The 265430-nt window shown below is 44.7% G+C and overlaps 4 protein-coding genes and 1 pseudogene across 8 annotated transcripts; 4 read left to right on the top strand and 1 right to left on the bottom strand.

The window, feature by feature from the left end:
• The first annotated feature begins 1963 nt into the window (after positions 1 to 1963).
• Positions 1964 to 35421, top strand: thsd4 (thrombospondin type 1 domain containing 4). 2 transcript variants are annotated; one of them, XM_076047010.1, is made up of 18 exons: positions 1964 to 2245; positions 2707 to 2837; positions 3567 to 3636; positions 5607 to 5929; positions 7430 to 7859; positions 8390 to 8492; positions 10278 to 10414; positions 28331 to 28535; positions 30575 to 30750; positions 31050 to 31131; positions 31202 to 31399; positions 31840 to 31969; positions 32530 to 32734; positions 32809 to 32982; positions 33309 to 33482; positions 33642 to 33821; positions 34459 to 34603; positions 34777 to 35421. In XM_076047010.1, the coding sequence occupies exons 2-18, from the start codon at positions 2809 to 2811 to the stop codon at positions 34917 to 34919; spliced, it is 2904 nt and encodes a 967-aa protein (XP_075903125.1). In that variant the 5' UTR covers positions 1964 to 2245; positions 2707 to 2808; the 3' UTR covers positions 34920 to 35421. The 2 variants fall into 2 exon arrangements, with proteins under 2 accessions (XP_075903125.1, XP_075903117.1); XM_076047002.1 differs by having other exon boundaries at positions 1964 to 2249.
• Positions 35422 to 36228: 807 nt separating this feature from the next.
• On the top strand, positions 36229 to 43293 carry pepd (peptidase D). Its single transcript, XM_076047021.1, has 15 exons — positions 36229 to 36357; positions 37508 to 37691; positions 37893 to 38020; positions 38479 to 38542; positions 38717 to 38764; positions 38860 to 38921; positions 39160 to 39204; positions 39362 to 39437; positions 40296 to 40342; positions 40482 to 40550; positions 40883 to 40960; positions 41052 to 41200; positions 41299 to 41483; positions 42262 to 42453; positions 42883 to 43293. The coding sequence occupies exons 1-15, from the start codon at positions 36341 to 36343 to the stop codon at positions 43021 to 43023; spliced, it is 1485 nt and encodes a 494-aa protein (XP_075903136.1). The 5' UTR covers positions 36229 to 36340; the 3' UTR covers positions 43024 to 43293.
• Positions 43294 to 43940: 647 nt separating this feature from the next.
• LOC142902118 (xaa-Pro dipeptidase-like) lies at positions 43941 to 53411 on the bottom strand (annotated as a pseudogene).
• Positions 53412 to 93580: 40169 nt separating this feature from the next.
• Positions 93581 to 239896, top strand: LOC142902283 (carbohydrate sulfotransferase 8-like). Of its 3 annotated transcripts, XM_076047216.1 has the most exons (5): positions 93581 to 94636; positions 124925 to 125121; positions 233916 to 233953; positions 236054 to 237100; positions 239737 to 239896. In XM_076047216.1, exons 2-5 carry the CDS (start codon positions 124968 to 124970, stop codon positions 239761 to 239763), a joined length of 1266 nt encoding a protein of 421 aa, XP_075903331.1. In that variant the 5' UTR covers positions 93581 to 94636; positions 124925 to 124967; the 3' UTR covers positions 239764 to 239896. The 3 variants fall into 3 exon arrangements, with proteins under 3 accessions (XP_075903331.1, XP_075903323.1, XP_075903338.1); XM_076047208.1 differs by lacking the exon at positions 239737 to 239896 and having other exon boundaries at positions 236054 to 237455; XM_076047223.1 differs by lacking the exons at positions 93581 to 94636; positions 124925 to 125121; positions 239737 to 239896 and adding an exon at positions 166655 to 166761 and having other exon boundaries at positions 236054 to 237455.
• Positions 239897 to 253655: 13759 nt separating this feature from the next.
• Positions 253656 to 263556, top strand: LOC142901948 (BTB/POZ domain-containing protein KCTD15-like). Of its 2 annotated transcripts, none has more exons than XM_076046705.1 (3): positions 253656 to 254236; positions 257050 to 257225; positions 263247 to 263556. In XM_076046705.1, exons 1-3 carry the CDS (start codon positions 254228 to 254230, stop codon positions 263539 to 263541), a joined length of 480 nt encoding a protein of 159 aa, XP_075902820.1. In that variant the 5' UTR covers positions 253656 to 254227; the 3' UTR covers positions 263542 to 263556. The 2 variants fall into 2 exon arrangements, with proteins under 2 accessions (XP_075902820.1, XP_075902812.1); XM_076046697.1 differs by lacking the exon at positions 253656 to 254236 and adding an exon at positions 254462 to 254684.
• The last annotated feature ends 1874 nt before the right edge of the window (positions 263557 to 265430 follow it).

Genomic DNA, 265430 nt, shown 5'->3' with positions numbered 1-265430 from the left:
TCTCATCTAGCTGACAAGGTTGCCAATTTGTTCCGCTTCACTGGACCAAACATTAGATTCTCCTGGAATGAACCGAGTGCATTGTTCATTGTTAGCCGTGCACGGCAATGACAACAGCAAAAAACGTAAACCAAAAAAATCCTAACAGTTCAGACGTTACCCTTAATACGTCTCAGCTCAGTCCGAGCTCAGTCCTATTAATATGATATTGCTCCTTTGATGTGCTTTTACAGGGCAAACCTTTTGTTCAGTGTCAAACAACAGCGACTCGCCTCTTCACAGCTCTTTCAACGGGTCATCCGGAACACAAGCTCACTAATGATGCTCTAATTGGAGGCTCGTTTGCCTGCTGAGGGTTTGAAAACCATTGGAGTTAAAGGCAAATTCCTGGCTGACATTAAGGGCTGTGCAGGAGCAGCGAGCGCCGTCGCGGGCCAAGGTGGAAACACGGCGACTCAACGTGCCCCCCCCCCAAAATGCAACGCAATGCACCAAGACCAGGGTCTGTGTGAAAGATCTCATTTGCGAACGACATGCAATTTATTTGCATTTGAACACTCCATATTAGCCCTCTGTTTACAGCCTCCTGCAAAAGACACTTGGTTTTAGCTCCCTGCTTGAACTGAAGCTTGCACATGCTTGCCAGGGGGATGAAAAACGAGACCGTGACGTGCAAGACAGAGGGTAGAACAAACACCTGGCTGGATGAAGCCAGGAGAGGTGAAATTGCCCTTTGTGACATCACACAGGGCTGACCTCCGTGAGCGTGTGGAGCAATCAAAAGAGTGCGCACATATTTCTAAATGTCGATACCCACACGGAAAGCGTCACCGTATTTAAATTTTCCATAGGTTTCTTTGCTGCGGCGCCTTTGTCGAGCCAGCGTGTCAGCAGACAAAGGCTGCAACGAGCTGCATACATTATGTCACGTAGTGTGGTGTGAGAAACTCAGCCATGCATCGCTGGGTTTTGTCCTCAACTTCATGTCTAATTAAAACAACTGTGGCTCCCCTCACTCCTCAGTCAGGAAGGTCCACCGTCATTTTCAAACTCTCGCCTGAAAACTAATAAGCAAGAAAAACCCTTGAAAACAAACCCAGGGGAGCGATTACGGCCGCAGCGTCATCTTTGATTTGCTGTCACTGTCAGCTGCTGCCTTATTACACCGTGTAGCTCAACTAGATTTGGATATGGATGCGTGAAGGGCTTTAATCACAATATTTGCCGGTCCCTGGACTGTTTTGTGGCGGCTTGTGGCACTGGTTTGGAGAGCGTTTGGGTTGGTTTGCGTGGTGATCAGTGTGTCTGCCAGCTGACTCTGGCTGACACACTGTTGCCTTGCTGAATACAACATGTTATTTCTTCGTAGTCTAGTCAGGTTGATTTATACGCAACAGGATGCTCCTGGGAAAGACTCCCTGTATTCTGCTGAAGGTTGACTTTCATTAAGTCCTTTATAACTTATCCTCAAAGTCATTGTGATTAGGACCAAAACAACCCCCCTCCCTTGAACTAAAACTTTCTGAATTCTAAATTCTGAGAATTCATCTTTGCATCGCACCACTGACTGGCTGATTAACCCTTTTCCTTCCTCAAACTACACAAAGGCAAATAATGTCACTTAGCAATGTTGGTGCGGTTGTTGTTTCTTTGTGTGAAAGTTGTTACCCAAGGTGGCTCCTTCCTTCATTGTGAGAAACAAACTCAGGGTCTGTGTGTCTCACCCTCAAGGAGCCAATCAGAGCGAAGCACTCAGTAACGTGAGTAAAGCTGAACACACACACACACACACACACACACACACACACACACACACACACACACACACACACACACACACACACACACTTACGAGAGCGTTTAGTTGCAGCAGCAGCAGCAGCAGCAGCAGGGGGCGCAGCAGCAGAGTTTGTCCCTCTTGTCTGAGCGGGGTTTCAGGATCACTGTCACTCTTTTTTTGGTGCCTCGGCGCGTAAAAGCAGAAATCTACCGGCGGAGGAGCATGAAGAGCAGCGCGCCTTTCTCTGTCTGACTCTGGCGGTTTGATCACCTTGTCATGGCTCAGCGGGAGTTCTGCCACCGAGGCTAAAACACGGCGCGTCCACCTGGTTGAACGCGCCTCCACCATGCGGATACCTGCGAGCGCGAGCGGAGTGCGCGCCCAGCAGCTGTAGGAGGACACGGCGTGTGGAAAGTTGACTGGACTCGGACAAACTTCTCCTGACGCGCGGCAGCCCAGCCGCAGGTGCGTGTTTTGCTCTCCCAACTTTTATCTTATTTATTTAATTAGAAATAAATCGTGTTTTTTTTTTCTTTCTTTCTTTTCTTTCTTTTCATCGCGTCCGCGTGTTCTCGCCCTGGCTGGCAGATTGTCTGGTGCGGGACTTCCCTCCTGGATATCCTGTCTGCTTTAATGAACTTAATGCCACGACGCGCGTTTCTGAGCCATCCGGTTGTAGGGGGTGAAGGTCCCTCCTCCCTGAGCGGACCCCCAGACCTGCTGTCTAATGAGGTTGCAGTTTGCCAGCAGGTGGGCTCCCTCATTAGGAGCCACAGGTCGCAGAGGTCAACTCACACGGTCAAGTGGGCAGAAGTGGTTTATTTTTTTCTCCCTCTGAGTCGATGTCTTCAGGGAGGCCGGATGCTGACACTGACACTGTTACTGTGCGGCCTTGTGTTTTATGTCGAACTTTGTCCCTTTGACAGCTGAAAACATCCACACTGACTGCTGCCACTTAGCCATGCTGACGTGAGCCTCCATATTTTCTCCCGTCCAAGTGCCCAAAGGCAAAACCCCCACTGACAGCTATGCGGCAACCCTGTGTCTGGATTTGCAGGTATGGTTCAAGTGGCTGTTTTCACCATGGTCCCGTATCACTCATGTTTTCCAACAATTAGAAAAAAAAAAAAGAAAAGAAAAAAGTCTGTCATTCTTCTTTTGCTTGCTGCGTTTTTCAGAGAGAACTTGCTGTAATTCAGGCATAGTCTGAGAATTAGTGACAGTGCAGTCTGGCGTTTGTTCCGCCGCCGTGTTTTGTGTTCTTGCAGTCTCTCACTAGTGAGAGGTCGGACAAAACAGCAGTTCTAGCAGGACGTGTAAAGAAAAACAGGGCTTAATTTTCCGTTTTCTAGAGATCTACAGAATTTTTGCATGATGATACGACATCGTGAGGCCGCTTGGACATCAACAATCTAATAATTTCACCAAAAACTGCATCATTCTTGATTCATTCCTTAACCAACACTTGACCTTGATGCCATTTGATCCAAATTCATACAGTAGATATATATCTAAAAATGTCCTCTGAAGTAATAGTTTAACTTCCTGCTCAGTCCACCATGGTTTTAAATTTGCATTTGTCAAATATTACAGGAAAGAAACTGCAAACTTTGCACCTCCAACACAAGTTTAATCCTGGAGGCTTTTGCAGCTTTGTTTTGATGTGAAGCTCTGACATTTCAGTTGAAGTCAGCCAATTAAACACCATGCAAAAAAACTGAATACTAACATTTGAAACTACTGTGTGAACCCTAAATGCCTGCCTGTCAATGCCTGTGTCTCATAGAGTTTCTGTCTTCTTGCTGCTCTCTGTCTGGGACCCTCTGGAGTGCCAACACGCCACTGACAACCGCAAGGTGAGCGACGGTTCTGTCATTGCAGAATGAGGTTGTTGCATCTCTCGGTGTTCTCTTAACGCGTATTCTAAACCTGAGAAAACACTGTGAACTGGCTCGCAGGCTGCTCGTGTATTGCTGGGATTGATTTAATCCATTGGTGTCAAACTCTGGCCCGCGGCTCAAACTTGGCCCGCAGCGTCATTACATTTGGCACTATATACAAAGTCCCTACTGGAGCTGCTGGCCCGCTGCTATGATACAGCACATGTGCCGCTAATACTACACATCCCAGAATGCACTGCTGGTGTTTTGGCAGACTAGTTACTTTGACAGACTATAATGAAGCTTTTCTTTATGCACTTTTTCTTGCTGCTCCAAGGCCTGGGCTCGAATGCTTGCACGTTCATTGAAGGATTTTTGCAAATAAAAAAAGAGGCGTCTGATTTTTTACATTTTAAACTCAATTTTGCATGTGTGCAATATGAAGGTTTTTTTTTTTTTTAATTGTATAGTATTCAGCATTGTTTTGATCAATATTCAGGTTTAATCTGAATCTGTTCTATTTGGAGGGATCATTTTATTCAGTAAATATTAATGTTGACTCCACGATGGAGTTTGACACCCCTGACTTAATCCCACTGGAAGTGGTTCCTGTTGTCCTCCCGGCTCTCATCTCTACCCCCAGCGCATCTAAACACCGACTCTTACCCGACGGCTCCTCCTCTAACTCTTCCCTGACTGGGTGGACTTTCAAGCAGGCAGCTGTCAACAGACTGCGTCTTGACCACGAGCAGATCACCCACCTCGGGGGCGGCTGTGTCGGGGGGGGGGAGGGGTCGGGGAGGGGTCGGAGTGCTTCTGCCGGGGCTGTCGGGGCCGTGTGACCCGCGGCTGACCCGTGGCTGACCCCCGGAGAAGGCAGTGGCATTGAGTTGCAAAGGCTGGAAGGTTTTTTTGTGAGAGTCTGTGGTCTCCCTGAATAGCCGCAGAGGCTGACTGGCAGCAGGATCGCTTCCTGCCAACTCCTCCCGCTGCTCCTGTAAGTCGCTCTGCTTTCACCAAACGCCAAGCACCGCCGCCGTGTGTGTGTGTGTGTGTGTGTGTGTGTGTGTGTGTGTGTGTGTGTGTGTGTGTGTGTGTGTGTGTGTGTGTGTGTGTGTGCCCTCGAGGGGTTTGCCCTAAAATGGAGACAAAGTGGTCCTTGAAGGGCAGTTTTTTTCCCTTTTTCTCAATGCGACTGGGTGGATAAAGCCCGCCTGGCACGGCGCTCCTCCTGGCAGGTTCCTCAAATGCGAAAGAACGCAGCGATTACCGCTAATGCGTCCCTGGCAGACCTGCACCGAGGGGAAATGGTCAAAGGAGAGAAAGGCAGGTAGCCAATAGGGGATTGTTTGCTGACAGGCCCCCAATAATCGCCCGCATCAGGGTCTTTTAGCCACCAACACAGGTTTTTTTCATGGTCAGGCCAGGTCTTATGGAGGAGACGATCCTTTATTGAGGAGATCTGCAGAGATTAAAGTCTCACTGATTGGTTGGAGCTTTCTGTCGGCTCTTGGTACAAACCTTCCCTGCCACGCTGGCTGTGTGGTGTCCTGTAATCTGGCCTTTCTCAACCTGTGGGTCATGGAGATGTTTTGATTGGGTCACGGCTCCATGGGCAGTTTTTTTTTTTTTTTTTTTTTTTTTTAAGGAATTTTAATATATACACTACCAGTCAAAGGTTTGGACACATGTATGTATGAGTGTGTTTTATAGAGACAATGTTCACACACATACACACACACACATTTCAGTTCAATCATTTCTATAATGTATTTACGAGACAGAATAGAAAGGGGGCGAGCGTATTTATTTTTGTGTAATACATTCGAATGCAGTGGAAGAATTTTGGGTCGTGACTTCACGATAAGGAAAAAATGTGGTTCCTGAGACTCCATCAGTTGAGAAGCACTGCTCTAATCAGGACCCCCCCCCCCCCCTCTGCACAGGTTGCCCAGCGGCCAGAGGAGAATCAGCAGGAGTTGAGGGCAAAGTTGGCGGAGCTCCACGGCTCCTGGGGGCTGTGGGGGGCCTGGTCCACCTGCTCCCGCACCTGTGGCAGCGGGGTTCAAGAGCAGAGCAGACCCTGTCTGCCCGTTTACTCCCACTCCCAGCACTCGTCCAGGAGAGTCGGCGTCCACTCCCTCCAGCCAGGCCGCGTCATTTCGGCCCTGCGGCCTTCGGTTCCTCTGCGCAGCGACACTGGCGGCTCCTCCGACGGCAGCCGTGGAGAGCAGAGGGAGGAGACGCACATCCCACATGGTGGACGCAGGTACTGCAGCATCAAGTGCAGGCAAACTGTGGCAGTAGCTGAGTGGCTTTTCAAGGAAATTGCAAAGTACAAAGTACAAGTAAACACTGAAACATAAGGATGGGAGTTGCATCTATTTTTTCCACAGAAAGTCTCATGCCAATGCAGAATGCTGGGATATATTTCTGAGTAAACTAGAGGTGATGCTGACTCGGACCTGAATGTCCCACATTGAACCCTTCGTACTTTTCATCTTCGATTATTCGAATCCAGACACATTGCACGTTACTGAAGCAAATCTGCAGATCTGCAGACACCTGCTGAACCTCACTGATATCTATCTGTGGTGAGTGCTAGTACCTCAGCCAGGTGTTCCATCCTCTGAGACACCTCCACACCTGCCCCATTAGCTCCAAACAAGTGGACATTCAGTCCAACAAAGCATTAATACGAGCAGGTAGTTAAAACTAATGAATATGTTTTATTACTGTATGTCTTATTTTTTATAATAACCAATGGATGAACTTCTGGGTTACTGTTATAAAATATTAGTGAATGCCCCTCATAAATAAAACAACCAAACTACCATATGTTCTAGGATTTTATCCAAAGTGTGTTTTTGTTGAGGTTCTAAACTGCTAACCTGTAATTAACCTGAGAGACTTAAGGGAACATAGAATACATCCCTCATGCAAATAGTGCAAACCCTTACATTGCTGTGTATTGGAAGTCATTTGACTGTGTTAAGTAGCATGACTGCCTTTGCTTTTCGGGAGGTTGGCCAGTCCCCTGACTGAGGAGCATGTGTGGCTGCCCTGCATGCTGAGCAGCCTCTCTGAGTGACTGCTTGGAGCGTCACTGTGGGCCATCTGACTGCCCTGCAGTGAAAGGCTAATCTTTTATGGATGGAGTCAAAGGCACGGCTTGTGCTTGGCAGCTTTGCGACCTCCTTCCTGTTGTGCATGCCTTTAAACAAATAGGAGTGACAGCTGAAAAATGGGAGGTGGTGGTTTGAGGTTGGAATCCAAGCGGCCACAGTGTAACTGAAAAGCTCACAGGATTCTGCTGCTGGTGACTAAAGGTGAAGTGAAGGGTTGGGACATTTTCTTCAGAATTAGCAAAACCTCACATCAAGTGATCATTGTTATTTGATAAGCACTCTTTAAAAAAAAAAAAAAAAAAAAAAAAAGATTATCACAATGTTTTACCTTCAGGTTAGTATTTAATATTTTTATTCCATAAATGCCGCAGTAAACTGTAACCTGTTCTGTACTGTAATGAACGCAACTGACTTCTTTGGCCACTAGATGGTGCTAAGTTCTTAAAATATTGCAGTGGCTACGGAATGTTTATTAAATTATTTTAAACATGCAACGATTCAATTCATTCTTAATTTTGTAGCTTGACGGACATGATGTGTCAGGAATCAGATAGGAGGCACTGACAACTACCAACTGACGACTACTGACCAACAACATGTCCACAGATACTGACTGATGCAATGACCATTTCTGTCCACAGGGGGGAGGCTCGCATCATTCCTGGGAGGTACGGCTACGGCAAAGTTCCGCATGGGGCTTTGCTGCCGAAGGTCAAAGGTCAGGCTCCCAGGTGGGATCAGCCTCACAGACAGAGACGCTCTGCGCTGGCTCGTGCCCACCACTCTGGCTCGAGAGGCCAAGGTGTCTCCAGGTCAAACCACCTCCACCCCTCCAGCAGCCCTCACCACTACGGCCGATCCTACACGCAGATCAGGGCACAGCAGCCTAAATATAACCGGGTCTGGGCCCCCCTGTATCAGCCGGGTTCCACCAAGCAGGGCCCGGACCAGCAGGAAGAACCTTCAGGAAGCCGCACGTTAGAGGAGCAGAACCAGGAGAGACCCTACAGCCCCCTGCCGACATCCTACTGCCGAGGGGAACCTTCTCAGCACAGGATCTGCAGTAATCATGTGTGTAGCTTTTATCTTCTTCTTCTTCTGCTTCTTCTTCTTCTTCTTCTTCTTCTTAGTGAAGGGAGACTCCCACTAATAAGTATATAAACTTATGAGTGGGGGTTTTGTCTTGGCTTATCTGATCGCAGGTTATGGAATCTGTCCAGTGCATTGAAATAATTCAAACATTGGGCTCCTGCTGCATATTGTGTGTGGTGTGGCGTGTCAAAGGTATTTCAGCGAAGATAACCAGAGCAGCGACTTGTTTAGACAGAGGAGAGATGCAGAGATGTCAGTGGGGTTGACTTTGACTGCGGAGCCCCCATGAACGCTGGGATCTGGCTGCGATGAAGCGAGGAGAAGCAGACTTACAGGCTCTGCGCTGACAGCAGCTCCAGCAGACACGGCAGCAGCAGCGGCAGCAGCAGCGGCAGCTTTTAATCACCACTTTCAGAATGTGACTATGAAAAATGTGAGTTTCCTGTGTCCCTCTGGAAAAAGTTAAACATGGATGTGATGTTCTTTCCTCTTCTTCTCCTTCTTCTCAGGCCTGTCCTCCATCCAGCAGACACATCAGGGCTGTTCAGTGTTTTTCCTACAACAGCCAGCCTTTCATGGGCAGACTGTACGAGTGGGAACCTTTCAATGAGGGTAGGCTTCACCCGTCACCATACAGTGTGTCTGTCGGTCGCGCACAAGAGACCCGCCGCTCATCTGAAATATAATATTGAGACTCAACTAATTATTGGGAGAATTTAAAAGGCATTTCCTGTCAAATGTTAGCCGGGAGTTTCCTGTCACAGGAAGCCAACGTGACAGGCAGACACAAGGCAGAAATACCAACGCTAATAAACGAGAGAAGTGAAACCGCTTGAAAGTCATGAACAGAGATAATTGGGCTTGCAAGATGCTGTCGGTAAACAGTATTGAAAACCAACAGCCAGTCAGACAGCACTCTTTAAAACAAACAAACAAGAAAAACTTCAGTATTGAATTTATTGTTATTATTATTATTATTATTATTATTATTATTATTATTATTATTATTAATAATAAAACAGTGACGTTTAACTTTAGTCAGTGGTGTCACTGTCAACAAACCAACCTTCTGTCTTCTTTTCCTTCCTCTTCTGTCGGTGAACTCCCTAGAAATGAGAAAACTGCCTTTCCTTCCCGTGTGTGTGTAATTTATCCGGAGGTTTGTGCTCAAATACAGCGTCCCAGCCCTTTGTGATGCCACAAACGGCAGTGACAGCTCACCTGGGACGCTGTAAATAAAGGTGATGATGATGATGATTTTAATCAATCAACTGTCAACTATATTGGTGAAGCTTTTACCAATATAAAAATCATGAATGAAGCCACATTTTACTCACTGGACCTTTTAAGGCCGTTAAACCCCACTGAACCTTATTATACCAAAACAAGAGCACACAGCAGCAGTTTAGCAACCTGGTGCCAATACACCTGTGAGAATGTGGATTCTGGCCCGAGGTGTGAGGAAACCTCAGAGTCCTCACCCAGACACACCTCCTCTCCAGGCAGAGCCGGAGCTCCTCAGCCGGCCCGTCGTTGGCTCCTGTGAGCCGTGCTGTGTTGCAGTGCAGTGGGATCAGTCAGCTATCGGCTGATACACGCTTGTTCATGCAAACTCTGTGACCCGGCTCACCTGCGGGATCCAGGCAACGACAGAAAACAGAGCAGGAGCCTCTCATCCACCAACACTGAGCAGCTGATGGGAAAACCAGCGGCAGAATTAATATCCTGTCACTCTGATGTGTGTTTGGAGATTTTGTCTGCGAGCCCTGTGTGAAGGCTTGTGCCCTCTGAGATATTAAATGACCTCAGGTAAATATATGAGTGAGAGTCTGGATGATGTGCCGCCCACCTTGTACAGTGCTTAAACAGAGCTCTCAGACATCTGTTGAAGAAATATCCTGCGCTGGCTCGTTGTACATCAAATGGACCTGAATGAAATCTAAAGAGCAGGATTCTGTGCTGCTGCTGCTGCTGCTGCTGCTGCTGCTGCAGCTGCTGTTTTCTGTCGTCAAATAAAGCAAGAGGGTTTTTTTTTTTTCCTTTTGAATAGTGCTGTCAACTGAGTGAGACCGATGACATGTTTACAATCGTAGTCAAAGGTTCCATTTTAATTCACTGTATGCTGTCAGTGAACTGCCAGAAATGGGAAAAGTCGACCCTTGAACACGGCCCTGTGGAAACACTCCCTACTGTTGGTGACAACACCCTCAGACAGCTGCTGTTGCACTCGACACCTTCCAAAAATGTGGAAGGTCCAACTGTGCATCAGTCTTAGCAGGAGGCTGTAAACAGAGGGCTAAACGATGACAAATAAAGATCTGGAAAATGTGCACAGCAAATTAACATGACATTTGCAATCGTATCACAAACACAAACACACTTGTGTGTGTGTCTCAGTTCCAGGAGATCAGCATTGCGAACTCAACTGCCGGGCCGTTGGGTTCAGGTTCTACGTGCGGCTGTCGGACCGAGTGATCGACGGGACGCCGTGTGGGCAGAACGAGTCGTCGCTGTGCGTGGCAGGAAAGTGTACGGTAGGCCAATGGAGGAAAAATCAATAGCAGAAATGAGATGTGGCACAAGAAACTGATTCATTTCCCGAACCTTATTCACATCTCAGCCAGCCGTCAGTCTCCTGACAACAATCTCCTGGAAGCTTCATTCTGCCTTTTCCCCTCATTTTTTAATCAGATCTTTGGGGTTTCTGCCTTGATTTCAGCAGCTGCCTCCAGCGTTGTGTGTGTGTGTGTTGGGATGGTGACACACAGAGTTATGCAATTGTTCTATGCAACCTTTCCAAAGAGCACCTAAACAGTGATTAAGGTGCAGTTGACTCTGCTGTCTGCCAAGGGTTGTTTTTCAATGTAAACACAATTATTGAAATCAGTTTCCAATCAATTATTATTGTTGGACCGGAGGAAAAATGTTCTGGCGAGCGCCCGTGTTGCCAGCAGAGGGCAGCACAGCGCTAGAGTCAACCTCCTAAGATCTGAACTGGAGACAGTCGAGGAGGATCTTCCTGTCAGAGGCAGAGCCACATGTGATTTATCACTGCACTGCTGATTTGTCCCGCTGGCTCTGTGTTAATTCCCGCCATTTTAAAGGAAAAGGCCAAGAAAGAAAGGACGGTGAGAACCTGAGCTGGTTCTCAATGTCCTGGAATCACTTCAACATTCTTATGATCAGGATTTAACTCCAAGAAAGAAATGTTGGATAATTTGGATTCCACTTTGGATCCAAAGTGCCAGTTGGTGGAGCTGAGCTGGCTCACTGTGTTTTCCCATGCTCTTGAATTCACCACCAATCTGTGTGAGATGAAGATTAGAAGGGAGGGGGGGGGGCTGCCTTGATCACATTTTAACACTCGCTGCTCTGTGATCTCCCATGCGTGGCGGTGGAGGGTGAATTGTTATCAGCAATTGTGCGTGTATGACCGCACACTGATCTTTGTGTATGAAATGACATTTCTACAAATATAATAGTGTGCTTGTAGGCACTAATCAGCTCCTTCCCCGCGCTTGAGTCTTGCGGAGACGTCAAATAGTACAGTGAAGCTACACAGTGTTTGCTGGCAGCAGTGTTATTGATGATGTGCAGCTCTTAGTCAGCTGCAGCTCCAGTGTGGCACTGGACAAAACCCACTGGAAACCACGAGAAGTTTACTGCAAGAACAACTTGTTTGAAGTGCCACTCACTGCTGGTTCCTGTTTGGATCAGCTGATGGTCAGCTGGTGCCGTGCACTCTGCGTGACCCGACATGATAGCTCATAGTGTGTCAAAACACTGAATCAAGGGATCAAAGTTGAGAAAAGATTAGAGCAGAATTAACGCTGAATTAGAAGATAATTACCTGCTGGGTTTCACTGCAGTTTGCTACTTTTGTTAAAGGAACAGTTCGCCAAAAAGTTACAGTGTCGATTCGTCACTCACTACTCCTGTGGATGGAGTGTCAGGGGATGGTTTCAAATCCAGTTCATTGACAGCCAGATAGATGGATGCATGGATGGATGGATGGATGGATGGAACGATAGATAGATAGATAGATAGATGGATAGATAGGTGGATGGACGATGGATGGATGGATGGATGGATGGATGGATGGATGGATGGAACGATAGATAGATAGATGGATGGATGGATGGGTGGATGGATGGATGGATAGATGGATGGATAGATGGGTGGATGGATGGATGGATGGATGGATGGATAGATGGGTGGATGGATGGATGGATGGATGGAACGATAGATAGATAGATGGATGGATGGGTGGATGGATGGATGGATAGATAGGTGGATGGATGGATGTATAGATGGATGGATAGATGGGTGGATGGATGGATGGATGGATGGATGGAACGATGGATGGATGGATGGATAGATGGATGGATAGATAGGTGGATGGATGATGGATGGATAGATGGGTGGATGGATGGATGGAACGATAGATAGATGGGTGGATGGGTGGATGGATGGATGGATAGATGGATGGATAGATAGGTGGATGGATGATGGATGGATAGATGGGTGGATGGATGGATGGATGGATGGATGGATGGAAAGAGATAGATGGATGGATAGATGGATGGATGGATGGAACGATAGATAGATAGATGGATAGATAGGTGGATGGATGGATGGATGGATGATGGATGGATAGATGGGTGGATGGATGGATAGACAGACAGACAGACAGACAGACAGACTCCAAAGTTCTTGCCTGCCGAATGAAACAGCACGAAACTCAAACAGCACGTTGGTGCAGCAAGGCAGCCAGTGCTCCTGCTTTGAACTGACTTCTCATTTTCTGGAGTGTAAAGTACAAAAGCAGCTCTTTGTGTCTCCCACTCAGCCAGCCAGTCTGCAGCTACTCTCTGGTGCCATGTAAACACAGGCCACTGTGTCGCAGTGCTCACATGACTGCGCTCCTGACTGGAGGCTGCACTTGGAAGCATGCAGCTCGTGCTGTCGTTGTTTCACGACTGCAGAGTCGTCCAGCCGTGTGTTCCTGTTTTTGCTTCTTTTCTTTGATCTGGCTGCCGTCCCCAGGGTGGAACTCAAGGGTGCAGAATACGCATGTAGACTGCAAAGTCTAACAAGAGCCGGCAGTGACGGCGTGGTTTTAGAGTTTAAAATGGGGAACATTTTAATTTCAACCAAACCTACACTGAGGCAAAGCTACATTTTAAATAAAACCCACGGGTTTTGAGCCCGGATGAAACTATTACTGCCTGATAGTAAACAGGCAATATTATTACATTAGATTAGATTACATTAGATGTACTTTATTAATCCTTTACAGGAAATGTTATTAAATTCATCCTTTGGTCACTCTATTTAAAATGAAAGTGTGGATGGCCACTGAAGAACATCCGTCTCTGAGGCTGTGAAACCCCCTCACTTGTTTTCAGAAGACCACGGGAAGAAAGATCCCTTTATAGGGCGCCGAGCTGCGACCTCTCTCACTTTATTCCAAGGGAGGGTATTTGAGAAGGGTGTGTGTGTATTTTTAATGGGCGATCACTGACCACACACTTTTCGGTGGGCCCAGCTGAGGGTACAGACCCACCATTCTGCACACACACTGGCTTTGCACCACTTCCTGGGGCTCCGCGCAGAAAGTGGGGAAAGAGGGATGAAATGTCAGGGAAGTCCATCTTCAAAGCTGAAATTCAGACGAGTTGGAGAGGATAAATATGGCAAAGATGTAAATGTGTTGTTTCCAAGAGGCAGTGCAACAGCGATGTGGACAGATGCTGGTGTATGGGCTTTGTCATTTTCGCTCCCAGTTAATAAAGATGGCAGATCGAAGGAGGCTTCTTCAGCGCCGCTGCACTTTGGAGGTCTTGGCCGCGGCCTTCCTGTCTGGCTGTGATGTTCCCCAGCAGCCCGAGCACGGATCATGTCCACATTTATCAAGCCACATCTGAGGCCACCTTTACCTTCCCTGTATGGCCAGCAGCATATGTTTGGAAATCCAGGCAGACTGGTTGAATTGGGCTCAGTCTTCTAAAGCAGGCCATCAGACGGACTGACGTCATTTCCCTTTATCTTTACCTCACGCAGACGCTGAAATATTAGTATAATATATATTATATATCATAAATTATTATTTAGATTAACTGTAAGCAGTGGCACCCTGCCACCCACCCAAAGGAGGAGGCCTGGGAGTTTCAGTTTCCATTTTCCGTTTTTCAAACAATCTGTTTATGTCCAAACCAAGCAAATAAGCAATCACAGTAGAAAACATACAATAATATACATAATATTTGGTTAATGCAATAACAACAACGTAGAAGTTTATTGTTGATGTATGTGTCATAACACAAAAACTATGAGACAAGCTTGAAAAAAAAAAAGAAGATTCAGTGAAATCAAAGAAATGAAATGAATGCAATTCAAAGTACAGATAGAATTTTGGCTTTTTGGGACATTCTTCACATTCTTCATGTTGTTTGATCCTCAAAACTGCAGGCAGCTACAGAGAGAAATACCAACGCTTCAAGTAAACCTCGTGTTGCTGTAAATCATTTATGCTGAGGTGTGTATTTCATTTGAGTCTGAACATGGAGCTGAATATTATTCAAACATACTTCAACATTTATATTAAATATGCGTTCGCCTTGATAGATAGAGCGTGTGGATGAGTTGAGCTGAGGCACTGCCACAGTTTTGCTAACTCTGGTTCCAAGAAGGTCCTCAGGTCCAGAATAGACCCACAAGACTGGTGGAGGAGGCCTATTAATTCATCGGTGTTTACATGAGCAGAGCAGAACAGCAGCAGCGGGAACAGGGCGGGTGTAGAATCGATTTCATGGGACTGAGCTGACTCAGGAATCTTTTGAAAATCCACTCAAATAAAATAACCTTGTGGTCAGACACACGCACCGCATAGCATAAAATTGCTGCGACGCGGCCAAAGGAAAACTCTTGGTCCAGAGGATTTTATTGGTGTTATTTTTGTGTTTAGCAAATCACAGATTAAACTCAGTTGTAAGAGTCACTGGGACGTAAAACGCAAGATTGACCCCAATCTTGGACGGTCAGAGCAGAAAAGCTAATAAAGGAAGTCATACTACTGCCATTGATGTCTTGTGGCGAGCTCACAATTGAATTGAAATGTAAAAGCTTCCATGACATGCTTGTCAGAAATTCTGTTAAACATAATTGTCCGATTAGTTATGGGACAGACGCTAAGTCAGTCCACGGCGGTTGATGGAACAAGTTGTAGACGAGCCACAGCTGCACTTTTATTCATCAAACAGTCGCTGCCTCAGCACAGTTTGTTGTAAACTGAAATCTCTCATACTTTTTTTTAGGAGAGTTTTGCTGTGTTAGCTGCATCGCATGTGAGGCTTGAGATGAGAGCAGCGCGAGTGTGACGCCTCTGTTTCAGTTTACATACTGTCCTTAGATTTTAATAGATACTTTATTGATGTCCAGGATAATCTTAATTTCAGTTTTTATACATATATAAAAAAACCCAACTAAAACCTTCAAAAATTTGCACGTTAACGTTAAGCTCACTTAACTTTGGAATAGTGACAAAGTTTGTCCCGCTGCCCTCAGGAGGGAGCCGCAGGTCGGGTTGGGCTGTAGCGCAGCGGCCGTATCCCACTGACTGACACTTGTTGCTGCCAAGAGGGGCTCAAATATGAGAATTCCAGTCGGCGGACAGTCAAGACAAATGGTCAGTGAGAAGTGAAAATGTGAAGGAGATGACAGATTGATGTCATCGTTGAGGCTGAACTTCCTGATCTTGATGGGCCCTGTGCTCTTCCCTGCTGGCTGCCACTGACGCATGACAGGCCTGGCTGGCTGGCTGGCTGGCTGGCTGGCTGGCTGGCTGGCTGGCTGGCTGTCCACACTTCTGGCAGGAGACACTTGTTCTGCTCTGTTCTGCCACAGCAGTGCCGGAGCTTCTTGTTCCCTTTAATTTGACGGCGTCGTCATGAAATGATGTTTCCTCAGCAGTTTGTTTAAGCTGCTTTTGTCTCTATGTAATGATCTGTCCTCCTGTTCTTGTAATAACTAAAAAAAAAAGTGCCATGGAAATGGCAGTTTTTGTATGTGAACAGGTTTTTCGACGCTGATATCGTGATTTTTTTTTCTTAATCCAGTTTTTAGTGTTGACCTTCTTCTTCCTCTTGGCCACACTTTGCCATTCAGCAATCCAACCGCTGGGCTTGGAGCAGAAATCCAAATGTTTGTCGTTTGCCGTTTTTTTGAAGCCGTTCTTTGCAGGGAACCAACAGCGACAGCTGGAGGAGGTTATCGGAAGCTCAGACGAGCTCCTTCCTTAACGTGATCATTACGCATCCTGTCAAATGGTGCTGACTGTGTGCCATTTGACTGAAATGACAAGCTTGATGGAGAGTCGATTGAAGTCTGATAACAGAGGGATGTGATGGATGTGGGTGGGTTGAAGGCAGAGGCTGAGCGTTGAGCTCGGCAGCAGAGCGGCGGGTCAGAGGCAGATTTATGGCGGCGGCCCTATAGAGACCAAGGGTTGTTTTATTTTTAACCTTCAGCAGTCGCCCCCGGCTCTCCGCCGGACAGACGGCTGTTGACAGTGATTGGCTGCTGTCTGGGTGGCTGTCAATTGTAGAGACAGTTGGGCGCACTTTACGCCTCATCGGTGCGTCTGGAATGTCAGAGGTGTCGGGGCTCTCAATGTGTGGCCGGCGCGCTGGGAAGACGAGCTGGAATTCATCATTTTCAAATCAAGATGAGGAAGATTAGTGAGGATGTGCGCGCGTGGTCGATGCAGTGGTGTTTAAAGTGACGCCTGTTTGGCGGCAAGCAGTTAGTCTGTGCTACTACTTTACACACGCTGCTGCTTTCTGTCACTGGTGTGCACTTGGAACAGTGTAAATGTCTCATTTGTAGCTTGTGTGTGTGTGTGTACGTGTGTGTATATGTGTGTTTGTACGTGTGTGTGTATGTGTGTGTGCAAATGCGGGGCAGTATGTACAGGTACTACCCGAAAAATCAGAATATCAAGTAAAAGTTGTGGTAACTTTGCTGATTTAGATTTTCAGCTTTTTAAAACCCACAAACTCACAATTTTTTTTTTTTTGAATTTGAGTTTTCTTTTTAAGCTGCAAGACCTGATCAGCAAAATCCAAAGAAATAAAAACTTGAAATGTATTGATTTGCATATTATTCCTTTACATAATATGTCACATTCACTTTTTTTTAAGTTGAATTGCAGAAATATCTATATAAAATCTATCACGTGGCATTAACAAAGACACTTTAGCAGGTACAACAACATAAACCCCCAATTTTTCTCTCAGAGCTGCTTTAATTCTTCGTGCTTCTAGAAGGTGCTGGAAACATTCCTCCAGGTCCTTTCATCCACGTCGGTGACTGGTCAGAGGCCCAGGGGACAATCGAGTCATTGTCATGTTCAAGAAAGCAGTTCCAGACGGTGTGCCTCTGGAAATAGCCCTCGGTAGATCCACTGTGGTCATACAGGAAAGGGATGGTCAGCAGCAACACTCAGACAGGCAGTGGTGTTTGAACGATGCACAACTGGGACGAAGGAGCCAAAGGTCTGCCAAGAAAATCCCCCCAGCAGTCATTGTTCTGCTGGCTGCTGCTGCTGCTGCTGGGAATAAATCCCCTTTAACGGAGTGATGGGCTGCCGTCAGGTGGTCCGACATCCCCACAGGTGGTCGTTTGTTTCAGACATTTGTGAATTAATACACATTTCGTTCGGACATATTTCGCAAAACTGTTTCCGCTCTCTGTTGTTGTTTTGTGACAGCGGGTTTTCCAGCTGTTTCACTCACATTCTCACATCGTTCACATTTCTTGTCCCACTGTGTGCCTTCCCAACCCAAAGACCGCTTTGAGAGTGAATAAATGCGACAGTAACAGATGGAAAGGGCAATTTCTCAGTGTGCACAGTGTGCTCAGTGAGAGACCATTCAGAGGCAACTTGCAGCTGGGCTCAATTGCAGAAAAGCTGGAGGGAAAATGTAATACTCCCATTTTTACCCTGGAGTCAGCGTTTCCATCAGCACTGAGGAAGAGGAGGTAATAGAGAGGAGATGAAGCTGCGATGCCTGTTTGACATTAAAAGCAACATGCAGCACCTGTGCACTTGGCTGAGGATGGCACCCGTGGAGGGGCCTCTGATGTGCACTAACCTGCTGCTCATTGCTTCTGCAGACGCACAACCTTTACAGTCGGCTGTTTTTCAATCAAGGCCGAGGGCGCAGATGGAAAGAGCAGCTCTGCTCAGCCACACCTCGCCGCTCCCACCGCTCATCACCCCCCCCCCTCCCCGCTCCTGTTTATGTGTGTTTTCTCCTCCTGATTTTTTGCCGGTTATTTCCCAAATGTGCAATTCATCCAAAATTGAAATTCAGGCTTTTTTCTATCCACGCGGCTGTGGCTGGAGGCGCTTGTGAGAATTCATACTCATTGTGTCCTTTTGAGCAAGAATTCCACCCATTGCCAAACCAGTGGAGGATGATTGTGCTCCTTGACTCAAATTAAAAAAGTGAAGGTAATAGAAGACAAACTTGGTGGTTTCGTCCCAGTAACTGGAGGAGCCGTTTGCCTCAGCTTGACCACCAAACACGATGGGCCAGATCCACCAAGAATGGAGCGCAGTGCTAAATGACTTTTGCCTTTTTTGCACTTCCAGCTCGGAGGATACGCTCAATATTTTATGGTCAGCGTCAACATTTGGAGACAAATTGGAGTGCAGAGTCTTCCAGACACTTGGATGACACCGCGCAAGCAGTAGAGACACATTACATAATTATAAGGCTAATGAAAATACGCTTCCACTTTACGATGCTTTCCTTTCAGGAATCTCTACAATAAGAAATATCCCCAAACAGAGCAATACTTAAAGGGCAATTCCGCCCCAAAATTCCAACTTGCGCTGTGCTGCTGGTAACATAAATCAAGACGCCTACTTTTTTTTTCCTTCCTGATTCCACATCATGGGGCTGCTGTATATGGACTATGATGTAAGGCAGAGTAATGATGGAGCTGGCGGCCGAGGCTCTTTTCCACTCCGGCGCCACCTGCTAAAAACGTTAGCACCATTCTGAGAGAAACATCTCTCAGAATGGGAAAAGACAAAGTGGACGCTGCTGACCCGACTGCGCGCGGTCGTGTTGAAGCCCACCTGCTGTAGAGCACGACTCCGACGTGTGTGGGTGGAGGAGAGAATCAGGCGTCTGGAGCCAGCGCTGACTCGAAGCGGCGCTGAGCCAGTTGTTGTTGTTGAAGGTAGCAGGAGCTCTGCAGCTCCGGGGTCAGCGCAGGGCCATTCTGCCCTGATCTGACCTCTGGGTGCTGAAGGCCTCCGTAATCCCCCAAACCAGGGGAGCAGAAGACGGAGCCTGTAGTGAAAGTGATGGTCCTCATGTCTTCCACATCCCCATGTTGTTGCCGCTGTTCCCTCTACAGCAGTGCTTCTCGACTGGTGGAGTCTCAGCCACACCTAATTTCCTTCCAAATGATTGTTCCGTCAAATTGCTTGGCCAGAAATGACTGTTTAAAACTTTAGTATTAATAGACAGGCAAACAAAAAAAGGCAAGAAAAAAATATTCCCTTCTATTCTCGTCAATCCGAAGTTGCAATGCTAAGTTGACTCGGCTCAAATGCCCTTCCACTGAAAACAAAATACCAGAACCTTATTGAATAAAGGAAACTCAGCAGGATGTTGCCAAAACGCAGCTGTGTGCTGCACAGTTCCTTTCACATTACGGCAAAGATCTTTTCATGTTTAGTGCAACATTCGTCTCAAACTTTACAGCGAGCAGACATTTGCGGAAATATATTTTGTAGATGACAATAAATCAGTCGTTCTTTCAGTCCGTCTTTATGTCTCCCTTCCTCCCATCTGCTCGTCTTCTTGTGATGTCCTCCGTGGTGTTCCGTCAATCCACCCGCAGCCTCGCAGCGCAGGCAGCAGCAGCAGCAGCAGCAGCAGCAGCATGATGTGAGATTGGGTTTGAAGTTTTCAACTATCTCATTACGTAGAAGCAACAGGGCACGTTCAGAAAATCAATTTGCTTTTATTTTTGGAGAAATGTCAGAGCAGAGGAAGAGGAGTGCGCTGCTTGCTCAGTGTGTCCAGCTGGACTGGATCTCAGCGATGTTGGTCGGGGTGCAGCAGCAAAACCACACCATGATTTGGCTCTTTTTGACTGCAGGGTTTAGGATTCCTGTGTTGCTGTCTAGTTTGCAGTGGAATGCTTTGTGGCACTTGTTTGGGGCGGGGGTGGGGTTGTTTGTTTGTTGGAAAAAAACATATGTTTTAAAGTCTCGACACAAGCCTGCTTAAATACTGGATTGAAGGAGCTCAGACTTGATAACTTTTAACATCAATCTCTTATGAAAATCACCACAGACAACATGGAAGCCGTGATTTGGCTCATTTTGCTGCTTTACATTGTTTGCAAAAGTTTCACTTCTTTATTTCGATGATTTCCTCATATGTTCATATGCATATATTCTGTTTAATCAAGTTTAGTCATAGGTGTTTAGCTTGTTATTTCGGGCCCCGCGAGAAGTTTCTCCTCCCTATTTTTTTCCTTTCGCACTGAAAATATTTCCCCTCAAATTCCTCACTGTATTCCAGTTCGCCGTCAGCAGCAGCAGCAGCAGCAGCAGCAGCAGCAGCAGCAGCAGCAGCAGTCTTTGCTTCCTTTCCCTCCACATCTCTGTCCCTCCTATTCATTTTTTCTACCTCTCCCTCCTCTAAAAAAGATCCAGTCTCCCAGCGTGCCCGAGCTGCACCTCCCCCAGCTCAGTTTACAAGCGGCACTCACAGAAATCAGCTTGGCGGTGGTGGTGAGAGGGTGGGTGTTTTTTTTTTTCTTGTGGCATTCTCAGAGCTGCAGAGGGAAGGAGAGAGGCTGACAACACGCTTCTCGCTGGACTCGCGTGTGTGTGTGTGTGTGTGTGTGTGTGTGTGTGTGTGTGTGTGTGTGTGTGTGTATGTGGACGTCTGGGTGACTGCTTGGACGTGTCCTGTGGCCAGATGACAGAATGCTGTCAGGACTGGCTCTTCTGCTGCTCGTCTGCCTCAACATGCGCGTTCAGGGGAAGCCACGGTCACAGGTAGGAGCAGCTTCACCTCCACTGGGTCCTGCAGGGACCAGGTTTCCCCCCCGACCCCCACCCCACCCCACCACTACCACCACTACCACCACAGCAGCTCTTGGTCACCAAGACCAAGAGCTGCCGTGGCAGAAATTGTCGTTTGAAATTGTGAATTCGGACGGGTGCGGGTCGATTTGTGTGAGTCGCGTTTGGTTGATTCCAATCAGCACCAGGCACTCGGGCCGTCAGTGCAACTTGTTGATCTTGTGGTCCTGCCTGCGAGTGGAAATATTTACAGTGTGGCTGTTTCTGCCGCGCTCGCCGAGTGCGTTTATTTTTCTCCAACACGTTGACGGGCTGCTGGTGAGATTAGATCCCCTCCCAGTGAAAGACTCACTGACTCAGGCCCGTCCTGGGGCCGTAGGGATGTGTTCAGATCTCCACTGCCAGGCTGAATTTGCTCCTGACGGCGCTCGTGTCTGGGCCCCAGACATTTTAAGCTCATCTGTTTTTGCTGGTAATTGATGAGGCAGCGTGAAAGTTGTGAAGGCGATGAGATCTCAATGAGGTTGTCTGTAGTTTTGTACAACTGCACAGCTATTGAAGAAACAGACGGACCAAGCGTCCCCTCTGATGGGGGTGATTAGCGCTGGCAACATTTCCTTTGGGACGACGCCCCAATAGACAGTCAGTGTTATTGATATCTGCCTGCTATTCTCACGGATTGTTTCCCCTCTAACAATATTCAATCAAGACACCACCTATACCCAGCTCGTTGCAAAGACTTCCACATCTGACGAAGCTATAGCAGCCGTGAGGGTTGCACATGCGCCATCTCAGTCTGCTTGGCCCAAAACTAAAAACTCTTTGATTGCATTTGAAAAACAAACTGTGGTGAAACTCCAGTAACAGATGTGCCTCTGCGGTCTCCGATCTGTCTCTGCGTTCCCAAAATGGTGCATCCCAAGCAGAGCGGTGACATCAGGAGAAGCCCAAAGCATCTTTATGGCTACGTGCACCACAGCCTCATGGCTATTTCTGAGTGTTTAACAAGTGGCCCTTGGTGCCCTTTGGTGGCAGATGGTTGACTGTGTGGAGTGAAACCTTTCTTTACTGTTGGGATCAAAGGTCCCGTCCCTCTCTACCTACATCTCTGTTCACACTTGCATGCATTTTGTAGCCACCTTGTGGACACAACAGATAGCTTTATGCAATGATAATGATGATGACAATTGATGTGCCTTTTTCAAATTAATAGCGCTATTGTTTTTTTTGTTTTGTAAAAGCACATATACCTCATAGTGATGCAGTTGGAGCATGTTTCATGACAAAATCTGGAAATGGATGAGATGGGTTGGCACCAGCTCTACCAGTACTGCAGGGAAGCCTTGTGTTAAGTTAATGGAAGCTAGTAGTTGTCAATGTCTAAAGAGGCAAAAAATAAACATGTAATCTCATCAATGTGATTCTGAATGAAAGGGATCTTCTGACAAGAAAGAATCACTTAAGATGAAAAAAAAAAAAAAAACACATGTGAGCCTTAACATAAAATTTGAGAGAGTCGCTTGTTGGGTTTTTTGTTGGCAGTAAATAGTGAAGCCAGAACAGTTAGATCGATAGTTAGAGAAGCAGTCGTATTTCTTGCACTTCAGCTGTTAGATTTCTTTGTTCTTGAAGGAATACAGCCGGGACACACAACAACACAATAAGACATTTTCACCATTATTTACGTTTATGATTTGGGGAATCAATTCCAGTAATAGATGTGCTATTAATTACAACCATCGCTATCCCCAAAAGAAAAAAAAAAATGTTTTGTTTCATACAATAATGGTTTGTATTTCACACACGATGCAAATCAGGACCAGTCAGCATTTCAGTCCGTTTGGTGTGGTGGTGGGTTGCCGCATGTGAGCTCGTTGGCAGTGTGGCTTGCACAGATACAGATGTGTTTGAAGTGCTGACTGAAGTAAAAGCAATATTGCCTTCCTCGGCTTGTTAAAACCAGTTAAGATCCTCAGCATCCCAACATGTGGGAGGCAGATGCTGGTACCTTTGGCAGCCCCAGCGGGCCCTCTCTGCGAAGGTATAGCTCATTTATTCCCCCCGAGATTTAAAAAAAAAAAAAACGGAAAAAAAAAAACCTCCACATGATAATATCTTTTAATTTCAATTTTATTTTTTTTCCATAAGACATTTGAAATATCTCAGTAATATCATATCCAGACACACCCTGTGTTTTGAGTTGACCCAAATGAATTCCTCTGTCACTGGGCTGGTGTTGGTGTTCTCAACCCATAAGCCCAGTTTTGTAGTCTATATTGCATTTCCAGATGAAGCAATGTGTCACTGTTAACCAGGTCCTGAACACTTTACTGGTAAGAATAAAAAAAAAAAAACAAAAAGTAAAATATTTGTAGTTATTTATGTTTGTTTCATTATTAAGTGATTACTAAAAGTAGCAAGGCGCAGATAGAACTTCCTGTCAGCAACCAAAACTGTCATTCTTCACATATTATACCAACCGTTTCCAAATTGTATTAGCAATCCATTTGGAAGTTTGATACACCCAGCCACTTGAGGAATATTACACTGACAGTTGGCTTGAGGTCAAAAGAGATGACGGACGTTTCCGGCTCTGTGTGAGCAAACCGTTTGTCCGTAGCTTCTGTTTAAGTGACCATAGTTTGTGTACATTGGCTGAAACGTGAGCAGTGCAGGTTGGCCTGCTGTGAAGTGCAGTGGAGCTCTGTGGTCGCGGCCATAAACATCTGCCAATGTCGCTCTGTCAGCGGTTTGATGTCTCCCAGCTCCAAATCGTCCTGTCCGAGCAGCCCGTGCACGTTTCCATCCTGTGAAGCTTAGAAAATATTTGATTTGCGGCAAAATCAGCACGGTTACGTTGCACAAACACTCTGACGCCCTGCAACCCCCACCAGGCGTCGGAGAAGCCAGGTTGTTGTTTGTTTTATCCACCACATTTCAAACTTCATCCTCTCCAGCAGAGTGGAGTCAAACCTCCGCTTGCCGCTAACGTTCCTTCAGCTCATATGTCCCAAAGCAGCTTTCACACACGTTTGCATTCCTGCCATTAAACCATAAACTTGGTGTTAATATTGACAAACTGTAATTCTTTGCAGGGGATTATTCAGTGTCTGCACTCAAAGTCTGTCATGTGATATCTGACATTCTGCTTTTTTCCTCAACTCTCAGACGCTGATTTCTTTGCTGACTGCATCTTTTTTTTTTTGAAAAAAAAAAAAAAATGTGCACCATCTTCCAAAGTCAACCACACTATTGCAGTATTTTTGTTATCATTAAATTGCCATTTATTCCGCTGACTTTTTTTTTTTTCTGCGGGAAGCAAACAGCGACCGCTCGTCAGTGCGGCTGCTTCATCGTATCGTCCACAGCCGTTTATACCAGCAGTGTTGTTTGTCCTGCTGCACACTTTCATATGTAAACAGGCCAGTATCGTTGTTATATGTTGTATGTGACACCCACAGAGAGAAGGAAGCCTCCTCTGCATCCTCTTGCATTCTGAAGCAAATTGCAAGCCTGGGCCACACAAATAAAATGTGATTTAATTTTGCTGTGAGTTGCTTTGCAAAACCTCCGCTCACGCTCTACGCATCTCAAAGAAGAAAAACAGCACCTGCGTCTATTGTGCGGGGCTATATGTAGTTACTGTGTGGAACACATCCACACAGACGTCTTCGGAGACAAAAACAACATCAACAGCCATCTCGCCAGCTCCTACAGCTTCAGCAATTACTGCGTGACATTGCTGCTTGTTGGAGCCCAGTAGATTCTCCACCTTCAGTCTGAACGCATATGAACCAGGCTTGAGACAGCCTTCGGCCTAAGACAGCTGGGATAGGCTCCAGCAGACCCCCCCCCTCTCCCCCCCGACCCTGAATAGGAATAAGCGGGTATAGAAGATGAATGATGATGAATGAATGAGATACAGCCACAGTGATGGTGTACAGTGTAATATTAGAAGAAGGTTCAGTGACCATGCAGAGGATGTCTGCACTTCATTCTAAAAGTTCTGTTGTATTTTCGGGTAATGAAAGAAATCCCCGGTGACAACTAAGCGCCTTTGACACCATGTGGGTTCACTTTGCTCCAAAAAGTGCAATACTATGAGTTTGACCCAGTTGCAATCTTCTTGGGACAATATCGTGGAGATTTACCTTGAGATTATGTTGTTTTCAAGGCTTGCCAGTTGACTGCCAGTTGACTCCGCCGTCCTAACACGTGTAACCGATTCCAGATGAAGGTGAGCCTTTGTGACATTTTTTAGAAATCCTGTTCTAGTTCCACTGAAAACAGGGCGATTTCCTCTCCCCATATGGTGAAAACCCACCCATGGAGGCAAAGTGCCGAGGGTGAGAGAAACAAAATAAAACAAAACAAACAAGAGTCAAAATTTCTCTTTGACTTCGGCTGTGAAGAGTCAATGAGGCAGTTGCCAAGCCTGAGCTGCGTTGAGGCGTCCTGGCAGGGTTCAGGCTTCTCCAGCCATGGGAGTGGAGTGAGCCACAAGCACAGATGTGACAATTTGTTTGGCCTTTTATGGGAGAATCAACAATATTTCACCAATTCTGATGGTGTATCCTTAAAAATCACTTCATTTTAAATCATTATTCATAGAATAACTGAATAGCTGAACTGAACCAATAACTGTCCGTGCACAACTGAAACCTCTTGACTGCTATCTGACCCGAGTCCACAGTCATGTGAGACTCTGTTTTACCGTTCAAGTTTTGGGACGAAAAATTCCAGTGCGTCTTCTCCACTACCAAGATGTTTTGATCCAGGAGTTTTCTCAACTCGACGGCCTCGGATAATCTTTCACCATGTCTGCGTCTGTTTTATGGAAGGAATATTTTCCCTTTTTCAGGCAAAGACGGCACGAGCTGCGGCAACAATGCTGTTTTTCTCCACAGGATTTATAGAGAGAATGGAGACACGTAGGAGATATCTGTTAATAGCCACGTCCTCCTGTCTGCAACTTTATTTGTTTTCCACTATAAACTTACTGCGGCTTTGTAAAAATTGAAGAAATCCTGGAATTCCTCATCATTCTTCTTTAGATCCCTGACCCTTTGCATAACTTTTGTCATTTCTGATCTCTAAACTGTGGCCGACTGATGTCTCATTTTGCTCTCACTGTTGATGCATCACTTGGTGATCATTATCCGGGATTTATCCTGTCGCAGCGCAGAATAAATCCACCACGACCACAAGAGTTTTTGGCAGTTTTCAGCTCTCTTAGTTTGCTGATATTTTCTCTCATCGCTTATTTCCTGTGGTGAAGGAGCCATTCCATGTTTGTTTTGGCCTGGAAGTGTAGAGAGCTACTGCAGATGCGCCAGAGCCAGACGCTTTCCTGGCTTTTCACCCCAGCGTCTATGCTGCTGCTTCGGACATCATTTTCCTGCTGTACGCTTCGCATATGTTTGATTCTTTACCGTTCCTCACGTGTTTTTCATCTCCTTGCTCTGAAATCCATCCATCTCCTGTTCACTGTTCCAAAAAAAGACAGATATTCTGCCCTGTAGATCTGACAAATCGTCATATTTTTTATTTTCGTGCGACACAAGTTGCACCATTGCAGTAGAAGTGAACTTTCCCAGAATGCAATTCTAAACAAATCAGAAAATAAGAGGCAGAGAGAGAGAGAGAGAGAGACTATCTTTTTTTTGTGTCTTTGAATTTTTTTTTTTTTTTATTGAAAAAAAGAATACTGAAAACAGAACAAAAAACAAATGGACTAATGATACTTCATTTCAATTCTTTGCCCATCCATCTTTCTGCCAACCCTCAACTGTGCTCCAGCAACGAGAGCCAACTCGCTCACCACATTCACAAAATGTTCCATAACTTTGTTGGATGGATGACATATAGCTCAGGTCACTGATATGACTGATAGCTCTGGTCACTGATATGACTGATAGCTCAGGTCAGTCAGGCAGTAGTTCTGAAGGACGTGTAATAAGCAGCAGGAAAGAAAACGCCGCCCTCAATCACGGAGCCACATGGAAGCAGAATACAAAAAGGTCTGGAAATTGGCTGCTGTCCAGGCCAAGAGACCCCCCCCCCACCCCCCCTCCACACACACACACACACACACACACACACACACTATGTTGGCTCCTGTATAGCTCACCGTGACCTGCTTGGCAGTGCATTGTGATGAGTGTGTCCCAGTGTGTTCCAGTGTACAGTAGCTCAGTGGGAGCACTCCTGGCTGCTGCGCCACCTGTTTGCAAAGCGAGCTGCTCTAACTGCCGCTTTTATGGACTGCTGATGTGAAGTGTTCTATTTTTACTGTGCCCAGGTTTGCCAGTAAATCATTCACAGGCGTGTGGCACGGAAATGTCACACTTTCTGAACATTTTGACGTTAAATCCCCAGAGCAGGTATTTCAAAATGAATAGATAAATAACTGAAAGAATTAATGAATGAATGAGTGAATAAGTAAGTAAATAAATAAATAACAGCTGGGATAGGCTCCAGCAGACCCCCGTGACCCTGAGCTCGGGACTAAGCGGGTATGGAAAATGAATGAATGAATAAATAAATAAATAAATAAGGGAAGAGAAGATAAAATAAAAAGAAGTAGTCCCATCTATGAAGCGACTACAGTATCACTGTTCTCTTGTAAATAGATGGAGGCTGACAGTCTCGGTTGTGGCCACACTTTGTGGTTTCTCTTTGCCTGGTTTGTCTGTTTTCGCTGACGAGGTGCTGCTGCTATCCCTGTGTGTTGTTGTCCGAACCGTCTAAGCATTTCACCACGCAGTGGATAATGGAGCTATCCTTTTGGATCATCACCATCATTTCCTACGCCACATCATCCGTCCATCTCTAACTCTGGACCCTGTGAGTCGTTTCTGGCTCGTCTCTGTGGTGCTCTGTCTGGTGATGCCTCATGACGTGCCAAAAGACCCAGCGGATCTAGATAACATCAGTGGGTCCAGACATCTTCTGGATCTGCCTCCCTGTACTGCAGATAAAGAAATTACACATCAGCAACAGTTCCCAGTTTTGAATCAGGACCTCTCATCCATCCGTCTTATTGCAGGACCACATAGAAAGAAAACTAATATTCACACTCACTCCTGCAGCCAGTTTAGAGTTTCCTATTGACCATTAGCAATGTGGGAGGAAGCTGGAGAACCCAGAGAGAACCCAGGCAGACACTGGGAGAACATGTAAAGTCCACACAGGACACGTGCGCACGTGGATGTAACTGTACATTAAAATAAAGCTCCCTGCACTTTCTTTTTAGGGCTGATGTGTGAACTTCATCCATCATACCTCTGCGCCTCTTCATCGGCACTTCCTTCTCTCCTCTGCCTCACAGAGCCTCGGCTGTGACGACTATCTTGGATCGGAAAAGGTGGTGGACAAGTGCGGCGTGTGCGGCGGCGACAACACGACCTGCAGGCTCGTCTCTGGCGTCTTCAGTCACAGTTTATCCAAAATCGGCTATCATAAGATAGTGGAGATCCCCGAGGGGGCCACCAACATCAACGTCACGGAGATGCTGAAGAGCAGAAACTATCTCGGTAGGACCAGAAACAGTCATCACAAAGACACACAAATAGTGATAATTGTCTGTCTGTCTGTATCTAAAATGTCAGCAGGTGAATTGTTTCAAAATGTCAACAATAACCCACACACTTGCAAGAAGCCAATCAAGTTCTTTTTCCAATTTGATCAAGTTGATCAATTGAAACCTACTGTTTGGATCCCATCTCAAGTGGATTCCAGCTTAAAATCCAAGATCCCGTTGTTGCCTTGGCTTTCCTGGTGGGTTGACCTCTTAGCAGTGATTTGCTCTTCCCAGCTTGCTCGGCTCTGTTTTGCTGTGAGCTCCAAAAAGGGCATTAGAACCTTCAACTAAACCACTCTTCTTCCTCACAGGGATCAGTGGCACTGAGCTCTGTTGCCCTTTGAATAGGCTTTGAGAGCGCCGTCATTTTCTTTATGCTCCTGACAAACTTGCCAACCACTCCATTTACATCAGTGAGGAAATCCATCCAATATTAGCAGCATATTAAAGTCACTCTTTGCTAATATTCTCTCTGCGTTGTTTACACTTCCTCACAACATGGTGATTGTGTATAAACATGTCAAGCATGTAGTCCAAGTCCAAGTCTCTTGAGCTAAGAGACATCCATCCATCCATCCATCCATCCATCCATCCATCCATCCATCCGCTTTCATCAGCACCCATGGGTTTCTCTGCTCCTTCCTCTCCATGTTATCTAGTTCCTCTGGGATTGGATCCTGAGGTGTCCTGGCTCACCTTTTGTTTTTTAGCTTCATAATAAGCGTCTTAAAGTCCTTGCAGGATTTCCTGGAGCCCTTGTTTCCTTTTGCAGCTCGTCTGGCTGCCTCTGAATGTTTCCACTCAGGACCACAGTTCCAGCTGGAGGCGGCTGTCTTCACCCGAGCCTGAACGCATTTAGAAGAAATAAAAATCCACGTATATATCGATAATGAGATGAGCTGAAGAAAAGTTTGTCACTCCACGGTATAAGTTCCAGTTGTGTGGGCAGAAAACATTAATGGGATTGGATTGATTCATAGGTGGGTGTCACTTTTTGAGACCTTTGCCAGCGTGAGGCCAGCGTGACCACCCACCACTGCGGTGCAGACTTCCATTTAATTGGCAGCAGTGAGCGAAACGCACGACACAGATAATTGGCGTCTTAGCAAAGGAGCCCGGGACACGGCAGCGGTGGGTTATTTTCAGAAGTGAGTGATGGCGGAATGTTAGACATTGTTTAATGAGAGCCATGCAGTGGCTCGACAGCAGAAGAACTATGTATGGACCACCACCGCCACCACCAGCAGCAGCAGCAGCAGCAGCGCTCCGTGGGGAAGGCACATAAGCAGGCTTTCATTAGAGGATTTTACCCCTAAAGTCTCAGCGTCCTTTTTAATTAAGGTGAGCTGCAGTATTGGTGAGAACAGGAGCAAGAGAAACACGCCGAGCGTTTACCCCCAGAGCTGAAGCACAAAGATGCTGAGTCATTCTCCTTATTTCCTGCACCTCAACAAACAGTGCACTCTTAAACGCATTCTTCGTCATCATTTTGGCAGTGTGCGCTTTTGCATATAAAGCATATCGGCCAATAAAATGAACCATCGGTCATTTTTAAAAAGATTCACAGTCCAGGTTTTGTGATTGAAACGTTGAGTACTGACCATGTTCGGAGCTGCCACATGCCCAGTTTCTCCCTCAGAAGGCCTCCGCCTGCTCTCGTGTGCATCCCTAATGGGCTTTCAGTTTTCCAAACACTCTTTTACAAGGCTGTCTTAAGTTACACTTTTAATGCTTTTCTAATGGACTCTTGTACTTTGTCCATGGGATGAGTGGAAACCTTCTCGGGAGATTTTGGGACTTGCGAGAACGATTTTGCCAGCGCTGAGAGATTTTCAAACGCATGAGGACAAAGCCTCTGTTTGGATGACCTATTTTGTTGGAAATGTCGCTGTTTTCACATTTTCACACTGTCTTATGGGTTTTATTGTTTGTTTGTTTTTTTTGTTTGAATGAGCTGGAACAATGCATAATTCTGCTGTGGTTCCCTCCAAGCTCTCCAAAGCCGCTCAGGACGATCCATCATCAATGGAAACTGGGCCATTGACCGACCAGGGAAGTATGAGGGAGTGGGCACCCTGTTCACCTACCGCCGGCCCAATGAAATCAGCAGCACAGCTGGGGAGTCTTTTCTCGCCGATGGACCCACTAATGAAATTTTGGAAGTTTACGTAAGTAAGAATTCAACTTAGAAATTCATCAAAGTTGTCTCTCATTCTGAGAAACTAAGCAGTGATTTCTCATGTCTGACAGTGTGTCAGTCATACATTAGAGCAGGCCTGTCAAACTCAAATACACAGTGGGCCAAGATATCAAACTTGGACATTGTAGCGGGCCCAACATTGATATTTATTGGAAAAAATCTTCCTTAAGAAGAGCCAAATTACTCTTTGAGACAAATTCTGACACCTATGCCTTCGAGGAATTACAGTATTTGAAAACAATTTGATTTTTTTTCTCTCTTCATTAGATGATCTTCCAGCAGCCAAATCCTGGTGTTCACTATCAATACCTTCTCCCATCAGAGGAACCAGTCAGCACTCCGCAGCAAGGTAAACACACAATTGAGTCGCTGAGTGCAGTATTTCTCATTGAGTCAGTACTTCTGTGTCTGTGTTTCAGGAAACAACTTGAATGGACCTAATGGATCTGAGCTCCTGGGCAACACTGAAGAAAATAACAACGCAGCAGGTGGCGAGAGGGAGCCCTCCGCCTCGCTCCCCAACAACAAGGTTTCCGTCAGTCAGCCGCCGAGACGCAGCAGAGACTACAGTTGGAGACTGGCTGGTGCAACAGAGTGCAGCGCCACCTGTGGGAAAGGTAAGTCACCTCAGTCATCTGATGTCTTTAGTTTTCAGAACGACTGAAACCCAACGAATATAGGCTCAAATTCAACAATAGTCAATTGTAAAATTGACTCAGTGTATGTTAAGTAAAATCAAATACTTTTCCGGTTTTAGGTTTTTTTTCAATCACAAGTTTTGAATCATCATATAGATGCTGAGTGCAAACTGAAAAATTTCAGTCCAGCAGGAATTAAAGAAATCTATTGCAAAAACAGTTTTTTCTTTATTATACATTATTGAAAAGTGGTTTGTGTTCTTCATCTTTTCAGTTATAGTATATAGTATGAAATAGTTCACAGTATCAAAAGATATAACCTGTTTTTTTTTTTTTAAAACATTTCAAAGTAATTATTTGAAAGGTATTTTTGATTAAAGTTCTGGATCCAACGGTTCATCTTTGTGTTCTTCCTGCAGGCTCTAGACACTCCATCTTCCACTGTGTGTCACGGCTGAATGATGTCCAGGTGTCAGAAGCGTTCTGTGACAGCAGCAGCCGACCGACTCCGCAGGGAGAGCCGTGCAACCTGCAGCCCTGCCCAGCCTTGTGAGATATGACACTGCACTCACTCACCGTCATTTCAGGATTGAAGAAAACATCCTTAGATAATAATCTACTCAAGCAACCTGGGGTCAAACCCATACAACGCAGGTGCAGGGAAGTTGCCCTTATTCTGTGGTCCACTCATATCATCAAATACTGTTTTATGCTACAAAAAAGTGACTTTTTTCTTTTTAATAATAAATTAAGCATGAACCAGAGCACTTGTACGCAAAAGAAATGTGCCACAGTTACTACTTGTAACAGAATTATAATTTTTTGCTGCAGTTTTTTGCTAAATTTGCATTTATTATTATTATTATTATTATTATAATAATAATAATAATAATAATAATAATAATAATAATAATAATAATAATAATAATAATAATAATAATAATATTATTGTTGTTATTATTAACAGTAAAGAAACATTTATACTTAACACTTTAAATAGTACCTTTTTAAATTTTATAACCAAGAAAGTCTGAACATAATTCATAAATCCCATTGGTTTAGATGCTTATTGAACATGCAGCTGTAATTTCAATGTCTTCTCTGAGCAGCTGGGACATTGGAGAGTGGTCAGAATGCAGCAAAACCTGCGGGCTGGGCATGCAGCATCGCCAGGTCCTGTGTCGTCAGATTTACGCCAACCGCACACTCAACGTCCACACAAGCCACTGCCAGAACCTGGAGCGCCCAGAGACCGCCAGCACCTGCCAGCTGAAGATCTGCAGCGAGTGGCAGATTCGCTCCGAGTGGACTGCAGTAAGTGACAATGCAACGTCCAGTTTTCTGCCTTCACCCCGTCACTATGAATCATGTGTCGTGTGCCTCCACAGTGCTCAGTTCCATGTGGCCATGGCCAGAGGACGCGAGAGGTGCGCTGCGTCAGCAACCTGGGAGACTTTGTTCCAGACCAAGAGTGCAACATGAACCTGCGGCCCTTCGATGTGGAGAACTGTGACATGGGGGCGTGTGCCAAGAGCTGGTTCTACACCGACTGGGGCAACACAGTGGGTCCTAGAGACATTGTCATGTTCACTTATTTGTCAATAGAGGGAGAGTCTTTCCTCTAGAAGCATCCAGAAGCCAAATACCAGCCCACACGTTCAAGTTTACACCTAGATATGAGGATGACTCTGGAGAGAGCTGTCAGTCCAACAGATGAATGATTTATTTTCAAACAAGTATTCAAACAAAAATACATCTGTTCATTTTACATACATAGGTACAAATATGAAAAAAAAACACTAAATGAGCAAAAGATAAAGCAAACTGTGGAAAGGAAAGGGAGCATTTGTTCACAGTAGGATTAAAGACAATCTGGTTTCATTTGCAGTGCTCAGCAGAGTGTGGGATGGGTGTGCGAACCCGGGGAGTGGTCTGCCTGACCAACCAGGTCAGCAGCCTCCCCCTGGAGGGCTGCGGCAGCGAGCGACCCGCCACCTCGCAGGTCTGCAACAACGGCCACTGTGAGCAGCGCATTGAGTGGTTCACTGGCCCATGGAGTCAGGTAGGAGGCTCACGGTCGGCTCTAGAGGATCCAGTCTGGATCAGCCAGCCATGTGAAACATGTACAGTCAATTTACATGGACTTATGAGGATTTGTTTTACTTTTTATTTTGATTTTTTTGCATTGAATAATCAAATCAATGCGGCCCCTTGGACCCAGTGCTCTGCAGAGTGTGGCCCAGGCAGCCAGCAGAGGTCAGTGGTGTGCCTGATGAGGTCGGACGAGGGCTTCACTGTCATGCAGCCTTATGAGTGCTCGTCCCTGGAGCGGCCGCTCAGCCAGCAGAGCTGCAACCTGAAGGCCTGCGGAGCAAAGTGGTATCACACCGAGTGGAGTGGGGTAAGACTGGCAACAACAGGAGCGTCCTCCTCTGTTTTTTTTTGTGTTTCCTGTTTTATTTTGACAGTCTCGTCCCCTTGGGTTTTTTTTTTGCCACCAGTGTCTCATCATCAGTCCTGCCCTTGATTGTTTTCACCTGTGAGCCCTTCTGCCTTCTTCTCTAAATAATCCTCGTCTCCCTTTGTCCTTGTCACATTGTCTGTTTATGGCGGGGGGGGTTTGTCAGGTCGGTTATTACATGTTTTTTTTTTTTTTATAAATAAATAAGTTGAAATGAAACACGTCCCCTGGTCTCCCAAACAAAACGCAGGAATAATGATAAGATGAGTTGTATCGAGAAGCCATCAGGAGCCTTCACCTCTGCAGGACGCTGTTAACAGAGGAACAAATGTGCTTTATTGGAGCTGTGTAGACTTTGTTGGGTCCTCCAGCATCATTATGTGAGGCTGCCCCAGTGTAGTCTGGCATAAGAAAAAGATCTGAAAATTTGTACAATACGCGACCTTCAGATGACCTACATCCCCATTTTAAATGTTTAAATGTTTAAATGTTGAACATGCATCTTTTGACAAGTTGTTGTTATTTCAAGTGTTTGTTTCTGCAACATCTTTGTTTTGTGCCGCCGCTCTACGTCCAGTGTTCGAAAACATGCGAAGGAGGTTTCCGTGTGCGAGAAGTGCGCTGCCTGTCTGACGACATGACGTCCAGTGACGCCTGCGACGAGCAGCTGAAACCTGCAGAGAAGGAAGACTGCAACCCAGAGCCCTGCATACCACAGATAGGTCAGTGGTGTAGTACGACGAAGACACACTATTACTACCAGTGTGAAGTTGGCAATGTAAACGCTGGCATTAGCACCAGTTAGGCTGCACAATACATACTGAAGAGGCTGCAGTTGCATTAAAAGTTAGCATCTCTGGCTAACACTAATTCTAAGCATTTCCTTCTGTTTCAGATGAGAACTGTCGCGACAAATACTTCAACTGCAATGTGGTGGTCCAGGCCCGGCTCTGCGTGTACGACTACTACAGGACGACTTGCTGTGCTTCATGTTCTCGAGGGAGCCACAGACATTCAGTTCAGCGAGGCCGCAGCTAGCGTCCTTTAGCCTCACGATGGGGAAGACTCAATATTCTTCACAGGCGCTCAGCTCTCAGGCCAGGAGGAGGAGTGAACTGGATAGAACTCGGCTTATAAATATGTGCCAAGAATGGAAACTGAGAAGGAACATTTCTCTTGGCTCAGTCAGAAGCAGCTCTTGGTGGAAAGATACACAGAGGAAAAGTGGGAGTGAGGGATTCCTCTGCACCGTGTGTGTGTGACAAAGCTCCACTAAAGAGAGAGGGATCTCAAACTCAGAACCACAACACACTCTGTGTTTTGACCTTTTGCCACTGAAAGACTGAAGTGTATATGTTTTAGATGGACCATGCCAATTTTACAGAGTATACTAACTATCTGGTTTCTTTTTTTACACTACAGTGCAGTTTCATGGCAGTGTCATATGAAGGCGATGCTGCCTTGTTTCCGATTTTACACCAACTTTGTTGACCAAAGATATGTATGAGAACCTCTCCAATAAAAGGCAGTTTCAACTTTACATATTTTTGTCCCTGGTTGCGCAAACACTGGCACGCAGCAATCAGGTGTAAAGTCATTGTGTAATATGAGTGTATATACAGCATATACAAATGTAACACTGAGTTAGTGATGTCTTTTTGTTATCGGGTGTTCGGTTCTCTCTAATTATTTATGTGGCACTAAACAAGGGCCACTGGTTCCTCACTTAATCGGTCTCTGCGGCCTTGAACTGGAGGTTTTCACCTGCCTGCTTCCATCTCGGAGGCACGTGTTCAATTTCTCTTCCGCTCTTCTCTCAAAAAAAAAGAACATTTTTGGAGTTAAAACAATCCTTTAATGTTCACGATGTGACGCAGTACTGTTGAGTATTTTACAACAAGACTATGGGATACTGAAGATCTGTGTGTCACCCTTTTTTCATCCAAAACCTGCAGTTCTCACGTACTTTTGTATATTCTATTGTCAGTGCTTTACAAAACCAATAAACATATTTCTTATGCAAGGAGAATAAAAACTCTAGTAAACTCTTGTTTATCATTAGCCGGTGCACAGCTGCTGCAGAAAAGGTTTGCATGTCTTGATTGGAAATTCAATTGTCAAGTCTGTAATATTTTATCCTATCAAATGCTGTATAGGTTAGTGCATCATTTTGCCTTTTAAATGGTGTGGTTTGACAGTTATAGTTGTTCCAGAAGAGTCACACAGTGGTTTCCCAGTCATACAGGACTTTACTGGATATTCCCTGAAGTCGTGGCCGCATGAACTCGGCCTTGTACGGCGCAGTCATTGTGCGTATGTATTTTGACCCAGTAAGGATGCTGTACCGAGATGACGTCTCCGCACATGCGCAGCACGTATTGGGTAACTCATGAGCTTCGAGAGCGTCCCGCACGTTCCCCCACAGTCGAGTCTGGTCTGGTCTGGTCGGGGACGTTGACATGGCTGCAGCACCACAGTGAGTTGACTTGTTTTCCCTTCCGACGGATCTCACGATGACGACAGGTCGTGTTTATTCCGTGCAGTGGCGGTCAGTGCAGCTCTCAAACTGACTTACTGTTAGCTTAGCTCCGCCAGGTGATCTGATTACACCGACGCTTTACAGGTGTTTCTCCGCTGCTCTGTGAACTCAGGTCGCTAAAGTTTTTTTTGTTTTGTTTTGTTTTTTTAAACACTTGAGGGCCTCGTATGACAAAGTTTATTTTTAATTGCCGCCTTTCTTGGTCAAGTCTCAAGTTGAAATCTCTCGCTGTTCGTGTTCTTCAAGTTCTTGCAGCTTAATGTTTTAACACGTACTAGCTGGCCTGAACAAAACTGCATCCCAGAATCGCAACTTTGCGTGATAGTTTATAAATGTGGCTGTGTTAAAATGGTGTAACTGGGCCAAAATAAATAAATAAAAAAAATAAATAAAAATGGGTGTTGACTGAAAGCTGATGCAGCGCTTTCTCTCTCCGCTCCCTCGACATGATGAAACTTCCTTGGCATGGATTCTTCTCAGCCCTTTAATAAAAGCAACAATCTGCTGAAGTAAGCATCCGATCCTGGGCAATCTGCAGCAATAAGACAAGGACGATGCACTTTGTGACATGATGTAACACCCAGTGTACCATCTCAAAGGCCGTCCTCTGAAACAATAACACATCCTCATCTCGCCGAAGGCCCCTAAAAAGACTTCCCGTCCCGAGTTACCTGCAGAAGAGTTGAACTTTGGTGTCAGACTTTAGATGGGAGTGTTATCAGTGAAGACATCGCACAGTTCAACAAGGAGTCCAGGCAGTTAAAGGATGTTTGTGTGGTCTTATCATAGCTGCAACCCTGCAATATTTTTCTGACTGATCAGTTCAAGAACTTCAACTGCAAATTGTCTCAAAAACATGACAGCTGAGTTTGCCTTAAAATTGTGCATTGATATCAGAAATAAAAAATCCCCACCCCTTCACGAAGTCTATATGCTTTATGTAGGGCTGGACTGTAAATAAGAAAGTTGTCCAGGTGAAGAGCTGGCCATGCTTCGGCCAAATGGAGCTTTTGCCTTGAGTGTCTTGCGAGCTGCGCTGAAGTTACGCTCATGTGGAGTCCACCCTGTCTCCTTTTATTCCTTCCAGAGCCGTCTACTGGCTGGGCAATGACACCCTCAGGGTGTCCGCAGCCCTGTTTGCAGAGAACCGGCGGCGGCTCTGCGCTGGGCTGAAGGCCAACGATGGATTGGTGCCACAGTCGGTGGTGGTGCTGCAGGGAGGCGAGCAGAAGCAAAGATACTGCACGGACACAGACGTGGTCTTCAGGCAGGTGGGTTGAGTCTGGGATCAGTGCAGAACTGAGCCCACAGACCTGGCATGTATTCATCATCGCTCCAATTCTCAGTGCTGGGCTCTCTGTGGAGGCGCCTCACTATTTAATTTTTTTTGTTGCCTATAAAGAGTGTGATTTGTCGTTACATTGCCGCTCGTCTTCATATCACAACCATGGTCGTCTTTTCTTAACTGGCAGGAGTCCTTCTTCCACTGGGCCTTTGGAGTAACCGAGCCAGATTGTTATGGAGCCATCGACGTGGAATGTGGGAAATCCCTCCTGTTTGTTCCCAAACTGCCTGAAAGCTACGCTACTTGGATGGGAGAGTGAGTCACTCCGATCCTCGGAAAGCTGTTTACACACAGACTGTGGCCACTCGGGCGTCGTTGCGAGTCCTCAGACTCAGAAAGCTGAGTTTAGGGGGATTCAAGTGATGTCGATGATCACTGTGTTATCATTTACAAGCAGATGCTTGCCCTCCTCAAGTGAAGGACCCGAAACAATGTTTTGCTGTGCCTAATATTTTGTGTGTCTAGTTCAGAATTTTTGGAGGGAAATATAATTGTGTAGGTTTGTTTTGTTTTTTTTCAATTGCTTTGGATTGACCTTGAGGCCCTCAGGTCAAGCAACACCTTCGGCACGTTGATGATCAGTCATCATTGGCTATTATACTGCTGGCAATGTTGACTTCATGAGTGGATACCATGTTTGGGATGATCTGCTGATCAGAAGCGTCTCTCAACCTTTTATGTGCATCCCTTCTGTGTCTTGGTCACAATGGCAGGATCTTCCCCAGAGAGCACTTCAAGGCCAAGTATGCTGTTGACGAGGTGCACTACACCTGTGATGTAAGTCTGACAGACTGAGAAAGCCAGGTTCAGTCCGCTACTGATCATTGACAAGCCGGCGAGACGTTCATTCAAGACCTGTTTCAAAAGTGATTTCTAACCTGTGTGTGTGTGTGTGTGTGTGTGTGTGTGTGTGTGTGTGTGTGTGTGTGTGTGTGTGTGTGTGTGTTTCAGATCGCCGATGTCCTGTCACGCCAGAGTCCAGCAGTGCTCCTCACACTGGTGCGTTGTTGCCATGTCACTGTATTAAATACCGCAGCGATCCCTGAAGGTGACTTTGTAACCTGTGTCTTTTATTTACCCCCCCCCCTCTCCAGCGAGGACTGAACACTGACAGTAACAGCACCACACGTGAGGCCTCCTTCGAAGGAATTAGCAAGTATGTTGTAAATAAATGGCACTGACATCAGAACAAAGATCAGGTTCAGTCAAAGGACTTCATCACCAACTTCATGTCAGTCACGAAACGTAGTCTGAACTAAATGTGTGGGCATCCAATTGAGAATAGCGTAAAATAATTCTGGCTCAGTTATCTTGTAGAAGGTCGTCACTTCCAATGGTCCAAAAAATGTTATAAATTACCTCTTTTAAATTTTTCCCTCTTTTTTTTTTGTCAGCTTTGAAGTGAACAACGTTCTTCTCCACCCCATCATTGTGGAATGGTAAGTGGTCAGTCACTGTGTGACGGCTCTGTTGTTGCCTCTGTGAAAAAGATGAACAACCCAACAACAGTGTTTGGCTTTGAATTTCCTTGCTGTGCACCAACAAACTACGGCTGTAGCAGAATGAGAGACTCTGTCTGTTGTTTGTGTCCACCAGTCGTCTGGCCAAGACCGACATGGAGCTGGAGGTCCTGCGCTACACCAACAGGGTTTCCAGTGATGCCCACAAAATGGTACAAAATTTTTTTTCTTCCCCAGTGGCCACTCGAGGTACTGCAACAAATAAATCCCATGGGCCCAAAAAGCATTTTTTTTTCCCCCATAGACCACAATACAAAAATAAAGGCCTGTGAAACGGCTGACAGGACGACTGTGACCTGAAACGTGATTCATAGCAAATCTTTCCATTTTTCATTTTTCAGTTATGATCTTTTAGTTGTTTCAAAAATGGCCAGAAAGTCATCAGAAAAGAGTTTATTCCCAACGTGCTGCTGTGTCTGCGCTCGTTCTGATTGGCTGTGTCCTGACATGGCTTTAAGTAACTCATTCTGAAGGGCCAAATAGATCATGTGAGTTACAGAGGCACGATGGGTAGTGACACTACTGCTCATGCTCTATGGCGCCCATTCATGCGGAAGTCAAAACCTTTGTCATCGTCAACAGAAAGCAACAAAGACGCGAACGGACGGAAACCTGCAGCTCGGCATCAAATCCTCAAGCAGCGAATTACTGAGTTTTAGGAGTTACCCAAAGGATTTAAGACGTCAGGAGGCCTTAAACACCATAAACTGCCTCAGTGTTCTCCATTCAATCTTCACCCAGCTGCTTTGAAGGCGGCAGGTAACAGAGCTGTCGCTTTGAACCAGTATTTCACCACGAGCTGCACAGGTGCTCTTATCTTCCCTCTGGATGGAAATACTGACCACGAGCCTTCAGTCTGTCCACCCTCCATTGTCCACATATGGCAGCAGACCCCAATTGCATAGACAACTCACCCAAAGACACTGTATGTCTTTGGGTGGTCTAGAAAGAGAAAGTTCTGTCCTCTGTGCCAAGCTAATCACTGCTTACTCGTGTTTCATTGTCTGCAGGTCATGAAGAGTGTTAGGCCCGGACAGAAAGAGTATGAGATGGAGAGGTAAGAGGTGCAGCTGGCTGTGTTGCTTCAGTTCACTCCTGCGACCTTGAAGGCTCCACAAGCAAGAGTATTATTATTATTTTTTTTTTCCAGTTAAATTCACCATGAAGGTTTTCTTGTTGTTTGTGTCCCTGTCCAGCCTGTTCCAGCACTACTGCTACAATAAAGGAGGGATGCGCCACACCTCATACACCTGCATCTGTGGAACGTAGGAAGCTATCATTTTACTCATTTATTTTTATGTTTGTTTTTCAAGGCTATCCGTCTTTATGATTGCTTTTCATGAATTTTACATCAATGTTATATATATATATTTTTTTGCTTTTGAAAGCACATCTTCAACATTTAATGGCATTTATTAATAAATGGCACATTTCTATGTAAGAACATTGAATTTCTATCTTTTCTGTTTCTTTATTTCTCATCGATTATGTCAGCAGCGTCATGAGAAAATGTATTTGTGTCGAACCTCAGCAGTCCATTCACAGTTTAACCTTGTAAATAAATAATTTATTTTCTTTGTCCTCTGCTGAACAACAGCGGCAATAACTCGTCAGTCCTCCACTACGGCCACGCTGGAGCACCCAATGACAAGACCATCATGGACGGAGACATGTGGTTCGTATCCCTCTGTGATGCTTCAGGTTTGGCTCACAGCTCATCACTTTGGCTCTGCTCAACCTGTGTTTCATGTGTTTGTCCCCCGCAGTCTGTTTGACATGGGTGGAGAGTATTACTGCTACTCCTCAGACATCACCTGCTCCTTCCCAGCCAACGGCAAGTTCAGCCCAGACCAGAGGGCCATCTATGAGGCCGTGCTCAAGTCCTCCCGCACTGTCATGGCTGCAATCAGACCAGGTGCTTCTACTCTTAACTGCTCTCATATATGAGAACCACACTGGACCTTTTGAGGCTTGTGGCCAGTCATAACTGTGAGTGACATTTGCTGACCAAAGGTGTGAAATGGACTGACATGCACCGCCTGGCTGACCGGGTTCACCTGGAGGAGCTGGTGAAGATGGGCCTCCTGACAGGCAGCGTGGAGGACATGATGAACGTCCACCTGGGCTCCGTCTTCATGCCGCACGGCCTGGGACACCTGCTGGGCATCGACGTGCACGACGTGGGAGGATACCCTGAGGTGAGGCACAGCCAGCGGACTGGAACCATGACGCTGCACTCGCAGTCACACACTGCAGACGCTGGAGACAAACATTGACGCGTCATCAATAATGGAGGATCCCTGCATGAAGTGAGAGCGGAACAGAAAGAGGCCCTGCTGCAGGAAGAGGTTGAGAGTGAGGGCAGCAGGGAGAGGAAGCTGAGAGGTTGTTCTCATCGGTCAGCTGCTGCTGCTGCTGCTGCTGCTGCTGCTGCTGCTGCTGCTGCTGGGGTTCTTGGTCATGTGCAGTCGTAGACTTGTGGTGGCTGAATAGGGAAGAAGGTCAGCTGGGACTGCGTAGCAGCAGCAGCAGGAGGGGGAGGAGTCAGTGTTGCAAAGAGTGCAGGCAGGATTCTGATGTGAAGACATGACTGACTGACTTTGTGGTTAACTGACAGATACTGGTTGCTTGGGAGCAAAAAGGAGCAGCAAACATACTGACAGAATTCATTACTAAACACACAATGGGCCAAAAGATTTTTCTCAGCTGTCGTGTGTTTGGCAAGTATTAGTTCTGGACTTATAGACGAGGCAAAGGACTTTGATTTAAAGTTTATTTATTTATTTAACGCAAGTTTGTGAAGAACTTCTAAAGCTTTGCTCGGATCGTTGGGTGGTTTATGTTGCATAAAGGAAAACATCATCCAACACGATAAACCTCAGTCATCACAAGATGAAAAAAAAATTTAGTTCCCATCAAAAATGCACTTGAACAAAGATCCCTGATGTGGCTAAAGCAAAGTGTGCCCCTGTGCAGGGTGTGGAGCGCAGTGATGAACCTGGCCTGAAGAGCCTTCGCATGGGCCGCCTGGTGCAGGAGAGGATGGTCCTCACCGTGGAGCCGGGCATCTACTTCATCAACCACCTGCTGGACCAGGCGCTGGCCAACCCTGCACAGAGCTGCTTCATCAACAACCAAGTGCTGGCTCGCCTGCGAGGCTTCGGAGGGGTGAGTGTGACACCAAGCTGGACGTGCTTGAGGCGGTTGGATTGGATATCGGCATCAAAGGCAAAGTGAAGCCCAGAGGGAAAAAAAACGGTCTCAACTAATTTAAGGAATAATTTTTTGAGTATTAAGCCTGAAAAAGGTTGAGAATTGGTAAAGAATTGGTCGCTGTTTGTGGAGCTTTTGGGAAATAAAAGAGACTAGTGTAATTATACCTCACAGTTTTTTTTTTTCTCGTGTGCAACCTTTTCTCATAAAGATGGCATTTTGCTCTTTTTGATAAATGTTCCAGTTTTTCCCCTTATTCCATTGACATTTTTTTTTCCCCTGTACCGTTTGCTTTTGCTTTCAACTCCTCCCTTCCCGATGACGCCGTATGGATGCAACCTGTTTGTACGACCCCATTGAAACATTGTTCTTGGGGGGGCACAGGTTCGCATCGAAGACAACATCGCGGTGACTGCGGAGGGGATGGACCTGCTGACCTGCGTCCCTCGCACCGTGGAGGAGATCGAAGCCTTCATGGCCGACTCTGCCAAACCCTTCAGTCCGGCCGTCAGCGCGTCGCAGTGAAGCTGCGCCGAGTCCTTCACCTGCACCAACCGACGGATGCACCCAACGCCAAGAACAAATGCTGATCAAACAAGAGGAAATGGCAAAACCTATCACGCATCATGAAACATTAATAGTGAAAAAGTCTGGCTTCTTTTTTTTTCTTTTTTTTATAAAGTTGTAATGAAAACAAGTTCTGCTCACAATTTATATTCTCTTGCCTTCTATTCTGTATTGCTTAATTTATATCGCAAATGTGAAATCAAATAAAAATGTTGATTTGCAACAGTTTGTACTTTTCCTCTAAATTGTAATTTAGTTTTTTTTTTTTTTTTTTGGTGTTGAGTTTTTCAGTCTTCATAAATCTGTCAAGTCTGAGAACAGTCACTCTTGTGGGAGCAATTGCGTTGATTTGGGGTCATTTTTGTATGTAGTAGTTATTGAAATATTCCACTTTACATAATTGTCAATACTTTTGAAGCGAAGCCAAACCGTTTCTGCTTCACGAAAGCCAAATGATGATCTTCATTATGTTGACGCGTCAGTTTCCAACCAGCACGGCACGCTGAGTTCCCTGTTGAGATGACCCGCGCACACGGGTTCGTGCACACTTTTAAGCAGCTGACAAGTGGTTGCGCAAGAAATGATGACGCAACGTTGGGAATTAAAAGCAGAAGGGGGTTCTTAAGCCGAGGAACGCTGATTCTACGAGGCGGTTTTAACGACATATATAAAAACCAAAGCGGAACAAAAATGTTTCGTCCACGTTCCACACACGTTTAAAAGAAATACAGTGCCATCTAGTGATCAATAACTGTCAGTGCAGGTTTCGATCGTTGCCGTTCCTTCCAGCTCCTCCCGTCTCAACCTTCTGGTTTCTGTAATAATTACAGACTTTCCGGGTTGGAGACTGAGCAGTTTAAATCGCTGTTATTCCTTCACGTAATCTCCGAGGTTTTGCTGCTGATGACGGGGCTGAAGGACTCCGCTGACTCTGCCACGAGAGCTTCGATCTCCTCCACAGTGCGAGGGACGCCAATCAGAACCTCGATTCCATCAGCCGTCACTGCAACGTTGATTCTTGAAGAGCCACACGTGATGTTTAGGCGTCTGTCTGCCTTTGCTTTAGAGTCTGACGGGTTGCTGCTGCTTTCACAAATTTTCACCACTAAAGCCCCAACATGAACTTTAATAACCTTATCAATAATTAGTAAAAAAAAAATTAATTGTTTTTACACTTTTGGTGCAGTAATTTTAAATTTTACTTGTTATCTGCAAAAACCTCCCAGCGAGACTTTAAACCAATTAATTATTGCCGGTTGCATAAAAAGAAAAAACATTTCAGTATTTAATCTTTACAGTATTTTCTCTCACTTTTACGCCCTTTGATGCTGAAATCCAACCATCGCAACCACACCCAGCTTGGTGTCACACTCGCCCCTCCGAAGCCTCGCAGGCGAGCCAGCACTTGGTTGTTGGTGAAGCAGCTCTGTGCAGGGTTGGCCAGCGCCTGGTCCAGCAGGTGGTTGATGAAGTAGATGCCCGGCTCCACGGTGAGGACCATCCTCTCCTGCACCAGGCGGCCCATCAGGAGAAAGTCCAGACCGGGCTCGTTGATGCGCTCCACACCCTGCACACATACACTTTGTTGAAACGATGGCTTTGGAGAGGAAACTTACTGTAGTGTTGATGAGAATACTGAAAAAATATTTCCTCATGTTACTGAAGATGCATCCTGTGTTAAACGTATGCATTCGATGACACTTGCACAGCAGCAGTTCTGAAAAATGATACATTTCTTCCAGCAAGAAGTGAACTCGTACTTTATTTTTGTTTGAGATACATCTGAGTCATACTGTACTGTATCCTATTCAGCCACCACAAGTCTGCGACTGCACATGACCAAGAACCCCAGCAGCAGCAGCAGCAGCAGCAGCAGCAGCAGCAGCAGCAGCAGCTGACCGATGAGAACAACCTCTCAGCTTCCTCTCCCTGCTGCCCTCACTCTCAACCTCTTCCTGCAGCAGGGCCTCTTTCTGTTCCGCTCTCACTTCATGCAGGGATCCTCCATTATTGATGACGCGTCAATGTTTGTCTCCAGCGTCTGCAGCGTGTGACTGCGTGTGCAGCGTCGTGGTTCCAGTCCGCTGGCTGTGCCTCACCTCAGGGTATCCTCCCACGTCGTGCACGTCGATGCCCAGCAGGTGTCCCAGGCCGTGCGGCATGAAGACGGAGCCCAGGTGGACGTTCATCATGTCCTCCACGCTGCCTGTCAGGAGGCCCATCTTCACCAGCTCCTCCAGGTGAACCCGGTCAGCCAGGCGGTGCATGTCAGTCCATTTCACACCTTGGTCAGCACATGTCACTCACAGTTATGACTGGCCACAAGCCTCAAAAGGTCCAGTGTGGTTCTCATACATGAGAGCAGTTAAGAGTAGAAGCACCTGGTCTGATTGCAGCCATGACAGTGCGGGAGGACTTGAGCACGGCCTCATAGATGGCCCTCTGGTCTGGGCTGAACTTGCCGTTGGCTGGGAAGGAGCAGGTGATGTCTGAGGAGTAGCAGTAATACTCTCCACCCATGTCAAACAGACTGCGCAGGTTCAGCCACAGCAGATGTCAGGCAGTGTGGTTCTGATCTACTGCAGCTGCTGGAAACCACTCACCAAATGTCTCCGTCCATGATGCCCTCGTCATCGGGCGCTCCAGCGTGGCCGCAGTAGATGATAGAGGAGTTATGGCCACTGATGAGCAACAACGGATCATTTCATTCATCGGTGGGCTGATAGAGTGCAAGCAAACGGATTCAAATCTTTGCTGCGTGCCGGTAATCTGCCCATTGTGATGTCACGTAGGGCCTCTGGACAATCAAGACTGACCAGAGAGACGCCTCCTGGTCACCTATTGTCTCCCTGAATTCTTGAAGGTGCTTCTAAACAGAGTGCTAAATATGCTTTGTTCTGGCAGTGCACTTTCTTTTTGCCTAATAAGTAATCTGGGACACAGGGAACAGTATAGGTCTAAAAATAGGTATAACCTGGGAACTTTAATAAGTCATGACATTTAAAACAGAAGGCCGGGGCATGATTAAAATAATCGTCTGATTCTAATTAACGCCTCGCCAATACATCACCCAGAACAATTCTTTCAAAAGACAGCCAGTAGGAGTTTTTCCTTTGATAAAAACATTTGATGCTGCAAGGTGATCGCTGCTGCATTGCACATCCAAAAGACTTCAAATGATGCTGTGCAGCAGCTAACCAGGTGTTTTTGCTTCAGATTTACTCTTAGCATTAAAAAAAAAAAAAACATAATCTGACAGTATGTTGTAATGAGATTTATACTACAAACTCCTAACTGTGAAGCTGCCTATTATGACACTAATGGACACACTCCTGTGCACTCCTGTCTCCTCTGCAGCAAGATTGCTTTGACACACAGGTTACCGCACACATGATGATTTTGCTGTCAGTCAGAAACAGGCAACGTGGGTCAAATCCTTACATTCTGGCGCATCCCTCCTTTGGTGTAGCAGTAGTGCTGGAATAAGCAAAAAACAAACAAACCAAAAAAACATGAAGGAAAACTGCAGAACTCACTGAACAAGTCAAGGCTGCTCACTGGCCTCCACCTGATTTGGTGCTTTTTTTTTTATGATTTCTTGTTTTTTTGCACAAACTCTTTAATCATGTGGTGCAGTCGGGAACATCAAACTTGCAGGACCATTCAGCGATATCACAGCCCTGTAGGAAATGAGGAGTCTGCATTTTTCTCATCTCTTCATACGCAGCTACGGCAAAGTTGCCCAAATGAAGACCTGATGCAACCTGATGGCTTCCACTCTTCTGAGTCTGAGCGTAAAGTGTTTTTATCCCTCGAAAATACATCAGCCAAAAAAAAAAAAAAAATAGAGAAGCATATGCACTCAGGGAAGTGGGCCCAGTGTGAAGTCCTTGACATGGTAAAAACACATTTTGGTTGTCACTTAATAAATGATACGTAACAATGATAAACACATTATCATGTCGTTGCTGGCAAGATTATAGTTCTTATAGATTATAGATTATAGAAATATTAGTTCCCAAAACACAGCCGAGCAAACACAAGGTTTAGTAACAGGAAGCAGCCTCCTGCTCACCTCTCCATCTCATGTTCTTTTTGTCCCGGCTTGATGTGTTTCATTACCTGCAAGGAAAGCACAGGGTCGCTTCACACAGGAAAGGAACAAACAACAGCGCAGTGCTGAGTCTAGACTTCATTAAAACATTTAAAAAAAAAAAAAAAAAAGCACTATTGCATTTGCCATACCACACCTCTGCTTGTATGCTTTTGAGTTTGTATTCACATTTGATTATTTGGGTGAATGTATTGGACTTCATCGGCTAGAAAAAGAACTTAATGTTCATGACAATAAGTCTGAAGCGATGGCATAAATCATAGCAAACATCTGAGACGCTTGAACGTCTGAGAGGTGTGAGCCATGATCTCGGGTAGTCGTACCGTAAGGTTCGTACCATTTTGTGGCCTTCACTGGAAAACCCTGTCGGTGTAGCGCAGGACCTCCAGCTCCATGTCAGTCTTGATCAGAAAAATAGAAAAACACCATGACAAACTGTCTCTGGCCATCAGGTAAGTGGCGACAAGCGCTAATGTCAACTGTGAGATGTTTCAGAGCCAAACTGCACAGAGATGTCATATGATAACAAACCAATAGTCAGTGTGTCAGCATTTAAAGTGATCTTTTGACATGAGGTTAATGAGAACATGGGTTCTTTATTTTACACTGACGTAGTAGGTGGTATACACAGGGTGCGAGGTGAAGGAGACTCTGAGGTTTGATCAGAACAGGATTGACATCAACATCGACTTCAATATGCTTTCTATCATATCGATGTTGTCCATTAGGTCTTCAATGAGAAAAGAAATGTATAAGATACCAAAGGCCAATAATTAATAGTTCATTTGAAATCATTTTGTTGTTAAACAATTGTCTGTATAAACTCAGTGCTTTTCTTGTCGTGGCTGACACACAGGTGGGAAATCTGTGGCTGCACCGAACCGAGTCAATACTTTGAGGTTTGCTTTCAGCATTTCTATCAATGCAAAAAAAATAATAATAGAGGAACAGCAGGACGCAAACACGCAAACAAAAGCCGTATGACGTGGAAGTGCAGGAACATGAGCGACATGGATGGGGAGCCAGGGGCTTGGAAAGGAGTCTCCCCCCCAGGAGGTGAGCCTGAGAGCATTCTTCTCATTTCAGAGAAATCGATTTGTCTGGCCAGCGCAAACTCTAATGCCAAGAACAAGTGAGCGGGCACGAAGTCCATTAAATCTGCACCGACTTGTTTCAGAGTTGAAGAGGAGAGAAAACAACAGGCTGCGTGTTTCACATTACAGACAATTTCCTGCCTGGGCAACTTGTAACTGGCGATGTGCGTCAGTTCCAAGTTGCAGAACGATGGCAGAAAGTTGAGCAGCACATTTACACCCTGTATCAAAATGCCATCTGTTTGTGGATAAGACATCCACACGAAGGAGGAAGACGAACGCACGCTGAGGCAACGTGGTCCAGCGCTTTAAAGACGCCATCAGGTCAGAACGTGCACAGAGCTGATTATTTTACATGTCATATAAAATTCTTCTTCTCTCTGTTCACTCCTGAATCACGCTCCAATGGTGAAACGTTATAAACAGAGGAGTGCATATTCGAAACCCTTCCACCTGCCTGGCAGGCAGCCTCCAGCTGTGCTGCGACCATACTGCCGGCACAGTTGCCATAGTGATGCCATAGTGAGCAGTGATGGGGATTCATCTCCAACAGAACACAGCCCTGATCTCACTGAGGAAGATGAGAACATCTTAAATATTCCCTGTGCAAACACAGCCAAGATTGGACCTTTTTCCTATCTGGATCATTGATCACAATACAGACAGTGCGTGTGTGTGTGCATAATATTGTCACTACTCACTGTTCCACCATCACCGGGTGTAAAAGAGTGCTGTCAACATGGAAACTGAAAGAAACAATGACACAGTGAAAGTAAAGCGATGAGTCAGACTGTTTTTCTATTTGCTCTCCTTTTTTTTTCTGTACGTGTAAAAGGCCTTGAAGTGTTCCTATCAGTGACAAACTTTCATTGAATTCTATTTGGAAATAATGGAGAATGCCTTGTTCAAATAAAATCCAAAGACAACCGATGAAAACAAGGCAAGCTCAAATTTGATTTTGACATCGTCACAGACTTCAGACTTTGTTGTTGTGCTCGTTCAGAAAATAATAAAAAAAAAAATCCCTTTCGATCCTCGTACAAATTCGATTTGTTTTTATTTGTAATTATGTGAAAGCAATGTGACACTAACTAGACTGAACATACCAGGCGATGGCATCAAATGAGGCATCACAGTGTCTGTGTTCTGCCCACGCTGCATTGTAGAGAAGAACACCACTTTTGAGTTTTTATGTTGAAATGAGTAAAACAGACCAGACTTTCTCAGTTCACTGTAAGGCTCTTTAAAATGAGACTTTTGAATAGACAGTAGTCGTGACATAATGAAGTTTGAAATGCACAATAAAGTTCAACCAATTGCATCGTCAGAACGTGACAAAATCTCAAAACCAAGTGAAAAAAAAAAAAAAGAACAATAGTGACTCAAATGAAAGTGCACTCGAATGATCTAAGACTGTAATAAAAGCTACATGAGGACAGAACCAGTTTGCAGGGTTTTGTGGCCGAAGTTTGGGGTGCAGTCAGGGCATGGAGGTAACCAGTGTGAGGAGGGCGGCTGGTCTCAGGTGTGACAGGACATCAGCAATCTGGAACATCACACACGGGGAGTCATTAGAGGAGTGAGACGCAGCACAGCGGCTCTGTTGTCCTTCTGCTCTCAGGCTGCAGAGGAAAGGTCACTCTGCCAGATGCCTTTGTGCTTCTGCACGGCACACTGGGCTGCATGGCAAAAAGTCACATCACCTTCACACAAATGACTTCTCCACAGCCTAAATGTCAGATACAGACCTCCGATTCACACTTTTTTTTTTTTTTTTTTCTATGAACACTGCTTTAATTATCTCTGGCAAAGAAAGCCTGACCAGCAGCCCAAGATGAGCCAAGATATCTGTTGACTGGAACATCAGGATGGAAAATCTAGTTATCGAGTGTTGAAGAGCACCATCGCATGAAAATGTTCATATTTTTCTCTGCTGCCTGATACCTCACTTAAAGTCATGAAATCCAGAGCAGACCCGCATTCTCCACGTCTGCTGGTGGCACAACTGGACTGTTTTATTGAAAGTGCACCCATTAGATACACACGTTTATATAGAAATTATATCATCTCGTGGCAACGCCCATCTCCTCATGTACTGCAAAAACATCTTTAAAGCACTTTGGTTCACGCACGCAAAGAGGAATGACTGCAAACTGTTGGCAACAGGTCTGTGGTGATTTCACAATGTGTTGTGTAACGTGTTGTTTTATTGTGTAGTTTCTCTTAGTCGTTGTCGAGTCACAAACACACTCCAGCAGGAATACACAGTCTAATGCCTCTCTGACAATTATTGGAAGACGTATGTTTTTAAAAAATATATATATTTTGGGAGTGAATAACATGGAAATGTTTTGACGCGTGGTTTAGTAAAGACAGTAATTCACTGTTTCTCTCTTCCTTGGCCCACGCTGATCTTTATCCTGTCTCACAACCTCCATGCTCACCTCGTTTTTTTTTTCTTCCCTGGGCTGATTGACACACCTGCTACACACCTGTAGCTCATCCCCTGCAATCAGCTGCAGCTCTCTGAAGCTCCAACTCAGCACTCAGTCACTCTTTGCCACAAAGAGTGTTTGCACACATGCAAGCCTTTCCAGCACTGATCTCCGGACTGATTCCCTGTTGCCGACCCAGTTTGTCCCTGTGCCTGCCTGCCTGCCTGCCTGCCTGCCTGCCTGCCTGCCTGCCTGGCCCCTGGACTGATCACCTGGTTGCGACTCGTTCTGGCATTCATTCCGTCTCTGCGTCGTCTGATCCCTGGAATTCCGATCCCTCGCCTGACCCGGCCTTGGTCTCAGCCTGTTCTCCTGGTTCTGATTGTGGTGAGTAGCATCTGCAACCAAGCGTCGGCGTTGTGCTGCTGTTTCCCACCCGGGTCCTGCCCCGTCTGCAGCCGCGTGACATCCTGTTTCCATCCTGTCCTCAAGATGCATTTCATTCTATCAATTTTCTTCTGGCTCTTGCAAGAAAACACTTTTTAATGGACTTTCAAAAAATGCTTTTCTCCAGATGTTTGTTTTCGAGTGCCCACTGCCAGCTCATTTGTTTATTGTTCCATTTAATATTTCAACATTTCAGCGGCTGATTTAGAACCAATAATGTGTTGTTGCACTGTAAATTCCAAATTTCTAGGACACACTGTGTCTCTGCTGACATCATCATCATCATCATCATTAGTAAATAATGAACTGTGAATTTTGGGTCAACAACTGTACTCCTATCTGATGTGCTAAAACCCACCCTCAGAATACCTAAAATTAAAATAATGTCAGTGGGACGTCGTCCATAAATGACTCAAATATTCATCTGCAGAAACAAATAACTTGGCCAATCATTAAATTAGTAAGTGTTGGTTGATGCAAATGTTTGCCCCTTTCAATAAGCTATATAAAACAGAACATTAATGATACTTAAAGGTGGCTTCCTAAACAACCGTGTGACTGCATGTGTGGACCTGGATGGTCGAGTCTGTTTTCCCAGTAAGAGATGGACGACCTCCACCTTTGAAAACACATGCACATGCACGGATAAACTAAACTGGTCTGCTGTAAATTCACATTTCAATGATTAAATGTGGGCACACTCACACACTGGAAACCAAAAGATTCAGAACATTCTTTTTGGTGTGGGAAGAAAATGATTCGCAGATGAAGTCAAAAAGTCAAGACAAGAGATGTTCTGCAGGGAACTGAACAGAACATTCATTTCACATCAGAAAAAGATTTCTGTCTTTAGTAAAGCTCTTGTGGAATGAAATGAAAAGATCGTACGTGAATGTTTTCTACTATTTGCTGGTTTGGTGTCCTTGGTTTAACTGGGAGGTTTACCTCCGTCCTTCCTTCTAGTCCTGGTGTGGAGCTCTGACAGCAGCTGATAATGACTGCACACTGTGCACGCGGCTCTTTGAAGACTTGCTTTACTCACTTTCCCATCCCCAAGTAGTGTAGCTTTCAGCCAGTTTGGGAACAAAAAGAATGGATTTCCCAGAGTCCACATCAATGGCAGCGTAACCCTTTGGTTCAATCACTCCAAACGGCCATTGGAAGAAAGCCTCTGCAGGAGGAATGAAGGAGTTTGTGAGGATAAGTTGGCAAATTCTCCTTGAATCGTTGTCCCAGGGAACGAAGTTGTCCTGTCAGGCTGAAGTTAATATGGAACAAAAACACTTTTAAATACAGTCAGTGATTGTGTTGGTGACTTCAGTCATGCAGTGGGTGACTGGGTCAGTGCCACTTTTGCTTCAACATCTCTCCATTCTTTGTTGTATCGTCCGAACATTTCTTGAAATTTCATTCATCATTTCCGTTCATAATAACTTTGTACATTTGCTGCCGTTCCATGATTTCAATGCCCCACAGCTGTCACCGGCGGTACTGCACAATATTCTTTCAGCAACGCTCTCCCTGTATAAATGGCATTTTAACGGCGCAATGCTGCTACAAGGTGCCGAGTGTTCTCATCGAACTCGAGAAGCTAAATTGGGGTCAAAGACGCACAGCACAGTTGGCAGAGAGAAGGCAGGGGCCAGTCGCGGCAGGGTGATTGAACCCACTGCTTGGCTTGGAGACCTCGAGCTGAAGGACCTCAGTCTTCTGCACTGACACCCCCCCCTCCCCCCGAACCCACCTGCCTGAAGACCACGTCTGTGTCTGTGCAGTATCTTTGCTTCTGCTCGCCTACCCTGCAGCACCACCACCGATTGTGGCATCAATCCATCTTTGGTCTTCGGCCCAGCGCAGAGCCGCCGGCGGTTCTCTGCAAACAGGGCTGCGGACAGCCTGAGGGTGTCATTACCCAGCCGGCAGACGGCTCTGGAAGGACAAAAAGTAGACAGGGCGACTCTACTGAAAGTTCTCATGCTGGCAAGCATGTCAAGGGTCAAGGCACACAACTGTTTTTTGAAATGAAGTGACGGTTATCTTAAAGAATATTGTAGTAGCTGAACAGCAAAAATTGCGGTATTGAATTTGAGAGCTGGTCTATCGCTGCGACTCAGCCACTAGTTATGTATTTTATCATTTAAATTTTTTTTTTTTGTGCAAAATGCAATGAGCCGCTCATTCAAAACCAAATCCACCTCTTGTTTGACAGTTGTTTTTCTGGCATACGTCAAGAAAACATGGCGTGTGGCACCTCATGGTCTTGTTCCTTCTGCACTGTGGCCTACTGGCATATCTGAAATGTTTCTGCTTGGAGGACAAAGGCAGACTGATGGGCGCTGGGCGTGGAGCCACTTCCCCTCTACACCGGGTGCCAGTTCCCCTGTGTCCCCCGCTTTATCTGAAGTGCCAGCTGTGAGTTGTGCTGATACAGTTGAACTGTTCTGCTTTGAACCCACCGCTGTTCTCCTGCTGGAGGTGGGAGATGTTGCGCTGGGGGGGGGTAAACCAGAGCACTAAAGAGCAGCGGTCTGAGACGGAATAAAAAATCGTTAGCAATAAATAAAGGCGTTAATAAAATATTACGATAACGTACAACAAACACAAAGATGACTTTACTGCCACACTGCCAACAGTGAAAACTCGCACTGTTCAATGTCCCTGGTGTGACAGAGACTCATGAAGTCTGATGTATATACAGTACAGTATCACTAAGTAAGGATTGTTTGGAAAGTAAAAGCATGCTTCCATCCTCCACACCTTTGCCATGCACTTCCTCACACTACCTCCTACTGCTACTATTGCTACTACCGCTACTACTACCCTCTACTGCAACTACTACCCTCTACTGCAACTACTACCTGCTACTACTACCTGCTACCTGCTACCTCCAACTGCTATTACTACCTGCTACTGCTACCTCCTACTGCTACTACTACCTGCTACCTCCTACTGCTATTACTACCTGCTACTGCTACCTACAACTACTACCTCCTACTGCAACTACTACCTGCTACCTGCTACCTCCTACTGCTATTACTACCTGCTACTGCTACCTACAACTACTACCTCCTACTGCAACTACTACCTGCTACTACTACCTACTACCTGCTACCTGCTACCTCCTACTGCTACTACTACCTGCTATTGCTACCTACTGCTACCTACTGCTACCTACTGCAACTACTACCTGCTACCTGCTGCTACTGCTACCTGCTATTGCTACCTACTGCTACCTACAACTACTACCTCCTACTGCTAACTACTACCTACAACTACCTCCTACTGCTACCTCCTACTCCTACTCCTACCTACTACTGCTACTCCTACCTAGGACTTGACAGAACATAGAGTCCACTGACTCCTTCCAAAGGAGCTGGTGCTCTTTTGGGCTTGTGTTGCTTTTTGTGTCTTTGTTCTGTTGTGTTTAGGTGCATTGCTGTAAATCACTGTGTTACATGGATTTCAACATGTTGAGAGCGCACTCTAATACACTCTCTCACTGAAAGTTCTGGCCACTTGCACCGTGATGATGATGTAGTGCCAACAACGTCCAGTAGAGGGCGGGGTATGTGTGATTATAGCACCTTCTCCCATCTGACTCATTTTAAATAAATTGAGTTTGGGGCAAATAATTGGCTCTGCGATGGAAACTGGCTTCAGATAAGAACTTTGCCGGGAGGAGATAACTGTCTGTCTGCAAGGGAGGCTGCAGGAAAAGAATAATTAAGGCCACATCAATTTTTATTGAGAAGGTTAGAAGAGGGATATGAATTTTTACTATATTTAGATAGCATCTGAGGTTCAGAACTCAGTGCTCATATATTCACCATATACAGTAAAATACTCTGCATCTTTAAGATATTCTCTAGTCATCAGCAATCATAGCAAACCTTTATGAAAATGTGCTTCTTTTAGAGAGATGCAGCGGTGATAAGCAAACTTTTAGCATTAAGTCCTATGTGCGTTGTCTCTGACCTTGGGATGCATTCATCGGTTCCGGAAAAAACAACGCATTTATCATATTAGGCAAATCACCTATTAACTTTGACTAATGCAAAACCCTTTCCCGTGCAGTGTAATATATGAAAATGTGTTCAAAGGCTCGGCAGGCTGCGGGTCAAGGCTAATTATTTAAATTAATTATTCTGATAAGCTTACACAGTCAGCTGATTCCAGAACAAGGATCTCCTCTGCACGCGCACGAGGAACAAGCGGATTTGAAAGCAGCGCTGCACCAATTTACAGGGCTACCTGCACAAAGGCACTGATGACTATCTGCACAACAAAGGGCTGAGTTAACAGAATAATGGAAAGTGCAGCCGAGGCTCCCTCAGCGGGGAGGCTGTTTGTGGGAGAATAACACTGATCAGAGGCCTCTAAAGCAAATGAGTAATGGGCAAAGTAATGCAACACCTTTCAGCTCAGGAAGAAGCCAAAGCCGCTTCGGAAAATGTGAGAGCGGTGTGTGTGTGTGTGAAAAAAAACACACTCGTTCTCACACTGACAAGTGTGCAGATGAATGCTGGGTGTGCATGTCACGCATCATGACTGACTGACACACTGGCTGTTAACATTTCCACGCTTCTTTCTTCCTCTTGTGGACTCAGTGGCTTGTTTAAATGCCATATCTGGCACAGGATTGATTTGTCAGGTATCTTTGGATTGATTTACACTTCACGTCTGATTTGCTGCTTGCATGCATCTCGCTTGCGTATGTTACGATGTTACTCTTAACACACAAGGCTGGACAAAGGATTCATTTTATTAGTCATCTTATTTCGGGTACTTGGCTGAATCCACGTGGATGTGATTGCGGTGACACGAGGAAGACTTGGTTAGTTAGTTCCTTCCCCTCTGTACAGCGGCTCTGAAGGCTCTGAGGGACTCCCGCTGCAGTGGGGACGCCCCGCCGTTGATCACCTGGCAACTGAGTGACACAAACGTGGCTGAATGAACGAGAGAGAGGAGACCTTTGGAGCTGCGTAAATGACATTGTTTGGAGTTTGGAACAAAATATTCAGGGATATCAGAGAATTTTCTTTTTTCTTTTTTTTTTTTTTACCTCTACTAGCTCGGTGACAACGACCCTCCAACCTCTGCTTCAGTTTCCAAACATGGGAAAGATCCAGACAAGCATCAGTTTTACAGCAGGAAGATAAAAATTAACAATTTTGCGGGAGGCCGTAAACAGAGGGCTAAATGTACGGTTTCCTTGGGCTTCACTGGAGTCAGTCTAATCGATGTGGCTACACTGCCATTTCTGCCGTTTGAAAACATTTACATTGGTGTAATCAAGTCTCTATGTTTTAATTAGATTATTTTTTTTTTTTTTTAGATTTAACAATGAAACATTACTCACGTTCTTAAAAAAGACAACTGACCAGTTACTGAAAAAAAAGAAAAAAAGAAAAGTAAAACAGGCTGGCGGAGATCTGCCACACCTGAGTGCACCTGCATCTTTTATTTATGAGCGCCGTTAAAATGGCACCAGAGAGGAGACGGGAACACAAAAGATTCCTTTGGGGAAATTGCAGAGTTCCAGGGAGAAGCTTTTAGTTTAATAGCAGCACTATTTGAGCTGAGTGTTAAACAGTGCAGACTGGGAGTGGAATGAGTGATGAGGCGTCTGTTACTGCTTGAGAAGCGGCGGCAGGATAATGATGACGTTCTTTATATTTTCTGCATGCAGCGTGTTCCACCAGCGGCTCCTCCTGTTACACTCTGACTCTGACCTTCACCCATGTAAACATGGCATCAGAGCAAAGGTATTCACCTGCAGCTTCTAATTAAGGATCGGCACATGTATACATATATATAAATATAAATATATATATATATATTTTTTTTTAGGAAGGCTTTGAGTGGAGTTGCTTTTGCATTGCAGCTCCCTGATGCCAGTGGAGACGAGGGCGAATTCGGCCACGAAGAAAAAAGCTAGAAAACACTTGTGAGCTTGGTCAATGACCTAAAAGGGAGGCTTAGAAAAATCCACTGGGAACTCATAAAGCAATGGGCAACAGCATATTTTTTAGTGCAAAATGTATTTTTTCTTTATTAAAACAACAAGAGTAATAAAAGTGTGGCAGATGGCGGGGAAAGGGAATCGGGTTAGTGTGGGCAGAGCCAAATCCAGATCAGAGGCTGCATCCCTCTGCAGGTTAAGCAACAGTCACATCCCCGACCCCAGACAGCTGTTTATCATTCAGCGGGATTAGGGACAGCACACATATTTCATCAGGATTTATCATCATCAAATTTTGAAACTGGATTGCGCTAAAGCCGCTCACTTTAGCCGCTAAATAAATTCAATTATTACGTAACGTCTTGCCAGCGGAGGTCGGCCCGCGCCGCTGTCTCAGATTTGATACATCGGTCATTATTGCCCAGCCATGTCCTTCAGGTTTAGCAGAGCAGCGGCAGCAGGAAGAATGGAAAACCATCTGTTTTCATTTCAAAATGACACAAATGTTTCAGCGTGCAAGGCCGAGGCCTCGGTCTGTTGTGGACCGGAGGTAGCGTGGAGCTCACGTCAGCGTCGAAGGTCCTGGAATAGTTTGAGCGAGTGACTGACATCGTTGACCTCCCCTTCTTTCTCCCTCCTGTTTTTGCTTTACCTCACAGCCAGATGCTCGTCTCCGGTAAAAACTGATTTTCCCTCGGACCCAGCGACACCGTGCCTTTGTGCAAGATGAGACTCCAACCTCCGACGCTCCCTCGCAGCTTCACGCTTCATCAGCACCGATGCTGCTGAGCCGATAAATATTGTAAATATTGCAAGAACACCGCTAATTTGCCCGCGGTCGGACAATGAGGCCAACACACACACACACACACACACAGTTCAGTGAGTCCTTGAGCAGGCCATGAGGCGGCACCCACCGTCTCCTTCTTTTGTCTGTGTTTCTCTCCTGCAGTCCATCTTTGTGAATTTCAACATGAACAAACCGAAGGCCGCCTCCACTTTCAGCTCCTGCGTTACCTTGCCCCACATACTAGGAAAGCAAATATATAAACTGTCTCAGGGCCATTTTTCTCCTCATAGCCACAGAGAGGTGGTGAAGATGAGATGACGTTGGAGGGAACAAACACTTCCTGTTAATGTTACAGCTTGTCTTTGATCAACGGCTGTGAGGATGCATGACAGCTGGGTTTTCTTTGAATATTCTTCACTGCACGGGAAAAAAAACCCCCAAACTTTGACATATCAAGAACAGCATATAGAAGGAGGTAGGCGAGGTATAAAAAAATAAATGTGTTGGCGAGGCCGTCTCTGATTATTTGGAGAATTGATTTTTGTAGCGTGAAGAAATAAAAGGACATCAATTCCGCTTTGTTGTCTTTTTCACTTTAATTAGTGGCCTTGGGAATGAATTCTAGCAACTCTGCTGCATGTATTGCATCTGTAGCTTCTTAAATTACAACAGACGGCGCGGTGTCATAAATACTCATTAGGTGAAGATAGCGAGAACGGCAGATTAATGAGAAGAAAGGAGCCCATGTGCGTGAGCCATTGTAAGGAGTTGATAATACACCTCACCCAGCCGAGCAAGTTCAGCTGATTGAAAGCAGAGAGCGGAAATGTTATTTACGCTTTTCGGTGAGCATCGAGGGTGGAAGGGAATTGCGCATATTTTGGATTGTGTGTGCACAAGAAGCCAACATCTCATCCAAGTGACACCTACTGGTTCATTTAACTAAGAAAACCTATTGCCAGAAAATAATTACATCTTCTGCCAGAGAGGGCGCTGTGATCACAATGTGAATCTAATTTACATCGATAATGCAGAGTGAATGCATGCGGACGTGTTGAAGCAGGAGAAAAGCTCTGCCATGCACCTTGTAGTCAAACGTAGAGGTAGCTGCCTGTCTGTCTGCCTGCCTGTCTGTCTGTCTTACCAGTCAAAAAATATATATAACACAACACATTTAGGTATTTAACATTTTTTCCTTTGCCACATTAATCCACAGATCGTGGTCATATATTTGATGTCTTCAGTGTGAATCTATAGTGTGGAAAAGTAATAGTAAGGATAAAGAAGAAAGGGGTGTGTCCAAAGTTTTGACTGGTAGTGTATATATGCACACACACACACACACACACACACACACGTATACCTATGTATAAGAACAGAGGGAATTATTTAGTGCAGGATGTAACATTTCTCTCCATTAGTGAGTGAGCGTGCGACGCTCTCCTCTCCACCTTGCTGCTGGATCACGGCGCTCCTGCGGTGTGTGTTTCTCGGAGGCTGCACACTCCAGAGCGCGCGATGAGCCGGGATGATGCTATTTAGTACCGACTGGGAACCAGCAAATTGAGGAAATTCACTCTGCACCGTCTTATCGCACCTCCCACTCACATCATTAACGGGTCCCACTGCCGGTGATCCAATCGCCCGGTAGCGCAACGCGCCACTGATCAACCATTTGCATGGCCTGGCTGGCCACAAACCTATGTGCCGAGTTGCCTGCTACGCTGCAAATCAAAAGGAAGTCATGACTTGTTATCTTGTCGCTGCTTCTTCCCCCCCCCCCCCCCCCGCTTCCCCGGCTGGGGAACCATATCTTCAGCTTTGAAGTCAGAGCCACTGGCAACATCCCAAGCTCTGCTGCCATCAAGTGAGCGCCTCTTCATTAAATCCTTGAGCTGCTTCTAATTAGGGGGCATATCAGGAGGCCCTGGGAGCTGGGCACTGGGGCAAAGAACAATGTGCATGACACAAATGCCAATAATCACAGGGGAGGCTGAGGAGACAAAGCCAACAAGAGTCGTATCGCACCGTCCCTCCATTTCTGGTCTGAACTATGAAAAAGTGCAGCATCACCGTGGACATGAATGAGGATATTAGCCCGCACGATATGGAAATTCTAACCAGATATATGACTTAGTGGCGCAAAAGCAGCAGCGGGGGAGCATTTTTTTTCCCCACTCAGTCGGACTTTTGCAATTCTGACAGTGCAGATGTTTGCGTCTATGTTAGCAGATCTGCAGCAACAGATTTCATCTGCATGTTTCATCCTGAAGCTCACTATTCCCTCGTCACTGACACTCCTAGCCGCTCTATTTATAACTTGTAACCATAACAACTTGTCTTCTCTCGTCGCTGGGAAAAAAGAATTCCTGTCACACGATGCCTCGCTGCTTTAGGTTTTTTTTTTTTTTTTTTTTAAAGATGTCACGACACGGCAAAACTCCGATCAATGCTGACAAAGCTGACATTAATTCTTTTTTTTTTTTTTTTTTTTTAACATGTTGATGGCAGTAATTGTATCTCTATTAGCAGTGAAATAACTATCAGCAAAATAACTGCATCTTGAAAAACCAAGAAAAGCTGTGGAGTGCTTTGTTCCTGTGGGATGAATAAATTGCCGGGGATGAAGGGACTTTAAAGAGGAGAGGAGCAATCGGCAGTCTGCAAAGTTTCACACTTTTGCACTTGTTGTAGTCAGACAAGAGCTGTGAAAGCGCTTTGGAGATCAGATGTGAGGCAGCGTTTGATGGCACGACAAAAGGAAACAAGCCTGATGCAAGACTGAGACTGGTTGACAAAGAGGCGGCGCAGTTTGGTGCCGGAATGGAGCTCATTGAACCAGTTTAACCTGGACAGCTCAGACACACACACACACACACACACACACACACACACGGCTGAAGTCACTCCAAGTCTCGGAGCATGCAGCTGGTGAGCGTTCACGCAAATTGTTGCAATTCAGCCTCTCGGGAGCCGAGAGGCTAACGGGCGTTTAGCTGACTGGGGAGTGGGGGTGGGGCTGGGGGTGGGGGATGGGGGATGGGGGGGTGTGAGGGGGAGGAAGTCATTGTTTGACATCTCGCTGCTCCGTCACTCCAGCATCAAGAGTGAGAGCTAATTGCTCCCAGAGGGACCAATCCTGTGGTCACACCTAAATGAACCTGACCCAAGTGCATTGTGGTGCAAGAGAGGAGTTTGTTCCTGCTGCTGCTGCTGCTGCTGTGTTGCTGCTGCTGCTGCTGTGTTGCAATCTCCAGGGCAGACGGATCTATGATCAACTCTGCAGCCTCAGTCTGCAGAGAGCAGAGAGAGATGGAGGGAGGGAGGGAGGGAGGGAGTGAAGGTAGGGGTGAGGTGAAGGGTGAGGGGGGTGAAGAGAGGGTCTATGTCCACAGCAATCACCATCGTAAACAAATGAACTAAGAAAGCAGGATTGGGTTTGTGGCGGTGCAATTAGAACTGATTATTGAAATCTTGCTCTTGTTTTTTCATCACTTGCTCTGACCTTGTTTATGAAGTGATTTGGAGCATCTTAAAAAGATTAGATGAGTCACATTCTGCGTCTGCAATGAACGGAGCCGTCAGACTGCAGAGAGTCCACGCATATAAAACATGAATCACTCTGCTTCAAGGTCAAACTGCGAAGAGGCCATGTGAGATATTAAAGAGAAATATACTTTATGCCACACTGGAATGAAACTGTGTCAGTGGAAGTAGCAACTGGCAGCCAATGCTGATTTACTGCACCAGGGAGCGTAATGCTGCCACTATCCCAAGCTGACTGGAGGATAGATACCATGTGAGTCCACGCTGGAGCCTGATGGGTCGGATCGGTTGTTTTGAAATTTCAATTTGCTTCAAAGGAAGATTTGGGTCAATGTAAATGAAAATGTTGCGTTAAAGTAATTAAACCCTGTTCTCGTTCAGGTGTTATGATCCATGCAACCACGCTTAAACACACGTGACACACACACAGACGGTGACGTTGCTTTTTAAGAAAATTTTGTGGTGGATTTGCTCCTTCTGGCCATCCTCTATAGTCCACGTGACCTCCTTCATGAGAGCGGCCAGTGTAGTTGTCACGCTAGCGTGTTGCCAAGTTCCCGTTGGTTGCCTCTTTCTGGGTTTGTGCCTTGGAAAACATCATCTGGAGGTTTACACATGATATGGACTCTCTTCAGGTACCGTAGAAAGTTCTGTTTTCTGTTCTCCATTTCCGATGTGGCAAAAATTAACATTATTATTATTATCATCATTATTATTATTATTATTATTATTAAAAAGTTTTCGGTTCTTGTTTTTCTTCTGTTTTTCAGTTTACAAATTGAAAAAAGTCGGACCGCACTCCAGGGTTCATCCATTATAATTTCTTTATAAGTTTGATAGGTTTCAAATGCAAATTAGGGATTCACTAAAAGTAAGTCCAAAACGTCAGCAGCAAAAAATTAATTAGGCCTAATTTCTATTCACAAGAAACTGAGCACAGTTTGAGTGCACAGCAAGGACTCTTCTTCTCAGACAGCGTAGAAAAAAATGTAATAAAAAAATTAATCCATTTAAGATTTATTTATTTATTTACTCAGCGAGCTACGCTGCACTAACTGCACTGCAACCACACCACAACACAACACAACACTGCACTGCACCGCACCAGCCCCATGAGATCTTTCTCTTCTAATCAATTTTTGTGTTCCTCTCTGCCAGGGAGCGGTAAAATAATGTGGAGGCAGGCTGGCAAAATAACCGTTACGAAAGTCTAATGTACAAGATTTTCAAAAATATCAATACAATAGCTGCATGACAAAGTAATGGCCAGCTAACACCGGAGTACCGCAATGGTAAACAACTTCCGCGTTGAATCTGCCATGAGCGCCGTTCAGATGAGAGGCAGCGGCACTGAGCTCCAGCAGACGGCCTGCGTTGTTTCAAAGTCATCCTTCAAGCAAAGCTGCGATGAATAATTACTTTGAGAGTAATTACATTTTCCACCATTGTTGACTGTGGACGCCCTCTGAGTATGATCACTCAGCGCAACAAAGCTCATTAATAAAATCACCAAATGCTTTCTAATCTTGACGGATCGAGTCCCTGTGGAGAACAAACATCCTCTTCCTCGTCCTCTTCCTCGTCCTCTTCCTCGTCCTCCCCTCAACCGCTCAGCACCATCATGTGTTCGGCTCCAAGCTCAAGACGTGCATGGCAGCTGCAGGATCCTGCAGGCTTTAACATGCTTTTAAGCAGCAATAAAGCATTTTATTGCTGATTTTTTTTTTCTTTTTTTTCTTTTTTTTTTAAACTCTTAAAACTTTTGGTAATTTTTGATGCAGAACTACGGAAGCCTCATTGGTCGGAATCTCAATCATCTTTTGCTGATGCAAATCCCAGCCAAGGCAATTATCAATCCTAATCCCAAGTAAGCAGTGGATGGTCGACTCGAGGCTTCCTATCGGTGCCAGAGAAGGCACCAGGTATGTGTCATCTGCAAGCACAATGTGCTGCTAAACTCATCTGAAATCCAGTCAGGAGTTGAGTAAAGCCTGTCTCACCTCTCTGCTCCTCTTTCAAAACTGATATGTCACCCAGTGCTACTGTAGCTGCACTGCACACAAGTAAAACCACACACAAAAAATAATAAGGGATAAAAAAATAAAATAAAACCACTAATTTGTCTTAAAAAAAAAAAAAAAATCCATGGCACCAACAGACTGTGTGTGGGCATAAGGCACTAACCTATGGCCACCACATTTGAGTCATGCAAAATACAGCAGCAGGTCAGCCTGGATGCTTCAAATGAAAAGGTTCACCAATTGAGGACGGTGTGTCACACTGACCTACAGGTGGTGTTGGGTGACCTGCTCTGTCTCCACATCCTGGACTTCACTATTGGCAAACGGCTGCCTTGCATGACCCTCTCACAGAGCCCAGGTTGCCCTGTGTCTGGAGTGCTTCTTCATTTCCTCTTTATTCTATAGCTCAACATCCCAAGTCACAGCTCAAATGCTGCGGTTCAACTGAAGAGACCATCAGTAGTGATATTATCCTGCGTTTAGAATCACCAGGCTGCGGTTCAAAATGCAGTGCAGCCAGACAAATGGGATAAGATGAGAGCGAAAATCGCATTATTTCATGGCCCGGTGCCCAGATGGGTCAGACTGAGAACATGCATAAGCATCTGACAATGATATCAGAGAAAACCAATCTGAGATGATGAGACACAGAGCACTTTCTGTGGCCACTAGTTGCAGTTTCCATGCAGAAAATGACTGTAGATGAAACGCGGCCAAAGATTACCTCGCAATTACCCCCCGGCAACCCCATTGTATGGGAATCACCCGGCCAATAGAGACACAATTCTGCAGGAAATCTTCTCTGCGGGCTCAGTGTGAAGAGCAAAACAAACTGTGTGCAGCTGTGAAAGAAGACGGAGCGTTCTAAATAAATATATCCCCGCACCAGTGTTGACACTGTTGAGGGACATAATCTGCCCTTGACTCAAATTGCAGAGGAAAAACGGAGAGAGAGAGAGAGAAAAAAAAAATCCCACTTTTGCTTTAAAGCTGAAAAATGAGGTGCCGAAGTATAACTGAAATTTACCACAGCGGATTTTGGCATTTGTTTTTCTCTTCAGTTGCAAACACGTTCCCCCACTGAAGATGCGACTGCCCTTCTGCTTATAGTCCACTCCACCTCCAAAGAAGTGAGAGCACGTATATGAGATGATTATCCTTGATAACAAACCAGTGCCTTGCAGTTTTATATTCATGTTTACATTTTACTAACGTCAGAGGGGAAAGTAGTGCGCTGAAGACACATGAAGCTACCTCTTAGTGGCGTTGAGTGCTCTAGTTTTACTTCAATAGTGTCCACTTAGTCTACTAAGACTTTATTTTCTAGTTTTTTGTCAGTTGTTTGCTTATTTTACTCATTTTATGTTAAAAGTAGTTTTAGTTTGTTTGTTTTAGGCGTTTTATATTCAATTGTTAGCAGCAATTACCAGTTAGCGGTTCTACCACAATGGTTTCAAGAGATATTTTTTTGTTTTCACTTGATTGGAATTATTACTAAATAACAAATTCTGTGATGTGAGCCCTATAAAAATGTATCATGTTGGATACTGTTGTCTTTTTTTACACCTCAGACTGAGAACACCGTTGTCTTTTCTCTTCACCGTTTGGGAAATGGAAAGGTGAATCCCTGAAGTCCTGCTAACAACCTGCCCTGTGTATACGGGGAAAGACTCTATTTTGTTTTCTGACAGGCGTGTGTTGAAGGCGCAGTGTGACTTCCGAGGCACTATAATGAAAGGCTTGGCTGAAAATAGTTTTTAAGCAACGTGGAGTGCAAGATGATAGCATCCAAAGGGAGGAGTGTTGCAAGAGGTTAGCAATGTATTTCTAAAGAGCGTAATAGTGTATCATTAGGAAGCAGCACTTAGTGGGGTGGGGGCGAAAGAAAAATTGAGCGAAGTGAAGATTTGCCTCATTTTCTGCCTCAGAATGAGGAGAGTGGAACATCTGCTTTAAGGTGCAGCCACTGTCAGCCAAACGGTACAATTTGCTTTATTGCTACAATTTAGAAAGCATTAATCTTGACTTTCTCCATGAATACACATTTGCTGATTGGCTTCACAGCTCAGTCATTTTTCATACCCGCCAAATGCTGTGACAGTTTGAAAAGCTGCGTTCAACTGGACGTCCAGCACCACCTGTTATCCATAGATGACTGAGCAAAAGCTGACAAGCCTGAAGATGATTATATATATATATATATATATATATATATATATATATATACATATATATATATATACATTTATTTATTTTTTTTTCAACAATATTTGAGCCAGGGCATAGAAAGAGGGCAGCACATCATGGCTCAGGGAGATGGGAAGGAACGTGATCAGATACCTAAAAGATGTTCAGGTGCTGGGAACTGAAATTTAATGACGTCCCGAGAGAAGACAAAGACAAAGCAGCTTGACCCTGTCAAGATCGAGCCAAGGAAGGTAACCTTGGCATGGCATGGAAACATGTAAATGTGGCTTGTTCCTCTTTGCGCTTTGACGTTTCAATACACACATGCAATAATTATTATCTGCCTCATTAAAGCATTTCAATGCTGTCTAGTGTCAAATTTTGCAAAAGCTTGGAGGTCGAGAGAGGGGAGGGGGGGTGGGGGCAGGGTCGTGGTTGAAACAAAAGGCCACGCAAGCAGAAGCAGAAGCAGGCAGACCGGTGGCATGCAGCAGCATCTCCTGTCATTGAGCCATTCAGGCTGTTTACCTCCCTGTTGACAGATGGTGCGGTCAGCTTGGAAAACTTTGGCGAAGGACACACAGGCAGGATGTCACAGCGCGGCCCCGCCCACCTCCATCTATACTGGCTGAGTGTGAGTGCAAGTGAAATGACCTCACGCCGGGCTCCTCTCTTCACCCACTATGTCAACAGTGTGTGTGTGTGTGTGTGTGTGTGTGTGTGTGTGTGTGTGTGTGTGTTCCCAAGACCACACCCTGCACAGCACCCTGCCATCAGGAAGGTCAGCGGGTCAACGGCTGCACGAGTCAGATTTACAACATATGGGGAGGGGGGGTGGGGGTGGGAGTGGTCCTTGAGACACTGAGAATCTCAGGTGGTCTTAGCAGCCGACCTAAAGGGACGTGGCCTCTCCTGATAGGTGCAACCACTGTCATCCCGCTGGCCTTGAAGATAAGCCCAGTTTCAAATTAACTACGTTAAGTGAATATGATCGGCTGTCACCTTTAGCCGTGGCCATTTCAGGGCCACATGCCTCCCCTGGACTTGTTTCTAGTAGAATTTGTCTCAGGTTATTCCCAATTTCCCACTTGTGAAGCAGTCCTGTACTGGCCAGTTTAATGCTTGGTTAAAGGTCCAGTGTTTTTAGCTTTACGATTTTTATATTGGTAAAAGCTTAATATGCTGTACATAAACCCATCAATAAAAGTCTATAATCACAGTACAATAAATGTAATTTGGTTTTCCTACCCTTAGAACAGGTCTTCTATATACAGTATATGTACTGTATTTGAATATAAATAGAACAAGGGTCCTGCTGCCTTCCTGCACCTCCATAGTTCTAAAATGCTAAATGGTAAATGGACTGCATTTATTCAGCGCTTTCCAAGCACCTTCATGCTCCCCCAAAGCGCTTTACAAAGGCCTCTCATTCACACATACACACACACACACACACACACACACACACACACACCAATGGAATGTGTTCTAAGGAAGCCTGCTGTGGACAATCCGGCCACCTGACAGCGCTTTTCATAATTAGGGTGGAAGCTGGGGTCCACCTGATGGTTTCTCACGGTAGCCTCAGACTTCAGTGTAAAGAGGAATTAAACCGGACCTTGACTGCACTGCTTGTGCGGCGTCACCTGGGTTTTCTGAACACCAAGCTGTGGCTGCAAGCTCCAGGACCAGGGTTGGATCTGATAGCGCTCCTCTATGTGCACAGGCCCACCCAGCTTGGCAGGTGGCCGACACAGCCATTAACAGCATTCTACGTGCACTACCAGGCAAATGTAAGTAAGTGAGAACGAGATCAGTGAGAACTCGACACAGCTGGAACTCCTCCCCATGTTGAAATAATCCCACATGTTCTTGTTTCATGTGAACTCTAACTGTCACGCAAGGAGCTGTCTCCTGTCTGTCTGTCTGTCTGTCTGTCTGTCTGTGTCTCCTAGGAAGTGGGGAACCCTCAGGCTCTCCCATGCCCTCAGAGAAGGCCTAGAACTTTTCAGAACCAAACAACAGGAGTATTGGATCAAACATAATCACTATTTTTAATTTTTATTTTTTTTAATTTTATTCAGTTCCATCAGTTAGTATAACACATCAAATACATTTTCTATCATCTACATCAGCCTACGGTCAAGTTCACACCAGTATTTCAGAGCGTCACTGTGATGTATGTGATCCATTCAGAAAGGTCAGAATCAATCGAGACCCTGTCGGCCGGCTCCTTCATTGGTTTGGACTTCATCAATCCAGGAGAAGGCCAAGCTGTGTAGTTCCAGAGTGAGGAGTTAATTGACCAATCAGAGCTTGATTTTAGGTTTGCGGGACATGCAAAAAAAAACTATTTTAGAGCGTCTTGAAACCGAGAGAGGGAGAAGTTGGAGAGCAAAACGGTGGAAGACAAAAAAGGACGTGTAACTTTTGGTGCTTTCCAAATTTCCAAATTTATTTTGATGGTGCAAATAAATGATTTGACTCGGTCAGTGTGAGTGTCATTAGTTCTGCGCCGTGATTTCATAGTGCTGACAACGGTGATGAAATGAGCCTTGGTGTCCGTATCTGCAGTGTTGGTGACGTTAATGTTGAGCAGGCTGGTTGATGTGGAGAATGTTGTTGATGGCTGGGAACCTGTGGCTCTATCGCCTTTATGAGCCACGTATGGCTCTTTTGATGACCCAACCCTTGAGTGCAGAAGCAATTCATTGTTTTTTTTGAGTCCAAACTCACTCAAAATGGAAAAGAAACAGACTGGCCACAATCAGCTGCCAATCAGAGTCAGTCTTCAGTCATTGCTTGTTGAGGCTTAGTGAATTTCAACTCGTGGAGTCAGGAAGTCGGGCATCAAGCCTTTCACTGAGACAGATTACAGTTATTGGCTTCCGGCTTTGTTTTTACATGTTTATTGGAGAAAGCGTGACGTCTACAGTCACATTTAATACCCTTGAGTGCCGTCTACACAACAAAAGCAACTGTTCACTGAAGCCATGAATGTAGACTGTCTACTCTACCAGTCTGTTATAAGTCAATGTAGTCTCCACAAACCATTTCACTTTACACCTGGAAAGCTTTAAGATTTCATTTACAAGATAAAAAAAAAAAAAAAAGCCCATCTGCACACGTGAATCATGAATAAATGTTTGACAGTAATTTGCAGTAGATCTCACCTAACTGACTGCACCATGCCACAGGCATAAGCAATATGAGCTCACCTATTTCAACTTTACCTTCCATTCACAACTGAATGCAAAGAAATACTTTTATGGCAATGGTTAGTAATGCAAGCTGCTGATTCCGAACAGCGAGATGCATGAATAACCGTGTGTGAGGAAGAAAGTGATGTTGGGCCTGTGTTATTTCAATTCCTGGGCTGGAGATGAAGGCTACAGTATGAATGAAACTGAAGGGCATTGTAGACCTCACAGACACGGGTTCATGTTAACGGTTGCATGGGCTTGAGAGCGGTACTAGCAACAGTTTTCAGGTCACATGACATGTGCACCAGACCTGCAGCTGTGCACCCACATTGACTCCCGGACAACCTGAAAACACGACGGTACATTTTATTTCTGTATGAAACTGTGCAGAGTGACACTGATGCAGCGCCACCGTCGCGATGAAGAAACTGGCCCCAGCTGGTAAATGCAGTGCAAACATTACTCTTCATCAGACCACTGAGACAATGGCACTTATGAAGACCTATGTCATTTCATATAGAGCTCCCGCTATGTCGCAGAGAATGAGTGCGCCAGCCGTGCACCTCAGGCCTCCGCAGCGTCAAGGCTGGAGGAACCCCCGAAGTGAGAGCAGAAATAATCCTCGTCCTTCAAGGCCGCTGAAAAAGTGCCAGTGGATGGACTTCAGGTTTTTGTGTTCCAGTGATGGTCTGAAAAAGCCGACGGGAGACCTCACTCTTATCTTTCCCGCAATCAAACCCATAGCTGAGGAACTGTTGAAGTAATGAAGCCTCTTCATGCATCCCATCATGAGCAATCAAAGTCGTCTGCTCGTGTAGTTCAGAGAGTTCCCTTTTTTTTTTTTTTTTACATTTCTCTATCATGCTGCAAAATAACTTTGGCAGGATAAAAAAAACAAAAAAAAACAGCTGTCTGCACTCTCACATTTTTCATTAATCAATTTAAAAGCGACAAGCAATTATTACTCATAGTTAAAGGATGTGCCATCAATCTGGGCCGTCCAATTAGCCGCGGCTCGGCGAGTGGAAGAGCATCTTTGCTTGGAGTTTTTAATAAGTGGATGTTCAAAATGAGAAATTTCAAAAGTTGACCTCGTATCAAACGTGCGTTCACTGTGGTGACATTTCGTATGACGGGTCACAGCGTTGAGAGAGTGGGCAAATTGTTAACACGTCCCGTCGCCTTGGCTCATTTAACCATGAAGGAGCCTTATTTAGAGCGCACAAAACATTTAATCACACTGTCTGGCAGCAGAACCGCAAGGTGTTGTACCACCAGCCACGCGTTGTATAAATTCATTATTCCATTTTAAATGATCCCAATACTTTCTTCTTTTCCTTGTTGCTGAAGTTTCTCAACTGCGTTTAGAATCACAATGTCTTTATTGTCATTGCTCAAAGTACAGCGGAATTAATGGCATGTATTAACATAATTTGGGCAGAATTCCGAAATTTTCTCTGAAAACCTCTTCAAAAAGATGTTGAGGATGCATCTGTTTGGGCTCATTGATTCAAATCAACTTCTATCTTTTCTTTAAATGATGACACATTAATACAGTAGGCCGCTATGCATACACTGTGACGTCTGTACTCTCTGTTAAAGTTTTTTTTTTTACATTTTTTTTTTTATGTGTGTGTGTGTGTGCGTCTGGATTTTTTTTTTCTTTCTTTTCCCCGTTGGCATTATAATACCTCCTGACATTCCTCAGCCGGGTTGTCAGGGAAATCACTTGTTATCTTGTTAGCGGCTCTATCTTTAGTTGCGCTCTGAAGATTCCTGTTGGGTGATTCTTCAACAGTGGCGCCGCCTCCGATGACTCACTGAGCAACAGACACCGGAGATTATTAATGGCCTCACAAAAATAGTTACGCAGAAGTTTTCAGCCGCCGCGGTAACCCATGGTTACCGAGATGACGTCGCCCGCTGTTATTGATCTCCTCTGCGCTTTACTGGCAAACTTCAATTAATTTGCAGCGATGACCCTCTGCGACAGGTTGCGCCGTTGCCATAGTTATCTCCATTTATAAAACAACACAGCGCATAGGGATCTTTTTCTTTTTCTTTTTCTTTTTTCTTTTTCTTTTGTTTTTGCCTCCGCCCAGGCCTGGATATATCAGTCAATATTTTTCCTCCAGCTGCAGATGTGTCTGAACGCTGTCCCAGCTCATTTGAGGGACGTTACATCATCAGAATGGTGCAGCCCTTGAACTCCCCTTCGGTAATCTTTGATAATAAGCAGGCGGAGAGACGAGCGGCAAAGTTTGCAGAGGAGACGAGCGCCGCCATAATGAACCATCTTCCTGCAGGGTGATAAAGGCTTGAGCTTAATGCCGAGGGCAGCCAGGCAGGCACGGAGACCATTACAGCTGAGCAGGCACGCTGTCTGGGTGGGGGATGGGCTAAGGAAGAAAACAAACAAAACGTAAAAAAAAAAGAAAGAAAAAACAAACCCTCAGAGACGCTCCACCGCCCTTGCCCACCAACCTGAACCCTCACCTGCAGAAGCACATTGATGCCACCCTAGAAAATAAACCGGCCTCACTCAGTATCACGTTATTTTGTGATAATTGTCACGTCATTTTCGTCAAAGTTTCACGTTATAACGTGAAAACTATCATGTAAAAATGTAAAACTATCACCTTATTTCGTGGTAGTTTTTTCACGTAAACGCGTGAACTCGAGTTGATTGAAAAGGAAGCCACAATAAGACAACGATTTGAATCTAGTTGAATCTAGCTCTATGAAATCTAGTTGAATCTAGCTCTATAACCTGTGTACCAATACAATAAAGCGCTGATCCCCTGATCTGTTCTCATTACCGCGGAAGTGCATTGCTGCCACGCGAGAAAAAAACAAAAAAACAGGGCTCGGTATCACATTATAACATGAAAATGATCATGAAATAGCATGGTAATGAGCCCTGCTTTTTTTTTTTTTTTTTTCTAGGGTGGCAGCAATGCACTTCCCAACTCACCCACCTTACCCTTCTTTTACTCCAAACACAATTATCCGCTGTGGCTCGCCACCAGTATCTCCCCCTGGTGCCAAGGGTGCAAAGGCCTTTGGATTGTTTCCCTCTGAAAAGCTCAGGCAGCCGGTGTTTCCCTGCAGCGTTTCTCCAGGACAGCAGGACAAAGCAAGAGGGCAAGACGTTTGCTTTGGTTTTTTTCAAATCCAAACCACTCGTGCCTGCAATGTTAAATACCATCAGCGCCACAGCCAGCGCACCCCGCTCTAAAAAAAAAAGTGTGATTTATGCCTGGGCTTCAAACTAATGCTGTATCTACAGAGCAGGGCACGCCTTGCCCCTGACCCTGCTCTGCAGCCTGACAAACACTGTCCCAGAAGTGCAATTACTCACGGCGGTGACACAGGCCAGGCCGTGGCGGCTCTGATCCGTCCACTCCTTTGCTACACATTTCCAGCTTCTTTGAGTGGCACTGTGCAGCCGACAATGAGAGCCAAGCAGGAAGAGTGTGCAGATACGTGCGTTTGTCTCTTCCAATAAAACGTTCACTCCACCGTGTCACACACACACACACAGTGCTGCCAGTTTCAACAGCTGCGTGTGACATGTGGGAGCTAAACCATGAGCATCCATATAGACATTAAAGTCTGTATGAATGCTAACCTGCTAGATTCTGCAAAGTTCTGCCCTCTCACTCTGTCGACAGTGGAGGCCTGTCATGCAAAAGTGAACCATCCACGGGCCGAGAAGCAAACCTCCACTAATTCATGCACGTACAGTTTGCGTAATTACCACTGTATATTTTTATGCAGTTTCGTTATCAGTTGAACATTTGCACTCACAACATGTCATTTCTACCTGCCTTGTTTCTGTTGCACTTTAATGTCGGCTGGTGTGTGTTTGTGTTTTCATATGTCACTTTCAGAGCTCCTGCAGTTTTACTGTATGCCAGTCCAGAGGGCCAAATGAAGGCGTCTTGGCTCACTGAGCGTGTAACTTTTTTTTTTTTCTTCCTCCATACATAAAACACTGAATAATTTGCAGTCACGCGTGACTTCAGCTGGTGCCTCTTTGATTTAAAAAAAGAAAAAAATGAGATAAGCTGTTATGATTTGTCTACTGTGATTGCTCACAGAGGAGGCAGCGCACCTTTAATTGCCAGAACTTGTATTGTTTCAGCACCAAGCAGACCCGCGCGCAGAGAAGGCGAACGCTGAGATCTTCCGGCACGTAGAACAAAATCTTTTTCGTGGAATGACAAGGCGGAGAGACTTGAAGAGGAAGACTGCGCTGCGCTGCACTGATTTCATAAGACATTCTATTAGGCTTATCGTTCCACTTGCTTAAATGCTGACAGCACACAGTAACCTTTTTGACGCGCAGTTCTGAATGAAGCTAAAATTGGCTACATGCCATCAAAGAAATCTACGTCCCGTGTTTGGAAAAAAGCAGCTCATTTTAGTCGAAGGAGATTTTTTTGTTTTTTTTATCACTTCTATGCTTGACATGCAAACATGTGAAAACACAGGAATTCTGATTCGACAGAGAAATACTGCAGATGATGTGTCGATATTGCCCAATTCTTTCACCACTTTGAGAGTTAAAAGTGAGCTACGCTAGACGGCCAACTGTGTGTTTCTGTTTTTATGCCAACTAAAGATTGCTTTTAATGGCACATGCACCCTGCTGTGACTTCATCATTATATTTCTTGTACAATATATGATACACTTGAGGCCAAAATTATTAGCCCGCCTGTAATTATGGAAGATTCCCTCAAATTCTTCCCAATGTTTGCAGCATCGATAAAATGATGAAGGAAAATGACGGCAACTGTCGACGCACGCACATATTCATACATAGATATATTGTGTGAGTGTGTGTGTGATAAATTGTATTTACTAAAACATAGACATACTTTTGAATGTAAAATTTTACACACTTTCAGGGACAGCACATCATTCTAGAAGGCGTCACATCTGCAGGACTTATCTCTCTTCAGTCTTTTAACGTTCCTGACTGCTTTCAGTGTATTCTCCATCTTAACGAGTCAGTTTCAGTTGACGCAACATCCACAAAGTGCAGACGTACATATAAAACACACATTACCGCCACGAAGCTCTCTGTCACACAGGCCATGCAGTGTTATTTCACAGCCTTTGGCATCTTGTGACCTTCACTCTTCAAACTATTCGTTCATTCCAGTTACTTTGCGGTAAAGTGCCTCTCGGTTCGCCTGGCCAGTACAGAGTCTGCCACTCGGTGCACTGTTGGAGATGAAATGTAGCCTGTGACACATCGAGTGGCTGCAAATATCAAATTTGTGACAAACAGGAACATTTGCCGCTGCTGGTAATATGAGCCCACTCAGATTATTTATTGTTCCTTGTTGCACTTTTCAGCCTCTTTGTGTTTGTCACTACTGAGCGTGTTGCTGCAGTTGTTTGCTTGAATTTTATATATATATATATATATATACATTATATATTACATAGTTTAAAATGTAGTATAGTTTCTGCATAATATAAAGTATTTTGCGATAATGTGAATGTACTGAGTGAAAAGAAAACCAGAAGAAAAATCCCAAATTGTCACATTTCATCCAGTCACGGTTTGAGATCACTGTTCACTGGAAGTGTGGATTCCCCCCCCGGCATTATGACTGAACAGTAGCAACACGATGTATGAACTCTCCTCATAATGGAAGGCCTGCTGACTCTGGCTGCTTCCGTATTAACCAAATTATGTAAATTCAGTGCCTTGTATTTCACGCCATGTATATCTCATTAGAAGATTATTTAAATTTCCAGAGTCCACAGTTCCAGCAAAATGATTTCAATTTTTGGTTGGGGCCCTGAGGGGAAAAGGGATGCTGCTGTCAGACATCTAGTCAGACATATTTATGCTTCTGAAACATTTTCTTTTTTTTTTTCTTTTTTACATTTGAGACTTTCTTTAAACTAACGCAAATCACTGAGATCACAAGATTCCTTTCCCATTTATATGACTGCTAAATAAAGTCAGCCTGATTACAGTGTTCAATCAGATTAAAGCTTCAGATGTGCAGGCTGTTCTGTGTCAAGGTTACACTGTACACTGATACTAGTCTGCAAAGTGGCACCAAAGGAAACTCAGAGCGTGGTGGAGGGATCAGACGCAGGACGAACGTGGAGGAAACATCTCTGCAGTGCAGTGGCTGCGAGTCAGACGGCCATTAAACCGCATGCAAAGTTCCAGGGGTTTCGACTGTCCACGGCGTAGAACACACAGTTAGCACTGTTGTGACTGCAGTCTGCTGTCTGGCATGGGTCAGCATCCTCCCCTTTCAATAGGTGTGGTCAGACCCATCCTTGGCCTCTTTTAGAAAAGTCTACACCATCTGATCTGTGGCCATCGGCTGTTATTGTGTTGTTCAAAAAACCAAGAGGGTACGGATGGTCTTTGTGCCTGGCGTGATGTGTCGCTCACTATTTCTTCTCTTTAAAAGTGTGCATAGTGAGAATAGAGAAAATGTCCTGTTCAAACATGAAAATAATCTCATGTGGGAAATGAAGTATTTTACAATCACACAGTTTTTTATTTATTTATTTAAGATTTGATAAATGTTGTGCAACTATCGTGCATTGGCCTCTTCCGTGAAGGTCATTGATTGGATTGGCAGGCCTTTCAGTGTGGAGTTCAGCCTGTGTCTTTGTGGTAACTCTGGCTTCCTCTCACATTCCATAGACCTGCAGATTAGATGATACACACAGAATCACATGACAGCGAGGAATGCAAAGATGAGGGATATTGAGACGCTTTAAAATACTGAGAGATGCAAAATTATCACACCTATATTGGATTTGGTACAGCTGAGAAATGCAACTCCATATCTAGACTGAGTGGGGGGAAGGAAGGAGGGGGGCTTCTACACGTTGCAAAGTCCAGAGGCGTGAAACCCTGAAACGGAGCATCGTAATTGAGAAGAGACATCACTGATAAAGCGATGACAGTTGACAGACAAGTGCATCTTGTTCCGGTGAAAATAAACCTGCTATTTTTGTAATCTGTTATCATCCTGTTACGAGACAAAATGACACAGTTTCAACGTCTGTGAAAGGTTATTCTTCAAGGTTCAGATTTTCTAAACTATTGATGCATTTCTATTCTCGTCTCATGCCCTTATTTGTACGACACTGCTGTAGTTTTTCTTGTAAATGACCCGACCACCATGCGCTCACCTACGAGCCCCGCCCCCTGGTCTGAGCCCAGGACAATGCTGCAGTTCCCGATAATAGTCTTTTTCACGAGAGGCATTTTATTTTTTGACAGATTCTACAGGAATAGACTGTATTGCTGGGTACTTTGAAGAAAAATCAAAAACGGAAATTATAATTTCCTTTTATTATCTCAGCAAGTGCAGCACCTATAATGGTTCTACTTAAATTACAGCTTTTAAGGTTTTGATTTGATCTTGATGAAAAATTCTGATGAACCCATCCATCCATGCACCCAGACTCCAATATAACCTGCACTCGCTCAGGGACAAACCAATCTGATGGGAAGTCTGCACGGTGATTTCTGGCTCCCCGCAAGAATGTGTCTCACATGAGCAGTGATGCGGTTTTACGGCTCCCCTGGCGCACAGCGGAACATTTAAAAGGCACGGCTCAAATAAGCTTAGCACACTTTATTACCCATCTGCAAACAGCTTAAGTGTCAAGCAACACATCCTTTAGCCGGTAATGTTCACAGGCAGCCTGAAAGACGAGAGCAATTAGGCCCGGGAGCAGCTCGTCAGTGGCACATCCACAAACAATGCAAAGCTCTTAATCAAACTAAAGGCTAAAACAAAACTGTACTGCCTCGTCACCTGTACTACAGGTGTACTACAGGGCCTCTGGCAAGGGAAGGCGCCACCTGGTTTGGGATTAAAGGACGTTACATAGCACTTTTCTGTTCTTGGGGGGGGGGGGGGATCATAACGATTAAGGTGGTTTTCATCAATTACGTAGACAGTCGTCGTTTCTGTTTGCTTTTTAGCAACCATTGTTTGGCATCTTTTCCATCTTTTGAATGAGAAACAAGTGCGATGTGCAACACAAGAGATTTGAGATTTTTTTTTAATCAGTACATTAACGTGCACAGTTAATTTAAGAAAGCTCGACTCAGGCATTTCATTGGTCATTTGTTACACACTGAACAGATCTGAGACTCATGTTGAGCAACCTCACACAAACTCCCTTTAGGGCTCCTCTTATTGCACTTTGCCCAAATATCAACATGTATCTTTATTTCCACACCACTTTCAAAAGAGATTGCGAGGTAAAATGAAATGAACTACTTTAAATGAATTGCTAATTAATCACTAATTAATCCAAAGCAGTTGAATATGCTGCATGAATACAGATTGTTGTGTCTTTTTCTGAAGTTTTTAGTTATGTTTGCATGAGCTATATCATGCTGCATGACCTGATGTTTACATTTTCATTTTCACGAGGTAACCACAGTTTCAAGGATGACCAGACTGGAGCGGGTACGTCAGAGGGACGGCACCTGTTTGGATGGTTTGGACATGAACTTAGTTCATAGAGATAGAGATAGTGAAGATGAGAAGAGAATTCATAGACTGGTCTCAGATGGAGGCAGATGATTGGCCGTGGCCACCCCTGAAGAGAACAGCCCACGGGAGACAGAGGAGACAAGAACCTGTTCACTATGAGAATATTACATTTGAAACTGCAGAAATATGTGACGTTATACCAAGACTCCCAAGGAGAAATGAGGCAGAGAGGCTTTGGAAGCAGAGTTGGAGAATTTTATGCTGCACATAATGGAACATGTTCACACAAAGGGATCAATTAGAGAAAAGAAACATCTGCAAAAGCAGTGATATCTCAATGACAACGAGCATAGATGGAGAAAAAAAAGATGCAAAAATGACACATGCACAGAAAAGGTGCATGTGGAAGTCCTAATAATCCAGCAAAAAATGATATATTCTGCAGGAGCAGAAAAAAGAGGAGGCAAAACGACAAGGCAAAGGTATTTTTACTTGTCTTGGGAAACATTTGGTGTGAGGGATTTTGAAAAGTTAAGAGTCTCTTATCATATTTTTTTTATCCAACTATGTCCAACTATGTACAATTACAAATTGTCTCGCAAACACTTTTTCAAAACTAATAATAAAAAGTAACTAAACTAACTTTGAACTTGAATTATAAATCAACCCCAGGCTGTTTAATCACTGTGGATTACAATCTAACTACAACAAGCATCTAGTTTTACAAGTGTATCCATGATGACGGAATAGAACGTGAAATGCATTCATATTAGGTGTGTACATTGTTGGCAGTGACGGAGGGTCCCAAACTCCAACTTTGCTCAGCGCTCCATGGAGGCTTGTGTGGCCCTGCCATGCAGTACCCAATGAAATAGTTTCGCTGTGGTAGCCTGGGACACAGAACGTTCTTATGAACCTCTTCTCTAATGGGTCAGGACAGAGATGAATGAGTCATGACTGCAGTGGGATTGGGCTCCCTTATCCACAATATGGTGTGAAAGGATGCGCCCTTGGAAAAACTGGCAGCGTAACACGTTATAGAGCACTTCTAATAGCACAAAGAATTAGCTGACAGACAAGACAAAAAACAGCCGTTGCCCTTTTAAGTGGATATTGTTTGTAAACGGGGCAAAATGCAGGACCGTGTACCACCGTTAGCAGTGAGCACAGAACCCTCTTAGAAGACATGACATGGCAGCCGCCGTTTTGTGGACGTTGAATGATCCTACATATACAATAGTACATCATTTTACATATGAGAGGATGTACCTTTTGATTTTTATCTCATTTTATTTTTCTGTGAATTAGGCAACGACCGTTTCGTCTTATTTGGAATCATTTGAAAACCGTAGCAGCAGCATGACGGAAGTCATAAAAACCCGTGGAAGACGGAATTGTCTGAGTGAAACCTCACCTCTGTTTACAAGTAAGGGCACCAGACTCTATTTATGAAGGCACTTATAACTCAGAGGGGATTTAAGGGCAGCAGAAAATCCCCTCCATTAAGCTGATGCACAGGGGGCAGCGGCCCTCATTTAATTCTGCTCAAATCTCCCGAAAGGATCCAATCATAAACCATCATCATCATCTTATGTCCACACTCACTCTCTGCCGCAAATTTCTCTATTTTTCTCTCTTTTTTCAGAGTGGACATAGAATGATGGATCTATTCAATACTTTAATGTTTGAATAAATGACTTTTTTCCGTTATTTGATTGATTTGATATTGACCAAAATACTCGGAGGGAGGTTTTTCTGTCGTCGACTGACCTCGTTATTTTCCCTTTTGTCCCAAATGTCCACACATGCAGTTCCCCGCTGTTTACTTGCTGCAGGAGCTCTGGTGAGACCCACTTCTACTTTTTATTTTTTGGTCAATAGCAAACCACGTGAAAAGAAGATTACCATCTAAGTGGAAAATGACGATCATTATACGCAATCAGGATGAGCTTGTTTTCATATTGCCGATAAGTTAAGCAGCGGTAATTACAGCACTGGGTGCAGAGGCGTTGCAGCAAAGATTACATACAATTGAAGAGAGGTTTTTCACAAGAAGTGGTTTCATGCTTGAGCTGCCTGCAGCTCTGTTTCATTTTGGTTTTCTCATTCACATGCCAGGAAATGTATTGGTTTGTTTCAGCATCTGCCCTTCGACAGTCTTCTCATCTATTCATTTAATGCTAGAAACACCAAAAAGTCCTATGTGTTTTGCCTTTTCGGTGCTGGTATGCAAGTGCAGTGCGGGATGCTTGTTCTTGACATACATTATTAATCCTAAAGGCCTATGGTCTCCCTCACAACCTACTCCGGGCCATTGGAGCCATATATTCAGGCACCAGAGCCAGGGTTGTGACCCCAGACGGTACCAGTCAAGAGTGGGACATACTAGCGGGGGTGTCGCAATGGGACACCCCAGCACCTCTTCATAACAGTCCTGGAGTACGCACAAAGGAATGCCATCAAAGGAAGGCAGTAGAAACCTGGCTTTACTATTGCATCCAGAAAGTCTAGACCAGTACATGCTGTAGTCCTAGCGGACCTGGATTATGCAGAGGACATCGCCATGATATCTGCTCTCAGATCTTGACCGAAGTAGAAACGGAATGTGCCAAGGTTGGTCTTTGGCTAAATGCCAAGAAAACTGAGGTCATGCACAACTTCAGCTCGCCAGACCATCTGCCCCTCATGGCAAAAGTGGGTACTGCTCTGAAGGAAGTCAATGGCTTCAAATATCTGGGCTCATGGGTCAACTCATCAGAGCAGGACCTTGAAGTGAGGAAGGCGCTAGCATGACTGTGGAGACTGTGGAGTCTGTTCTCCTGCATGGCTGTAAATGCTGACCATGAAGCCTACCCTGCGGGTGGGTGCGGATAATACTGGAGAACTTGTAAGATGCATGGAAGATGGGGATGGCTGCAGACTTCGTTGGAAGGACCGTCTGAGGACGACCTCAGTAGTGTTAATATTTATTAAGTATTCAACAAAGAGGAACGCCCCTGCTTTGCAATCAATCGAAAATGTATTTTCAGTCATCGAAATTTAGCCTCTCTCTCCTGTCGGGGTGGGCGAGTCGCAGCTCTATCCTCTACTAACATGGCGAACTTGTTGAGCACGCGTGGATCAGATTGATTGTTATGGCTTCAGCGTCCGTCACAGTTGGTGGTCTGCACTCGTGAAGACATTTCATTACGATTCGCATCCTATTGGGCAGTTCTTCCTTCTCCCCTCAGCAGTGCATATACATGTAATGACTGAAAAGTCATATTGCCCACCATGACAGTGCGTTGTCTTCTGCCAAGGAATAGAAAAACAAGTCATTTTAGTGGTTGCATCGGCCAGTTAACTGCTAGAAGTACCTTTAGTAGCCTGCATTTATTTGCTCGCTACACACAAAGCAGGCCAGCAACGACAGCAAGTTAACTTATTATTAAGTTGGTGTTTGACCATCCAAGAGTGTGGTCACTAAACTATTGACGCTGTCATGTGATACCTTTCAGAAGCAGTATCTGCCAGTATTAATGTCTTTTTGCCACAGTGACTTGAGGACAATTTTCTTTCACCTGGAGTCTTTATATCTGAGCAAACAACAGATACGTAAATGTGCCGCTAACATAGTCGAGATATGCAAGTACTCAATGGTGGAAAGCATGATTGTTAAATAATCTTTGGGTAATGTCTTAAAAGTAGTTGACATTTAATAGTAGGTTCGGAGTAATACAATGGGAAATAAATAATGTACAGTGGGGAAAATGCATGATGTCCAAAATATTTTGTACTCCAATTGCTTATTAGTGCAACTAAAGGAATGTGAAAAAAATAAACTCTGAATTTTGCCATGGGAATTAGACATCAGAAAACAATCACCTTTTGTGTGCACGTCAGACTGCACTCCTCTCTAACTACGAGTGACGTGTTGCTCCACCAGAAGCACCAGAGATAAAAGTTGCAACCCCTGAGAGAAATACATTTGCAGTTGACTGCAAGCAGGGAGCACAGTGTGCATCGCTCTTGCTTGTCACAAATGATCAAATATCGAGTCTTTCCTTTTGTTGACTTGCGTCGTGGATTTTACCCATATTTTGTCTTGTGCACGACAAACATGTCGTGTTTGATTTGATTCAGTGACCACAATGGTTTATTGGGAGGATTTTGGGTTTCACACAAATCTGTTGCTGGCCTGCAAATCCGTTTCAGCTCCCTGTTCCTATTTTTGCTTTCAGAAGTCTTGGCAAAGCGCTAATGAAATGCAGTGTTATTTGTGCTGTATTGACTCATTTGCAATCTCTAAGAATGTGACAGTCCATTGCCTCGTCCCAATGCTTGAAATCCAGTTCTGCTGGAATGTGTAAGTACTTTGGTGATGTTATTTTTCATTTATACATTTTGTTTAATTATATATTTTCGTTCAACCGCTTTAAAAGAACTAAAAACAGCAAAACTGTTCTGTTTGGAAGTTTGAATTGGATACGTAATTGGTATTTGAGCATAAGCATATAAGAGCATATTTTCGAAACATGAGCGATTAAAGCAATCTGTTCAACACATTCCAGGTAAGTTTTGCATAAGGCACCCCATGCAGCTGTGGAAGATGTTCTGCATACAAATCTGTCCGACGCAGATGTCAATAATCATGGAAACATTTATTCCAATATACAGTTGTTGAACAAATTCGGCTGCGGCGCTATGTATTCACTGCAGGCCTCCTCGTATTGAGCTGCTCACACTGCAGGATCAAAGCCTGGGAGAAGACTTTGTGTACGCGTGGTGACACGAGTCTTCTCTCCTCCGAGGCTGAGCAGAAAACTTTCATCAGCCAGCAGAATTCTCCCTTGGTTGCAGGTTACTGGATACCAGCTGGACCATCTTCTTTAGATGGAGCCACCGCGATATTGTCATCATTTCAGTCAAGCCAATGGTGGATTCAACAATTTGGAGGCCCAAGGCGAACACAGGTACGAGGTCCGTCTTCGTCCATGAAAGATTTGCTAATGTGCAGACAGAATAGTGGATGAACAGCTAAAGCTAACCTATAGGGGTATGAAAAACTTCACCCTTCACTCGGCATATGACGTAACACTGCAGTTCCAACAAAAGCAGCACGAAACACATTGTACTAAACACACTTTGTAAAATAAGCACATTAATTAGCTTCAGAAATGCTGTTGATCCCAGTGGTAGAAGTTAGAAAGACAGAGGAGCCCAAACAAATCAAGGCAGATCAGCAGCTCGGCCTTCTTCTGCTATCATGGTTCTGTTTATGTTCTCATCACATTATTACACCGCATAAGACATGACTGTAGCCCTCATATAAACGTAGTCAGATGGTAGTTTGTTAATCTACATCATTTTATAAGGTGAATAAGTTATGATGACTGTAGCCCAGAACACCAGAACAGACTAAAGACTTGACAGTAAACCGAAACCAGAAATGTATGGCAGCTTTCTTTTTGCCACAATGTGATTTTTATTTATAGTTATCAGGACCTCCAAATCATCTTCTGACTAGAAAACACCTGTAATTACTATTACAATGAAGTCTGCAAGTAGTAGTTGTTGTTGTTGTTGTTGTTTCTGCCCAGTTTCATCCAAAACTAAACAAGCATGTGTTGCATCCAAAGAGAAATTGGCACGGTGTCACAGCATGGAGGCAGAGCATGGAGGCAGAGCATGCATTTTTAATGTTAACGTGCCATATGTTGGCGAAAAGACAGGTAACGAGGAACTAATTACCATGTTGGTCTGCAGGGACACGGACTGTTTCCATGGTCGTCTTGAGAGTTCTGTTTTGCTGTGGAAGAAAAGCAGCGACATAGGAAGGACAGAACCGATGGCGCACGGTTCATCTGAGAGTCGCCGTTGATTGACAACGTATACAGATTGAACAAATGCATCCAATGGTACGATGAGGATTGAAAACATACAAGCCAGAGCAGCGTTGATGCCGTCTAAACCAGACTCGCCTCCATTGTTTTTGTTTTCTCCACAGTGGTGTGATGCCCTGCTCACACGCTGCCCACCCTGTCAACACCAGCCAGCACTCGCCCGTCTAATGAGGAGGCTGCAGGGAGCCGAAGCTCCTCGGCTACTCCTGGGTGGGTGAGCGCAGCCGTCTGGCCGTCTCCCAAGGGTGCTCCCGTCCGCTGAGGCAGAGTCGAGTCGCCGCGACTTTGCTGCCGAGGTCGAGCGAAATGAGTCAGGTGGGAGGGCACGCTGCTGGGAGATGGAAGCAGCGCCTGCCCTCCCACCATCCATCAAAGGCGCGATGCAGCTTACCCGCGATGACATCACGCCAACTGAGGCTCGCTGGGCTCGGCGTGTCACAAAGGACGCAAGTTGCGTTGGGCTTCTGTCTGGACATCAAGCCCTCGTGGTCCGTGCAGGTTCTCAAGGTCAGTCCCACACGCCGGAGGTGATGCAGGCTGGAATTACGCTGCATAGTTCAAGTGGCAACATGACTCGTTTGCGGTTACACGATCCAGAGGAGCAGCTGCGGCAGAGACAGAGGAAATTCTCTGGGTTTTTTTGTCTCTGCGGTGACAATCCGCAGCTCTCCTCGATAAAGATGAGACTTCCTGCACAGTGTGACCCAAGGTCGTTTCCTCCTGACAAATAGCTCTATTTTGAACACCTTGCAAAGTCACCATCACACACATCACTTTGTCTGTGGCCTAATGGGTAACTTCCTGAATGAATTTGCAACTTTTAAATAAATGTATAACTTCTCGTTGGACAATTTGCACGGGAAGAGCACAGTGACTAATGGGTAGTTTTGTTTGTCATTTTCATGCAAAGTCAGGTTCCATTTGAGATTGTTGAGCACCGTCCTGCATGTGCTACATTTTATTATGAGCAGCGCGAATAAATTCAGCAGTATACTGGCTTGCCAACCAACATTTCTGGTAATTTGTCATTGCAGTATCGTACAATATGTTCTTGCTCTAACGCGTAACTTCAAGTGGCACAGGATGAAGCAGCAACACGATACAAACATTGTCAAACTTTTTCAATTAAACACATTCTGCTCTTTCTCCTCTGCCCTAAAAGAGAACTTATATTCTTTGCACTCCTAAAATCATTAGAAAGGCGACACCTGTCATTGTGAGTGCATTGCAGGGTATTTTTTTACTCCCATTGTTTGGCGCTGACTTATTCACTTTTATAGGTTGGTCCTTGAGCACATGCATTTTGTTCCGCATCCAAACTTAAATAAGTTGAATAAGGAGGAGGGAATGTAGACATCGGCCCTCAAATCCCATGTAATCAGAAAGTCAATAACATTGAGTAGAGGTGACACTATGGACTTGAGCATCAAGACATGACAAGCCGTGCAAATCTAGCCAAAATGACCCGGTTATTCACAGAGACGTCCCGCACATTCTTGAAATGTCAGCGAGAAGACAGCAGCAGGCCTCAACCCCCAAGTGACAGATTGAAAACCCAGAAAGAAAAAGGCCAGTACTCATGCTGCACGTCTTTGATGTTCTGATTTCCTCCCTCACAGCGTGCTGTTGGCCAGAACGCCCCACAAGCTGTTTGCAGGCAATTAAGAGTATAATAACTATACTACTTTACTTTCATTCCCAGCACAGTTATATCAGCAGCGATATCAGGGGAGGAAAAATGATGCTTACTGTGTGAGAAACACTGTGTCCCAGTAGGGGAGCCTCTACAAGCACCACAATGGCAGGAGAGATAAGCCTGAACAGATCTAATTAATCCAACAGAGGATCTTTTATCGGCTGCATTACAGCCAGGAGTTGAATAAATACATTAAATAAACCTACTCAGAGAGAAGTAAACTTCTTTGTTATCAGCTTTGAGCGAAATAGCCGTCTATGAAAGCTGCCTGCTGTACAGGGGCTCCATTTGAGCAGGAACGTCAGTTCAGTTTGTACCTGTAAGTCAGATCGAGCTGCCTGGCCGACTGCTGCATCTCTGCCAATAAATACAATAGTAGGGGTGTCACAGCACTGACAGCAGAGGTCTGATTTAGTAAGATCACGGATGATGCATGCAAAATGTATTGAACACAGTTCTTGTTATAGTGCTTTGCATGTTGTGGGTAATCTGCTAGTGCAAAAGTAGCACAAACCGCCCTACTTAAATCAGGATTTGCATGCACAACTGGTTTTCACCACTGAGAATATTAGAGTAGATTTATCTAAAAAAAAAATATATATTTTTAAATGAATATATTAAACATAAATAGGCACCCAAAAGTCTCAGAAACTTAAAGACAAACTATAAAAAATACCAAATGTAGAAGAGATTTCAAGATTTACTTTGTTTGATAGATGCATTTTCTTCCTGTGTGCAGTTTGCATGTTCTCCTGTGTCTGCTGGGTTCTCTCCAGGTTCTCTGGATCCCTAGCAGACCTAGCAGACCCCCAGCAAACCCCCAGGAGACCCCCAGCAGACCCACATTTTTCATGATATCATACGCCGATATCAACGCCCCTGCCTTTTTTATATATATATATATATATATATATATATATATATATATTATATATATATATATATATATATATATATATATATATATATATATAAAAGTGGGATCTTCACCATCTTCCCCTCAAGTTATTACTGCATTAAGTGGTAGGAAACTAGGAGTATTTTTTTTTTTAACCAAACAAACCTTGTTTACTATGTGAACAACCAAAATGAAGCAAATGTATTAAATCTGCAAATGTCCGCTCCTAATAGAGCTCCTTTAAAGCCGCTCCTTTCTGGCGTGTTGGAGTTGAGCCACCCTGAAATATTTACAGTCCACTGCTAGAGGCTCTTAGTCATGTTGGAGTTCAGGGGCTTCTTCTTTATTGCCTCCTTCCCCTAAAAGCCCAGAGGAAGACCCTCATTAAAGTGCCCATTACCAGTCACTCTTCCTGGGGCCCTTTAAAGAGGCATATGTCCTTTCACATTTAACCACGACTCAGCACTCAGAGGTAGCTCATGTTTGTACTCAACAAATGCTTGTACTCCTTGTACTACCTTATAATGAGCAAGTTCACCATAGTAAATTTATAATACATAATTACACTGTGTGCGTGTTTGTCAAGTCCTGCAGTCTTCAGTAACAGTGAGAATTCTACATATTTACCCACACTGCTCTCAAATATATGTAGTTGTGGGAGCTCCTCTCAAGGTGCCTCCTCTCATCCTAGAAGATGTTTTTGGGCAAGTAGCAAAATTTCAATGCTTTAAGTTTTGCTGTGAAGCATTAATAGATCCATTCAGTGCCGAGTTTCTGATTTTGACTTTTAAAAAGATCCAAAACTAAAGAACAACAATACAACAGCAACTTATCCAAGCAACTGCTTTCACTGAGATTATTTTGAATTTTTGAGCACCAGCCTCACAAATGAGTTCACAGGAAATAAAAATTAAACATTTCCATGTGACATTTAAAAAAAAAAAAAAAACTAAAACAAAAAACAGAATGCCAAGCTAACGTGTGTGAATATCTGTTGTTCACAAGAAAAATTGATTATGGGAGTGGCCTGGGACTGACTATCTCTGGAGGGTGATGGATAGGATCGCTGCTCATTGCTTCCTTCCTGTGCCCAGTCGAAGGGACACCGTGATGGATAGACAGCTGCTGCTCTTCTTCCCCGGTGGCTCAATACTAGAACTGAGGCAAAACTGGACAGAACGCTCGGAAGCATAAAGAAAGTGTTTTTGTACAGACCAAAAATAAATCTCAAGACCCAAGATTTTAATTAAACTTCCATTTTACCCTTATCCTCCCAGGTGGTGCAGAGGAAACAATTCACTGCTGTCACAGCGTGCTGTTGACAGGAGCCAAATGCAGACAGTGGGGAGAACAGAAAACTTTTTATTCCAATTTGTTAACAAAATCTAATCAAAGGTGTCAAGTCCCAAGGGGAGACTCCGACTAAAAACCGCTACAGACCCGGAGATACAGACAAAGGAGACGAAGCAGACGAGAGGAAACGACTGTGACGACACAACGACCAAACACAGACAAAGGAGACGAGCACTGTTGATACAAGAAGGCAGGGGTGCACGGACAGGTGCGATCAATCAAGGACAGGACTGACAATGAGACACAGGTGAAACTCAAGAGGCAACAAACAAAAGGCAGGGAAACAGAAATAAAAAGTGAAGTCCAGAAAACACGACAGGAAACACCAACACAGACCATGACAACAGCAATGTTCAACAACCCACAAAAAAAATGAAAGTGTTAGCTAAGTGTCCTTTTCATCATATTTAATGAACCGCTTCATGAATTGGTCTTCTAAAGTAATACTTAACTAAAGTGAGTTGAATTTTGCAAATGTCTGATTGCCGCCACTAAAGTAAACTGCACTTGTAGACTTAAGACACATTCATAGAGTGAATCACAGTTGTCTGAAAACTTTTTTTTGCCGCCGCTGCAGTGTTCAGGAAAGACTAAATTCAAATAAAGTGTCTAACTGGGAAAATTAAATTCCCGAGGAAACTGCATGTATCAAGTTTACATGGCAGTGCGACCGCCGTTTGTTTTGTTGGATGAAGCGTTTCTGCAAGGGCAAGCACGGTGCAGTGAACTCTGTTTAACTTAGCATGTTTCCACTCTCCACCGAGGCTTCACGTTTGGGATTTTGGTCGGAGGCTCTCAACTGGGCACGGCTGGCTCAATTAGACGTGCAGTGGCATCAGCACTGCTCATTCCCCCTTGCCTAAGCAGTTTTCTTACTGAGGAGAGGAGCTTGCTGTGTTAACCAAGTCCCCCTGCAGCTGTTCAACGCGGCATTAACCAAATTAAGAGCAAATTTAAAAAAAAGAAAGGGAGGCACGTTGTGACTAGAAAAACTTGCTCTGCCCCAAGTATGTGAAATGGAGGTCATGACTTTCCTGTGGGGTTTGCTGTTGAAAGGATGGAGCGGTGTCATTTGGCCAGGTCGGCCGAGCAACTGCAGCCCCTAGAGTCCATTAGAAAGAGCTGAAATGACACTCAGACAGAGCACCGCGCTGCTGACCCCGAGTGCCTCAGCAGCCCAAGTGCTTTTACTGTTTCCTGTGGATCCTTTGGCTTCATTAGGCGACGCGAGGCTTCTTGTCAGGGGCTCTTTGAAGCCCCCGATGAGCTGAGGAAAATACCCTTGACCTGAATGAAAAAGTGCTCGAGGTAATGCCAAAGGAAAGAGCTCAAGGGCATTTTCTCCAGACGCTCTGCTCAGAGAAGCAAAAGAGAAAAGACGTCTAGGAAATGTGTCAAAGGAGTAAAAAGGGAAAGACATTTTCCTTGGCAATTCTGCATCGAAATCTTAAAAAAAAACATATTTTTTAAACTTTAAAATGCATTGATGTATTCTTCATTTGTCTTCAAAGTTTTATTTGAGCTCATTCATTTTGTTGTAATTGAGGACTTAAAGTTCCTGTGGACAACTTGTCAACTTGATCCGTTTTGACACCCCACTGGATAAAAGCGGTACTGCCTACTGTCGTAAAATTGCTGCCAATTTTACCACCCTGTCAGAGGCGGTCACATGATCCACGGTTCATGGGATGCTCACTGTCTGGGTATACAGGTCCACCATCGCCGTAGGCAGTCTCAGCCGCTGAGAACGGGATCACTTTTCCTCTGTTATGATTCCACTTTCAGACATCTCACAGACGCTATTTATTCAGAGCAGATTTGTGTGTAGTACAAATGATCCCATCTGTGCTGAACAGCCCAGATTTGATAAAGGCTAAAAATAAGCCCTTTCATAGTGCCACGTCAGTCTCTAATCAATATTTAATGCCCATATTCACCCTGTCTCCTCCTGAACTAAAGCAAATTGGTTGCCGGATGCCAGACACAGCTTGGCAGGCGGCAGAGTCAAATATATGACTGCTGGACACAACACAACTCATCATTTTACACTCTCTGGGGGAGATTGGCCGTCCCGTGGCCCTGACACAAACATGAATCCTTCTAACCCAAATAAAGCCATCCTAAAGCACCAGACAGGTGCTCCGGAAACAGATAACAAATGCCTGCTGCTGCTGCTGCTGCCGCTGCCTACAGTGCAGTTGGTTTTTCACCAAGTGAAGTGAGACCAGAGAGTCTAATCTTGTGAGAGAACAGAGCTGTATGATGACAATAAGGCACCACGTGGCTGTAAAAAACATGCCACTTCACTCTGAACAGTCGTTTTCACTACCAGCAGCGAAGCATCGGCTGGTGCTGCCGACACAAGCGCCGCATTTTGAGATATCACCCGGAGCTGTCTCTCTTAGAATTTGCAGATAATTGGCATATAGAGACCACAATGAACAAGCCGTTTTTACCCATCCTACACATCTTCACGCTCAGTCTAATGCTGTTTGTCCTCACCCTGATGCCGGGGCTGAGGAGGGCTGCCGAGGCAGGGGGATTGGCAGCCTGCAGAGTGCCGGGCTCATCAATTGATGGAAGGTCTGACTGCAGCTTAGTGCACCCTCACTGGTAGCGACAAATGAGGCGGTGCACAAATGCACTCATCTTCATCAAAGGAGCACAGGATGAAGTAGCAGGGAGGTTTTTTCACGAGCAGCCAAGATTGGCTTTGATGAAAGCAGCTGATACTTTTTTTTCTTCTTCAGCACCAGCACAATCAAATATCTGTACTGTATGAATCCATGACATCAGGCCCTTTCTCTCTGCCATATCTAATTAGGTGATGAACCTGAGCAGCTGTTGTGCTCCTGAGACGGTGAAATGTGCCAAAGAGTACGCTTTCATCGATTGTCAATCACAATGGTCCGCTTACTTATACGCTTTCCTAGGAAAAGTTGCAAAAGTTGCATTTCCGAGACAGATCACTGCTCTACCGGAACTCTGCCTGACCTCTGCGAAAACAGTGTTATCATTTTGTGGCTGCAGCCTGAACCTGTTTGAGAGACGTTTGTATTCTGCGCACAAGTCAATAGCAAATAATAAAGCAGCCCACTCAGCTGGAGAATGCTGGATTTATTATGGCTGGTGTAATTTATTAAACTGTTGCTTGCGCTCATTCGTCATAATCAATCAAAGGGCAGCAGGACCAAAAGAGCAATTTGGACCACTGCAGAGTTATTCCATTGCTTCGTCTGTGATAAGTTTTAGAAAGATTATATGGGGCAATCTTGCACCTCTGGGTATCGCTTATGTCTGAAGGAAATCAATCCTTTATTGCTTGAGATCCAAGGATTATCAGCAACATGATAGATGAAGGCAGAACACAAACCAGACCAGAAATTGTGAAAAGGATTGAGAGTACACATATGACTATGTTGAAAATAAATAGATTAAGTGGAACAAATGTTGAGAATGTGAAGATTTACGACTGATATTGCAGCAGTATTAAAGAGTGCAGATCTCTGGCGACCCGTGTGCAGCATTAGGGAACACGACTCTCATAATACGTGATTTTTTTTTTTTTTTTGTATGGTCATCATTTCTATAAACATGTTAATTTGTGTCTAAAATATAATAAATAATTATAATTTATGTTCATTTAGCATATTTCAAGACCCATTTAACTCAGCATACTTGTCCACATTGCCATGTGTGTTGATGATGAACACTGGCCTGTACTGTCCCACTGGGAGAATAATGAATGAATATGTTAAATAAATAAATAAATAAATAACTGTGGACAATAATATGAAACTTTTTAGAAAGCTACAACATAGATGTACTTCCTTCATGACGGATGTTATATTCTATAATCGACACCAGCTTACAGTGGGCAGACGTTGGATCCCAACACTATTGATTATGAATAACACCAGATGCCAGAGTTGGATGAGCGATGAACAGTGAGCGGGTGGAATAGATGAGTGTGCCATGAGGGGGTTGTTTGTCTTTCGGCCAATGAATTGTGTCAGGACTTGCTACCTCTAGAACCCGTCTGAAAGGAGGTCCAACTGATGGCCTGATCTCTGCAGAGCTCATTAGAAATAGGGACACCTCTTGGTTTGGATTCTATTGACATCGTTATTGGAAAACAAAGATATACATCCTGATGATGGAGTGCACAAAATAGGAGTGTGCTCCTTTTTCACTTGAACCAAATAGGCACATCAGAGTGTTTGCTAAATCCTTTGGAAGCTCATATTTATCTGGGAAGGAGTTCACAGAAAGGGTGAAAGGTATGAAATACCTGGTCAGGGAGAAACAAAACTTCTGAAGCTTCAATTGATGTCAGGGATAATGCTTGTCAAAATGTAACTATGTAAAAATGCCCACGACCACTTCTAATAAAATTGCTTTGATTTTATTCTCAGCAGTAACATCATCATCATCATCATCATCATCATCATTAACAACAACAACAACAACAACAACAGTCACTTGCTGCTTTTCTTCTGCATCTACTCATGGGCCTTTTCAGGACAGCTGGTGATGGTTTTTGTATTGACTACAAGACACAGTGAAAGTGATGTTGATCATATGGTTCAAGATCCAACTGATCCAACTTGATGTTCAGGGTTAACTTCTAAATGGTTGGCGCATAAGTTATGGCCCGGAAATTGAATCCTTTTTAATAAATTGAATATGAAGTAGAATCGTATTACACTGGCTGAGCCAATGGTTAGAAATTATATAAACCCTTTTATAAATGATGTCACTGAAATTTTCAGTCAATAAAACATGGACAGATGTTCCACCCTGACTGAATCAATACACGCATCTCTGATCATTTTCAATGTTTCCAGTGGAGTGTTCTCAGCAGAGAGATGCTGCAGCTGCTGTGCTGGTGGCTCTTAGATCTTCAGGACTTGGACAATGTTTTGGCCCACTTACATGCAGCAGCTTTGTGAATTAAAAAGGCCAAAAAAAAAACAAACCAAAAAAAAAAACCCAGAACAACAACAGAAACCCTGCTAGTGCTGCAGTGGCGACCAAAGCCTTTCTGTGGGTCTGAATTTGTGTTCTTGGACTTGTACCCATGCAGAGTCCCTGCAGCCAAACAAAGTGGAGAATGGATGATCCCTACACACACACCCAGCATACACACTATTTTGCTGCCTAGCACCAGCAGAGGGATGCGTGCTCAAGTCAAGCTCAGCTCAGCAGGCTGAGATACCCCCCACACCCCCATCACCTCCCACCGACCCCCAGCCACACCCTGCAATATGAAGACTTACTGAGATAAAATCACAATGGCGTTGAATGATTCTAAGGCCAACGTGCACTGCTGCTTTCATTATGTGTCATGTATTCCCTGTTCTACAGGACAGAACACATTGTTGGCTAAATGCAAAGAAACTAATGCCAATTAAACATTTGAATGCATTCTTGACAGGGAATTGGATGTTAGAATGCCATTTATTCTTTCCTGTATGAGATTCTGTTGGGGGGTGCGGGGGGTGGGGTGTTTCAAGGGAAGTAGCTCTTTCCCAACTAATATTTTGTGCCTTTAAAAATGAACAAGAAAAAGAAAAACGTGGTTCCAGTTCTGCAGGGCTTCATATGAACCAGAGATGAATTATGCACATCCGCTGGCTTTTGATATCAATCCCACGGGGTCTTTTCTCTTTCCACTAAAGCTCTAATTTTCCCCCCGTCTCGCCTCGTTCACTTTTTTTTTTTATACAGTAGGCAAAATCCTCAAATCAGTAAAAGATGAATTTATCCTATGTGCCTTTCCCCCGACACTAATGGCTGCTCTCTGACTGGGTGCTGTAATATTTTGCACTGACCTAATTGGGTTAAGGCCCACGTGTTGCAGCGGCAACAGTAATGTGAGCCAAAATCAATAAAATTGCAGTGAAATCAGGCAGACGCAATCTGCAGCAAACGTAGTGTATTGGTTTTCCGCGGCGTGATTATAAAATTAATGAAGGTCTATAATCTCAGCATTTTGTAGCTATTGGCTGTATTTCTATTGAGTGTACAAGTCGAGTATCTCCAACCCGGAGGCTGGATATTCATGTTGAAGTATTTCCAGTCTGTTTCTTGTTTTATCCTGCTCAAACTTGAAAAGGTAAGAAAACCAATAGCAAAACAATGTTAGTTTACTCTTTCCTGATGTTCCACTTGATCTCAAGTCTGATGTCAGGACCAAAACACAGAACTGTGAACACATCCTGTTGTGTTTCTAAGTACAAAAGCTTTTTCTTGACTCCCTCCAAGTGGACCTGCTCGGTATACAAACAACTTTTTTTTTTTTTTTTTTGAAAATAAAAACAAATAACAGCACTTTACATTGGTACTGACTTCACACCCACAACACATATATGTAGAGATTGATTTATTATATACCGTGCCAGAGTCCTCTCACAGAGTGAGGCTTCATTACACGTCTTCAATACAAAAGCAGGCAAACTTAATTACATAAGCACACTCTTTCTAATGGAAACCCTATTCAGATTGATTTATGGCGTTTATCTTCACGAGGGAGATCTAATCTGGGAGACACGCCGGTAGTTAAAACCCTTTGCCGTCTCCTCTGAGTTGCATTTATTAAAGCGGCGCATATCAGCGAGAACCAAAGCAGCGCTGCCGCGAGTCCGCCATTCGCTCTTAAAAAAAAAAAAAAGAAAAGAAACACACAAAAAAAAATCTGATAGTGATGAGACACGGACCTCATCCGTATCAGAAAGACTCTTTAATGAACTCGACACTCCTCCTCCAGCTCTTCCAGCTCCGGTCTCCGACTGCTGCTCCAGCGCCCGCGCCCTGCCAGTCGACGCGCCAAGGAAAGGAGGAGAAATCCGCCGCTGCATCCTCATCATCCGGATCGAGCATTAGCCGAGAGGACAAAAGAGGGCGGGAGTGAGGGAGGGCGGTAGGGAGGTAGCGCCTCGGCTGAAGCTGAAGCCGGGCCCCGCTGACAGCAGGAGGGGCAGGTCCTCCAGTCAGCCGCGCTGCAGTCGGAAGGCGCCCGGTCCTTGGAGACTCTCCCGGGGATGCGCAAAAGATGTGAGGGGGTAAAACGCAGGAGGCTTCGTGATTGGCCACACACGCAGCCGCGCGCGCGCGCACCCGTGCGCGCACACGCTCACTCACTCACTCCACAATACATCTGATGTGGAGAGAGGCATGTTTGCTCCTGCCAGCGCGTCGACGGGGCGGCATCAAAGTTGAAGGAGAACAGCGACGTCGTTGCCGCCGTGGAGGCGTCGAGGAGCCGCGTCAACAAGGCGACAAGTGGCGCCGCATCCCCGCTGCTCTGCCCGGCAGAGGCGGCAGCGCTGTCCGTGGTGCTGGAACACACGGCCGATCAACTAGTGAGGAGCCGCGGAGGAACTCTTCACTTCGCCCGCTGCTCTTCAGTCCTCCCAGCTCGGCTGTTGGCGAGGTGAGTCCCCCTGTAGTTGGAGATGCACTCTCACGTCACGTCTCGTGTCTCTCGTGCTGGTCTTTGTGTGCGCTGTTTCGGTGCAAAGTTTGTTTTTTCATCTCGTTTGGCTTGTTGCAGCAGTCGGCCGCTGTGTTTTTCCGGTTGTGTGTGTGTGTGTGTGTGTGTGTGTGTGTGTGTGTGTGTGTGTGTGTGTGTGTGTGTGTGTGTGTGTGTGTGTGTGTGTGTGTGTGTGTGTGTGTTGGGGCGTAGGAGAGTCTACTGCCCCAGGTGTAACTTATAGCCTGTTGATTTCACCCATCACTTGCCATCATTCTGCATTACAGCCCCAAAGTGTTTCCCACAGTAGGATCAGCGAGTCTCGTTGATTTAAACCTGTTCACCGCCTGACTGAATTAAGATCATTCTGTCTATTCTTGCCATTGCTTCTCGTTAGTTCTTCTATCTCAGACATGGATTTTTTTTTCATTTTTTTTTTAAGGTTTACCACCTCTTCACAACATCACTTTACTTTGCTTAATTGTTGCACAGCTGAGAAATGACAGCAGAGCAGAGCAAGTGTCAGACCTACTGCTGATGGTTTCTCCACACTGGTTATTTTGCTCATGTGTGAAGATAACCCAGATCCTTGTTGAAGATGCAGCAATTTGAAACATCCGAGAGAGATGATTAGCTTTGCTGCCTGTCTCTTAGTATTTGGGTATCAGATGCACACAGGTAGAAAGCACAGATTAGTCTTACATTCCAATAATATTTAGGTCTGCTGTGGCTGGAATGAGTGAATGAGAATGAGAGTTGCAATCAGAGGTGAAGTTGAAAGTGACCTCAAAACTTTTGGTATTTTTGGAGGATTCTCATCGAAATCCTTCCTAGAATCTTGATGGATATTTATTATTATAGTTTAGAAACATCAGTTATAACTTTTTTTTTTCTTTTCTTTTTTTTCCCTGACATATATTTGTTTAAACCCCCTGTAAGCATTTGTGGTCAGATAAAAAGTGACTTTTTTTTAAAGGTTACATGCAGAGTCAAACTTGCTGCAAAAAGTCGCTGACTCCGTCAAGCTGCGGCGTGTGAGGCGTGGGCGTCTTCAAAGCAGAACAGAACCCCTTTGAGGTGTGAAACTTATGGCTCGACGACTTGAGTTTGAAACCGTTTCAAGTCGGTTTCATTTCAGCGGTGGCCTTTTGTTTCAAGATACATTCTGTGCTGTTGTCTCGTGGGTAGCATGCAGTGCCACCAGCTCGTGGCTGGAGACGGCGCGCTGCCAAGGATTATTCAAGCTGCGAAGATCTCACCCTGTCGGACGCTTCCCTTCCTCCGCAAACGCTACTGATGGGTGTTCATGATGGCCTGCTTAATATTTTGTGTGGCCAGGGCAGATTTCAACAGGGGGGGGACCAGCTTTAATCACACTTGGAACAACAACCTTTTCAGGCCTCAGTTTTGAGTTAAGCCCTTCACGTGGTGAACAAACTGGGATTCTAAACAGCTGTAACTGTTGGTGAAGTCACCCAGTGGCTTTAATCAATTGGTGCCATTTCCCATCCGGAGGGATGGTGAGTGCAGGTGTCATCAAAGTAGAATGAGTCTCTTTTTAGTTTGGGGGTGGCGGCGGCGTACTCAATGGCTTCACTTAGCCGGGTCACTGGACACACACACACACGGCAGAGCTTTGGCGCATACTAATTGTGCTCGAAGACGCTGCGCAAATCCTGGGAGGCTCAGCACTGGCAGGGGACCAGCGGAGCAGGGACATTGCACTCCAGATGGCCCAGAGAAGCCAGAGGAAGAGGACTGTCCAAAGCCCAGCTGGGAGTGGAGGGAGAACTGGAGCGCCAGTGTGGTGTGGCTTCGGTGCATGTGTGATTGAATTGAAGGGCACGCGTGGGGAGGAGGAGGAAACAATAAAAGGTAGAGACAGAGAATAGAGCGCTACGGCCGAGTGCGAGTCCTCAAGAAGTGATTGAGAGAGTTGCTGGATGACAGGGAATGAAATTGAGGTGGTGGGGGGGACTCGTGTGTGTGTGTGTGTGTGTGTGTATGGGTGCGTGTGTTCATGTAGGTGTGCACGTGCATACAAGGGCGTGATAGGAAAAAAGTGTGGGAGGGAGAAGAAATGAAAGAGAAGATGAAGGCTCCTCTGTGTCTCGCACGCTCGTGTAGGTGTGCGCATGAGAGCCTCTGCCTGCGTGAATGTGTGTGTGTGTGTGTGTGTGTGTGTGTATGCGTGTGTATGCGTGCAAACTTGAACAAGTGACAGGGAGGCAGAGAAGGCTGAAGACATAAAATGAAAGAGAGAAAAGAAACAAGTGTGTGAGCACAGTCGCACGCACACACACACAAGTGTATCTGTGTGGGAGTAGAAGAAAATGAAATGGGAAGGAGCGAGCGTGTGTGTGTGTGTGTGTGTGTGTGCTTTGGGTGTTTGTGTGTGCTTGCAGAGAAAGTATTACTGGGAGACGGAAGGCAGCAGGATGGACTGGTAAAAAGAACGAGAAGGAAAGGAAGGAGGGAAGGAACATGTGTGTCTCCTGGAAAGTACATGTTGGGGAGGGAAACTAAAAACAGGACTAATGCAACGATGTTTGTTTGTTTTTGTTTGGGTTTTATTTTTTTGAGGGGAAAGGGGGTGTGGTGGATTCTTCAGGTTGCAGCAGTTGAAGTGTGGATGTTGAAGGAATCCTCGTGAGCACCGACTCAGTTGCATAAAAACAGAGTTGGAAAGTGCGTTAGCCACACAGTCTTCCTAGGGGGTTGAGATGAAACCTTCCAAGGGCAAGTTGCCTTGATACAGAAACTGCGCTAGCAAGGAGTCTGTTCTCCTAATACAGGCAAAGGCCTGCAGGAGAAGGGTCAAAGCTTCAGACACCACAGGGGCAAATTCTGACATGGCTATTCAGTGATTGTATTAAGAAGCGAGCAAAAGGTGGAGGGGAAATTACAAAATTACAGAGGGTGTTTCAGTAGCGTGAGAACAGAAATAGAGGAAGTTCAGCCCAAGTTGGCAGCGATCCCCCCCGACTCTCATCTCCTCTCACATGCATGCATGCATTTACCGGAAGACGCTCCTCCACAGTGATTGTTGCGCGCTTGTTTTGTGGCTCATGGCTTCAGGCGCATGACCTCCCAGTGTGAGCTCACACTCTGATGTTCAGCCCCCGCTCTGATTGAGAAGAGGCCTTGCACGTGGGACACTCGCTTTATTATGAGGGACCAGGCCCGAGAATATGGCTGCCTGTACTGAGGTGAAGACTCTATCTATATGTAAGGTTTGATTATTATCATTATTATTATTATTATTATTATTTAATTTTTTATTTTTTTTTACTGTTATTATTATGAAAATATGACGCTCTGAAAGTGTAAACAATTTTAAAACTTGAGAACAACATTCAATGACCAATTCTTCAATTCCTCATTTCAGTTCTGAGTTCAACACTATTTTGATTTTATCACTCTTGAAAGGCTTTTGAGTTCACGAGACTCATTTATAAACTGTATTAAAGAGACACACATCGACAGACAAGTGCCAATAGACTGCAAATGGATCGAGGTCCAGCTCATCCCTGCACGGCCAGATATCTTTCTCTTTTTTTCCTATGCGTGGTGTGTGCGGTGTGTTTGGTAATGCAACACACGCTCTCCAAAGTTAAAAGTTAACTCCCACCTGAGAGCCACCCCACACGCACCCACCCAAATGCGCAAAGTGGAAAGCGGATGGTGGCTCTGCAGATGCAACGCTGGCTCGCTGTTTCTATATGAGAAGCCGCTGGAGAGCAGAGGGGGAGAACGCGCGCTCCTTTTCTTTCTGCCACATCTCCTCTGTGATGGAATGGAGCATGATCTGCACTTTGATCACAATGAATTATTCCTATTCCTGGCTATAAATATGGTCTGTCTTCAGCTCCCCAGCTCCCTCGCTCTCGACTTCACCTAGGAATCTGTGCTCGCCTCAGAGCAGCGCTCTCCAGAGTGTGACACTCCGGCTTTGCTGCAGCTCCAGTTTTCTTCCTCCCAGCGCGAATATAATTAGAAGCTCTCCCTTACTGTTGAAATCCCCTCCTGTGGAGGACTGTGTTGTGACTTTTCAGATCATCAGTTGCTAATAAAAAAAAAAAAAAAAAGGTGCATTGAGTCTCTTGTAAGTGACTATAGTATGAGTGGTAAATGGAGTGCATATGGTTTACTTTTCCTGGTGACTGACATCGTTAAAGATCTGTACTACTAAACCTGTTCAAGTCACGGCGACATCATATGCAGAAGTAAACAGAGTTATCTATTCAGTGTTATTCTACAAGGCTATTTCAAGTACTCAGACTATATCTCGCAACAATTTCAGGAACGGTCACTGAAGGCTACTTGTATTCCAGCAGTTTACTCTGTCCACCAGGTGGCCAACTTAAAGTAATTGTCCATTCACTCCTTCCACGTTTGCAGCAGCTTGGCTCTGTATTTTTGTGCTTCACTGCTCTGTATGTAAGGCACAGACCTGGCATCTGTGGTCTGCAAGGGTCTGAGCCTCTGCAATTGATCCAGGGAACTTGGCCAGCATATTAATATCATAAAACCACTCAACAGGTATTTCCTTAACTGAACCGAAAGTAACAATCCTATGTTGACATAGCGGCAATTTGACTTCCATCGTATCTACACAAAAATGGAACGGCCACTTTTGATTTATTTTGTTGATTATTAAAGGAAAAAAAGGGAAAGCAATGCTGGATGTTTAGTTTAAGGGTTCAATGCTATTTTATTTCATTAATATGGATCAACCGTGGGAATGTGACAATCGCAGAGTAGTTTCACCACGGGCTGCTTTCATGGTGACCCTCCTCCGCCTCAGCGCTCACCACAGCAACATGGATAGCAAACAGACTGTGTGTGGAAGGCTTCTACAGGTCAGTACTTGGCACAAACTACCAATCCCGATTCATTACAGTTTTATTTTTATTTTTTTTAATGAAATGTTTAAGAGAGGGAACGACATTTTTTAGCTGTTGTGGGAACTCGAAGAAAAAATTCCGAGGTCCGTCATTGTCTACGGCGTTTTTTTTTTTTAATAAGTGCAAAAGTCAAAAACCGTAAGTGCCGAGGTCTTGAAATTTATACAGACACATGAACACTTTTCATTTTACAGCGATACCCACGAACAAACGATGAACATAAACGGCCCTAGTTTTATCAGGAAGGAGCAGCAGTCAACACCGCTCAGGTGTTTGTCTCATCAGGGTTTGCAGTTCACTGGTGTACTTTTATTTTTATATATATATATTTTTAAATGCACTATAAAGCGGAAGTGCGCAGTTTTGCTTAATGAGCGCTGGCAAAAACGTCATTGTCCACTCCCAGTACACATTTGACACGTAAACATGCTACAAATCACATGAATTTCGACACACCCCTGAATACAGGTTTTCTGATTATAAAATATCAACCATATAGGCCCAACAGCGCCACTAACTCACATAAAAATACCTGCCCACGCATTTATTTATACATCACTGTCCCTTCATTCACTCTCCGAGCCCCCATCGTTATTCTGAGTCATCTAAGTTAAAACAGGATCTTTCATTTTCATCCAGAAATGGCTCTATTGCAGTTGTGGGACTCCATGCAACTTTCTTAAACTATTATGCGCCAACATACCCCTGTTTCACTCAACCCTGATATATTTAGCTTCATCAGAGTCTTGGCTTGAAGATTGTCTGCTTATTTTTTGTTTTGACCAGTGAATGGCTTCATTCAGTACTTGTCAAGGGCTGCGACACCCTCGAACGCTGCTTGCAGCTTTAATTTTTTTATTGACTTCTGATAATGATAACAGTTCTAACTTTACCTGATTGAAAACATGCAATGACAAAGCATCTGTGTACAGTGTCAGTGTTTTAGTTTTAGTGCTCTTTGAAGAAAAGGGCTCTGAATGACGAGTGCTACTTTAACATCGACTGCTTTTGCACATTGCAGAGGCAACGCCTACACATTGCTCCATGCGTTGAACCACAGAAGAATCAAGTTCTGAAACAAACACGCCATCTACAGCACAAGCTGGTAGGGAATACTGCAGTCCACTCACCAACCCTCTTTCCATCATTCCTGCTTCACATTCCTCAGTGCAGTATGACATTATTCCACTGATTCTGATTCTGAGCCCAATAGTTAAGATGCTTCCTTTGCTGTTGCTGTCTCCCTATGAACTGGAAGAGTCTGACAGACTGTCGACTCGGCAGACTTTACATTTAGAGGTAACTGCGGTTTCGAATACATTGTTAGTAAAAGTATTTCCAACTGAAGTTGGTGGTGTAGAACACGGCAGTGGTGCCGCTGCAGATCACTGGAGTGACTTGTTGGCAACATAGACACACTGGCAGCTCACCAAAGTGCCTTTGAATTCACAGCTGTTGACGTTCAAAATGCCCCTCGTGTCGTTCACTCATCCAACACTGCTGCGCCTCGGTTCATGACACAAAGTCGTTTTATCCCGTTTATGCTTTATTTTTGCTGGTGTTGGTCCATTATATCAGGCACTTGTGATGTCTGACAAGACCGTCCACAACATTGGTGTGAATTCGGTCAATACTGTCATTATAATGAATGGCATAGACATCAGTCTTGACTTGTGCAAGAACTGAGATTGTGAAGCAACATACTTACATTTGCCAACTACTACCAGGCGTTCCATTTATTCATTATACAATTACACAAGGGTTGAAAATGACCTTATTCTCACAGCCAGCAATCGCTAGCTCCTCGTCTTCAGTGGCTGCAAAAATCATCTCAGGTCAGTGTCTGGATGTCTGGGGGCTGCGAAGGAGCCAACTCATTGGTGGCACAGACGTTCAAATGAAGTTTCACACGAGTGGAAAAGGGAAGACCGGAAATCTATATTTGTGGTGAAAGTTTGGCTCTTTAAACCGCCGTGATTCATTATTTAGTTAAAATGAAGAACTCCACGAAAAAGCCACCAAGCTAGAGGCAGCCTGCTAATCTGGGCTTGGCTTTTGTGATGATACATCATCTGTGATTCACAAAGAGAGGCGACTACAAGCTCCTGACTGACATGATCAAAATGCCTCTGATGTGTCAGGAACAAACTACGACGCTATTCTTAGGAGAACACAGTGGCGTCAACAAAGATTGGCTTCGGGCTGTGCTTTCGGAACAATCAGCGCAGCGCTGCATCCAAGTCTTTATATATCTCTGGCATCCACATTGATATGGCAAGTTTTTTTTTTAGTTATTACTTTAGTCATTATTGTCACGGCGACTCGGAGAGTTGGACTAATTCTTACAGAAAACTCGGCGGCACCTCTTGACATTCCCACCGCCGGTTCATGTGGCAGCCTCACCCACATGGTATAGCGCCACCAACCTATCACCTCTAATGGGAAGTAAAAGGTCAGCCCTTAATTATTCATTCAGGATGTCAAACAATGCTTGCTGGCTGTTATTTAGGGTGGGTGGAGGCGGAGACCCATTGAATAATTCAGGGCCAATGATTCTCTTTCTGTCCCTCCGAAAAAAAAAAAGTGGCTGCGTGGTTCAGATGTTTGAGTCTTACCTGGGTGCAGGAGGCCTCTGTTGTTGCCTGGCTGACCTTGGCCGTCACCGCAGCAACAGCGTGGGTGGAACAGAAGGTGGACTTGCATCTTTTCACTTCACGCAGGCGTCCTCCAGTATGACTGCGGGGAGCTGGCTGCTCCGCGCCAAACTTCCTCCAGAGACCAGTTTACAGTACAGCATGTGCCACGACTCGCCGGGCTGCTGCCAGCGACTGAAAGAACACGAGATAACTCCCCCTGCAGTGGGGTGTTTTGCTTTTTTAACCGCTCCTGTTTTGGTACACATGGCGCGTCAATTGCTTTTAAGCCGCTTTCTGGAGATATACATGGTGTTTATTGCAGCCGGGGAGGCAAAAACACATATTAATGCTATTACGGTGTATTTAAGTGAAAACATGAAATGCCCCTGTGTGAGTCACTTCAGTGGAGGGATTAGACGGTGGCAGCGCGGCTCCGATTTCTGTGCAACAAGGAAAATGTTCTATCTTGTTATATGAGAGGGCTGGAGGGGAAGAGAGGGACACATGAGACACATGAGAAAGTCAGAAAGTCTGTGTGTGTGTGTGTGTGTGTGTGTGTGTGTGTGTGTGTGTGTGTGTGTGTGTGTGTGTGTGTGCTAGAGAAAGAGAGGAACACCGAACATGCCCATCTCCACCATCTCTGACTGCACGTCTGGCGAGCAACTGCTGGCGAGCAGCCCAGAGGAAATCAAATGAGGAGCATGTTTGTCACTGTAAAGGCAATAATCCCTCTCACTGTGGTGACTGTCCTACCACTGTCTGTCTGCAGCCACTGGAGGCAGCGTTGCTGGACTGGCCAGCCACTGCCTCAACTGTCAAGTGTCTGTACGCTACACAATGATGGGAAGCTCGTTGTTTAAGTGATAGAGATTCACCAGTCTTCTGCTGAAAATTCCCAATTTAGCATGTCCACATGATGCACTTAAAAAAAACCCATTGCATTTACTTTTAACATGCCAGTCAGTGTGAAAAGAAACACAACTCAAAGGCCAGTCCTGTGACTGAAAGTACCTAAAGTTTGTGATGGAGCCGAAGAAGTTTGAGAGTAGAATTGAAAAGTTTAAATCGTGGTGCTTCTCAACTGGTGGAGTCTCAGGACACACATTTCTTTCTTACAATGAAGCAATAAAATAGAAACGCCAGCCCACTTTCTATCATTATTGAAATTATTGAATTGAATAGTGCATCCAGCAAAATAAATGCCCAGCATTCTCTCTATAACTATATGTATTTTAAAATCCCTTTTAAAGAAAAAAAAAAACTGCTCCAAGACCCGCTTTTGGGTCACGACCCACCAGTTGAGAATCGCTGGTTTGAACAGTGAACAGTGAGGAGAAATGTACTGGACTGACTCAGCTCATAGCCTCATTCTGTGTCTTTCTAACTGCTGTCATAGTGACACTGTTGATCTCTGATGGATTCACAGAATTATTCTTATTTTTTTTTTTATAATACTGATTTATAGAAAAAACATTTGTGTGACATTTCATCCTGGTGCTGTTCTTGTCATTGGCTATTCTGCCCAACAATGTGACAACAGTTCTGTCCGAATGGTCAAAACCATTCTTTCCCTTTGTGTTGAAAAGTTGACAATTTATGTTTTGTGAATACATTTGAATGATTATAATTATAAAACTTACTCACTTCATGGAAAATATTTTTAATGAGTGCTCTTTGTGTGCTTGACTTATTTTTGGAATGTGGCATGCAAACTAGTTCAGAGTCGGAAGGGAAAACCAAATGACTCAGCCAAATGTGGGACATTGTTTTACTTAATGTGTTTGCAGACTGGCACATGGAATTAGTTTTTACACTGGCTATGACTAATTTGGAACAATAAAGGATAGGATACATTCTGGTTAATTAGTGAAAGAAACTGTTTTACTCAGAGTCACATATTGGCTCATTACCAATTTATGATGAAATGGGACAAACCAAGTTTCGGGGATCGAACCCAAAACTCCGTCTATTATATAAAAATTCAAATTTGGATGTAACTCAATCTAATGTTGATCTTTAGTGTGTTGAATCACAACAATCACAACAATCACACGTGTGCCCCTTCGCCAGGGCTGCTGATCAGTTTGGCCAGATTGTTTGTGCTCAAGTTAATTATACCCCAATTAGTTTTTTTTTTTTTTTTTGCAAGAAGTCTGTGAAGACTTGGCAATACATTCCTGTCTTTTTGTGAAGACTGTGGAACAGACTTCATTTGGACGCTGTAGCTGGACCTAAACGGCGTAATTATTCACAGATGAATCAAGTTAAAATGCTCACTAGAGAATCTGTTCTAGTCAATGGGAATGAAGTGGAGTAGCAGCTCCATTAAAGTTACATCATATTTCTCAACCCAAAAGAAGTAATCCAATCATATTCAGCAAAAAGGTGTGTTTGAACAAAGTAACCCATAGAATTTAAATACAAAATACTTTGATTGAATCAATGTAATTGTTTCATTAAAACTCAAGGCCATTGTGAAGTTCCTGCTATTAAAACCCTTCAGTCATCAAGTGCACGCTGCTCCTCTGTGAAAAAGGAACAATCATTGCTCAACAATGGCAATAATGGAGACAGAACAACTTGAAGGTTCATGTTTTGTTCTTATTCTGTCAAACATGTTCAGTGTTTGTGTGGTGTGGGCTTTTAGAAAGGGTGTCCCAATTCATAGGGCAAAATCTCAGTCTTTACCTCTCGTGACTTGGTTCCAAAAATGACTTGGGCCAAAGATTTGACATCAAGGTAATATTAATCACTACTATTAATATCTATTTCCAAACTACTTGGAGACACTTTCTGGGCCACTGTGGACTACTGTAGCTTTATATGGCTGATTGGTTAAATGGTTTTTATGTTGGCAAAATATATTATATTCTTCTTATTAGAAAATATTTTTATTTTGGAGTTTTAGATATCTAAGAATATGCATGCGCGTGTTGTTGATTTCCATTTCATGCTGCCAGATGCCTTGACTGATGCATCATCAAAACATATTGCAGCAGTGTGACTAGTTCAATCAAACAACAAACCAAATGGTCAAACCTTAAATTGACTGTAGACGGGGCGCAACGATTCCAAAAAATAATGCAGCATAAAAATCATCACGCCTGCTTATCTTTTTGTAGCCAGAGGTCGGAGGGAAGGATGAAACAAACGGCCATAAAAGAGAAGAAATGTAGCTGGACACTAAATAAAAGAAAATGCTTCACTAAGGGTTAAAGTGTAGTATAAAATAAAATAAAAAAAGAATTGAACTATGGAAGCGTATTGCTGCCATACTAAAAAATATATGTCAGTATCAAAAAAACTTACAAAAACTTTCCCCATGCAATCACATCATTTAGTTTGCCTGTGTTGATATTTCTGGAGACCTTAATAGAAACAATAGAAACAACAAGTTGCCGTTCCTGTAACATTCTGGGTCAGCCACTACCTAAGAAGGATAAACAGAAGCTGAAAATATACAAACAGTACCAGCTCATAGCGTATCAAGTACCAGTACCAGTAGCAGAGATTGACCAGTACTAGTAGTGACTCTTTAAAGGAGCTGCCTGCTTGAAAACAAGCCCAAACACCCCAATCTTTCACTCACTTGGAGATGAAAGTACTTTCACTTTATATAATCACACGTATCCTCCCACTTGCAACACGGTGAAGTTCATGACTAATCTGCTAATCAATCCATTACTGAGTTAATTGTATGATTTCAGATGGGTTTGCCTTGATTGTTATCTAATGTTCACTGTTTTGCGATCTCTTTTGCGCCTCATACTAATTAAAATCCCGCCTCCTTGAAAGAAATGTATTCCTTATTTATCTGCTTCTGCGTACCATTAAACCGAACCAGAGGCACGGGGGTCGTTTGTGCAATTAGTGTTTCATCTGCCACATTTAATACTGCACCAGTCTCTGCCCGGTTTGACCCTGCAAGAGGCTCTTTTTTTTTTTTTTATGACTGACCATACTGCAACCTAATGCCTTTCCCAGAGTCACTTCATGGAGAGGCAGTATGCACCTTGACTGAAATGCACCCACTGAAGATGAAAGAATAGCTTTTAGTAGCTGTTGAGTGCCGTTTCCAAGAGAAGAAGAGCCTTTGCTCAACGCTCCTTGAAGCCGACCACCATACTACAAAGATCAAAGAGTCACTTTCATCTCCCACAAGGATTTTGGGTTTGCAAATAAGACTATGACTATGTCCCCTTCTCAGCATCACCACCAGCCTTTTCATTCTGGAGCAAAATGTGCTGCCCAGTGTCAGAAAGCTTGGTCTCAGGTCTCAGGTCTCAGGTCGAAGGTCGCAGGTCGCAGGTCGTGAGTCACGGGTCCTCCATCAGGAGGATGAGCCACAACACACAGCTAAAAACAGCCAACAGTTCAAATTATTGATTTGTGTTGAAAGTTAACTTTAGATATCTTCTCCAAAAACCTGTTGTTGCCTGAGAACAGAATGATCGAATGTCGATAAACAAATACAGAAACAATGGTGGTGATTTTTTCTTTTTTTCTTTTTTTCTTTTTTTCTTTTGGAAGTAAAAACTAAATCAACATGCCGTATACCTGGCAAACTTCACAAAGTGGATTTTTGAAATGAGATCAAAAAACAGCCACTTTTGAAGACATTTTTTTTTTATTGAGTTTTGTGAAAATATGAAAGTATCCACAATAATTTCAAGTTTAGAAATTCATGGAATTTATGTTTTTTTAATTCCTTTGGAGATTAAAGAAAAATAATTCCACCCTGTGCACACAGTTCGGCACGGGTGACAACATTTAATGTTCCGAGGTTAAAGGGCAAGTTTAAGGAGAAAACCAAACAAAATCAAAAGTGAATTCGAGTTCGATGCGAGCCTTCAACGCAGCTTTCAGCCAAGTTGTTCTGCCAAGAAGCTCACCGGTGGAATTAATTCCTCGCGCTTGGTTATCATACACACCTGCTTTTGAGCGCAGGAATATTATCCGCTTGACGTAAGTGCTTTGCATTCAACTTTAATGAAGTCTGCTGGTTATTAATATTTCAGTACCTAGCGCTGGCTCCCAACTATGTACCCAGTGATGATATCCTGAGAATAACTGCAGTATGTAAATATCGTGTAGGTGCTGTGTGACAGGAAAAAAAAACCCAAAAACCATGAGGCGAACTGGGAACTGGTGAATGGCTTAGCTGCTGTCGCTCCATTCTGAGGAGTTTGGGCCAAAATAGCCCCAAAAACACTGTAACAATGTCATTCAGTGCTCTGACAGAAACCCACACCGAGGCCTGCTGGTTGTAAATTTATACTGCGGCCGCCACGGAAGTATCAGTCCCATAAATGCTGCTTGTGCATGAGCAAGTTGTGCACTCAACTGCAGCATCTTTTTCAGACCTTCAGCTGCCACACGGCAACATCGCTCCAACTCCTCGTGGCTTTGTTAGCGCTTGCTGCTGTCGCTATCACGTGGGCTCTGCTTGCTGGATAGAGGAAATGGACCAGACTCTGGGATGGACGGTTTGTATCAGAGTGCTTATATCTGAGGTTTTAGATGCAGGCGGATATAATCCCATACTTGTTTTTTTTTTTGTCTCATCAGATCGAAAATGGAACTCAATATTGGATTGCGAAACCCGTGGTCTGGAGATTCTTTTTAAAGTTATTATTTGATATTGAACGTTACATATTTATGTGATCTCTGTGGCCATTTTTGTAGCAGAAGTGAAGCAGATTGGCATAAGCAACATATTTTGACCCATACCTGATGCAGTATGCTGGCTTTAAACACACATTTCAAATGATGTTAATTGGCCGGAATTCAGTGAAAATGTCTTTCAAAAATGAAAGGTAGTCTTCTCTTTCTTTTCTTGTTCTTGTTAGCTTAACTCGCTAGTTTCAGGGGGCCCTGAAGGCCTATTTCTTTATTTCTTTTTTTTTTTTTTAAATCAATTTCATGTCCATTTTTTTACTACTAAATTCTTCTTGTTCTTGTTGTTGTTGTTGTTGTTGTTCTTCTTCTTCTTCTTCTTCTTCTTCTTCTTCTTCTTCTTCTTCGAGAGAATTTCTTGGGAATATTACTTTGCAGAGAAAAAAGGAAAGATAAAAGAGATGAACAGATTTCTAGGGTTGATTTATAAATAGAACAGAATCTCACCTTGAGCCGAGCGTGCGTCATCGTTCAGCCGTGTACGTGCACCATCTTGTGGATTTTCACACCTGGGAGCTGCCTTCCACTGCTGACTTGTTAAGAGTTGTCGAGACTTCACACGGAATTACTCATTCTCTTCCCAAACTTTTCGCCTTCCTCGCAAACTCCACACACCAGCAGCCTCCTGATCTCTGATCTTGCTGCTGGTGCCTGTTTGTTTCATCTGCCGCTGTGTGATGAACCTCTGCTTTCGCGCTGACAGACTGGGTGTGTGGAAGCTGCTCACTGGTGACACGTGTCACATTTTGATCATGTCAGCTATTGTTCTTTAGTGTCGCTCTTGCTTTATTTATAAATGAAATCAACTGTGGTGGAAAAACTGTTTTTTGCAGTGCAAAAAAAAAAAAAAAAAAAAAAAATCCTATTTATTACCCAGAAATGAGCAAATCACCTGCTTGGCTCGACACCTTAGACAACAAAAACGAGATGTTCAATGTTTAGTGTGCTCTCTGTTTTGTTATCAGCTAATAGCGACTGTTCTGCTGGCCCCGTACGCCACGTCCGCTGAGATGTAAATGTAAAAAAGTGTTTCCATGAGACCTTTGCGATATACTTCTGTATAAATACGTCTGGAAACCACCTCATCAGAGCGTCAAAACCTTTTAGCCTTATTTGAGAGGTTTTTCCAAGTGCCAGTTTTTTATTCAGATATTTAGGTTTTGGGGTCACATGATACCAGTGCATCAACTCGAATGGTGAGCAAAGAACTTCCACTTAAAAGGCCCAGTGTGTAAGATTTGGCAGCATTCTACCGGTAGGAATGCATATTGTACGTAAAGTTATCATTTATAGTTATCCAATCTGACAAAAAAAACAAAAAAAAAACTGCAACCAGCAGGCTGCTTGATTATTCTCTCATTTCCATGTCCATTTCCATTTGGGGAAGGCCACCAGGATTCTAATATGTATTTATTTGTTGAAACCCCACTTAATTTCACATCTCCCAGCTGTGTTTACAAGGTAGTAACCCTGAGCAGATTCCCATTCTAGACCACTGCTCATAGGATGGCACAGTAGTTAACAAGCAGCAATCAATGCAGAATCTTAACACAACAGACAGCACACAACCAATCTGCAACCTGACCTCAGCGAACCGCACGGAAGCCGTGCGTGTTGTTTATGATACATCAAAGAAGGTTGAGGCGACATCCGACTTAAAAGCTGTCACACAGGAGCTGACCCTCTTATCATTGAAATCAATGACAGACCGCTGGCTCTTTGAAAAAACAAATGCAAAAGTAAGCAGCATTCTCCTCGGAAGAGCAACAACAACTGCAGCAGCTGGATGTTTGAAGTACATTGTCCTTATGTTGACAGTGAGCTGTTAGAAGCCACTTATATTTCTCAAAATACAGTAAATATTTATTCCTTTGTTGTTCCTTTACCCTAATGTTCATTTATTTTTTATTTATTTATTTTTTTGTACGTGTTTTAAAGTTTGCCTTCTGTTCTACTTATTATGTTTCATAGTTGTCCGTCACGTTGATGTCAACGCAATGGTGTTGCAAAATATGGAATTAGCCACCAGTGGATTCTAGAAAAGGTCCCAGGTGTTGACGTGGAAGAACACGTGGGGAACATTGTTGCCAACAGTGATTAATGTGCCGCAGCTCCATTTAAAAAGATTTCTTTCATTACAATTAAGGGGCAGAGATGTGGAGTAAAGGTCACTAATGCACACTAATCCCATTCACGGTGGTATAATCAGGCTGATCTATCAGCTGCTCTTTCCTCTGAACACATTAATGTGGATTAATCACAGCAGAGTAATCCCAGCAGGTTTTCACTTCTTAATGTCAGCCCAGTCTCTCTTTCACATCCTGTCTCAATAGCTGCGAAATAATGATTGCCTTTTTAGAAGTTGCCACCATTCTTCAAGATCCGGGGCTCACCTTGTAGCTTTTTAATTTGGAGGAGAGCAGAGGATCTCTCAAGTTTCAGTTGCGCCTGGGCCAAGTTACCTGCCGAAATGTGTGCAAGCAACCTTGACTATTGGATCAACTTTCGGCAAAAAACGTTCACATTTTATCTCTATGCTGTTTTCTGTTTCGATGTTTTTGGTGATTAATTCCCAAAGTGCGTGACCTGGACATTGTGTAAGCTATTGTTTCCATCTGAGTCATATTGTCATATCATAATGCAAGCAACAGCAACAAAGTCCCCTTGTCTAATCTCACTGGGCCTCTGCTGTTCGTCACACTCGTTCCATTTCATTTTTCTATTCATTGTGAAATATATGCATATGCATACTGCAGTGTATTCTTGAAATTCATCCCAGCAGGTGGGTTAGCGTTGAACTGTGTCCTACGAAATCTAATACGAGCTTCTCATTTCTATCCCCACCCAACCAGAAAGAATGGGGGAGATTGTGTGTTCATTCATTTAAGCGGCTAAGGTTAGCAAAAGCCTACGTATGCACATCATGTATGTATTGTGCCTTCTTTCTTTTCATGAGATGCATTTTCTCATGGGGAAAAAAACAAACAACAATTTGGGCGTCATGGACGAAGCATCTTATTTAAATTCCAGCCCGCAAAATACAAGAGTTATTTTAAATCCGCTGCTCGATCCTTCATTGTCTCAGCATTGCTGACATTTCATTTTGAGTGCATTTCGTGGGCATCATCCAATAAACTGTCATTGGGCAACAGGGTGGGTGTGTGCAAATCAAGAATTGTATCAGTAAACTGTGACACGTCATGGAGGAAAGTTCACTCCCCAGTTCGTCACTGTGTGAGTCCAAAGTGTAAAAGCCTGTAACACCTGATTCCACCTTACAACTGGCTGTTACCTCAAACTGTGAGTCAAAAGCACAGCTTCCGTGAAAATAATCTTTTAAGTGCATTTCCCCTCATAGGCATTGGGTCAGGATGCTCTCCAGAGGGTGTGGGGTCCTGAAAAAAAAAAAAAAAGGTTTTTAAAACATCAATGCTTGAGGTTTTTTTTTTTTTTTTTCTGTCCTGCGGTGAAAAGCACATTTTCAGAGAAAAAAGATACACGCAAACAACTGTGAAACATCAAGCAGGGTGGCATCTATGCCCTCAGATTGGTAGAAAACAAAACCAAAGCCGTACAGAATCACCCTTGCCTGCGTGTGTCGCCGCACCTGTCTTGTTTGTATAACACGCGTCATATACGATGCAAGAATGCCAGAAGAAAAACGTGCTTGAGTTGCTTTGCAGAGGGGTTATGAAACACTTGTATGGCTGCTTTTGCTGCCTGATGGGAAATATCAGCTGGCAACCTATCGGGATGTGGAGAGGCCATGTCTTACCGAAACCCACAATACTTGGTCGTTTCAAGTAACTCATGAATTTGAAGTATTTAAGAACAAGTGTCAACATGTTGAGCGGCTGGCTAGAGCTTAAGATGTGTGATCGTTCTAAATTCAATGTTAATGTTGCTCCCTGCCGAGAATGAATGCCAAAATATCGATGAGAAGAAATACTGAAAAAGAGAGAAACTGTAAAGATTGAACAAAGTCAACGTAATCATTTACATTCTGTGATATTTGCTCAATATTATTTGCTTATTTACTCCAAAAAAAAAAAGTTTGATTGACTTTAATTGATGAGTCCCCATTCTCCGGGATGCGGGGCCGGGTCCTGACTGCAGTTTGTGTGTACACGCTAACCAGCATAAACTTTAGAATGTCACATCGAATTTCAGAACATACAGCGATTGAAACCAAACAACCACCGCTGATGCAAATGCAGATCCTTTTTTTTTTTTTTTTAATTTACCCCTCCTTGTCTTCACTCTGAAGTTTGAAGGCATATTGATTCTGTAACGAGCATCCCAGCCGTCAGGCTAATCCCCATCCGTGGTGCGCCTCCCCTCTCCACAGATACCAGAGAGAAAGGTGGCCATTGGTTTATTTATGTTATAGAGCATGAAGCCCCGGTCGGGGGTGACATCATTGGAGGAGCCCTCCTGCATCATGCATGTCCTGGGAGGCAGCTGCACCACTCTAATCTGGCTGCTTCAGACGTCTCCTGGACCGCACGACTCTTTGAGCGCCTCCTGGGGGATTTCTGAGGCGTCACTAGGTCAAGTGCAATATATTATTCCCTCAGCTGGTTCTTGCTCTCCAGTGAGTTCTAAGGAGAACCAGGAGGCAATAAGGTCCCCCGGCCTGACCACGGGCCATCTATGACGCAATTTCATAAAATCATCTGTACAGAGATGCAGCAGTTGCATTGTCACAAGTGTGACATATCGTTAAAAAGTAGAATTAATTACACAGTTTCTGCCATATAAAGCACCGGCAAACCCCCCCCCCCCCTTCATATTTCATATTTCTTTCCAGATTTCCATTTTTTCTCTTTTATCCTGGACCAGTGAGGAAGCTGAACCAATACACACCTGAATTTTTTTCTGTGCTTCTGGGGTCAGTGCACAAATCATGGCCAACATGCTGAAGACATGCTGTTGGCTCAGAGGTGAGAGAAGCAAATATCTTAACATTTCAACCCCCCCCAGTGGTGAAACGTGTTCCACTCGCAACACTTTCTTCTATTTGTCACGCCAGCACGTTGCCCCCCCCCCAAACATAATATTTCTTCATTCCTCGTCTCACAGTTTCGGCCTGGTGAAATTGCATTTCTTCGCTCTTGACTCCGTCCTCGGCATTGATTTGCTGTGATGTACTATTGATCATTTATGGTCTTTTGTCTTGTCTCTATCAATCTTGTCTGCAAACTCTCAGGTGGCTTGTCGTCTCTTTAAAGCGTACATTCAGATATGCAGATGACGTGTGTGCACACGTGAGCCCGGAATTCTATTTAGTCGTGTGCCGTGTCAGGCTTTTGAACACTGTGGACACTATTAGTGTGAATCCTACGCAGTGTTTTCTCAGCGAGACTCTTGAGGATTACTAAATGTGACTAGAGTGTCTGCAAACAAAGGGTTTAGTATAAAATGGGTGACATTTGAAGGTTTTTTTTTTTTTTTTCGAGAGTGCAGCATTGAACCCAACACAAAGGTGCTTTGTGATCTTCTCCCTCCTCCCTCCAGCCTTGAAGAACCAACGACCAAGAAAAACTTTGAGTGATCCTTTAAAGGTACACTAACACATTTCCAGCAGACTACTGGCGGCGAGATGTGCCTGCAGTCAACTGCAATTCAACAGCTCAACTGCTGTAATCTCAAACAACAGTTTGTTAGTGTAATAAGTATTGCAATACTCGGCGGTATATTGCGTACATGGCAAAGTGAAATCATGTCATTTCATTATGACTCTTGTAATCCTAAAAAAAAAAAATGAAATATTATTGTTAAATCTGCTTTATACAGCTTAAAATAAATGCGTAGAATATCCTGAAAATGACTCAACGAAGAGGTTCCCTTACGAGTTTGACACTTTATTAAAAGCATACAAACACATTATGACAGGAGCTACCTGTGGGCAAACATTCAGCACATATATGAGTAAGCAGTACCGTGAATTCAACACAGTGTATTTGTTTAAATTACCTTCATAAATGGGCAGGTTCAAGCATGGTGAAGTAGTGGCTCTGAATGATCATCCTGTACAAATAATGTCTCATATATATCGGAATCATGTGGTGAACACTTGACTGCACATGATTCTGTCCAAAGGAATCTGTGCAGTTGCGAGCAGCAGAGTAAATGAAAAATAACATTTCCCAGCAACGCACTGAACAGGACTATTCCGCGTCAAGGTGTTATTTCACAGTGTTTACAGTACAATGTATAGTGTCACACTAATATTTACAATATTACATTTTGATATTTAGTTTTCTACATTTACGGAAAAAAATACTATGATCGTGTTCAAAAGGAGGGCGTGTGATGTGACGCTCCACCCCCAGAAGAAGAAACTTCACTGGAGTCACATGCAACTGACCCTTTTGAAAGGTTTCCATTAGCAGTGTGGTGATGAACATCCTTTATGTGTGACTGCAACGAGCTCAAATCAGAAAAGCTGGCGAATCCTTCAACTCCCGTCATTGATTTTTGAGACACAACCGCGGTTCACACGCAACAAATCAATACCTGCAGCCGGACAAACTTTTCATCGCAGGTGACAGCCGCTTGTTTGGAGAAATCAATTCATCCCCCACATCTCTGACAACTTTTCTTTTCCACAATTTCTTTTTGTCCTTTTGAGCTTTGTGTAAAAACAACCCTGTCAGCAGGTCACTTTTATGTGTTAAAAGATATATATATATTTTTTTAAAAATGGAGTCACTACATTAGTGCAGCAATGACAGATGAAAGAGAACAGCACAGTTTTCTGTTGTGTCTCCATTTCAATCCTCCTTTCCCCTCACGTGACGCTGCTCTGCGCCCGCCTGGCTGCTTAGTTTCCTGAAAGCGTCCTTTTATTCCCACTCTCCCGTGTTCCGTGTCTGGTCACACTGTCGCAGAACATGTGCATCACCGCAGGGTTCACAATTTGCTCCCTCGTATTCTTGACACCATGAGCACGGGTTGCAACAGCTGCGGCGTCCTGTGCAAGTAATAACCTTTGCCACATTTCAAAAACTGAAAGTGAAAAAGCTGATTGGTTGCATCATGGCTGCAGACATTGTCAGCGGTGTACACGGTTGAAATGGCGCGAAAGCTTGTTGAGGCGTTTCTTTCTCAGGTGAGAGAGAGAGAGAGAGAGAGAGAGAGAGAGAGAGAGAGAGAGAGAGAGAGAGAGAGAGAGAGAGAGAGAGAGAGAGAGAGAGAGAGAGAGAGAGAGAGAGAGAGAGAGAGAGAGAGAGAGAGAGAGAGAGAGAGAGAGAGAGATGAGAGAGAGAGAGAGAGAGAGAGAGAGAGAGAGAGAGAGAGAGAGAGAGAGAGAGAGAGTCAGTAGTTGCAACTCTATGCATGTATGTACATATATCATAGTCAGAAGGAGACAAAACTGTAGTATTGCGAGACAGACTGGATGGCCTGAAGAATTTACATAACAAACCAGACACGGGTAAAAGTCTGTGACCTCATGAATTATTGGTGGGAGGAATTGTTAAAGCAGCCTTAATGCCCCTTTAAAGCAGCCAAGCCACCAGGGAGCGCCGGCTTCCTGCCTCCGTGATGTTTATTGACTGGAGCTCAACATGCCCAGTGCAGCGCCCTGACTGAGTCCCGGAGTTAATATTCCACTTTACTCAATTTGATTGCCATCTATTGCAGCTGCCAACTCTGATCACTGCAAAGAAGCCTGAAAAACAGCAGTTCCCGTATTGAACAGGACATCAGGAAAAGAAAGCGAAGGAGGAGGCGGAGACACAATACTTCCAACGCCGCTCATATCCGTCATCTTCCATTTTTGGATTTTCAATTGAGAGCATCTTGTTGTTACACCCAACCAGGAACCTTAACCGGCACAACTTGTGTCTCCCTCCTCTGACACAGACCGGAACGACAGAAACTTGGTTCTCCCACTGTTCCTGGAACCAACACTTGCTCCATCACTGTGTTGTCTCCTGCTGTCGGCCAACTGTAAAATAATTATCTGCGCTGATGACACTCTGCCCAATCAGCGCTTTGTGAATTCTGCCTGTTTGGCTTAATGTGGCTGAACCTTAGTTGTCTCGCTGCACACGGATCTTTCACGGTCTGCCTGGCTCGCCCAGCACCGCTGAGTACATCCAAATACTCTTCTAGTGAAACCAGGTGATTTGGTTTGGGATGGCCTAAGTGAAAGGTTAAAGATCAGAAATTTCATTTGCAAGATAAAAATATTTAAAGTTGTTGTATGTTTAAAACTATATATAAAGGATAACTTGCATTAGGGAAGTTAGTGAAAGAAACTATCACAAAGTAGGTTTATTTTGAAGGCCTTGTGTATTGTAAAGGTCATGCGACAATGTGTTCCAATTATAATTTGCATCTCTCGCTTGTCAATGAGTCGCCTGCCTGAACTGATAAAAGTACATTATTTACTTCTTTTGTCTTGAAGGAATTCATTCATTCATCTTCTATACCCGCTTATTCCTATTCAGGGTCACGGGGCTCTGCTGGAGCCTCTCCCAGCTGTCTGAGGGCGAAGGCAGGGTGACACCCTGGACAAGTGGCCAGTTCATCGCAGGGTCCGTCAAGGAATAGTCAATTGAAAATCAACCATTTTTTGTTTGAGGCTGTAAACAAAGGGCTAAATGTTTTGGGTTTTTTTTGTCTCTTTTGGGTTGGTTAATTCTGTAAAGCATCTATAATGAAGTACGAGATTTAAAAAAAAAAAAAAAAAAAGCTAAACATGGATATGTAGGACTTTTAAGCTTAAATTAAATAAATGTATATTTTCTATTGTATAATTCCCCGCCCCCCTATTTCACTTCAACATGCATGCGACTGTATGACTGTTAAGAAGCCGTAAAGATTCTATCACACCTCCTTCTATTTGGGTCAGTAGTGCAGATCCTCAAATAATTCTCCTTACAACACCACTAAACCCATCACATTTGTTTCTGCCTCAGAAAAAATCAAGTCTCGCAGGACAGTCATTTGCGGTGATGCTTTTTAATTAGATCTCTCTTTCGCCTCCCCACATTTGTTTGATAAAGGCCACTGGCATTTTTATGATGCAGCGTTACCGCTTCCAAGCTTTCATTATGCACAAAAACAAAAGAATTGAGGATGAGTTACCTGCGTTGCTCCGATCTGTTGCTGTGATTTCCCTCCGTGTAGCATGATCTGATCTTCTGCTGATTAAACACATCTGCATTGGAGGGAAAAGGCGGCTCTCAATCCAATTAGATTCTAATTAGCATGATTGTGTTGTGCGGTACAGTCATTTCACTGAGAGCATAATTCACTCAAGGACAGAACCAAAGAGGACAGATGCCTCTGAACGAACGGGACATACGAGTGCTCTTTGGGTATCAATGGATGCTTTTGAAGGCTTTGAATAGTTGTTCACGCTAAACAGGAGTGGAAGGACCTGTGTGTCTGGCCGCCACAAACTGCCGTGTAATATCTCTCTGGGTAAATACGAGAGGCTATTGTAATGGTTTTGTTTTGACATATCAAATTGATCTCAGATCTTCTTCCTGCGTTTTCCCCTCCGCTTCATCCGCTGACGCTAATCGCAGGGGAAAAGAGAAGCCGGCGATTGTGCTGCGCTAGTTTCCTTTGTACTCGGTGTGTTGCACCGAAATCAAAGAACGAGAAAAGCACGTTAAAAAAAAAAAATAAACCAGCCAGCTCTGAACAGAATTAATAAAGCAAACAATTATCTTGTAGATCTGAAAGATGGGGCGCGACCTCCCTGCTGGCAAACTGCGGAACCCCTTCGTTGTTGAGCCGGAGCGAGATCAGCACACGTCCAGAACCATTGATTTTTGTGAACCCGTTTACCCGTGCGCGGCTCTCGGGGGGGGAACGCCGTTGGGACGTGTAGGCAGCAACCAATCCCGAGCAGGTCGAGGTCTGGCACTGTGGCGGCTACCTGGACGAGCTGGAAGACCTCTCTTTTAGGAGCCTGACATTTAATGAGCTCCTCAGTGCACTGAATGAATTAGACGGAGGTGGGGAGACACAGAATGCTTCCAGCTGAGGTCATTTCACTGCTTTCCCAGCTCGTTGTGGTTGGCTGTTTTGGTATTTTTGTTATTATGGTTTCCCCATATACACAGTTCAGAATATTGCTTTCATTTAAATTTTAGAGGTCATTGCAGAGCAGTTTACTCCTGTCTATATTCAATTTGTTTGGGTTTCTTGCCAAGATCAGGAGGCGAGTGTACAGAAGAGATCCCTATAGTCAATAATGAGAATAGCAAAGTATGCATCCATAAATACATAATGTTCCGCCTGCTATAGGAGGCCACGTGTGGAATTTGGCTTGTTAAACTTCAGTTAAAAAAAAAAACAATTAGTATTCAAAAGTGCTCTGTGTCATGATATTCACAGGGTGAAATGATGCCAGAGCGCCGCCTTCTTGATAAAAGCATACACTGAAAAACAAGAGCAATACTGAGGCCCCCCCCCAACCCCCGACTACTGACAGGCTACTGAGAATGTGCAGATTTTGTTTTCATGCACAGCACACACAGCACTACACTGTAGTGCATGGAGTGATGAAATGATACCACTTACTGCCCCCTTTCAAGATTGAGATAGGCACATTTCACAAGCAGATGAGGCCCTTTGTTTCCGAACTGAACACTTTTAAATGAACGTGAATGGATTCATATTTTTGTTGCTACGAATAGCCCGTAAGCGGATACTTTTGCTGTTATCCATGAAAAGTATGTCTGCGGAATTTCTTTTTCGTGAAGCTGTGCATTTGTTCAGCTGAATTTCCCACACTGCACACTGGCTGAGAACTTTGACTGCAAAGCTGATGCGTCCTCCTCCACAGAGCAAGAGGCAGAAAATATTAGGAAAGCTCCTTAATGCTTAGTTGCACTTGCATTGCACCATCTGTCTCCCAGTACTAAGGCATAAAAGTTCTGCTGCCTGTCTTCTCCTCTCCATCCTCAAATATAATGAAGTGTGCAGAGAATTTTATTTTTTTTCCCCTTCGCCTGATTCCTTTGTCCTTGGAAAAGAAGCCAACCTTCTGCACAAAGTCTTTGTTGGCTTGTGTTCTGCAGTTCTGTCTATTACTTGGGAGAATAGTTTTGAATTTGAATGAAAACAGCCGTGCAACGTTCTGCGTTTTCAGGTGTGTCAGTGTCCGCTGTATTGACAGCGTGGATAACAGGCATCGGCCTCAACACGGGGTGAAATGGCTACTTGATGGAAACAGATAAAAATGGGGAGAGATGACAGAAGAGCAGCCAGTGTTATTATGGAAGCCGAGTACAGTTAAGGCAGTTTTGGCATGAAGGCTCAGAGGAGCTGGCTTGTGGTTGCAAGGTTGGCAGTTTCAAGTTCCTGGCCTGGCTGGGTAAAGGTTAAATGAAGCACTAATCCCAGAGTCATTACCACTGCTGTGGTGCCCTTGAGCAAGGACCTTTTCTCAGGTTGCAGTCATACTGGGCAGGTATCAGGTGTGAGCGCTCAGCAGAGCAGATCCACTCAGGATATTGTGAGTGTCAGCTCTACATCGACTCTAATTGACATAAATAAAAAACAATCTCTGCATGTCAGATCAGTAAGCTTGCTTCAGATCAAGCAGGCGAGTTGAATCCATCAGGGACTCGTGTGGTCTGGATCTGCTTGGTGAGAGATCCAGAAGATTCATCATCCATTTAGGACACTTACCTGTGCAGAATTACGCTGATGGGGGGCTGAATGAAAGCAAATTGGTAAAGCAATTTCAACATTTTGGGTGGGTAAAAATGATTGGATAAAGAAAGGGTACATGAAACAACATTTAACAAACAAATGAAAATATTGAAGTTAAAAAAGTTAAAGTCCCAGTGATTGCCACATCCTGAAGGATGCAAAATTTATCCTCTGCATTTGATCCATCATCCCCTGAGGGAGCGGTGGGCAGCAGTGGTACTGCGCCCGGGAGTCATTGGGTAGTCCAACCCCCCCCCAATTCCAACCCCAAATACTGAGTGCCAAGCAGGGAGGCAATGGCTACCATTTATACAGTCTTTGGTTTGACTCAGCCTGGAATCTAACCTACAACCTAGCAGTCTCAGGATGGACACTCTACCACCAGACCACTGAGCTGGTTACCACTTTTACCAGGAGTGGAAAAATGATTTCATATCAAACATCCAAACATGTCCAAACAACAAGTATAGGTCCAAAGTCTAATGTAACGTGTGTGTGTGTGTGTGTGTGTGTGTGTGTGTGTGTGTGTGTGTGTGTGTGTGTGTGTGTGTGTGTGTGTGTGTGTGTGTGTGTGTGCGTGTGTGCGTGTGCGTGTGTGTGCGTGTGTGTGTGCGTGTGCCACCTGTTAGTTTTGATTCATGTGACTGAAATGAAGTAGACTGGGAAAAGATTAACAACGACTCACTCAGTTTGCAAGCACAAGGACATGGACCTCTCCTGCACTACTAGATGTCTTTTCCCCTCTATCTAGACAACACTAACAGGTAACTCATCCACCCCCACTCTGCTCGCTGTTGTGCTGCTGTCACAGCCCTGCATATAAACAGAAACTAATGTGTGACCTCTTCTGAGGCCCCTGGGGGGTTTGGGGTGGACGTGATATGTGGAGGACACGTTGTATGCAAGCATGTCTGATTGTGCCGGTGCTGGCATCACACACTGAGCTGGAGCTGGAGCTGGTAGCGAGCCCCAGGCCAGCTCAGCCAAGTCACCGTCACACACTTTTATCATGTGTGAGTGGGATGGGAGATGGCACTGCTGCGGCAGGTGTGACTGCACTGTTGTACGAGGCAGCAGATCCCATAATGCCATCTGACTTTTGACTGGTCACTCGGCCAAAGAACACAGCACTGGTTGTAATGGATCCAAAGATCAGCCGTCAGAGCGTCTTCTAAATGTGGTGCCAACAAAAACATTGTGTGTGCGGTTTGAAATGATGAATTCTTTTTTTTTCTTCTAATGCACTGGCTTATGTTTGATATTTTTTGTTTTTGTTCATCTTCTTTACTTATTTATTTTTTATCTACTTTTTCATATTTCGGGACTGAGCCCCGGCGATAGACCAGCTCTGAAGCAGAGCAGGTCATCGCAAGGCCAAGACCCGTTTGTTCTTCGTATGTTTATTATTTTTCTCGGTTACGCCGCTTCAAACCCCAATTTCACCCCCTTAACATACCAGGATCCTCGCACAATCTCGCATGCAGGTCAGAACCAGTGAGAATTTGTTTTGTTTGTCAGGCGTCGGCAGAGGTCGGGGGTCGTCGGTGGCCACGTAGGCTCAGTCTCAGTTACTATTATCATTATTATTCAGACAAAATAATGACTCTCTGATGCAACTCAAAGGTCCATATTTGTTTTCAAGATATTTATTTGTAGGCCTGGTTATGCATGATTATTCGTCCATGTCCAGAAAAGAACATATTTAGCACTCTGTTCACAGCTCTCTAAGTAAATGTTTGGCGTTGGCTTATGAGCTCATTAGCTAATTGATGTTTTGTTGTACAATTTGCATGTTACATTGGAAGAGGACAAAACAAAGTTGTTTTTTTTCCAGGGGTTTTTCCATTTACCTTTGAGAGGGAACAAGATATACTTTAAAGAGCATGTTTTAGATTAGGTGAAGACTAATGAGCAATGATGATGTACATACAAGAGCTTATTCTTCTAACTATCAACAGATCTCTCTCTCTCTTTCTCCCTCCGCCAACAGCGTCGACAACTGATCTCCTTCACTGATCGACAAGCCTTCTGCCGTTTGTGTACTGAATGCATTAATTCATCTCAGGGTTCACCAGCTGTCAAAAATAAACAGAATTAGCAATGCTTTGAACATGATCCTCAACCAGCATCTGTTCAAGGCTCGCACACAATCAGAAATTAATGAAACAGGCCGAGCAGCGGCAGCGTTTGTTTTTCAGCCAATACTGCTCATTTGACTGACAATGGAGGCACGTGACTCTTGCCGATGTTCACATTTTCCAAAGCCTTTGGGAGAGGCAGGTGATTAAACAAGCTTAGGGACTTGGGGGGAAAAAAAGACTTTTGCTTTTCTTGCAAATGAGTATTTTGAGGCAGCTTCTGAAAAATGTATGAGCTGTTTATTAAGAAAGCAGTATTATGATAAGTAATAGTAAAGTAATAGCATTAGTAATGCCTGGTAGAACAATGGTACAAGCTGTAATGAGTTTTGGAAAGTCAGAAGTGACGATGCAGGCAGAGCACAGGAAGGCAGAGCCACAGTGACTCTGATCAAGGCAACATTGTTTTACCCAGACTTCACAGCCAGTTGGAGAAATGTCTGAAATGAAGTTGGACAACACACGTTTGCAGCTTCCTTCCTAACTTTTGAAACTCACAGATTTTACACCCTCATTGCATATTCAAAGAGACAATGTGCTTTTCATTACTGTAAGACTTGACTTAAAATAAAATGGTGTGTGAGGCTCTAACGGTGTGGTTTCTTGTGGGACACACCCTCTCTGTCTGTCTGATGTGGAGCCCTTTCTATCCTCTTGTTTACAAAGTTGGACCATCACAGTGAGTGTGAACCTCCACCTCCTCCCGCCCATGGGAAAAATTGTTCAGAAAACACATGCATGAAACACAGTCATTCTGTGTCGGAGGCAGGTGCGTCACCAATGGTGCTCCCCTACCAAACGCAATATGGCCTCTTTGTTTTGGTTCACATGCTGTGCTCAGCTGCACTCTGTAGTGGTGGAAGATTGCTCGTTTCCATTTTAAAGCAAGGTGTAACTTACACTTTTTTTGTAATGGAAATCCTTTTGATTGTTTACCAGAAACTGGTTTCTGCGAAGGGAAAAAAAAAAAGTCTCACTGTCTACCAGGCAGACAGAAGTCGTTTCCATTTGATTGGGAATAAAAAGCAGTTCTTTGATGTAAAGTTTACATGAACTTCAAACGCAGAATTGTTTGCATTACTGCTCTGAGCGACATGCACAATATTTTTCTCTCCTGCACAAAATGGGGCATGCTGTGTCATTTTTTGCCACGTACAATTGTTTGGAGGTAAAGTACAAAGGCTGCGTCTCTAAGATGAAGTGTAGTTTGATCATATTAAGACGTCTGTGTCAGCTGCAATGCCTGTCTGAAGCGATTGTTTTATTTTTATGTTTTTCCATATAAGATGAGATGGAAACACACTTTCTGTCTCCTCCCTCCTCCTCCTTGCCTTGGCATGTTATTACTGTTTGGTCCTGATTATCAACTCAAGCCAAACGGCAATTAAAGCTACGTCACAGTGACATAAAAAGCAGAGTTGTCGTTTTTCCTCCCTCCTGGTGACTGCACACAACCTGTGTTTGGTGGTGATTGTGTCGTGCTTCTGAAATTGCTGTTTGTCACTCATTTATATTAAATGAGTGACAATTTAATACTACTATTTTACTTACTTACAGTCGAGGCCAAAGCTCAAAGACCCCCCACTCTCTCTCCCCCTTGTGAAATTTGACATTTTCTAAGTTTCGCCATGGAAACTGAACACAACCTCTTCGAGTCGTTCTTCACTGGGTAGACACACGTCTCCTTGCCTTATTCCTTTTAACCATCAGGAGGCTCCGGTGAGAACAGTGAGGAAACGCTAACTGACTTCTGAGGTGGCTGCAAATTTTATCGAGATTTTACAGCGCACTCCTCCTCCTCTCATTACAGCCCCAGACTGTGTGTGAATACAGCCTTGATTGTGTCCTGGCAACTGAAATAAATAGGAACCGAGTAGCGACTCCAATGTGAAGTTGAAACATAGTTTTCTTCCATCACTAAAGAAACTTTGGATGCTGCAATGCTGCATGAAAACAACGCAATCGTGCATCGGCGGGCCGTGGCAACCCTCCGCTATGTCTGCAGTGTCATTACTCATTTAGTGCATCGGAGAAGCGCTCTGTCATTTTGTGTAGCTACAGCAATCACCTAAAATAACAAGAGCGCTCTCTACCTATTTTTTTCCCTTCTCATTGTCAGTGGGCAGCGGTATTTGATTAGAAATTCAATTGGGCCTGATTTTAGTCGCACAAAATTTAGCTGGTGAAGATTCTTTGCAACTTAAGACCCTCGGTGGCCAATTGTACTCTCGAGTGCCACAGTGAAGTGGAATCTCTCTCTCCCTCCCTCCCTCTCTCGCTCTCCCTCTCTTTCTAAGGGCAGTTACACACCGAATGTTTGGTGGAGAAACAACACAATTCATTTAGCTACAAAACTAGTACATCATTGTATACGCTAATGAAGCGCTGCGCCACCCCAGTGCGCTTTCGCACTGACCTATTCCTGTCACCGCCTGAAATGTCATGCACGCACAACTTATGCCAGAGTAGATGCCCAGGTTCATTTGTGCCGTAATTTGAAGACAGCTGCTCCTCCGTCTCTCTGCTGTGTGATCGCAGGTCAGCGCTCTTGCCTCTCCCAATTGTGTTTACCATCTGTATTAGTGCAAGCGGAGCACAGGCTTGGAGTCTTGGGAGGAATCAGATGTTAGCCCGTTCTGTTTACTGCCTTTCCTCTTCATCTTGTTTTTGTTTTTTTTTTCTTTATAAATAAGAAAGTGTGTGTTTGTGTGTGTTTGAGATTGTGTTGTCGTTCAGTGTCATCTTTAAACTAAATCAAAGTGATTCTGCCACTTTTACACAATAATGTTAGTCGTCGACGACTTTAAACAAACAGCATGCGTTGGATGCCGTTGGACATTTCAAGATTATTTTACAGATGCAAGGCAAAGCAGCTGTATTTATATAGCACATTTCATACACGTTTCATTTCTAAGGCAAATCAATGTGCTTTACATAATTAGCCCTGACTAACTCTTGGTTGAAATTAGTCAGACTTTGTTTGTAGAGATCGTACTGTTGGATACCTCCTGCTCTCAGGTTTATCACCTGTTATACTTTGTTGTGCTTGGTTATGGTCATTAGGCCTAGTCTAGTCCCTACACCTGAGGGACTGTTCCTGTGGCCTTGAAGTCATTCATTGACTTCTATGGCACATGTACATTGATGTTCTGTAAAACTGTTCACGCTGATTTTTACTCACTCCCTGCTTGCTTTGATTTCCCTCAGAACTTATTTCATTACCATCTGAGCGAGCAGCATCTTGCTGTGGATGATGTGGAAGATGGTGGTGGACTCCCTGTGTGGACGGAGAAGGAGGATCCCCCGTTCTCTCCGCTTCCTCCTGCTGTTCACCGCTGGAGGACTGCTTCTCTTCTTCAAACAGAAGGATCTTTCAGAGATGGTCCAGCAACTGTACCCACCAGGTCAGTCTCCCCTTTCCTCCAATCGTGTGGCCTGAAGGGAGATGAGACACTTGAGGATTGCGCAACTTGCATTTTGTGCGACGGACGATCGCTGCCTTTGAACTATTTGGAGAATTCTTTATCAAGGATGAGTGACATTCATTCATTTGGTCCGCCAGCAGTTATTATGCTGATTTGTCCTTGTTGACCTTGAGTAAGGTGCTGGTGTGTATACTAAGCAATGCCTAGAATTAAAGAGTGTGTGGTGGCTACTAGTCCCACCCGCTGAGTTGAGTGGGACCCTGGTTCCAGCAGATGGCATCTTTCATCATTAGTGCTTGGAAATAATACAAATTTAGGCATGTTGCTAATTGTACATGTATAAAACAGGGACTACATTATAAATCCTGACATTCAAGGACTAACATCCTATATTCAGCTCAAGAGACTTGAGGAAAAACATATATTGCGTATGTATGTATGCCATCATAGTAATGGTAGTAATGGTTAAAATAGTAATTTCTTATCTATTGAGTGGGCTGGCAACAAGTATGATTGCAGATAAAAAGCATTCTATGGAAGCTTGTTAACCCAGCTGCCTGCACATTGGGAGACCAGCCACTAATGGCGAGTCATTTTGACTATTGTGACCTCACAATTGCCTTGGGACAATACAATAAGACTGCAGCCTGTGTTTTGATTGTCTGCTCCTTGGACAATGGTTGGTACTTCTACGACACGCAAGTTAGCTGGTAATTGGTGTAAAGCGGTAGCAGCCTGCTGGGAAATAAAAGTGTATGTGTCCAGTGTAGTGATTGTCTCAAGCTTATGATCTATTATTTTGAGGAGTACTTAGATTCTTCCAATACAAATGATTGGTGATGAGGCTTCACTGTGATCGACGGAGGCCCTGCATTCCATTTACAAATGAGTCAAACTCGTATCCTCATAAACAGCCCCAATGTTACTGTGCACAGCTCTCCGTGTTAAGGAGATTGGAGTTTAAGCAGCCGTGATGAAAAAGTATCCTGAGCGTGTAAAACTAAGCTGCTTTATGTCTGAGAAACAAGAGATCAACTGCTTGTGTTATGTCCCGGTTTGCCTTGTGCTGTGCTTTCTGCTGAAATGGGAACAATGTCCGTACCTGCTGCTGCTCTTGTCAGTTGAGACTCGAATGTGACTGGAAAACTTCAAGGTGATGGAGATTTCTTTAGCGACTGCTTCGGTAAAATAAAAAGTCCATATGCATTGCGGTTAAGGCTCATTTCGGCAGAACCTGTGTTAGAACCAATGGAACCAGTAACTTGACCTCACTGTCAGTCCGTCCTTGTGCTGTGCCATGTGCTCGACAGGACATAAATGTAAAGATGAAGTGTGGTATAATCTTTTCCTACAATGTGAAAACATAAAAATATCCATCAAGGACTTGGATGCTAAATAGTTCGACAGGGAAATATGCTTGCTAGTTTGTTTTAGTTTCAGAGCAATGGCAGAAATAGAATTAAGATTATTTTTGGACAATCTCACTCTCTGTTTGTGATTTGACCCAAGCTATTTTAGAGGCATACAGCATATTTCTCCTGAAGTTTTTGCAGCCTAAGCAAATCCTTTTATCTCCTCTGCGGTATCAGTGCTTGAATATTAAAGGAAGAATTCCAGTTGCCTAAATCATGCATGAGAGGCTGTGTGCTGTGTACAGAACACGGTGGCTACGCGGCTCTGGCGGCCCCCTCACTGAAGCACAATGAGCAAGCAGTATCTTTGCCTTAAGCAATGGTGCTGAGCCCCAGCTGAAGCTCATATCTAATAGAGCTGAGTTCTAATGCATTGGGTGTCAGCTTTTATCTGCCTTCTCCACCTCCCCCACCTCTTCATTTGGTTTACAGTGGGCTTTGTAGCTTTGACCCATGGTTTACTTTAGATGGTCTGAACAGGTCGGGGGAAAAAACACGTTGTGATCTCTTCCCAGTAATTGTTTGAAAACAAGTGAAAAGAGTAGTGGCTAGTTTCCCAGAGAGGAGCAGCCATTTAGGATCACTTCTTTTTTGTTTTGTTTTTCTCCCAGTGATGAATGCGGTGAGGACCTTTGAGAAATAATCTTCTTCCTTTTCCGTCTTCCTTTGGCTTTGTTGGCCTGATGGAGCTCATGGAGGTTCAGCAGTGGTGCTCAGTCTCCAAGTTAAGTTAGTTTAAACACCAAAACCTGTTCAAAAGTGGAGTGCGCTGTTTGCGCCACTTGTGCATGATTGCCACTAATTTTGGCCTCAACCTGTCTATCAACTGACGATTGATTTTCATAAAAGAAAAAAATAAGTTTCTGCTGGAGTTTGTAAACATGAGGCAAAAATGCATCTTTCGTTGAAGTTGTAGGCTTCTTTTAAATTATTATTAAATGTGTAAGTAATCTGAGTACAAAATGAGACAATAAACAAGACATGTTGCATTCAAGTCTACTTCTTTAGGTCTATTCTCCAAACGCATTCAGTCTGCATGCCCGGTGGATGTGATCTTACACATCAGATCTTAAAACGTGTCCTCAATGTGTCTGACATATTTACCCCCCTATGATGGGATCAATCAGGACAGATGTGGGCGGCTAATGCGACAGAGAAATGTCCGCTGTGAAGACCATGATGTCCCCCTGTCACACGTTCTCTGACTTCTGGGCCCTACAAAGCAAAAGCACATCAAAATCAAATAACATTTAGATTGATTAAAATGTGATTAATAGCCACTTATTGCCATAATATCAACCCAAGTGATTTGCATAGTTTTAATTGAGCCAAAGTGATACAGTTTATCATGGATTAGATATTTTTGAAGGAGGACTCAGACACTATTGTATTAACTTGGTTCATGTGATGTTTCACGGAAAATAAGTAAATCCAAAGAAAAACAATTGCACAGAAATTAAACATTTTTATTGCCCCAAAGCTATTTTATGAATAATTGAGTAAATGAAAGTGGAATAAAATTCACCATCTGGCTGTCCAAGCATTTGCCTCCTGTTCACCCTTTCATCCCTCTCTGAAGACACAGCCAGGAGCTGTGCATATTGCTCCAAGCTTGAAGGTAATATTTGATCCCCCGTCAGAGGTCCAGTAATCCCTTAAGCCTTGTCTGTTTGCAAAAGTCCAATTTAGCTGCCTCTTAATGTAATTAAATTGTGCTGATGACCCTCAGAGCGCCGGAGAATGCCAAATATATGAATGCAAATCCTTTGTGGGAAGTTTGCCCAAAAAAGAAAAAAATAGCTGAATATTATTTCACCCAGCTTCTCCGTTCTTTCATCTGTTTGTGCAAAGCTCCTTTAACAAAGCCTATTTCTGTTGTGCTGGCAACATTCCATCCATCCCACCCACCCGCAGCTGGAGGATCACTGGAAAAGGAAAAGACAACCGTGTTTTCCCCCCCACGGAGCCATTAAAATTGTGCTGTATAAACAAGAGTTAGTGCGTCTTTGGCGCCTGAGGTAAATGACCTTATGTCTTGATTGAATTGAAACCAAAAGAGGAAGAGTGTTGACACTGTATATGATGTCAGATCAGATATTGTCATTGTCTCTGCCTCCCGACCGTCTTCACAAGCGCCTCACAGTGCACCTCGGCAGCTGAGGCTTCTGGGATACCCTGAGGAGAAAAAAAACAAAACAAAACGGAAAAACAAACCAGAGGGAGAGAAAGTGTCTGCTTTCATGAATGGGTATCAGGTGGCTGCACCACCCCGTCGCCAGCCACTTCCAGAGCTGGCCCATGTCAATTGGATTTAAAATGAAGCTGCTCAGAGGCAACTGCAAGGTCATGTGGTTCCATTAACATTAATGCTCAGGGTAATGCTACTAGAGCCCAGAAACGTAATCGGTTTTATCTGCCGTCTGATCCATATACCAATCTATGCAAACAGAGTTCACTTTTCATTGTCCTGATCCAGCAGAGTTTTTCTCTCTGCCCTGGAAAAAGTTCATGCCGCTGCACAATGTTTCACAGTAAGCTTTTGGGGGGAACTACTTTAAATAACTGTTAATGTAGTTTTCAAAAACATAAATGGGAAAAAATATTAGTAAGTATATAAATACATATTATGAAGCATATATTTTTGCTTTCCAATTTCCTGATTTTACATCATTTTATAGCAGCTGTGGTGTTGTGATGAAACCACTGCATCCTTAGCAGATCCATGTCCTAGGCAGCAGAAGCCCAGGACTTCATAGAATGAACCCAGGTTCTTCATTATGGCTGACTCCTTTATTATCATTAACAAATGAAAACACAACAACTTAACCCTTTTAATTAACACCTAATTGAGATTTAGTGACACACACACACACACACACACACATTGGGCCTTTAAGACCCTGGGTGAGTTGGGTTTTCCAAACAAAAATCTAAATCAAAAAGTCAAAAATGAAGGAAGACCATTGGCTGTGATCGTGGTTTGAACTCCTCGCTGCTGAAGATGCCTCCTTTGAGCTGCTGACAAGCAGCAGGGATTGGGACCCTTGCCAACAAGCAAAGCGAGGTCTTGCTGTCCTGCTGGTGGCAGAGAGGCTTTCAGGTTGCCCTTTTCTATAATGCCATGCTGAGTAACATTAAAAAGACCAAAGGAAATAAAACAGAACAAGGTTGGAGTGCCAGGTGGATCCAACAGCGAGGGTGATTTTTGAAAATGTCTTTGAAGGCTGTAATCACAGATGCTGCCCAGCTGTCCTTTGCCCCCCAAAAAGAACCGTAGGCAAGACCCAGTTATGTGTCATCAGCTGTAAGCCAGAAATATTTTCTATCCAGAAAAGACAATTAAAGATAAACATGAAGGCTTGAGGTTAAATGGATGTAACTTCAAAATATGGGGAGGTTTTGATGCCATTCATGCTCCAAATGCAACTCATTGATCATTTCCCCCACTACAAGCTTCTCAATATAGACAACATCCACATAGATTGCCAAGCTGATTCTGTGGTTGTCTATTCTTTCTTATTCCCTTTACTCTGTATATGTTTACAGATGGCAAAGACTGCTCACCTGAAAAACCCATGTATTTCTGACTCGAACACAGCTAAACTGGTAGTTATTAATCATCTGCTACTTTGTCCTGGGTGCGAGTGTCTTGTGAGACCTTTTTCCAATTTGTCTGACACTGATTTGTCAGATATCTCAGGGAGCAAGAGGCAGTGTTTTCCAATCAGAGAAACAATTAATAACAACTGGACTGAAACGGCTTAATAGTAGCGCAATGAGAATGAAAGCCAAAGCAGCCATATCTGCTCTGCGCGCCAGGAAATAAGGCTTTGTGTTCTTTATGCCTGTGTCTTGTTGGCTTGGTCAAAACTGGCTTGACGACAGAGAAAAACTGCACCACTTAGCTTTCAGTTTGGTGTAAATTGCATTGACACAATCAATAAGTCTCGTAATGCATTATAGAGCTCTGCTTGTCAGGACTGTGCCTTCCATTACTGGAAGATGCACAATTCAGCTAAATTCAGAGTATCGTAAATAGTTGTTGTTCACTGTGCTTCAAATCAAGGTGAAAACTCGAGTTGTGAAAAGCAGTTTTGCAGCCAAAGTAAAGGAATGAAGAGCCAAAACAAGTCGCGCTGTCAATAAATAAGGGCAGTTTTAGAGATGAACCGTTTTAATACCAACCGCTACTGTACAAGACAGTTGTTTAGAATGGTTAACCAAAGCTAAAAGTGCTGACACTGTGCTTGTTTAAAAAAAAACAAAAAAACCCTCACAACAAAGTTCTTGTGTGTGAGAGGTTTTTCCACCTTTGGGTCCTGTTTCTGCTTCTGCTGGATAACTAAATGAATTTCAACCTCTCAGATATGCCAGCTGAGGTGTATGTTTGACACATTGATTCATATCAGTCACCTCCATCATAGCTTCTTTACTCATAAGTGTCAGCGAGTGTAAAATGTTAAGAAATTTGACTCAAAACCTTGAAGATGAGTCAATATTTCTGAAAAGCTGGTCTTGAATGCAAGCATGACGGAAAACACGGTCGTCTGTCTGTCTGTCAGAGCTTTGAAGCCATCTTCTAGTAGGCTGTGAACATGTTAGACAGGAAATGATGTGCAAAGTGGGAGGAGAGGGATGTTGGCGGGGCGGTCACAGAGTCAACATCTTTAGGCCTAGAAAGCAAAGCAGTGATAATGATGGCCTGGAAGTTTATTCTACTTTGTTGTTTTCAACAGTTGCTGAACATCAGCAACTATTACCACAACTTTTCTCCATTTTCTTCTATATAAGGTAAATAAATAAGTTTTTTTTTAAATACTTGACAGTTTTGACAGACCTACTGTCTGCTGACAACATCCGTCAAAACTGTCAGGTCTTTAAAAATAACAAAATAGAGAAAAGTAGTGATCATAATTGCTGATATTCAACACTGCCTTAGTTATTTCACACTTTGAAGGCAAAGATCAGCGAAAATGGGCGTGATTGCAATGAATGTTTTTTTTATGAACAGGTTTAAGGGGTGTTGACTCTCTTTAACATAGCAAGGAGAGAGCCTCTGTCTTTTCAGCTTGTCTCAGTGAAGCACAGTAATACAGTTCATCTGGGCCCCGCTGCTTTCACGAACGTGTCATTCCTCACTTAGTCCTGAAGCATTTGGTTTGGGCAAGGGGATTTCTGTGAGTGCTGATGTTCAGCGACTCTGACTGACGTTATGCATCACTCCTCCTCACAGGTGTTCAAATAATTTATTCTGATAAAATAGAATCCAGAGGGAGCCTTTCCTGATTGCTGGAAGGCATGATTGACAGCCACAGCCAAGGGAAAGTCGAACCCTAACGGTCTTAAACTGAAGTCTCTGACATGGACCCTGAAAAAGCCAAAAACTATAGAATAAGAAGACCTTAGGAGGACAAGAAATACCTCTGAACATAAATGGGAAATGCTTTTCTGCCACAGAGCTAATGTTTTCACCATTAGAGGAAGAAAATCAGAATAGATATTCTATAAAATTGTATAAAATAGTTGACTCTGTGTGGAGTTTGCGCAGTCCAAGTCTCTGCATATAAGGGTAGGGACCCTTATATGCACAGGGCTCTAAATTGGTGTGAATGGAAGATGGTGGGTGATAAACCTGACTGCACTTATCCAGGGCATTGTTAGTACAAGATGATGTATAATGCGGCAGAAGATAAAGAAGAAGAAGAGGTTTTCTAGGTCAATATCCCAGTCAGCCTACCCAGAAAACAAGATGACTAAAAAGGAAAGCAGGGCTTGGCATACAATCTACAGTCGATCCAAGTCCAGCACCATGTGTTATTGTCCACTCTTGTTTGCTGCTAGTTGTAGTGCGGGAGGATGAGAAGATTTCAGGCTGATCATCTTTTGTGGCAGTCATACAAATCCATTGCCCATCATTGTTATGAGAAGTCGTCTGAGGTCGTGAGGCGGCGGCGGGCCAATGACATCATCGTTTTCAAAAAAAAAGACTGTTTTCACCTACACCGGCCTTGACATGAGGGACATTAACTTTTCTGATGAAACAGTTTTTGCATTCTTTCTTACAGTCGGCCTCTTTGTGGTGCCGTGTTTTTCACACAGAGTGAAGTCAAGGCCGAGCTTTCATCTAAAACACCAGCCAACACGAGCATGTGCAATAACCATGTAACTCTTTGCCTCTATTATAGTGGTGAATATTATTCTCAGAGGGGATTGCGCATGATTATTCCTGGAGGAGAAGCCCCTGCCTTAGAATGTGATCCGTCCCTCCAGACCGAAGCCAGCATACCTATTATCAAATCAGACTTGCCAGGGAGACATGTTGAATGGATATCATTGTGCACGGCTGAGCCTTCCATCACTGTAATCCGTCTACAAAGTGCAAGCACACTTAGAGGAAGATGAAAGGGGGGAAAAAAAGGGGAGAGTAGAAAAAAAAGAGAGCGGTATTCACTTCATGTGTCACTGCAGAGGGCACCGAGGAGGGAAGTCGGAGGAATCAGTGGCCTGAGCCGACAACTTATACACCAGCTAAAGAAAAGAACAAAAGATTAAGTCCTCCCACCATCCAGAGTGATAACAAGCCGTCAACTTCTAAAATGTAATCTGCTGACTCCTGGATGAAGTGTTGGTGTCACTGGAGTGGGCTGCCAGCTGATGCTTATCCTCTGAATGGCACGCCACTGATGGCGAGAGGCCCCGGCCCCGCCGGCACCTTCACAATCTGCTAGCAAACAAAGATCGCGTGTGCAAAGTAATGAATCCATGCCAAGTCCGACTTTCAACATATTTGCCTGCACGCATCCTCCCGCCACCAAGCCTTTCGTCTCCCCGTCTGATATGGGCCACAGAGACGGCTGATGGATGACAGTGAATAGCCGCCAATAGACTGGAGATAATAAGGCATTTGCCCCTGACAATGCTGACAGGTGATGGGAGGCTCCCCCATCCCTCGCCTTGTCTCCCGAGCCCTTCAATTGTGTCCGGGCACAGATTGTTAAATGCGAAAGCCATACTGGTGCTCAATGGTGAGTTCTAATGCACACTTCACTGGCCATTGGGGCTGTAGGATATGGGAGCTTTCACCAGAGTGCAGTTGCTAAATCCATAAAATGCAGGCATTAGTTGGCCTTGTAGAATATCACCGATCACCTGCGTTTGCAGTTCCCACCTGGCTCTTGTCAGTCTCAGCCTCTTCCTGCTGTGCTGGTTTCTTTCACATTTTACAACCTCTAAAATTGCATCAAGAATCGGCCAGATGGCTACTAAAATATGCAAGCCATCTTTGATCATTCGTGGTATAGTTATTGACAAGCCAGACATTTTAATATAACATCAGATCTGTGTGGCAGTTGTGTCTCTAATAGGATTTTTTCTTTAAAAAAAACAAAAAAAAAACACATTCTGCCCCACTTTAAAAAAATCTCTGCATGGTTATGAATGAAAAGGAGGAATTAGTCATACAAGAGCTATTTCAGGCTGTTTACAATTTCTTTTCAGATCAGAGCCAGAGGATTTTCCCTTGTGGACTATTGATCCTGAAACACCAGTCATACGATATGGAATAGATATTCTTAGTTCTTCAGCCTTAGAGCCAAGTGAGAAAGAAGTGACATTGACTTGGTGTTATTTTGGATTGTCTCCGTCTACGAGCTGATGATGTCTGGCAGCAATTAATACAAATCAGCCAAATATGTAGTGTGTTTAGAAAAACATTTACTTTAACTCTGCATGCACACAGTGTTAGCTGTGTGGCAGTACTATGAATGCCAATGTGTTCTAAGCAACTGAATCTGTTTATTATTATTATTATTATTATTATTATTATTATTATGGGTAAAGATTCCTAATGAGTTCTTAACTTTTTTTTAAGTGCATCGGATCATTGGTGGAGTGCCATCTCAAGTGGAGTTAAGAATCCATAGTGTTTAGCAACGGAAACCTGCCAAAGATCTGGTCGAGTTAGTCAATCTAAGTTTGTGCAAACAAGTTTCAGGACTGCAGGCGGCCTCAGAGTCAACGGGAGGGGAGTGTGTGTGTGTGTGTGTGTGTGTGTGTGTCATTGGAGGGATTGTGCATTTGAGCTTCAGCATGGTACAACTGTTCCAATTGTGAGTGCAGCCTTGGCCTTGAGCAACATGCTGAGTGGCCATTAGTGACAGTGAAGGGAGCTGGTTGTTGAATAGTTCTAGTACTAGTACTATCTAAACCTCCAAATTGACTGCTTAGCTTTATCAGTTTTTAGATTAAAAAAAAAAAAAAAAAATCATTGACAGCCCGGACTGCTGCACCTCTCCATTAAGATGAAAAAGGGAAAGTGAGAAAAAAAAAATAACAACTTGTTTGCAGAATGTCAATTTTTTTTTTTTTTTTTGGGGGGGGAGGTTGGCGGGGGGAAATGACTACCTTCATCACACTTCCATTTTATCATAAACGCAGTCATAGGTCAATTCAGCGATGTTTGTTTCACTACTATATATTATGGATACCTTCAACGCAGTTTTGCAACCTCCAACACGCAATCCTGTTTTTTTGGTGATTGTGTTTCACAGCATTAGTCAGTGACAGTGGAGGGTAGCAGCCATTAAATCCTACCAGGAGAAATGGAGCCTTTCACCACAAATGTCCAATTTTCTCACGAGCTGGCAGAGAAGAGCATTAGAGATAAATCCCCCTCTATATCTCACCAAGTCTGGCGGGCACTCTGTCTTCCAGTAACTCCCAAACACAGCCGCATCAGTTTTATGGGGAAAGATGTAGGTGAAGCAAAGACCAAAGAACTTAACCTCCATCAATACAATGGGCCAGTCTTTTATTTCCAACTGCCATCCTGTCAGGGGAAGGGATTTTGTCCATGTCCTGTAATATTGACACACTCCAATGTGCTTTATGGCTTGCTGGTATCTTCACACAGTCAAAAGCACAGAAAATAGAACAATCCTGTCTATTGATTGGAATCAGACTAGATTTCATGACAGAGCCCCCACTGCCCCCCCTCCCGCCCCCAACTTCATTGTGGGTGTTTCGGTGCAAAGAGGATTCCCGAGGATCCATACAAAGTGGTAGGCACGCTGTTAAGAAATAAGCCCACTTCAATGGAGGGATTTGCAGAGCCCACTTCGAGGTAGGAGGGAGCCATTCAAAGCCACTATTTCTTCTGAACCTGTTTACTCTGCGCATTGACTGGACCCACTCAGCATGTTTGGCCTCAGCCTACACCCAGCGTCACCAAAACTACATTTGCAAAAGCCAGGCCTCACCGAAGACCCGTCTTTGTAAAACCTACTGTCTTTTTATTGTTGAATACAAAGGCAGTGAAAAGCAAAGGGATTACATAAATAATTTGCTTACTTTCCATTGTGACATGGAACTGTAATTCAGTTTATACTTCCAAGCCCCCCACAGTTAAGACATTTCTTATATTGATGTTCAAGGATGACTTACCTTTGTAGATGTTCTGCAAAACACAAAAGCCGTGCAGTTGCATATTCATAGTCTACTCTGCAGACACTGACCACCACACAGTGGCCTTCATAACTTTGCAATTCTGCAAAGACTCAAGAAAATACAATACCATGCAAAAGTTTGGGTTCTCTTTTCCTCGGCTTCCTCTTGATAAATTAATTAGATGGAGGACATAAATCATAAACCTTTCCTCTTTCTCAGTGTTGTTTTTCCTTCAATTTTAGGAATTAACAACTATATCGGCTGATGTGAAGCATCTAAAATTTAGCTTAAATTTCAAAACACTACCTGCCCCTTCATGGTGCGGCCGACCCCTAAATGGCAACTCCATCAATCTAGTGTCAGTCCTGCTCCCAGCAGAGGCACAGAGGGAAGTGAGGCAGCATTAATTATGAGCCTTCATGCTCCAAGGGACAGTTAATCTTTGTCATTTCGCTTCTGGAGACGCTTGGATCTGCCACCAAGATTGGACCCAGGTCACGGCTCTTGACCCGGAACTAAGTAAAACAATTCTTCTCACGTTTGCGGAGAACCTTGATTCTCTTTTCCCAGGCTTGCAGTGAAAGTTTCCATTTCATTTCCATTTGAAGAAGACGTGAAAGCTAATTGAGTGACCTTGGATTAAAAAGAAAATGTAATTTGTGCTTTACTGTTTGGTAAATCGGCACATCGGCATTAAATGCTTGGAAGAGATAGCTTATTAAAAAAATCTGGACGAGTAACTCTATGTAGTTTCACTACTGTATGGCAGCTTTGCCACAGTTCCCTGCGGATGCTGGGAGAAAAGAGGGCACTCTTTGTAGACCTGTTTATGGCTCACATGCTACGAACACTGAAGCTGTAACGAGGAGAACTCATTGGCATGCAGTAAGCACACATCATTTTTCACACATTGATTTATTCTAGCTTACTAAGGAAGAGGTTATTAAGAAGTGTTTGCTGTAATTTTTGCAGTTCTTGTGAAGCTCACTTAGAATTAGCCTGAACACAGACCTTGGAGTTCTAAGGACAAAGTAAAGACAGCACAGCTCACTGACTTTAGATACACGTGACATTGTAATAATATTAATGTCATCGGTTTTATTTGACAAACACTAGCTACGTGTCCATGACCCCTACCATTTTGCAAAACCAGACGTAGCAATATAGAGGTATATCGCAAAAGTGTCACGGAAACACTTTTTTTCCCCATTTACATGTCAGCGGATGTGGCGTACGCGACCTGTTGGCTGACCAGTGACAATGGTGCGTTATGTTTGGACGCAGGAGGAGACGGAATATTTTTTTTTTTTTACAAGTAAACAAAACGATATTTGTTTGTTTTTGGCTTTCTGTCAATGCAATGCCAGAAAGCAGCATTTTGAGATGCATGAAACTTTTCACACTGCATTTTTTTCTGCTCATATAAATGCCGATATGCATTTCATATTTTGAGGGTTCTGTTGTATGACTTGCGTAACTTGACAAATGTGTTTGCAGAAAAAAAAAATATGTTGAAAATGTAAACACAATCTGTAGCATTAACACAAGAGTGAGCTCTATGGCAGCCTGTGAGAGAAACCATGTGAGCGAAAACAACACATTGCCTCTAATCGTACACTTCCTGTTTAGCCTCGTCTGGCAGCTTACTGTCACTTCTGCGAGTTTTAAGTGCTGCACAAATTAACCGCAACTCATAGCACTGCTTTCAAGGAAATTTTGCCCGCCAGGCGCCACGACTCATAATTCCCATATTGATAATGTTTTCTAAGAGGCATCGCAGGGAAAACCTGCCTTTAGTTGGTTTACTGCCGGTACTGGCATCATTCCAGCTCCAGCTTGTATTGACATCATCGGCGGTTGGAGACTTCAAACATTAGAGACGGTACCATTCTGTTCATTCATTAAATAGGAAATAATGACAGAGGAAGTCCTCTCCATCGCTGGCTATCCAGCACAAAGAGGTGGGTGAGAGCATCACGGTCAAGGTGTGAAGAGCTGATTGCATCGAACAGCATATCAAGACAACAAAGCACTTCAGAAAAGAAAAAAAAAAAAGCACAAAGGACTCGGTGAGGGAATATTTTGACAGAATCAGGGCATTGCCTCGATTATGCCTTCTAGTGCTCTAATATCTTCGCAACAAGACGGGTTTGCTCTGCAACTAAAAGATGTCTACGATAGATACACATTTTGTTTCTCCTCATTTTGAACGGCTCGTGTGTCGTCCATCCTCGCGGGTGTCTGCATGCATATATTGTCTTTTTGCTGACAGGCGGCTGAGGACACACACTCGGCGTTAAGAGCCTAAGCTGCAGCGCCGTATGCAGGGTCACGGACACATGTGCCGGAAATATAAAGGGGGAGATTTCAGAGCTGCTTAAGCTTTTAATTCTCTAAATGCCTTCACATAGGTTGTATTCAGATGCATGCCCCTGTTTGCCTTTCATCTGCTCTCCATTGCACGTTCAATCTTCTGCTTTGACAATGTGCCGCATGGCCAAGGTGTTGGGGCGCGCTCTCGGGAGGGTTTGCGGTGCCAGGAGGTTCTGACTGGCTGCTGTAAAGATTAATGAGGCTCTTGTTGTCAATTTCGCTTCACAGCCCATCTGCGTGGAAACGAGCGTGTACTATTTTTGGATGAAGAGATCTGCCAATGTCGCGCCACTGTCCTCATCTATTGACCATCCGTGCAAAACCGGCAGTGTTTACAGTGTAAAGTGAGCAGTTCACTGTCTTCATCTGTTACTCCGTAGACAAACAAACTGTGTTCTTGCATTAATGTGCTCATGACGTGATGTACATTGTGGGATGTGCTCGTACCTTGCATATTTTGCCACGGCAGCTGGCGATGACTCAAGCTTGTAAATAGATGGCCCAACAAAAAAAAAAAAAAACTATTCAACTGTTCGGTGATTGATATAAGGCAGCCGTCCTGTTGCCTGAAGTGTGCAGATGACTGTTAATTAAAGAAAAATAAAATCCTCACGGTGCACTAAAAATGTTTTTGGGCATTTCATCCACAAGACATCAGCAGCTGCTTCATACAATCACATCCTCTCCCAGTCATAAGTTTGGACACACCTTCTCATGCATTTTTCTTTTTTTCTTTTTTTTTAATCTTTGCAACTTTCTACACTGCAGATAGATACTGAAGACATCAAATAAATGAGCACGATGTGTGTAATTATGCAGCAAAGACAACCCTAAAATAACATTTGGAGATTGGAGGGGTGTTTTATTAATCACAAAGAAACCTCTGAGATCAAGAAATGTACTTTTTTTGTTTCATTATAAGTTGTCTGAGCTCCAAAAATGTTTTTTTTTTTTATTGTCTTTTAAAACAGAAAGAAATAACGACAACATATGTTTTTTATTATTTTACCTTTTTGAATTTATGTGTGGCAGCTGCTGCTCCACCTTCTTTAGGGAGTAATACGGAATAGAAACCGATGGGCCAGAAACCAAAACTTTCACCTCAACTGAGATAAGAAAAGAAATTTCACCTGGATTCATGACCTTTGATTGGATGTGCGGCCGATCCCCGGCTTCTCAGCCCTTAGTCGGAATGGTCTACGCCTGAGCCAGGGGACTGGGCATTGATTTTTTTTCTTTTTAAGATTGTCGGCACAGAGACGTTAATGCAATTTTATTCTGTCAAACATGCATTGGAAATAGATGGGGAGGAGAAGGAGGGCGGAGGATATATTCACACTATGTTTATTCATGGACCGATCCATGAAAGAGTATTTTTGTGAAGCTCCAAGATGTCTGTCTTCTGTGCACAAACGTGTACACAAACACACACACACACACACACACACACGCACACGCACACACACGCACACAACCAAATGGCTAAAATAAAAAGCTGCCAGGTGCCGTCATTGATTCCCTAATTTGTATTCCCTAATATTTGAAGTAGATTAGTCAATAGAGAGTGGAGCCTTTTACTGGACGGCCATAAATTAACAATGGGCTCGGGGGGGAGGTTTTGTCTGGCTTCCTTTCAGGACAGCACCTGTCATGTTTGGACTTTCTCTGTGCCAGTCACCACCACAGAGCAGATTAGCATGTCCAAATTTGGACAGCTGATTAGCTGGGCCTCACTGTCTACACTCTGCAATTATGACGTTGCTGTTCCGTGATATCCTGCCTCATCACCATCCAATGGAATAAAATGGACACCACCGTTACTAATGAATGGGATTCCTGAGGTGTTTGTCACCTCACAGAGAATAAATGGTGTTTGACTTATTTCTGCTTGAAACAATGTGACACATTGCAGAAAAATTATCCTATTAATTAGGATGTTATGACCCAAATAAGGCTTATTGGGGAAATGGGAAGTAACAGAAAAAGTCAAGGTATAAACAAGGCAATGTATTATTAGAAATTCTCCAGATGCATTCCAGAACAAAAGAAGGTGCAGCAAACGGAGGTGAAAGGGCCAAAGGAGTGCTGTCAACTCAAAGTAATGAGCAAAAGAAAAATATTCTCTCTAAAAACGAAAACATAACCTAAATAACTGAAAGTCTCCAAACGACAAGAAAAATCCTCTCTAAACTGCTCAAACTCACAAATAAAGATATAAGGACAGCACCCCTACTCGTGTCAGTCTAACAAAACAAAGCAGCGCATGTCAACCTAAAATGGGTGGAATCAGTATTGACATTTCAGGTATTCATTTTCAAATCCTGAGCCCAAATTCTGACCCAAGCACAGGGAGCGCTCACCAAAACAGAGAATCTCTCCCAGCACACCAATCACAGTCATGTAGACGGTGGGCAGGTCCAAGGAGAAGGAGGCAGGTTGAGAGAGGGGCACCCTTTTCAATGGCACAATGGCACATCTAGTCTAATATAATACATAACAAGGAAGAAAATAAATCATGTAAACTACCAAGTAAGTTGATCAATGTGCTGCTAAAAGACCTCAGCCAAGAATGAATCAAGCCACAACCCAGCACCGTCTCGCCAGTTTTTCCATTTGAGCAAAACAAGACTTTAGATTACCAGACCTGCCAGCAAATTGTGTTCGTCACTGTCCACAGGGAGACAAAGTTGTCTGCAACACAGGATTAATGCGTCAACTCCCTGGCTCTTCTGTTTCATAGTGACAAATATGAGGAACTGAAGAAAAATCTTTCATTTCCTCTCAAACGACGAGGCTGATAAGCCGCTGCGTCTTGAATGCTGCTCGCCCACAACCACATTTTAAGTACAGTATGCTCGGAAAATGGCCGTTCAATTTTAAATCAAGTTTCATGAGTCAGTGAAATGACTCAGCTTTCCAACTGATTGTTCTACATTGCTCTTAATTCTGCCATAAACTAGCTCCTACAAATGTCAAATGTACGGGCGGCAATGACAACATATGCTGATTGACCACTCACTATGTTGTCTCATGGGACTTTTAGGTTAAGTGTGTAATATTTGGAGATTTTGTAGAAGAAACAAGTGGTTACATTTTAGATTGCAGCGTATTTCAGTCCCCTACCCCTCCTGAGCTTGCCAGGGAGCTACGGTGGCCTGCACAACCAAGCCTGGATTCCTCGTCCACCTTCTTCTTCGTTGGTTTATTTGACCACGCGAGCAGTTACCCTAAGTATCAAACTAATTATGATGTCATGCGTCCTGGATTGTCCACACCAGCTGCCTTAAAAAAATGGTGGCAAGCTAACTGGGAGCAACACCTTTGCTATATGTATATTCTTATATATCAATATAAACTGTTCTAAAGGTAGCAAAACCAAAAGAAACTGTTTTATTATACTACGATTATGCACTTTTATTCTTGTATTCATAGACAGCATATTAAGCTTTTACCAATATAAAAGTCATCAATCAAGCCAAATTTCGCACCCTGGACCTTTAAGTGATCTGGTTTCTGTCTGAATTCTGATCCATTTGAGAAAACATGTCACCTCTTGTCAAATTGTGCTGGAGAAAACAAGCCCTTGCATTGCGCCACAAATAAATTCCACCATCTGGTTATCAATTATCTCTCGCTGGTGATCTTTTTCTCAAGTCACCTCCCTCCTCAGTGACACGGTCACTCCTTGGCACACATTTATGCAGACAAATCTGCAGTGGCAGAAGTCCCACATCCCTCCCCCACATCATCATCATCATCATCATCATCATCTTCCTGTTTGTCTCATCTGTTCTCAGCTTGTGATGCGACTCTTTTAGCACCTTACCCACGACTGGCTGTCCAAGTACGCGGTCCCTTCTTTTCTTCTGGAAGTGTGAATTTTCCAGTCGGATCTCATCAACACATCTAACCCGAAAAATGAAAGCCTTGCCTCTACTAAATATGAAAAGGAAATAACACACAGTGAGTGTGTGAACCTCTGCAGGTCAGTTGGTGATGTGGGCCAGTCTGAAAAGGTCTGGGGCTTCTTGAGCAGCTGAGCTCATCTAATGAGTCGTCTCAGGCTAATTTGGCCTTGTGGTCCTTTTCAGCGCCGTCCCCTTTGCACAACAGGGCCAGGGGGGTCAGCAGCCTCTTTAATTACTCACTTCATTAACATTGCGCTCCTCCGACTCTATTGCCACTTGATGGACACTCTGCAGCCCTCTCTGATAGCGTGGCGTGATCGATTGGACCTGCTCTTGTTGCAGCTGTTAGCATGATTGGCACCAAGTGAAAAGGTGACGGTGAACAGGAAGCGTCGAGGAATCGTGGAGTTTGTGGCCAACACAGACCAGAAAGTCTGGAGGGATGGTTGGGATTTCATTTCTCTTTGTTGTGTGGAAGCAAAGTTGCTGTAAATTCACAAACTTCAGTCATGAACAATATGAAAAAGACAAACTAGGCAGCAAGTGAAACATACAACACAACTAGGAACACCCCACTCTAATCTTAAAGTTCCCCATTTTTCCTACTGATGCATTAATGCAAAGCCCCTGGGGGATCAGTCGCCTCGCCGCTGACCAGTGATAAATCACGCTTGCATTATCAGTCCTGCCAAAGTGGGGAGGACGATTAGGGAGGACGATTAGGGAGGACAATGATACATTCTCATCTCTTCCATATAAGATGTGGAAGATCTATTTTTTTGAGGCAGCTTTGTTCTATCTTGACATCTGTACTATTGATTCCCCTTTTGTTACATGGCTTTGGATTAGGTTTGTAAGTGGATCCCCTCTCAGTGAGATTTGTACTAGCAAAAGGGTTGAGGTTTGAACTGTGGATGGATTATTTCTTTATTTTTCTCCATCAACAGACAATCAAATGAAATCCAAAAGGCTGCTGTAGATTTCAACTACTTGTATTATTATTATTATTATTATTATTATTATTATTATTAGTATTATTATTATTATTATTATTGTACATCGTATCAACAGATTATCATTCTTCAGCATATTTTAGTTTTTTTAGTTTGGACCATGGAAAATCAGTTGTTTCACAAGTTATGATGAAATAATTTCGAAAGATCTGGCTACAACAACAACAACAACAACAACGGTCATTCAAAGAGCAACGCGCCATCCCAACATAGTGTGAGTTTGACCCTGAGGCTGTATCGGATTTAGCAGCACCTACTCCTGGCACAGAGGCATCTAATGCGCTGACATATTACTTCCAACCAGTTTGTTCTATTTATTTGATTTTTCTCTTTGGAAAGGGACCTATTGTGTATGACGCCTGGAGTTATTGCGTCCATTTGTTTGTTGGAGAGTAGCTTTATCGGGGAGCGGCTACACTCAGATACAACAGGCTGCTTCAGTCGTCTCTTCCACGCTGCTGGGCGTTTGACATGATTAATACTGTCGGTGACAGCGTTACTAAAAATCTATTTTTAAACGCACACAAAAAGCAGCTGTATAGATCCACTGAAATGATTTTTTTTTTTTAATATGATTATTTCAGGACTATTGCACCGATTCATCAGAGCAACCGCAGTCGTTTTCCCAGCAAATTTGTCATTGGTGCCGTCCTGATGCCTTCTGTGCGCCCATATTGTTTTGGACATAATTCTCTGTTTACACTTTCCATGTGGCCCATCTGTCAATAAAAACAGGTGATGCTATGCGCACACACACACACATTATATATACATATGTTTTTTAAAAAAAACAAAAGAACAACATTGCAGTGTGTTGGTTGGCTTTGAAAATAATTCAGCTGTGATTGACAGTGTCTGCGACAACACAGTCAGCCCAATGAAGCTTTATGGGATGGAAACGCAGACAAACGTATTCATTACGGCATGATGTTGCAGGGATTCCTCAGCAATGGGCTGTTTGGCAGGGGGATATTATCTTCTGTGTGTGTGTGTGTGTGTGTGTGTGTAATAATGGACATGATGTAGGGGGTCATGTGACCAGTTCACTTCAAGCGAAAATGGTGCCTTCTGATTGGACGGAAGAGGATATGGGATATTTTTTACAAGTCATCAAAGATAAAAAAAAAAAATATAACAACCATTCTTGACAGCAAACAAACAAAAGTAAATGATAATTATGTCCTGCGAGAATTACCAGAATTTGTACCGCTTGGCAGTGAAATCTGTGTTTCATTTCAGTTTTTTCATTTAAAGACAAGAGTCAAAGCAGGTAATTAATGTAATAGACAGAAATTGGCACCATTATTCAACCTGACACGTCATAAGCGGATCATTTATCAGTTCACTTAACTGCAGTGATTAGTGGCTCCTTTCAGTGGGATGTCTCTCTTCATATCCATCACTGTCACTGGGGGATCATGCGACTCTTGGTATGCACATCAGATCAGCAGGAAACATATTGTAAGGGAGCGAAATGGAGAGCGGATTGGGAGAGTGACATTAATGTTCCCATCCAACTGTCCAGCGCCGAGCTGATAAGATTATTTCACAAATGTCAAGCTGATCCTTTAAGAGGCTCCTCGTGTGTGAAGCAACACGGCCGGCTCTCTGGCAGTGCACGGCGCTTTTAGCAGCCAACCCAGCAGCAGCGCGCTAATTAGCATTCGCTTTATTTATTCATGCTAAATGCAACAAATTTAAATATGTTAAAATATTCATTTAAAAAAAAAAAAAAAAGCTCTTGGTGGCCGTCCCCCAGTCCCCGTCCACTTGTATGCACTGAGGTGTGAGAATGCTCGTGCGTATTTTTAGTCCGTTGTGCAGTTGCTGTGTGGGTAACCAGCTATACCAGAGGCCTTCCTCCAGCTTGTGATGGCATCATGCATGGTTTGCTGTGCAGCGGCCCATTCATGTGTGTTCTTACATGCCCCCCTTTCACTGGCCGCGCTCAGCCAAAGTAAGCGCTCAATTATCACTGTGTACATTCATATCCGTCAGCTATATGGAAGTGACAGCTAGCAGGCTAAAACGCTCCGGGGGGTCTGCACATCAAATGGAGCTCTTACACCGAGGGGCAATTTAAAATGTATGATGGATTATCAGGAACTATATATAGCTCTATGTGGTGATTAGACATTGAAAATGAAGTTTCCTCACTGGCAAGACTCAAATATGAAACTGAAGGATCCCACAGTTTTTAATGAAAACAATCATTTGCAATTCCCTCATTGGCGCCTGCCTGCCTGCCTGCCTGCCTGCCAGATGCACTGCAAACTTTAACCTTGTGTCTGAAGCGGTGCAGTATCTCATTAATTTTTGCATTATGAGTGTGTTGGGAATGATGTGATGTGCCAATGAATGACAAGTGAAAGGTGATTTGCTGCGTTACTTTCCTGAGAGCAGCTTCTGGTTTATCTTTCTCTCTCTCTCACCATCACTGGACTCTGTTGCTATGAATTTTAAAGGCATTTTATTCGACCTAATCCTACCGCAAATCTGTGGCTCGAATAAAATTCCCATGTACACAACGCTATAAGTGAAACAGTTACTTGGGTAACACGTTCTAATCAACGATTCCAGTTCCTCTTGAAACATGTTGACATTGCAACACATGCAAGCCTCCTTGCGGCTTACTAATCGTACGTTTGTCTCTCAACTGAGTTGAAGCCGATCCTGCTTGGTTGGTGAGAATCAGCTGTCAAGTGATTGAGGCTGGACCTTAACCCCTCTGAAATGCGGTCTGGCAAGACGAGGCCTTGACAAGTCTCGTGTGTTAACAGTAAATGCAGCATGGTTAACCTTAATTCACCCCGTGGCCCTACTCCTGCGTCCTGCGTTTTTCTCAGTCCTCACACAGATGGAGGTGGATGGTGGTGAACAGCGAGGGGAAACAGGCCCCAACTAGTCCTAAGTATTTTCTCTGTTTATAAACACTTAGAAGTCATAAAAATCTTTGCTGGATTGAGGATGAATGGTCCTCTTCCAACATTCACGCTAAACTGTGCGTCGGTCGGCCTTTCGTATTCAAATGTGCGGAAACATAACTTTACCCCTTTATTAATGCTTTGTTGAGTTTGTGGCAGTTGTGTATTTTATTGCATTCTAATGCTGCTCTCCCTCCAGTTAATGGTGTATGACGACCTGTCTGTGGTTCAGCGACTTTACTAAACTTCGGGCTTTGTGTCAGTGCCGACTGCCGCCGCTGCTGCAGAGCACAACAACGTTTTTCGCCCACTACTATAATTTGTATCAATAATGTCATATTTGTGGTAATGGAGGGATATTATTGTAAAAAACACTTGCCCTGTGTTACCCATTACATTATGCCACCAGAGTGTCTCTTCAACAGGCGGTTGGGTGAAGTGCTATTTAGAATCCCTTTGGTTACAGGCTCTCAGTGAGAGTCAGTCACCTATGTACGGTGTGTCGCGAAATAACTGGGTGAAGCGAGTGGAAATAGCTACTTTAAAAACTCACATTTGGTTAATGAGCCCTGCATTCCCCTGCAGCACCGGGGGGAACACTGGAATAAATGAATATCTACTGACTTTGAGTGTCTCTGTGTCGTGGAAACCTTCCATTTTTGGCCCGTGGCACCTCCTGTAAGGAAGGGGAGCCTGGATGAAGCGAGTGAGAGGGAATCATTATGAGTGGTCTTCCTCGGCGGCGGCGGCAGAGGCCGCCGCAGCATGGGTCAGCAGTTTGGATTAGCATTTTAATGAGTGGAGCACTGGGAAAGCACAGCAGGATGACCTATCTGGTGGCAGAGTATGTAAATGATTAATTACAGTATCTATAGTGCTCTGAGATCATCCGCCTAAGTGAAGGAGGAGTCCGTCAGAATGCAATTCTAGCATTGATACCAAGTCCCTGTATCACATCTTTCCCCTGGTCTTCCACCAAATGGTGTGTGATTATAATTAGGTGGGAACTAATGAGATTTCTCGAGGTAATGTTTAAGAACATCGTCGAGCAAAAGCAGCTATTATGCCAAGCGGTAGAGCCACTGGCACCTGTTAGACACAGATGAGATGAATCTACATTGTTTTATACCTTTCTGGGGTAATGAAATCCTCCCTGAACGCCTTCTATTCAGAGGTTTGTTTTGCTAAGAACCGTAACAGGAGATTAACAAAGCCTGGGAGGCCATGCAAAAGATTAGTTTGACCTTAAAGGAAGGAGTGCAAGGTAAAATATCCATTCTGCACACACTCACACAGAGTTCCTTCGTTACCAGACTAGCATTGAAACTGGTGCAGATTTAGGCTTGCTAGGTATGATGGGCAGTTGTTGAGAGATGAGGTGGCTGAAGAAAAAATCATTCAAAATCCAATGACCCATCAGACTCCACGCTGTCCAGCTAGGTAATAAGGCAAAGAGACAAAACTTCTGAGCGGGAAATTGAGGCCCAGAAGTGAGAGGAAGAAAAGTTTGACAGCCGTATTAAAAAGAGACAGAAGCAGCGTGTGGTGGAAAATCACGCATGCAGTCAGCAGCATGTCCACAGATGATCTCCAGCTGATGCTCTTACATATTTAACTTTTACACTCTGCACCTATATGGATGGATGGGTGGATGGATGGATGGGTGGATGGGTGGATGGGTGGGTGGGTGTGTGGATGCATGGATGGATGGGTGGGTGGATGGGTGGGTGGATGGGTGGATGGGTGGGTGGGTGTGTGGATGCATGGATGGATGGGTGGGTGGATGGATTTATGAATGGATGGATGCATGGATGGATGGATGGGTGGATGGATGGATGGATGGGTGGATGGATGGATGGATGGATGGGTGGGTGGATGGGTGGGTGGGTGGGTGGAGGGATGGATGGGGATCCAGTGTGTGACTTTAGAGTGGTCCTCGGAGATGAGCTGAGGCAGGCTGGGATGGGCAGATTGAAAATTCTCTTGCAGTAGTGTGTCAGTGCGCCTCTTTAGTTGCACCAAGCAGCGCAGAAGTTCTGAAAACAAATCTTATCAATATGGCCCCAGGTTGGTCCAGCAGGTGCCCCCCCCCCCGCCCGATGCAGTGTGATCGCAGTGGAAATGTTAACAGACAGATTAGAAATGAGAAGTTGTCCTCACTAAAGTTTCGGTTGCAGACAAGATATTTGGACGAGTGGTGGGTGTGGGACAGGCACATTCAGGGTGGGCAGGACATTTATCATCAATAAAAACCTGCCGCAAGTTCACTTGACTCAAATCCAGACGCTGTTGTGACACTGAGAAAAAAGTGACTTCAAATTGTCTGAAGCATAGAAGATAACATGGCGTGTTTCCCACTGGAGGAGAACTGCTTTCACCTCAGGTATTGAATAACTGCAAGGGTAAGTTGTGCTTCTTCTTGTGTGTTGGATTAAAACATGTCAGCAGAAGATTATGTTTTGATGTTAACAACATTATTATGATTGCCCGCCACGCAGCTCAGGGTAGCATTCAAGGCCAGTGTAGCAAAACCTTGAACAAAGCTCAAGCTGCGAGGGAGTGTATACATGTAATTACCACCCCGGGACTGTGCTTATTGGTTCATGGCATCCCAAACACAGCCTGCCCGCTGCATTCTTAATTACTCTAATTAGCGCCGATTCTTTCTGCTGCTTTACTTCTGATTACTTCCCAGAACGAGCCGGTGGGAACTACAACAATGCACCGGCAAGACTTGAGCAGAGCTCAAGAAAACAAAACCCTGCCACCGCTCGACGTTCTTGGAAGGGATTTCACATCCAGCGGAGGTTGTTGTACCTCCTGCTGCATGAGGATACTTTGTGTTGTGTGATGCTTTCAGGGCTTCTTTATTCACGCGAACAGGGGGGGGTGGGGGGGGGGGGGAGTTATTTTTTTGCAGTGAGCCAGTGGGCCATTTACAATGTACCTGTAAAGTTTATGGTTTATGGAATTTACGTAATTGTGCAAAAATCTTTGGATTTGTCTTCCTTGCACCATAGCTGCATGGCTGTGTGCGCCTGTTGCATACACTGTGGTGTTGGTTCAGTTCGTTAGTGTTGGAGGAGCAGTTCCAGGGAGGATGGACTTCACTATGTTGGCGTTGAAGGCAACAGCTTCAACTTTTTGTCTAATTTTGTCAGTAAAGCAGAGAGATCGAAGCCGGTAACTGATGTATGAGACACACAAACACTCAAACACTGGAACTGAATCCAGTCCTGCTTATTTCTGGAACTCACCACAGTGCCTGATGCTCATGTCGTTCCACACCACACAGCTGACTTGCGCTCGCACACAAGACATTTGCAATATCACCACGAGTCGTGTAGCTTAAAGCCTAAAACCTTCAATTTCTGAGGGAATCCTATGAAAGACAATATTAACTTTAAATACCGCAGCGTCGGAATGTCCCACACACACACACACACACACACACACACACACACACATGCTCCCAAAGCGATGTGTAGGAAGTCTAAGAAACCAAAGGATCACAGGCCTCAGAAGTTCAGCCATCTGTCAGCTTTATGTCAGCTATTTGTCCGGGACCAGTAATATCATGTGTTGGGAATACGGATGACAGAATGTCAGTGACAATATCAGCCTTGCATTTTTATGGGGTAATAACTTCCCAGTTCTCGATTGCGGGACATCTGGCGAAATGGGGAATGACTTTGTGCATCACTGTAAGCAGAGAAGCACATCGCTCTCCGGGGAAACAAGGCTGCCCATGGCTGATAAATAATTAATTCAGAGGTCTCTCATCATGCAAAGAAATCACTCAGTAGATGAACAGTTTGGTGTAGAACAGCAATATAGTTTTTTTTTTGTTATAAGTGCTCTCTGGGTCATATTTCAATTAGTAGCTGATGTCAACAGATGTTATGTTCTGGTCTCGTGCTGCCATTTTCATGCCTTCTGGCTTTGTGGTCTTGCTTCGCACTCCACACAAATCCCCAGATAAACTGCAATGGAAGCTCCTGGGCGGAGCAAAGTCATTTGGAAAATTAAGCAACATGGGGGGGTGAAGCCAGTTCTCTTTTTGTGTCACATAGCTGAAGACTCACTACGGGGAGAGGATTTTTTCCCTTCTTTTGGACTGCAGATAATGGCTTCCTCCTTGGAGACAGCATAATGCCAAACCCGGCCCAGTAAATTAAATGTTTCATACAGGGGAGTGTTATCCCTCTGTAATAGCAACAGAAGCACTCTAGCCGCCAATAATGAATGAAACAGATAATAATGTAACCGGCTACATTATTCAAATGATCCAGCAGCAGGCAGAGCTCTGTGGCACGTAATGATGCTATCTATATGGCGCTCTATGAAAATGCAGCCATTTACTCCCAGGGGACACGGAATACGCACGTACATGACACCATTATGCATGCGCCTGGTGTTGCCGGGCAAAGGGTGAGGGCGTGTTGGCTGCGAGGCTCTTCAAAAAGACAGGAGGACAGTTAACATGCATGTAGATCTGGGCCGAGAACCGCAGTCACACAAGAACCATGTGGAGCATCTCGGCTGAAGGAGTTCTGTACCAGAGCACAGAGGAGTACATGTACAGTTTCAGAGATTATGAGAGTCACCCTGCAGATAACAGTTGTCACCAGCTGGGTGGGGGTGGGAGGTTTTGGAAGGGGGGGGGGGGGGGGGGCTCGGGGGCAGATTAAGAGACAATATCCACGATCTTGGTCCTCTGCTTCTATTGAAGTCAAACACTTCATTTCTTTACATTATCTGCTATATCTGCTATATCTGGATGTATTGTGTACTCTCTCTCTCTCCCACACACACACACACACACACACACACACACACACACACACACACACACACACACTCAAGGCCAGTTGCACACTGCAAGTTTTAGCTACTTTCAGGGGTTTAGCTCTAACATTGTGGTTTGTGTGACAGTGTGAGATGGTGGCCGTGGTCTCTCTGTTACAACAAACAAGCAACAATAACATTCCGATAGTCCAGAAACGACAGATCAACAAGGTCATGCAGGAACATTGCTGTATGACAACAATGACTAATGTAATAAGCTGATGTATAAATACCTTTAACGTGACTTTATTTAAATAAATAAGTAAATAAATAAATAAATGTGTGTTTAAGTAACACCTTGAGCACAGCAGAGCTCTTCTGGAACCTCTGGAACCCACTCCACTCCACTGCAGTGCATGTTGTGGAAATTCTCTCTACTATAACTATAACCGTACAGGTTGCCGTGTACGTGGCGGTTGTCTGCATCCAACCAGGAGAAGCGACGCTGATGACGTTTCACTCGTCTGCGCTGGCGTCGATGTTCCGCCACCGCACACTGTTTCAGATTGTGTTTTCAATGTGCGATCTGCCGGGACCCGACCCGCCTGCTTCACAGGTGTTCCCTTGATGCAAATATAATTTCCTGTGTAATACCGTTGCGTCTTATCCGTCCCACTGACTCCTACCTGTTGCCATAAGTGTCTGCGTGCTGCGGAGGCCACGGCTTTGGCACGGTGGAGTGGGACGAGTGGTGGGAAGACGGATGACGCAGCGCAGGGCCGTCTGCAGCTCGCAGGCTGCTGACTGCATCATCCAGTCTGCCTACCCAGTCGCAGGAAGCAGCGGAGAAACCAGCAAGGCAGATGGGACCAGATCTGACTCATTTCAACAGGCCTTGGAGTTGCCAGTTGGCATTCAGGCTCTGAACTGAGGCAGAAAATAACACCTTCTAAATAATGAAATCATCCTTCCTTTAATGAAAGATTCAGGATTTGTGTTCCTTTTTTTTATTATTATTATTATTATTATTATTCCTTAAATCTGAATACCTTGGAGAAGGATTATCTAACTAACTATGGTAGAAGTTCCCATCATGCTATGAATGTCTTGCTGTCCTGCTTGGCCTCCTGGTTAACCCCAATACCTCTTCGACTCTTTGAAAATTGTTTTAATTTGTCAGACAACATAGTTGCAGCAGTGCCTCTATATGCTAAAGACCCTGAGAGCCACATGTGACAGATGGAACATAATGTGTAATAGCTGCTGGCATTGCAACAGTGCGTTGGGAGCCAATGGCGTGCAAGCAGCTGGAGAAGGGCTGGTAAATAAGATTTACGCTCTGAGCCTCACGGGGGCTGAAAACCCATCAAACCATAACTTATCATGTTCTTCTAATTAGCCCTGTTTTTTTGTTTTTTTTCTATGTGCTCCAGTGTCCTGAAGACTACAGTTCATTAATATTCTGCTGTTATTTAGACGAGGGGGCAAACATTTTCAGGGGCACAGTATGACTTCGCACGGCGGAAGGCGCCAGTTCTCAGCGGCGGTGCAGCATAGCTACAATTCTTGCCTTTTGCTGATAAATATTCATCTAAATATATGTATACACACACACACACACACACACACACACACACACACACACACACACACAGTTATATATATAAATAAGAGTCACACAGGCAGAGCTCTGCAGCCAGGGGACCTTCTGGGTGCCACAGTGAAAAGGTTACAAACACAGCAGCTGACACTTAGAAGAAGGTGGATTGCAGCACACACACTGTGGGCCGTAATGTACACACAGTCCCACTGCTGCCCCACTGCTGCGTGGCTCCTACCACCATTACTTCCTGTTTGGGCCGCTTTCCTCCTACTATTCAGCACTCCTCCTCCTCCTCCTCCACCTCCGCCTCCTCCCACAAGTTCACTTGTATCCACCAATGAACGCATGAACACAATACGGCACAATGCCTGTAAAGGTTAACTAGATCCCACACCAAGTTCATTTGAAGCTCCACTGCCTCGCCATGGAACAGTCGAGCAAGTGTTCTGTTTGATTGCACATACTGTAGTTCTTTGTTAAAGGACTTTTTTTCCTCTGGAATGGGAAAGAGACGAGCAGACAGAGATTTGGTTTGAGTGCAGTTTGGGAGGGTGAGCCCTGTGTCAGCGGGTCAGCGGAGCTGTGGCTGAGCGTCAGAGTGAAGCAGACAGAGGTGGGCAGCTGTTAGATGGTCTGTTGGGGAAGCTGAAGGACTGAGGGACTGAGGCTTGATGCTTGATGGTCAGTACTGTCCTTAACGGTGGCCGCCTTGGCATCCTTTGTTAAACACTGGTTGGGTGACATGCTGGTGCAGTGGCGACCCACCCTCTTCCCACTGGGGTCTGCATGTGCTCCCAGTTCTGCCGGTGGTTCCTCCTGTCCACACAGACACACTGGGCTGACTGCCAACTCACTACTGTCTGCAGGTGTGAGTTGTTGTTTGTCTGTCGGTCAGTGTGGCCCAGTGATGGACTAATGACTTGTCCAGGGTTTACCACCCCCCCCACCCCCCACCCGCCTCACCCCAGAAAGGAACTAATCAAGCACCTTCAGTATGTTTTCTGTAACTAATAAAGAAAATAAAAGGGGTGGCAAAAAAGTAAAAAAAAAAAAAAGACAAATACAGAGGAAGTCCAACAGAACGGCCACTCAGAAATATACAGTAGACGTAGAGCAGTGATGTTCATCCAATGTGATGCTTTTCTTATTGTTTTTTTTGTATATATCATATTCATATATATATTTCATCCCAACGATCCAAATTCTCATGCAGCCCAGGGAAGAAAATGAGTGTCCGCAAACAAAGGCTGGGAATTATGATGTGAAATAAGAAGGTTATTTGACAAGATCCCCATCCTCAGTAGAGGTCAGATGTCTTGGGTCTCAGGCGCTCCCAGCTGATTGGATTATTCTGCTATCCAAGCAGAAGCGCCGCTTGGCACACAAATGTGAAGTGAGAAAATTCAATGTGTAAGGCCAGATGAGATGCTAATAGAATAGAGGAATTGCCTTTAGAAGAGAGTCAGAAGAGAGGCGATGCACATAAGATGAATTGAGACCGGGGGGCATGGCTGCTGCCCAGCGGCGTCGTGCTTCTGCAGCTGCAAGACGAGGACCAAAGTCAGATTGTCATACGGCACCATCATCCTTTATCAGGCAAACCACAGCTGCAGTAATTCCTGTGTATCCAGATGATACCAATGCTGACATGTTTGGTGCAAGTCTGCATCTTTGGAAATGTCATGTAGAGCCTCTTTTGTCTCGCTTTCACGACCATACAAAGGAACTTAACCTCGGTGATGCGATGCTACAAAGTCCCAAGGTACCAAATAAAGTCAAATATGCAGACGCCATCCTGAATTTGACAAGTAAAGTCCGTCTCCTTTTGAGTAACTGCAGGGTGGGGTTTGTTTTTTTGTTTACGTTGCCTTGAATGCTGCATAATTCCACCTCCGTTCTGTCAAGACCTGATGGGGTAATATTACAGTAATGTATGAGATTCACAATGCAGTCTAGACCAAGTCGAGGCCATGTCTATAATATATGATTTACATCTATTCTTACTCTTACCAGTACATTATGTGATTCTGTGCAGTTTTATTGGTTTTAACCATGCCTTTAAATCGTCTTTCCAACCAGGGAAAATGGAGCTGCGTCTTGGTGTGGTGGGACAGTTATTTCCAAAGGTTGTCACCTTTCAATTAGTGCATTTCTATTAAGCCTTTTAATGCCCATTAAGAAGAAATATTCATGACATGTCAACCTTTCTAGGAGGTTTTCGCCTTTTTTTAATAAGCTGAGCTAATGCAGAGAATCTTTTATGGAAACAGGTTTGATAACAAGACCGCGTGTGGTCCACTTATGGTGTATTGTGACCTCACATTTAGGTAACATTGGTGTTGGCGGTGTGAGGTAATCATAATTTCAGCTAATGGTCTCTTTGGTACAGTGGCACATTAACGTTGCAGCATGCATTGGTCTATGTGTGGAAAAGTGTTGTCTTTACCACACATTTCAATTAAACAACATCATGAAGTTGCACCTTCCACTTTTTTTTTTAAATAAGGGGTCACAAAATTCAAAGTGAGATAAAAATTCCACTCAGAGCCAAAATTCTACATTTGTGTTTAGCAAGCTTCATTACTTTTTGGAAAACACACATAAACACACACTGGAATTGGGAATACTAATAAATATATTTATTTTTCCAAAATGCCAGTGAGTTCTTCCCACCCCAGTGAAAATTGCCTGGCACACAAATACACAGCAGGGTCCCAGCGGAGGGCGCTAATCAGTGGATCTAAGCAAAAGCCATATTTACAGCCGAAGCACTGTTCCTCTCATTGGAATGAGTCTGTCAATCTCAGCACCGTCCCAGGACTCCTCCATTTCCCTACGCTGTTGATTAATGACAGTGTGTTTATCAACCTGCTGTATGCAGAATGTAATGTATTACCCATATATTCAGCCTTCGACCAAAGGGAAAAAAAACACGTCCCACCTCAATATTTGTGTCCACACGGCAGAGGGAGTAAACACACACACACACACACACACACACACACACACACCGTAATGGTACTTGTTAGCATGTAATGTAAAAATCAGTGTAGCTTACGCAGACAATTTCCAAGCAAGGCGTTATGAGACAAGCAAGGATTCCCTCCAGGTTGACGGCATCAGCAGACAGGTACAACAGCACGGCTGGCTGGCCATTAATCAAATCATCCATCGCTAACAGACTTATTTTTCTTTCTGCATTAGCAAACAGGCATGGGGGCAAAGCAGCTGGTTACATATGCAGGACCTGTGAAGTGACTTGATACAAGGCTGCCTCAAATACGTGAGCCGACTCGGTGTATTCACCAGTCTGCTAATGAATCGTTCACCTGGGTCTTCTCTTTTTGTCTTGTGGTTTTGGAAGATCTCACCTCCAGGGAGGCGTCCAGGAGGCATCCCAAACAGATGCCCGAGCCACCTCAACTGTCATTTAATCAACTGTCATTTAATCATGGCAGTAAAAGTAAAAGCCCTTCATTGGAAAGTGGAGTTTTCATTTGGAGATGCGTTCCTGCACGTTGGCAAATGAGCATTCCGAAACTCATTCATTCATTCATTTTCCATATCCGCTTAGTCCCGAGCTCAGGGTCACGGGGGTCTGCTGGAGCCTATCCCAGCTGTCATAGGGCGAAGGCAGGGGACACCCTGGACAAGTCGCCAGTTCATCGCATTCCGAAACTGACTCGCTTTATGATCCACTCAATTAAATGTCGATTTTAATCAAGCTCAAAGACGCTGCATTGATTTAGTGGAGGAATCATTTTTTTAGCGAGAGCCCAACTGATTGGGAATGATTTTCAGTAGGGGCTGGGATGAACTGCAAGGTGCACCCTCATGTTCCTTTATACAGTAACTTCACTCCCAGAAGGCGGTTGTGTTGGTTTAATGAACCTGGGCCGATGTGCACTTTGCATAAATAACCCCATGTGGTGGAGGCACAGTGTCGCAGCATCATTCCATCCAGCGGCTGAGTGAGAAACACCATTTCACCCTGATGAAACAAAGCTTCAGTGGGTCGAAGTCAGTTTTCAGCCTTTTACTCGTATTTTTACGACTATCTTGACAATTCTTCTGATGTCTTTCAATATCTTTTTTCCTCCCCCAGTGCCCATTTTCAGTGCCCGTCTCCACTTTGATATTGCTCTTTTGTGCGGAGTTGCACGGGGCTGTGGATAAAATCTATCCCTAAAGAACGCCACTTTGATATCTTGAAATGTTATCAGCAAGAGTCTGTAACTACTGTACCTGCACAGAGGGAGATGTTGCTGGCTATGCCGCTGGTCTTAATTTATAATAGCTTTTTAAGCTTTCATTCATTTCAAGCACAGACTGACATTTTCATCCGTTCATCCTTGTGCTGGCACGCCAGCTGTTGGAGCTGGTACACTCAATGAATGCAGGAACTATGCCAGTCATGTGACCCGTCCATAAACACAACTCCTGCCAGCACTGATTGATGTGAGTTAAAGACTCCTCAAAATGTATGAACAATGTAAATAAATGGATGTTTTTTGAATTTGTGCTATTAAACAATCTACAGAATCTACAAAATGGGGAAATTCTGCAAAAAAACGATTAAAATTGATGTTATCAGTTAAATCCAACATCACAACATCCATGAGTCTTGCTTTTGCGATTCATAAAGTCATTCGTGACGTTATGCTCAGGCTGTGCTCATTTTGGAACTGGCCTCTTACAATGTTCATCCTCAGCTTCCACACCTGGTATTTCGCCACTCCGTCGTATTACCATTTCTGATCACGCCCCAATGTCTGCGGTTTTTCTTCAGACATATTTTTTTCTCTCGCTGCATTAGAATTTGGACATTTCATTTTAATCACATCTTTTTTTTTTTTTTTTGCTTTATTCAGACGTCGGTTCTCCTTTCACAGATTCCGGGGAATACAAAAAAAGGAGGCACACCACCAGCGTGGAACATGTTTGAGTAGGGCTCAGTCGTTAACATTCTCACATCTAAGCAGGAAATGAAGCCAACACAAGGGACCAAATGCACAAGGGACCTTGTGGCATCTATGGCTGACTCAGCTCAGCGCACCTGAAGCACACCTAGACCTTTCTGAAGAGGGAAGAGGGGAAGCATTGGCCTTCTGGTGACTGCTAGGCATGAGAACAGGTTATATGAACACGCAGTTCCACATTCCTTGGGGGACAGTGAATCAAAACATGGTCAGAACTAAACACTGTGTACTGACAGCAGTTAAAATGTCAGCGCCAGACATTACGCGTGCATGATGCAAAGCCTGGGTGACTTTTCAAAAGGCTGTTTTTGTACATATGACATTTGTGTGGAGGAGCGAATGTTACTTTGACCTAAATGTTTGGACACCTGCGACAGAGAAAAGCACAACACGCTTCACTGGGTCGAGTCCTGAAAATGATTCTCGGTGAGTTTTACTGCACAGGAACAAGCTGGTGGAGGCAGTGGGCACCCTGGGCAAGACTGCGTGCACAAATCTGACATTTCCCAGAACGTTTTCAGTTTTACTCTACATGTTCTAAGACTGAGCATTAGTTTTATTGCATGATGTCTCTCAGTTATAAGGAAATTTACCTCCGACGACAGTGACCAAAGATAGTTGGTGGCGATGACCAGCGTTTGAAATATGCAGTATGACAAACTTGACACTAGCAACCATTGAAACGTCCTATCAGCCTCATCACTTTTAACCTCATTGTCAAAGCAAAAACAACTTTGTATTCTTGATGACGGCTGTAGTCGCCCACCCTGGGAAAAAAGGCTGAAGCATAACTCCCTCTTTATCATCATGAAGAAATATACATGGAGTATCAGTGAACCTCATGCATTCCCTCCTCTCCAGTCAAGCATGAGCAAAATCCCATTAAATTACAGTTTTGTCCTGCAACCAGCACTAGTCCATGTTCAGATATTCCATTATCATGGTGGAATTGCAGATTGTGAATCCCCTGTGAGTTCTGCGTCGGCAGCTATTACTGCTTATTTGATTTGCATGTCAAATGAGTCAGAACACCCCCCCACCCCCCACCACACACACACACACACACGCTCACACACCCATTTACCAGTCTATTACTGTAGCAGCCAGTGAGTAGAGTGACACACATCTGCAGTCACTATGCGTGCACGCACTCTGTCTTATTATAATGTGGCAGTGTTTAATGAATAAGCTTAGCATGCAGTGATTAAAGCCACAGTCTCTCATATAAAGTTCAGTGGCGGCAAAAAAAGAAGGAAGAATGATTCTACTGCCCTTCATGTGCCGAACAAGCAGATGAAAAGTGAAAGACACGCGATGCCGTATTAGCGGCCGGTTGCACGCTGACAGGTTTCTGCAAACCAATTTGCTGCTGCTGTTTCTGAGGATGAAGTGAGACTTTTTTTATTTTTTCCAAAAAAAAAAACACTGGTGGAAGTGGAAAGTGATAAATTCATCATCACACAGGGTTTAGCTCGGGGTAGAATACATCTGAAGTGCATTACATGGTGGTGAAGATGTTGGGCAGACTGCCCGTCGCCACTGAAAGCCTTTTCTGGTTTCAAGTGGAGGCCAATGGTGCTGCTCTCTTTAAAAGAGAGGAAAGCTGCCAGTTTCATCATCATTCATTCATGGATTCATCACATCGCTTCCCTCTCGTTACCCAATTCTGTTCAAAAATTCTAAACTGAAACAAATAGAAAAATATGTTGTTATTTGTGAAGGTGCTTCCGTTAACAGTATGGTGACTGTTAAAGAAGAAAGTACAAAAATATTAGTCACCTGCAGCACCGGGGGTTTAGGGAGTTTTTGTCCCATTGCCACCAATCACAAAAAGGGCCAAACAAATTTGTATATATATTTGATTTGCTCCATTTGATGAAGTTGTTGAATATTGCAGATGATAGATAATAGCTTGATCATATTGAAGATGAGTTGGTGGTAGAATCAATTACAAAGAAAAAGACTCAAACTCTAATGCTCAAAAAATGCCCCCCCAGCCAGGAACCTGAGCTGTTCTTCTGCAGGTTTGCAGGATGGTTTGGATGATGTCTCTCTGCACAGACAGTCCAGAACAGACTGCACCCAGCCCGTCCCTGGGCCTGTCCTCATAGGGCCACCAGCAGAACTGCCTCCAAAAAATGCACCTTGCTCATTTACGTCCATTGCTACTCTCAAACTCAAGCTGTTGAGTGGAGTTGAGTTTGCAGCTGCTCCTCCAATCTTTTCGTGTGTATGTTTGTTTTTGTCAGAAAGTCAACATTTTAGGCAAGGCACCATCTGGAGAGGAATTAAAAAATGTCAAGTTTCATTCAGGGTGTCAGATGAGCTCAGGGAAGGCACTTGATTCACGTGTCGGCAGTAGAAACTACCGGAAAGCCACTGGTCACTGGAGTTTTCGCTGCTGCCACTCAGACTCTCTTGACTCTCTTTCTGATCACAGCTGTTGTCAGAGTTCAGTTCAGGGAACTCCCCGAGAGCCTGCAAAGTTCCGTCTCTGTTGTCCATTCGTCTCCGTTGTGGCCTCTCGTGTACGACCTTCAGGTTGTGTTATGGCGGCGGAGTCAAAGAGTCCCCGTGTTTAGGAAGCAGCGTAACAAAGGTAGACCTCGTTCTGCAGAGCTCACGTAAGCCTGCAGAGTCAACGGGCTGCCAAAGGCTTTACTGCCACTGCTGGCAGCCCCATTAAAGCAGCAACACCCTGAACTGGGCCATAACTCACACGGCTGGAGCATCTCCACATTGACCCGGAGCTGCTTGATTGGGCATTTCTGTCAAAAGGTCGGCCGTCGCTGGGGGAGCAGGGCTTTACGAGATGCAGCCGCTGGCATGTTTATAGTATGACAGGCATGTCAAATGAAAAAGAGACGGCGAGGGGGAAACACAGGCGAGGCCGTTAATTCCGACGCACTGCTGTGAAATTCTGTTTTGTGTTTTTTTTTTTTTTTTTCTTGCAAAGCGTGGTCACCTCGGTGCGACCGTGTCCTTTAGCAACGCTGAATTGTTAAATTCAGGAAAACGGTGTGAGAGACTCGCTCTGCACTGTGTGGCCACTGTAGAGACACAGCGCCAGGTGCTGTGCAAGGGGGATCAGGATGTCCAGGGCATTGTTGGAGTCGAGTGCCTGGACAGAGTGGGAATTAGTCTCACCCCTGGAGTCTCACCCCTTGCATCAGGCCGGCACGCTGTTGTTCACAGTCCACTATTATACACACACACACACACACACACACAAATATATATGTATATCCCCCCCCAAAAAAATATCACAACCTTAGTATATAGGTTTATATTCCATGGATGTTTGTAGAGTGGGTCACACAGGGGTCACACACCATATTTAGCTCTCCGTTTACAGCCTCCTGCCAAAAAGTGGGTTGCGGCTTGAAGCGCAATCAGTGCCCTTTGTGACATCATAAATATCTGATTTACTCGCAAAAGTGTGTTCAGCAACGCTTTCTGAAAATTGAAAGGAGTCCAAATAGCAAAGGAGGAACCTTTGTCTCATTTCTGGGGTGTTCACAGACTGAAGACAAACTGTTGGAAAATGTTGGTCAAGGTGCTTTTGCAAAACATGGGAGCCTTGTAACAAATGAAACCAAAGAAGAATATCTGCAAGTATCTGTCAGAGAAGTTTCCTTCCTTACTGTGCACCGCTCCTTAATTAGCAAAAGTGGCTTTTCATAATTATGGTGACATTAGGTTCTGAGCTTCCCTCTGCAGAGTGTCAGGACTTACCTGTTACACAGCAACTGCACTCGACCGAAGAAGCAGCGGCAAAGCTCATTATGCTGAGATCCAAGACACCAACCAGCAGTTAAACAAACCCATGTCATGGGCCTGCTCATTAAAGGAGACGCACTCTGGCATTCAGACTGAGTCCTGGTGTCCTGGTCTTTGTCACTGTTGCCGCTGTAGAGTGTAATTCACATTATTCTAAGCTTTGTTGCTGCGAGGCCACTCCATCTGTGGCCATTGGCCAACCCTGAGAGAGGGAGGTGGGGGGTGATAGTGTGAGAGAGAGAGATCGCTCTGAGCAGTTCCCTCAGAGCACAGGGGCAAAAGTAAGACGTTAGATTAGATGTCTGGCACGAGTATTAAAGTCCAGCCAGATTTATTGTCCCCTGGAAGAATTCTTATTTCAGCCAAACGCCCATTTCAACATTTTCAGTCAGTCATGCAACATTAATATGTTGAAGGTGGAAGGGGGTATTATTAAACTGGGTGGCGATGTGAATTAATTAAAGCCACCACCACCACCCCTTTCTTTTTTATTATTCAACATAAATGTCAAGCTGCGTGCGAGCGTGTGGCCGGATATTGGAATCAATCAGGATCTATTATAAAGGGATCTTCTGCCTGAGATTGCCTCGTCTGTGGAACGTGCCTGCTGCTCGTGTGCAGCCGTGTTGCAAAGGTCTGGCGGCTCAGACTCTCAGTACTGGGATAGCACAGACAATGGTGGGTTTACTTGATTGACACATGACAAAAAAAATATTATTGTGAAAAAAAAAAAAACATAGAGGTGAAAATGGCATTTGTTATGGCATCTTTATGGGTTTTATTTGTGACATTTGAGTCTTTCATTGCAAAGCACTCTGGTTTCCTTTTGCTCGTTGTGAAAGGCAACATAAATCAATGTTTTGATTGATTTTTCAACAGGTGGCCCACTTGGAACTCAGCTCTAACCTTTTGGGGTTTCCTGTTTTGTGTGTTTTGCTTTTTTTTTTTTCATATAAATGAGTCAGACTTATAATTCATATTTTTTTTTTTATAATTAAAATGTATTTCTTTTCTAAATTCTGAACCATGTCTCATGCCTTTCTGAGTCAACTCCTGTTTGCCTTTTAATTATTTATCAATTTCCTGTACAAACCCATCAGGGATCTTTTTTGTTATCTCATTTTTTGTTAAATTACTCAGTAAATAATAATAATAAGTATAATAATAATAATAATTTCCTTTTACCGCTCACCACAAAAGTGTTTTTATTTTTAGTTGTTTTGCATGACTGAATGTATGCATGTTTTCTTTGTTTTTTTGTACCCTTGCCTGCCAATAGATCCCTTTAAATGTTCTGCAGTGGATCATTTAACATGCACACAGAAACATGTACAAGAAAATGAGGAGCTGCTACAAGACATTTTTTAGCAGCTGCAGCTCTGACAGCAAGGTGTACACAGTATAACTGTGTTGTCCTTTAATCTTCCCCGCCTCTGGTCAAATCACTATCAGCTGGACTACTCGCATGGTTTGGGCCTGTAATCATAAACCAATTTATATTTTAATGAGCATGACATTAGATGGAAGTGTTGGATGGGCAACGCTCAGCGACACTAAGCAGCTGCGGAGGGGAAAGTTTTGAGTCCTATTAAAGGAGGGAGAAAACCAGCTGACTATGATTTGTGGTAATTGGCAAGGCATTCTGCTTGAGTGCGTGCAACACAGCCCGTTCAGTCACACCGTGTGGCTTCAATCTAAAAAGCAGCAAAAAACATAATTATGTTTATCACTTTTTCCACCGTACAAAGTGAGCCCAATTGATCCCGGCTGGATGGGCTTCAGTCCCTCACAAGATATGACACTCGGTAATATAGCACCTAATTATTTTTGATGAGTGATCTCTGCAAACGTTCCCGTAATGAGCTGCTCCTCTGCCCTTCCCAGTTGAGTCGGTGGGCCCGGTGACAGCATTGTGCTGAAAATAGAAGCCGACGGGAAAGTTGTGATCTGCTGCCAAATGTGCCACGCTGGAAACAACGTTACTAAAATCCCAGTATGGCCAGCAAAAAAATTGACGGTGTGCCAAATCCTGTACTTCTCAAAGTGTGGTCCTCACCGAGGAATTGTTGACCCTAAAGTCAAGCTGTGGTGAAAATCAAGGCGTGGAAGTAACCTTGCCTGTGCACAGAACACCAGGTGCACCCAAACAGGGAGGTGCTCAGCTGTAACATTCCACTGACCCTCACCCGAAACGTGGCTGCGCATGAGATTGTGAAGTTGGATAGTCATGGTTGGTATCTCTAGAATTAAATCAACAGCATTCACAGTGGAAAGATGGCTATGTTGTGCACTGATTTTTAATTATTATAATTTTTTTTTTTGTTCCTGTACGTCTGATGAAATCTGGTCAGATCCAAGAACGCAGCTTGTTAGTTAACATGATGTAGTCATAATGAATTTTACTGTAAATCCCTAACCATTTATATTTCGATGCTGAAATAATCAGAGAACAAGATCCTTGTATTAAACCATAGCATGTTACCTGAGGACATCATGCTAATTTTCCACACTGCTCTTAAACTGGGAGTCTGCCATGTAATATTTGATAGGACGCCTGCATTTCCCCAGCGTCGCAGTGACATCACTGCAGTATTCCTTTCCTGCCACACAGGTTTGGATTTCAGTGTCCTTTACTGCTCAGTGACGGGCAGCTTGTTCGACACTGAGCTGTAAGTCCCACACGCACAGCAGGTACAGGAGAATTTAAAAAAAATTGTGAATTGTGTTAGGGCTACCTCTGATCTGTGCTCCTGCAGTGCACTCACTGCAGATGTCTGGAAAATCTACTCTCCCATATTAATCAAAGTTTTCTTTAGCCGAGTTTTCTAGCTAAAAAATATACATCTTTCTGGCCAGCAAATGAGAAAAGTCCTAACTTCTTTTGTTTGGTCCACTTTTTACAAATGTGTGGGCTAAAAGATCTGCAAACATATAGACTGTTTAAGCATCAAGAGGCTGAAACAGACAGAATGCCTCTATTTTTTTTTTTGTCCATCAAATAATTATTCTTGCAAATAATGATCCAGAAATCAAAGATAGCTTAGACTGTACTAGTTTCATTGTTTGAGAATGGGAAGCTGAATAATGTTTTTCCCCATTTCATCAACATCATTGCTTTGATTTACAACACAGCAGCATTGTCTATGAAGGTCATCTGATTTTGTGGTTTTGTTTTTTTGTAGAAAAAAAAAAGCACTCTGTTTTTACTTCATGTTCTTTTCCACTACATTGCTAAATAGCTAATTGTGCCAAAAGGTCTGGGGAAAATAATCGGATTATTCCTTGTAGGAGTTAATTCAATTCAAGCATGAAAATGTTTGTAGTTTTTTTTTGTTTGTTTGTTTTTGTTATTCTCTATCTCTACACGTTGGCCACGTTTGCAAAAAGGTGTCAACCAAGGTTTCCACACTCTTTCTCAAAGTTTGAAGCGAAAGTAACACTGGAAACAAAATGTTATAAATAGTAAGTTCTAACAGGAGCAACTAATGAGCAACAACACCCTAGGTACTGTCTCAGTGGTGTTGCTTTAATAGCATTAGACATTGTTCTTGCCTGAAAACATCCTTAATATATTGCAGTGTTCACCCATCACATTTGTTTGTCGTTGTGGAGTGCCCTCACTTTATTCCCTTGCCAGCGACGTTGTATTTCAACGACACTAACAGAGGGGGTTAATTATAGAATCAGACACTGTCGTCTGCATAATGCTGCGGGAAAAGATGTGTGTGCCTAAAGGGCTTTATCGCGCAGCTGCCAGGGTTCACCAAACCGGATCAGATCATCTGTAAATGTGTTGCCAAGGTGAATGCTTCATTCATTTTTCAAGTTAAAAAGAAAAAAGAAAAGAAAACGATTATTCAAATTGTTTGACAAATGTTTTATTTAGGGCCGCCTGTATAATTGATTGTTTCACCAGCAGTTTATTATGAAACAGCAACATGGTTGATGAGACTAAATAGGATAACAACACGAGAGCTGCACGCTCAAACACTGGCCTAGTTTCATCTCTCCGTCACTGCACTGGCAGTCTGCAGTCTATTGTGTTTGCAGCAGTCCTTGAACGGACAAAAATGAGCAACTGGAAATACGTACGCAAACGCCCCAACCCTCCACCTCCCACCTCTCCTTATATGTGCCCACATACTGTACGCTAATACCACATTGATCACTGTGTTGTGTTGCCTTGGGCGAGGCCCTGCAGCCAAGTCCTGCAGTCACAACGGGGGCCGAGAGCTTCTCGCTCTGAGGCCCCGAGGCGGATGGCTGTGGGCAGGCGGCGCTGACGGACTGGCTACTGTAAGAGCAGAGCAGAGCACAGGGCAGCACTCACACACATTCTTACGACGTTAGATGGCTACAGGGTTGTCACAGGGGAAGGAAAATAATCTGAGGAATCTAGAGGTTTTCTTGAATTGGCCCCAGAGATTCTCCTGTGTGGTGGGTTGGCTCGGTCCCAGCACTGAATGCAGGCCTGTTGCCTGTCACTCACTATGCTTCATGCATGCATTGTAGTATAGTGTGTGTGTGTGTGTGTGTGTGTGTGTGTGGTTCCTCTGGATTTTGTCATCTTCATTGGCATGTTCATGCATCTGAATGCAGAGGCAGGGTCATGCACATGCTTGCAGAGCATAGTATGCCCCCCAGCATAATGAGGAGGTCTGCAGTCTATTTACAATGCTAATGATAAATGTACATTTAATATGCATTTACAGTGGATAGTGTCTGTGACTTTGCAAGTTTGGAACTGAACAGGCAAATTGAATAGCGCAATCACATTAATGACGCTTTAGTGACGAGAGGATAGCAGGTAGAGTAATAATACTAATCATGGATTGGAATTATTTTATTATTTTACTTTTCTACGAACTCAAAGCACTTTACATTGAACCCATTATTTATTCACACCACATTCACACTGGTGGTGGTAAGCTGCACGTGTAGCCACAGCTGCCTTGGGGCAAACTGACGGAAGGTGGTCGTGAATTTACAAGGGGTCAATATTAAAAAGTCACTAGCAGCAGCAAACTACACGACTCTACTTTACATCTTTCAACTACAGCAAAATATATTCACAGCTGTACTTGCCTGTTGTTCAGGGGTAGGAGGAAGAACTGATTCGCGTAAGAACCCCGATTAGTATTCTCCATCATTCTGAATAGAGTCAAAACCTTTGATATCGATCTTATTGACGTTCCCTCCGTCTCTCTGCGCGCCCCCACCGGCTTCCGTACACAATTTTGCTGCGCGCTGTTGTTAAGCTAGCTAAATTAGCGCGAACAACTCTCGCTGTCGGCTCTATGACGGAGCGACAACTTCGACCGGTCGTTTTCTCCTCCTCCGCACTGCCTTCGTTTCTGAAGTTACGTATCTCATATCCCGGCGCCCGAGTCGTTGGGTGAGTGAGCCTCCCTCCGTGCTAGGGCTAAAGTTGCCAACCGTCCCGTTTAATACAGAATTGTCCCGTTTTGAATCGATACGGGACGGAGTTTGTCCCGTAATTCTCTGAGTTGTCTTGAACGCAGATTTATTTCCGACGCAAACTCACGTTCGTTTCCATGGAGTTTGCGTTCAAAACAGAATCAGAATTGCTTGTTCTGTTAAGCTTTATGTATTTGATTCCTTTGTAAAAAAAAAAAAAAAAAAAAAGCCATCCATCCTGCACTTTATTGATTGTTGTGTAAAAATGTGTTAAATTAAAATATTTCAATACAATTTAAGCTTTGTATTAACCGTCATTGTCCAGTTCCTGCCCCCTCTTCTCTGTTCATGTGTTGTACAAGATAAAAAATTTGTTTTATAAATATCAACTGTGTAGAATTTTCTATTGCAACAAGCAGATCAGTTATACCAACCAAAAAGACAAATAACCAGGTCAAAGTCATTGCATGGATGTGTCAGACAATGCGTATGAATGAATGGACCTGTGAAGGTGTGGCCACGCTCTGCGGTAGAGCTGTGAGAGGAATAATAATCCTCATCATGGGTCCGGACAACAATCATGAAAGTATATCGCTCAGACTTTATTCCTGCCTTGCACTTTAAACCTCTTTGTGTCTCATTGATTTGCCTTCACCTATTAGACAGAATTATTTAACGTGGGGAAATATGTGTTGAACCAAACGTGACCATTGTCCTTTTTCTTCCTTTTCCATGCTCACCCTGTCTCTGCTCCACCCATGCTGATCCCTGACAGGTAAGGAAAAACTGTGTTATTTTCCTTCGAGCGGGTGTATTAGCTGTTGTATTCCATGTCGGAAACCCTCGACGTCTCCCCCAACCGACGTCCTATCACTCAGCTGTCGTTGTTTGCAGACATCAAAACAGAAAAGAGCTAAAACTTGGTTTGAAAAGAAACATGAAGCAAATTTCAAGTTCTGCAAGGTTGCTTGTGCGCAGGGAAGAGGATAATAGATATGCAAAGTACATCCCTATGCACAGCGCAGCGTGGCAGAGAACATTCAAGCCGAGCCCACATGCCTGCGTTTCTTTTTTTTTCTTTTTTTTTTGTAGATATCAAAGCTATTGTTTTCCCCCCAGAGAACTTCTGCTGCTCGCTCGAGGAGGACATTTTTTTGTGAATTGTGTTCTATTTTGAGGCAGTTTCAGCAGACCTGTAATGAATCTGCTTTTAAAACCGCTACATGAAAGCAACATTTGAAGAACAACAGAGAAAAAAGAGATGTTGCTCTTGAGAAACTCGGCTGAGGCGGAGGCGGATTGTTCAGTCTGGTTTCAGACTTTGACAGGTGGCCGAATGTTGAGTTAGGAATCCAACAATTGCTTCTCCTTCAAACAGTGGGTCAGGTACAGCAGTTTGTTCACTAGTGAATGTGTCCAGGTGTCCTGGTGAGACAGTGTGTCTCACAGCTTCAAGGTCCCTGAATCCAGCTGTAAAAACATTGTTCCGCTCCTTGGTGGCTCTTATACCTAAAATATGATGGACACTTTCTTCATTTTCAAGTCAAAGCTTTGAATTACTGACTACCTCGGTGTGAAATCATGAAGTCGTGCCCTTGTCCCTTTATTTTAACAAGAAATCGACTTGACTGATTTATGACGTGCACACATTTTTACCTTAGGAAATTCAAGTACGATTCTAAAATCAACATGCCTTAATGTTTCTCTCAGCATCTACATGTCGCACCTGCCTCCCTAGCATCATCAAACCTCAGCTTTCTTTTGGAATCAAATCAAATATGATTTGAAGAACTTAAGGTACAATTTATTAACTCAAAGTACAATTTCCCTCAAATTGCTTTACATGCACCATGGATGCAACACTGTTTTAAAAAGCCTTAGATTTTCAAACCAGTTGAGGGGGAAAACTCCAATTAGCCACAACCCCCCCGAGAACCTGGAGGCATCAAAAGCAATGATAGAAGGAATGAATGATGGATATGTTGATTGATGGATGGAATCATTAATAGAACACAGCAAGTGCTTTTTCAGCAAAAATCTCAACAAGCAGTATGAGTTTGTCAAGACCATGAAAGCTAAAGGAAAATGTGCAGCAGAGTTGGCATGTCAGGAGAGGAGAAACAGCAGAAGAGATGATTAGGAATTGTAATGAAAAAAACATGTCCTAAGTTGGTGCTCCACCATTTATTGTGAGAGTAAAATCCAGCTGAAGGATCCACCCACCCCACCCCCACAGTTTTGTTTCTGTGCGATTAACTTTAGATTCCGACAACTGGGAATCCCTGCGCGACAGCGACGGCCCACCTCCAGCTTATTTACTGCATTTGCTGCAGCGCCTTTGATGTTTGGCGGGGCAGCGACACGACACGTCAGCTGCCATTGTCGAGTTGACTCTGTTGCACGAGAGGCGTTGCGGTTCTTCGCTGCCGCTGCCCTGCTCAGACAGGCGGGCGACAGCGCTCGTCTTCTCGCCGCGCAGCTCGCACTCCCAAGTCAGAGCAGCCCCTCACACATCAGCAGAGCTCCCAAACCGTGGGGTTGTCACCACTGAAGGAAGCTCTTACAGGCAAGCTCGTAGTCAGAGGAGATCCGTCAGGGCTGCACTCCCAACTCCTCAGAGTCTCACCTGGATGCTGTTCTTGCTTTTTGACTGCCCACCGCATAATGAGCAAAGCACTGGCGGGTTGATTTACTCCTGCTAGTGTGTGTGTGCGTGTGTATCTTGCTGTGGCATTCTGGTGATGACAGACTTGTGTATTTTATGTGTTTATTTTTAAGAACATCTTTTGAATTGATTTAGAAGCATGAAAACTGCATTCAGAATAGCATTTGTGATTGAGGACAGCAGGAAGAAGAGCTCACTCGTCTTCAGTGCAAACATGAGGTCATGTACATCTTCAGACATCTGTCTAGTTGGTTTTAAGATGTTACGGTTCACTAGGCACTGGAAGCCAGTGGTGCCCCTACTGGGAATCACAATCATTACTCCTTCCATGTGCGCAGATGGGATAACATAACTGAAATAGCAAGATAACACAGTTCTTTAATGTTCCTTAGTGGTTTATCTTTATTTTCTCGCAGATATTTAGAATACGTTTTTTTTTTGTTTTTTTTTTAAGTTTTTAAGCCATTAGGGTTTTATGTATTAAAAACTTTAAAGCTATAATGCAACCAACATTTGCTTCGTCCATATTTTTTTTTTTACCTGAAATTTACTGCTTTGTCTTTAAGGGCTTGACATGTCCATCCATCTGCTTTACTGCAACGGGGCCTTAATAATCCCATCAACATGAAGCCACATTCAAGGCCAGAGAGTGACCCTATAAACCAATACGTACACGGGATAAATTGCTTCAGTTCTGCAGGGCTTTTCAAAGTGCATTTGTGGTTTCTTGATGTTGCCCTCCTTGGAAGCCATTGTAGAAGTAGTCCTCTAAAGCCATATTTCATTGGCAGCTCAATAGATGAGAGGCCACACGCTTGAAATTTGTCACTCACGATGGCATTCGGCCTCAGTTCTCTTTGCCGCTCACACAGACTCGGGCTCTCGTCCCTCTTGCTCTGCGCCGCGTTGACGTTTGCCAAGTGCCATGCGCATTTCACTCACAGGATAAATCAGAACTATGTGATCTCTGATAGTGTTGCTTAGAACTCTACAATAGCATGGAAAACTTGAAAAAGCAACAACAGCACTGACGCTGGTGTGTTTTACGTTATTCATGTGGTTCTTCGGTTCATCCCACTCGTGGATCTCTGAAATACCGACGTTCCTCCATCCTTATAATTGCGTGTTTACATCTCAGCGGTGTTATATCTCAAGCGCTGCCTCGGCGCTTTCCTCCTACAGCGATCAAATAGCCAGAGGAAAGACAGCCGCACAAGCCGTATTCTCCAGCCCACTGGCCCTCCTTGATTACCCACGAACCTGGCAAGAGACAGCACAAAGGAGCCTGATTAGCACCTTAACCGTGGGCAGCTTCTGCTCAGTATGGATGGCTCTGCTGGAGCTGGTGGGCTTTCCAAGTCATTGAAAAATCCCACGCTTCTTCTTCCTAGGCAACACGGTCGTCCCTTTATCAAATGTTTGTCTTCTTCGGATGTGGCTTCGCAAATGAGGTTTGCAAACCTCAGGTCCAATTGTGCCGGGAAAGCGGAAGCCACTTTCTGTAATGGAATGTCATCACGTTTCAGCCAGGCACTTGAAAGTGCCTTACCACTTAAGCTTATTCAAATAAAATAAAAAAATAAAAACTAAAGTGGGGAAGATTACATTAATTGGAGATTTTAACTCACCAGCTTCAGTTGCTCTGATAATTCTGAAGGCGTTTTACAATTAAGGTGTCATTTTAGTCCCACAGCGGCAGGCTGAGACCTTTAAGGTTTGCAGCATGTCTGGGTGTTTCTTTGCAGTGACACACCTGGTTGTCTGCTCTTTGTCAGTGTCACTTCAAAGGAGACAAATCCAATTCGAGCCCAGCGTACTGGAAGAGCGGCAGCAGGCAGGCAGCTACCTCTCACTTTTGAATTTTTGAAATGTGAATCCATGAACATCCACAGCTCGCAACCGCAAGGAACATGACACCTCATTTGTTTGCCGGATTTTCTCCCTATCCCTTACTTTTTAAGACTCTCCAAATCCTCTTAAGGTTTTATGCTCAATAATATATCGCATTATGTGCATAAATCCCAGACAGCGTCTGTCTTCAATCCATCAGTGCAGTGACTATCACAAGGACAAGGACAACGGGAACCACTGGAAGTCAACCCAGCACAGTTTGCTTTTTGCATTATCAAATCCTATTATCAGTGAGTGCAGTTCCACATTAGGCCGAATGTGAATTAGGACTTTATATTTTCTTGTCCCCATCGGTTCCCAGTTCCTTGTCGACGACTCTGCAATCCAGAAAATGCTGCGCTTGGTTCCATGACTGCAGGCGTTGACTTGTCACACAATAGTTGTCACCTCGACCTCGGCTTCTTGTACGTCAATAAATGCAAACTGTTTAATGTTTCAGAAATCGTACTTAACTACATATCAGAGCAAACAGCAAAAAAAAACAAAAAACAAAACCTTTTCACAAACACCTGTCACCAAGTCAGACTAAACTGAACCGCACCAATGCTCCCCGATCCCCGGTCTACTTTGACTAATAAGAGTCCCGTCTCTCTCACAAACACACACACACACACACACACACACACTGAACAAACTGAACAAACTGTTGCCACCAACATGGTGGCAACAGTTTGTTCAACTTTAAAAACACATTTGTACACACATTTGTAATTTACAAAATGTCTATCCTTGGTTATAATTTTGAAATGAGCTCACAGAGAGAAGAATAGAGACAATTTCCCAGCTGGTACAGCTGTTTTTGTTTTGTATCTTCATGAGCCCATTGTTTCAACCCTTCATTTTAAACCACTTTGAATTGTTCACTCAATAAATGTATGGAAACCTCCAATTTGTTAAAAAATGCCATTGAGCAGACTTGTTTTGTCATATGTTGGTTGATTGAGGCAGTGCAACACTGGCTCTCCACAACAGATCAGCCAGTTTAAATGTGGCAGTTTTGTACTGGCGTAATGAAAAGTTTAAAGAGCTATTTCACATAGACAGCAGGATGGAAAAATGCAACTTTTTTTGAAAACCACAGATATGGCTCACATCATTTCACAAAGCCTGTCTGAAGCTTTAGCAGGCAGCAGGGAGCAGTTCTAAGGCTGCAGTCTGCATGCGACAATAGTCTGACCCAGTGAGGTCACCTCCGCCCCGCCCGGTATCCAATGCCAGTCCACGAGAGAAAAACACCACTTCCTTTTCTTAAAACACTTAAAAGAGCACCCGTTCAAGGATTTACTGGGATACTGCTCTCTCTTTTTTGTTTGATGATGGTGATGATGCAAGCCTGAGTAAATACTTTGGCACTGAGAGAAAAACTTTTTTCCCTCAACACCTAAAGATGCCGTAAGCTTACTTGTGTCAGCCTGGGCACATTTTGTAATGTACTTTATGTGTGTCTTTTGTGCCAGACCTAAAACTAACACTAATACTGAATATGACTTATTCATGAACAATATCCCTGGTGGGAGCAGCGTAAATGATTTCCAAATGATGTCTTCTTCACATAATATCCCGCGCTTGCAAAATATGAGGAATACTTTTACTTTCAAAGAACGAAGCAGAAGTTGAAAATAAACCAAAACATTACAAATGCACAAACACCAGAATGCAATGACCAGACAATTTCACCCTGAAGTCAAACACATTTATCTGTTTGTCTGTCCGTCCGTCCGTCCGTCCATCCGTCCGTCCGTCTGGTTTTTCATTTATATTTTCAATCTCTGTCTATCTTGTTTCTTGAGAAATGCATGTATAGGTTCCTATTTTATCAAAACAGGGAGACGGAGACAATTTTAGCTCGGTTTGCATCAAGCAGTTTTCACGAGTAATTAGGCTTTTCATTTAAAAAGGAAGGAAATAAAACACACATTTAACAATGGGGAACATGAAGCAACTATAATATCTTGACTCAGCATCATATATACTGCCTGCATTTCCTTCTTCTGCACAAGCACATGATATCTCACTGCTGTTCAAAACAGGGCAAAATACTTACATAATGGTTATGTACAAAATACTTTTATCCAAAATACTTTTATTTTGCTGAATGTTTATTTCTTTTTTAAAACATGTCTTTGCTTGCACAATGCTGTATGTTGTATTTTAGTGCTGTGTCTATTCTGTTCTATTTTTACATTTCTAGAAATTGCTTGAAAGCCCTGACAATGGCTTTAGCTGCACGCTGATGCGGTTTAGTTCCATGGAAAGAAAATAGTTCCCACGTCAAGCAGCTCAAAACAAGCTCTGTGGATTACCTTGAGTAACCAGGTCAGGATTTCTGGAGAAAGACTTGGTGTTATTAGAGCGAAGGGCAGACCAATCTCAGCGGTCAGTATCATTAAGAAGCAGCGACTCGCAGCAAAAACAATCCAGGTGAAAAGCATCACCACAGGGTGAGATAAGCCAGGATGTTCCACTGCCGTCAGGGTGAACCGTCACTTTAACCATTCTGGAAATGTTGCCTTGGAGTGGAGGCGTACCACGAGGTGCTGCTTATCCTCATGCGCTCCACAATGGATCAGTGGAGGGATCGTATTTGCATGGAACAGACGGTGACAGTGACATTTCCACATGGCTGCGCTAAAGGGGGGGAAAATGATGCAGCAGAAGGGGGGAAAGGATTTATAAACTTATTAGAATTCATTCTATTTACATGCAAAGGAAAGCTGGAAGTAAACAAAAAATGGGGGTAAGGGGGTCCCTGTTCCTGAGACCAATTCCTTGTTTTTACCATCACGTCGTTCCCATGGATACATGGCAGTCACGGCTTATCTTTTGACGCTGTTCTTCCACTGTTTCCCACCAGACTTTGCTGGCTTTACCTGCCGTGAGCCATTTCCAAACCACTAAAGCCGTAATGGGCCGACTTTTTGCAACATCAACTATTTATTGGAAATCCGTGCTGCACCACCACAAGTCTGGGCCGTGCCATATATTATTCCACAGGAGGAACAATGCACGGGTGTAATCACAAATTCCAGGAGAGGATGAATTTCAGACAATTTTTCTCGCCTGGCCGTTCATTTGTCATCCGAGCAGCCGCTTCTTGCGGCTGCTGCTATACCTCCCTGCTCTCTGATTAAACAGCAGAGAATTAATAACAGGTGTCTGGGGAGAGGGGAAGTGCTGACTGCTGAAAAGAAAAGGCCAAGCGGTAAGCTTTAATCTGCAAAAAACATATACTACAAGTGTCCTGTGACCCATCGGGTTTGTGTTAAAGACAGCACAGTATGACTAAAAATGAGGATATAAAGGTCCAAACCACTCAGAGTGATCGGCTTCTCACTGAAGAGAAAACTGTTTTTCTCATAGAATCCAAGATATACGGCAATGCATTCCGCGCAGACATGCCCCCTTTCATGCATGTGAAAAACTGATTAAAAAAATAAAATCAAAATGGAGCGCTCAAGGTGCTCACTGGAAGCCACGGTAACAAATTCAGGAAAATCTTTGATTACCTCTAATGTGGTTACAGGTAATGGTGACCTGTCTCTAAGGAGCCAAGTCTGAGCTAAATTATATTTCAAATCCATTAAACCTTACCTCAGATCCATGATTTGCTTCTAGCAAGCTGCTACCCAGGGCAGCGGGTAATTGAATTTCAAACCTGGAGCCAGGAAGCAGATAGGCCCCTGAGCTGAGTCCTTGGCGTGAGGTGCAATACTGTTATGCATAAAGTTGTGATTTATTCGCGCCTATCAAATCTCATTACAGCCTTCCTCCCTGCCATGGAGAGGCCATTTGTTGAAACAACACTAATGTGGAGGGTGGAGGAATGGATCAAAAAAAAAAAAAAAAATTCACATTGCTGTGACCAGCGGACAAAAAGCAGTTATTAAATTTGGACATTTAACCTGACACTTGCTGCGGAGGAGCGGTTAATGAATGGAGGTACCGGCTTAATTGCCCTGACATGAGGTCTGAGCACGGTGCTGTTGTGCTATGCTTTGACAGCTCTGACTCATTTGCACTCGGGGGGGTGGCAGGGCGCTGTTATACTTTATAAATGTACGTTTTAGAGCTGAGTGACACTGCCAGGTCTGGACATTACACACAGCCACTTTAAACAGCTTTAGATCAGCTATCAGATGAGGTAATGGATTAAAAAAAAAAACGGAGCTAATGAAAAAAATGAATACTTAGATCCTATTAAGTGGGTGTTGAAAGAAAAACCAGTCTTCATAAGAGGCTTTAATTTGGCCCGGTGACAGCCAGACTGGGCCATAACCTTGATGTGTCTAATTGCTTATAGTGGGCTGAGCTCTCAGCAGGGATCACACACTCCAGGGAGAGTGTCGGACTCCTCTTTCTCTCTGCCGTCTTCCCTGCTATTTCAAGACATCCCTCAAGCGCAGAGCCGAGAGAGACGACACCGCGCTCAATAGCGAATCAATCATTAGACCAATTTACCAATTAGGCTCATTGTACACTATAAATAAACACATCACTGCCCTCGGCGGCTCTGCCCCTCGAGGTGCCGTGGCAACATCCAGTCCGACAATTGCAGCGCGCAGAGAAAAGAGAAAGACGCCGCATCGATCACGGGCCTCTGTTTACTTCGGCTTGATTTGTTTAGTTTGTCGCCTCGTCCGACACACACTTTGCAACACTAGGACTCGGCCGTTCTTTCATGTGACAGTGCCATGCTGGTGACCCCCAATCCACAAACATTTGGGATCAGCGGGTTGCAAATTGAGCTGATTGGGTAATGCTGCCTCTCTCTGCATTGAGAGGCTCAAGTGGAAACTCAGCTAACGTGGCCTAATTGCTTTGCGTATTCAGTCAAATAGGCTTGATGGCAGCTTTGCAGGGCTGCAGCTGTTCCTTCAAGTCTGAGGAGACACCCCCCCACCCCCCAAGACCCTCGCTTCTGTTTGATTTCTTTTTTCTTTTTGGGATTAGTCAGAACTCATAATTCTAATAACTAACTCTAATAACTTCAGCAGCAGCGAGCATTGACATCCGCTGAGCAAACACAGACAAAATGTATTTAATGCAAATCAAGCGATGTTGCAGGTGCATAATATTGAAAGCAAGAGGGTGACATAGACTTTCACGAAAACAAAAATAACATTAACAATAGTAAAAATGGAGAGAAAAAACAAACAACCGATAAACAGGCAACACACAACAACAACAACAACAACAACAACACCCTTTGCTGTACTTGTACATCTTGGTTTTGTTTTCCCCAGAACCCTGTTGCTGCTAGACATCTGTTTGTATTTTCCCTCTGGATTTTGTGATTAGGACAATTTCTCAAGACGCCTCAGTGGCAAAGCCTTCACGAGCAGGGAGCTTTTTCTCCAAAGAATGTGATTCATATTTTTTGAATATATGTCATCGCAAATTTACACACACACAATTTACCAAACACAAGTAATTATTGTTAATTTAGGAAAATAAATGAACATCCAAAAACACGGTCGGGCAGCGCCCTATCGCCCCCTGTTGGACAGCTGCCACTTACTCAACAGTTGATTACAGTTGTGGATTATTGTGGATTAAAATTTTGCAACTGCCTTTCTTTCCAACTGGAAGTCATTACGAACATAATGTTCACGTTTGTTGTTGCTTCCGATTGTGAAGTGAAGGCAGAGCAGAAATGTACATACACAAAGGTGAACATGAGACCAGGCCAGCCGGTAAACACACACAGTGAGTGTGCGGTGAAATTAACGTCTTCCAGGCTTTATTCTGGGGAAAGTCGATTTGTTCCAACACTGCTGTGATAAGACGCACACTTCTTTGTTATTCTTGTCTTCCCCTGTTTTTGTACTTACTGCTCGCTAGTGAGTCGCTTGCATTGTGTGTGCAGGCGCGCAGCGTCTCATTCTGCTCCAGTGATCCTTGCACCAACTGCTGTCCTCAAACGCACACTGCAACGTTTGCACAATTGCTGTTTTGTTTAAACCCTTAATTTTTTTTACTGGCTGCAGATGCAAACATTAAGTTCGGATCTAAAAATAGACGAGGTTATTGTTATCATTCACGTACGCGGGAATGTATTACGCACAGTCCCTGGAAATCGGGAAAAAGAAATAAGCCGTCATATGCCGGCATTAATAATAAACTCCAAGGGATGTTTTTCTTTCCATGGTGGGGAACTGCCATATCGCCATAAAGTAATAAAGTAATAACACGGCTAAATAAGATATGTGTCCACGTGTTAGAGTGCAGCAATTCAAGCAGGTGACATCCAATTCACCGGCGTTGAGGTTTCAAAATTCACTGTATAATTGATGCCGATGAGAGAGGTTTTGTAACGATACAGCTCCACTTGCCCCCCCCTCCCTCCAGTGGCAGGGCTGCAGCTGCTGCTGCACGGCCTCGCCAGAGCTGCAGTGTTAGCTTAGCTAACCCGTCACCACGCCGAGGACAACGGTTCAGCCTAGAGAACCGCGAGCTTGCAAAGAAGCTGCTGTCGAACCCACGCATTCAGGAACATCATTCTGTCTTTCAAGGCTCTGCCACAGAGGCCTGGATCGCTTCATTTAGCAAAGGCAGCAACTTGTGCCACATGCACGTCCCAGTGGAGTCGGGATGCACCGGCAAGCAAAGAGCCAAAAGAGGCGCAATATCACTTATCGCGCGCTGACGTTCAAAGTGGACTAAGGAATACTGTGAGGAACCAAGCGCCATGTAAAGCACACACACAACCACAGTTTGTTCTTGGGTCTTTTTTTGCTTTTGAATGCAAGTGAGAGCTGAGGCAGAACAGTGTACAACAGACAACAAAGGATCACGACGCTGCAGAGGCCAAGTGCTCCGGGAGCTTCTGTGAATCTTTCAACACAGCGGTGGTTTCAGTGGGCGACCTCCCAGAAAACAAGAGTGCATTCCCAGAATAGAAAAAAGAAGGGAACTGGTTATTGACTCTGCAGTACGCCCAAGTGGGCTTCATGATTTAGTGCACTGAGCCATCAACTCTCTGAGCAATGTGCAGCAAACAAAAAACATTTTATCAATATTCCATCAGACAGGAGCCCTGTCCCTGTTAATACAGTGCCCAGACGCGCCTTAGTAGCCGCCAAGATGCACTCAGGCAGCGGCTCGGCTAATAGACTGTTGCCTGCAGCTCATGAGACAGTCTTGAAGTAAATGGAACGCCACGGGCCATGTCAGTTCACTGACAAGCACACCCATGCTGTTGGTGCTGTTTGCCTCTTCTAGTCCAGTTTGAGGTTTATTGTTTTTGTGATTAGTATCCCTCAATATTTCATTGCCATTTGACACTAATGCAAAAGACACAGATAGACAATATTTTTCACAGAGCAATCCCATTGCTCTACTTACTTAGAAAAAGTAGTAGTAGTAGTTTTAAGATTGTCAGGCACAAGTTGATAATCAAATTGGTGTTTCTTCTGGAGTAGAGCGTCACATCAAATCCAATAAAAAGGCAGGCAGGCAAGAGAATGAGTGGACCTACAGTTGGTTTGGTTTACATGCTGTGCTCAGCTGTACTCTCCAGCCGTGGCAAAAAAAAATAAAAATGTTTTTTTGCCACTTTAAAGAACATCAGTCTAATTATTTTTGTTGAAGGGAGAAATGATTTTACAATTTCACTTATCGGTGAATCTGTCAACATGTATATGTTTTAAAAAGCTGGCTTTATTTCTCACAAACAACTTGTTTTGACCCTGATGAAGTACACAGATGAAATGAAAATTAGATACTGAATTGATCTTTTACAGTCTTTTAGTGGCAAAGTTAATAAAATAAAAGCAAATCAATTTGCGCGGCTGTACGCTGGTTGCCTCCAACTTTGATTATAGTGACGAGGATTCTGTCGACGATCAGCAGGATGAGCACAATCTCCCTGGCGTGTCAGTGTTTTTTAGTGCCCTGAGTTCACACCATCTGCATTATTCATACTGGCTTTAGCTGCTCTCCACAGTGACATGAAAATGAGTGTTTCAGTAGATGCAGTTTAAGTTTCTAAATTTCAGGGCAGTGCAAGTACATGATGGCAAAGCGTTGCAGTGAACGTGCTGCATTTTAATGAAGAACATGGAATTGAGACGCCGTGTCCTTGTAGTGTCCTCGTAGTGTCCTTGTATTAAAAATAAAAAAAAAATGTTGTCCTTGTCTAACAAAGCTAATCCGGCACTTTCTTTATTGTGTTGAGCGAGAGGAACTCAGGATGTAAATTTTTAGGACGTCGATTTCTTTGGAATGTGTCTCAACGTGTTTCTTCTTAAAGGCAGAAGCATGTTTTCATCAATGCAAGCTTAGCTGAACTGGCTTTAAATATAAATAATAAAAAAAAACATTGCTTCTTGACACTTATTGATTCTGCCTGGATCCTTTTGTGAAAACAAGATTAACAAAACAATGCTGTCCCTGGACCCCCCCCCCCCTCCCCTCATGGATCATTTCAAATTTGTTATTCAAGGATTTGTTATGTCAGCTCAGATAATTAAATAATTGCACAAGTGTGTGTCAAACAAAAGCATGATTAAATGGAAACAAGACTTTTGGTGCTAAACTGTGAGGGCTGCTAGTTTTCTACCACTGGCTGACTGTGAAGCCGTGTTTGTTTCATCCAGGCTGCTGGACCGGAGCACAAAGCGTGAAAGCGAAGATCGTAAATGTCGCTCACAACTGCTGAGATTTTGTCTTTTGTCTTCTTGTGTGTACCAAACAAATTTAAGCCTAACAGTGAGGTATGACACATGAAGGTGACAACATGACAACAAACATTTTTACTATACGGTGTCAAGTTAAATATACCTTAGCTGCCTGGTAATTATCTGCAGTTGCAGCTGTTTCATAGCCAAGGCTACTTTCCAGATCTCCTCGTGTTCAAAAGCAACAAGGTCTCAGCAGAATCTCATTAATAGACAGCGAGCACATGTTTGTCCTCATTTCTTGTTTCCAGGCAACTGTAAAAGCATCTCATTAAAAAAAAAACAACAATATATGACAGGTTCACTGTGAAAGTTGTGTAACTAAAATTGATCATGAACCTTTTAGGCCGTCACAACACATCAAACAGTCAGAACACAGTAGCTCTAGATGTGAAAAGCCCACTGCTAGTCGTCAATTGTTCAGCTGTGCTTAACATGAATGAATCACTGTCGACTGCCTCGGCTGTCTGTTTATCCTGAAAGTTATACTTTCTATTTCTCATTGCCTATTCAACTTCTTCTAATCCACTCAACCCTTCTCAAAGTTCAAGAAATAAGAATTTTAACACTTGCTGTTTCCTGGTACTGCAAGGTTTATGAAACCATGCTGACGTTGTGCATTGTCAAGTCCACTTTGCCACAAATGATTGAATTTAAGACCTTGATTGTAGCCAAAACATCCACTGTGGCCTGTTTGTGTGTCAAATATGGCAACTATGGAGTCGGGCACTTTAAGATACTTGATGCCATTGGTTTCCTTGGCGATGATGGACTTGCATTAGGAAGAGTTCTTTCCTTCAAGAACTCCATCACCAGAGCCTCCAGTGAGCCATTTCCATGCTTAACTGCCTCTACAAATTGAGTAAGGTTTTTTTTTTTTTTTTTTGAAATGAGTAAGTTTTTGAATACATTTTTGTTTTCTGAGCCTTCTGTGTGGAGTTGCCTATACAGCCTCCCTCCACATTTCAAAATGAATGCACATCTTGCTCTCACACTGTGAGCATAGGTGCAAATCGTTGTTTGTCTTTCTGTGTGGCCCTGCGATGAGATGGTGACTTGTCCAGGTTGTTACCTGCCTTCACTCCTAGACAGCTGGGATTGGCTCCAACCCCCCTGTGACCCTGAGTGCAGGAGAAGTGATGAGAGAAACCGGATGGATGTTGATGCCAATACGAGCTCCAGACTCAGTCTGAGTCTCAGCAAGAGAAGACAAAGTTTGAATCATTGCAGGGCAGTCTGTTGCATTGATTGATCGTGCATATGTTGCTGGGAATACAAAGAGACTTCTTGTCAGCCTTTAATTTTAGAAACCCTGTCTCTGACAGTCATGGATTGGTGCTGGTAATAGTTCCAGACCCATTCATATGAAATACATGTGTTGCCTTCATATTGCAATATAATACTTTTTGGGAGGTTTAGCCATGCTTAAACTCAAGAAAGTTGTTTTGCAAGTCAGCGCTGCCATTCTTTGTCCCACAGCACAATGCTTTATGTCTTGTTTGCTTTTATCCGTCCCTTCTTTCCAAGCATGTATTGCACTATATGATGACATTGAGCAGTCCAAGGGAAGAATGGCACTGGCTTTGGAAGTTGTAGCACCACTTGTGTTGTGTATGATCATATTCATCATGTGGCGGCTTGCCGTTTCACGCGGGGCGGGGCGGTCAAAACAGGCCTGTGCGATAAGTAGACGGTGCGGCAGATGATTGCAGCCCTGAGGAGAGGCCAGTTGAGCTGCTGAGCAGGAGGAGGAGAGGAGAAGCCCACTGGCAGCACTGTGATGAGAACCATGCACAGCCATCAGGAAGTAAATGAGTCTTTACTGTGAATGGGGACGAGTGAAAGAAGTGGTTCTGTGATCGCAGCCTTTCACCACTTAACTCTTTGACCAGGATCTTTTTCATGACTAATGCAGCCTGAAATGGCTAGACTAAGGATAAAAGCTGTGGCTCATCACTGTTTTTAATTAACCTCAATAAAGTGTTTTTTCCTTTTCTTGAGAGTTCCAGCTGGGATGAGTTTTCTGTGCGAAGTTTAGAAGCTCATTTTCAACCCCGAGATATTCTGATTAGTTTTTGTGGTTGAATGGGACTGTGGTGGAGACAGAGTGCTGTCTTTCTTCCTGGTGTCAGCTCTGCTTGTACCTCTTCCCGACACCCCGTGTCAGCTGGAAATAGGCCTCAGCCCCCTGACAGGTGGTTGATGGAGGTTATAAGAAGGATTCTGGACTTGAGTCCAGCTTCCTTTGTCATTCAGAAGACACTCAGAATGGCTTTAGTGGCATCTCCACAGCACAATGACTCGCCAAATGGCACAAAGTAAAATAGTTGAGTTGTCTATTCAGATATCAATGTGTATGTTCCATATGTGTCTTAGACTTGGTGGAAGCCTGGTGGTTATAGGGGACGATTCTCTATATCAAGATTAATCTTCTTCTTTCTGACCATCATGCAAGGTTGATTTTTAATGTTGCCGCGTGTGTGCATGCGCGTGCGTGTGCGTGTGTATGCATTCTGTTTGCACATACATATTTTAATGGACTTGGATCTTGATTTGTACTATTGATTGACCCAGCTTCCTACATTATGATGCATGGATGGATGGGTGGATGGATGGATGGGTGGATTTCACTTTTCTTTTTTTTCTGGCACGTGGACTCACCTTGCAAAGTATTACTGTGCTATGAAAAATCTAACCATAAAACATGCCAAAATTGATGCAACGGTTGGTTCCATCCTTGCGTTTTGATTGGACGAGCGCCATTAAACACTGATCGATCATATCAGCGCTGGGACTCTTAACTGTATGCGTCACTCCACATCACTGGCGTTTTTATGGTTGTGTGGCAGCAACAACATCACATACGAAGCACGACCGTGAACGCAGCAGAATGCAGACTTGAGCAGCGGGAAGTGCAAAAACCCCGTGGACACGGCCAACGACACGCTCCTCTACTCTTGGCACCGCAGCGTATGAGGCATCGGTGGACACTGAGCACAAGAGCCGAGGCTTGAGTGGCAGAACGCTCCTAAAGCCCCGGATGGTCCTAAGGAGGCAGCTTGATGTGGCGACGCAGGTCCACCAGGCTCAGGAAGGAGCAGATGTCACTCGTGTGCGTGCTCGTCCCCTCCAGCACAGCCTGAGTTCACTGCGTTCTGCCCATCTGCTGCTTTGCAGGACAGTCAATATTTAGCCACAGGGAAAGTGACTCACACGCTCTGCACCTGGATCATTACAGTCCCCCTGCTTAATTGGAGACGTTCAAAGCTTAACTAAGAGTATGTCAACAACTTTTCTTCTTCCTTTTTTTAAAGAAATGAGCCAATGCTGTTTGTCAGCGTGACCTCATGATGTTACACGCCTTTCATTGCAGCTCTCTTCAGCGTGCCTGTGTGTAAGCGAGGACAGAATCTAACACATCCTGGTGCTCAATCACGTCCAAGAACAGTTGAATAAGCCCAACAGCTCGTGTTGCGTGACTCAGCGGTGACTCACGGGCTGCCGATCCACCGCTGAGCAGCGCTGACGTGCAATATGCCAATGTCTGCCCGTCGACGAGCCATTTAACAAATTATCAAAGAAGAAAATGAAAGTTTCCTGCAGGGCTGAAAAGAAAATATTGAAGATCTTATTTTCAGTTTGTGCACGACAAGTGTCTAATAAGTCATCTACCCTCAGGCCTCATGATCTGCAGCTGGGCGTGCTGATGCTGAGGCAATATCTCGTGCACAATAGCATTGGACACAGCGTCACGTTTTTCTGCTTCAATTATCGCCATGCAAATTCAAACACACATAAATCTGCTTTTAGACCGTCAAAATCACATTGTTTTTGTTTTTCAAAGCAACCTTGTTATGTTCTAAAGACAGAAAGTCTTGTTTCGCATCATCTGTCAATGCATCAGGCTTCAGAAATGAGGAGCAGTGTTCCAACTTGACAAAGTAATGTTTCCACCTGAAGAAGTGAAGAAAACAGAATGCAGGTGCACGCCCTCAGGTGACAGGCAGCAGTGGCGGCGGCAACATTTTGTCCCCTTGATCGGGGAAGAAACTTGAGTTTTGTCTTTCAGTAATGAAAGAATATTGGACATTTAAATGGGAGAAAGCTTCAAAAAAAGCTGAACCATTTAAGTCTGTGACAAATAGGCCGCATTACACCAGCCTCCGCTTTGCAATGTTGGCATTTAATAGTGCTAAGCCTGCAACAAGCCACCGTGGTCTCATTTTTCTCAGCTTTAAAAATTTCCACACATAAAAAAAAAAGAAAAGGAATCACAGACTGGTGCGCAAATAAGATGCAGTAACCAGCGTCTCTGGCAGCCATTGTACTGTTGCCCAGGTTTGTCTGCACAGGCACTGAGATTGCAGAGCACCCACGGAGATTGCACAGCAATCTGTGTACGTTGCCGTGAAACAAATGTGTGCGTTTGTTAAAAGAGTCACGCTCGCAGCCTGCAGCAGGAACATGTATCGCATGCATGTAAACATTCTACCCCAAATATGATCAAAACCAGCATTAGGCTGATGAGATGTAAATCTAACTCTTGTTCTTTTGCGATTAATGCTTGAAACTATACGTTGGACCAAATGGACCTAACCTAGTTTAACATATAGTCATGCACCTGTCCCACCTACTTCAGGATAAAGTCTTAATTCCTTCACCGTTTCCAGAACTCTGAGATCAGATGTCACGAAGCCCTGGCAGAGTCCATTCATATCCGCCCCGTGCTGAAGAAAACAGGTGCATTGCACGTGCTGTGCGCCCTCACCAAACAGCCAGGCCAACTGTGTGTGGCCTCCCCAGAGGAGCCAACGTTGTGTTGAACATAATGAAATAACAAGGAACCCGCTGCAGACTCTTCCCTTTCTCACACAGTTTAAACACAGGGCAGATGTTAAGAGTTGTTTCTTGTCTCGGGGAAACCTGCTGAATGAATATCCTGCCAAAATCTCTGCAGCCCCTCTATGTGTGGGAGTCGCTCAACAGCAGCACCTGCAAAATAAAACGTATTCAAGGACAGACCGACTTTAAAAAAGGCAAAGAAAAGTTCTGTCTGGCAAGTTCCTCACCCAGCCTGACTTGTGCCTTACTGACTCTCTCCTGTGGGCCAGATTAATATTCATGCTCGACGAACAACGAGCTTTGTTGCTTCCGCGAGGAGCGACTGCCTCAGTTTTGAGCCGGAAAGAACTGCGTTGTTTGGCTTTAATTCTTAAGTTATGAATTAAAACTTGGCATTAGCCTGGGTGTCTCCAGCGAACCGAGGGGATCTTTTAGGAATTAATTTGTATTCCGGGGAGCTGCTGGTCTACTTATTTGTGAAAATAAAGGTTAATCAGCAGTTATTGCTTGGAACTTTCCCTTAAATAGATGTTTACTGAAATATTTATCAGGCCGCTGTGGGTTCTCCAGTCGCCAGTCAGAGGGAGGAGGAAAAAAAGTTATTTCCTTATTGTGAATAATAAGTTCAGTGAAGGTTATCACATGAACTGGGCAGGCTCAGAAAGCACTTTAGATTATTCTAAAGCGTCCCACTGCTTGTCTTCAACGGAACTTTGACAAATTTCAACCAAGCATTTTTATCAGCACAACAGTGTTGACCTGCAAATCAAAGCAGCAAAGTAGGGCTGGTTGAGAGCAGAAGGGGTTTTGAAGGCTGCATTCTCACAAAATTGGATGGTGTGATGGAAATGCAGCATTTCCCATTCATTTCTAAACAGCACGGCAGCAACAACTCGTCCGTAGCACGACGTCGAGTCTTGCTCGACTTTATGTGTCTGTGTCACGCTGCATCCACCATGTGCTATTTACTTCCTCTCCAGCCGATACTTTGACAAGTTCTGCTAGAAACACCCGGATCTACATGGACTTGTGTGTTATTTTGCCCATGTAACAGTCGCAACCCTCATTGCGCCTCCTCAGTTGATCAACTTCAACATTAATTAGTCATAATTTACATATTTTTGAACAAAGCAAGAAAATGAAACCTGAAATTTGATCAGTCATCTTGTGCTCACCTGTGTGTCCAATGAGGGTGCAGTATGTTGATATAGCTGTACTCCGTCCTTCTTTTTTTTTTTAATCTGATCAAACTTTTCGATGGTTTGATGTTTGACCACGTTCCCTTGAGCTTTTTCGGTGCGACCACCAAATCATTTCTTTGCACCCGAATCTACATATTCATCAGGCCAAAAGCGCTAAAGGGACTCATTGCGGCCCTCTATTAGATCAGCTTCTTCATTAATTGGCGCGTGTAATGATGTTTTTGGACGTTTTTTCTGCCTGCAAACCGTCAGTAAATCAGGCCTCTGACGTGTGACGAGAACGAGGCCGCATGTACTGGGCAGTTGTCGCATCAGGACATGTTATCCATTAGCCCTCTGCCACGCTCCCATGTCATTGGATACACACCTAATGGGGCTGTTATGAGGCCAATGTGCCTCCAGGGCCAAACTGCCCTTTTCAGTTTGTGCCTCTGTAATTACATTAACATCAGACCCATCAGACATGAGACTGCGAGATAGGCAGTCCGTAACAGCCTCTCCGGCTTAACCGGTCCGTCGGAAAAAGGACGTTAAAAAGTTATGGGGTGGAATATAAATCATTCAGAGAGCTGCTTGCTTGCTTGCTTGCTTGCTTGTGTCTGGGTGGTGTCTCACTAAATATATGTGGGAATTAAAAGGTGAACAGCGGCGACGCAGAGTAGAAAACAGCCTAAAGCCAAAGAGGAATGAGAGGGTTGACTGCAAATGATAAAGACTTTCTCAAAGTCACTGAACAGCCTCAGTTGTCATTGAGGGATATTTTGCTAGAGCCTTTCATCGTCATTATTTTTTTATGGCTCCCAGTGAATAGATTCTTGGTAAATGGAGGCCCACGAGTGGAGCGGTTGAGTGCTGCCTGCCTGCCCGCCCTTCAGTCCACATCATACAGACTCAGTTCAACGCCTTGTACACACCAGGTGATAATGCAAGCTGGCATCAACAAGGATTTGCTTCCAGAGGAATTTGTTTGGGGATTCCAAACTTCAAGCAAATACCTTCCCCTCAAATGAACTCCTACTCCACTGTATAACACTGTATAATCAGAACTTTACCTAACTAGGTAGATATATAATTTTTTTGGTTTCGTGTTTTATCTTTATTTTTTTTCTGATTTTTGATTCAGCATTGTTTTCCAAAAGATGTTACAAAAGGATGTAGGGAGTGTAGGAATTCAGGCGTTAGTTTCAGCAAACTTTCTTTTAGCGAGTTTGGTTTATGGCTGTGAGCAGATGCAAACATTCAACCTCTTTCTTCAGCTGCCTCCCACGGGCATTTGTGTCAAAAAAAAAAAAAAGAAAAAAAAAAATTCATTAATCTGCTCTGAGCTCGGAAAACAAATGCTTTTGCATTCTTATTTATCAAGCAGTGTAAAACGTACAGCAGCCAAGCCGAGATCCACCTTCTCCACGACAGGACACCCCGCCCCCCACACACACACACACACACACCCTCCCCATCCACCTCGCTCCTCTGTTAGCCATCTTCACCTCCACCTAAACAGCCTCTGAGCAATTCCCCCTTCTAAACAGCTTTTGACCTTTGGGTGACGCTCACGCTGAGCTACCATCAGAGTTAATAATATCTCATTAGAATACAATAGCCGAGTGAAATCCAGCCTGTAAAGCTGCTCCAGATGGATTTACCCAATATAACCAGCCTCTCTGGTTATATTGGGTAAAAAAGGAAAGTGTCCTATTTAGGGTTTTTAGAGAAAGGATTGCGCGATATACGCAGTGCGGCATCACCCGGCCTGCTGTAGCGAGTGTCTCCGCATTTCTCATTACTGACACAGTGCTTAGAGGAGAAGAGAACGCTTTTGTAGCATATGGTTTCTCTTGGCACAGGTAAACACTGGGATTTCTTGAGGCTTTGAGACGCCGACTTGAAGTCAAAGTTTATTTTTATCATTTTTCTGAGTGCTCCCTGTCAGCGGGTGGTGAGATGCCTGCATCCACTCATTCTTGAGCCCAGCGGCCAGGCAGCCTCCCACCAACACATGCTAAAGCCCCAGTCTGTACCCTACGCAAGTTGCAGCTGCATTAATTCAGAGAAGGAGACAAAAGATCCCTGCAAAAAGGAGTGGAAGAATGAGATAGCAGATGGTATGGTTTGCCATGAATTCTTCTCAAGCCCCGCAGACCATTTGGAATGAGAACATTAAGGAGTTGAAGAGAAGAGAGGAGCTTCAGGAGCAAACATGGCTAAAATGAGGTTATCAGCGCTGCAACTAATTATTTTGTAGACCTTCAAAGTCTTTCGTTTCCTGGCAACATCTCGGTGAGGACGGCGTGAGGAGGCTTTGTGCCAACTGCTGCAGTGCGAAACCGGAATGAAAGCAGTTTATTTATAGACGTTTGTGTTTGCAGACTTAAGCAATATTAGCAAAACATGCGCACTTGTGTTAAGTAAGCGTTGTCAGGAAGCAGTGTGTACTTGTGTCTCGTGTAACAGCTTGGCGTCAGTTCCCTGCGATGCCTCTGTGAGGCGTACAGTAGTGGTGGGAATTTCTGCAGCAGAAAAAGTCTATTCAACTCTTGTTACGCCGACTTTGTGTGCTGTTTATCTGCTCCAGTCCGGCCAGTTTTTCTATGAAGTGGCCAATATTGTTGCGGAGATAAATGCGAGAAACCAACAGAAAAATGAGAGAAAAATGGTTTTGTTTGCAGCCCGGTAGAGCAGAGTTGGATTCACATCCGTCTATGCAGCGACTCCTTTGTCATCTTTGCCCTTTGTGAGTTGTTTATGCAGCATTTGCTTATTGTGACGCGTCCTCCACTCACTAACGCTGAAGTTAACTTGTCTCCTTACTTAGTAGGCATTTTACTGAAAAGAGGCCCCATTCAAATGATGTTTTTTCTTTGTTTGTTGATGTTTTTCGTATGTGTGTTTATCCTTTATTAGAAAACACACATTAAGAAATAAAATTATTCTTTCAAGTATGTCTAAAAACAGGCGAGAGTGATGCATCCACATGAAACATCCTACTATTAATAGGTGTGTTGAAACAACAGCATACTGATGTATCCCACTTAATTCAATTGGGAATTGAAAGAGACCAGGATGTGCTGGGGTCAACTGGCTTCCATCAACTGCTGCTTTAAAAGAGTTCAAGTTCACCAAATCCAACACAACCTCCTGCACTATTCTAGTTAGTTAGGTTAGGTACGTTAGGTCACACATTCCTCTGTCTCTGCCATAACTGGATTGCAATTACAGGAGTGCAAAAAAATATTCTTAATAAAAAGAAAAGAAAACTAAAGTGAAGGCACGTGGCAACAACGCTTGTTTTACTAGCTGATGGCAAAAAAGTTGTTGTTTTTTTTTTTTCAGTTTTTTTGTGGCCAACTTGATGATCAATGCATAGGACAACTGCATCGATCATAATCCTCGCTGGCCTCATATTACTTTGATATATGTACTTTGACCAGTCTTATGACTCCCAGGCGCAAATGCCTGAGACATTTTTTTTTCTTTCCACCAAAGCAGCAATTTACCCTTGTGTGGAAAATCTGAAGTGTGCATTATGCTGTCACTATGGCCTGACTCTTCATTTATTTATCTTTGTTTTTTTCCTCTTTGATTGCGTGTTTTACATTATGCCGCAGCGGGCCTCCAGCGGCCTGTCATGGCACCTTTAATAGAAGCACCTTTGGGGGCAATCTCAAGAGAGCAGGCTTGGAGTGCAGAATAAATCAATGTGAAATAAAGGAGGCCTTTGAATGAGAAAAGATGACACCGTTGTCCCCGTTCCTCCGCCTCCATCCATGCGGCATTAGTTTAAGGTCAACGGCATGGCTGAGCACAGACACAGACATGGAGTGGCAAAGGTGTTTTCTTCTCCCTGTAATTTCCAAAGATCGATCGCAGCAGTCAGTGACCCACAATGCTCAGAGGTTGGCAGGAGGTCTATTTATAGCAGCCGGTGTGTTTGCCCATGTGTTTCCTCAGTAAACCTTCTCTTGTTGCACACGCTGGAGCTTGTCAGAGGAATGGGCTGCTGGATCTGATACTGATCTGATGCTGGTCTCGGCTGCGGCCGTGGCGGCAGGAGTATAAAACTTTGACTGGCGGAGTGAGGAAACCAGGTCAGCGTCGCCTCCAACGTGGACAACCTTCCAGAGTTTGGTGTATGAGCCCCAGCTGTGAGTTAATGCGAAGTGAATGGGCTGCAAGCGCAACATCTCAAACTGATATATTAAACTCACATGGTGCGGGAGAGCAAGTAATCAATTACCGGCCAAATAAATTGGATGGCAGGAGTGGAAAGGCACGGACAGCTGATGACATATTTATCAAGGCGCAATCACCACCGAGGAATTTTCCAGCTCGGCTCTCGCTGAGTGACAGATGGGTAGCACTGCCTCTTTAACAGCCTCCCGGGGAGACGGCTTTTTAAGGAAATGGAACCGTGCAATGCATGGCGGCGATTTGGAGCGGAGGCTCGTGTTTCAAAGCTGCGCGACGCGTAATGAAGAATTTGTCCTTTACCTGAGAAGGAAAGAAAACAGCATGGGGGTTGAATTACGCCTCTAATCCCACCACATGCAAGTATGAGGTTGCTGGAAATGAAACACACGATGATTCCAGGAAAATGTGCCCTGTTTCTAAGCTTGCACACGCCTGATTTCCTACAAGAGGTAGACAGTATTTTTTTTTTCTTGTCTTTTATTTTTGGAGGAACGGGCCAAGAAGTGATGCTGCCCTCCCTCTTTATGATCCCCAGAGTGACGGCCGCTGTAAAACTTGTCTTCCTTCCCCTATTGTGTATGCTGCAGAGGAAACAAATGTTTATTTAAAGTGGATTAATTCTTGTTACGCTGTATTATTCATCAGATTTATTTTTTGGGCGCTCATCCTGGCTTATAATATAGCTTGTCATTTTCTCCAGCTGACTGAAGCGCGGCTAAATTGTCCTGAATAATTCAGGAGGCTGGTAAATAAAACAGCAGACGGGGATGGGAGTTTGCCTGGATGCCTGAACGGACTGAAAGGACTCTTCAGTCTCCAGGTGAGGATTCTGCTCCTCTCCCAGAAGCAGGGATGCGAGAGAGGAATGCGCATTATTTAAGCTTGGAAGCACTGGGCTTTTGCCCAACGCAGGAAGCTAACGGTGGGATACGGAGGTGAAAGGGGAGGAGCAAGAGGGCGAGCAATCTGTGAGCCGGAGTTGAGCCTCGATTGGGAAACAGAAAGTACCAGCGAACAGAAGGCAGGACCTTCGGAGGAGGCCGAGGCTAGGAGGGCTGGGAAAGGAGGGAAATGGAACAGAATCCTGCATTGCGGTGCTACTGGTGGATTTAAATCTCACAGTTAAGACTCGTCTTCCTCAACTTTGAGTCTTTGGTTCCCTCTCGGTAGAAAGAATTTGAACCCAGAGGAGCCCGTGTGGACAAGAGATCCAGCAGACCCTGAGCCGGGCTCAGTCAAGTGTCTGCTGCACTCTGTCCGCTGCCTCCAAATAAAAATTTAATCAACCTAGAAAATTTTGTCTTGGGTCAATTTCAGACGTTTTGCTGGAGTTGCTCGAGCTGAGTAAGATTCTGAAAGACCATCACAGACATTTTAACTGGCACAAAATAAGTAAGAATTAATGGGCTATTTGGGTTAGAGTTTCTCAGTTGTACGTTGTTTACATTGTCCTGGCCTGGTTTGGGAGCTCTGGCCTTGCTGATGCCATTGACTAAATGATCATGGTGTGTTCTTCTTGGGAAAGTATGGATTATATAAGATGAACTGGCCAATTATGCAACACCAATAATTACAAGAAGAATAAGAATAAGTTGTATATGATATGATAGTATGAAACGTGCAAAGTCTGAAGTTTGAATTGTATCACCACCTGTCCTGATGGAATTCAAATTCACCAACCAGGTGAATCAGGATCCGGTCATTACCTGAAGATGCATCCGTGAAAACCGTTCACCACTTGTGGCCACTTTATTGATTTGTGATGAATACTTTTATAGCGCTTGAAAAGGAAAACCCAGTGGAGATTTTCTTCACATCTCCAATAGAAGAACACGATCGCTGCAGAAAGCATCAGAAAATATCTGGCCCAATCCCAGAGAAAAGTAATTATCAGGGATTAGTATCTAATGATTCGATTACTCCTGGTGGGTTTCCTCGACAGTGACACCTGGTAATGTTGCTATCTGCATCAAATTATTAAAACAGTGTTCTGAGAAACATGAAAGTATTTCCTGCAGATCTTGCTGAGTATCAGTGTCTCAGCCTGTGGCTTAGTGCAGCTTAGAGCTGGCTGATGTGCTGACCCGATGATGAGAAGAGCAGATTGTACATCACACTCCACGCTCAGTCTCCCAGCTCGCAGCCAGAGACAGATAGGATCCGGCAGACGAGGTAGAGAGAGAACGACAGCCAGGCGTCACACAAAGTCGCTGATATCCAAGAAAATGATTGAATTATTGAAAGAAAGAAAGAATTTGACAGTACAAAAACATGGATATAAAGGCAAAAGTAAATAAATGACAAAAAACAAAAAAACAGACAGAGGAACTTCTAAAAAAATCTCCTGAGCTGGCTGTGTGTGTGACTGCATGAAAAAGGAATCATCGCTGTCCAACAACGGCTCTGCCAGCTGTTCAGTGATAGAAGGAAGAGAGCAGCGAAATACACTGCAGATAATAAAGAAAACTTTCAAACTTCAGAAAATACTTATTCCATGAATGTACATGGTCACTGATAAAACTGAATTCCAATCTCTTGCACACGTGCTATATATTAACATACAGATTATACATACATATTTTAACTCATTACTGTACCAATGCCCAAGTCATTGTATTTTGTATAGGAGTAAACACTGTTTGAAACCATAAGGAGAGTTTCATCTTTATATGCCCTCCAACGCCTCTCAGATTCTATTTGGGCTCAAAACATCTCAAGTCAAAGAGTTCATTTAATTTTAATTCCACAGATAAACTAACTGCCACCTCAACCTAAACTCAGTCACCAAAACGTGTTTTAATGGAGTCGATTGTGTGTCTTTTGTTGTTTGATTATTCTAAGGCAAGTGTGAAGAAAAACCTTTGCAACCATTTGTCCCTTTTTGCGCTGTTTGGCCGAGACTTACTGCAGAATTGTTGCTTGGGCTCTCATTCATAGTTTGTTTGTTTGTTTGCTTTTTGTTTTTTAGTGTTTTGTTGGTTTGTTTTTTTTTGTTGCTTAAAACAAAAATAAATTAATGTGTATTATTAAAAAAAAACAAAAAAAAAACACTTCTTTTTTAAGTACGTTGCAGGCTTTTTATAATAAGAAGTGAACGTCATACACTTCAGGCAAGCACTCAAGTCACTCCGAAGTCCCATTCATTATTCACTCACATGTGTTTCTGATCCATCGCTTACAATATTTAGCCTGTATACGCATTTTGCAGTCTTTCACTTTGCCTGTAGCGCTGAACTTTTCAACCCCACACAGTTACTTCCAGAGCAACGGCTGCGATTAAAGAGACATCCTGTCACGTTTGTAGCACTTCTGGCTGAAAAGCCCGACCTTGAGATGGCCCATACTTTCTTCTTCTTCTTCTTCTTCTTGTAACACTTCTTCCACTTGCTTTTATATTTCTCTGTGTGCCTGTGTTCAACCTGTGTTCTTTGGCTGCTCAACGTTGTTCACATTCATTTTGCAGTGGATGAAAACCTTGACGTAAAGGAGGTTAAATTACTAACCACTTTCACTTTTCATGTTTCCTTTAATTAAATATGTGCATGTGTGATTTCCCCCTTGGCATTAATGCTGCAGTGCTGCCCTGCCACAAAGTCCACTTGTGTTTTTGAGGCTCTATGGCATAACTGCCTTGAGTTAATGGAAGTGCTGCCTGGTGCCGTTTGGAAGTGATGAATTTAACGTTCCATTAATGTCAGATATAAATATGCAGAACATCTGATAAGTGCGCCCTGAGCGAGATGATCACAATGCCGTGGGTGAGTTTCAAAGGATGATAGAAACTCAAAGGGCAGCCGGATGGTTGAGATTTCAGTCTGCTGGTCACAGATCTCTCCTGTCAAGCTTGAGAGGCGTGACCTACAGTCCGAGCCTTCAGGGCTTTTCTCTCCACCCCACCAGCTTCGGCAACACTCGCAGGTCCCGTCCCGTGCAAAATTTGCAATAGATGTGTTCTAACATGAGCATTCTCTGTCTTGGTAGTGCACGTTATAAATGAGTGAAGCAGTCCCTCCTTGGGTATGTTGTAATGTGATAGATGTCCATTTGTGATGTTTGTATTGTCAAGTTCATATTGTAAAATTGAAAGTCGACCCCAGGAAGGGTATCAGCTGCTTGGCAAAGTCTAATGGGGTTTCAAAATCAACATAAACAGTAATTATTCAACCATTTCTGAATTTGCAGTTTCCTCAACACAAACAGACACCGAGGCAAGATTATCAGAATTCCTTTAAAAGAGCTGGTCCTCAGATCCTACCTGCAGCTCATCTTCTCCTATAATGCAGCGTGAACATCATGACCGAGTCGCTCGCACTTTATGAGCAGCTCTCAACCCCCAACTATATTACACCACCATGAGTCCCAGGAGAAGGCGGAGTGACTGTGCCAAAAGTCAAGTCATGAATCTCCATCGTTGGCTCCGTCTTAGCGAGACAGAACTAAGACTGTGTGCCTCAAGCCTCCGCGGTGGGGAAAACACATGTACACACCATTGTCTGGCCTGTTCTACTTGGAGTGTAAATATGCAGCAGGCGCTGGATTAGGGCTCTTTTTTTTTTTGTTGTCATCATCCTCCACAGACAACTCACGGGGCGCCTCCAGAGGCAGTCACTCACCATTACCCAGCCTAATCACTGAACATGTTGCTGTCGGCCGTTAAATGGACTAACAGTGTTGTGCAGCATCTGGGATGTGAGTTGAGTGGCACATGGTTTGCTTTGCTGAGCACCTTATTGGCGCTTCAGTGCGTGGAGCTGCAAAGCGTTGCACTGTGTATCTAATGAGCTGTCCTGGTGACTACAGTGTGCAAGGGGCTCTTGCTACTGGGCACCACTCATTGAAGAGGGGTGACGGCATTTTCTCTCTGCTACTAACCAGTGATTGAACTCTTTTTCTTTTTTTAAATTGTGCGAGGATCTTATATTGACTTGATGACTTTGGTTGAATTTCATCTTTAGGCGGGCGTGAGCGTTATTTCTCCAACTGCAATGAGGAGGCGTCAAATATAGAGAAAACTCCAGACTGGCTTTGGAGCCTCTCTCAGCAAAACTGGTTGAAAAAAATCATGAGAAAAAGGGGGAAATGTTGGGTTTGCCTTTTGAAAAGTGAAACTGTAGCAACTCTGAAAGTCTTTTCTCATCGTCGCAAAGAAAAAAAAACAACAGGCAACTGAAGAATAAAAGCCATAGCGAAAACATTGGAGAACATATTGTTGAAAGAAATGTCACTGATTTTATGTAATACATCTATGGCTCTGTAATAGTAAAGTAAAACATTAAAACAGTGGAACACACTTATTTCTCAGACTCTGTATAAAAAAAAAAAGATCTCTCCTGACTTTGAACTACAAGATGAAACTTGAGCATTTTTAATAGGAATAATAAGAGGAGGAGGAACTCTTCACAGGAGCAACAACAAAAAAAACTTTCTGTTAAAAGCAGCTAATCAACAAGATGATTTACTCCATGTAGTGCACGTGGCTACCAAGATGCGCTCACATAATGAGCACTCAATGAGCCCACTTTCATTTCTGACATTTGTGTTTGAGGCTCGTCCTACTCTGTCAATAATTGAAATCCCCCCCCCAAAATCTCCCCCCCTAGCACCGCTTAATAAGGCTCCCTGCAGCGGTGTGAACTGTGTCGGAGGAACAGGGGAGTGGAAAGATGTTTGCCGTCTCCTGCGGTCCGCACAAATCCACATGAAAAAGGGGGAAGAATTGATTGTTGTGCCCATATTGCTGCGAACCGATGAACAAGCCGTCCAAAGCTCAGCACAGCCTGTGTGTTTGTGAGCGAACCAGACCTTGGACCTTGAGCGAAACTCTCAAGTCTAAACCAGGTTTTGCCCCTGGTACCTCTTGTTTTTACTTGATGTTTTCACTGTCGTAGTTCGGAGCAGATACGCTGAAGACGCTACGGTTTAGTACATTGTGTCCTTCTAAGGTAGACATGAGCTGACACAAACCATGGGGGTTTTGGATCATGGATCTTTTCAGACAGTGACGCCGAGTTCAGCAAACAGGCTGTTTTGGAGGTGATTTCATGTGACGAAACACCTTGGAAACTTGGAGACTTTTTTTTAGTCAGTGCAATATGACATCACATACAATATGACGTCACCATACATCCACGACCCAAACATCAAAATATGGAATCAACTGGTTTCAAAACAAATGGGAAACTCATAATGCTGGCCGAGAAACCAATCTCTTCAAGGCTTCAAAATGGTCCATTGGAAAAAAGCTTTTCGGGTTGGCTGCAGTACCTCGAGTGGCCACTGAAAAGGAATGGCCGCGCCGCCAAATTGCCAGTCCTGTATCCAGTTGTTATAATACATCCATGGGTGATCCCAGAAGAGCTCGTGCAAGTGGCTGGTGAGAGGCTGGTTTAGGTTTCCCTGTCGAGGATGCTGCCCCCCCCGCCCCCCATCCACCCAGCCCTGGATAAGTGGTAGCCAATGAAGTACCAGTTGTTGACCTTCGCCTGGTTAGGGGAAATTATGTGAGCGCTGAACTCTTGAAACTATTATGCTAAACTGCCTCTTCCCCATGTAATTTTTAACAGACTGAGCTGCAAATATGAGTCATTAAACACACTCCTGTCCTCACAGTGGAAATTATTATTCAGGACTGTAACTTGATGCACTGCATTCACAGTCAGTGTCACTTGGTGTAAATTGCAGGGAGCAGTGTCAGACAGAGATAAAAAAAAAAAAAAAAGAAAATAGCGGGAGAGGGAGAGGAATCCTGCCGAGGATATTAAATTATAAGGATATTAAAAGAGCTTCTCACTGGGATTTGAAGGTAGGCTACTCTATAAAACAGAGGATTTTTATTAACAACAGTATTGCTTTGTATACGCTCAATAACAACGACGTGATGTTTTCACGCCGCTCTCTTTCATTTTGAGAATTATTTATTGGTTTTTGGTGCGGCACAAGTCAAAGTGGTGTTTCACAGCGGGGCTTGTCATTTTAATCAAACCAGCGGAAATTCATCTGTGAGGATATTTCTTCTCTCAGCTCCAAAAAAGAGGATTTGTCTTGCGTACGGAACATGTTCTTTTCATTTTCAATTGTATATATTTTGTTTGATTTTTCATTCAAACATGAGTTTCTGGAGCACATTAATAGTGAAGTCTGTAATCAGCAAGTTTTTGAGTTTTTTTTCCATCACTTCAGATTGTTATCAGCTGAGTAATCAGCGACATTATCTCATCCAATAACCACAATTTGTCCGTCTTCAAACTTGTCTTTCCAGCCATTTCTGGACTTTTCAGTTCAGGAGTTTTTTTGTGAAGCAGCAAAGCCGGGGGTCTACCCAGCTGGTGTTCAACAGTGTGTTGTTGTGTACACAGAGGCATCCGAAGAGAAGTGAATAGAAGGTCCTCGCACAGAGCACGGACATGTAAAGTATCTGAAGCATGAAGGAACAACTGCGTAGTCGATGTTCCTCAGAGCTCACCGCCTCACCTGAGGCCAAACACAGGAAGGATGACTGTGTGTGAAGCAGCTGAGGGCCAGGTGCCGTCATGGCCGTGGAGGCTCACACATCCTGCCTCTAATCTCTTTGATATCATTTCTGCCTTTCGGTTTGAACAAATTGGCAGCAATTCAACTGGTTGAACATGAAAGTACCTTGGACCGTGTCGACTCATTGTGCAGGGTCAGCTTCAGCGTTCTTGACATCCCACACCACAATGCAAAAGAAACATCGTCATCCTCCAATGTTCAAAAATGTTCCCGCAGAGCATTGTTGTGTTGAGGTGGTTTTTGACTTCTGCAAATAAACTAAGAAATGCAAACTGGGAGATTTTTATAAATATTTGTTTTATAGTCTAGTGTAGGAATAAGTCATCTGGGCAACACGGAACTCAATTGGTGGCCGTTTATGCTGATGAGTTCAACCGGGAACACTGATCCAAGTTGCAAAAAAACATCTTCTGCCTGAACCACAACGATCGATGTGCTGTGCAAGTTGTATGTTGCCAGGATGACATCGTGTTCTGCTTGTGCTTTGTGAATCCCATTTCTTCTCCATTTGATGACAGCCATTTACTGTAAGAGTGAATTGTTTGTACTGTGGTCTACAGAAAAAAGTAGCATTGAGTCCGCATTCTCTTTCACAGGCAAACTTGAAGAAGATTAGCTTCAAGAAGAAGGCTATTGTTTTATAACATACAATAGTACTTGACTTGTCTGTCATGAAAGCATGTGTGCAGGGACTTGAAAGAATTTTTAAAAAGGGTTTTTGTGCTTGAATTTTCAAAACGTGTTTTATATGCACATGTACGTGAGTGGGCGGTCCAGCAGGAGTCAGGACACAGTGAGTGACCTTTTTCTGATGGATTGTTTTTCCCAAATGAAGACATAAAGGGGGCGTGTGTGCGTGTGCGTGTGCGTGTGTGTGTGAGAAAAGAAGGCCTTCTTTGACTGCCTCCAGACAAGCTCTCCTCTGGAATGTAACTATGTTCTCCTCCTTCACCTCCCTCCAATCACCTCTTCTCCCACCCATTATTATTTCCTTTTCTTTTCCTCCGCTCTCTCATTGTGAAGGAGATTCCAGCTGAGCCGCAGGTAGTGCCAATCACTGTCTGGCCCACTCCTCTGTTTCCCCACACACACACACACACACACACATAGTGCCTGTTTGAAATTATGACTCGGCATTATCAAAAATACAAATGCCAATCACATTTGTTCACTCATTCACAATTTTGATCTGCGCCTGTTGCATCTCAGTAAACACATCACTTAATCATACCTGTGGCGGGCCGTCAGGTCCAGCTAGGCCTTCTCTTCTGGCCAAACCATACTGAGAAAAAGTACATTTTCCCATAATTATGACAATAAAGTTGTTCTCCATAGTCTGTTCTGTTCACGTCATATAATATCCACGTGGATGCTTTGCTTCCATTGTCGTATATATTACAATAGAGTTTTTATCCAATCATATTTCAGCTAGCTTGTGTTGCCATGAAACCTTCCTTCAGACAGCAGAGCCGACACAGCAGACTCCTGTCCACTGTAAGTGAAGGCACCTCAGTTAGTTGTGATAGCCAATCAGATCTCGAGTCTATGTAAGTCCAGTAATATGAGCTCTATTAGTTTCGGGTGGACTAAGTATGACGTCACTGATGGCCGAGGCGTGAAGTGCACGGCCTGCCACTGAATCATGGCAGCGCCGTCACCCCCGAGCCTCACTTCCTCCACCTCAAGTGAAGTCTTCAGTTTCAAGTGTGACTTTTAAAACCGCTGCCTGAACCTGAGGCCTCTGTGTTTCAAAGAAAAGCGTCAGAGATTATTGAAAGAGCGGATCCAATTAGGAGTCTTTAATAAGATTGCCGTCGAGTTAATCATGCTGCCATTTTATCATTTGTAGCCTGTAGACTGCGCTCAGTCGCACAATTTGAGATTTGCACACTTTTAATTGTTTCTTCAGCTCTGAGTATATCCTCCGTTGCAGGAAGCATTATCCCTCCTGCAGCCCAAGAAAACAATTTTGCTCCGAGCGCCACGGTACGTTTGAAAGTAGAGCATGCCGATAATTATAAAGTGGCTAAATAACGAGGTGTTAATGGAATTAGAGCCAATAAATCCAATCACATTCGTTATTTACATCTAAAATTGACGTGTTTATTTTTTCCTAGGTTTTTTAATTATGCTCACGGCTTTTTCCCTCAGATGTCTTTTGAGTCATAACGAGTTTTCAGTACCGCTTTATTAGCAGGAATCTTTTCATTATGGGGATTATTTTTTTTTTCTCTTATGGGAGCAGCAGTTATTAACTCCCCCGGCCCACCCCACACTCCTCCTGCTTGTATTTTCTCATGTCCTTCTCTAACGTAAACAGCTCCCTTAGGAACCACTGGCCGTACTTTGAAGGCCTGGCTTCATTAAATATGAGGGTGGCCTTTCGTTTTGCTAATGTCTGTGATTTCCCCCACTTTCACCGGTGGTACGGTGAAAGTGCTGCAATCCATCCTCTGCGTGCAGGCGTCAGCCATTTATTGTGAGCGCTGGCGGTTAACGTTGTGTGGCTACCAACAGATGCTGCACTTTAACAGATCGCACACCGCAGTTAAGATGTAGCATTCAGATTAGCCGCAGCGTCAAACGAATGAGCTGCCTCTGAAGACGCCGCAGTGCTGTGGGGTGGTGTCCTCTGTGCAACATCTCCCCCAAAGACTTTTGGCAAAAGGCAAAATTATCATACGAGTCAGCGGAGTCAGACGTGACGTACGGAGTCACGTGACCAGTTCACTTCAAGTGAAAATGCAGCGTATCGATTGGACAGAGGAGGAGAGGGAATATTTTTGACAAAGAGATTTTACGAGAATTCCGACTCATCCGCTTCACCCCATTAAGTGGAAACACCTGCAAATCGCAATTGTACTTTGTCGAAATTTTAAACATGGTTACAGGGGGGGGGGTTGCTGAATAACAGCGATGAACCTGGCAAAATAACTGCTTGCAGCAACAGGTGCAAGTTGACTGCTGAGAAGACTGAAATCTTCTTCAATCCTCTCCTTAAAAAAAACAGCAGTTTCAAACTCTCGCACCCCAACCTTAATATCAGCTCGTCACTTTGTACGTTGGGAGTGCTTTGGTTTTGTTTTTGGTTTCTAATCTCTACTTCTGTATTGTATTAGTCAAGATTAGCTCTGCAGTCAGCTGGAAACAAGGATATTGTATCACATGAGTTAACGGTACCTTTTTTTTTTTTTTTTACTGCTTTTAGACAGTTGTTTTTTTTTTAATTCACTTTATTTATCCCTGTGTGTGTGTTTGTGTGCGTGTGTGTGAGTGGCTGATATAGCGTGAAATGAGGCACAACTTTGCCTGGATTTCCTTTTCCATGCAGTGAACCGTGATATGTAAAACACGGTGGTTGCATAAGCACAAACGTGGCCACACGAACACACACACACACACACACACACACACACACACACACACACACACACACACACACACACCTTCTTTTCACAGCACTAATTGAATGCTCTCGTCTGCTGCTAATATTTGCTCTTGCTGGTTATATTTAATACCTTCTGTGTGCTCAAAGCAGGTTGTCTTATGAGAGGCACGTTCTCATTAGTGGATCCTTTAACTTTCATGGAGGTTCGACAGGCAGACGGCTGCAGCACGTCCCATTTTACCCCCCTTGTGAAATTCAATTTCACTTTAATATCCTCATATAATGTCCAATTCTCCACACCGTGACTGTGTTCTCCTGAAAATTTCATTTTTGCCTTGACTGCAAACATTTAGAACTTTAATTATCAGAGAGGTAATTGCACATGCATGGCCGTGGCTGCATTACTCATCTTAAAGAGCGCGCTGCTCTAGGAAAGCTTTTCCAAGGAGAGGTAAACAACATAGTTTCTACTTTGTCGCTGCAGAGTGAGTTTGTTGATGTGCTCAGAGGAATCTTTCTTATTTCAACAATATTCTGCCGCTTTCGCATTGATCGCTCACTTCCTGGTCTGCACCCAAAGCCAAATGACCAGGAAATGATTTCATTCTGCCGACTGACAGCTATCGACCGTGCTTTGCCGTCTTGCCTTTCCTCCTTCATTCACATCATCTCATTTCCTCACTGGCAACATTGTGCACGGCCGATTGAGTCTTTCTCAGCTCCTTCGTGTCGACCCCGACAATCGACGGCCACTTAATTGAAGCCCACATTTGCCGCTGACGGTTGCATCCCAAACACCCTGCTATCCGCGCCACAGCCCCACCCGCTAACCTTTTTACCTCCCAGTCCCGCCGGCCACTGAGCGCACGAGCACCGCCTGCGTGAGCGAGGAGAGGACAGCCGCTGTTCTTTATTGATGGGGCTGTTTATGAATATTTGAAGGCCCTTTCAACTTGCCATGAGATGAAATACGGAAACTACAGCCTTTGTGTGTGGCGTTTATCCTGCTGCAGCATAATGTGATCCTCCACTAAAAAGCCCTTTATTACAGCGGTGTGAATCCTCCTCTGTGGCAAAATGTCAGCATCACCCAAAGGTCCATCAGGCACAACCACAACAATGGTCTATTGCACATCGCCCTTCCTTTGTCTGCCCTTTTTTTGGCCTTCCCTCCTTCCTTCCATCTATGGATGTCATCTATTTTATTGGCCTCCGCAGTGGGATGATGCATCTTGAAAGATTGCCCTGCAAATTCATCGCGCAGCAGATGGCTTCCATTGTGCGAGCATGCGTGCGCATTAATGTGCATATTAAGCAGCATCCTGTAAGAAGCTATGAGGAGACACAACGTGAGGTTGAATAGAAGGTGAGCAGGGATCATGAGAGGTGCCTCAGCAGGAGAGGCGACTGCCAGGTGGGGGTGATCAGCCTCCTCCTCCTCCTCCCCCTCCCCCTCCTCACCCCCTCCACCTCCTCCTCCTCCTACTCGTCTGCAGCAGCAGCTCCCTCCTCATTCACACCAGTTGCTCTGGACTTAATCCAGCTTCTGTCGCCTCTGGAGAACAGCCATCTGACCTTTCCCGGCACCCAGAGCTGGAGGAGACGTGTCCTGAAGGGGTTGTGATCCTTGTCCGGGCGACACCCTGGAAGACTTTTATTGCTTTCTTTTGTTCAAGAGGCTTTTAATCAGAGGAGTGCAGAGTGTTGTCTTTTTGGTGTTTCACCAGGAGTGAACAGCACTCTTGGATGTTCTCTTTGAGACATACAGTGCATTTATGTGGACCTACAAACCGTCGCCTGGTTTTGATTATATTCAGGATTTATTGCTCACGTGCACTTTAAAAACCTGAATTTCCATAACTTTTTAGACATAGAAATTCTAAAAGAAATCTTCATTCAAATACAAACTAAAACACAGGTGAAATCTTGATAGACTGAACAATAAAAAAATAAGTAAAAAGTTCCAGAGTCCCGCACAGAAAATGGTCAGTCCTCTTTTCCTTCAATTCCCATTACTTGAGACCACGAGAAGACCTTTCCTGATGACTTCAATTCATCACATAAGGTCATGAAAAGTTAGAAATATAGTTTGGAGAAAATCCATTAAAAACTTACTTACTAAAAGTAATAGGTGAAATCTTAAATCAAGGCTGGACCACAGCGAGAGCCGGCATGATGGAGCTGAAGCATCCTAGCAGCAGCCTCCGCGCTGTCTGAAGCTCATCTGCACATTCCTGGTATCAGGCAGGTAAAGAGGTTAAGATAATTGGCTGGGGATGAAATTAAAAGCATGTAGAATCCTCTGTGTGTCCTTGAAAGATAAAAATGGATCAAAGTTGGACAGAAAAAATCTGAAATGGCTCAAAATATAGGGCATCATCAACCCAGATAGTCGTCATGCAGGTGCCTGTGACATTTTTATACGGGAATAATGACATCCATTTTGTCTTGGTTCCGAGTTAGCGCTGGAGAATGTCAACATCACATGTCGCTTGTGATTCATCCCTCTCATGTGGAGCTCAGGAAGAAGGACGTGACAGAGAGAATAAAAACAGTGTCACCTGGGGAGGCTGTGGTTGGCTGCACCGAGTCTTTATTGTGGACTTTAGCAGTTTCATATATCGTTAATATAGTATTTATTTTAATTGATAATATGATGTAGATGAATTACAAGATGATTTCTCTTGGGGAGTTTTCAAAATGGGAATATGGTAAATTAGTAACAGATTGATCGATGGATCAAAACCTTTTACTGTCTCTTGAGCAGTAACAGAAAAATGTCTCTATTATATTGTGCTACGACAACACAACACTACTCTATACTATGCTACACTACACTATACTATAATATACAGTATAATACTACTGAAGTCCATGTAAACATGGTCAGTCACGGTGATGTGAGGTCCTCACTCGCTGCCTCTTTGGCAGGAATGCAAATATCCAGGAAGCTGCAGCCTGGCCTGTCATCACCCTCCACAAATGCACCCATGTCAGTCCTCCCACACAACACAACTCTGTTGTTGGCACCCCGGGCGATGGTACGCTGATGTAAGAAGTGGTTCTTATTTTGTTGCTGTAACCAATTGTGCAGAACTAGCATAAAGTCAAGTAAACGATGAAGATAATGAGAGCGTGAGGCCGGGGCTACCGAGATAAAGTCTTTCATTTTGTTCCAAAGCAGCAATATCTGGAGCTGTCCGTCACAGCCATGAAAGCGTGCCGACACTCGTCCGGTCCTCTTTTTGGTCTCAGGTTTGCATCTGGTAAAGCAGCTCGCTGTGCGCTCGCTGGGTCTTTTGATCGTAACACAGTCTGTCCAAGTGTGCGCCCGGGGAGGGATCTTCATCTTTTCCAGCTTGGGTTGAGGCCAAACGTTCGAGGACGAGCACGCTTTTCTTCACAATTTTGTAAGGAAATTGGGGAAGCAATATTAAACACTCCTATCCTCATATCCTTGTGTGAGTGAAGCATAAATCAGAAGCAAACAAATCATTAAGCCTGAGGAACTGAACTGAACTTGGCGAACTTGAAGATTTGCTTGTTCGTTTGATCTCTACTTTGAAATCTTCCACTTGCACCACGGCGCTGAAACTTCTGGCCGCTCCCGCTTCTTCACGCCCTGACCTTATCCACGGCTGCTGGAAGCAGCACGCTGTCTGCTCTCTTCAGGTCACATTTTTAGAAATAAAGCACACACTGCAGCGAAAACATTGAAAATAAAAAGAAGCGCAGCAGCTCCTCCACGCTGTTGGTCATGAGGCTGCAGCAAACAGACAGCGGGCAAATGCAGTAATTGATGCCTCACAGCTTTTATTTGCACCGAGGGTTAATGAGCAGATGTACTGTCACCTTTAATAACAGCTGGCTGTGGAATATTGGGTTTGCATATGACGCAAACGACGCCCTATGGACTTGCTTGCGTACTCTGAGAGTGGCTAATGTTGGTCCACAGTAATTAGTTTATGTTTCATCTCCACTGTGAGGCTCTGCGCCTCCCGTCATGGCCGACAGGACCACACCGGCACCCAGGGCACAGCTGTAGCTCCCTTGGAGAACACCAGAGCTTCTTCTGCTCTAGCTGTTACTGTGGGCGGACGTGCAAATGTGCCTTCACCCCACTGACATACTGTCACTTCTTCTGTGACTGTCAGCGCAGAGGTGTTTTGAGGTCCTGCTGGCCTCGTCCACCAAAAGATTCTGCTCACCACACTTGACGCATGACAGGAAGTCCCAATCTGTTTGACCCGTTGCTTAAAATAGCATGAAACATAAGGTATTAACCAGGGCAGTATGAAGAAATGATCTTTTGTTTCTGAAATCCAAGAATACAATGAAGCAACTGTAATATTACATTACTTTATATCACATTGAATATTGTATTAAATTATTAAGGCTTATTTCACACTGTCACCTGAGTCAGCAAGTCCGATATTTAAAGGTAATGCAATAGTTGTTGGGGTGTATTGGTTCAAGGTAGCATCTCCACATGCGGTAGCAGTGGCACCGTTGGGGAAAGTGAAGAGCAGCTGTTTAGGACCAGAATGGGGCAATATGTTGATATCATTTTACCATGAGATGTTGTCGATTTGCACAAAGCAGCTGCAGGTCCTCTGGTGTAGCGAGCACTGAACCTCCAAACTGGGATGTAATGTGACTTGTCACTATTTTGTGGCCAACGTGAAGTGAAGAGGAAAGTGTGTAATATTTCAAGCCGGTTGATGTCCCCTCTTGGTGATTCTGCAGTCTTTTGTTTTCCTGTGAATTACAAGTTGCTGTTGCTAGTGTACAGTGTTGGCTGTTCACCGTTACTTGTTGATTGTTGGCACCGCGTCAGCAGTGGGAGGATGCTTGCGCTGCTGAAGGCAGAGAGGAAGGAGGGGGGTGGGGGTGGGGGGCTCACATGCATTAACATGACTGCACTGCTGCCCTGGCAAGAGAACAACACACACGCAGTTGTGTGTGTGATCTGAACTTCTATTTCAGGCGTCTGTCTTGCTGCTTGTGTTCTGAACAAAATCTTGTCTTGACTTTGTTGTTGTCTTTTTTCCTCACAAGCTGAATGTTCCATGTGGCTCCTTTAAGGGTCAAAGAGGGGGAACGAACGTTCAGTGATCAGCACAGAGGGAAAGAAGACGGCTATCCTGTGCCGATCACGTACAACGAGTCATACGATCTTCAGTTTGAGTTCAGACCCTGGTGGAGCTGCAGCACTCTGCAGTAGAGACCACTGCAGTAGTCAAGGCAACTGGAAATAAAAGCATCTCCCTGTGTTTCAGTGTCAGTACCTCAGTCGAGGTCGCACCGTCACCAAAACTTTGCAAATCTTCAAAAGCAGTTTGGTTTTTTTCAAAGAATTAATACAATTAAGAGTCTAAAGATTTCAAACATCTCAATGGCATCATTTCTGTCCAGCTTGGGGTGATCGTCAGTTAACGTTAGAAGGTTCTCATCAAGGACTCTCACACACAGTCAGTTCAGTTTGTCTTTTAATCGCTGGGCTTCATTAACACCTATAGCTGAGTGTCAGCTGAGTATCAGCTGTATATCTGTCAAAGTTCACACCATGTTGACAACGTATGGAGCATATCAACTGGAAAATCTAAAATTCTGGACGTGATGGTCGACACCAGCATCATGTCCAGAAGAGCTCTGTGTCTTTGTCTCCATGCTGTGTGACTGTCTCCATGCTTTCAGTGTTTACTTCTCATGGATGTTTTCATCCAAGCTTCTGAAATTGGCCACCAAAGCGCCATTTGCAATGCAGAGACAGATGATCAGATGAAGCGGCTCAGGTTACATGACAGCACTTTAAGCACTCAATTTGTATTTTGTTCCTCAAGACACTGAGGTTTACTCATTATTCACTCCGGGTTTGTTTGTTTTTTTCATTTATTGTTTGTTTTTTGTTTTTCCGTTTTGTCTCATCATCGACTCCGGTGGGAAATATCTTCATCGCTTCCTTCATCGAAGTCCACTCACACAGCTGCTTTTGTCATTGTCCTTAAAATGAACTGAAGGATGCATAAATGGTTCAAAGTCTACCTTTGGATTTTTATTTATTTATTTTTTTCAGTAAAGAGAATTCTACAATCATCTCACGATTCTTGTACCAATTCTTTGATAGAAACCTTTTGTTTTTTCCAAGCCTGCGTGACTGCGCTGCATTTTAATTTTTCATTCACTCCTTCTGTTTTTTCTGCTATGAGAGCAGCACAGTATTGTTTTGCAGGAATGGCTGAGCGTGTCATTCATTCATTACCTGGTCAGTTCCCAGCAGGTTGATCCCCTCCGCTGTCAAGCTTGCGCTGTAATAAGGTTTTAAGAGGTGGTGGTTAATAGCGCTGCCCTGACGGGATGCGGGGCTGATATCTACGGCTATGTAGGTTTGTGGGCCGCCATCATTAGGGCAAAATGGCTGGCGAGACGGCCGTCTTCCTCCTCCTCCGGCTCCCCCTCGCACTGGAAATTGGCTGCTTCCTCTAAGCACTCAGCTCCTGCCACTTGTCCACAAGTCTGTCAAGCACCTGACTGACAGATCATCTCGCTGGTAGCTGATGTCGACTCCACTGTGCCTCACTTAAGGCTGCCACAGACGGCTCGCTATCACACTGATGCACGGCGGAGATTAGTGGCTCAAGTGTCAACGCGCCACCAAGAAGCTTAAGCTGGTGTTCCAACCGCGCTGGGGGAGGGACATGATGCGCGTTGGGTTAAAAAGCGCATTGAAAAATGTCTTTCATACAATCTGTGGGTTAAAACTCTTAAAGAACCTTCAGTATTTACCATCTCTGTAAGAATATATGACTGAAGGCAGTTAAATAACCAAACAAATACCAAACCAAACCAACAAATATCAAAATATCAGGTACAATTTTCTTGCATACAGTAATTAGTCTTCGGTATATTAGTGAAAGTGATTAGCGTGTGTGTAGGAAGTGTCGGATCTGATCTGCATTTACATCAGCGGGGTGGTGTGATGCACGCTCATTTGGTGTTTTAATGCCTTCCTGGAGAAATTGCAGTTTGTATTATTAATATCAGTGGAAGTGAAGCCAACACCAAATGAATTTTGGCCAATGCAGTTTGAAGTTAGCACTGCTTGGACTGCAAGTTTCTCCCCAAAGCCAACTGAGTTCCAGACTGTAGTAACGAAGCCTGAATTCAACACTGTGGTTGTTACACCCCAATGTGAACCAAGACCAAGTGCAATTGAAAGTTGAAGCACAAGGCTCCACATGTGTGTGTGGGGTGCGGTGCACCATGTCAGTGGCCATGAAAAGGTTGTGCGTTACATATTTTACATACTGAGTAGGTTGCTTGAGCAGACGTGCCTCCGTGAAGGCTCTGCCAATAGAAGCTACGTCAGAGAAAACCAACCAGCCTGTCGCATGTCTTCACACTAAAACCCATCCCAACCCCCAGTGCAAGAGAAGCAGCCAGAGAAAGTGAATGGAAACACACGGAACCCAGAGGTTCGGTTTTAGGGACAGTAGAGGGGAAAAAATCCATGACAAAGAATTCCGAGATGACTTTTTATTTATCCAGATGTGTGCTAAAGGAACTCTGTGTGCTGCTTGAAACTGAAAAAAAAATCTGTTTCCTGCTTATGGTCAGAATGCAAAGCAAATGATCATTGTGGAAGATCATTGTAAGCAGGGTCTATTGGTGTCTTGTGGGGCGTGGCGTGATATACAATATATGTCAAACCTGGGCGGACGCACGAGACGTACGGGATCTGATAGCGCTAATCAGTGCAGCTGTGGTCTCACTAATAGAGACTAACCGTGGATATTAATTATATGAGCATGATCAAGAAATTATGGATGGTGATGACGATTTATGTGCACTAAAAGAAATGTTTGTTTTCAATCGGCCTTCTGTACAAATTGGAAATCCAAATCCAAATCCAAACCCTTCACTTGCACTGTGGTCTCGTGAGCTTCATTAAGTCTGCATCAGTTTAAACATTCCCTCCCGCTAGTGTTTCTAGAAATAGAATATTATGCAAATCTTTATATTGCACGTGTTTGGGACTGAGATCATGTAGGTGTGAATTCAATAAAGTGCTAAAAAAAAAAAAAAATTATAAAAAAATAAAAGGAAGGCAGAACATAGAAGCAGTGCTTCAATAATTGAAGAGGTGCGACTGCGATCAGGTGTGTGTGTGAGGTGAGCAGGTGCTCCGTGTGTGGATGTCTGGCCCTGCTTCATGAATTATAGTTGTGTTGTGTTGTGTGAGTGGAAGTGGAGCGAGAGTCACTCTGGCAGTTTCCTCTCAGTTTGTGTTTGGCTGCCAGGTTGGGCCCAGGCGCTGTCTGCTTGCCGTCCACTCATCTCTGCCTGTTGCTTCCGCTCCTCTGCTTCTTGTTTTGCTCTGTCATTGTGTCTTCTGTCCTGTGGTGTCGGGGGTTTTTTTTTCTTATCCGTTCACGCTCATTTTGCCGGTCCCTGTTTTTTTTGGGGGGGGAGGGCGGGGTTCCCCTTTAATATGCTGCGATAGCTGTCACTGCGAGGCCCCCACAGAGTTTCTGCCCTGGTTTCCAGCGCCGCACAAACCAAGGAAATGGTGTTAAAGCAAATGATGATGGCGCTGCGCCACGGCGCTCGGCTCCAACGCAGGCCTCGGCTCAATAACACACGCGCCGCGCCGCTGGCCAGTGTCCCGCTCAGCTGGAGCCCCCATCAGTCCCACTGGCTTTTCACACAACATCAGAGCCGGTGTCACTTCCATGGAGCCGCGGAAACCCAGCGCTCAAGTGCTGCGCCAGTCTCGCAAAAACACAACCAAAACTACAATGTTGAGCAAAACAGGGCAAACAAGCAACCGGCCCTGACTTTCACGACTGCGTTCAGCTCCACTCTCACTGAAGCCAAATGATTAAAAAAAAAAAAAACAAGCTTGCGGCCGCAGTGCAAACTTTGTGAGCAGCACAAAGTGGCACAGGCACCACTGGGCTGCCGGGGCTGCGGTCCAGCAAACAGACTCTGAGAAGGCCGCAGAGCGTCATTAGCAAAGTCCTTCCTGAAGGAGAATAGCAGGAATCCCGCTATTGGCCAGAGATATCTGGGAAATACTTGTCAGTGTTGTCGGTCTTGTACAAACACATTCTATCATTAACGTGTCCAATGATGAAAATGAAGGAATGATGGTATTTTTCCTCCCCACCGACAGTTGTGTTGTGAAGCAAAGCTCCCAGTGCGCTCCCTCTGCAGAAGACCCAACACAAAACAGATTCCTTGACACCAGAATGCGTAGCCAATTCTGTGGCAGTAGTCACCACTTTGAGTAAATGAGCCTCCCACTCATCAGTGAGACGCAGCTCCGGCTGGATGGGCGCCTTCACACGCACTCACAACTTCTGTACATTAGCGGGCCAACGACACGCAGTGATGGCGAGAGCAACACGACAAACAGAGCGTGGAGATTTGCACTCGACTGAAGATGATCTCGCTCAGTCGCTCAGCCGCTCAGTCGCTGAGCGCTGGGGGGGATGTGGGTGGGGGGGGGGGCACTCACGTCTCAATGACTGATGCTTTCTGGAATTAGTTTAAAGCAGCGGTGGCTCGTACTCTGGTGCTTGTTGCTAACACACCACACACACACACACACACACACAGCGCACATCTTGCTCTTGCTGAGCACTAGATGCACCAGATGGATGAGATTTGGTGGAGGAACTCACAGGCTGGTTTTAATTACTGGCCACTAGATGATGCAAAAGAGCAAAAATCTGAATTTACCAACGTCAGGAAATAATTAAAGGTGCACGCAAACAAAATGTCAAGATATTAATATGCTGATCAGTCGCGAGGTTTAATTACAGTCCTGGGTTTAATTAGGAAATTGCAAAACACACACACACACACACACACACATACAGTGCAGCTTTTTGCTCAGGATGCACATTTTTCTGAGTCACATTTATCTAAACATGGCAAAGACTTTCTTCTTGATAAACGGCTGTTACATGTAATTGAATAATATTCATATAGTACCCATCGTGATTACTGTAACTCTAATGTATAGAGTGACTGTGATGCTACCACAAAATAAGGGGAAATGTGCAGGTATTGCCTTCTCCCATGGTGCTGTAGCGCTGATTCCTGTCTGGAACATTAGTTTCCACTCTCGTTTTGCTCATTCAGCTGCCTGTGTCGCCAGGCCTGAAAACCTCAGCACGAACACACAACTGCTGCAGTCACTGAGGTAAGCAAAGCACCTGAGCAGCTGCTCACTAACAGCCGAGTGTTTGACAGACAGCAGGGGTGGAGAATCTAATTTGGCTTCTCTGCAGCTGTTTGCAAAGCACGGCGAGTCTGTAGTTGGAACACTGATAGTACACTCAATGTCCTTGTATTGCTCATGTATGGTACGAATATGAATGACTAAATTGAAAATTTTCGTGTCGTCAACCTGGCAACCCATGTGAGCCTCGAGACCCGATGGAGCCGGACTCTCGCCGGTGTTTTGAATATTTTCTGCTCTTAACTGTCAACAGTTCAGCCACTTTGAATTCCTGCATGGACTCCAGTGAATGGAAATGAATGAATCGGACTCATTCAGACCTACTGCACCACCTGGTGCTGGGACTCATGCTGGCTGACAGCAGTTAGACCCACTTCTCTGACTTCCACTTGAAACAAATGGATCAGAAGTGCCACAATCGTCCTCTATTTACAGTCATCATTTCCATATATGAGAATTCATTTCATATCATTATCATTTGTGTGTGTGTGTGTGTGTGTGTGCAAACTGGCAGGAACGTCAGGCTGTGTGAGGAGAGCCAGCCCCAGCAGGGTTGTGTGTCTGTGGCGCAGCAGGTTAGGATCTCTCCTAATGAACCTTAGTGGAGCGAATGTGTGATGTCTCGTCTCGTCATGCATTGCGTTCTGTACCGAGTGTCACATGGGCAGTGTGTCCTGACCGGCAGCCACAGTGTGTGTGACACAGGCTGCTGCTGCGGTGCGCAGTCCGCACACAACTTTGTTTTTGCTTGTTCTCCTGCAGCCATCCTGCTCCGCTCATATTAGCACAAGCGATTAATCTGTGACCCGTGACATTTCTGGGTGATATAATCGGATGATCAGTGGGGACTTGGGCTGAGGCTGAGCTACAGATGGCCAGAGAGGTCTTCAACCCCCCCCCCCCCCCCAGGTGCCAACATGTGAGCCTGAAAGCATTCACTGCTGCCATGAAACTCTCACTTGGTTTCATTTGTGCCCATTCTGCCATTTGGTTTCTCTTTAAACTCCAGAACGCCTTCACTCTCTGTTTCCTTCACAGGTGCCGTGCTCCAGTCATTGAATAGAACAAAACTAGTGGTTCACCAGACCAATAACAAGCTGCTGGCAAAGTGTCACACGCAATCATTTTTTTTTTGAAAAAATAAATAAGGTTTGTATATTTAGGTGCAGCATTGAATCACTTGGCCGCTGACAAACATCTCATAAATGTATGATAGACTCAGGCTGTTCTCTCTATTATTCACCATTGAGTGTATTCATTCCATACACATGGCTGTAATTATATCCGACACAAAGAGAATCTGTAGATGTGCAGCGCTTTTAATGGCCTCTATTGTTTTTGTCTTTCCACACCATTATTCCTGGATGTGTCTGTGGCGAGAGGAAACCCATTTTTGTCCGCAGACGAGCTGGAGTTTTAGAGAGCATTCACATCATAATGAGAATTATTTATTTTGTTTTGGCTGCTCGTCCAAATCCGAAGAGAATTGTTTGACAGCACAATGTTTGGGACACCAAGGCTGTAGTAGGACTATAAATTCTTAAATTCTAGTGGTCATATCATGTTGGGTTTTTTTTGTTTGTTTGTCTGTTTGTTTCTGTCCCCACCCTCCCCCCGGACTCCTTTTTATTATACCCCTGTCCATTTTGATGCTTCCAGTGTAAAAGAGAAACAATATAGATCAAAATTTGGGACTTTGTTCTTGCTGCTATAGCTCTCACTGGTATTGTTTTGTTTTTTTGTTTTTTCTTCCAAATAAAACTCCGGGGCTTTAACTCGCTAAGGGTAACATGCTGACTGTTTATAGAAAATTGAATTGTGGATTTTTCTTTTTTTAGAATGTCTTTGCTTTATAGATTATAAGAGATTCAATATATCTAATGCTAAACAGGCAATCAGTTAGTGTGCTATACCATACTGCTGAGTTAGTGGCACCATTCAAAGGTTAACAGAGGTGATTTTCTGAAACAGCGCAACATTTGCTTTAGTCGTCTAGAACAGTACAGGACGATTCTGCTCCGTCTATACACACGGCAACAAGTCGTCGGCAGAGTGAGAAATCTTCCAGTCCGCGCGGTGTTTTTACAGCAGAGCAACGTGTTTTCTGTGACTCTGAGGAAATTGCAGCGCTGAGACAGAGCAGCCGTCACGTTTGCCTCGACTGGAAAATCTCGCTGACCTTTTCCCGTCGCCACCATTTCACTCGGATTGCTACATAAGATAAAAATGTGTCTTTGAACATCCAAAGCGAAATGCAATGTTTACCGCAAAAAGGGCCATACTTGCCCATCAGAGGCTTTGCAAACCCTGTCGGTGCGCTGGAACGCGCCAAGAAGCGATCTCTGCTGCAGCGTAGATTACGTGTAGATGATCTAATGAAAGGCTGTTATTCATGAAGCCCGTTTGACCGTACTGCACCCGTCTGCATAAGTACCTTTTCACGATGAGGAGCAATTACTAGGGCGCAGGAATGCTCTTTATTTTTAGAGGTAAAATAGACTTTAAGCCTGTGCATAAATTGTGATGACCCTCTTCCCCGTGTTTAAGAAAACCCTCACACAGTTTCAGACCACAACGTCCGTGCACTGCACTTGAGTTTGGCTGGTTTCTCCCAGAAAATGCTTTCATTCTTCATTTACTACTATCAGTCTGTCAAACCATATCTGACATCATTTTGTCATTGCATTTATTAAGGATGAGGACTGTTTTGGCAGTGAACAAGTCTGACTTCATCAGGATTGAAGGGGTGAGATACATTTTTATTTTAGGACGTCTCTTGAAATAGATTTTCTCTCGAGTTCTGCTTTTTTATTTTCCCGTGATGAAGGTTATTAAATTGTGGATGTAGGATTTTGCAGCATTTCACAGGTGTCTTGCATCTTTAACTGGATCGCAATACATTTAAAAAAAAAAAAAAAAGCTTGAAGTCAGCAAGGCCAGTCTGCAGTTGTGGTGTAATTGGTGGCCTTTAAATCTGCCCGTCTCATCTTTTTATGTCTGATTTTTTTTGGTTTTTTACCCTCCAGTCCCTCTGGCATTAGAATAAACTCACTTTCTTTCCCGTCACTCTCTGAAATCATATGTGTTTGCCCTGCCATCCTCCTTTTCACACTTGCACATGTACGCACCAGTGCACACATCCCCTTCTTCCCCTTCTGTCCATCTTATCTGGATCTGGACCAGCCTGGCAGTTCTGGCCCGCTGCCTGCCCCCCTCATGGGAACTGCTGAGCTTGTAGGGGAAAGAAGGACAACACCTAAAGCCCAGCCTCCTTAGCCTATGCGCACACACACACACACACACACACACAGAAAGGGAGACGATAGAGCGAGAGTCATGTGTTGCCAGAAATAGTTGTTGAGTAATGACCATATCGGGTCCTTGCAAATTGGCTGTATATTGCAAGTCTCCAGAGAGCATTTCTTTATGATTTAAAGGCAACCAGACTCAATATTTTTTTAATTTCTTTTTCGTTTTTGCAGAGTGGAGTGTTTGAGACCGTGTCCCCCCCCCCCCCCAGATATTTCTCTGCACACGGCGCAGCGCTCCCTCTTTTAACGTGGTGACTTTCTCTGGCAATAAAAGCCGTAGCTCTGCAGGCTGCCTTGACAATGAATTCCGAGAGACCTTGACTCGCGTCGGCTGACAGCCAGGCAGGCGGGCGTCATGACGGAGTTTCGACATGCCCCGCATGGAAAGACACGAGCATTTGCAAAACAATGCGTCTGGCTTTGACGCAGCCTGTCACCGGCCGATGCTTCCCTTGTTTTGCTGAATTTATCGGAAAACGTGTGCAAACGCCAGAGTACCCGAGGTGGGTTCATGCATACTCAGACGCTGAGAAAATCACCCAGTTTTCTCCCAGTGGTGTTTTACACGAGCGCTTTGCTCATCCTGGTTGACCTCCGAACTCCAGCTTGGCTCCACGTGTCACTTCCTCCTCCTTGTCTTGCTCCTCTTTAAAGGACGGAAGGCACCATTCACCACAACTCGCAATTTGTTAAGGCAATCAAAGATGAGCTGTGTTTCCTTCACTGTGCCTGATGATGAATTGTTTGTGTCGAATTTCAGAGGGCTTAAAATGCCTTTTTTCTGGAGATTAACAAAATTTATAGGGTGGATATTGCAACGGTTGACCTCATGTCTTTTCAGCCAATGATTGTTTGTTTTTGTTTTGATCTTTGACCAAAACAATCAAATTTAATACTTTACCATAATTCCATGTTGTAAGGCTGCGTCAGTAGAGTCTGGGATGAATAATAATGAGGAATGAAGATGGGTTTATGGGATCTTAAACAACGCAACAAAACCGGTGGAGTTATAGAGCTGATAAAGTGTGATAGTATTGTGTAGTGGATTTGGAGCCAAGCAGAAAATAGTCCATTTCATCATAGAGTTTTTTTTTTTTTTTCCATTAATTAATCAGCATATCATCTGCATAGTACATACTTCACTCACAGGGGTTTGATCGTACAGGTGGGCCACATCCTGGGGATGGTTCGCGAAAAGACAAATATTCAAACGTTCCAGTTATTTAGTTTAGTTGGAGTTGAACGATTGAGCAGCAGTTCAATCAGGAAGACAACATGTACATTTTTTTAAAGGGTAGAAAAATCTACCACAACAAAAAACTCACGTGGCATAGTGGGGCTATTTGATCCAATGCATAATGGCATAAATGCGAGTAATGTGAATATAGTCACCTCCTACAGCATGACCACACAGAGGATTATTTCCAGACGGGCCGTGTCACGCTAATAGTGTTTAACAAGGCATTACCAGCTCCAGCAATTACAACGGAGAAACCCGCCATTAGGACGCTATCCATTAGCGTCTACACAAATAGCACGTGCACGCACCTGCTCCAAAGGCACACAGAGACGCGTGCGGCCACTCGCTCCGCCAGCCATGGCAGTAGGCGGTCCCAGGCGAGGCAGAGACACACTAATGGATAATGACAGGGTTTGACAGCAGGAGAGTGAGCTGAGTCACTGTGGGCGTGCAGGCGATGAATAAAACAACGGGAGAGGCGTCCCTCACTGGCTGCATCTCCTTTGATAGCCGCACTCTTCCCGCCAGTCTCCTCCGTAATCCTGCTCATTACACCAGGCTCTCCCTTCTGCCGCAGCCGGTCGGTGGGAGAGCACAACAGGATACATATAAATATATAAAAATATATATATATATATATGTATATATATATATATATATATATATATATACATGTATATGTATATATATATATATATATATATATATATACATGTATATGTATATATATATATATATACGTGTACATATATATATACATGTATATGTATATATATATATATACATGTATACACACACATTTGTCTATTTTGACTACATTTGTCTACATATAGAATGTGTTTTGGAGTTATTATGTTATTATTATGTCATGAGTTATTTTACAATTTTATTGTATCCTACATTATTCTGTGTGTTCTTACGTAGTTTTGATGCCTTCAGTGAGAAGTCAATAGTCATGAGAATGAAAGAAAAGACATTAAATTCATATTTAATGAATTTATATGTGTGTGTGTGTGTATATATATATGTATATATATATATATATATATATATATATGTATATATATATATATATATATATATATATATATATATGTATACATTGTGTCTTCTAGTATTGAGCTTCCACTGTACACTCCACCCTCACCAGCTGACTGACTGACTGTGATACCTGAACACTGCACTTTATCTCTTGAACATGGCAGCCTCTATTGCCTCTATTGTGCAAATTGCAGGAAGGTATCAGCACTGCCTAAGTGCATGAGATTTGGTTTTCTTTTCTTTCTGTGAGCAAGCGGGCGTGCAGGATCCCTCGTCCCTGATATTTTTTTTGCAGATTCAGCCAAATCTGCATCCCTCACTGAAAAGAACCAATTTTTATTTTATTTTTTTTTCCTGTAAAACTTGCCAGTCACGTGGCGGCAGTTTCTGATTTTTGTCTGACAGTTTTTGATTATCGTCTGACAGGCGCAGAATTCATATCAAAAGGACTTGATGCCGCGTCGCCTTCTGCGTCGGCCGGGCTGATAACGGGGAGATTGCCCGTCTGAAAGAATATGGCAGTGAATGCTGCCAGTCAAATCATCCTCCTGTCTCTGGGTGTTCTGGGTGCATCTGCCTCACTGACTTAGCTCTAATTAAAACCACCAACAGGCTTCAACTCTGGCCACGATTGGCTCATTGTTCACAAGGCCGTGGTTTGGCCAGAATGGCTGTTTGTGTGTCTCCAGTCTGTTCGCTCCCGGAGCCTCAGACACAAACAGCCCTGACAAAAAGGCCAGATGTCTCGTTTGTCTGATTAACCCGCCGCGTCTTTAGCCCGCCGACTTGTTATATCTATTCTAGGAAACGCCGAGCTGCGATTTTTCCTTCCCTCCGTGTCCGAGCGGACGCGTTAAATGTTGCGCGCTTCTTCCTCGGTGTCACATTGACGCGTAAATGCTATTCCAATTATTCTGCACCGGCTCTGTTTGCTGTCAAATTACAGAGCACAGAGCTCGCCGCACCTTTCCTGGCATTTTCCCTGACAGACAGAAGAAAGGAGCAGCGGATAGAAGGAGGGAGGACTCGGGGCTCAATGAGCACTTTAAATGCTGGAGCCAACTAATCAGACAGAGCCGCTGAGACCGGCAGAGAACTGAGGGACCGCAGACATTTTGGTCTGGATGGTTTCCAGCTGACTCCTTTCAAACAAGGGGGTCATTTACACCTGACCAGGTTCTTCACATGGGCAAATTGGCATACAAATGCTTGTCAACTTCAAACTCCCTTCATGACCTTGTTGAACTGCTGTATTCCTCCTCTCTTTTTTCATGAATGCAGCAGTAGGCTCTTTCTGAGTGGAGTGTGGATCTTCACCTCACTGTGCCTGCGAGGGTTCTCTCTGGGTTCTCCCCAGGTTCTCCTGCTTCCTCCCACAGTCTCAAGACAAACACATGAGGCGAACTGGCGGCTCTAGAATAGGTGTGGGTGTGAATGCTCGTCTTTGCATGTCTTTCTGTGTGGCCCTGTGCTTGACTGGTGACTGGTCCAGGATGTGACCCTGAACAAGCTCCAGTGGCCCCTCAACCCTGAGTGGAGGCGAGGCGATAACAGATGATGGATGGATGGATGGATGGATGGATGGATGGATGGCTAGAATTAAACCAAAGAAGAATCAGACTGTACTTCAGATCCACTGAGTGAGGATTGGACAGGATGGGATTGGATGGACTCGTCCAGTCAAAAACTATTCCTCTGCAACTTGTGTCTTTGATGAACTGCTTTAATCAGCCTTGACTGCATTGCAGCATTTTGCCACACGTTTGCAACTTGCTTGTACCCACAAGGCTTTTCTGTTTCTGACTAACACGCTGAGTCTTCCGTGACCCTGTGTTGACGACACGCAATAAACCCTCTGGCTCTTAAAACCACCACGCCAAGCATTTCTTTTTTTTTTTTTTTTGCATGACCAGCAGATCTGGAATGAAATCTTTACTTTGCTTGCACGTATAGTTTAAAAGCAAGTTATATGCAAGTTTGTTTGGTCCTCCTGCTTATGCCCATCTCTGCTTTCACGCTGACACTTATTCATCAACCAATATTTGGTTGACAATTGTTTTTAACTTTACCTGAAACACTTCTAACCAAGCTGAGCAAAATGCAGGAAATATTTTTAGATACAAGCTGGATTATTTTGTTTTCTCCACAATAGGCAGAACAAGGAGGAGCAGTCAGCAGCATGTCAGCAGCGGAGTTTGCTAAATGACATCTCAGCTCAGGAGGCCTCGAGGCAGCAGCCACCTGGAGTGTGTGTGGGATATTTGAGGCATAAGAGAGCGGCAGCTTTTTTCAGCATAAATCACACACACACACACACACACACACACACACACACACACACACACACACACACACACCCTTAATAACAGCAATGCTACAATTCATTTAATGCAACATAACCTTCATCCTAAACTAATCTCAGATTATATATTTAGTTGCTGTTAGTCCACATGTACACACACCGATGGGGCATCTTTCTAATTTTTGCCTCAAGAAATTTTAACCGTCACTCTTCAGAGGCCGATAACTAAAGCAGAGTCACCCGACTCTTCAATGTGAAGCCTCGAGGTTCAACCAGCACAAATGTCCTTGATCCAAAAAGTCGCCACAGCTGAGGTTCAAAATTGAATACAGCTCCTACACCACACTTTTTCATTAGCACAGCTCTGTGAGCACAGCCCTGCTCAAATGTTCTTGCACACTTCAGCGCCTGTCAGAGCCGGCGCACAGAAAGCCGCGGTGGGACAAGAAGCTTGTTTTAATAAAGGCGTCTACGGAAGAAAGCCCCACTGTCATCGTTTCCATCATTACCGCAGCGCTACCGCACCGAATACAAAGACACGTCACAGTCACAGGAGCTGTAATGGCTGCGTACCGTCAGAGGCGAGCCCCACGCCGGCTCCTCTCTGCTATTTCTATTGTTTTTCATCTGGTTATCGAGATTGCAGCCCGGGGAGCCGAGGCACAGGGCAAAGACCGCAGTAGAGAAAATTATAGGTGGGAGACTTGGAGGCCAGAGGTGATGTGCTGGAGAGGAGAGTGAAAAGAAAGGAGAGCGGGTATGACACTTGAGGGAGAGCCGAGCAAAATACCAACATCTGAAGGGGGGAGGAGTCGGGGAGAGAGAATAATGGGCTGAGTGATCGGAATAACAGATGCTAAGACCAGAGGCGAGTGAGAGGAGAAGAGGAAAGTGCTGAAGGCTGATCAGGCCTGGATGGGTCACAGCCCGCAGGTGAGCTGGCAGGCATGTTGGGAAAGCATTGCTCCAAGGTGAGTGGCGGAGAAATATCACTGCCCCAAGGACGGCCCCCACGGTTCCAGTCCAATTCCTCCAAACCAATAATGTGGCAAATTATGACAACCTCTAAATCTGATTTATTTACATTTCAGCGGCAATCAGCTCCTCTCTTTTCTGACCCCAAACCGCTCTGGTTTAACTGCGCTGGAGTTATGTGTCAGCTTTACAAGCGCTGTGCGTGTGTAATCTGAAATGACTTAAGGGCGCTATGATTCCGCAGTTTGCCGCCTGTTGATCAGAGTTACAATGAAATAATCTGCTCTTTGTCCTGCGCATTCAACCGCATTAAACAGCCGCAAAGAACGAATGAAAGGAAGCCCTGATAATTTATTGCTAAAGCGCAGGGGAGGAGAGAAACTGCGGCTTAGTCTCCCTGCGAGAACGCACACATGGTTAGTTATCAAAGGCGGCTCAACAACCACCAAAAAAAATGTGTATTTTCAGTATCACACAGAGCTGTATTTTGTTTGTTCAACTGTGTGTCCACTGGCGTTCCAGTGGAATCTTCAGGGTCTGCCGGTGACTGTGTTTTGTATCTTCTAGATGAGATTGTTTTGTATCATTGTGCTTTTACACAAGCAGCATCAGTAGCAGTATGACATACATTCTGACTGACCTGTCAAAGGCTGTTCGACCATCATGGTTCCACTAATCTGGGTTTTAGTTAGGCTGACGCTCTGTACCAGAGACAATCAATCCTCATGAAACTTTTGAATATGTGCAGACACATAAAATATATACTTGGAAGGTGATTAGACACGTGTTTCTTCAGTGTGTGCTCACATGGTTGGCACTCAGCCCTTGCAAAGCCATTAAGAAGCAGAGAAAAACCTTCAAGCGCTGTGCACTTGCTCATTTTAATAAGGACATGTTGTCCATATCTTATGAAAGTGTCCACTTTGCTCCAGTCACTTTGGATGCTTCTGTTTGGAGCAGCTACCTGTTTCAGATCCAGTCGCACCCTGCCAGTATCTCTCACCTCTTTCTTTTTAAAGGAAGGTTCTTAGTCCAGTCGTACTATGACCACACAAACAGGATTCAGGTTTTACTTTTCATTAATTGTTGGTTTTACTTTTCACAGCAGTGAAAAGGCTGTTTTGCTGTGATTTTTATATATTTAGTTGTGCAGCGCCGGTATTATTCAAGGTTTTTCAAGATACTTTTGGCCTGTTACTGCTGGTTTAAACAATACTGAACAGCACCACTACTGTTGGGACCTGATGCCGAGAGGGAGGCTGAGGGTGAGGGCCTTTAGTATTCAGCTGCTATCCGTTTGCTTTACTCACATGTCCACACTCATCAGCAGCTGCTATAATCAGCGGCGCTCTGACAGGAAAACAAGGGGTGTGTATGCAAACGTGACGCTAACTCAAATGAGAGGCCAGGTAAACAGTGACAGGGCCAATTCCAGTTTGCAATCTCACCGCAAATCAAGGTGAGCAGAGGGGAGCGGAGCCTTAACGAAGACATAGCAGCTTCCTATTGCTTTGCCTTGGCACAGCACCCCCATGTACCGACAGGTCGGAATAGAAAGATTCGGCACTGGCTTATATGGAAGGAATGAAAATTGTAAGGGGAAAAAATGACTTGAAGGAGCTCATCAAACACCTCATTCAAAGCATCACAAAGCCAGCATACGAAGCCCAAGGTTTTTATATGTGGGAGGGAAAGTCTTGTTAGCAGTCATGTTCCGGAGTCCCCAGTAAGAGTCAGTACATTAGAGATAAAACACTGTTGATGGTGACAAATGGGCTTTGCAGTACAATATACTTAGAGTAGTAGTGAGGTGAGGCGCTAAAGAGGAGACTGAGCAGTCAGTCACTTACAATTGTGTGTGATGCTTAAGCAACCTAGTGGCGAGGACCATCAACTCGGTAATCAAGTGTGAAATTTTCAGAACAAAAAGATGAGTCACTGGTACCGCTCAGACACGCACTCTGCCCCAGAGCACTTCCTGAGTTTAGCCTGGCGGCGCTGATGTTGTGAACATCACCCCCCCACCCCCCTCCCCGCCAAGCCAAACCCACTCACGGGGTTTTAACGCTGCTTGAATCAGCTGTTACATGTGCAGCAGGACAGACAAAAACAGCTCTGAAAGTGTAGGACAGTGAAGTGTATTGTATGGTAAAGTTCTGTAAAATATCTGTGGCAGCATCCACCACTATGTCTGTCAGTTGGATTTGTATTGATAGGTTTTGGAACGATTTCTAAAGAGAAAAATCCTCTTGAGAGTCAATCAGTAACACTATACTTGCAGTTTCAAAATAAGAACTGGAAATAGACGTAGCATCCATGTTGTAGATTGTGATTCATCCATATGAATCACATTCACATGTGGCGTGAGGATATTGAGGATAATTAATTTTTCATGATTAATATGGCTGAGAACCAGACTCTTTAGGATTATACCAGACGTTTGGTTGCAAAATGTTTAATGTATGTGTTATGACGGATGGCAACAGATTTTGTTTGTGCTCCGGGGAAGCTAATGAGTATTCTCTCTGTCTCCGAGACCTTTAGGCATCGGCATGATGGCAAGGAGTGTTTGGTTATTGATTTTTCGATAGGCCAAAACGGACTTAATGAGAAATCCAAGGATGTCATCTGCATATTTGAAGTGTTTGGAGAAGCAGAAGTTGGGCAGCTTCAGTGGTTTGTGTAGCTCGAACAAAGAAACAAAGAACACGCATCTTGTATGAGTTGGTGTTGGGGTGACAACAATGATGAGTCACTCTTCAGTGCTTTCAGCCTGGGGTCTGTTGCTTACAAGTATACAACAGTCCTACAACCGAAATGAAATCAAAAGAAATAGTAATCAAGTGATCAGAGCTGTCAACTGGTTTGGGGGGTTTGTAAGACAAAATTTGCCAGAACACAGACTTCAAACTACTCAAGATCAGAATGATTCAGCTGCCAAACACAGCAAAACCATTTTCCAACTGTTCAACTCTTCCAACTCCCCTCGACATCCCTCCTTCCTCCCTTTGTCCTAGACTCACCTCGGCAGAACTGCGGCTCCCCTCACATCGTGTCTCTCTTCTCTTCCCCTTTGAGGAGTTGACTCGCACTCCAACTTTAGATACATGAGCGAACGGTAACACCCCACATGTCTTCATCACTTCTGTTGAGCACAACTCTTTGTCTAGCAGCGCCTGTGCAAGTTCCAGGACAGCGAACAGCAGCAGCTCCTGCAGCCTTTGTGAGTGTGTCAGCCTCTCTTCAGTGAGGGCTGGTGACGGCGAGGACAACTCTCCTCAAGGCCTGACTCCCTTCCCATTGAGCATTGGGTGCTCTACAAACAGAGCAATGCATTGTTTCGTTTTTTTTTTTTTGCTGAGATCCAGTGGCTTGCCTCATTTAATGCTAGTCTAACACTTAATGACTTTTCAAGCAATTTCAAAGTCACGCACAGAATTTTCCACAGTCGGTACGTAGTCATTACTGTTCTGATGGAGTTCTGGCACGCTCCAGTAATCTTGGTCGTTTGGTGTATGTTGGTCATTAAACTCAATCTCAATCTCTTTTCTTTATAGGAAATAAGTTCCCTTGAAAAGTCTCTGAAAGTTTGAAAGTCTTAATCTTCGGGTCTCTCCGGGTGTGAGAGGGTGTCGGACTTCAGTCCTTTCAAGGTCTTCCTAACTTGACTTGAAGTTGTCCAGCGTGTGGCAGCATTGCCAATTAAAAGCTCCTGCGGCAAGATAATTCACTTAACCCTGGGCCCCCAACTGACAGGTAGCATTTGTTTGCATGTCCTCCCCCGCGGTGCTACGCCTCCCAGCGTGCAGCTTTCTGGCTCGCTGGCACCGTGGAAATCTGCTCTTTCCAAGTATCTGCCTCTCATAACCTTGTAAGACATTGAGGTCGGGGGAGAAAACCGCACATTCATATATAGTTGTCCACATAAATTGTCAGAACGGTAATCAGTGCCATATTGAAGTGGCTGCCTCTCTGTGTTGTTCATTATTTTCTTTCCTGCTGAGTTCGGTGCCCTGCGACAGAGAGGATTTGAAGGTTGCACAAAGGGAAGTCTGGTATGGCGGCATTTTAAAACATCAGGGAAATTATTATAGTCCCACAGAGGTAGTTACTTTCTCCCACAAATGTAGTTTCGTAAATTTAATGTCTCCGTAGAAGGACATTTCCATATCTTTTTCTCCAACCGTACGACACACCGTGCCCCTGGATGGAATATGTGCAGTTGCCCTATATTCTGCGTTTAATGACTATAAATGACTTTTTTTTTTTTTCCCCATTTTCTTTTCGCTCAAGTGTCTACTTCCAGTTGCCACGTGATCGATACGTTACTGCCGGGATTTACATTTTTTGCTTTGACAAAAGGCAAAGCGCAGTGCGCGTGCTGATAGCGAGGCGACATCCTTGGCTGCATTTACAATTTCACACTAAGAGGAGACGTTAAGATGGATGCGATAATGCCTGAAGCGGCTCGACTGTCGCGACAGAAACAAAGCACGCTGAAAATAGTGCAAAGGTGTCAATGCAGCGCCACGGCCCCATGGCACCGACAGTTTTTATCTCCCCGCACGCTAATATTGCCTTTGTATACCGAGCCTGTGCTCGCCTTCACACCATTATGAGCCAAACCATCATATTCATTAATGTACACAGGCAAAGAATGATTTAATATGTGTGTATTTTTTTCTTCTGTTGCACCAAATGACATCTTGATTTATGTCTCCCCCTGTTATTTAACCTTCTTACAGGGTCAGGGTTGACAGCCGAGCCCATAAATGCTTATTGCCAACATTTTGTTATTTATGGATTTTCCCCCACTAATTACTGCACTCTTGTCCGCCCCCTCTGAGGTAGAGCCAAAAAGAAATTCACTGAGAGGGTCTGAAGGATGCTATAATGACGGCAACTGGGAAGCAAATTAAGGTGACAGGTTAAAGGAGGCCACAGTGTGGGAGGCTAAAACTGAAAGGCTCTCCACGTAATAAAAGCACACTTTTTTTTATTATCCACACTGTCACACAACTACACACGCTGTGTGGAATGCTTGCAAAATTGATATCTTTGAATCTAGGAAGGACCTCAACGAATTTGACAGCGGCAGAGCATTGAAAAGATAACACGGAAGTGGGTGGGCAGGTCTTCTACATTCAAAGCAATCAGTTCTGACAAGTTCGTTGGTGGCAAATTCCTTTTTTCTTTTTTCTTTTTTCTTTTTTTGTTCGCAATTGAAGGGCAGGAACTGCAACCACCAGCTCACAGTGGCGGCAAGTGCTTCTGATGACAACACAACTGTGAATCAAGTAACATCCTGGTGTAGACACAGCTTGATTCAAGGTTGTTTGGCTGTTCATATCAACACTTCTGTAAAAATGAGTTCTGTTTCGTCAGAGCTCTTTTCACTATTGAATTGTGTCTGAATTTGAATGTACCAGTTAGTAGTAGTAGTAGTAGTAGTAGAGGAGGAGGAGGAGGAGGAGTTATAAGTCCAATTGTCCCATCGTTATGAGTCCCAAGTGCTTTGGTTAGAGTAGAGAAGACAAAATAATCCAGTTCTGCTCAAATCCATCCATCTATCCACACTGCCGCTGCCACGACTTCCAAAGTTTGGTTTCAACTTAACTTGGTTTGACTGACAACCATTCAGAAGGGAGCTTTTCAGGATAGATGTGGGGAAATTTGAAAATCTCAGTGATCTTGTCACCTTGCGAGGCCGACTGCCTCAGTGAGTCGTTTCCACACAGCCGGCTTATATGAGGCTGCGCGGCATCCTTATCCCTCAATTGTGCCTTAAACTGAACAATGAAGAAAGCAGCTGAGTCACCGCAGGGGGGTTTGTTTCACTTTGTATGAAATGCACCCACAAGGGTCAGTAGTTTAACTTTAGCAGCAAGTTGTCATTACTGCCTGTGTGAGATTACAGCTAAATATTATTCCCAACTAAGAAGAGCATTGCTGACACTGCCACAAAGCCAAAGAAAAGCTCTGCCGACAAAGACTCCCAACATATTCATCTGTGGAAAAGCAGGCGGAAGGCAATTCATGCAGAGTTGCTTTTGCCTCTCACACTGAGTGAATGACAAAAATGTGGCATGTGACTGGATTCAAAAGTCTGAGTACCTGCAACACTGTTGTACTTTGTTCTGCTGTGTTTTAAATGGTTCCCTTTCAAGGTCCAGTGTGTAATATTTTGATAGATTTGCATTTTGGATATCAGTTTTATTAATTACAATGATAAAAGTGGATAATCGCACTACAATAAAAGTCGTTTGGTTTTCCTACCCATCCTAGAACGGTTCTCATATACACATTTTTCTCATATATGTGTACATATATATATATATATGTATATATACATGTTGCAAGGGTCATGGTCCCAGTTAGCTGCCATCTTACAGTGCCTGGTGTGGCCAATCCAGCCAGCTGCCAGTGAGTTTTGCAATAAGGGTTATAATGGGAATTGGAACATGCCTGCAATGACCTTTCCCTTGTTTTACAGAAGTTGACCGACCACAAAAGGTTTTGGTTAACCTTCTCTTTTCAAACTCCAGTTTGCAAGACAACATACCTCATCAAACTGTTAGCCACCTGTTTATTAAGAGGGGGCAAGAAAGCCAACAGTGCCTGAAGTAACGAAGGACCATAGAGAAGAATCCACAGTGCAGGCAACGTAAATCCAAAGCCTTCAATTATCTAGTCCTTGAAACAAACAACAAACAATGCAGGATATTAAGGTGTAATTAGGATGCCAGACACAGAAATGTCAAACGAATAGCGACGCCAGCCTCCCCCCTTCCCCCTGCAACACGCTGCAGTAATCAAACCACTGTCATTTACTCTGAGATGAACACATTCCAGCTTTGTGTAACCTTTGTCGGTGGCCCATCTGCCGCTGCCAGGCGCTCGCTCATGCACTCTGTTAATGATGAGTTCACTTGTAGGAGAGTTTCTGCTGGAAAAGAAAAGGCAGGGTAAGAAAAGATAAATAATGATGACTATAATTGCCAAATGCCACACAAAATAACCTTTGTGTCTAAGAGACGTTCTCAGAGGCAAGCTGAACAAGAGGGTAAACTTTCACTGGCAGCAGTAAACTGTGTCTGTGTTGCCTCCCTCACCCTGAGGTCAGACTGAAGGGAGCGTTTCGTTGTTGTAGCCTTGACGAGTGAATTTAATTTGCTTATTAAAAGAATGAATTATTTGAACAGATATTCACTCCACGTTGCACAACACGTCTGACTGGGTGATTTATGATGGGTCCCTGACAGTTCCTGTCATAACAATAGGTAATCAATAAAGCCTATAAAGTATTCTGAGCATTATGTGTAATACTTAACGTACATGACAGGCACACACTTTCATTTCAACACTTCTTCACCAACGGTCCGATGCAGTGGGGCCGATTCTGGCTGAGTTAGCGGTAGAGCTGGTCGTCCGGGGACCAAAGGGTCAGCGGTTCCAATCCCAACTTGGTCAAAGTGTCCTTGGGCAAGAGGCCTCACGCTACATTGGTCCCACTAGGCCTTGTTGTCGCCCGTCGGTGTGTGTGTGTGTGCATGAGTTGCTGAAAGGTTGGTTCTGTGAAGTGCTTTGGGGAACCGTAAAGGTGCATTTGCTCACCAATTAACAAGCTTTTCTAATGACAGCAACGACTTGCTAGCGAGAGAGTTTATGCCTGTTTACACTCTACTCATTAATGTCTTTTAATGAGGAAAACAACATTTACTGTTAGCTTCAATCACTGGGCTGCAGCCCAGAGTTTCTTCCAGTCTGTATGGCCGCTCTTCGGTTATCTTTTTTCATTGTGCATTAGAATTTCATTGTTGCACTGGGACAATGAAATGTAACCCAATGTAAACACGTTTTTCTGTCCCTCCCAACACCAGTCCAGATAGCATGCTGGCATGTTGATAAAGCAATACTTGAGAATAGAAGATAAAAAAAAAAAAAAAGAGAATGGAAATGGAAATGTGAAGAGAAGTAAAACGCCAGGCTTTCAAGGCATAGTTTTATTTCTCTGGGAGGTTAAACCTCAGACTTTCCTGGTTTGTTATAGTGACATCACGCTTAGCAATTCTAGTTTTTTTTTTTAAAAGAAACTTAGGGATGGGGGGAGGGGGGATCTACTGTATCCAAACTGCCCGCAGACTTCTAGCCTTTAATTTAGCAGGCAGCCGGAGACACAACTTCAAATGAATGCTAATGCTGCTGTGTGTCTGCAGAATGTGTAAATAAAGCAGCGTTTACTGCGGTGCACGTTATCGACTTTAAAGGTGGTGATACGGGCTGGTGTCTGGCTCGTTTTCACACCTCAACCCTGCAGAGGGAGAAGTCATTTCTGCAGGTTCAAAGTGTGCGGAGGAAAATGACTTGTGCGTGTATGTGACTTATATCGCCGGAATATATAATGTATCGTTTGAGTCATTGACGATGCATTAATGCAAAAGCATTCCAAAGCCATATTTTGTGGAATAGGAAGAGCATGTTCTGGCAACTGCTGAGGTAATACAGTGGCAAAGCTGCCGGGGCTTCACAACAAACAGGATGAAACTGCCTGAAATAGAAAGGACATTATTTGAGGCTGCCCTTCAGAAGCTCACCATTAACCCCAGTGTCTAAGTTCAGCTGGCATTATGCTCCCCTCCCTCCCCTCTGGGCAGCTGTCCACAAAAACTAAATTGACCACTATTGCTGGATGCTAGGCTGGAGATTGCAGACTGTTATCGGTTTTACTAAAACTAGGCCTGGACCTTCATGGCGAGACTAACTATGGCACAAATAGAATCAAAGCGTTAAAAAAAAAAGTATGGCAATAAAAAACCGGCGATGGAAAAAGCTAAACTTGGAGAAACCTCTCAAAGGTTTTGACGCTCTCGTGAGGTGGTTTTTCACACGTATCCACATAGAGGAATGTCGCAAAAGTGTCATGGAAACGCTTTTTTCCCATTTACACGTCAGTGGACGAGACGTATGGGGTCACATGACCAGTTCTCTGACCAGTGAAAATGGCGCGTTATGATTGGATGGAGGAGAAGACAGAATATTTTTTTCCAGTCATCAAAGAGAAAACCATTCAAAAGCAAACATAAATCTCGTCCCGCGAGATTTGACGATAATTACAGCTTCTGCTCTTCACACCATTCAATGGAAACATCTGCATTTTTGAAATTTTAGAAATATCGCTTTTATTTTTTGCGATGGACTGTGATGGAAACGCGGCTACTGTGCCAGTTGATGAAGTGTTGCTAACGAGACGCATCCCAGGCCAGGCCGCGTCCTACGTTTCCTATCAGCCTGTGGATGGCGCCACGTCTCGGAGGAGGAATCCATTTCTTCCTGTTCTGCTGGTTCCTTTCTGCCGCTGTCGTTTCCAGGAGAGCCTCAGTGATGGGGATCAAAGATGAGCCGGTGATTCATTCTTGGCCAGACACTGCGCTCTGAGGTGTGAACACTGAAGGAAGCCCAATCGCCCGCCAAGTCTCCCTTCACGACAAAAGCCAGCCGACAGATGATGACAATGAGACAAAAACATTTGGAGGCTCCATATTTGGTCTTTGGGGAGCTCCTGCAAAAAAAACACTTGTATCCAGATTTGCTGATTGCTCGCTCCTCACCTCCTACCCCCCCGAACCCCCCACCCCTCCCTCCGACAGCTGCTCCCACCCTCCCAGGCCCGGGCCCGTGGAGATTTTCACCACCGTCTCAAACATCGTTTTATCTCTTAGCACAACAAGTTAAAACATCAATGGAGCGGAGCTTAAATCCTAACGCCTCTGTTCTCAAGCGTTTCTCCCTCTGATAAAGCACACCGACCACGCCAGAGCGCCGCATTCCCACACGGTGTCAAGTGGAGGAGGAACGCTTGCCTGCGTGCGTGAGTGTGCAGTGTGCAGTGTGTGCAGGTGTGGGTGGTTTGTTGAGCGAGAGCTCCGAGTGCAGCTGGTGGAGGTCACGGTGACTCAGTGCGTGGAATGACTAATGAGAGGTTTATGACACGCCTCGTCTGGCTCCCAGCGCCCTCCTGCGAGGACTCTGGATGAAACGGGAACCTTGCGAGTCGTCCCAGAAAGCGGCGGGGGTCACAATCCTTCACTTAACAAGCTCATTATTTCACATTGTTTTCGTCCTCTTGCTCCTCCTCGCCGGCGCCGGCCTCGCAGAAAAGGGTGTTTGATGTGTGTCCCTATTAGAAAGTTGTACAAGGGTTTGTGAGAGGGGAGGATGATAATGGATCCGCTAATGATGTGCCACTTGCTTATGGATCCTTGCAGTAACGCCGAGTCCTCTGCATGAATATTCAGAGGCTTCTGTCTCCCAGACAGACAGGTGGTAAAGGAGCTGCTTTAAGGGCTAAAGGAGGACAAGCAATTCTGCCTCCCGGCCACTTTGTTGAATCTGAACGTGTCAAGCGGCCTGCTTCTCATCAGCAAACACTGGATGTCATATTTGTGTGAGTCTACCAGGCAGGCGGGAGATGTTTCGACACCTCGGGTCTGGGTGTACAGGTCATTTCAGTAAGTGAAACTGGGATTTTATATGGATTCATTACACCGAGTAAAACATTTCGAGCTTTTGTTTCTTGTCATTTTTTATGATTATGGTTTACAGACGATGAAAGCCTCAAATTCAGTGTCTGAGAAACTGAAGAGCGATCCAAAGAGGGTGTTTTCAGCACAAACGTCCAGTTTCTGAGAATCTGTTCGTTTCTCTGCACTTTACACTCGGTTGGGCCTCTTTCTGCATGAACTCCCATCTTTCTTTAAACATCTTGATCTTCAAAATAGCAGATGATTGCAGAACTATTTGTGGGGCGAGTGGACTGCAGGGATCTCCGCCGTATTTGCTGAATTCTCAGTGAATTCTCATCAGGATGAACGCTGAACAATTTATCACTGTTTCTCCATGCAGCGGTAAAAAAGAATCGATAGCGTGGTTGTGGTGAGTGGAATTGACTGGGTGTGAAATTGTTAATCAAACAGCAACTATTAGCCTCAACCAAACTGCAGAGATAAATGATGTTTACAAATCCCCCTGAAATCTGACTTCCCCTCTTGGAGTCAAAGTGAAGCACAATTGAACGTAGCCCGGGCTCGCAGCTCCCAGTGTTCCACGGCCCGGCATTCTCTGCACAGTTTGTTCCAGATTTTTAAGGCCCCATTTATCCAGTCAAATCAATTCATGTCAGATTCATTTTCAAAGCACCCTTTTGTCAGCGGCGAGCAGGGCGGCTGGGTGTCTCGTGCGCTCAGTTTGACGCCTCGGGCTTGAATCTAATTTGTCCTTTTTTTGGGTTGTTTTTTTTATTTTTCTCAGCGTCTGAATAAGAATGCATGAAGAACAGTAAAATATCCAGAAGGGTAATGTAAATGTAATGCTGGAAAAACATATATGCATCTTTTTTTTTTTTTTGATAGCCCATCAGGGCTTTCTGCAAAATAAGAGTTTTATTTTTTTTTAAATATATTTGCAGTCGACAGTCTTGCCATCAACAGCTGTGGCCAACTGGTAACGGTGTCCAGACAAAACACCTCCCCCGGAAGAAAGCAATTAAACCTTTGGAAATCCTGGTGGCCCTCTTGATGGTGCCTTCACGATCGATGAGTGGCGGCGTGTTTTGACAAGCTGCTCCGGGTCTACAGGGGACCAGTTCACTGGGAGGCCAGAGCTATTGTTGGTCCTACTCATGTCCACCCGCCGCTGCTGCAATAAATATTAATAGGTGTCATGTGACGAGATTAGAAAAATCTTCCTCCTCCTCCTCTGTGTTTTGTTTTCCTGGACTTTGTGGCCTAGTTTGCCCTCTTCCTCCGCTGTCCCATTTAAAAAAAGAATGAAAGCGCAGTGGAGACTGTGGGCGCAGGGCCAGGCGGCAGCCAGGAGATCCCGACACATCCTAATCTGGAACAACATCACTGCGCCCCGACAAGGCTCCTTTAAGTGCCAGATAGGGATTCACAGATCTCATCACTTAGGGAAGGTTGTGGCCTGCATCTCCAGCTCTGCCCCCCTGCCCCCCTCCTCCACCATCACCACCACCACCACCACCAACCCGCTGCCCGTGTGCAGGTTCCGATCACTTCCAGCCCCAAATTGGAAGTGACAGGCCACTCAAGCAGAGGTGTCTTCCCTCCCCTCCATCAGCGGCCGTGCAGCCTCTACGCTGGGCTGTCAGCCTGATTATATGTCAGCGGAGGAGGGAGGGATGGAGATGTCCGGCTGGAGACAGAGCGCTAAACACGTCGTCTGTCCTGCTGCTGCATGTCTGCTGGTGCACGTAGCAGCACCGTGTCCCCAAGGCTGCCACCGCAAAACCAATCTGTACGTCTCCATCACTCTCCTGCCGTCGCCTCCACACATCCAGCCGACAGCCTCCTCTCCTCTCCTCTCCTCACCTCTCTTCTCTTCTCTTCTTTTCTCCTCTCCTCACCTCGCCTCTCCTCTCCTCTCCTCTCCTCTCCTCTCCTCTCCTCTTCTCTTCTCTTCTCTTCTCTTCTTCTCTCCTCTCCTCTCCTCTCCTCTCTTCTCCTCTTCTCTCCTCTACTCCCATCTCCTCTTGTCTCCTCTCCTCTCCTCTCTTCTCCTCTTGTCTCCTCTCCCTGAGATTTCCATGCTTACGTCCTGCACGTCCATCTTGCCAAACTGCCGCTAGAAACAATTTTTGGTTGGTCTCAGAATCCGCAAACCCGTCGGCTACCTTTTGAATGTGACATCAGCTTATCGGAAGCTGCCCCTGAAAAAACTATGGAAAGGAAGAAGGCACAGAAGCAGCCGCTGCTAAGGAGACCTTCATTGATGCTGCGTCAGTGACACTGTTTATAATAATGCAGTGGTCAATTTCAATGACAAGAGGGTTTGTGTGTGTGGCCGCGTGCATGTGTGCATGTTTGTGTTGTTCTCTGGCTGCTGTGTGGACAACCAGTGGCACAATCATCTCCAAGTCACCAGCCCTCCCTGCTCCTGCTCCTCCAACACATTTTCAGTGAGCAACACGAGGCCCGACTGTCCCACTGCATGACTTCACTCTTCAATAAAACATCCACATTTAAAATTCCACAAGGGGCAAAACAATGCAAAAGAAATCCAGAGAGTGACGTAATCTGCCGGCTGTATTGTGTATTCACTTCATGACTTCATCCCCTTTAAGTGCCATAAGTGTCATAGAAAGTTTGTCCAGACTTATTTCATTTTACAATTTACAAACGTGGTTATTTTTGTTTGATTTGCGACACATCGTTCTGATCACCTCTCAAACTGCATCCCTTCAGCTTTTTTTTTTGTTCGTTAGTTTTGTGCTATTGTTTTTTATGCTTTTCTGGACCTGTATATTTCTCTTCTATCCATGTGGTTTTTGCCCTACTCTGGATTTCCTCCCCTCATCCTCATCCTGGGTACACAACTCATTTCCCAAATGTTCCTGCTTGTGGCAGCTGAGTCCAGACTGCAGCCAGCAGTCCCCTCTGTGCGGCCCAGTTGATGACTGCTGGGGTTTTAAGTGGTCGACTTGCAAAATGATCTGAGCCTCATGTGCACCAGCAGGGCTCCTGCTTCTCTTATTAAACACATGCAGTTGACTCTGGTGCTAATTTCCATGTTTATTCTCTTCTTTCCTCCGCAGGCGTGAAGGTTGGAAGCACTCCATGGCAGTCTGGAGAGGTATGGACGACGTTTCCTTCATTTCTCCCTGACCAGCTGCACACAACTTGCTCCCAACTGTTATCCGATGTGTCGGGGGGGGTGGGATGGGAGGGGAGGGGGGCCGGGGGGGGCGAAGTGACTGTCAGTCTTGTTCCTTTCAGCACATGTGATAGTATCTGTGTGGAGAAGCTGGCCTCACACTGTGCCACTCAGCCACACAGACTGCTGCTGAGCGAGCGGTCCAAGGCAGTTCAGCTTCCTCTAATAGAGTTCAGTTCGTTGATTGGCCTTCACCCGCAGTGGAAAATTACTACTTTCAACCATGAGATCAACTAAAGTTGAACTGAGAGCTAACAGTTTATATCGATACTAAAAGCCAGGTGGTTGTTTTTGTTAGTGTTCTTCTCAGTAATTAATAAAGCCATAATAACTTGAATTTGGTTCAATGAAACACTTGAAAGCTGTTGTTCCATTGCGGCTGTAAACTAAAGACGCGTTAACACTTCCCAGAAGCTTTAGAAAATTAGTAACGCCACATATGCAGAAACGTTTCAGCATCTTTTCAAACGATGATGTATCAGAATGGCTCATAGCCAACGGAGGGGATGAGATACAGCCATAATAAACACATTAGCAATGTATTGCGCATAAGTAAGTCCATTTTGCGAAACTTTGAGCAGCGACTGTTTAATCCTGACTTATAGCTTCAGACTGTGAACATAAATCACCGCTGCTCTGCAACTCAAACACTCCGCTGGGGGAGCAAACAGCAAAACAAGGCTCCAAGTCAAGCAATTAGTTCAATGTTATTTTGCAAACCATGATTTGTGTGTGTGTGTGTGTGTGTGTGTGTGTGTGTGTGTGTGTGTGTGTGTGTGTTTCACTGCCGTCTAAATAGTTTTAGGACTAATAACACAGAAAGGATTAACACTCATTATTGACTGTGTTGGTGTAAACAGGCTGTCGCTATTAAGCACATGCAAGATTCAGGCAAAGTGACGACGAGTGAACTCTTGTTTGGCCCTGTTGCTGTGGGCCATGCGGCTCTGACTGGCTCACTGGCTCACTGGCTGGCACTGGCGGGGTCACTGCGTCTCTTCCTGTCCGCTACCTCCACTTGCTCTGAGTTGCGCCGTCATGGCCAATACCACTGGCAGACTTACATCAGTGAGAACTCCGGGGAACGTGATGTCTGCCGCATTAGCCGCTGCCCTGCACATTAAAGAGACAGCGGGGAGCCGCTCCTCCCGCCCCTCCCCCCCTGCAGATGTCCCATCACATGAAAGTACGCGGCCATTCAAGTCAGTCGGGGGATTAGCTGAGATTCATGAGGCTCTCATCACCTTGTCTGTTGTAAAATTAGAATTAGACATCCAGTCCATTGGCTTTACGACGCCATTAGAGCATTTAATTGAAATAAAATGTCAGAATGCATGAATGCCCCGGGCTTCAGATGATGCTAACAAGCCAGTAGATGTTTCTAATTTAGATTCTGTCATCATGTGTTTATAAGACATTTATAAGATGTTACAGCTCACTTTATTGTTAGGTCAAGGTTGGCGCTGGGCAGTGCGACACTCGCGTGACACAGAGTTAGACCTTCGCCAAAGGTGCGGTGAAACACCACCATCGTGTGGCCGTGGTGTGTACTGCAGCTCCAAGGAAATGGCTCAAACTGAGCGCTCGCTAAATAAAGAGCATCTACTTCACCTTCTTGAGCGTTTAACAACATTGTAGTCTGCAGTACCAGTCAATAGTGTGGACCAAACCTATGAATTTAATGTCTTTTCTGTCATTCTCATGACCATTGGCATTGCAGTTTCTCACTGAAGGCATCAAAAAGACGTATACACACACATGGAAGTATGTAGGAAACAATAAAAGTGTCAAATAACTCAAAGGTGTTTTGTATTTAAATTCTTCCAAAGCCACCTTTTTAATTAGTTATTTAACGTGTTTTTCTATCTTGCTCATATATTTGATGTCTTCAGTATCTACCTGCAGTGTAGAAAGTTGTAAAGATTTAAAAAAAAAAATAATAATAATAATAACATTTACCTGAGACTGTGTGTCCAAGCGTTTCTCTGGCCTAATGTCTGCACTGTTGTTGTTTTGTAGATGTTCTGGATGCAGGACAGAGGCAGAGGCAAACCTGACACTAAACAGGAGCACGGAGCAGCGGAGGAGCAGGCAGTGGAGGAGCAGCAGCAGCAGCGGAGGAGCAACCGCAGGACCTCCGGCCTCATCCCTCCCATGCAGTTCCCACACTTTGAGGAGAGCAGACAGACGGCCAGCACCGCCTCTTTGGAGCAGGACGCAGGCTCCAATCACGTCTCCAAGCACTCCACGCACTCCAAACCGCAAAAAAAGAGCCCGTCCCTCAAACACAGCAACAATAACGCGTCCGTGTCCTCCTCGTCCCGCTCGCTGCCCCTCCAGATCCTGGAGGCGCGGCGCAATCTGATGAAAGAGATCTGCGCCAAGTACAAGGGCAGCATCTCGCGCACCGTCACCCGCCACCACGTGCAGAATCTCTACGTGGAGGACAAGTACAAGATGCTGTACTGCCAGGTGCCCAAGGTGGGCTGCTCCAACTGGAAGAGGACCCTGATGGTGCTGGCGGGCCAGGCCGCCAACGCCAGCAGCATCAAACACAGCACCGTCCACTACGGCAAACATCTCAAGACGCTGGACAGCTTCGACTGTCAGGGGATCATGCACCGGCTGGAGACCTACACCAAGGTCATGTTCGTCCGCGAGCCCTTGGAGAGGATGGTGTCGGCGTTCAGGGACAAGTTTGAAAATCCCAACCACCACTACCACTCGCTGTTCGGGAGGTCCATCATCTCCAAGTACAGGGCCAACGCGTCGCAGGAAGCCCTGCTGACAGGCAGCGGGGTGACCTTCAAGGAGTTTGTCCAGTACCTGCTGGACGTGCACAGGCCCATCGGGATGGACATCCACTGGGAGCAGATGAACCAGCTGTGCAACCCCTGTCTCATAGACTACGACTTCATCGGCAAGTTCGAGAACATGGAGGAGGAGTCCAACGTTGTCCTGCGATTGTCGGGGGCGCCAGCCAACATCACGCTGCCTAATTTCAAAGACAGGAACCCGACGGACGCGAGGACCTCAACGGAGGTCACGCAGAAGTACTTCTCCCAGGTCAGCTTGCAGGAGAGGCAGCGAATCTACGACTTTTACTACATGGACTACCTGATGTTCAACTACTCCAAGCCTTTTAAAGATTTATATTAACTGACTCGGACCCCTCAAGAGGGATTTGATTCACACTTCACATTCCACCGCGTCTACATCCTCCATCCTATAAAATATATATTAACATTTAATTAAAAAGAAAAAAAAAAAAAAAAAAAAAAAAGAAGCTCACCCACATGGATCTTTACAGCGAAGCCAAGCGATCTCAAACCAAAATTTCCTCTGCGTTTCACAACAGCTGCTTTCTATGAAAGAGGATTAGGGCCACAAAGAGAGAAAAAATATTACAGGTAGGAGATTTTTATTTCGTGAATACAATCAAAATTTCACGAATAATTTGGTGTTAAAAAGACAAAAAATTTGTAAATAAAGTCAGAATTTTACGAATGAAAATTTCATGGATAAAGTTGAGGCAAATAAAGTGGAAACTGGCGAGTAGACTGGATAGATGGTGGATTAATAACCCAGTTACCCACAGTTAAGAGCAAACTGCTGAGAACAGGTGTATGTCACTAGGTTCACCCACAGTCACCAGGTTCACTGGCCAATAACAGAAGTTAGTTGCAAAATTTCTCATTTTGTTTTCTCGAAATGTCATCTTTTTTACGTCCACTTCATTCTGGAAATTCCCACTTTCATCTCAAAATTCCAACTCTATTCCCTTCTTGTGGCCCTAATCCTCTTCCGTAGCTTTTCTTACCGATGCATTTGCCCACATGATCATAGTCTCTGGACCGCTCTGAGATTTCATGTGATTCCATCTCACGTGGCGCTCCAATGCAAGACGCTTCTCCTCCTCTGCCACTTGTGGAGGGAAGGCATCAGAATTCGCAATGGCTACGCCTCCGAAGGAACCGTCGTCGCCGCCGGCCGACAGGCTTTCAAATCCCGTCCTCGCCCAGAGTCAAATAGCACTTGCAAACTGCTCTTTGCTTTGGCTTCAAGTCGCATCTTTAATTAGGCCTGGGTTTACATGGACGAGGCCGTCCACGCAACGACGGCACGACGACGCAGGCGATACAAGTTCTGCTCCAGAGTCAACATGCTGCATCGCGGTGCGTTCGAGTGCCACGCGTTATTTTGCATTTACTATTTGACTCACGGGCAGGTAATGCTTCAGCATACCTCTGCATCGGTGCATACTAATACAAGTGTCTCATACAAACGGTTCTACTGAACATGAAGGTTTTAACGTGCGTCGAGTGTCTCCAGCTTAAAAAAAAAAAAAGAAAAGAAAAGAGAAGAGGGAGAAATGAGAAGCAGGATGCAGTTACTGTAGCATTTTTGTAACTCTTGACTTTTGTCGGTTGGGTTCCTGTTTTGTTCCAACACTTAAGACGTGCCGTCGGTCACTCCTCCTATTTACTCAGTGTGTTTTAAATAAGACCTTTTATGACTTGCAGGGTACAAAGTGTTGCTGCCAATGTCACTTGACGTCCTGTCAGTCGCCGCGTGGACCGACCCCGCCTTCCTTCCCGTCCTCTCCGGTTCCTTCTTTTCTCGCCGCGTCTCTCAACCCAATGGGCTAAAAACACTTTTCAAACGTGATCGGGACACTATGATGTTTTAATCTTTGATCTTTTGTGTCAAAAGAGAACAGCGCCCCAAGCTTTCTCACCCCCCCCCCCCATTGCACAACTGTCCCTACGAACCTCGCGCCTGTCTCGCTCGCGCTCGTCTGTTGTGCACCCTCAGTGCGAACCCACCACGTCTTCTTCTTCTGCACTTCTAGGCTTTTTACTGACACTACCGTGTAAAATTGTACAACGGGCATTCAGATAATTCTATGTTTATATGTATTTCTAAAGTATATAAATATATTCTGTGCTTCTCGTCGAAGAAAAAGATGCATTTTAATCCAGTGTCATTGTGCTCATCGGGTGTTGTGTAACCGGACAAGTCGTTTCCTCAAAGGAAAAGTTACCAGCGGAGAAATTCCATGCGGCGTGAGGACTGCAGGACAGTTGTGGTTCCATCAAACACGCACACACACACACACACACACACACACACACACACACACACGCACACACACAGTTAATTGACAACTTCATTTAAAGCATAAACCGTTTCCACCTCGAGGTGTTTTTAATGAAAATGGATACGTGGAATTTTAAAAATTTTGGAAAAAAAACTGTTTTACTTCTACCTTTTCTCAACATGATGATAAATGACCCTGTACAGATGAGCTGCACATCACTTTGTTACTCATTGTGCTCAAGTGTGTGGGTGTGTGTGAGCGTGCGTGTGTGCGTGTGCGTGTGTGTGCGCGTGTGTGTGTGTGTGTTTGTTGGTGTGAAAGGAAGAGAGAGAATGAGGGACAGAGTTGCTTGACGATGCTTTTTTTTTTTTATCCAATACCGTCAAAAAGCTTTGTACATACACACCTTGTTGTTGTGTTCAAAGTAGAATCTGACTGCTGTTTCCCCAACACAGCTTCTGGAGGACACACAGGTCACAACCTTCAACAAGTGCGCACACATGAACTCCTGTACCAACTCTTGCTTTTCATTTCAAAAGGAAGTTTAGCTCAAAGCAACACTGTAACACTCTGTAGTTTTCCTTCCTTTGATCGTTCACAGATTCAAAATCATTTTGCAATTGATTAACTGGTAATGGCGAGATGACACAGCGCCCCCTGTTGGCTCGATGTACGACTCTTGTGAGAAGATACCCGTCCACTTCTATGCTCCGCCCCTGTATCTTCATCCAATTTCCCCCGATGGTCCAGTTGCTTCTTTGCTGCCTGGCTTCGAATAGCTTCGTATCGTCAGACTGGAGGTGTTAGTGTGTGAAAGCCAGGCATGTCTTAGGACGAAGGGGAGGGGGTGGCAGAAAAGTCTTATAAGGGGCCAGCAGGGGGCACTGTGCTGATGGCAGAGATGCAATTATTCCAGTTAGAAATGAAGTATTTCAAAGTGAAAAAAAATAAAATAAAATAAAAGTCCTTTCACATTGAACTTCCATGCAACTGTGAACACAATTAAGAACGTTTGAAGACCAAAACAGCAAAAAATAAATAAAATAAAATAATTTAAAGATCAGGATAAATTTTACAAACACACTTTGGAAGAGCAAAATATTGCATTCACAGCATTTTTCCCCCGAGACACCAACAAAAATGACATGTCACCGCTCTCTTATTCAGCAGCATTTGAATGGGAAATGTACTTGATGTAACGCAGGCCGGCCCAACAGCAAATCCATGCTATTGAAATCTAAACTCACTCAAACCAGCGCTCCAGGTTGTGACTGGCCAGTTCTTCAGCTGAGAGTCTTTCACCGTAATAATAATCGTGTGAACCTTCGTCAGTATCCGTCTGTTGGCTTTTGCAAGTGCAAACCTCTTAACCCTTTGTTTAGATTGCGCTCAGACTGAGTAGGTAAAGCCGAGCTCGGACCAGAACCGCTTCTTGCGTTTATTAGAAGTATTACTCTTGCAAACACTGGGTCCCCCCCCCACCCACTCCAATCCACCGGTATTAAAGTTTTTTTTTTTTTTGGTTGGTGGGTGTGTGGACATAAATCAGCAGCGTAAATTCCAGTGAAAAAGTGAATGTATAACTGTTTGTCGTTGGTGCAGAAGTGTATAAAATCTGATCTTAAGCCCTTTGCCTTATTTTACACTGCCAATTAAATGGTGTATTTCAGGAAGACATTCTTCAGGTGGTTGTATTTCTGGCTGGTGGATGTCTACTAATAAACTCTCCTTAGCATTTTCATCGTTTCTTGTATTTTTCTTGCAGTCATTTATATATTTCCCAGGTCCGACGTGTCGACGGAACTCTTTGAAGGACGCTATGGAGCAAAAGGTACCATTTTTGTTTTCTCTCTCTCTTTCTTTTTCTTTTTCTTTGCTGATTATAAATGTCTTGCTATTACTTTAGTTTGGCATGTCCGCATGACTTTGACGTGTACACATTGTCAAGCTGATACTGATGAGGGGTTAAAAATATTAAACATTTGGGATTGAACAAAAATGAAACTTAGCTGTCATGTGCATGAGACAAAATTAACACAAAAAAAAAAAAGACCCCAAAGAAAGAGGGCCAGGCAGAGGGCCATACATCTTGAGACTGTCACTTTGACAAATATCGTGTATACCTGACATGAGTGAGTTACAAGGAAAATATATCAGGGTGCCACCCGAGTCACTAAGATTGATCCTGTGAAGCCCACCGATGCATTCATCAGGTGCAGTCAGCGGCTGTTACAACGTGTCAGTAAAATGCCAAACCTGCTGATGGAGCAACACAGTTGTTGCAGCCAATGGCTCTCACCCATCAAACAGATAAATGGCAGCCTGTGGGAGAAGTGTGTTATTTCTGTCGTTACTGTGCGCCGTGAGAGGAGGACCAGACCTCCTGCCTTCTCATGCCTCCCTCTTCAGAGGCTTCTTGGGGAGACACACACACACACACACACACACACACACACACACACACAGTGGTGTGTTCCAGCCCGACTCCATGAGGACCAAGTCCCACGGGTTGGGACTGTTTATAGCTCCTCGCTGCCATCTTGCACCACCAGGTTCCTAAGGAAGCCTGGTGTGGACAATCCAGGTCGCCTGACAACTCAATTTCACAAAGGGGTTTGGCTGCTCGCATCTTCAAATAAACCAACAAAGAAGAAGAAGGTGGACGAGGTCTCCACTAGCTCCGCCCCTGTCCTCAAATGATGTTGTTTGTAATTGCTTTTTGTCAGCAACAAGACTTACGTTTCCTAATTATGTTATTTTTGTAACACTTTGGATCGTGGTTATTTTCATAGCACTGACTATTGGCTTAAGTGTGGTTAAAGTTGTGTGCATGTTGAGCTTCAGATGACTGCGCACAGCACGAGGTTGGAAGTTGGGCCTGTTTCCCAGAGGGAGGCAGGGACTCAAACTGCGCTGCTAAGTGACTAAAATCAAAACACGTCATTTGTAGATCTGAACGCCTCTTGAACAGCGATTCAGCTGTGGAGGCGTCTGCTTCGTGTCCGCACTGTAATTTGATCAGAGGAGGCGCCATGTGTTGGCTGAACAGCAGCTGGTTTGTGGCAAAGTAAACGAAGAGAAACGCAACAATCTGTCACAGGTGTGTATTTCTGTCACCCTTCTGCAGTTTGCTGCTTGAAAATGACGCCGTTTCAATGAGAACAAATGGCTCGGCCATTGCCTTGCTGTGCTGGGCTGTTTGTGTGCGTTGCATTGTACACGCGTGTGTGACAGATGAATATTGCAGTGCGAATTGATCGCTCGGTAGAGCCGGAGATTTGATTAAATGCTGAAGGCAGATTTCCGCAAACAGCTCTTGAGTGGGGGCTTGGTACCGTTAGAGCTGTGAAGACACCAAAAGCCTTCCACTTACCTCATTAGTGTGCACGGAAGGGTGAAAAGTCCTGACGTGCTTTTGAAAGGGAACGTGCGAGTTCATCTGCTGAAGGGCCCAAAGGAAGACGCTTCCGGGGGAGGCAACCACCAGGCTTCCCAAAGTGAGAAGCAACCTCGCCTTGGATGGTGAACAGAGACTTGGCTCCATTTTTTCTTTGAGTCCCATTATGATGTTATGAAAGCTCCCCTCAGCTCGTCTCCCCGTTTGCCTCCCAGCCAGCCAGCGTTCACGTGTTTGATGACAGGGTTCTGCTCGTTCTCTGAAAATGGAGCTATCCATCTATCTATCTATCTATCTATCATCTATCTATCCATCTATACACAGCAGAATTAGTTCCATCCCCTCGTTTACTCGGGCCAACATCAGTTTTGCTTGTTGATCTCTTGGTTCCTTTGGGACGACATCTCAGATGTTCCCCTTCACTCTGAACACAAAACTTCTCACACTGAGTTGCGCACGCCATGTTAAATCACACACACACACACACACACACACACACACACGCGCACACACACACACACACACACACGCACCCACCTTCACTTGAGATCCTTGTTTGATCTGGCTGCTGTGCAGACACTCATTGAGCAGCAGAAGCGCCTCCTCAGTGATACAAACCTCATTAAAATGATTTGCCACGGCTCCGTCGCTAATCAAGCAAAGCAAAATGACAAGTGGGAAATAATTTTGAAAGGGTGTGTGTGTGTGTGTGTGTGTGTGTGTGTGTGTGTGTGGTGGGGGGCGTAGGAGGTGGGGAGGGGTCTCCCATCCCAGTCGAATATGCCAAGCATCTCGTTTTTTATTTTCTTTCTTTCTTTCTTTCTTTCTTTTTATCAAGCAGCCCTTTCAATCAACACCAGGCCAGTCTGGAAGCCAAACACTAATTCATGATTTGCAAGGTTGAGTAGCAGTGAAATGCAGTGAGGCTTTTAATACCACTGACTTTCTGTTTAGCCTTCGCAGCTTTTTCCTCCAAAATGTACAAATACATCCCATGCTGGAGTTGGATACCGTTTAAATCCCCAGGAGGAACATAAAGTCAACTCCTCTTTAACAGGAAAATGTCCTCTATGACCACTTGATGGCAGCACTGCACCTGATATCTTACAAATATCCAAGAGTAATGTTGTTCTTGCTGGTTAGTTTTCCCCTGAACAAAGCCCAGGCAGCGCTGTCGTGCACGGTGGAGGTATGTCTGGAGCAATAATGTGTACTTTGGTACCCAATTTGCCTGTACCACCTGTCACGCCTCTGTTTGACACTAAAACAAGCCATGAAGGCGGCTGCGGGTCCGCTAATTAAGCAATACGCTGGCGCTGGCATGAATTATGCAGCAGCTTTAATGAGCTTGAATCAATAAACACAGGATCTATAATGAAGCCAGTCACACAAGCTGCTGTGGGCAAAGTCTTTCTCCAACCTCGGGGCGGAGCCTCCACCAGGACTCCACCACTGCCAGGGGGACAGCTGAGACAGTTAAAGGTGGGCACCTCCACCCTCCAGTTTGCTTTGGATACTCAACCCATCCACTGACACACTCCCTATCGAACGCTGATGGTGGCATAGTGTGGATGTATTTCTAATGCAAGAACACATCGATGGCTGAGGAGAACATCTGGGTGGCGCCGCTGGTGGACAGGAGGAAGGAGGAGATTTCTGAGAGCATGAGAGAAATGCTGAGAGATGTTAGGTTTGTGTCTGTCTGTCTGTGTAAATTGACATAGTCCACGGTATACAGTACATAAACTTAGCTTTAGTGCAGTGGGTGATTGGCAAGAAGTGTTAATTGGCAGTAATGGAACAGCCAAATAGTAAAAAAGTCTGGCCCTTCACTCACACCACAGATTTCTCCAGTACAGATCTGCCATACGGTATCAAACAGCTCTGCCTCGCTGCTGTGCCTTTGACCGGCTTTTATTCTGCTGCTCTTGATTTGAAACAGGCTGGTTCCTAAAGAAAAACCAAGATAACTGTGGACAACATGATGAGCAAGTGAAGTGCATCTAAGATGGAGCTCCAAGGTTGTTGAGCAAATATGGCCAGGGGTGAATTTTAATCTCATCCGTCAGCCCACATCGTAAGAGTAAGGTCAACATATGGTTGACAAGATCAAAGTATGTTCCACCCCTGCTGATACAAGGCTGTTGGTAATCCTGCTCACAAAGCTGAAGCAGAGACGAGACCAGAGTTCCTGCCAACGCTGAGTAGTTGACTAAGAATTCTGTCTTCAAGTTAAAAAGTTTTATGGAGGAAAGTTTTAGCAAGTGAAATGCGTGATGCAGCCAAATCTGCCTGGCGAGTGTTGTTGCTAGTGGACAAATCTACCTTCCACACAAATTAACAATAACCTCACTGGACTGAAGGCCCACTGAGACATTTGTTGTTCACGAAATCTCAAATTGCACCTCTCTGAAGTCACTGGACGTCCAAAGAGGGAAACAAGATCTGGTCCTGTAATGCAGTCAGTCAGTCAGTCAGTCAGTCAGTCAGTCAGTCCTGCACCAGCTGGAAGAGACAGGTTAGAATATGGGACTAAGATGCCGACCACATTGGAAGGATGGTGAACAGTCATTCACAGGATTAACATTAACGAGACAGACTTTTCATCTCCTTTGCTGGAATGAGAACAAGCTTTGTGAGCTCTTGCAGTGCGTTGCAGTCCTCACAACACCTTCCAACACCGAGTGCAGCGTTCCAGCTTTGAAAACAGCAACCCAACCCAACCCAACCCTTGGCTGGGCAAAAAAGTCGCATGACATCACCAGTTCAGTTTGTTTTAACAGAACAGAGCCCACTTGTTCAGACTTTCTGTCTGTGGTTAAAAGGTGCATATTATGAAGATATTATCAGTCTGTGACGTGGCCCTACACAAGATATTCAAAGTCACCTTAAACCTATTATTGTTCCACAAGCTGAGGTGCACTCTTTTATTTTGGCGGCCGTGTCTTCGACTTGATGAGGGAAGTAATCCTCCGAGCGAAACAGCCCGACTGCTGATGAGCTGATCCACCGCCGACATCCTGCTCTCTGTCCTTCTGAGCACAAACGCAGACTCTCCTCCACCTTTTCCAGCAATATGACTTTATCTCTCAAACAGACACATCAGACTACAGGAAAGACATCATTGCTTCCCAGCTGCTGGAACCCCTGCAGTCACAGCTGGGCCTCCATATCAATAACGGTGTGCTTCACATCAAACAATGCATGGAATGCTCAGTTGTAAAAGGTTTTGTATCTTTTGTGGTAACCTCTGATTGGATGAAGAGATCCTCATCCTCTCCATCTCTCCTACAGCCTCTTCCAGCGGAGAAGGGAGCTTTCAGCGACCCTGGACCCTGAACGGCGTCTCGCCGTCGTCAAGCAGCGTGAGTGATGGACGTGACAGAGGAGACACCTGCCCCGAACCACGGCGCTGACAGAGAGCGAGAGGAGAGGCCAGGCGGCGGTGGAGGGAGGAAGGAAGGAGAAGTGCCTGATGGGAGAAACACACAACACGGCAACAAACTTGCAGAGACTATCACTTATAGTGACAGGCCAGGAGGTGGTGTGCTATTAGCAGGCCGCAGGGGCGACCCGAGGCGTGGCCCACCCTGCCCACGATGGATGGCCTCTCTCTCTGGACTAAATTAATACTGGGCGTCTAGTGAATTGCTTTTGGAACAATGTCCTCCTAAGGAGCTAATCAGACAGGAGTTATCTGGAGGCGCCTGTGGGCTGCCCGGGCCGGTCGCAGCGCAGAGGGCAGGTGGCGGCTCTCAGCAATGCATTCCAGAGGAGGGCGCCGTGCGTGGATGAAAGATGGTGAAAGGCGAGGAAGTACATGATCACAAAGGAAGGGCGGCACAGTGGCAAGTTCAAGTTTTTTTTAGTTGCCAACTACGAACAAAGTCTTTTCTCTTCTGGTTCCGCAGCAGCCAGCGACACACTTTTACAAAATAAAAGCACGTACTGCGGCTAACTGGCGATTGATAAATAAATAAATAAGCCGCGGTGGGCTAATCGAAGGAGTGATTGTGCAAAAATAATTCCAGTCCGGCTTCCAGGTTCTTTTTTTATTGACTTTATTCTTTATCACAATGACCTCCGACACTCACCCCACCACAGCAAGCCATCCGAGGCGCACAGGTGAATGTCATTGCATCGCGTTGTGGCTACAACCCCACAGTGACACACACACACCCCCTACCCAGGTGTCAAAGAAGTGCACTCACAAATAGAAATCGGAAAGTCAGTCACGGCTCCTACTTAGTGCGCCATAAAATAATTGGCGGCGTTTATCAATAAATGAGCTAACGAGATAATAACGCGTTAACTTGCCCAGCCCTAGTTATAGTATTTATTTATGTAGCCGTAAAGATGAAAGAGTGCAGATTCCTATTAATGCCATATAATTCCCAGTGGCTCAGGCTGCATCACAGACATTGCACTCTATAACAGCTGTTTCTCTCATTTCTAGGGGACACTTTCACATTCCACAACAACATGACGCTCACAACCTTTGACAAAGGCCATGGTAACTCGGACGATGACTGTGCTCAGCGATACCTTGGAGGATCCTGGTACAATAATTGCCACACGGTGAACCCCAACGGCATGTATGCACCTCATGGCGCCATTGGCCATGAAAATAACCCCATATAATCTGGCTCGCATTTAAAGGTCTGGGATATTCCCCCAAGAATGGCGTCGAGATGTGAATGTAATGAGTAGCAAGACAGAAGCTCGTCACCATTTCTCCTAATACACTCAATAACATGTCAGTCAGCAAATGAAACAAAAAGTTTCATTTGTGTTCCAGTGTTCCATGACAGTCAAAGAAAGCAGGACGCCGTCTCCCTTTGACACACCGCACTTTTAGCTTTGATGCAACCATTAGCCAATAGTGCAGTTTCACATCTATAAATGCAATCTGTCTCAAGTCTCTGTCATGATTTCCAGTACAACCTTCAGACTCATTTCCAGTTTTTAGATAAAATCAGCAGAGATGTGCAGTTCAAGGATGGAAAGTTGATCAGTTCCACATATTGAAAGGAAGCAAAACAGAGACAATTGTCTTTTTTATCTTGACATCGACGTATTTAAACGTAGATCATAGTCATCATACAAATTACAGCCAGCCTTGTTTATATATGTATTTATATATAATATGCTCTTTCTTCCATCCAGTAAGAATCATCTTCCAGCATGTGGCTTTCTTTATGATCAATGAAAAGGCCAGAATCCAGTGTGAATGCTGGTTTCCAGCCAAGTGCTGAAACTGACACGTTGTTGGATCCTGTTGTGTTTAAAAGAGGGCAGCAACAAGGCAGCTGCAGGTCACTCTCATGGAAAATGTATCAGCACGGTTTCAGCGCCACTGATGACATCACAAAGGGCCGATTTCCAGAGTGTCTTTGAAGCGCGCACATCCCAACCAGCAGAGCAAACAAAAAGAATTAGGAATGAGAGGATGATTTTTTTTTTCTTCTTCTTCTTCTTCTTCTTCTTCTTCTTCTTCTTCCTCCATTTCAGCCGAGTTCACTGAGTGGAAACAGATTGCTGTTAGAGAAGGCTTGTAAAGTTTGGATTGGCCGCGACCTTTACACTTGAAAGAATGCTAATAAGCGCTCCGCTACGCAGCGCTTTGTCTCTCTTTTTACATAAAAAGAAAAGTGGAGGGGTGGGGGGGGGGATTCCATTATCCCTCCATGTGGCCTGAGCTTAGATGTTGTTCTCCCACCCACTCTTCCGCCTCCTGTAAAGCAATGAAACGTCAACGACGACTCACAGCGACTGCGCCCACAAGTCCTCGTGTGGCGAGCCTCACTCTCTCAGCGTGTGAAGGCTGGATTTTCACCCAGTGAAGTTGGTGGGATTGCATTTTGTGACCATAAAGTGTCATCAGCCAGCAGCAGCCTCAGTCCCTGTGTGGCAGCAGTGAGCCGCACGGAGCTGCACGGAGCCGCTCGGCCCCCCGGGGGCCCCGGGGCCACGGCCACCGCACCAGCCTCCTCTCCGCTCTCTCCGCTCTCTTCACTCTGGTCTTTCACTCTGTCTCCCTCTTTTTTTTTTGTAACCAGGGTGCGCTGACCCTCGCCCCCGCTCCCCCCCCAGGGCACTGCTGGCTTTCCATAGTGTCAGTGGTGCACTGGGAGGCCCAGCGCAGTGTTGACAAAGCAGCAGGCCGTCAGAAGACACTTCAAACCCCGCCGCTGTTAGGGAGCTCAGCGCACAACAAAAGCAGAGGAGAGGGGACTCGGGTTTCAGCGCGGGTCCATTACCAGTCCCAACAACGTGGCTGCAGACAGGGGTGGGGGGGGGGTCGCTGAGGATGCTGCTCCACCTATCAGGGGTTTGCCAACACGGGCCGGCGGTCGTCTCTAAACAGTTTGTGCGGACCGTCGGCGGTGACAGCGTGCTGATGGATGACTGTAAATACAAAGCATAAGTCAAGGCTGCTGCTGCTGCTGCTGCTGCTGCGGGTTGATGCCGCCGTGACACATGCACTCTAATGAGGACTGTGGGTGCTCGGCGGTGCCAGGGACTGGCCCCCGAGGCAGGCACGCTGGCTGGCTGGCTGGCTGGCTGGCTGGGGGGTGGGAGGGGTGGGTGTGTGTGTGTGTGTGTGTGTGTGTGTGTGATGCATAGCAGATGTGATTGGAGACATCACACTGTTCACGTTGTCGCTGCTAAACCAAATAGTAGCAGCAACAAAAGCAAAGGACCATTTTTCCTCTGTTCACACATTCAAAGCATGATGCTGGAGATGTGTAAGACGGCCTCGCCGCCTCAGGCACAATAACACATTTTGCAAGTACCCCCCCCCCCCCCCCTCACTTTTTTTTTTCTTTTTTGTACCGATGCGCAGAGAGGTTGCCAGTCGGATGTGCTGGATGTGCCGTCTGCTGGGGGGAGCCTGTGGTTCAGGATGTGTGACTGTGGACACAAAGTCCATCAACCTCTTCAACCGAAACACAGCCAAGGCATCGTGGCAATCTGTCACTTTGTTCAGTCAATGTTCTCCAGTCAAGGAGAAAGGAGAAGCTTGCCCCCCCCCCCCCCCCCCCCCCCTTACCTGCTGCTGCTTCATTTACAGCTTGTATGTGATTAGACTCTCACACCACATGATGGCAGCAGAAGAGACTTTTTTCTCTTTGGTGCAAACTTTGTTGCCTGCAAGAAAAAAAAACTCCCCTATGTCATTTTATGTCAGAAGAAGAAAAAAATAAGAGATGAATTACAGACTGACATAATAATAATAATAATAATAATAATAATAATAATAATAATAATAATAATAATAACAACTCACCATTTCAGTGTGTACAGAGAGGACGAGAGTCAGAGGATGTTCTTGGTTGTACTGTACATGTGGAGATTTTGTTGTTGTCATTGTTGTTGTCGTTGTTGTTGTTGCTGCTGCTGTTTATAAACCCCAGCAAGAAGTAATTTCTTTTTATGCCAAAAAATACATCTTAGTATTTTTTATTACGTATGTTAGAACCAAGTAGTTCCTCCCTTCGTGTTGACACGTTGAGCTGCTGAATGGAGCCTTATAGAACAACTGGGAAAGTTGAGTGAGTGAACTTGCGTATCCGCATCATATCACTGAGCTCAACCGCTTCCTGTTATCGTCGCTGTGTTCTTCGGCCTTCACCATAATCCTCCAGAGTGGCTGGTGACTGTCAGCTTCCGGCCATCTAATGGCGAAAAAGGTTTTGCAGGACTGCTGCAGTCTACCAGGCGTCTCCGTTGAGTTGTCAGCAGACAGTCCACCGAGGTCGTGTTCAGGCCAGTTTTACTCTTGTGTACACTGATGCACTGATATGGAAATGGGAAAAAATCTACTCTAGGTGAATGGTTAGAAAGCTGGTGTGTGTAAAACAAAGAAGATCAGTTGAGGAATTGAGACGTTCTGTCCTGGGAACATCTCAGCTTCCTGACTGAGACCTCTTCCTGTCCACTCTGTGTGCTGACAGTCTTCAGTCCTCTGAACCACACTGGGCCAGGTAGCTCCAGCCCTGGGCTGAAGCTACGCAGTCACATCACCACTTTTAAACGCAAGGCTCCCTTTCAAGCGTTTCACATCAGATCCACACCTTCTGCTTCGCCCTCTGGCGAGAGGGCCAAGTTTGAAAAGAACATCCAGAACTTGCTTTTAGTAATCTGCATGCTTGGTGGAGGCCTGCTTCGCTGTCAATCGCTTCCCTCTCTCTGCCATTTGACATTCTGCTTGATGTTGCCGTGTGTCTGAGGTGCAGCAGCGACACTTATTGTTCATTATTTCAGAGAGAGAGAGAAGTGGGGGGTGTGGGGGGGGTGCTAAGTCAGTTTATTAATAGAACATGTAGGGTTGTGTTGCACACAAACACCTAACAAGCACCGCGAAGAATTCCCCCCCCAGTCCTTAATGCCAGCAATTAAGTTTCCAGAAAAGCTGAGGATGAACAGAGGGGCTTCTCTCTGCATGTCTGAGTGCTGCTGCTGTGAGTTCATTATTGGATGGAACTGCAATGAGCCTGATGTTGCCGAGTTGACTTGAGCTCATCTCCTAGTGTTGTAGTTCTCCAGACTGGTCTTCAGAGCAGTCTCCAGACCACGTCTCTAGGGTCTCGGTCTCGGTCTGCGACAACGTTCCTCCAACAGGCAAATACAGTAACAGCCACGTGATGAAAGCACACAGGTTCATAATGAAAGGACATAGGCTGGCTGCAGTGTGAAGATGTGCAGCGAGAGCTTTGAAACTCATCAATCACTCTCTGACAAAAGGAGCGACGTTCGTGAGCTGGAGGAGGAAAAGCAAAGGCTGGGTGCTGCGCTGCTCTGTGCAACCTCAGGCCACGCCAATGATGAGAATACCTGCTCTCAGACCCACAGGCAGAGTTATTATTCTTACAGGGTCATGCATTAATTCATAAAGCTCATTTGCATGTGTGGCATCCAAAGCAGACTAAAGGGAAATTTTTGACTGATTTAGTATCGTTCATGTAAGGCTAATAATTTTTCTCATTTAGTCTTTTATGAGTCTCATATTTTCAGATCTTTACTTTTTTATCATGGACCGTAGCGAAGCAGGTTCACTTCATGAGTAATGCAAAACTGCAGACGTCCAAAAAAAAAAAAAAATTATATTTAACCCGTTGTTTACAACTTCCTACAAAGCCCTCTAACTGATGCTTTGTTGGGTTTGGAAGGTGGTTGAATACTTGGCCCAGGCGATGTCTCTCTGGGAGGGGAGTCAGTGCCCTTTGTGACATCACAAAGGACACATTTATAGCTCCCTGTGTTTTAGCACAGAGGGAGAGAGGTCAAGGATGGACTTTTTCCTCTCTGGTGATTCAGTGGAGCGACCCTTGAATGTGAGGTGGACCAGAGTTGTGTTCTCTGACTGTCACCCAGAGGTTCCCCACGAGTCACTTCCATTGATCTGCTGCTTTCTCCTGCATCTGCGTGTTTTAACCCTGGACTGCCCTTCAACTGACACCCGGTCAGCGTTTTGACAAGTTTGGATCTAAATTATATTCGCCACATGCAAATCCTGGAGATGACCTACTTCCTCCCTTTCACATACACACGCCGCTAAAATCCATAAATTAAGGAAATTAACTGATGGGGCCCCGGGCCACTTTGTAAGCTATTTAAATCTTTAAATTTACAACATCCCTGCATACTCCATGTAATTGAACTAACTCGGGGCTTGTTTCCTTTAATGAGGAAAAAAAAAGCCAGCTTCCCCTCCAGTTTATGCCCCTGGAAACAACAAATCTGGGCCAGAGGCTAAGATGGGATCGCTGTGAGGCGCCGAGCTGCGTCTAATTATGAGGACTTCAAGGAGAGACTCCCACCAGTCTCTCTGTCAATCCACGAGCCTATTTATTTCATTTCCTCTTTAGGTTTTATGTTAATATAAGCTTGGCAGGACAATGCAAATCATGAAGTGAGAGATCAAGGCAGAGACCTGATTTTATTTTATTTATTTTTTAAACGTATTAAAATACATTGAAATATTTTTCAAAAATAAGAAAGACAGAACCTTTTGACTCAAAGAAAAAACACATTTGTTGCCCCGTTTGATGAACATTTCAATAGGCTTCAAAATGTTCCCAGATGTGCAGCTCCACGCACCAATAACACGTTCCTACACTGGTTGGCGCCAGATATCAAGAAACGAGCAGCCCCTGTGAGAGTCACGTCTCGCACCCAGTGGTACGGACCAGAGTGGCTAATTGCCGGGCGCAGCGTTGGCATCAATTATGTAGATATTTCCCCCCCCCTACAAAATAAACAAATACGCAAATGAATAGTGTGAAGTAGGTGCACGACAAGACGCTGCGCTCCCCAAATATGACAATAATGTGCGAACGCTTTGAAAAAGAAAGAATGAGGAAAGAGAGAAAGACAGCCAAGCTCACAAATCACTCACATCGTGCCGTAAAAGCCAGAAAAATAACAATGATCAGCCCCAAAGTGTCTGTCGTTCGCTCCATGAAGTCCGCGGGGCTGCCTGCTTCTTTTACCGCGAGAGTGAGGAGGAGGAGGAGGGGTGTGTGTGTGCGCGCGCGCGCGCGCGCGCGCGCGCGTGTGTGTGTGGAGGTTGTTCTGGGCAGATATCTCCATCTAAGCCCCTGCGCTATAATTGAAATGGCGCATTTGGCTGCAGGCAGGTTGTGAGGGCGCTTTTCTGTAGCAGCAGCAGCAGCAGCAGCAGCAGCAGCAGCGTGCATGCATGTCCGTGGACGTCATTTGGTTTTAATGGCCTGCAGGAAAATTCGTCGTTCCAACTCCAGACATTAAGGCAGAGGCAGCGGGAGAGGCGAGGGGAGGAAGAGCGGGGGAGAGAGGCTGAGAGCAGCGCGAGGACACGGGGCGAAGCGCCGCAGCAAAGACACTGGTTTCAAGGATACCAGCGCGTTTTTTTTCCAGCAGCTCCGATCCACCCGGTGCGGACTTTATCAACAAGTTACTGCGCCCTGATCGCGCGTCTGTGGGGCTGTGGTGCTGGAGGAGGGGAGGAAGGGGGGGACAATGGCAGCTCGGCAGACTCTGAACTTTACATTGCGGCTGGAGATGCAGAGTGAGATGAGTGGCCACTAGCTGGAAGTGGTACAACACAAGGAATGACTGATTAAAGTCCTTTTTTCTTTTTTTCTTTTTTGGCCTTCTTTAAATCTATTGGGCCACTAAACAATTCCATCTCAATCACAACTTTATATCGTTCTACAGGAAACGTCCACCTTTGCGTGTCGGCGGAGAGAGGAAACAGTCTTTAAAAAAGAAAAAAAAAAGAAAGAAAGAAGCTGGAAGTTGTTCTGTCTGCTGAGCGATAATTTCTGGAACGGAGGGGTGGGGGTGGGGGGGGGTATCACGTTTTTCTTCCCTGAGAAAATTGCCTGAGCGAGAGAGTGGAGTTGAGCTAATTGTAGCCTAATCCCTGGCCCAGAGGCGCTCGGGCAGCCCGGAGCAAGAATCTTCTTTTTTAGCTCTGCTCTGTTATTTGGAGACGGATTATTGGCTTTCTTCTTCTCATAACAAACCACAGGGGCTAGTTTCATTTAGGCAAAAAAAAAAAAAAAAAAAAGAGAAGAGAAGAAGAAGAAGAAGAAAAGACCAAGACAAGAAAGCTTGGAACGGCGAAGCGGGATTCGAGCTCAGGAGCGCACATTTTTGACGCGTTATCCCAATAAGAGCTGAGAAGGGGAAGGAGATCGTCTCATCCATGTACAAGGTAAGGACGCTTCCTGTGTGCGCTTCGCTTACGAAGAGGCTCCGGTGAGGACAGGTCGAGGCGGACACCACCTTACACGGCTTTTTAAAGCCACGCACTCTCCTTTTGCGAGCCCTCCATCCATCCATCCGTCCGTCCATACATCCGTGCCGGACACATTCGACTCTTTCACATTTTTTTTTTTTCTTCCCCCTCCTCCCACAAAGAAAAGAGCAGTTTAGTGACATTACAGCCGCACTTGGCGACGCATTCGGTTCCGCGCTCGAGCCGCTCGGCGCTCCAGTTGTGCAACAAACTCGGCTCCATTTGGAGAGAATATCTGAGATTTTTTTTTTCCTTCTTCTTCTTTCCGGGTTTCGGTCGGGTTTCTTTTTTTATATCCGCGGACAGCAGCTGGGACTGACCGCCGGCACGGATTTCCTCTGGACTCCCTACGATGTTTGAAACGGTAGGGTGAGATTTCTTGTTTCTTTCCACTGTGTATTTTTACGCACAGACAGTAGTTTCCGATGAGTCGAACCGGCGCTTCAGCGTAACACAAATACCGGCGGATTTTTCCTCTTTCCGTTCTATTTTTTTTTTTTTATTATTATTACATTATTTTTTTTTGTATTTTCATATTTTTCTCCGCCGACACGCACAATTATCACTTGCGGATTTTATACAACCGTGATAAATCATCGGAATATGTTTTTAATTGTACAGCGGGGGGGGATAATAAAAAAAAAAGACGCCATATTGCGTTTTTGGCAGATCGCAGAGCTGAGACTGTGGACGAGGGTTCCTCACCGCTGGGCTCTTATCACGATTTTATTCTCTCTGTGTGTGTGTGTGTGTGTGTGTGTGTGTGTGTGTGTGTGTGTGTGTGTGTGTGTGGGAGGTAAGGAAGAAGGAGAAACAAGATGTTGAAGTCGTGATTATGAGGCTGCTGCGGTTCTGTTTCTCGTTTCTTCCTCTTCTTAATTTGTGTGCGTGAGTGAAAACCCGGTGCGCGTCCAAACCTTCCCAAAACTTCTCAGGTCTTTCCAACACCCGCACACCCCCCCCCTCCCCCCATCGCCCCCTCCCCCCCCCCTTCTTTTCCTGGGATTTGAAATGTAATCTGGTCGCCCTGTAATCGTATTAAGTGAACATGATACTGCTGTGAGGCGGGCAACACCCCTGCGCAAAATAATAAATAAATAAATAAAATGAAATAAAAAATAAAAATAACCCCAGCACCAGTCTCACTTTTTGGCCCGCGGCACTTCCCGGAGAGCCGACTCGGGGCTGATCTGGACTTTTGCTCCAGCAGTCGTGACAGTAAATCGGTCCATATGTGCAACAAGACACGGATCAATTTTGTCGATTTGCAGGAGGATGAAATGGCATTATCTCAATCCGTTTAAGAGCCAGACGGCATTATTCAAAGTTTAGCCGTAAACTGCGTCAGGAGGGATCTGTGTTTCCCACCAAGGGCCTCGGGCCGTGTGTGTGTGTGTGTGTGTGTTTCTTATATGCCAAAATGATGATAATGTGACTTTCAAGTTTTTTTTTGTAAAGTCGCGACAACGTCATCCAGCTTTAAGGGTCGTTCAGGGAGCGTGCGTAAAAGTAAAACAATTTAAAAACCCAACAAGTTTAATCTCCCACTGGTTCACTTTGTACAACAGTGCTTTGCCAGCGGAGTCACACCAAATCTCAGTCCGTGCCTGAGGTGACTGTTCACCGACCTGAAAACTATATGGCCAAACACTTATGCAAAGGTTGTTGCGAGGAAGTGTATTTTTCAATGGTTTTGTAGTATTTATTTATTTTTTATTTTTATTTTTTTACAAAATATTAATCAACAACTTTCAGCTTGGTGCTTGCTGAACTCTGAGCGGACCGGAGCCACATGGTCAGAACAACCTGTGTCTTCAGAATGGCACCGGCACTGCCACCAGCAGCATATATCAAGGAGAGAGGCAAACTTCTCTGTTTGGGGGCCTTTAATAGTGTGGAGGCAAAAAGCTGGAGTGATTTGATGCACCGTCAGTCTGAGTTCTTGAGCGCCGTCTTTCACAGCAGCCAGCAAAACTCCATCTTTTGTTTAGCGCAAAGTACAAGAAAATAAAAGTTCTCCCACCGCCGCCACCTTCCCCACTCATGTCATTCCACCAAATTCTTTTCTCTCTCTCTCTCTCTCTCTCTCTCTCTCTCACTCTCTCTTTGCCCCCCAACCACCCCCCCCTCTTGTTCTGCTCTCAGATTGGTGCCTGGTGTGTCTGGGCGCATCACGTCTAACACATAAGGCGACCTTTAATTAGAATATTGCAGCAGCAGTTCGTTTTATTCCCCTGGAGGCTGACACCTAACATTCCTCCCTCTGTCTTTTCTATCCGTCAACCCCCCCCACCACCACCACCACCACCACCACCACCCCCGACCCCTCCCCCACTCCGCCCTCCCACCACACCACCCCAGCCCCTCTCTCTTTCTCCTTCCCAATCTCTCACCCCGCTCCTCTAATAAGCATCCTCCTATCCTCGCCTGCGGTGCTGCATGAAAAGATGCAAACATACTTAATTAGAGCGGTGGCAATAATTCCCAGGCTAAAAAAATCCGAGCAGACAGACATGGAAGTGATCTGATAGGATTCAGAGCAGATCCTACCTGCTCTCACTCTCTTGTTGTTGCGCGTCTGTCTCTGTGTGTGTGTGTGTGTGTGTGTGTGCGTGCCGCGTGGTATTTTATTATTTTATTTCTCTCGGCGTCACACACACGGACACACTCCTTGATCTCCTTCCTTATTCATCTTTACTGCCATGGCTTTCATCTACACTTGCTTCCAGGAGGGAAGAAGCATGTCGCGGCTGTCTCTGACCCGGTCCCCGGTCTCTCCCCTGGCCGCCCAGGGGATCCCTCTGCCGGCTCAGCTGACCAAAGCCAACGCTCCGGTGCACATCGATGTCGGAGGACACATGTACACCAGCAGCCTGGCCACGCTCACAAAGTACCCGGACTCAAGGTAGGACCCCACCAGCAGCTTGCATGGTGTGTGTTGTGAATGGGAAAGCCTTTGCTCTGCCTTGGCTGTTGCTGATGTGTTTTGAGGAGTAACTGTGATTTCTAAAGGTCAATGGGTGTCAACGGGCTTTGACTTTCGCGCTGTTTAATATTGAACGGCTCGGCGTTAGTAGAAACTCTGCCTGTATTTTTATTTATTCTCGTTCCCTCTAATTGGATTTATGTTAAAGTCCGACTGGCACCTGCACCAGTGCAGCTTACACAGACAAGGGAGAGTGATATGAGTTCAATATCAGTTCACATTGACTTTGTTTTAGTGATTGTCTTTATTTTAGCGGTGCTTTCTTTTTTTCACTTTTTAACTGCTGATTAGAATCGTGGCTTGTGTGTGTGTGTGTGTGTGTGTGTGTGTGTGTGTGTGTGTGTGTGTGTGTGTGTGTGTGTTAGGCTGCTTCATTAAAGCAGGCGTAGGCAGTTGAGTTTCCAGCGCTATCTCAGTCCAGCTCCAGTGTTCATTTACTTGACAATTTTAAAAGCAACATAGCAGAAGTCGCGCCTTCATTAGCTAATGTAACACAAATGTGTGTGTGTGTGTTTGTTGAGAATGCACGTGTACTCGTGCGCCGTCCTGTTTCCCTGCTGTGCATCCCTCCTTCATAAGACCACGCAGTTATTGATTTCTCTATTATTCTGTTGAATAGCAGCAAAGACTCTTGATTTAGCAGCAGCCAGACTTTGAAATGTCAAGTCAAGCATAAAAACCGTGACAGTCGCTCTCTGAATGTCACCGTGGACAAAACCAAGACCCCCCCACCTCCCCACCCCGCTCCTCTTTCTCTCTCTTTCTCTCTCAGCTGTTGTTTATTTTCATTTTATTTATTTTATTTTTCGCTGACCTTTCGCTGCAAGTTTTAGTCACGATGATTCAGATGGTGCGAGAGCGGCTTGGTAATCCACCCTCCCACTTTATTCACCGTTTTAGCTCCAACCACAAACAAGGTGACATGGCCAGAGGCAACGCTGAAAGAAGCACGCCGAGCTAATGATGAACACATCTCGGCTGATTTATGGATTTCTTTTCCTCATCTGTAAGAGATGGTTTTCCTGACCCCCCCCCCCCCCAATCCCCCCAACCCACCCCCCCAAACCCTCTCCTCTTTCATGTCCTGTTGCCATTTGGTGCCGCCCAGTTTTGTCAGCGTGCATCAGCTGACGCAGTCTCTTGTGGGCCAAGGTAAACATTCGCCGGCTCGTTGGAAAATCTGCCAAATTTGGCGACAGGAAACGATCCACATAATCCCTGGGTAATAAAGTCGGATATTCAGCGAGTCCGCTGACAGGAAATTCCCGACAACTCTGCTCTTTATTCCTGACGGTGGGACGTCATCGGGAGAAAAGCGCTCATCAAGCGCTGGGCTTCATCATTGTGTTGGATTCAAAGGCATGTTTATGGCCTTTTTTTCCATGTGGAAACTGGCTGTCCTGTTTCCCAGGAAGAGGTCAAAAGAGACAAAGAGGGTTTTTGGAGGGAGGTTGGGGGGGGGGCAATCAGCGCTACAGGTGCTGTCCACAGTCACTGGAGTCTTCTCATCTGCACCACATAAACTGCACCACTCATTTTACAAGTTACGAGTGTGTGTATGTGTGTGTGTTGTTATATTTTATGCTTTGCACCGTACAAAGTAGCCATTGAGGAGACACACACACACACACACACACACACACACACACACACACACACACACACACACACACTGGCTGCTGTGCGAACGCAGTACAAAGTCGTGTCACAACAGCAAAAAGAGTGTTTTCACTGTGAGAGCAAAGAGTGGAGACTAGTGCCAGTGCTGGAGTGCTGGAGTGCACGCTCACTCCTCCTCTCTCTCTCTCTCTCTCTCTCTCTCCCTCCCCCTCCCTCTCTCTCTCTCTCTCTCTCTCTCTCTCTCTCTCTCCCTCCCCCTCTCTCTCTCTCTCTCTCTTTCACACGTGCTCCTTTGCTCCCTCTCCATGTCTTTCTCACTCCGGATCTCTCTCTCTCTCTCTCTCTCTCTCTCTCTCTCTCGCACACACACACACACACACACACACTCCCAGAGCCCTCGCTCTCCCAGCCTCCTCAGTGTACAGTTGGCCTCGGGGCTCCACTTTCCACTGGAGCCAGTGAAAGGAGGGGCCCCCTTTTGTGTGAATTAGGATAATGGCTGACAGCAGCAAGCAAAACAATTACACTGGCATGGGCGTGCACGCCACGTCCACCCTCGTCCCGCCGAGCCGGGCCGGGCCGAACAGGGCCGGGCCGAGCCGAGCCAGGCCGAGCGGCTAAAGGAGCGGGGTTAAAGAGTTTAAAGCTGATGATTACTTTTAATAGATTGGTGCCTGAATAATGCAGCGTGCCAAGGGAAAGTTAGTCTAGTAACTAATGTGCCCTTATCCATCTTCCTCTGCGTGGCCCATATTAAGGGACAGGGGTCGTGAAACATTGATGCACACTCTGTTCCCACTGTCCTCCCTCGGAGCCGCACACTCACTTGAAGTGGAGCTGAGGAAATTAGGGGAAACGTTCCGCAGACAAGGGGACTATTTTGAAGGGAGCGCTGGACGTTTTTTCTCTTTGAAGAAGAGTCCTCTGTGTCCACACATGACGGATGTTTCTGAGCTGGATTCACGCTCTTTTTTAGCAGCCCCTCTGGATCTGAGCGCCGGCGTCACCCAGTTGCAATAGAAAACTGTTTATTTCTCAGAACGCTCTCTGTTTCTTATCGTTTCCGCAGCTCACTGTGCCAGTCGGAGCCATTCAAAGAGGCCTTACTGCGCCGCTTGTTTAAAACTTAAAGGGCCGGTGTGTGAAAATGAGCAGCATCTAATGGTCAAAAGAACTTGGAATTCCCGGTCAGATCCTGACTCGGGAATATACAGCAAAGAGTAAGGTCTCCTTATTTGGACACGCGCTTTACATAAATGTAAATATTTATTGCCGGCATGAGAACATTTCCGTTTACCAGCCTCGTCGAATGAATCCGGCAGTATTTTGTATTCGGCTTTATGCCAGACGTCAATGTTTAAATGTCCCACGCTGGGAGGACCTTTAAAAAAATTAAATTGACACAGCGGTTGCATTCAGTCTAGACACACTGTAATGCTGCAGGGGGACGATGATGACGACGCGTCGTGACCAGAGAGAGACAGACACAGGTATATTGTCAACCTGCAGACCCGCTTCAATCTCACCACTTCACTTTCAGCCCATTTAAAACTCTTGCAGCCATGTGTGAGTGACTACATTCACCTGCACGGCTGCATCAAGCACAGCTCAAACTTCAGTTTTCTCCTCTAACCGGCCTCCTCTCCTGGTCCCAGCGCACGAGCAGCTGAGAAAACCAAATTATTGCCGGGAACATGTCCTCCTCCCCAACACTAGGGGGCGAAATCAGTCTTTTCACCGTGTTCATTTCCCGCCAGCCTCTTTGTCATGACTGACTCCACCGCGGTGAGTGTGACTGTCCACCCCAAACATGCGGCACACTGACACACCTCTTGGGGGCGCTCTTTGGGGATAGGATGCCCACCTCAGTGTCTCCCTGCCCTCACCTTGGCCTTCAGCCTCCTGTCCTTGATGGACTCTCTCACTCTCTCACTCTCTCTCTCACTCCACCTGACTCTGCTGTATTTCTGTCCTCTGCCCCCCCCGCCCTCAACCCCCTCCCGTCAGGTCCCTCTTTGTTTATTTCTGCTCTCTGTTAATTTCCCTGTGTACTTTCCCCTCATAACAACCTTTTTCTATTCCTACGCGATAAAAAAAAAAAAAAAAAGCAGAAGAAGAACAAATCCTCCATCCCTCCCACCTCCCCCAATTCAGGGAACAGAAATGGGAGAAAAAAAAACGAGAAAACCAACATAGAGAAAGAGAGAGAAGGAGGAGGGGGGGGGGAGTGGAAGAGAGGGAAAGAAAAAGAAAAACAGGCAGCATTTTAATTGCTTTTTAAAAAAGTGGAGATGAAAAACAGAGTTGGCCTGGAGGGGTATGGTGAAATTCTAGCTGGAAGAATTGCAAGACCATATGAGAAAGGAACACCTCGGGCCAAACAGGGAGATGAGTATTGGTTTTTTATAAAGCATTTTGCATCGATTTCCAGAGAGAAAGCGAGCAGAGGCAGAGGGGATGGAGACGGAGGGAGCGAGAGAAAAGACAGGAGAGAGCGGAGTGAGAGAAAAGGAGGGGAGGCACAACCATCTTTGCTCTGCTTCTTCACACAGCGGCGTCGAGACGTAGCGGAGGCTGGCTGGCTTTGACGGCCGTGACGGCCGCGGCGTGTCGAGACGACACATCGGGGTCAGAGGAGCCGCAGACGCGCAAACGCGGCGTGCGCAAAGTTGTTGAGGATCGCAATTTTAAATTCCGTTTTTTAAAAACACAAGATGTGTGAATTGTTGCCGGCCCTCCCGTTGCACCTCCGCCGCTGCGCCGCTCCTCCGGCTCCGCACAGAGCTGGACGATGCCAGCGCTCAGGCTGAGACGCTGTTGTTGTTGTTGTTGTTGTTGTTGTAGTTGTTTTTTTGTCGATGTTCTGTGTCATACAGCCGACCTAGAGGCCGCGCCTGATTAAAGAGCTGACTGCAGCAAAATAATGATACTGCCAGCGACGCAGCGGCCTGCCAAGAGCTCTTCTTTCTCACACAGCAAAAATAAACAAAAAAAATTAATTTTTTTTCGGAGGTTTCGTGCAGCCGCTTTCTCGTGTAAATCGCAATTAGAACTTGTTTGGACGGCAGGTTGCGCCGCTGCTAAGACGTTAAAAATTAAACTGAGAATTTCAGCGCAGCAAAGCTGAGGGTTTTTTTCTCAACCGCGCTGGTTGAGCTACTGCATGTGGAGATCAGACAGAGATATTTAGCGTGTAGGAGGGAACAAAGCCATAAAGCGGCGGCGTTGAGGGCGGCGGCGAGCTGCGAAAACACACAAAGACGAGGGGAAATGAATATCTGTCCCTGCATTTCTCCAGGCGGGACACCAATACTGCACCATCAAAGTTTCAAGATAACAGCACTTTCCACTCTTTGCCTTGATGAGAGCCTGTGGCCAGCTCTCACCCTCCCCCTGTCTGTGGGAAGGGTTAACTGCGGGACACTGGGCTGCTGCAACAAGTGTCTTACTACTGCTGCTGCTGAAAGGTCGCCAGTGTTTGGAGAGACCGATGCTGTCATCAAATTATAGTCTTTCTTTAAACGGGGAAAAACAATCTATTTTTTTTAATGTTATTGTCATGTTAATTTTTTTGTTAATTTTAAATTCTTCCATTTTTTTTTAAATTTTATTTTGATCTTAATTTGTTTGAAACAGAAGACTAACACTGCGAGAAATTGACAAAATATGTCACTCAAAATGTCGTTTTATTTCCCCAAATCAAATTCTGGAGTCATTTGTCACTTACTTGATGTTTTTATCTGATTTGTATTTCAACTCTTTCATGGAATGCCAGTGGATTCAGCTCCTGTCAATCTCCTGTCATCAGATTGAACAACGATGCACAGACAATAGTTTCAGGATCAAACTGCACCACTTTCCTTCTATTCATTACAGCCAGGAGTCCTCCATTCTATCCCAGAACCCCCCCCCCCCCCCACACACATTAGTATGTGCACCTTCACATCTCCTTTTTTCAATTCCGTCCCTCTGACAGATGGAATAATAGAGCTGTAATGCTGCATTCATGCCATTAATTTCTGTAAGTACAAGCGGCGAGTGTGTGTGTTGCTACAATCTCTCGGCAGAAGGGACACTTCAAACAAGTCTGGAATGGAGGAACTGCGCCTTGAGCCCCTTGTTTCAACCTGGGATGCTAATGCATTTCAAGCTTAGTGCTAATAAAATTGAAAAATAAATGGAGGGTAATTGTTTCATGCATTTGAAGGAAGCTGCTCATTCCGCTCTCTCTCCCTCTCCCCCTCTCTCTCCCTGTGTTTGTGTGTGTGCGTGGCTGCCTCGCGTGTGCGTGTGTGCGTGTGTGTGTATTTCAATTTTCAGAATCAGTCGTCTGTTCAATGGCACCGAGCCCATCGTGCTGGACAGCTTGAAGCAGCACTACTTCATAGATCGGGACGGCGAGATCTTCCGCTACATCCTCAGTTTCCTCAGGACCAGCAAACTGCTGCTTCCAGAAGACTTCAAGGTTTGTGCGTCCTGCAACATCACCGCCAGCGCAGCGGCATCGCACCGCATCCTTTCCACAAGCACATCCGCAGGAGAGCTACGTTCATCCGTCTGCCCTGGCGCGCAGCTGCACGAGAGGCTGCGCTTTTTCCTTCCACCCTCAGAATAACACGTCGTGTTTACACTCTGTATGTCGGCTGTTAATGCTCCCCTGCCCTCCTCAAGGAGAGGGAGCACAACCACAAGACCAGCGCTATTTTACTCTGCACACACACACACACACACACACACACACACACACACGTATTACAATTACAAGCAGTACTTATTCTGGAAGTAGAAGGAGAAAAACAACACGGAACAGATTCAGTTGGAGTTTGCAGTGATGCTAACTGGCTGCTAACTGGCTGCTAACTGGCTGCTAACTGGAGCTCGGCCTTCATGATGTGTGTGTGTGTGTGTGTGTGTGTGTGTGTGTGTGTGTGTGTGTGCTGAAAACCTGAGGTGTTGCTGTTTTTCCCCCCCAACTACACTGGGTTCTGTCCTGGTTCTGTTCTGTAGCGTTGACGTGATGCTATACGTCAGGGTTTGGGTTTCTACTAAGATAAATGTGTCCACCTCACCACTTGCATTCTTTTACTTTGGCATTTGACACCTTTTGCGGACGAGCGCCTCTTTGGTTTCTTCAGTTTGTTTATTTTTAAGAGCAATTTGCAAACAGGCGATACGGATCAAATCTTATCACGCAGACACGCTGCAATTTTATTGCATAAGCAAAATATTTTCTTCTCATTACTATTATCTCTGGTGATAATAATAAGGAGCAACTCTAACTTTTTATCGGTTTGCAAAGCGCAATATTTCAGTGTGTTTTAGCGGCTGCTAAACGCGGCGCGACACGCTGGTGTGATCTGAACTTGCTGAGCAGAAAAGCAGGGAAACAAAAAAAGACCCTCAAAAAGCAAAACAATCAGCTGAAACCAGGAAAAGACCATCGTGCGTCGCACAGGTCGATCACAGCAGCTCGACATCGAACTGACGCCGCCGCTTCAGTTTCATCCAGCAGCAGCGTCACATGATTCAGCCTGCAGCTGCTTCCTGTCCGCTCGCTTCATTTGGTGAAACTGCTTCCACTTCCATCCACTCGAGGAGTCGCTGCAGACACCTCCTCCTCCTCTTCCTCCTCCTCCTCCTCCTCCTCCTCCTGCACCTCCACCACCTTCTCCTCTTCCTCCTACACCTCCTCCTCCTCCTCTTCCTCCTACACCCCCTCCTCCACCTCATCCCCTTCTTCTTCTTCTTCTTCTTCTCCTTCTTCTTCTTCTTCTCCTTCTTCTTCTTCTTCTTCTCCTCCTCCTCCTCCTCCTCCTCCCTCTTCTTCTTCTTCTCCTTCTTCTTCTTCTTCTTCTTCAACCAAAGCAATTAAGAGCTAAAGAGCCAAACCGCAAACAGCGCAACACGGAAACCCTTTCAATAAAAGATGTCCGGACTAGGTGCTGATTAACTCGCCCCTCTCTTCCCTCCCCCAAACCCCCCACCCCCCCACATTGCGTGGGGCCTTGACAGTCCAATCAGGCGCCGCGGTTGAGGAGCTGGCTTCAGACCTCGCTGCTCTTCACCTCATTACGTTCATCTGGCGTGCGCTGGCGGTGATCTGCATACCTTTCAATTTGCGTGAAAGCCGAGGAGGAAGAGGAGGCAGTTGGAGGGGAGCGGGGGGGCGGGGGGTGGTGGAAAAAAATGCAAATAGTGTGAGGCAGAATTGAGCGTGTCCTTATCTGAACACAATCAGGCTCGCCGTCGCCCCAGGGCCCGGCTCTGTTCCGCTGCTGGCAGCCGCCGCGCTGTGTGTTTTGCTAAATCAATGTGAAAAGTCTGAGCAGAAACGGGCAAAGAAATGTTTGAGGCTGCATCGGTGGAACAAAATATTCACCATTAACATCCTCCTTCCATCTCATTATTCAAAGTACAATTAATCACAAGAGGCTAAGCAGCGACTGAACGCGCTCAGGCCGACTGCTTCTCTGCATTTGCTTTGGTTTTCAGCTTCCATGTTGT

Source organism: Nelusetta ayraudi, unplaced genomic scaffold (genome assembly GCF_046127955.1).
Source record: "Nelusetta ayraudi isolate G7.1 ecotype Tasmania unplaced genomic scaffold, CSIRO-AGI_Nayr_v1 ptg000005l, whole genome shotgun sequence".
In the NCBI taxonomy this organism is placed as follows: domain Eukaryota; kingdom Metazoa; phylum Chordata; class Actinopteri; order Tetraodontiformes; family Monacanthidae; genus Nelusetta; species Nelusetta ayraudi.
This window is presented reverse-complemented; position numbering and strand designations above follow the sequence as displayed.

Bases quoted from the DNA above. Each gene is read 5' to 3' on its own strand.
- thsd4 (XM_076047010.1), top strand. From the start codon at position 2,809: ATGCGGCAACCCTGTGTCTGGATTTGCAG. The intron at 3,637-5,606 runs GTGAGCGACGGT...CCCTCTGCACAG, and splicing joins ACGCCACTGACAACCGCAAG to GTTGCCCAGCGGCCAGAGGA. The intron at 32,983-33,308 runs GTGGGTCCTAGA...TTTCATTTGCAG, and splicing joins ACACCGACTGGGGCAACACA to TGCTCAGCAGAGTGTGGGAT.
- pepd (XM_076047021.1), top strand. The intron at 38,543-38,716 runs GTAAGTCTGACA...TGTGTGTTTCAG, and splicing joins AGGTGCACTACACCTGTGAT to ATCGCCGATGTCCTGTCACG. The intron at 40,551-40,882 runs GTAGGAAGCTAT...GCTGAACAACAG, and splicing joins TACACCTGCATCTGTGGAAC to CGGCAATAACTCGTCAGTCC.
- LOC142902283 (XM_076047208.1), top strand. From the start codon at position 124,968: ATGATGTGGAAGATGGTGGTGGACTCCCTGTGTGGACGGAGAAGGAGG. The intron at 125,122-233,915 runs GTCAGTCTCCCC...TTTCCTCCGCAG, and splicing joins CCAGCAACTGTACCCACCAG to GCGTGAAGGTTGGAAGCACT. The intron at 233,954-236,053 runs GTATGGACGACG...GTTGTTTTGTAG, and splicing joins CTCCATGGCAGTCTGGAGAG to ATGTTCTGGATGCAGGACAG.
- LOC142901948 (XM_076046697.1), top strand. The intron at 257,226-263,246 runs GTAGGACCCCAC...TTCAATTTTCAG, and splicing joins ACAAAGTACCCGGACTCAAG to AATCAGTCGTCTGTTCAATG.